This window comes from Chionomys nivalis, chromosome X (genome assembly GCF_950005125.1).
Source record: "Chionomys nivalis chromosome X, mChiNiv1.1, whole genome shotgun sequence".
NCBI lineage: Eukaryota > Metazoa > Chordata > Mammalia > Rodentia > Cricetidae > Chionomys > Chionomys nivalis.
Genome location: NC_080112.1, coordinates 124264522 through 124552879, shown reverse-complemented (window position 1 = coordinate 124552879; position 288358 = coordinate 124264522). Strand labels below are relative to the sequence as shown.

General features: G+C 43.1%; 2 protein-coding genes across 10 annotated transcripts; both read left to right on the top strand.

Annotated features, from left to right (window-relative positions):
* Window positions 1-57234: 57234 nt before the first annotated feature.
* Pabir2 (PABIR family member 2) lies at window positions 57235-80999 on the top strand. 8 transcript variants are annotated; one of them, XM_057760494.1, is made up of 9 exons: window positions 57235-58185; window positions 60703-60781; window positions 65814-65857; window positions 65935-65989; window positions 66242-66343; window positions 66628-66710; window positions 67665-67726; window positions 71099-71195; window positions 79125-80999. In XM_057760494.1, exons 1-9 carry the CDS (start codon window positions 58088-58090, stop codon window positions 79192-79194), a joined length of 690 nt encoding a protein of 229 aa, XP_057616477.1. In that variant the 5' UTR covers window positions 57235-58087; the 3' UTR covers window positions 79195-80999. The 8 variants fall into 8 exon arrangements, with proteins under 8 accessions (XP_057616477.1, XP_057616475.1, XP_057616476.1 ...); XM_057760492.1 differs by having other exon boundaries at window positions 67662-67726; XM_057760493.1 differs by having other exon boundaries at window positions 66625-66710.
* Window positions 81000-114279: 33280 nt separating this feature from the next.
* Plac1 (placenta enriched 1) lies at window positions 114280-247796 on the top strand. 2 transcript variants are annotated; one of them, XM_057760797.1, is made up of 2 exons: window positions 114280-114325; window positions 247217-247796. In XM_057760797.1, exon 2 carries the CDS (start codon window positions 247275-247277, stop codon window positions 247794-247796), a length of 522 nt encoding a protein of 173 aa, XP_057616780.1. In that variant the 5' UTR covers window positions 114280-114325; window positions 247217-247274. The 2 variants fall into 2 exon arrangements, with proteins under 2 accessions (XP_057616780.1, XP_057616781.1); XM_057760798.1 differs by lacking the exon at window positions 114280-114325 and adding an exon at window positions 128507-128523.
* The last annotated feature ends 40562 nt before the right edge of the window (window positions 247797-288358 follow it).

The window sequence follows — 288358 nt, the reverse complement described above, 5'->3', positions numbered from 1 at the left end:
TGTTGAATATGTTACTTGGACTTAATTCCTCTTTAATTGGGTCTGATCTACCTTGAATTTCATTTTTGTTTTGAGATATGGTTTCAAGTAGCAGACTAGTCTTAAGTCTACAGTCCCCTGCTTCAGCCTCCCAAGTGCTAGAATTACAAGTACGTCCTACAGTCCCCAGCTTGGATTTTCATTGTAGTAGTATGCTCTCACCAGCAATAGTGGCATATATCTGAAATTCCAGCATTTGCGAGGTATCAGCCTGCCTAGACTACACAGAAAAATCTATATAAAAGACAAAAACAACAAAAATACAACCAGGTGTGGTGTGACACATGCCTGTCATCCTAAACCTGGTGAATCAACAATTTGAGGCCTGCCTGAGGTACTAGTGAGACTGTAGGCTCATAAAACCAAAAGCCCATTAGCCTGTCATTTTGAGCAGTGATGGATAACTGTGTTTAACCAAATACTAAAACCCAACATGTGCAAGTTAAATTATTTGACAAAAATATAATTGGATTAACAATTCTGATAAAATAAACATTGAAACATATTTTGCTCCCATCATTGATAATTTTCTTATTGCAAGTGACATTAGACACAACATCTTTTAAAATTTAAACCTCAAAACAAAAACATTGTTCAGCCAGATCGCAGTTGTGACTCTAATACTTGGGAGACAAAGACAAGATTGCTCTAGAATTTGAGGCCAGTCTCTAATTGCAGGCAAGCCATGAATACATATGAAGACTGTCTCTAAAATACACAAACAAAATAAAACAACATCAAAACAAGTGGACTGAAACCAAAAATAAAAGCTGCTGTTTAAATAATTTACTTAAGAACTATATTAGAGAACATTCACTGTGGGTGGGAATATAGAAAGGTAAACTCACACTGGAAAAGATAAACTGCCTATTACTTACAAGATTAAACATATTTGATGACTGTGTAAAGATATGTCACTCTGATTGGTTTAATAAAAAGCTGAATGGCCAATAGCTAGGCAGGATTTTCAGGCAGAGAGGATGCTGGGAATAAGAACAGACACCACACTCCGGATAATGTTTTCTATTTCCATCCATTTGCATGCAAAATTCAAGATGTCATTGTTTTTTGCCGCTGAGTAGTAGTACTCTAATGTGTATATATTCCATACTTTCTTCATCCATTCTTCCATTGAAGGGCATCTAGGTTGTTTCCAGGTTCTGGCTATTACAAATAATGCTGCTATGAACATAGTTGAACAAATGCTTTTGTAATATGACAGGGCATCTCTTGGGTATATTCCCAAGAGTGGTACATGGATGTATTCACTCATAATTGGTTTCTAGCCATAAATAAAGGACATTGAGCCTATAATTTGTGATCCTAAAGAAGCTAAATAAGAAGGTGAACCCAAAGAAAAACATATAGTCATCCGCCTGGATATTAGAAGTAGACAAGATTGCCGAGCAAAAAATTTGGGATCTTGGGGGTGGGGTGGGATGGGGGTAAGGAGAGATGGGGAGAGAAAAGTGAGAAGGGGAGGATGGGGGGAACTTGGGGAAATGGGATGGTTGGGATAAAGGAAGGTTGGATATGGGAGCAGGGAAGTATATATCTTAATTAAGGGAGCCATCTTAGGGTTGGCAGAGACTTGAACCTAGAGGGGCTCCCAGGTGCCCAGGGTGATGTCCCCAGTTAGTTCCTTGGGCAGCTGAGGATAGGGAACCTGAAATGGCCCTATCCTATAGCCATAGTGATGAATATCTTGCATATCACCATAGAACCTTCATCTGGCGATGGATGGAGATAGAGACAGAGACCCACATTGGAGCACTGGACTGAGCTCCCAAGGTCCCAATGAGGAGCAGAAGGAGGGAGAACATGAGCAAGGAAGTCAAGACCGCGAGGGGTGCACCCACCCACTGAGACAGTGGGGCTGGTCTATTGGGAGCTCACCAAGGTCAGCTGGACTGGGACTGAAATAGCATGGGATAAAACCGGACTCTCTGAACATGGCGGACAATGAGGGCTGATGAGAAGCCAAGGACAATGGCATGGGGTTTTGATCCTACTTCATGTTCTGGCTTTGTGGGAGCCTAGCCAGTTTGGATGCTCACCTTCCTAGACATGGATGGAGGGGGGAGGACCTTGGACTTTCCACAGGGCAGGGAACCCTGACTGCTCTTCGGACTGGAGAGGGAGGGGGAGAGGAGTAGGGGGAGGGGGAGAGGAGTGGGAGGAGGGGGAGGGAAATGAGAGGCTGGGAGGAGGCAGAAATTTTTTTTCAATAAAAAATTAAAAAAAATGAACAGACACCATTAGGCACACAGCAAGCAAGATGGGCACTATGGAGATGAGGTAATAAAGCCATGAGACAGAAAGTAAATTAATAGAAATGGGTTCATTTAAGTAATAAGAACTAGTTAGGGACAAGCCTAAACTATAAGCCAAGTTTTCATAATAAGTCTCTGTGTCATTATTTGGGAGCCGGGCTACATTTTTTACTAAAGAGAAAGTAAAAGATACATGCATGGGTTGGCAAGATGGTTCCATAAGAAAGGCACTTGTTGCCAAGTCTGACCTGAGTTCGATTCCTGGGACCACATAGTGGAAAGACAGAAATGACTTCTGCAGGTTGTCCTCTGATCTCCTTACACATGCCATGGCACAGAAGTGCCCTGCCCCTCATACACAGGCACATGCACAAAATAAATGTGATTTTAAACAAGATTAATCCATATAAAGGCTTGAACACAAATTTCACAGCAGCTTTACTAGTAATTGCTCTGAAGTGAATGAAGAGACCAATTGTACCCCACATAGATTCAGTAATAAAAAATAATGAGCAACTGATACAGGAAACAACACAGATTCCAAATATATCATCTCAAGTAAAAATAACCAGATACCAAAATTACACACTTTATGATTACATATATCAGATTCTACATGATGAAAAGGAGGTAAATAAGTGGTTTCTAGAGCCAGTGGAGGGCAACCAGGAGGATAAATCTCAGAGGATGCTTTATGTAGCGATGGAAATGATCTGCATCTTGATTGTAAGCTTAAAATTGGTGCAGTGTTCTGTTGTGTTTGTTTGAGTCAGTGTCTCCTGTAGTCCAGGTGGGCCTCAAACTCACTATGTAGCCAAAGCTGACTTGGAACTCCTGATGTTTCCGCTTCCACTTCTGGGTTGGCAAACATGCCTGTAGCACAAATCTAATTGTTCTTAGTAATAAAAACCCAGAGTCAGATATTGGGGTAAATGCTAAAAGATCAGAGAAGTAAAGGAGCCAGCCACTAAAGTTCTTACCTCGACTTTTTACCTCTACCAAATCCTCAGACCAAAAAGGAGGCAAGATCCTGTTCCCATGAATCCTCAGACTGAATACCATGAGCTCCTGTCTCCTCCCACCTTTTATTTCTCTCTCCACCCAGCCATATCCCTTTCTATCTCCGGGATTAAAGGTGTGTGACATCCAAGTACTAGGATTAAAGGTGTGAGCCACTACCGCCCAACTGTTTCTCTTTTAGACTGCATCAATCTCGTGTAGCCCAGGTTGGCCTCAAACTCACAGAGATCCGCCCGTCTCTGTCTCTAAAGTGCAGGGATTAAAGGTGTGTGCCACCCCTGCCTGAACTCCATGGCTAACCAGTGTGGCACTCTGATTTTCAGGCAAGCTTTATTTGTTACAGCACAAACAAGATATCACCACAGGTGCCACTACGCGTGCTGGAAAATCCTTAAAGAGTCAAAATTGTAACCATCTTTCTTTTAAATAAACCTTATGTACTAAGCATTCTGTATGCAGCGTGTAAGATGTGGCAAATGCAGAGAAGCAGCTGCTCTCTGGAAAATCTGAGCACATAGGCTCGGTGGAAGGGACTAAGCTAAGTGCTGTTTTAAAGCAAGGTCACATGGTTTAATCTGGCTTGGGCTAACAACTGTATGGGAGGACTGATAACAAATATAAACCAAGTTTTCATTAAGCTAAAAAGGACAAGAAATAACAATTTGGAGTACCATGAACCCTGACAGTGCCGTCTTAGGGAGTACATCTCAATGGAGAAGACAGCCTGTCTTTATGTGCCTTGACTTTATCTAACTGAGCTCTCACGGGAATTGAAAGTCAAAAGAAAACAAACAAACAACAAAAAAAAAACCCTGATACCAATGATTGGGCCAAGGAGTAAAAAGTGGTGTCTGGCGAAAGGTACTCCAAATTCTATGGCCAAACTGCAGGGAATCCCTTGCCTTTCTTGTCAGTATGAAAGCTCCTTTTCCACAGGGCCAGGCATGGTGGTGAACTCGTTTAATTCAAGCACTCTGGAAGCAGAGGTAGGCAGATCACCATGGTTTTCAAATCAGCCAAAGTTGTACAGTGAGACTTTGTTTAAATAAAAAAGTTCTAATAATCCTTTAATAAAGCTAGGCAATTGAATTGGGAATATGTTAGGATTTGGACCATGCGCTCCACCTTCAGAAATAAAGAAATGGTGCATAATGAGCGTGGTGGAATACGCCTTTAATTCCAGCACTAGAGAAGCTGAAGAAAGAGGACCCTGAGTTTAGATCCAAGGGCTACATGGCAAGATTGCGTCTCTATAAAAAAAAAAAAAAAAAAAAAAAGGTGAATAGATAAATTTCTTTCAAATAATTATAGGGTACGATTCAGAATAGTTATACTCAAGTGGACAATATAGATAATGTTGAATTAGATTGCACTAGATCTTTAAGGGACTAGAAATGTAGCAGTTATGAAATTCAAGTACAATGCAGAAATCAGTATGAAACTAGACATGGTTTCCAAGATTTGATTAAAGCAATTGGTACCCAATTGTTACATACATATTTTTATATGTAACTGGAATTATATAATAAGGATAATATTTTCTTCCAAAAATCATGGAGTGTTATGGTAATTTCTGGGCGCCACACATTGAGAATATCAATACTGCTAGAAAAATGACAGGAGACTGGAGAGAAGGTTCAGTGGTTAAGAGCACATGGTGATCTTACAGAAGACAGGAGGTGATTCTCAGGCAACTCACACCACTATTGCTTCAGCTCTGGGGAATCTGACACCCTCTTCTGACACCTGAATACTCTCTCTCTTTCTCTCTCTCTCTAACACACACACACACACAGAGAGAGAGAGAGAGAGAGAGAGAGAGAGAGAGAGAGAGAGAATACTCACACAGATACACACACACAGATGCACATAATAAAGAAAAATGACGGGAATGGTAACCCAAAAGACAACCGATTTATAGAAAGATGGTACAGATTGCTGGAGGTCTGAGAGTCTTGTCTGTGGGAGTTCAAGAAAGGGCATCTCCCCATCCACAAAAATACCTTCAAATACAATCTGTGTATATATGATATAGCCAAATATAGTATATCCATATACATTTAAAAAACAAAAACAAGATTCTATTAACCACAGTGTTTTGTAACATCGCAGTCAGAAACATCTTTTCATGTCAAAACTTCTTTACACATCACGTGATACACGATGACATCATCATTCTGAGAATGTGTGGCGGTTTCCACAAAACGATGGTGCTGCAACTTACTGAGCCCAGCATTTCCCAAGGAGTATTCTACATAGCACCATTGCCACAAAACGAGTGCTCAGAAACGAGGACGCAGGTTAAACAGTTTGAACATGCTCCAAACCACATCCGCTGTCTCGGACTTTCACAGTGACATAGAGGCCAGTCTAGGCTGTGGGCAGTGCTCTTGTTACTGCCCAGCCACCACCTCTGTGGTATACTAAACTAATTTTTCTTTCTGTTCAAAGAAAACGGGCAGGTTTAACCCAGTTGATTGAATTGACTTGTCCCTGAACTCTTCCTAGGTGACCTCTTCTTAATTTGCCAGAATACTGATTTACTCACATTTCATACCTAGAGAAATGCTAAACTAATGGATTCCAGTGTTAGACACCAGTTTTCATTTTATTGGATTTCTTTTTCTACCTAAAACTTACTAGCCATTTTAAGTACGATACTAATTACATTTACAACATTGTATGACCACCAGAACTATCTATTTCTGAATCATTTCTATTATCCCCAAGCAGAAACTGTACTCATTGAGAATAATTTCCTATATCCCCTTCCCAGCCACTGGTAACCTCTAATCTAATCTACCTTTGCTATTATTAATATGTTTATTTGAATTATTTAATATAAGTAAAATTATATAACATTTGACCTTTGTGTCTGATTTATTTCACTTAATATACCATTTCAAGATTCATCCATGTTGTCATTTGTATCAAGACTCAATTAGTTTGCCTGGCCAGCCATCATTATTTGAATATAGATTTCTTTTTCAGTTGCTCCAGCACGCCATTTGTTTCTTGTTTAGTTTAATTTTGGTTTGTTTGAGGCTTTGTTTTTGTTTGTTTGCTTGTTTGTTTATTTATTTATTTTCTAAGGCTCAGAAACTTCAGCCTGGCCTCAAACTTGCTGTAGTGTAGCAAGGATAATCTTGAATTCCTAATCTTCCTACCTCGCAACTGTTACCTGTGCTACCACAGTCAGAGGAAAGATCTCCAGGTGGCACTTTTGAAATGAACCCAGGAGAAGATTAGAAGAAAGGAATTTGCTGCTATGCCTGGGTAGCCTCCAGCCACCGACTTTTTTTTTTTTTAACACTCCAATACAGAGATCAACATCTTACCTTGAAGGCAATAATCTTACATTTATTTCACATTTACAAATAATGATATTATAATGAGCTGGGCAGTGGTGGTGCATGCCTTGAACTCATGAGGCAGGCAGATGGATCTCTGTGAGTTGGTGGCCGGCCTGATCTACAAAGCTAGTTCCAGGACAGCCAGACCTACACAGAGAAACCCTGTCTCAAGAAAACCCAAATAATATTATAATGAATATGCTTTTCAAACCATACCATATTTTTGGTTTTTGAGACAGCTGCTCATGTATCCCAGGCTGGCCTCAAACTCAACACGTAGCCAAGGATGAATTTCTGATACTCTTACATTAATTCCAGGTGCTGGAATTAGAGGGACGCACCACTCTGTTCATATAGTGCTGGGGATTGAATTTAAGAGTTCTATATGCCAGGCAAGTTCCCTGCCAACTGAGCTACATCCTTAGCCTCATATTTTTCCCTAAGAAAATCTAGATTTGCTGTATTGGAGAGTGAAGAGAGGAAGTGACATCCACTGCGTAGAACACTTTCCCAGGTGTGAGACTCCTTGAGTTTTCTTGTCAGCACCAGCAGGAGGATGGAGAGGGGGAGGAGGAGTGGAGCATGGGGAGGGAGGGGGTGGAGAAGGAGGCGGAAAACCTGAAAAACTGTTCACTGCTTGAATAGTTTTGAGCAATATCAAGCTTCCACCAGAAAGAGCATTAGGAACCCAGCATAGTGAATTTGAAAGCCACTTTGCCCAGGTTCCCAACAGCTTCGCATTTTATTAACATTTGAAAAAATTCTCTGCTAATAGCAGGCGTGGGGATGGACTGCAAAGCAAGCTGAGGGGCGGTTTAGTTTGAACGCCTTTGACATGCTGGCCCCAGTCCTTTCCTTTCCCAAGTTCTCACTCACTCTCCCAGGAAGATAACCCAAGGGCAGGGAGTGGTGTAAACCCCCCGAGGAGCTTCTGACAGGTCTACTTAAGGAAGCGAACTAAGCCTTTCCTTACAGAAGAGCTCCACTAGAAAAGGAAAGGATAACTAGGTTCCTCTGCCGGCTAATGACATTTTTGAAGTATTTCCTCCCTCAGCACAGTCACAAGCCAGCTGTTTGCAACTTTCAAGTGTGTCCTTTTTTATTTGTGTTTAATGGAGACTTACCAAGCAAAGGCCCATGCCAAGAAATAAACTAAATTGACCTTAGAGGGCTTTTCTTCTAGCCGTACGGTAATTATTGAGGAAAAGAAAAGGCTCATTTGCTGGTAGTTTCCTCTTTAGTGCTAGTCAAGCACTTCCCAATGCATATCAGGACAGCATTTTTATAGCGGATGTCACTTTGGGCCATGACTTTCCTGATTCTCTGGAACAAACAGACCAAGCATCACTCGTATTTTGTTTTTCTCAAGCTGTAGTTACAGTACAAAGGAAATGTTATGGTGAGCGCTCTGTCCATTGGAACTTGTTATTAATAAGGGGAGCCTAAGAGGATCATTTATTCACACAAAACAAGAAACCAGGGGGAAATTAGCTTTCCGTATTTCATCATAAATCATGCATAATTTACAGACTAGAGGCAACTATTGATGAGGCTGAACAAAATTAGTTTCTTGTTGCCAAGAAGAATAAAAATATTCACACCAAAGCTGTCTAATTTCCCAAATATTTTTTAAGTGTTCTGAAATTTCGTGCCACCACGACTTTTGCTAGCAAAGACGAAGGAAGATATTTTCACAGACTCAATAAAAATTTAAGAGGCAGAAGGGACCTTATAAACATCCAGTCCAACTCTATTTTATAGATCAAACACCTGAAGTCCAGCCAGCTGAATGACTTGTTCAAGGCCACTCAGACCCCTGAACAGAACTTGAGCTACAAAACTCAGGACTATTGTATTAAGAATACATTAAGAATACAGTCTGGAGGCAAGAGATATCTCAGAAGTTAGGAGCTCTTGCTGCTCTTACAGAAGATCTGGGTGCAGTTACTAGCACCTACAAGGTTGGCTCATAACCACTTGTAATTCCAGTTCCAAGAAATGCAATGCCTTCCGGCCAAGAATGGGTTTAAGAGAATATACATACACACAGGCAAAACACTAAGAAACATAAAATAAAAACTAAAGACTACAGTCTGGGCTGGGTGTGGAGATGCAGGCTTTTAATCCAAGCACGTGGGAAGCAGAAGAAGTAGGTGAATCTCTATGAGTTCAAGGTCAGCCCGGTCTACAAAGCAAGTGTTAGGTTAGCTGCTGCTATATACATATTGAGATCCTGTCTCAAAAAATATAGGCTGGTCTTTCTCCTCAAAAAGATCTTTGTTACTAGTTTCCTTTAAAATCGGTAAAGCCACAGAGATTTCCAAATTGTATGCAAGCGGCTATTGGTCAATTCATTTGGATCCACCTAACAACATCATTCATTTAATGCCTTATTTCTGAGAGACCATGGTAATTAAGTTTCCTACTATTAAACACTGAGCACATTTCCGAGATTTCTATATGATGGATGATGAATCTCTATACCTACATATTGCAGGCTTTTAAAATCAATTCTGTTGACTTTGTTTGAGATAGAATCTCACTATGTGACCCAAGAGAGGCCTGGACTCATTGTGGAGGGCAAGCTGACCTTGATCTTGAATAGTCTCCTGCCTCAGCCTCCCCAGGGCTGGGCTTACACTACCATCCCTGACATTTTTTAAATCAGAGGCTCCCTGGGAAATAAGCTCTTTTGGGGGCATTCATATGGCTTCCTGGTCTTTTCTCAATGCACAGTTTCAACTATGTGACAACAAAATTTATCTCTATAATAGAATTTTCAAGCGCAACTTTGAAGATTTTAAAGTAATTTAAAACACTCGAGGGGGATCATAATTAGTTTCCCCCCATAGATATCCAATACCATAGATGCATTTTCATCATTCATTTATATATACTTGCTTCGAGGTGAATTAAAATTTTTCATTTAGGCGATGAGATTAAATATATCCTGTTGTGGGAGTACTAATAATTCAAGGAGCAGGGACAAAGATTAATGCAGATTAGAATCTTAACTCATGTGCTTTTAATAGCTTACTTGATTTACCTCAGTTCTAAGGAGCCAATGAAACAAGCCACCCAGCTAAAACTCCAATCCTCAGCTCTTAAGGTAGATTTCTAATTGTGAGAGTTGTTTAGCAAGAGAGCTAACTGTTGTGACAGCTGGCTCATTATAAGATTTCCAATTGTAACTGAAAGATAATCTTCTAGAATTCTTTGGATGTTTTTTGTTGTTAATTGGTTTGTTTAATTTGGTTTGGTTTTTCTTTTGTTTTCGTCTCTGTTTTGTTTGATGCCTTTTTAAAGAGTCTCATGTAGCCCTCTAACTAGCTTGAGCTTCTCAGCCTTCTGCCTTCACCTTTAGAGTGCTGGGATTTCAGTTGTGTGCCACTACTGTCTCTCTCTCTCTCCCCCCCTCCCTCCCTCCCTCCCTCCCCCCCTCTCTCTCTCTCTCTCTCTCTCTCTCTCCAGGGCCTTTCTGTGTTGCTTAGGCTGGCCTCTCTAGCCTCCTGTTTCACTCTGTAGAGCACTGAATTCTAGGCATGCACCACTATACTTAGCATCTGCCTAGAATGCTTACAAAAGTTCCTTTATTGCGAGATTAAAAACAATTCCAAAAATTCCTTAATTTTAAGAGTAACTGAATGCAGTGACACATGCCTATAATCACACACTCAGGAGACTGAGACAGGAGGGTGGTGGAACTCTGAAAAATATACAAACAAAAAAATTAGATTCTAAAGAGTCTATGAGTTCAACAATCCAATAAATTCCACTCCATCCCTCTATCAAATCCAGGCCCTTGCACAGTCTATACACATGATCCTAGCTTTCTAGAAACGAGTTATAATATTATAGCTTTCCTCCCCACCACTTTTTTTTGTGTTGTTTTTGAGACTGGGTCTCACTATATAGCCCAGGCTGGCCTTGGACTTGCAGCAACATTACCACTTTAGCCTCCTGAGTGCTAGGATTACAGGTGAACACCACGCTTGACTCCAACACATGCCTTCTATGCTGCCTTCGAAGAATAAAAACCTTTCATACATATATCTAAAGTCGCGTTAGCATAGCCTGCCTCACGTCCTTAATAATTTGTACTTCTCACTTGAAGGTAGCAGTGGTATTTCAAGCTTCCTTGTATATCCTACAATTTTGAGTACAGAAATTATTCACAGAAAGTCATCAAGTATTTGTTGAAAATACTCAAAATTGCTACTTTGGTTGATTTAATGACCACAAATTCTGTTGTTTGTTGTTGTTGTTGTGAGGCAGGGTTTCAGTAACTTAGGCATTCCTCAAACTTTAGATGTAGCCAAGGATGAACTTGTGGTCCTGATCTTCCTACATCTAGTTTCCAAGTACTGGGAACCTAGGCATGCGCCACCATGCCTGGCTAGTAATCATAAATCCAACTTATTAACACAGTGAGTTTTCTTCTTTAATTTCAGTGAGTCATTCAGTAAACATAGATTGCTATCCATTTATAAAGTTATGAGTAAGATAAGAACTTAATTGAATACATATTTTAGGCTTAAACATTATGCTTTGAAATATTTGAGAGCTAAGCTGAGCTACAACCCCTGTTCCTGTTTTATACTTTTTACTAGTGCGTATTAATTACACGAAATGATGAGTTTATTGTAACATTTTCAAACATGTGTGGAGTGGACATTGGTATATCCATCCCCTTTATTATCTTACATGGTTTTCCATCAACTGGCTTTCAATGCATTGTCATACTATCCCTAGGACATGTCACTGTGGGGAATTAATATGACAGTTCTTGGGATGACAAAGAACTCAGTTAAGATGACAAAAAAAAAAGCCTTCTTAGTACAACTTTTTAAAAAACTGAAACACAAAACATCGTGTAGAGGTTACAATTGCTCTACTGTGAAAATCAACAAATGAAAACTCATTTAAGGAATGAGAAGGTGCAGGTAGGAGAATCAATGTTAGCTTCGACTGCACAGTGAGTTTAGGGCCAGCCTCGGCTGCATGAGAGACAGAGGGCAAAGGGAGAAGAAATAAATATTCTTCAGGGTACAAACTTCAAAGGAAAGAGAACGGAGCACCAACTACGTTATCTTTGATTCTTAGCATATTACAATGAGTTGTGGCATCCTTGTGTACAAACCAGTTAAAACTGGCTGGCTATGCATCACAAGACTACGTTACCAGTGTCTAGAAGACCAAGGCAAGAGAATCAAGAGTGCAAGGTTACATGGCAAACCCAGTCTTATATGACCAAAAAAATTAAATGAAACCCCCAAAGAAATGAAACAGCTACAATGTATTCCCCTGAGGTGAGAAAAAGTTATTGAGATAGTTGTTACTGGCTGGCAGGAAATGTTCTTCCTATCTCCATCTCCCGAGTGCTGGGATTACAGGTGTATGCACCAGTAGTGCATTTGAGTAGTTTTCCATCATTCTGGGATCTCTCCCTTCCTCCCTCCATCCTTTCCTCCCTTTCCCCTTGTGTCTGTATGTGCGTGTATGTGTGTGTAGAACATCTGTGGACTCTAGCAGGGTGAAACAGCTGTCTGCATACCCACGACTAAAGATTGTGTCTTCTTCTGTAGGGGAAGGCCATACTCTCTGTCCAAGCACACAGCTTCAGGAGGGCCATATAGGAGCAGTGAGGGAGGAAGGGTACATACACTTAGCTAGATTATCTGAATCAGCCCTAACAGTCAACGTGTTAGCAGAGGTCACATCCTATCTGTGTATTGTGAGACATACTAGTAAAAAGCATTAAATAGAAGCAGGGGATGTAGCTCAGCCTAGTTCTCAAATATTTCAAAGCATAATGCTTAAGCCTAAAATATGTATTCAATTAAGTTCTTATCTTACTCATAACTTTATAAATGGATAGCAATCTATATTTACTTGAATGACTCACTGAGATTAAATAAGAAAACTCACTGTGTTAATAAATTGAATTTATGATTACCAGCCAGGCATGGTGGCGCATGCCTAGATTCCCAGTACGTGGGAACAAGATGCAGGAAGATCAGGACTGCACGTTTATCCTGGACTCATGTAGCCCAGATGGGCCTTAAACTCACTACATGCTCATATGATGGCCTTGAATTCTTAAACTTCCTATCTCCATCTCCCGAGTGCTGGGATTACAGGTATATGCACCAGACTTGGCTTGTCAGTCACCATTATTCACCTCATCATTAGTCTTTATACTTGAATATATCAGCCTTTTTTATTGCAAAATTTGTTTCCTTTTTCATTTTGTTTTTCGTGACAGGGTTTATCCGTGTAGCCCCGGCTGCCCTGGAACTCACTCTGTAGACCATGTTGGCCTAGAACTTAGAGAGCTCCAGCTGCCTCTGCCTCCAGGGTGCTGGCAAAATTCTTTTTGGCTAAATCGCCAATGGCACATGCGAACCTTTCAGCTTGTTGTTTCCTACATCTTCCGGAATAAATATGGTAACCTCAATGAAAATATTTTGTTCACTTGTCCTTCACTAATTTCTAGAATACTGTCTCATTTCAGGGGACTATCAACATCACAAGCCTTATCCATATTCAACTGAAGGCCTGGAGATGTAGTCCAGGGGTACCGCACTTGCCTAGTTTGTGCAAGGCCCTTGGTTCAAGTTTCAGTCCTACACACCAAAACGTCAGTTGCATCACAGATGAAGATAATCATATGGATCAGAGCCACTGTTGAAAATATCTTAACAGTGGGGCATGGTGCCTCATACCCGTAACCCTAACACTTGCAAGGCTAAGACAGGTAGCTCGCTGTGAGTTCAAGGCCATCCTGTGCCACGAAGTGAGAAGGTGTCTTAAATAATAATAAACAAACAAAAGTAACAGCACAATCATTTCCTCACACCTACATCAGAGTCCTATCATTCAATTCTAGTCAAAGATAAAACGGGTTTCATTAATGTTTAAGGTAACTTTCTGTTTCATTGACTGAAGCATTTTAAACATGCTCTTAGCTTCATTTCATGATGGTACATCCCATTGTTCAAAGTGCTACTATTAACAAACTTATTTAAAACATTTCCTTTAGATTTGAAACTTTTAACATCATCTTATTCCTATTTAAAAACCTTCAAGATTTTTTAAAATGGAAATAATTGGTGTTTAAAAAATACAAAACACTCAGTAAACACCTGTAAACATGAATTTTTTGCGAAAAGTCCTAATGTATTAAAACCTGTATTTAATCGAGTGAGAAACAATAGCCATGAGGATGAGCAAAAAAATTCACACAAATGAAAAAGGTGACATTTGTTGGCATTCTCTCCCCCACCCACACACTTTAATTAGAATGTAAAGTTGATCGGGGCTAATCAGGTTAAATACAAAATCAGTTTTTATTCAGTTAGCTTTTATTTATCTCGCTATTTCTCTTCCTATGCCTTCCCAACAAATTAAACACCCAAGGATTCCTGTGCAAAATACACAGTCCTTGGATCTGTGGTATAGCTAACTGCATTGATTTTCAAAATTGCTTTCATAGATGACGTTTCTCTCCTCAGTGGAGACTAGCAATTACGGAAAGTGTTATTTAAAACTAGTATGGCCATTAAGAACCTAATTTTTTACAGTACTGGAGACCAGACACAGGTTCTCAAGCCTGCTAGGCAAGTGCTTTCCTACTGAGCTGCACTTCTAGATCTAAGCACACGATTCCTATTTGCCTTGGTGGCTAATTGAATAATTATACTTCATTAGAATCTACACTTTTATGTGTTCAATAATTTCATTTGTTGTTCCCATAAGTAAATTCAGATCTCATGTCTTAAGCAAAATCAAGGTACCAGGAATGGAACTTGGTTTAGAGTTACCCCCTAGCATGAGCAAAACCTGGTTGTTTTCTCATAGCCACTGAGAGGTGGAGGCAGGAAGCATGAAGGCCACCCTGGGCTACAGGAGACCTTGCCTCAAACAAACAAACTAAAAATTAAGGAGAAAAGTTTCCTATGTGCTAATACCTTAGAGCTATATGACTGGATCTTTAGCATAGTTTTTATTTGGAAAAACATAAAGTATCACTGCAATGAATTTAAGGGCATTGGAATCAAGCATGCAAATTGTATAGAAAAGCAGAATATTGGGAAACTGAAAAAAATGGCAAATCGGAGATAGTCTGCATTCTACTATATAATTCGTTATTGATCTAACATTATTGATCTCTACTCCCCTCCCCCACCATATGGGACAAAATCTTGAACTATATAAATCATTTAGCAGAAATCTACTAGAAGTAATTAGAGAGTTAGGATCAGAAAGTAATGGATGGTGAGGCCTTCTTTTAGCAGATATGTTAGAAGAGGGTCCAACTAGCTTGGCGGTGGTGGTGCACGCCTTTAATCCCAGCACTTGAGAGGCAGAGGCAGGAAGACCTCTGTGAGTTCAAGACCAGCCTGGTCTACCAGTTCCAGGACAGGCTCCAAAACTACAGAGAAACCCTGTCTTGAAAAACCAAAAATAAATAATAAATAAACAAACCTGTTCAAATGGATGTTCAATAATAATAATAATATTGATAATGACAAACTGGAGAAGAGAATGGGGAACACATGTGGATATCAATTACAGGCTTTAACATGCGTGAGCAAGAGCTTGGCCTGTTACAAAGAAAAATCCTGTCCCCAAAAGCCTCAAAAAAAAAATGAAAGAAAGAGAAAGAGAAAGAAGATCCAGTCCCTACTGCTATTTCCATCAAGAGTGCAAGTGTCTGGATTAGAAGTACAAGTTACTCGTGTTTCAGCATTCAAAAAACACTGCTTTATGTGCACAGAACACAAAATCCATGATGCAAACAGTTAGCATTTAGTCGTAAAAAAAACAGTTTCACGAGAGCCGTATGAGAAAAATCACCATATCCTTTCTATTTCTCTTTCTACAAATAAAGCACACTTTGTGAGGCATGCTTTTTATTAAAATTCTCTACCAACTGTAGTTATGGGTTTGGTCATTTTGAGTCAGACTTTCGTGTATCCCAGGCTTGCCTTGAACTTTCTATGTAGATGAGGTTTATCTTGAAGTACTGGTATCACGGGTGTACACTGCTCACGCTGGTTTATGTGGTTCAGGGTCTCGTGCTTGCTAGGCAAGCATTCTTCCAACTGAGCTACATTACCAATCCAGCTTTTTTGTGTGCTAGTGGGCATTGAACCTGAGGCTTCATGCACACTCACCATGTTCTTAGCCACTGAACTACGTATAGTCCTAGATCCAAGTATGCATTTTTATGTTTCTCTAAACTTCTTAACCAAATGCCTATGCAACCCTCCTAAAAGTGTATCCATCAAACATTAAAAATACTTGCGCTAGGGAAATGAACAAAAGTTGATAGCACCCATTTGTAATAGTACTTTGTAACTTTTAAATATAATAACGTATTGTATTTTGGAATATATACAGTAGTCACAGGATACTTTAAAACAAAGTGAAAAGTGTCCAATAATTAGTTGTTCTTAACTCCTATGTTAATACTCACCAAACATTTTGTTGACAGCTGGGAGGATTGAGGAGGTTGTAAGATGGTAATACCTACAAATTTTACTTGGCTGATCTTCATGCTCCATTTTACCTATGACAAAACAGTAGGTCAGAGCAGACATGTCTTCTGTAATGTAATTTGAATTGTGAAAGTAATGTTTGTTCATTGTTATTTATTGACTTGTCAAACATGGAACATGTTAATAGAAAGGCAAATTTGAAGCCAGACATGGTGGCTCACACCAGAGGTTGCAGCGCAAGCAAGGCCATGATTTTCAAACCAGTGTGGGCTTCAGAGTGAGATATTTCATTACTTTAAAAATAATAGCTGTTATCTTAATGGATACTGAAACTATGGTATATAGCCAACACAATGTATTATCCAGCTGTAAGTAAAAGTGAAACCATAGTATCTTCATTAAAATGGATGGACAAGGGAAGTATGTTAAGCGAGGTGACTGAGACTCCAAACAAACAAACAAAAAGCATATGTTCTCTCTTATATGTGTCTCCTTGGCTATAAGGTACAGATGTGTACATCTGAGCAGGTGTAAGTATGGATATAGTATACGATCTAGAAAGAAGTCCAAGGACGGACACTATTAGGTGATGAGAACGAATGGAGCCAGCAAACTCTGGATGCATGACTTCTGAAAGCAGATACAAAGCTAGATTCTAACACTGCAATGCCTTTGTAGTTTTCTCTTTGTGTGGTAGATAGGGAATGAAAATATAATTGATAGTGAAGGCATCAGTCTTAAAACACAGCACCAATTCTTCAGAATGGCCAGTTTTGACTGTGATTAAAGTTTGGGACTTGGCAAGTGTTTGAGTGCTGTGGTGGTTGGAAAGAAAATGGTCCCCAAGGGCATTGGCACTCTTAGGAGGTGTGGCCTTGTTGGAGGAAGTGTGTCACTGTGGGTGCGGGCTTTGAGGTCTCTTTTTTCTCACGTCAGTAGATTTCCTGTTGCTAGCACATTTGCCTGCATGTTCCATGCTCCCTGACATGATGATAATGCACTGAACCTCTGAAATTGTAATCCACTATCTCAAAAATGGTTTCTTTGTAAGAGCTGTTATGGTCATGGCGTCTCTTCACAGCAATAGAAACCCAAGCCAAGTGCCTTCCTTAAACTAGCTACGTGATGTTGTTATTTTTGGCTTTGTTTATTTTATATTGGGAGTTAATTAGAACAAAGTGATTTATTTTTAAGAAAGTAACGTTTTAGTATTAACCAAGGACTATAACATGACTATTTATTTTTTCATTCATTCATTCATTCATTTTGAAAGTGAGTTCACTCTGTAGCCCAATATAGCCAGAACTCACCCTGTAGGCCAGGCAATCTTGGATTATAAACATGTGTCATTATACTTAGCCTAATTTTTTAAATATACATTATAACTAGATGATCTCTCTTATAGCACAAAATGAACAGCATAAACATGTTTTAAAATACTGACCAGAAACATTTGACTGGAAAGAATGACACTGCTAGGCCAGGGGTCTAACTCTTTGGCAGAGCATTTGCCTAGTATAGGTGAGGCTCCATGTTTAATCCTATTTATACATACATAAAAGCAGAGTTGCTACAGTCATTACCTTGATGTAAGTGTTAATTTTTGCAGTTTACATTCTTATAACAGTATTGTCCCATGAGAAAAACTGATAGTAGTGTCCATACCATCTCAAGTCGAGTACATGTGAATGATAAATCACTAAGGCTACCACTTCAAAATGTCCCAAGAAGGGCTTAGACGTATTGTGCAGGGTAGAATATTTGCCTAGCATTCGAAAGGCCCTGAATTCAATTCTTAGCAACACAACAAAAGTGCCCGTGAGATAGAGATTCAATAGACCCTCTTACCATGAACCCACAGCTCCTTCAGCACTAAAGAACTGCCTCATCCTGTTCCTTGCTAGACAACGCTTACACTGCTATAGAAGAATGACCCGTTTCTCCCTTTTTACTTAACTGTGAAACATGGAAAACAAAAATGCATTCCTCATAAAAGAAAATGTGAAATAAGCTTTGGTAATCTTAGCATTAGTTTAAAAGTAGTATTTTACAGCAGTCTAGTTTCTTCAAATTTCCTGGACTTGCCAATTGAAGCCTTGTCGGCTCTTGATTACCCTCGGGAAATGAATTGCTGCTTATCACACACACTTGAGAGACCAATCTTAAGCTCATGTTCTTGTACTTTCCAATGTCCTCATTCTTTTTTAACAGTTTCCCCAACCAGAGCCTTCTTTTTGATTTTTATATCATCTTTCCCTGTATTTCATTTATCTTGAAGGGCTCCAAATCAGACAGAGGTTGTTTCCTAGGTAAATATTAATATTCCAAAATACACTAATGAGATTAGATTTCAACTTACCTGCTTGAGTTTGATCACCAATGACCAAATTAATTTTGAAAAGATTTGTATGGCACGTGCCTGAGAGAGTCTGACTTAACATACACACTATGCGGTATATGCAGGATTGACTTTGGAATTCCCTTAGGGATACACAAACAAATAAGACAGTTGTCTGCTAGAGTAGCAAACCCAAACAAGTTTATGAAGTGCTGAGGATTGAACCCAGAGCCTCATGCATGCTAGGCCAGGATTCTACAGCTCAATGGTACTGCTAGACCCTAAGAAAAATTGTAATCTCATAAAATTCTAAGAAAAAGTCACCATGTAATAAAATATTTTGTGTAGAACTATTTTTCAAAGAATTCTTAGACTGTTGGCATATTTGAATATTTCTCCTTTTTGAGAAAATATCTCATTCAGTAGCCAAGGCTGGAGTCAAATTTGTTATCTAGCTGAGGATGACCTTGAAATCCATACCTTCCTGCTTCTACCTCCAAAAGGCTGAAGTTATAGGCATGCAGGCACCGTGCACAGCCAGATTTTACCTAGTCTTGTTCTTAGGATATAAAAAGCACATCTGAGTTGGGTACATTGTCAGGAAGAATGTCATTAACTATTCTAAAATACATAAACCATTGTGATATATGCCAACCTTCTCCCTATATTTTTCTTCTCTTTCTTTACCTTAATTGATTTTCACACATACAATGTTCATTTCCTTCCTATTTACCCTTTCTCCCATCAACAGTAGTTAAACTTTGTATAAACATGTAGTTCTGTAGTTGTATTTACAAAAGAAGAACATAGCTTAGCGAGATTAACACTGGAAAGTGTGCTGTGTGCTGAGCTGAATATTTAATTGCATTCTCCAATGCACAGTTATGAAGAAGTCTACAATTTTCAGTATGCCTTTAAATATATTTCTGTTGGGAAAAATGAAAGACCTCTAGTGACTTATCAAACATATTTTAAAAATAAATGCTTTGAAAACAATTTTTGAAGGTTAGAGCAATTCTTGGCATTTAAGATCACGCCATGCACTCGCAAAGGGACAGAGCTCAGTTCCAGCACCCATGCCAGGCCACTCACGAGCACCTGTGACTCCAGCTCCATGGTTCTGGCATTCTCTTCTTGCCTCTGAGGACAGCAGTCACATGCATATACTTCCCCACAGATATGCAGAATGAGAGGAGAAGTAGAAAGTATGTAAATATAGTCCTCTCAGGGATGAACTTCCAAATATTAAACATTTAAAATTTAAAAAAGTTTTTAGTCAGGTTTGGTGGCAAACACTTTTAATTCCAGCATTGGAGGCAATGGCAAGTGGATCTCAGTCGGAAGCCAGCCTGATCTACGTACCAAGTTCCAGGCCAGCCAGGACTACATAGTGAGACTATGGTCTAAAAGAATAAAAACAATAACAATAACCAAGTTAAAAGAAAAAAATGAATAACATTTGATATCAGCTAATTTTACAAAATAATCCAAAGTTATATTTATTTCTTACCAGAATGTAAAGGTACCTTTCCTTTTTGATGTTTCCAGAATGCTTGGTCTAACAGTTCTCATGGTCCTGTGAATTCCAAAATAAAGTCATCATGATTATTACAAGAAAACTTTTAAACAAAATCAATTGTGATCTCATTATAAACACTTAAGTCTATGTACTAATGAGAACTCTGTATACTATATAATACCACATCACTGCATTGCCCTTCTCTAAATATTAATATGAAATAAGATTAAAAATCAAAGTTCTTGCAGTGCTGGGGATGGAACCCATGACCTCTTGCATGCTAGTCAAGCTCTGTGGAGCACTGCCACTAAACTGAAGAGCCCCAGAGATATTTTCTTTCAAGTATTTTAGAAAGCTGAGGGTGTCAGTCAGTTGGCAGAGTGTTTTAGCCAGATGTTAGATGCTCTGCGTGTAAACCCCAGCATTGTGTAGACAGGATATGATGTAGCACACCTGTAATTCCAGTACTTAGGAGGTGGAGGCTGAAAGATCAAAAATTTAAGGATATCCCCTGCTACAAATTAAGTTTGAGGATAGCCTGGACTACATGAGATTGTTTTTACAGTAAACAAATAAAGTGCTATAGATACTTATGAATAAATTTGAACTTGGTCAGAGAAAAATTATGGTCAAACCAGGGTTAGTGGTTTGCCGAATTCACCACTTGGTCACTGGATTTTTATGTTTCGGTATATAACATGATAAATTAAAACGAATGGTATTTTAGTTTCATTAAAGCAAAGTAACTTCATTTTTACAGAACTTGAAACTCTACTTTCCTTTAAGCTATCGGAATACTTACTTGGGGGCCTGAGATAAGTTCAGTGATAGAGTGCTTGTCCTGCATGCATGAGACCCCGAGTTTTATCCCCAGCATTGTGAAAAAAATTATTTTACAAGCAATTTAGTATTTTCAGACATCATGAACTTAAATAGAAATATTGTCATGTAGCCTGATAGGGCAAGCCTACCATCCAAGTTATCAAGAGTCAAACCAGGAGGATGGCAAATTCAAGGGCAGTCTGACAGACACAGTGAGTTCAAGGCTACCGTGAGCAATTTATCAACAGCCTGTCTCAAACGGTAAATGAAGGCCAAGGAGATAGTTTCCTGGTAGATTGTTGGACTAGTATGCACAAGACCCTGAGTTCCAGCTTTAAGAAAAAGAAAGGAAAAGAAAGAAAGAGAGAGAGAGAGAGGGAGGGAGGGAGGGAGGGAGGGAGGGAGGGAAGGAAGGAAGGAAGGAAGGAAGGAAGGAAGGAAGAAGGAAGGAAGGAAGGAAAGAAGAAAGAATATGAAAGAGAGAAGAGAGAAAGAAAATGGTCACATATGAGTTAGCCATGGTGGTTCACACCTGTAATCCCAGTACTTGGGAGCCCAAGACAGGAGGATCATCACAAGTTCAAATCTGACCTGAGCTAGGGAGAAAGACCTTGTCTGATCAAACAAAACAAAATAGAAGCAATAACAAAAAAAGCTGAAACCATCACATGGACCTGTGAATAAGGCTTGAAGGCAAACCACTGCAATTCACACACATTTGCAAGGATGGAGAAAAATCCCCATTAAAACCAAATTTGAATACAGAGTTTTAAATCACTACTTTTCTCGGTGGCTTTCTAGGGTATGCTGGGATGATGGGAGAAGGCTGAGTAGAAAACATCACAAGGGAATTAGCATGAGGACCACTCTCAATCTTTACTATGACTGTAATTATACAATTGTATGTCATTCCAAAATTAGTTTAACTATATATTTAAAAGCTGCTGGATTTAGTTGGTAGCAAATAACATGTTTAAGAAATGAAAAAAAGGGGTAAAATATTTCACAGGTCACTTTATGTTTGTGTTTGAAACAGTCTCACTATGTAACCCAAGCTGGCCTCATACTTGAGATCCTCCTGCTTCAGTCTTCTGAGTACTGAGATTACAGGCATGTGTCACTATGCTTGACAGGAAAATGATCCCACAGAATCGGGTATATATAGTCATATATATTCCCCTAAAGACTTGAGTGGGTGACTATTAATATCCATTAACATTTCAAGGGACATAGGCTTTTAAGCACTCCTTTCTTACCTTCCCAGGTTCCTTGGTGAAAGAAGCCACTGGAGAGATATGAATTTGTTTGATGCTCCTTATAACAGATGGTTGCATGGTGGTGGTGTCATTCTGTGTAAAGAAGAAGTGTACAATTGCAGCACCGGCTGCATGCCATTCAAGCCCTTGGGAGAAATGCCTGTTGATGAGCAGGGGACTACTTAGTACAGGATCACAGTGCTACAGTGAGGGGCTCTTAACACAAAATCAGTGGGGAATCCAAGATTGGTGTCAACAAAGTAAGAGCACCCTTGATCTTTTGGAGAAGAAAACCACTTGGTCATTGAGGTGCTTACTTAGTACCCCCCAAAAAAGCATTGTGAACGCTCAATATTGAACAACATATACAAAATATACTCAGCCCCTAAAATTAATGTTTTCCTTATGGTTGGACCTGAAAACTATAAACCAACATACAATTTGTGCTTGATATTTCATCTGTATCGTAATTCTCACTAAATTGTTTTTGGTCCTTTCCTGCATAGTGTTACTCTCATAATTATGGATTTTAAAATTCATTCTTTTCCAAAACTGGAATCAAGTTAAACTTGTATAATATGTGTTCTCTTCCAACTCCCAAAGCTCAGGTTCTCTTATTCACTCATGCCAACACCTAAAGTAATTAAAATCTTCTCAGTTAAGGAACTCCAATAGCATCTACAAACTGAAGCCCAAAGAAGGCCAAGACACCAGAGGTTGTCTCCTCAGCTCCTCAGCACTCACCTGGCCAGTGACTTCAAAAGCTACTCTCAAATGAGTACCAGGTACCCATCTAAGGCATCTTTCAAAGGAAAAGATGTCTTCCGCTAATAACCCATTTCCACATCTATTGACTTCTAAGTCTAGAAATTGACATTAACCAGACTCCCCTACTTGAATTTCAGCTCAATTTTTGCTTTGTCATGGATGTTCACAGAAAAGAAGAGTAAAAGTCATACAACAATCACAACTAAAGACTGTTCAAACTGTTAGTGGAAATATAAATTATTGAAATAAAGGTCATATTAGCCCAGTAAATATACTCCTTAACACTCTAACCTAGAGAGAATGCCTGCACTGATTAGACCAAGGGGTGAGTGACTGGCCTCCCAGCTAGACAGAGCAGTGCCCTAGGCCCCAAGGCACACCCCCATGCCCCTCCCCCACCCATTGCAGCCACACTAGCCAGTCAGCAGGAAAGGCTCCTATGATCTGGCTTCTCCACCACCACCCCCATCACTCCACCTCCCAAACTCATCCATCACCTGTGAACTCAGCAGCTGCCCGAGACTCATTGCCTGCACTGATAGGACCAAGAGGCACAGACACTCCTGCACTGACTGGAGAAGATGGGTAGACACCAGTGCAAGAATACATTCAACAACCTAAAGAGTAATATGGCACCACCAGAATCTAGTAGTTCCACAACAGCAAGACCTGAAAAATCTCAGCATAGAAGAAGCAGGAGAAAATAACCTTACAAGTAACTTTGTGAAGATGATAGAGACCTTTAAAGAGGAAATGAAAAATTCTCTTAAAGAAATCAAGAAAAAGACAAACAAAAAACTGAAATAAATCAATAAATCTCTTAAAGAAAGCAAATAAAACCAAGAAAAAGCAATCAAACAAGCAAAGGAAAGAGTTCAAGACTTGCGAATTGAAATAGAAGCAATAAAGAAAATACAAACTGAGGAAATTGTGGAAATGGAAAATCTGGGAAACAATCAGGAACTATAGATTTAAGCATAACCAACAGAATGTAAGGGAAGGATGAGAAATCTCAGGAGTTAAAGATACTATAGAGGAAATAGATTCATTGGTCAGCAAAAACATTAACGCCAACAAAGTCATAACACAAAATATCCAGGAAATCTGGAACACCATAAAAGGACCAAACCTAGGAATAATAGGAATAGAAGAAGGAGAAGAATCCCAGCTCAAAGGCACAGAAAATGTATTCAACAAAATCAAAGAAGAAAACTTTCCCAACTTAAAGAACAAAATGCCTATGAAAGTACAAAAAGCTTACAGAACACCAAATAGACAGGAACAAAACAAAAAGTCCTCTTGCCACATAATAATCAAAACACTAAATATAAAGAAAAAATGTTAAGAGCTGCAAAGGAAAAAGGCCAAATAACATATAAAGGCAGACCTCTCAGAATTATGCCTGACTTCTCAATGGAAATAATGAAAGCCAGAAGATCCTGGACAGATGTGATGCAGACTCTAAGAGACCATGGATGCCAGCCCAGACTACTACTATACCCAGCAAAACTTTCAGTCACCATATATGAAGAAAACAAGATATTCCATGACAAACCCAGATTTAAACAATACCTGTCTACAAATCCAGTCCTACAGAAAGCACTAGAAAGAAAACTGCAACCCAAAGAAGTTAACAGCATCCATAAAAGCACAGGCGATGGACAATCCACACCAACAAATTTCAAAGAAGGGAAACACACACATTACCACCAAAACATAGTAGGAATTAACAATCACTGGTCATTAATATATATTAATATCAATGGAATCAATTTGCTTATAAAAAGACACAGGCTAACAGAATGGATATGAAAACAGGATTCATCCTGCTGCTGCATATAAGAAACATGCCTCAACCTCAAAGACAGACATGACCTCAGAGTAAAGGGTTAGGAAAAGTCTTTCCAACCAAATGGACCTAAGAAGCAAACTGGTGTAGCCATCCTAATATCTAACAAAATAGACTTCAAATTAAGGGTAATCAAAAGAGATGAAGAAGGCATTTCATATTTACCACAAGAAAAATCTATTAAGATGAAATCTCAATTTTGAACATCTATGTCCCAAATATAAGGGCACCCACATATGTGAAAGAAACAATACTCAAGTTTAAATCATACATCAAGCCCCACACACCATCTTACACCTGTCAGAATGGCTAAGATCAAAATCACTTAGGACAGCTTATGTTGGAGAGGATGTGGAGTAAGGGGAACACTCATCCATTGCTGGTGGAGTGCTAACTTGTACAGCCACTTTGTAAATGAGCATGGCAGTCTCTCAGAAAATTTGTTATCAATCTACCTCAAGATCTAGTGGGCATATACCCAAAGGATACTCAATCATACTCAAGGACATTTTCTCAACAATGTTCATAGCAGCATTATTCATAATATTCAGAAACCAGAAACAACCTAGATGTCGCTTAACCAAAGAATGGCTAAAGAAAATGTGGCACATTTGCACAATCAAGTATTACTCAGCAGTAGAAAACAATGACATCATAGGTGAGGTAACTCAGACTCAGAAACACAAACACGATATGTACTCACTCATAAACAAAGGATAACCAGACTATAATCCACAGCTCCAGAGAAGCTAGGTAACAAGGCAGACCCTACGAGAGATGCATGGATCACCCTGGGAAGGGGAATTAGACAAAATCTCCTGGGTAAACTGGGAATGAGGGGAGACAGTAGATGGGGGGGGGGATGGGGGAATAAGAACATGAGGGAACAGGAATTGAATGGTCAAGTTGGGGGAGGGATGGAGTGGGAGAGCAATGAAAGAGAGATCTTGATTGAGAGAGCCACTATCAGGTCAGGGAGAAATCTGGTGCTAGGGGAATTCCAGGAATCCACAAGGATGACCCCAGCGAAGACTCCTAGCATCAGTGAAAGGGTGCCTGAATTGGCCTTCCCCTGTAATCAGATTGGTGAATACCCCAACTGTCATCCTAGAGCCTTCATCCAGTAACTGATAGAACCAGATGCAGAGATCCACAGCCAAGCACCAGCCTGAGCTCCAGGAATCCACTTGAAGAGAGGGGGGAGGGAATATATGAGCAAGGGAGGACAGGATCATGATAGAGAAATCTACAGAGACAGCTGAACCAAGCTTGTGGGAACTCATGAACTCTAGACCAACAGCTGTGGAGACTGCATGGGACCAAACTAGGCCCTCTGCATGTGGGAGACAGTTGTGTAGCTTGGTCTATTTGGGGGACTCCTAGGAGTGGGACCAGGTGCATCCCTGGTGCATGAGCTGGCTTTTTGGAGTCCATTCCCTATAATGAAATGCCTTGCTCAGCCTTGATGCAGAGGAAAGGGGCTTAGTCCTACCTGCACTTAATGTGTTGGGCTTTGTTGACTCCCAGTGGGAGGCCTTACTCTTTGGGAGGAGTGGATGGGGAGTGGGATTGATGGGGAGGTGAGGAGAGACAGGAGGAGGGATGGGAGGGAGAACTGCGGTTGAAATATAAAATGAATAAAGAATAAAAATTTAAAACCAACCAACCAAAACAAAACAAAACAAAAAAACCACTCTAACCTACAGTTGCTAAATTATATAGAAGGAAATACAATTTTTTTTCACCTAAGCACCTTAGCACAAATGAACTTGTGTGTGTGTGTGTGTGTGCATGCGTGTGTATGTGTGTGCAAGTGCATGCACCCACATGCACACATGGAGCCCAAGGTCAAATTCAGATGTTTTCTTCAATTACTTTCAACATTATTTTTGAGATAGGGTTTCTCATAATCTGAAGTTCACAAATTCATTTAGACTGACTGGCTAGCAAGCTTTAAGGAAGTTCCTGTCTTTGTCCCCAACCCCTGCCAGGGCTGATATTATAGACACACACTACTATGCCTGTGTTTTTCACAGGGGCACTGGGAATCAAACTCTGGTTCTCATGCTTGTATGGCAAACACTTTACCAATTAAGCCAAGCCCTTATCCACAACCTTTTGTTAAAGACAGGGTCTCATGTAGCCATGCTGGCTTCAACTTATAGTCAAGGATGACCTTGAACTTCTGATCCTCTTCTAATTACCCAGTGCTGGCAACAACTGGACTTTTCTTGAGTTAATCAGTCAAGAGAGCAAGCCAGTCCATAGGTCCACAACAGAGTCAACCTCAGGAAGTATCTCTTTCTCCGTGTTTCTCTCAATGTCTCTCTCCTCACTGTGTCTCAGTCTATCTGTGTTTGTCTCTCTGTTTCTGTGTCTCTGTGTGTCTCTCTTTGCTTCTCTGTTTTCCTCCTCTGTCTGTGTCTCTATCTCCCGCCCTCATCCCCTCTATATTGTCTAGGCTGACCTGGTATTTCTAGAAACAAAGCAACCTCCTGTCTCTGCTTTTCCAATATGGCACCTGTAGAGAGACTTCACAACTCCCAGGTACATCTACAGTTTGGGGTCAGAAACTATTTCAGCCTCTCTTTCAGATAATGACATTCATTTTTATAGGTACAACCATACAATGTTTCTTTTGAAGGATCATTTTGCAATTGTTGTGCATATGTGTGGACCTGAGTGAGTTTCTGTGCATCACATATGTACAGGAACCTGCAGGGCTCAGAAGGGGGTGGCAGATCTGCTGCCACTGGGGTTACAGGAGGTTGTGAACTGCCATGTGGATGCTGTTGACACAACACTATGTTAGTGAAAATAGAAATTTTCTACGAAATTAAACTGTGAATACTGTACCGTATTTAGACTTGTTTCCCAACTCTGAGTTATCTGCATTGCAGTATGCATCTCCCTGCAGAAGAAAAGAAATTATTAGTGTTGTAGTCGGCCCATCTGAAGGAGAAGATACAACCACACATACAGATGATCAAAATAGTAACTCAAAGTACGACACTCACCGTTCATGCATTGCTTCTCTGCTTGCTATATCCATCCTTTCTTCCTGGAAGGTAAGGAAATAAGAATAAACCGAGGGCCCAACTCCTACTGTTCTACAAGATTTCATTCAGGTTGGGAGTCTCAAATTTCACTAAGATGTACTTTATTGCTATTCACTAGGCTATGGAAGAGCGCCATTGCTTCATTATAAACAAATCTCTCTACAAGTGGCTGGTTCTCTACTCTGTTATCCTACAAATTACCACAGCAGTGGTCCATTACTTCTGCATTACAACATATCAAATGCACAGAAACTGACTGGATGAGAAACTGTACCTGTCAGGAGCCAAGGGAGAGAACACGAAGATTCACAAGTCTATGCTTTTCTCTGCTAGTAGTACTATGATGGCCTTAGTCTATAGCACACCAAATGTCTATCAGTATGGATTTAAGTAAATGATAGGAGTTAAAGATGATTTGGATCAAACCATTGAAGTTCAAAATATGTATTATAGGGGTGGTGACATGGCTTAGTGGTAAAGGTGCTTGCCATCAATCATGATGACCTGGTTCTATTCTATTCTATTCTATTCTATTCTATTCTATTCTATTCTATTCTATTCTATTCTATTCTTTTCCACATGATGGAAAGGAGAGAACCACTGTAGTTAGTTGGGTTTATTTTTTATTCATTTGGCTCTTTTAGGGGGACCCACCACCCATCTCCCAAATAAATACATACAGAGGTTTATTCTTTCTTATAAATGCCTGGCCTTAGATTGGCTTCTTTATAGCCAGCTTTGCTTAACTTAAATTATCCCATCTACCTTTTGCCTCTCGGCATTTATATTTCTCTATTTCTGTGTATCTTTTCTTTCACTCTTACTCCATTGCTTGCTGTGGAGCTGTGTGGCTGGCCCCTGGTGTTCTCCTCCTTTTCTTGCTCCTCAATCTTCTCCTCGCAGATTTCTCCTCCTACTTATTCTCTCTGCCTGCCAGCCCCAACTATCCTTTCTCCTGCCTTGCTTTGCATTTAGCTCTTTATTGGACGAATCAGGTGTTTTAGACAGGCAAAGTAACACAACGTCACAGAGTTAAACAAATGCAACATAAAAGAATGTAACACATCTTTGCATCATTAAACAAACGTTCCACAGCATAAACAAATGTATCAATTCCAAACTAATATTTCTTAACAAATCGGCTCCCCCAAATTGTCCTCTGACATCCATACTTGCACCTTGGAATACTCCCATCACATGAGCACACATTAAATCAATCAATCAATCAATCAATCAATAAAATATAATAAAAATTTAAAGCATGCATTACATAAGTGAGGAAATGGATTGTTTATATAAAATCATAAGATAGGTGCTTAGAATATTTATCAAAGAAGTAACAAGTATTAGTGAAAATCTGGATAAACTATAATCTTTAGATGTTGCTCTTGATAATAAAAATGCTTCAGATTCTGTAGAAAAGTCCCCAAAGAGATGAAAATAAGGACTCAGATACTTTTATACCAACATTCATAACAGCACCACTCACAAGAGGTAAACAACCTCATCATGCGGATAGGGGCAAAATGTGCTGTGTCCACACAAAAGAATGTTGTTCAACTCGCTATAAAAATGAAGGTATGAGTTCGATATGTAGTTCAGTGGTAAAGTGCTTGCTTAGCATGTACAAGGGCCTGGGTTCAACTACCAGTACTCCAAAACAATTAAATATATTCTGCAGCATGAATGAATCTTGAAAACATTATGCTAAGTAGAAAAGGCCAGTACAAATATTATATATTATTTGGTTTATATGCAGTACCTAGAATAGTCAAAATTCATAGAACCATAAAATAGAATGGAACTTACAGGATGGGGCTGAGGTGATTGTGGTTATTGTTTAAATGGATACATAGTTTCTATTGTGCATGACAAGACAGTCCTAGAAATAGAAACAATTGTCTAACATTGTGAATGTCCTTAATACCATTAACTGTACTCTTAAAAATGGTTGAAATGGAGCAAGGGTACAGTTCGGTGGCAGAGTGCTTGCCTACTGTGTGTGAGGCCCTGTAGTACCAGCTGAGATACCAGGGAAGCTGAGGCAGGTAGGTCACCCAAGCTGGGGACTTCAAGACCAGTCTAGGCAGCACAGTGAGGCCTGGTTTCAAAACAACAAAATTCTACAAACCTCTGATTCTTTTGCCTGTTTTAGGGACCCTTTTTCTTCTACTGGGTTGCCTCATCCAGCCTTGATATGAGGGTTTGTGCCCAGTCGTATTGTAACTTGCTATGTCATGCTTGGTTGATATCCCTTTTTTTTTATTTATTTATTTATTTATTTATTTATTTATTTATTTATTTATTATGTATACAATATTCTGTCTGTATGCCTGAAGGCCAGAAGAGGGCACCAGACCTCTTTACAGATGATTGTGAGCCACCATGTGGTTGCTGGGAATTGAACTCAGGACCTTTGGAAGAGCAGGCAATGCTCTTAACCACTGAGCCATCTCTCCAGCCCCCGCCTGCTCTTTTCTGAAGGGAAATGGAGGAGGAGGAGGAGGAGATCTGGGGAGGAGGGAAGGTCGGGGAGAAGGTCCAGGAGGAGTGGAGGGAAGGGAAACTGTAATGTTTATATATGAGAGAAAAATAAATACAAAAAACTAATCCTACAAAGAAATCTTGAACAGAAGATAATACTAGTAATGTACATTTGAAGTAAATATTGCAGAAATGATGAAATATTATAAATAGGAATTTGTATTTACTCTCACTACTGAGCTTTTATTAATGACACTTAAGAATTTCTAAAAATAACATTTCCTTTTTATCACATCCTTTAGCATTTTTCTTTTTGTGGTGGAGGGTGACATATTGAGACAAAATTTCCTGTAGGTCAGGCTGGCCTTGAACTCCTGATCTTCTTGCCTCCAGCTTCTGAGCATTGGGATTCCAGGTATACACCACCATGGTCACTGTAATTTTGTGTCTTTAGTTTGGTTACGGTCAAGGATTCATACAGTGTGCTAGTACAGTGGCATATACTTGAAATGTATAAATAAACATGGCTTTCTATGTACTTTGTAGGCACGTATACTCACAGTTTTAACTGATGTTGTGTGTGATTGAAAAGGCTATGGTAGAGCGTATGTTTAGTATTCACAAAACCCTGGGTTTAAACCAAACAGCAAATAAATAAATTTAAAGATAACGGTCTGTAACGTGGACACTAAATGTCTCGTGTAGCTCAAGGTGGCCCTGAACTCAGCACATAGCTGATGATGACCTTGAATTCCTTATCTGCCTTCTTCTGTCTTCCAAGCCCTGGGATTCCTGGCCTGTGGTACCACATCTGGCAGCTTACCTGTTTTGTTTTAGGAAAGCACTCTTGAATAAAATTTTTCATTACATGTGACTGTTTTAAGAATTATAGAAACAGCAATTCTGATAATAATGATGATGATGATATAGGGGCGGGGAAGGTGGTTCATTAGGCAATGACGCCTGCCTCCAAGCCCAATGACGGACCTTTTTGTTTGCCAGGACCTACATAGAGGAAGGAGAGAGCTAGGTTCTACATGTTGTCGTCTGACAGCCACACACATGTCACGGCACATCCATATATACATCCAGAAATAATTAAATAAACCCAATACAAATCATTCAATTTCTAATGAGCAGCTGTTAATTTTTAAAATCCTCTTACTTGTTTGATTTGGAAAATTCGGTTGGCAGATGTACGAGTGCGGGAAGGCAGAAACTGAAAATTAAAATATAACAGTCAAGCTTGCTTTAATGTTTCCGATTAATAATTCAAAATATGAAGTTAATGTTAATAAATACTTATTGAGTGCCTAATGTACAGTAGCAAGGGCATTTGTTAACTTCAAAGCTGAAAAAAATGAAAATTGGATCTTGACTAAAGCATTGTGCTATTCAGAAGTCTATATATGTCAAAATGAAACAGTTGCTAACAGAAGAAACATGAGACAAAACAGCAATAACATTTTTGTGTACTTTGAAATGAATCTTTTTTTTTTTGGTTGGCCCTCATACCCCTCATATAGCTGAGCCCCTCCACTCTGAGTGCTGGGATTTCAGGGTACACGACTGCACCCAGCACCACTGCCAGCTTTTCTTTCCTGAGACACTAGGGATCAATGTCATCTCAGTTCTCTTGCTGGTTTTAACCAGGCACTAAAGCTTAGGAAGGGGTGTTACCAGAACAAAAAACGCTCACACCGTTATTAAACCAGCAGCTAAGCTGCCACGCATTCAAAGGAAACATGAACAGAATAATTTCATCAAATATCCTAGAATCTTGCTGGCAAAGAGAAATTTTCATAGCATGGGTTGGCTTAAGAGCAAACACTTTCAAGTAGTTTCCAAAATTGTAGCTTTCGTTGCTAAGGTACTTGTTGCCTAGGTCCTTTCTCTTTTTCAGAACCCCTCTCTTCTTTTTTTTTTTTTTTTGTCTTGTCTTGTCTCAAAGCTTAGGAAAACCCATGCAAGAGAAGAATGAAAGAACGAGGGGATTTAAGGCTAAGTACAGACACAAAACTTAAAATTCCCCTCAGAATGTATCTCTTCTATCTGTAGCCTGCTTGTTTCCTGAAATGCTTGGTAGTGAATGTATCTTTAACTAACTCACAGTCTGTTTTGTTTTTGTTTTTTTTTCTTCAGTACTGGGGAATCAAACCTAAGGTCTTGGGTAAGAGAGGCATGTGGTCCACCACTGGGCTACCTACTCAGCCCCATTATATACTAAGATCCCAGTAAGTGGAGCATTTTGAAACTATCTAACGAGTACCTATTGTGTGCTACAGCACTTTGCTAGAACCCAAGAATCCAGAGGTACACCTAGTTAGGAAAAACCCCACACCGGAGGTCTCCACAGGCCTCACAGAGTAGATAGGAATTCTTGTTTTTAAAAGTATCTTATTATTGTTAAGTGCATGAGTGTGTGGCCTGCATGCATATAAGTATCCAACACATGTAAGTCTGGTGCCCTCAAAGGTTAGAAGAGAGCTTTGGCCGTGCTGGGACTGGGGCTACAGATGGCTGTGATCCTCCATAAGGGTATTGGGAAATGAATCCAAGTCCTCTTCAAGAAAAGCAAGTGCTCTTAACCACTGAGCCAACTCAACAGCCTGAGGTAGGAATTCTTTTTTTATTTTTAATTATTCATTTGACATACCAATCACAGTTCACCCTCCCTTCCCCACTCCCTCTCCTCCCCACTTCCCTCCAACCCATCCTTATCCACTCCTCAGAAAGAGTGGGGAGTCAACAAAGCCTGGCACTTACAGCTGAGGCAGGACCCCCATCAAGGCTGAGCAAGGCATCCCACCATAGGGAATGGGCTTCAAAAAGCCATCTCATACACTAGGGATAGATCCTGGTCCCACTGCCAGGGGTCACACAGATTGGGGACTGCTCTAACTGTCATCATAGAACCTTCATCCTAGAGCCTTTATCCAGTAGTAACTGATGGAAACAGATATAGAGATCCACAGCCAAGCATCAGGCCCAGGTATAGTAGTCCAATCAAAGAGAGGGAAGAGGAATAATATGAGCCCGGGCTCTCAAGATCAAGACAGGGAAACCCACAGAGACAGCTGACCCGAGCTAGTGGGAGCTGGGGATCCTGCATGGGATTGCATGGAGGCTGTAGTTTTATAGCCTGGTCTGTTTGTGGGAGCCCTGGCAGTGGGACCAGGATCTATCCCTAGTGCATGAGGTAGGAATTTTTTTTTTTTCCCGAGACAGGGTTTCTCTGTAGCTTTGGAGCCTGTCCTGGAACTAGCTCTGTAGACCAGGCTGGCCTTGAGCTCACAGAGATCCTCCCTGCCTCTGCCTCCCGAATGCTGGGATTAAAGGTGTGTGCCACCACTGTCCGGCTGAGGTAGGAATTCTTAATGTGTACAGAAGGTATTCCAATGAATAAGACAGAGCATGTTCCTGGCACAGAAAAGCTCAAGGTGTTGAAAACTTACTGGGAAGAAGTAGCAGGAAATAAAATTGGTGAGAAGTGACTGAAACTGGACTTTACACTTTGATCTTAATAGAAAGCAAAGTATAGGTTTCTCTACACTCTTAAATCTGAAAGGTCTTTTAAACAAGCAAGCTATGTCTGCTTCAAAAGGTTAAAAAAAAGTAGCAGCAATATGTGGGAAAATTCAGTAGCATAGACACCGAGAGCAACAATTAATAAATGGGACCTCCGGAAGCTGAGAAGCTTCTGTAAAGCAAAGGACACGGTCAACAAGACAAAACAGCAACCTACAGAATGGGAAAAGATCTTCACCAAGTCCATATCAGACAGCATTTTGATCTCCAAAATATACAAAGAACTCAAGTAACTTGAAATCAAAACAACAAAGAATCCAATAAAAAAAATGGGGTACAGACCTAAAGAGAGAACTCTCAACAGAGGAATCTAAAATGACTGAAAGACACTTAAGGAAATGTTCAACATCCTTAGTCATCAGAGAAATGCAAATCAAAACAACTCTGAGGTTCAATCTTATGCCTATAAAAATGGCCAAGATCAAAAACACTGATGACAACTTATGCTGGAGAGGATGTGGGTAAAAGGGAACACTCCTGCATTGCTGGTGGGAGTGCAAACTGGTACAAGCACTTTGGAAAGCAGTGTGGCGATTTTTCAGAAAATTAGGAAACAATCTACCTCAAGACCCAGCAATACCACTTTTGGGTATATACACAAAGGATGCTCAATCTTGCCATAAGGACATGTGCTCAACTATATTCACAGCAGCATTATTTATAATAGCCAGAACCTGAAAATAGCCTAGATGCCCCTCAGCTAAATAATGGATAAAGAAAATGTGGTACATTTACACAATGGAGTACTACTCAGTGGTAAAAACATAATGACATCTTGACATTTGCAGGCAAATAGATAGATAAAAATAATAGAAAAAACATCCTGAGTGAGGTAACACAGACCCAGAAAGACAAACATAATGCGTATTTTTAAAGATAAAGCAACAAAATATCAGCCTGCATTCCATAACCCCAGAGAATCTAGACAACAAAGAGGACCCTAAGAGAGAGACACATGCATCTACATAGGAAAGAGAAAAAACAAGATCTCCTGAGTAAATTGGGAATGTGGAGAGGGGAGGAGGGAAGAAGCGAGGAAGGGAAGGAAGCAGAGAAAATTGTATAGTGCAATAAAAAAATTAAAAATATTTGGGAAAATTTCAAGTGAAGGAAGGGGGATTAGAAGTAGGGTCTAAAAAGATAGTCATATATAATATAATATAATATAATATAATATAATATAATATAATATAATATAAATATTGGGTGTGATGGTGCACACCTATAATCCCAGAACTCAGAGGCTGAAGCAGAAGTATGGGAGTGCCAAGCTAGCCTGGAACACATAGTAAGACTCTGTTTGAAATGAATCTTGCCCCTACTGTACTATATTTATTATTTTGGAGTGAAGAAAATAAAGTCTTACTTAGTGCAAATATGTGCTTCAAATAAAAACATTTAGAGAGAGGTTAGAGAGAGGGCTTAGCAGCTATGAGTGTATATCGCTCTTTCAGTTTCCAGCACCCAGGATGGATGGATGGCTCACAACTGCCTGCAACTCCAGATTCAGGGGCTTGGAGCTTAAGAGCACTGGCTGCTCTTCCAAAGGACCTGGGTTCAATTCCCAGCACCCACATGGCAGCTCACAACTGTCTACAACTCCTGTTCCAGGGGATCAGACACCCCTCACACAGACACACAGGCAGGCAAAACACCAATGCACATAAAATTAAAATAAAAAACCTTTTAAACCAATAAAAAGAACAACCAAAACAGACAAGGAGTGAATGTCCAATGGACAGAAAGTATAATGGGAACAAAATCCAAGTGTGAGTGGACCCTTGTAGGAGTAGGGGACAGAGAGGAAAGGCTTAAGGTAGCACCTGATTTGAGTTGGGCCTTGTAAAAGCGAGGAGTTTGGCAGCATATCCCATAGAAAAGTGAAAATGTTTGTAATATTTCAGGCAAAGTATATTAGCCTGATGCGCAGCCAGGAAAGGAGAGGAAGAAGGGAAGGCTCTGTTGCCAAAAGCATTGAAAATGATGGAGAGTTTTATAAGCTATGCTCAAATTCTTAATTGCAGAAAAATAATCTACTGCAGAGGAGCAAGCAGCAGGTTATACCTAGCATCACTATTTATTAGATTTGAAATGGACATAAACAGATATTCAGCTCTAGACATGGCTAGGATGGATGTAGACAAGGAGGCATGTGACAGCTGTTAGCTAGTAACTCAAACCAGCCTTTTCTAATCATGTTCTTGGCCTGATGTTTCAATAGGAGAGGTGGGAGGGGAGGGGAGGGGAGGAGAGGAGAGGAGAGACGAGACGAGGAGAAGAGAAGAGAAGAGAAGAGAAGAGAAGAGAAGAGAAGAGAAGAGAAGAGAAGAGAAGAGAAGCAGAAATGGAGAGGCAGAGGCACAACACAGAGAGATTTTTGGAGACAGAGTCTCCTGATGTAATCCTAGTTAGTCTGGAACTTACTAAAGAGATCAGGTTGTGAACACAGAGAGATTTTTGGAGACAGAGTCTCCTGATGTAATCCTAGTTAGTCTGGAACTTACTAAAGAGATCAGGTTGTGCTTGAACTCACAGATATCCACCTCCTTTTGCTTTCTGAGTGCTGGGATTATATGCATGCACCATCAAGCCTGGCTTCACTTCCTGAGCCATCTCACTGACCCATTGGCTAGTTTCTTGATGCCTGGGATCATTCTATCTTCCAGAAAGCTTACAAAATATCTTGCTTCTATAATTCAAATTACTAGAAAGTTCACAGTATGTGATGTGAAATGTCAATGTTTATGAGATTTATAATCTAATTAAAAAGTCATGGTAGCATGAACTTAAATATATACATCTCCTCTATATAGAAATTTCATACTAACTGAATTATCATTAGAAATTACTGTGGGAGAGGAGAAAGGGGTGGAAATTACTCCAAACTCATTATAAAAGACTTCTTGGAGGATGTTTTTTATTGATACTTAATAGATGGTGATGAGCCAGTTTAGTTTGAGGTAAAGATCTAAAGTTTTCTATTGGAAAACTTTTATTAGGGACTCACAAAAGTCATTGTGTTGAGTAGGACGAATGTGGACCTTTAGAACCATAAGGCACTGGAAGACTTTTAAAATGGATACATGTAACTTAAATATTTGATTGGATGGCTCTTTTAGTAGTACCACTGTGGAAAAACAACTAGGAAAAGCAAGAACTCTGGAAGTAAGTCTCCCCCAAAGTTAAGTACTGCAAATGGTGCTTGCAAGGAAATTGCCTTGTGCTTTTTTTTCTTATGTGAAACAAGATATTGAAGTTGAAACAGAACAGGGTTGTAAAGCTCAATGCTAAGAGGGCTTGCTTAGCCTGCACAAGGCCCTAGGTTCAACCATCAGTACTGAAGTCATTTTCTGAAGTGCTGATAAAACTCCATGAGTATCTTTTGTGTAAATTCTCACTGTGCCTTTCCCCCTAGTTTAGGGGGATGAATTCCTTGGAAGGAAGCAAGAGGATCAGGGCCAAGAAATGATGTCATGAGGGTGGAGCATGTGCATGCGTCTGGATTTTTCAGGGAAGTAAGTGGAAGGGGCTGGAGTGTGTGCTAGCTAAAACTGGTTCCTGAGAAGTATATTCACTGAAGAAATTAAGAAGAAAGGCTGGGATTGATGTTTCTTTTTTTTTCAAAAAGCACAGCTATGTATGGTGGCCTATGAATCTCAGCATGAGGCAAGATCCTGAGTTTGAGTTCAGCCTACATTACATAGAGGTAAGAGAGATAGATAGGGGACAAATTCAGTGTGTATGGATATTAAAATTTGTAAAAATTAATTTTGATATGTCCTAGTTTTACTATTTTTAGCCCATTTCCTATTGCAGTTGCTACAGATAAAAATGCTGAGACAATCCTGAAGGAAGAGTTGTAGGCTATGTTTAGAGATCGCTCTGCCTGGTTCCAGAAATGACTCAAGGAAGCTTATATTAGTACTTAACAGGAATTAATGTGGGCTGCAGACAGAGCACAGAACGGTGCCAGGAAAGAGATGATCCACTTGCTACTAAGGGAGCATAAACTGATTTGGAGCCTGTGATGCCCAATGTGCAGAGCTACTGTCCCATCAGACAGCTCTGAAGGTTGTACAGTTAAAACCTTTGTGCCCACTGCTAGCACATGCCTGAAACTCCAGCACTTGGCAGAAGACCTCAAGTTTGAAGAAAGCCTGGACCACACAGATAAAAGGAAAATAAAAGGAAAAAGAGGAAAGGAAAGAAGGGAGGGAGGAAGGAAGAAAGAAAAGGAAAGAAAAGAAAAGAAAAGAAAGTGAGTGGGTCAATTAGGAAAACCGACACACTCTTTAAGGCATTTTACTAAAGGTTTGCTATTCTGTGAAACAAAGAGTTCTAAATCTATGCCCAAAGTTTGAAGATCTTTACAAAAGGGCTAGCCACTTAGCAGAGCTATGCTTTCTCTGAGGATATTTAAAATTACTGAAGTGGAGGCAGAAGGACCACAAGTTGGAAGCCAGCTTCTCCTATATAGTGAGAATCTATGAAGACTGAAAGAATAGTGGTTGTGAGGTGCTGGGAAGAGGTGGGTAATAAAACTTTATTGTTCATACTTTGTTAAAAATTTTTAAATACTATCAAAATGTACAAAGTAGAAATCAATTTTATCCTAAAAGTGCATGTTCCAGAGATAACTACTAACAACAGTTTGATAAACACATACAATCATGTAAATATCTTGAACCCTGGATCTAATTGCTTGGGACACAGATTACTAGAGAAGCTACTGAGAAGAGGGGAGCGCAGACATGGAAGGAATTTGGGTCTCTGATGACATCACTAACCACTGAATTAACCAATCCTGGAACCGCCTCTGTTACTTGACTTCTTATCATCTAAGTCTCTTCTAACTGGCTTTTGTTGCTTCTGTCTACCACATTGTAATTCACGGTGTCATTCTCCTGGGTAACAGCGTTTCTGTACTAATGTAAGCACATACTTACATATGGCTTGCATTAATAATGAAGTGATACTTGGACACAATAAAAACATATGCCTAGTGCTGTCATAGCAAGTTAAATCAATAAACCTTGAGATACCCATCATTAAGTAAATTAAATGACCTCAATTCTTTGCAACTGGACTAGTTCTGTAAGATGATTTATTTAAAATACACATTGTATTAGCCTGAAGCTTATGGAAATTGAAGAGTCTATAATTTCTATGGAATTGCATTAAATGCTTGGTACATGGTTATTGTCTACACATACTACCAGTACTAAAAACCTCTTGGGGCCAGAAAAAGGGATCAGTTGGTAATGTTTCTTATGCAAGTATGAGGACCTGAGTTCAGATCCACAGCGTGTAGATAAAAGCCAGGTATTACGGCATGTGCCTGTAATCCCAGAGCTGGGAAGACCAGGAAGATCCCCGCAACCTGCTGGTCAGGCAATCTAACTGAATTGGGGAGCTCCAGGTTCAGTGAGAGACCCTGTCTCAAAGAAACAGAATGAAGAAAGATCGAGAAAGACACCTGACATTAAACTTCGACCTCCCCTATTATGCATACACACTTACACACGCACCTACACATACAGCCTTATAAACACACACGTACAAAACATCAAATATTTACTGATCATTCAGTATATGCATGTGCTATGCTAAATGCTTTATAATGATAGATGTGATTATCAAAAGTAGCCTATCATGTCAATGTTATCATATTCTCATCCTACAGATGATGAAATTATGGCACAGAAAAGGTAATTTGGCACCAAACAACTGAGCTGAGCTTATACGTATAGTGTTATTTATTAGTGTCTTTGCATTTCCACGCTTCTTCAACAGAAACTGATCTGCCTTAGTTTTATTTCACTCTTGTTCCAATGAAATTGCTTTTACAATTGAACCTAGGTCCTCTGTAAAGCAACAAATACTCCTAACCACTGAGCCATCTCTCCAGGCCCGTCATCAGCCTTTTGCCACAGTTATTGGAGCAGCGATCTCCCATTGAATACTCTTGCATCTACCTTTGCCTTCTTCTAATCTACTTTTGACTATAAAGGCGAGGTAATTAAAAAAAAACTTTTAATGTATGTTATTTTTGAGATAGACTATCATGTAACCCAGATTGGCATTGAACTTGCTGACCTTGTAGCTGAGGATGACTTTGAACTTCTGATCTTTCTGCTTCCACCTCCTGAGCTTTCGGATTGCAGGTATAAAGCATCCTATCCAGTTTATGTGGTACTGAGGATCAAACCCAGGAATTTTTTTTTTTTTTTTTTTTTTTTTGGATTTTTCGAGACAGGGTTTCTCCGTAGCTTTTGGTTCCTGTCCTGGAACTAGCTCTTGTAGACCAGGCTGGCCTTGAACTAACAGAGATCTGCCTGCCTCTGCCTCCCAAGTGCTGGGATTAAAGGCGTGCGCCACCACCGCCTGGCTAAACCCAGGGATTTTTGTACATGCTACAGGCAAGCACTCTATGAATTGGCTGCATCCTCAGCTCATGAAAACAGGGTGATTTTTAAAGATCTTATTTTTATTTTTAATTAAGTGTATATGTATGTTTATATATATAAGTGCATTTCTCCCTTGGAGGTCAGAAGAAGACGTCAGACCTCTAGAAACAGGAGTTGTACTGAGAACAAGGATGCAAGTGTTCTTACCCTCTGAGCTTTATCTCGCCAGCCCCCGGGTAAAAAAAAAAAAAATTTTTTTTGAGACAAGGTTTCTCTCTGCTGTCTGTGCTGTCCTGAAACTTACTTTGAAGATCAGCATGGCCTTGAACTCAGAGAAGTGCCTGTCCCTGCCTCCCGAGGAGTACTGGGATTAAGGGCATGCACCCCAAAGAGATTTCTTTCTTTCTTTCTTTTCTTTTCTTTCTTTTTTTTTTTTTTTTTGATTTTGTGAGACAGGGTTTCTCTGTGAAACAGTCCTGCCTGTCCTGGAACTCACTCCGTAGGCCAGGCCATCCTGGAACCACCTGCTTCTGCTTCTGCCTCCCAACTACTGGAATTAAAGGCACCCAGCCCAAAGTGATTTTTCAAAACTGAAAATTTGTTAATAGCAACCACTGCCTTAGAACTCTTTAGTGACTTCTCATTGAGCATAAAATAAGACACAGAATCTTTGGTATGACCTGAATGCAACAAAAAGGTCCTGTATTGTTGCATTGTTGGTTGGTTTTATGTTTTTAATACAAAATCTTACAGTGTAGTTTAGTCTGGCCTTGCTCTAGAGCCCAGTCTGCCCTTAAACTCCCAATCTCCCTACTTTGACTTCCCAAGAGCTGGAATTACAGGTATGTGCCACCACATCTCAGTCTATTAGATCCTGTACTAGTGTACTGGTCACATGACTTCCCACCTTTATACTGCGAGCTACCTAGTACTCCTTTCAAATCAGCGCATACTTTATTTTCTCCACATTCTATTTCTTTCTTCTCCCAGCTCATCAAATATGCTATTTTCTTTTTTGAATTTAAAATATTTTATGTTTTTGAAATTAAAGTGTAATTACATTGTTTTCCTCTTCCCCTTCCTCTCTCCAACCCTTCCCATGCACTCCCATGCTCTCTCAAATTCATGGTCTCTATTTCTTTAATGATTGCTTATTTATTAATTTATTATTTGTGTGGGAGTATGTGTGTGCCATTGCACATGAATCTTAAGGTCAAAGGAAACTTTCAGGAGCCAGTTCTGCTCTTCCTCCATACGTGTTCTAGGAACTGAACTCTCAGTCAGACACTGGAGGCAAGGAGAGTAGGGGAGTAGAGTAGGAACATAGTAGGAAGGGAGGGAAGGGAGGAGAATGAAAGGAGGTAGGAGGGAAGAAGGAGGGCGAGGGGACAGGAAGTAGTGGGAGGAAGAGAGGAAGGGGAAGAGCGAAGGAAAGCAAAGGAGGTGGAGAGGAAGGAGAGGGAAAGGGTGTGGTAAGGAAAGGGAAAGGAAGAGAAATTAAGGAGAAAAGGGGATGGGGAGGAGAGAGGGAGAGGAGAGGGAGAGGGTGGATAGAGTGGGAACGAGAGAGGAAGAGAGGGTGAGGAGAAAATGAGAGGATGGAGAAGAGAAAAAGGATGGAGAAGGAGAGGAAAAGGAATGGAAAGGAGAAGAATGGAAAGGGTAGAAAGGAGGAGGGGAGGAGGGGGAGAAAGGAGAGGGTGGGGCGAAAGAAGAGAGGGAGAAGGGAAGGGCTTGAGGAAGTAGGAGAGGAGGGGAGGAGGATATAGGAAGAAGAGGGAAATGGGAGGGGGAGAGGGATCCGGTGACTGAGAGGGGAGTGGGAGGGTCAGGAAAGGTGGGAGGCGGGAGGGGGGGTGGGAAACAGAATAGGAGAGAAAGGGAAAAGAAAAGGGGAAAGAAGAGCGGGAGGGAGAAGGTATTAAGGAGGAGGAGGAGGTGAGGTGGAAGAAAAGGGGGAGGGGATGGGGAATGGGGCAGAAAGAGAGGAAGGAGAAAGATGGGAAAGCGAAGGGGGAAGGAAGACAGAGGAGGAAAGGGGAGGGGGAGAAAGGGGAGGGGAGGTGGAAGAGAGAATGGGGAAGAGGTTAGGGAGAGGGAAGAATGAGGGGAAGGAGATATGAGAGAATGAAGAAGGATGAAAAAGGGGGAGGTTGTAGAAGATAGGGGAGAGGAAGGAGGGGAGGAGGATGAAGAGACAGGAGAGGGAGGAGCAGGGAGCAGGGGAACAGGAAGGGGGAGTAGAGGAAGGAGGGGAAAGAGAAGAGGAAGGGGAAGAGGGGAGGTTGAAGGGAGGGAGAGCTAGAGGAAGAAAAGTGAGTGGGGATGAGAAGGGGAGGATGTAAGGAAGAGAATCTGAGGGAGCTAGAGCAGTGGTAAGAGAAGAGGGGTAGGAAAGAGGAGGGAGCAAGGAAAAGGAGGTTAGGGAAGAGGGGGTGTGGAGGGAAGAAGTGGAGGGAAAGGAGGCACTGGGGAGGGAAGGTGAGTTAGGGGTCTAGGAGAAGGAAAGAAGGATCAAAATATATAGCTTCCCAATGTTTTATGAGGCTAGCATTACCCAGATCCTCAAGCCAGTAAAAATATCACAAGACAACTGTAGACTAATGCCAAAAGATTTATCCCAGGAATCTGAAGGTGATTCAACATAAGAAAATCTGCATAATACACCCTATTAATAGAACAAAAGGGAAGAACACACAATTATTTCAAATGATACAGAAAAAGTACTACAACAATTCAAACAGGTAGGGGTAGATGGGAGCCTCCTTAGCATGACAAAGGCCCCTCATAGATTAGTCAATGGTGGAGCCTTGAAAAGCCGCCCACCCTTCTAGCAGCAAGACAAAGGCGTGTGCTTGTTGAAACTAGAGAGGTGGTGATTCAAACACCGTCTAAAAGCCGAGTGCTGCTCAGAGCATCCTTAAAATAGTTCATTGAATGTTGTGTGAGCAACAATTTACATCACCTAAAAAAAATTTTCTTATGATGAATCATTTATTCTTTTGACTTACTGACCTATAGGACTCTTTTCTATTTTCCTAGCTTTAATTAGCAGAAAAGGAGCTTATAATTTAGAGATTGCCTGGTAACACCAGGAATAGGAAATTCTAACTATGATTCCAGACGACTGTGAGATAAAAGTTTAACTAAAAGGGGCTGAAAACTACTTTTAGGAAAGCCTGAGAAGGGAAGGGAAACTTGATGACTTTACATATGAGGGATTTAAAAGCTAACTCGGTTGCAGCTGCAGCAAAGTCATCAGAACAGCACTGGGTGTGTTTGTTTTCTGTTGGCAATGTTTAGAGAAGCTGTTTCCCAAAGCCAGGACTTTCTAGAAATGCACATTCTCAGGCTCTGTCCCAGACCTTGTGAGTCAGAAACCCTGAGAAGAGAAACCTAGCTGTGTTTTAACAAGCCCTCTGTGCTCCACACTCAAGTCTGAGAGAAGCGTGTCTCCCACAGGGATGGCCCAGGAAGCGTTTTCTTACCAAAGCATGGCGATTCAGAAATGGAGAGCTGTTCCTTCTCATTCTTAAGTTGTCCACTTGGAATCCCTGCGAGTTATCACTAAGACAAAGGGAAACATGTGGCTTGTAAAATCCATTACCAACTTTTCAAAGAAATACAACTTATGGTTAAAGAGGAACACTGTGAGCGCAAATGGTGGAGACATCTGTGTGGATGTTTACACACAGAGAGAGAGAGAGAGACAGAGACAGAGACAGAGACAGATGGGGAGAGACAGGGAGAGACAGAGAGGCTTACTCATCTAAGCTTAAACAAGTTTCATTGTAAGGTAAGAAATTCTCAGATACGCCATTTTACCCCTAAGTGTTCTAGTGAAAATAAGCATAATTTTCTGTAACCTTGGAAATACACCGTGTGTGTGTGTGTGTGTGTGTGTGTGTGTGTGTAAACCTGTAACTTATTTAATTTTAGGGTCAGAGCTATAATGTACAAGCACAAATTCTCAATGGCTGAACTGTTACATAAAGAACCACAACCAACAGCAGGACTCAAAGAAACAGATCGTTGGCAGGTCAGCATTGCCCTGTTAAAACGGTTTTGAATTCATTGTGTACTCTGAAGAGGTTTCACATCTTTAAAAAAAAAAATCAAACTCAGTATTTCCAGCTTCAGTTAAAAATTTGCAAGTTTGTGCAACACTGGACCACATTCCCACACCACAAACAAGGGCAGCCAACCACCGCGCACTGAAAATGGCATCTATGTTCCCAGCTTGACAGTTGTCTACATAGGCGCTCTCAGTCCTAGTCACCTTATCACCCAGAAGAAGTCATCTTTTACTTTTTATGTTTCCTTTTATCATAACTTCTCAGTTTAACTCCCAAGAAGTCACAAAAAGAATACAAAACGATTCCCGTGTATCATTTATTCAGCTCTCTCCACCGACTCGAAGAAATCATCTTTAGCCAGGAGTGGTGGTACATGCCTATAATCCCAGCACTTGGAAAACCAAGGCAGGAGAACCAGGAATTCAATGCCAGTCTTAGCTACAGAGTGAATTTGAGGCTAGCCCCTAGGCTATATGAAACCTCCTGTGTGTGTGTGTGTGTGTCTCTCTCTCTCTCTCAAAAAGAAACATTTCTAACACCTTCTTGCTGCTTATATCCAATCAAGCACCAATCATTTAGGCTGTACCCCCTACACTCTATTTTCTGTCCATCTTCTTCTTTTTAGGATCGTTGCCAAAAACCACTTCAAAGCATTTTTCCTTATACACAAACTGCACAATAGTCTCTTTGGCCTCCTCACCTCTGTTCTTTCCCTATTTCAAGCTATTTAGCAGACTGCCGGGGTCACCTTCCTAAAGAACAGCTTGCTCTCTAGCTCACAATTTTCAGAGGCTATTATCTGCCACATTCAGGGCGTTATTATGACATTCAAAGCCCTCCACAGTCTGGCTACAGACTTTTGGATTTCAGGGACTAGGAAAATTTTAGAACGAAATCTAGACACAAACATAGCTTCTCTGGTTTTCTTTTGTCCAGTATAGCACAGTGAAGTGAGCAGAGTTCACAGCAACCTAGCCTGTACTTTAGAGCCAGACAAGAGGGGAACTTACTGGCTACAGACACAAAGCCGGTGAGAGTTGGAAACATTGCTACTCTTATATGATCGGTATACATTACATACATATATTGAAATATACAGAGTGACAAATGTAAGTATTGGTGTTAATCTGAACTTTATAAAACTGTAAGGAAATTGGAATAGCAACCACCTTGATTGGATTATTACACATCATACATATGTATTGAATGAAATTGCTGTACCCCACAATTATGTAAATTAATAGTTCATTTTAAATACTATTGTTGACCACTATCATTAATTTTATCTATTATTTTACTGTAATGGTGGGGAGTGGAGCCAGTGCCCAGTATGCCGTAGCTCGACCATTGAACTATATTCTCAGCCCTCCTTTGACTCACTGTTACCTAGGTCGGTCTGAATTCTATCTCACAGATTAGGTGGGACATGAACTTGAAATTCTCCTGCCTCGGTCTTCTACATAGCTAAGAGTATAGGCCACCAGGCCCATTAGATATTTTCCTTGTGAAAGGGTCGCATGTTATGTGAGGGACAAAGAACCCTAGAGTACAAAACAGTCCTGCCCGGGAAGGAACAATTGGCAACTGCCTTATAGATTTAAATATGTTGAAGTTTCAACTAAAAATAGATTAGTGGGAGGAAAAGACCTTTGTTTAAGATCAACAGATCATCAGAGGAGCAGGCAAACGTTTAAAGCCAGCACTACACACAGATTTGACCGTTCAGCTGTCTGCATAAACCTATGCTTGTCTATTTCCAGGCTTATTCCATATACTTGAAATGTTACCTAAGCTCTTCATTCCTGTATTTTTTTTTTTGCCTCCTTTAATTTTGGTTTGTTTCAGGTAGGGTCCTATGAAGTTGAGGCCTGTCTCCACCTCTTTGTGTAGCCAAGGTTGACTTCGAACCCCTGATTCTCCTGCATTCACCTCCCAAGTTTCGGAGTGCTAAGATTATAGTTTGCATAATACCCAGCTGACTTCTCCTTCCTCCTCCTCTTTCTGTACTTGTGTGCATTCCCATTCTTTCTCTCTCTCTCTCTCTCTCCCACATACACCACATACACACGTGTGTGTTGATCTTTAAAAACAGTCTCTCACTATGTAACCACAGCTGGCCTTGAGCTCACTGAACTCTGGAGCTCCACTTCCGGAATGCTAGGATTACAGGCATGGGCCACCACACATAGCTGTCCTCTAACTTGGAACAAGGCAGAGGCAATATAACTGGATCATGTTCATATGTCCCATATCAAATGTCAGTATGACTTATCTAAGCAACAGTAGATCTGTGTTAATTATTTCTGAAACAATCACTTAGTAGGATGAGTACTATTCTTCTAGGTTAGTAAGAATCCAATAAACTAGATAGTGGATAAACCTTGACAGCACCACACAGTAAATATTAAGGCTTTGGGGACATAAAATTTCTGTTGTTACTTCTCTTCTATGTCACTGTAGAATGAAGCCAGAGGGCTGTAGAGGGGGAAGCCATTGGCAGGGAGTCCAAAATACTTAATATTTAAAGGTTTTGTTTTGTTTGTGTGAGTAGGGCCTCACTATATAGACCTGGCTGACATCAAAATTGCTATGTAGTCCAGGCTGGCCTTGAACTCACAGCAACTCTTTTGACTCAGCCTGCTACATCCTGTGATTACAGGTAGATGACATCTGGTTAAGCAAAGGTTTCTGTATATGTTTATCTGTGTGTGGTGATGAGGATCGATCCCAAGGTCTCATACATGCTAGGCGAACAGTTTACCAGAGAGCTACATCCCTATCTCAATTTCTAGTCATTTAAAGAAAGACCAGAGGAAAAAACAATTAAAACCTTCAGAGCTAGTTCCAGGACAGGCTCTAAAGCTACAGAGAAACCCTGTCTCAAAAAAAAGAATAAAAAACCTACCTTATTTTTAAATATAGTATTAAAAACTACCTTAAATATAGTGAAGTGCTTAGTCTTACTGCAACTTGATATGCCATGTTTTGTTGATTTGATACTCATGGGAGACCTGCCCTTTCCTGAACAGAAAGGAAGGAGTGGATTGGGGGATGGGAACAGAGGGAATGGGGGAGGGACTGGGCGGAGAGGTGGAAGGGGAAACTGTAACTGGGTTATAAAGTAATTTTTTAAAAAAAAAACTATCTTAAATATAGTATTTATATTATATATTTTGAATGTAGTATTGACGCTAAGTGTGGTAGCGCATCTCTCTAATCACAACACTTAGGAGGTGGAGGCAAGAGATTACCAGTTGGAACACAGCCTGTTCCATAAGACTCCGTCAAAAGTTTTGACATTAGCTATTAAGTTAATGAACTGGAGACTGAGAGTATAAAGAACTCATGATGATCCTTCAGTCCCAGTCTTCAGGGGCCAGGATTATGAGCATGAACCACCACACTCAGCTGTCCACACCTTTGACATAACACGGGAATCACGTGTAACATGCCTGAAGTCAGAGACCTGCCTATGTGGAGGGCTTGTTTTCGTTTATAGCATATTGAGTGAGTTAGGGTGCAGTCAGAGACTTGCTCAGAAGGGAGAATTGGTCTAAAGTACGATTACACTGACCCTCAGTCAAATTCATTCCCCTCTCGTATTCCCAGTTCATATGCGCCACGCTCCCTTACTCAGGCCTCAAATTCCTAGTGTCCTTCTGCCTTCCAGACTATGCATAGCAGTGAACGACTCTATCTACAGCTTGCCAAACACAAGCTTGTCAAGTGATTTTCTCATTTCGCATCAAATTCCATGTGTAGAAAAGTTCATTCTCTTGCAGCCTTACTTACAGAAGGGAATTTCCTAAATGTGAACTCTTCAAAACAGTATTACTGTCAAGGTCGTGGGCTGAGGCTATGGTTCACTGGTATTGAGCTTTCCTAGTATGCTCGAGGTTCTAGGTTCGATTCCTGGGAATCTCAAAACAAATAAATCAAAATACCCTGTTGTGCTTTATGTACACCATCTATTAGTAAAAGTGCCAATGTCAAAAGTTTTGATGAGGTGAAATGATGAGATCCAGGTTCAGTGAGAGGCCCTGCTTCAAAAGGAAGATACCAACACTGACATGCAGAGAGTATCATAGAGATATGCTATTTCTCCAGAGTCACCTTTTTGTTCACAGGACTAAAGGGTTTTATTTAATATTAATATGCAATTAGAGATAAACTTCATAGCTCAAGGTCTTAATGCATAAAGTAACATTTATACAGAAAATTGAAAGTTTATGGTAATTTATTTGGGAGGCACAAAAGAAACAAAGCTTACCATTTAAGCTAGTCTGGCTGGCTGGCTAACAAGTCTCCACGATCTACCTGTCTGTGGACCCCACGTGCTAAAGTTGCAGGTCTTTACTGCCATGCCTGGCTTTAATTGTGGACTCTGGGGATCTGAACTCAGAACTTCATGCTTGTGTGTCAAGCAATTTACCCACCGAACTACCTTTCCAGCCCCTAGAGAAAAGTGTGATGTCACTGTGGTGGTTTGAGTGAGAACGGCCCCACTGGCTCATATGTGTGAACACTTGGTCCCCAGTCTGTGGAATTGTTTGGGGAGAATTAAGAGGTATAACTTTGTTGAAAGAGGTGTGCTACTGGGGGCGGGGATACAGTTTTGAAGTTTCAAGACTGAAGTCATTCCCAGTATGTCTCTTTCATTCTGCTTTCTGGTTGTGTCTCAAGATGTGAGCTCTCAGCTCTGCTCCAGTGACATGCTTGCCTGCCTGCAATGATCCCAAACTCTAAGCCTCTGAAACCATCAGCTCCAAATTAAATGTTTCTTTTTTAAGTTTCCTTGGTCATGGTGCTTTTTTCACAGCAATGAGAAATAAGTAAGACAACCACCTATATGTTACTTATCTGCCCATATATCATATGTATAGCTGTGCTTTGCACAAAAAAGTAAAATATACGTCTCAACCAATTATTTCCTCTTTTATGGCTAGGGATATTACCCACTGAGCGTGCATAAACAAAATATATCTCCAAATGTATTTGCTTGACAACTATTTCCATCTTCATTGTGCAGGAGATAAAGGCCAAACAAAGGGGAGAAGACAGCTGAGAAAGTGAAAAGGCAATAGTCATAACACACCTGGAGGCACAGGTGGAGGGATGTTCAGCTTCTTCAAAGGAGTGGCTAAGAGAAAAAGTGAAATTACAAAAATGTCATGTTCCACACCAACTGGTGGTGCTAGCTGGGTCCAGGCAGACCTGTCAGAAGAAAATGTTCAGGTTCAGGTATGTGTTAAGCTGAGATGAAATAGGGTGGGGTGAATGCTATCCATCACTTTGGCTCATGCACTCCTTCTTCTCCACTAGGCTGAGGTGGAGTCTAGACACCAGAAATATGGAAGATGCCTATAAGACCCTGATAAATAAAAACAAGGAAATTCTACCAGGTGTCATTTTGTCCAACACCCCCTTTTTGCCATCAGGTATGTCTACCCTGCTCACCCGAATCCATTGATCAACGGGATACTCCTGGATCTTCTAAAGAGGCTGGCATCTATAGTGGTGGGATCTGGTGGCAGGCCTAAATCCACTTCCATTTTCTCCTTTGCCACATCAGTGTTGAGGACAAAGCCACTACTTAGTTGGAAATTTTGAAGGGTGTCTGGCTCTTGTTGATTTAAGAACACATCGCTGTCTTGGTCCATAGATACTGTAAGGAAAATGCAAATGGGGGAGGGGAGAGAAGAGTGGCGGGAGCCCTTAGATGAGTAGAGGCACTCAGCTTTAAGCCCTAATGTCCCTAACACTTGTGAACATAAACCTGGGCAGGACTGGCCTCAAACCTTCTAGTCCCCACTTGGACCCCTAATTGCTGATGCAAACAGCTCAGTGAATTCTCCTCTCTTATTTTTCTAATCCATGACAACAAGGAACTGTCAAAACAAAAACTATAGATTAACCATCCTGAGAAAACAAGGGCAGTTACACCTCCACCAGCTTCTTTTGTCCAGTCAAACAATGCACAGTAACTATGCAAGCAATTAGCATCCTTTATGACTCCAGCCCGACTCAGGAGCAGCAGTGCCGTGCATGTGCCGTACAGGAACAGCCTTCCCATGGCTCTCCTTTCCCCTGTGCTCACCAGGAAGGGTGCTGTGCTAAAGGGTATTTATCTGCTCCTATGCTGACTGTGTCATTCAGGAAAGAAGCGAAAGGAGTCAGTTATTTAGGAATACTTTGCCTTCTGCCCTATATTTCAGTTTTCCCGGGACTGGCCTGTCTTCTTTTATGACTAAAAGAAACAAGCTTCCTTAATGGCATGTATGTTTCCTGTAACAGCAGTCAAACTACACCCTTGTAACTGAAAAACACAATGAAAGTTTGAATGGGGGGGTGGGAAGAGCAAAACGCTGTGTTTATGATTTTGGCTTTGATATATCACTTTCCCAAGTGAAGCAAATGTGCAGATAAAACATCATTTTCGACTTTTATATATATTATATAAATATTTACAGTGCATTAAATCTGACTGTTAGTCCAAGTCCTCAGCTGATGTACAGACATAACAGTAAAGTTTATTTTTTAAAGCAAGCATCTCAGAATACATCCAAATCAATGTTTCTGCTATTGGTAGTATTGGTGCTTATACTCCTCTTAACGTCACTTCTACTTTACCTCTGCTTCCTCAGCTCACAACACGTAACTTCTCATTTAGAAATTTTTAGGACCATTTAATGAGCCCTCCTCAGGGCTAAAACTTTAACTTCATGCTAATAATATTGGGGGTTTTGTTTGTTAGGTTTTTTTAATTTATGAGACAAGATCTCGTGCTGTAGCCCAAGCTTACCTGGGACTTACCCTGTAGCACAGGCTAGCCTTGATCTTGTAGCAATCCAACTACCTTAGCCTCTTGAATGTTTAGCAGCATGAGCCTCCATGCCCTCGTTTGATTTTGTGTTTGCCTATGTGTGCTTTTGTGTGTGTGGAGGGGTAAGGAGTACTGGGGATTGGACCTAGAGCATGGTGCATGCTGGGAAAATGCCTCACTGCCTAGCTATAACTTCAGCATGTTAGTAATAGTGTAAAGCTACAATTTTAGGAAACATATAGAATTGGCAGAAAAATGTAAATGGACCTAGTGAAATGGGATTTTTTAAAATTAAAATAGCTCTAATATTCAAATATCACTTTGGAGTTTACAAAATGTTTTCACATGTCTCAATTGGCTCAATCAACAGCCTTGTTCAGCTCATCAGTGGTGAGCTTAAACTAATGGAATTGTCTTGAGATAGTTTGTGAAAAGTTATGACATGTAAGATCATAATCACTTATTGTTCATTCATTCTGGGGATAGAAGAAGAAAAACCTGATTATGCTGCCAGAATTAAATTATCTAAATCCCAGACATGAGGATGATTTGGAGTCTCCATTCCTGATGTAAGACAGGTTAATAATAGCTCCCATTTATTGGGCACTTATGTGCCTGGTACTATTCTAATCACTTTAAATATGTGATCACATTTAAAGCTTACAATAATTCTGTGAGGTAGGCACCATCACAATGCCCTGATTTCAAAGGAAAGAACCGAAGCCCAGAGGGGTTATTCAAATTCCAACTACTAAGTGGCAAAGAGAAGATTCCTCAGTCTTTCTGGTTTGGTAAAAACATAGAAGAGGCGCTTCTGAATGCTTATCTGAACCCTATTTCTATACTCATAAACACTCACTACCTATTGATTAAATTACTATATGAATACATGCAAATTTAAATAACCTCTATATGGTAGTTTGAATGTAATTGGCCCCATAAGCCCATAGGGAGTGACACAATTAGGAGATGTGGTTTTGTTGGAGTAGGTGTGACCTTGTTGGAGAAAGTGTGTCACTGTGGGGGTGGGCTTTGAGGTCTCAGATATGGCCATGCCATGCCCAGTGCCTCAGTTCAGCTCCTGTTGCCTTCTGATCAAGATATAGCCCGCGTCATGTCTGCCTGCACGCTGTCATGCTCCCCATCATAATGAGTATGGACTGAACCTCTGAAACTGGAAGCAAGCCAGCACAATTACATGTTTTCCTGATGAGTTGCTGTGGTCATGGCATCTCTTCACAGCAACAGAAACCCTAACTAAGATACTATATTTCATAGTTTTCTCATAAAATATATACATCACTACTATTTTACAGTGCCTATAGATCTCAAAAGATTAATGATACATAACTTGGTACCAGTAGATTCCAGTTTACCACCCATAATCTGAAAGGCATTATTACAATTCCCTGGGTATGTGGAAAGTGTATAAAATATGAGAGCGAGCACAAGAAAAGGGTAGTGCTTAAAGACAGAAGAGAGGACAGCGTGGCCAAAACCATGGAGTGCGCAAGGGGACAAAAGGCTCTTGCCTGCATCTTAAATTTCCTGTAATACACTAATATTCTTGGGGGTGATTTGTTTTTGTTCTTGTCTTTTCTTTTGAGACAGGGTTTCTCTGTGCAGCTGCTCCTGTAGACCAAGCTGGCCTCGAACTCAGAGAGATCCTCCTGCCTCTGCCTCTCAAGTGCTGGGATTAAAGGTATGTACCACCACTACCCCCCGGGGGGTGATATGTTTTAATGACTGCATTTTTAATACATAGATTAAGTTTCATACACCTAAGCATTTCAGATCACTTTTAAAAAATCTAAATGCAATGAGAATATGCCATTGAAATGCAACAACTAAGAAATAAGAATAGTATAATGACAAGAAAAGAGAATCGGGGACTGTTTATAGAGAAAGGGTGGCACACATCAAAGGAAGGCTTGAGTGAAAGCATGTTTCTCGGACATGAAAGGACAGTTATACTCATGAGGTCACAGCAACTGAGACTGCCTGCACAGAGCAAGCCAGTCAACATTCTAGCGTGGAGGAAGGAGGGCCTCACCAACTCCCACCCCTTACTGAAGAGCTACTGACAATTCATGACTGCTGACTGAGGGAGAATCCGTGTTCTTTAGCAGTGTGGTCCCTGGCAGAATGACCATGCTTTAATGGCTGGCCTCTCACCTGTATGAAGAGGGAGGGGCAGTACTAACTGGACTCAGTGGGTTATAAAAAATAAGATGCTTTGAAGTTGGGAGGGGCCCAGGGGGTGAGGTAGTCTTGGGAAGAGCTAAGGGGAGGGGTAGTATATGAGTATAATCAAAATACATTGTACATATCTATGAAATTCTCAAATGATTAATCAAGAACATTATACTTAAAATATAAACTGAAAAGGGTGCCACAGAAATATGAAATGACTAACCATATAAGATGGCAATGATTCCATTACTCAAAGGGGGGGGGACTTCTCTTTCACAAGAGATCTACATGCCAGAAAATGAAAATCTTTAAAGACATAGACAGGACTCAGTACATCTACAAGTGAGAATATCAAAAGGATCAAGTACTGTAGTGATATTTCATTTGTATGTTAATAAATAAAACTTGGTGAAGATCAGAATGCAGAGTAGCCACACTAGCCAGCCATAGAGGCCAGGCGGTGGTGGTGCATGCCTTTAATCCCAGCACCCACATTAGTTAGCCTTTAATCCCAGCACCCACATTAGTTAGCCATAGAGGCCAGGCTGTGGTGGTGCATGCCTTTAATCCCAGCACCCACATTAGTTAGCCGTAGAGGCCAGGCTGTGGTGGCACAAACCTTTAATCCCAGCACCCACATTAGTTAGCCATAGAGGCCAGGTGGTGGTGGTGCACACCTTTAATCCCAGCACCCACATTAGTTAGCCGTAGAGGTCAGGCTGTGGTGGTACACACCTTTAATCCCAGCACCCACATTAGTTAGCCATAGAGGCCAGGCGGTGGTGGTGCACACCTTTAATCCCAGCACCCACATTAGTTAGCCTTTAATCCCAGCACCCACATTAGTTAGCCATAGAGGCCAGGCTGTGGTGGCACACACCTTTAATCCCAGCACCCACATTAGTTAGCCATAGAGGCCAGGCTGTGGTGGTACACACCTTTAATCCCAGCACCCACATTAGTTAGCCGTAGAGGTCAGGCTGTGGTGGTACACACCTTTAATCCCAGCACCCACATTAGTTAGCCGTAGAGGCCAGGCTGTGGTGGTGCACACCTTTAAGCTCAGCACTAGAGCAGAATATAAAGTGGGGTGAGACAGGAACTCACTCTCAGACTGAAGACTTCAAAGAGGTAAGAGCTCTCCAGTGGCTTGGCTGCTCTGCTTTTTTCATCTTCAGCTTGAACCCCAATATCTGTCTCTGGGTTTTATTATTCATGACACAATACTACAAAGCCAGAGGAATTCTATATACTATAATGGCAAATATGGCATCTAAAGAGAGTGTTCTTACTTCTTTATAGCTATACATTAATACACTCACCGTCAGTGTCTTCTCTTCCACCACAGGCCATGCTCTCAGATCAATTTTTTGCTTGGACCTTTAGCTTAAAACTTAGACTATCTTCTGCTTTGTCCCAGTCTGCTGCCTACCTGCCAGTGGCCTCATCTGAAAAAGGTGTCCCACAGGCATGTCATAATCAGACATGCCATAATCATAACCTTACTTGGTAGGTAGCCACAGCAACCTTAAAGTTACAGTTGAACCTTTAGTTCCCACAAGAGCAAGTCAAAGGGAAGTTAAATCCCTGGCCATAAACCACAAATAACCCAAACATCTTAAAAGAGCCACATGGAAGGCACCAAAATCTAGGTAGACAACAGTGATGTGAATGAAACTGGAGATGGGGGCTGTAGAGAAGGCTCAGTAGTTAAAAGTCTGTACTGCTCCCAAGTTCAGCTCCTGACACTCAGCTTACAACTATCCAGACCTGAGGGAACAGATATCTCTGGCCTGCTTAGATATGTGAACACACACACACACAATAAATATATAAATAAATCTCAAACATTACAAGCTCTTGCCATTGCTCACAGTCACCCTTCAGAATTTGATGCTAAGACCCTATTACTGAAAACAGCATATACTGGTATCACAGAACATGGGGCAATCAAGCTGTATTGACTATTGGCTATCATTCATAGTGCTGGCTATCATTCATAGTGCTGGAAGGTACTATGTATATTACCAGGGGAGAAATGGAATCATCACTCCTACCCAGCAGTGAAGCCTGTGAGCTATAGTAGTTACCAGCCTGCCAAGATATGCCCATTGGTACAATAGAAACAAAAATGTCACAGGAGTAACTGCGATGGTTTGAATGAGAATGGTACCCATAGGTATCATCTGTCTCGTATGTCATATGTCATTCGTCTCCAGTTGGTGGAAGCATTTGGGAAGGACTAGAAGGTGTAGCCTTGTTAGAGCTGTGTCACTGAGGGAAAGCTTTGAGGTTTCAAAAGACTTGCACTGTCTAAATTACTTTTCTATTGTTGGGACAAAACACTGTGATCAAGGCAACTTATAAAAGAAAGCATATAATTGGGCTTACACTTTCAGAAAGTCAGACTCCATGATAGTAGAACAAAGACATGACATCAGGAGCAGCTGAGAGTTCACATCTTGATCTGATAGGAGGAGGCAGAGAGCACATTGGGAATGGCTACAGTATTTTGAAAACTCATTCTCATTGAAACCACTACATTCAACTCCCTGGCCACTGTAGGCTCATGGCTATATATATATATATATATATATATATATATATATATATATTTTGGTTTTTCGAGACAGGGTTTCTCTATAGCTTTGAAACCTGTCCTGGAACTAGCTCTGTAGACCAAGCTGGCCTCGATCTGCCTCTACCTCCCAAGTGCTAAATAAAAAAAGATTTATTTTATTTGTGTGTGTGTGTGTGTGTGTGTGTGTGTGTGAGAGAGAGAGAGAGAGAGAGAGAGAGAGAGAGAGAGAGAGAGCCAGAAGAGGACATTGGACCCCTTGGAGCTGAAGTTACAGGTAAATGAATTTCTTCCATTTTTATTTTTCCTAAAACAAAAATACTTCATTTTTAAGTGTGTGTGTGTGTGTGCCACATCCCTGCCAATGCCCTGTGAGTCGAGCGCTTGGAGTTCTCTGGAGCTGGAGTTACAGGAGCTTGTGAAGCCTGCTGAGAAGTCAACTGGGGGCTCCTGGAAGAGCAACAAGTGCTTCCAACCACTCAGGCAACTCTCTAGCTCTATTTTGCTATATTTTCAAAATAATTGCATAATTATATTTCCCATACTTTTTAGCTTTGGATGACTGAAAGGATGCAGTATCTTGAAGGGATATTCAGTGATGGCAAGTGAGATGGTTTGCTATTGCTGCCTAGTATGTAGTTAGTGCCATGTAGGTGTTTTAAAAACAATACCAGCTCTCAATGCATCGTATTATGATTGTTAGAATCTCCTTAAGCCTTGGGAAGAAAACGAATCTTTTATTTTTGCCTAGTGCAGTTAAAACAGATGAGCTGAAAAACAAAGCCGACCTTGGTAGGCAAAAAATAAAAAAAAAAAAAACTGAAGGAATTTAATAAATGAGTAAGGGAGGCCTAAGAGATGGCTCAGTGGTTAAGGGTGATTGTTGCTGTTACAGAGGACCAGAGTTCCAATCCTTGCACTCGCGTGACCTCTCTGGCCTCCTCGGGAGTGCACCGCAAGGCACGTACATGCATGTTAGAGAAATGACTGGGGATCACAGAGGTCAGAGTACAAATTTGGAGTGAAATAATGTGAAAATCCCTTTCTCTTGACTATTAGTCTAAAAACTGATACTTCAGTCTCCAAACGATTGGCTCTTTTCGAAATACGGCGCCAGGGTTCCCGGACCAATGCCACGCAGGAAGATTTCGGGCCCCCCTGGAAACGCCCCTCCCCTTTGAAGGCGGATCGCTGGGAGAAGCTCTTACGCATGCACCTTACCCGCTGGTCCATTGGAGCGGCTGCCAGGCGCATGCGCAACACCCAATGGACGACAAGATGCGGAAGAGCTGGCCCTGTGGAGGCTCCCATTTCTGAAGCGTGGGAGGCAAAAGAGGCGGCAGATCGTAGAATTCAGTTTGCACTCCAGCGGGTCTCGCAGGTCATTAGAACCAATAAGAGAAAGAAGCAGCGCCACCAGAGAGCCGACCCCTTTTCCGAGTCCTCCAGGCGGGCGGGGGCCAGGGAGCAAAAGGCGCCATCCCTGCGCTGAGGGGCCCTGGGGGCCGGGTCCCGGAGCATGGCGGACTGGACAGAGACCCTGAGCATGTGGAGGTGGAGCTGCCGAGGCCGTCTGGCCAGCTGTCAAGTCCTCATTGCTAGCGCTGCAAAGGCGGCCACAGCAACTGTAGCCGAGCCGCGCTTGCGGTCTTAGGCGGGAAAAATGACAGCATGAGTTCTGCCACTGCCTAGTTTCCTCCCTTTTCTTCTTTTGTGTTTTCCTCTTCCACACATTCCGTCCTCCTCCTTTCCCATCCCTGTACTCTTCTTCCCCCTGACCTTTGTGCTCTTTTCGCACTTCGGTCCTCTTCCATATATCCTATGCACTGCGTTTCCATCTATCCTTTATCAATCTCTGTGCCTCTTTCCTTCTCCCGTCTTTGTCTTTCCTCCATCCTTTTTTTCATCCTATCCCCCCTCCCAACACAAGCTCTCCATCCTCCTCCGCCCCCCACCCACCCCCACATCCTGCCTCATCTGCATCCTCCTCTCCCACTTTTCTCCGCCCTCGAGCCCAAGCCTCCGCCCATTAGCCCCCGCCCCCAGCTGCCAGTCCCCAGCAGCTCAGTCCTGCAGTGAGTCCATAGCAAAGCACCAGGAGCTGAGCACTGCTGGCTGTGCGGGCTAGCAAGTCTCCGAATGGCTCAGGAGAAAATGGAGCTGGATTTTGAGGCTGACACATCTGATGGGGGCACCCTGAGACGGGCCAACAGTGCTCCCCTGATCCATGTGCTCAGGTGAGCTGAACTGGGGAGGACGGAGTGTGGGGTTCAGAGATTTGTCCCTGGGCAAGAAGTCTTCCTTCCCGAAAGTGGCAGTTCGAGTTCATCTGGACTCCAAACTGAGGGGGTTGAGGTCTTCTTTTCTTCACAGTGGCTTGGCTCCCTAGATGGAGGGAAAGTTTGACCTCACACTTTGGCCATGTCTGAGAAAGGGGCCCTTTCTACCTGGGGGCCATGTTGTCCAGTTCTGAAAGAGAATGTAGAACCTGCCTCTGCTGACAGGTTGCTTCCCCCTGGCTAATTTCCATCAGGGCAAGTGAAGCTGAACCCCCTGAATTAGGCTTGTAACTTGACACCTGTGTCTAAGAACTGCTGTTTCTATGCCGAGTTTAGGAACCCTGGCATTAGCAGAGGTTTGCGTTAAGAAATCACAGTTTATCTAATAACTTGGGATTACATGGTGCACTTCTATCTTATTAAGTGATTTGGATTTGTTACAGTGTTTTCAGTTTTTAAAGCTGCCTGAAATGCGTTTCGATGCCTAAGAAGAGAAAAAAGAGATGGTTTGTGGCTTAGGTCTGTAAACACTGGTTTGAGAAAATAATGGGGGAAAAAAATTCACTCCTTTAATTTTAGTGGCAGGATGTTGTCTCTTGCAAACAGGGAATTTAAAGCGAAATTGTGTGATAATGAGGGCTGGTTGGTTCACCTAATGAAGCTATCACACTTGACTTTCGTGAGTAGGCGACCCCCTCCTAAAGGGCATGAATACAGCACACAGGAGCAATATTTGCCCACCACAGTTTTTCGAGCACAGCTGAAGGCTTGATAATGCTTTGCTACCTATTGAACTGCTTATAACATCTGGATTTTGCAGAGGGGCGAGTATTTTTTCCCTAGATTTAAATATGATTTTGAGACGGAGGGAATGACGAAGTTACTGTTGCATTTCTGATGTTGTCCTTGGCATCAGCAAGTAATGTTTGGATGTTTAAGAGGAAACTGTCTGTTTTGTCTCATCCTCCACCCCACCTTCTCTCTCCTTATCTTGTGAAAGTCTGGTAAGCAAGCAATTGCTAGGGCCCTGGGCTGTCCCACTGACCTGCATTTAGACAATTAAGGGAGAAAATCCCACTGTTTCGAGAACCACAATTTAAGTAATTACTTGATAGCATGATGTGACAGACAAGGGGAAAAGAGACCAGGCCTGGTCTCAATTGTCACTAGCTAGCTATACTGAGTGAGTTATTTCTTTTTGCATCTGTTTTCGCATTTAAAAACGAGGATAGCTGAAATAGGTATTGTTGGTGGTCTCTTAGAGCCCGGTACAGTTCAGTTTTGAAAATCCTTGTCTTCCTATCATGGCAGAACAGACTGCTAGGCACTTCAGGGATATCGTACAAAGGCGAATAAAGCGCCTCGCCTGAGAGACTTAATAACCATTTACACTTATTTTCTATTTATTTCCATTTTTCCCTTTTCTCCTTCTGTTGTGATGCTGGAGAACCTTTTTTTTTTCTAAATAGAAGGTAAAATGTGAGCTCTGTCTGTAGCTGTTTAACAGTGTCAGTCTGTTAACGTGTGGGGGGCCATGATTTAATCCACATGGACATACAGACATACAAATGTACTGGAATGGTAGTGTAGCTCAGGGTAGAGCTTTTGATGGAGGTATACAAGGTTCTTCCTTCTGTCTCCAGCCCTTCATTAAAAAAAAATAAAAAGAAAGTTTTTCCAACTGTGGTGATATATGCTTGAGCCCAGGAGTTCAAGACCAGCCTGAACAACAGCAAAACCATGTCTTTAAAAAGCAAGGCGTTGTCTCAAGAAGCTGTCATCTCCCAGTTCCTTTAAGTTTGGAGTCGGGAATGTTGCCTTATGTTTGTGGAATGAGGAGAAGGTTGTGCTGTGCCTTCAAGGAAACAAGGCACTTGAGATAGGTGTGGAAGGAGAGGATGAATTTTTGACAGATGATGGCAGGGCGTGGGAGGTCAAAGGGGAAACATGAGCAAAAAAAGGAAGAAAAAAGCAAACTCTTCAGTTCTCTCTATTCACTTGGACCTCAGGATCCAGAGGCCGAGCAGTAGAACTGGTTGGTGCATGGGGCAGAAATGTTAGGACTGCGCTCTTAAAAACAGGACTCCCTGCTTCTTCTCAGGTGGTAACATGGGCAAAGCAGTAAGTAATCCTCCTGGTTCTCTGGGGTAGGGAGATGAGCTGCTCACATCTGACAGGAACTGGTTTGGGGGTGTAGTTCTGACCTGAAGCAGCTGGAATGAGCCAGTCTGGAGCTCCGCCCTCCACCTCTCAGAGCTGTCCCCCAACCACTGAGGAGATCAGTATCTAGCAGAAGCGGAGGCCACAGCAGCACTCGAGCCTGGCCTGCCAAGAGGCTGGTAAGGAGGTCCTCGTCTCTAGGAAATGATGAGCCATTGAAGATTTCATTGTTAATTGCGGATTGGAGAGTGTTGAGCTCAGCTGACGGATAGCTTCCTTTAGAAGACGCTAATCCTTTTATTTTTTACTTTTCAGTGACCTTTCACAGGTTTTTGAGCCATATCCACTTAGAACTCGGAGGAACAGTGCGACAATTATGAGCCATCATAGCTTGGTAAGTATCAAAGTAAGTATGGGCAGTGATTTAGATGGGCGGGAATACTTTCAAATATAGATCTTTCTGGGAAATTATGTGCTGTGCACATTTTTTTTTCAAAAAAACAAAAGATTTATTTTACCCACCTTGTTTACTAATTTTGCAATAATGGCCGTTCAGCTTTTGGTACATACACACCAGGGTTGGGGGTGGGGCTTAAAAATTTGCCTTCCTTGCTGTAGGACTTTGTATTTGTAAAAATCATTCTTTGTTATTTATTTCTACTTGCGTCACAGTCGTGAGGTAAATCAGGAGTAAATTCCAAATATAGCTGAGAACCGTGGTCTTTATTTGTCCTAGGATGTAAAAAAAAAAAATCACCTAAATAGTGTCAGAATGTTTCTGACACTCATCTGTCAGATAACACTGGTTGTCTAAAATAAAGACCCCCGGAAAATCTGTGTCTATATTCCCAGAAGAGCAGACAAGTGTGGATTTTTCTCTGTGGCAGAGCTGTTGGGAATCACCGTATTCGATGGCTGCACTGGGGAAATGATGAAGAGGTTTTTATATAGTAGCACTTCACATGCAGAGCTCACTCTCTCGGCAGCTTTAGCCATCGGAGATGTGAGCACACGGGCCTCTAAATGGCTGAACTACATTTCCATAGTCTGTGCACAAAGGTTCATCCATTTATTTATAGGACAGCCTCTCTGACCCCTGAATCATCTAAAATTTATACACAATTATAATAAGCTTCCAACTCAGTGGTGTGGTAGAGGCAGCAAATCAGAAGGGGTGCATTTGGGTTAAAGGTCTGCTAATAGTTGCTAGCAGGGGAGGAGAGAGAAAGGCAGAAAAGCAGACAGGATTTTCCCCTCCCAATAGTTTGTGGTTTGGCACAAGAGCTAAGAGCCTGTTGATAGTCCCGAGGGTGTCGCTAGTATAGAAGCTTATGGTAACGTTCTTACGGATCCCTGGTCATTAACCTTTTCTTAATTTCCAGCAACATCTACCCTTTGGTTGTATTTTACATGGTACAAAGTCCTTTCACTCATTTAGTTCATGTAACAGTCTCCACAAAGTAGAAAAGAGACAAGACACGAGGTGGGATTTTTCCCAGTCACAGGCAGCAGCAACTGACTCAGGACACTTGTGACTTGCTTAGGATCACACAGTCGTAGATGGCGGAACTGATACTGGACTAGAGCGCTTCCAGGGCCATTCTGTTTGGTTTAACCTGTTTGAGAAAGGGGACACTAGAACACATTTTAGAAAGATTTCCACTGAACTGGGTAAAAATACTTAAAGAGGGGACGTTAGCTATCTAGAGGTTTGATTCGCTTCACCTACTTCCCTGACAGTACTTGAAAATATAACTACTTATTTTTGTTGGGTGTATGAAAAATGTTCTTCCGTGTTATACAGCTATGCTCCTGATAAGAGAAGCATAGCAAAGACGGGGAAAACGAATTTGCCTCTCTGCACTTCACTTAGCTCTTTTCTAAGAGGTGAAGATTCTTATCCACTCTAGTCTAGGCTCATCTGTCATTACTCCACATCCTTTGCTCTGGCTGCCTCATTTTCTAAAGGGCCATGGTAATTCACTGAGCCTTGCGCTCTCCATCAACCCCATCCTCCTCCTTTCTCACGATTTTGCTCCTTCAGAACCTACTTTAATCCTTCTATCTCCTTTGTACACGTTCCCACACCATCATGATATTAATGACACTCTATACTAATATTACAACACACTGTATAAATCTTAATGTGCTCATCCGTGTCCCATAGTAACAAGGAAAGAGTGAAACGCTGGCAAATGAAATGGAAAGGAAGAGATGGTAAAAAGACAAGCAGAGGGGTAGGACCTCCATAATTTGCCAACTGATTAGCTATATGTGAATCGTCTAAAATTTATACACAGTTATAATAAGCTTCCAACTCAGTGATGTGGTAGAGGCAGCAAATCAGAAGGGGTGCATTTGGGTTAAAGGTCTGCTGATAGTTGCTAGCAGTTGATTTGGAGGCCAAATTACATTCCTTCAAAATAATCATAGTCCTGTCACAAAATGTAAGATATAATTTAAACCAATGGATTTTCCAGGATTGTAACAGTCATAATGTAAATAATTGCTATTTTCCATAAGAAATACAAATGAGTGTGTAATAGTACAACGCCAAACATGACAATTATTCTGCTCAAGCAGCCTTATGCTATTACAACTTTTTCAAATAACAATTTTGGGAGAAGGAGGACTCCAACTGACTGAAATTGTGTTTCATTGTGACCAGGGGAGTGGTGTTGTCTTGATTACAAGGAGAGAAGTTGAAAAGATGGGTAGTTTGAAAGGAAAGATTAGTTCTCTCAGGGGACTGAGGTACCACTGATGCCATGCTGTTCTCCAGAACCATATTCTAAATCTTTTTTGTTGTTTAGTTTCTACTAGCCTCCTGATTTAGCACTATTTACTTCCAGCCAAAGACACTTCTCATTTCACAGATAAAACAGACCCTTATCTTTTAATTTCTTAAATGATTTATTTATTTTAGTATGTTTTGAGTCTGCATGAATATACATGCACATGTGCCTGTGGGGGGCCAGAAGAGGGGGCTGAACCCTTGGAATTGGAGACACAGACAAGTGTGGGCTGCCATGTGACTCCTGGCAATTAAACCCAGGTCCTCTGCAAGAACAGTAGTTCTTAACCACTGAGCCATCTCCAGTCCTGACACCTGTCTTTTATAATACCAGTTTTCTTCATTTTCAGATGCCTTTGTCTTCACATATGGCGCTACTCCCTGGTGGTTAATACATTTTCTGGTGCCCCTGTCACTTGGGGTCGCTATTGTCTCCTGTCTTAGCCTCTCAGTCTTTTCCTCTCTAAACCTTTGGCTCCCACCTTTTCCCCACACGGATTGTAAGGGACAATAGTCTTCTTTCATGTAGGTCTGTCCTTCTTTTCTGTTCCCTTCCTTGGCCTTTTTCAAAGAAAAATCTAGCCTTAACGTTATCTAGCTCCTTGTCTCCTAATTTCCTGCTAGTTGGTAATCTTGCTGCTTCTACCACAACTCCATTAAAGGCCGTCCTTGAAAATGTCACTAATGCCCACTTAATTGTCTGTGTCAGGGGGCTCATTTCTTATCCCACTTGAGCTCTTTGCTTTCCTTAACACCATTTAGCCAGCATCTTCCTAAAGCTCTTAGAACATTTTTTTTTCCCGGCTCATACATTATTCTTGTTTCTGGTTCTAGACATCGTTCTGTTTTTATCTCTCTCTGTTTCAGAGCCCACTCTATAGTTTTGTCTAGATTGAGAAGTTGTATGTTTAATCAATGTTGTGTTTCAATTTCTGACTTCCTCCACATTTTTGGGACTATCCTCATTTTGGCTCTCTTGATGAAGGTCACTACCTTTTGGCATTCTTTAGTTCTCTGGATGACGCACACGTGTGCTTTCTCACACCAGCTTTTTAGAGTAGCCCTGTCTTATTTCCTTACCTGGTAGTTTATAATTTTCAATGAACTCATTAAAAGTTCAGTGGTAAACTTGTGTTGCTTTCTTAATGCAAAAAAAAAAATTACATTACAAAGGATTTTACTTGTAAAGTTTTTCTTGTTTCAAAACTTAGAAGAGAAAAATACAAAAAGGGTGGGTAATGGAGGCATATCTTCTAAAGTAAAATCATGTCTCCGTGGATACTTTTACTTGAATTAGCTTTTGCCTAAAAAGCCCATTTTTGTACTGCTCACATTAGATTTTTTTTATTTTTTACTTGTAATAGCATAAGGCTTCTTAAGCAGAATAATTGTCTTATTTGATTTTGATACTCTTACATGCTCATTTGTATTTCTTATGAGAAAATCATAATTATTTATATTACAACTGTTACAATTTTGTAAGATCCACTGGTTTGACTATATCTTACCTTCTGTGACAAGATTGTGGTTATTTTTGAAGGAAAATAATTTGGCCTCCATATTATAAAATGAGGACTTGAGACTATTGATAAGGTCCTTGTCTGGCATGCATGAAGCCCTGGGTTCATCCCCAGAACTCCATATACCAGATAGTCAAGAGGTGGAGACAGGGCAATCAGAAATACAAGGTCATCATCAGCTACCTAAACAGCGAGTTCAAAGCCAGCTTGGGCTATGTGAAATCCTGTCGGAAAGAGAAGAAAAGATGATGTAAAGGAAACAGCAATTCTTTTGAAGGTTAACCATGCTGTCTTTCTTTGATCCTAGCTAGGGCAGTGTGCATGCAAGGCAAACGCTCTTTCCCTTAAACTGGTCTTGCTTTAGCTGTTATGGTTTGTGGTGATAGCATTAGAAATCAGACCTTAGAGATGATTTATAGTATGGAAGCAAAATGTTCTTCTTGCCATTTTAAAGTATTTTTGAGAACATTAATCATATATAAAATGTTATGTCAGGTTTGTTAGCCTATCTTTACTCATTAGTGCATCAGTAATAAAAATTGATATCATTGGCATTTTTTTCTTTCCCATTGCACATAGCTTCTTATTTTAGATTAGTGGAATAATGAATACTTCCAAGGCCCAGTCTTTTTTCCCTTAAATTTATACAGCTTTCCATTCATTTGGGAAAAGTGCTAAAGTCAGGGCCTGTCTGGCAACAGATGGTGCTTTGAGGTTGGACACCTGGTGTACTTTCTAAAGACTGCATGCATTGCCTCTAGTGTATTAATGTTTAGGGGTTGAAGAGCGAAGTTTCTAAGAATGTGAAGAACTATGGAGGAAAAGGTGGAACACTAATACTGACAACGACGATGCTTTGTGATGCACAGTAGGAAATGTTTACGTTTAGCTTACTAGCTCGGGTCAGAAATTTAAGACTGAAAGCTTCAAAATTAGCAAGGGTGCCACTCCTGGCTAGAAGCATCATACTTCTGAGTCTGCTCTAAAATACAGGTAACGCATGGCTGCCAATCTCATAATGGCAGTTCTGATCACCTGGCTTTATTTCAGTGTTATTTGAAATAGACACATGGCGGAAAACTATGATTTAGCGCATGTGCTTCTCCTTATAGGAAGAAGGCCTGGATATGATGAACAGAGAAACTTCACATGAAAGGTCAGTGGTTAGGAAGGGCAGGGCCTAACCTACTGTGTCTTGTTTGTAAACTCTAATGGCTTTTTTTTCTTTTTTAGGGACGCTCAAGCAGGAATGCAGATAAGCCAGTCGTGGGATGAAAGCTTGAGCCTGGTAAAGTGTTCCCATGTGTGCTTGTTTTGTAACTTCCCAGAAATTTTTGTATTATTAAACTGTCTTGGTAGATTCTTTCATAGACTGATGGATGGCCTTCCTGCTTCCAGAGTGATTCTTAGTTTTGATCTCTGCTTTACCAGCAAAATATTTGAATGTGTCCGTTTCTGTTCTTCACAATATAGGCATGTTGTTGTAGTAGTATATAGGATTTGTGACATGCTGAATGAAGGTAATATGTTATGTTTACAGAGTGATAGTGACTTTGACAAGCAAGAGAAGTTATATTCTCCAAAGAGAATTGACTTTACTCCAGTTTCTCCGGCACCTTCCCCAACCAGGGAATTTGGAAAGGTAGGATATTGTCGACCAGATATTAACTGTCTCTTGCACAGCAAACTGTTTATTCTAAAATATATATACACAATTCAACTCAACTCACCTTCAAAGTCTCCATAGATTTGAAGAAGCAATGAAAATCTATGGTAGTGAATTGGGAAAATGTCATATGTATGAGGCACTTGCATACTGTTTCTGTCATGTTTCAAAAGAACCTTTTAAGAACAACAAAAGAAAAGCATCTTTGGAAAGCTGAAGTGCTGTAGCAGTTTCGATAGTGCATGTACTTTCTCTAGCAGAGTTTGTCACCATCCTTGCAAATGTTCGTGAGTAGCAGCGGTATGCCACCGAGTCCTGTTCTGAATGCAAGACATTTTTCAAGGTAAGGGAATTTGAGTGTTAAATGTGGGGACTGGAAAGATGACTCGGTGGGTAAAAGCACTTGTAAGCATGAGGATCTGAAGTGAGACCCCAGAACACACGTGTAAAGCTCATAACGGCCATGAACACCTATAACCTCACTGGGAGACTGAGACAGGAGGATTGCTCAGGCTTGCTGGCCACTTAGCCTAGCTCTAGCTTTAGTGAGAGACCATGTCTGACAGGAATAAGGTGGACTGTGATAGACCATCTTGCTCTGGACTCCAACAGTATTAGCACACAGGCACATGAACTTGGACATTTGTGTGCACATGCATACATCTCACACACAAGAGAGAGACAGAGAGAGAGAGGGGTGTCTGGAGTATCACTCATTTTTTCCTTGAGTTAATTTTACTATGGAATTTTTTAGACATACATCAAAATAATTAGAACTTCATAATGAACAACCATATGCTCACCACTTACATTGAGGCATTAACATTTTACAAGATTCTGTGTTTGAGATTTAATGCTGATTGATGGATTGATTGTGATACCAAGTCTTGAACCAAGAACCTCGTGAGTACTGGTGGGCAAACTCTATCACGAAGCTACATCCCCAGTACTTAGTGTTGATTTATGTTCAGAGAAAATACACACACACACACACACACACACACACATACACATTACAATGCTAACACCCCTTTTAAAGATAAAAGACGTTATAGATCAAATCCAAATACATTTTTTAGTAAGACACATTTCTTTAAGCAATTGTGGGTATTTTGCAGTAGGGAATATTTTTTAAATGACTTAAAATGCCCTGTTTTTTCTTATCACCGTAAGTTTGAGTCTAATCACCCTATATATAAACACTGTGTATTTCTGACTATATGACTGTTGATGTTGCTTACTTGCTAGGTTGTAATGCTGTGGGTCTTTCATCCTATTTGTTTATTTGTCAAAGCAGGAGGAGTCAGAGTCCAGTCAAGTGCATTAGACCCAGTGCTCTTGGTCCTCTTAAGAGAAAAGGTATGTGGCAAGTATAGTTGACAGGACTGTGCTACATTCTTCAAACCCTAAGAGAGCAGACCTTAAATGTGCTTATACCACCCCAGAAGAAAAGGTAAATAGGTATGGTAATTAATGTATTTGTATATGTACCATTGTACATCTTGCTAAGTACATATATTCATTTTAATAATATTGGGGGAAAAGATTCATCATACTTCTGATATTGAATTTAGCCAAGCTTGAACTAGAAACTAGAATTCTCATCTGAAATGAATTCACAGAATTAATTTTCTTTTTTTTCTAAAGAAATGTTAAATATTTTCAACATATTCTGTACAGGTTCTATGTTACATAAATTAAATTATGATATATATATTTATAATTCATATCTGAATTATATTCTTATATTCATATTATTGATGTATATTACAAAACAGTTGCCTTTCAGTGATCTCAGAGATGCATAGCAAATACATCTGTAAACACGAAGTTTGCCTAGAAGTGGGACTCACGTTCCCATCAACAAATTATACCTCAGCAGGGTACAAGTTGTCCAATAGTCAGGTCTGGAAAGTTTTCAGTGTACGTGGGTGCTCTCTCAGTTGCTTATTTTGAACTACAAAGCACTAAAGTTTTCTCAGTCTGCAGTAAACTTAGATGTTTATGTCAACCCTTGATAGCATCTGTTTCTTTAAACATGGCCAAGATATTTGATAATTGGTTTAGTCATTATTCCTGGCAATTTGACTGTATAATTAAAAGTGCCAGGTGCCATTTTACTTTATTTTTTGTTATTCGTTTTTTGTTTTGTTTTGATACAGTCTTATGTCACCAGGCTGGCAATGAAGTCACTATATATATAGCCAAGACTGGCCGTAACTCTTGGTCATTTTGCTTCTGTCTCCCAAGCGTTGTGATTGTACATAGGCGCTGCCACATCCATCTAGTTTTTTTCTTTCATTTTTTATCAGCATAAAAACACATATATAAAACTTCAATCTGGGATCTTCATGTTTTATAGACCCACATAGTTATTTATAATTTTTAAGAGATTTTTTAAATTTTATGTGTACGAGGGTTTTGCCTGACTTGTGTGCATCACATGCATACAGTGACTGTGCAGGGCAGGAGAGGGCACTGGATCCTCTAGAACTGGAGTTTGAACAGATGGTTGTAAGCCACCCTGGGATTCTGAGACCTGAACCCAGGCCCTTTGCTAGTACAACAAATGCTCTTAACCACAGTGCATCTCTCCAGCCCGCATCTACATAACTTCTTAAAGGTATCAGAAACATACATTGAGGGAAAAAATAATAGCCTCTTTAGCAAGTGGTACAGGGAAAACTGGATGTCCACATGCAGAAGGATGAAACTAGATGCAGCACTGTTGATAGAGTACTTGTGTAACATGGGTTTGTTGTCTGCTCTAGCCTAACAGTTTGACGATGCATGCCTGTAATCATAGCACTGGGCAGGTAGAGGCAGGGGCATCAGGAGGTCAGGCTCATTCTCTGCTACTTGGGGAATTCAAAACTGGAAGTCAGAGGCAGGTGGATCACTATAAGTTTGAAGACAGACTAGTTGCACAGTGACTTCTAGACTACCCAGGCCTACAGAGAGTTGTAGCCACTGGTAGTTTGCCCATACTCCAGTGGATGGCCCCAAACCCATGCACATATGAACAACACTAATGGACACTTAGTAGGTTATAAAACAAGTTATAAGGATATGAAATTGGAATGGGGTCATGGGGGAATAGAGGACCCAGGGGGAGTAGGAGAGGCGAATTGGTGATGAATATGATGATATTTAATTGTTTACATATATGAAATTATGAAAATATTAAAAATGATATGCTTTGGAAACTAGGTCCTGATATAGTGATACTATTTATATTTAGTAAATCAAGTCCCTTTATTTAATCTTGGAAGGAATCATTTATAACCTTAGAAATGCTCTTAGGAGTATTAGATAAAAGTACACTTTAAACTAAGGTTATTATTGTTATTGTTATTAAAGTAAAATCTGTCCAGTAAGTTAATGGAATTAGTGTTTAGTAGCTATTCCAAAATCAACCAGTAGGTGGAGGGATTCTTTGCTAGAGTTTAAAACCCAGTTTCGAAGCTTCACTGAACAAAGCAAATACTATAACTTCTGTGAGTGTCAGTAAGTTACACAGAAGCTCCAGAAGAAAAAGTCATATTATTTAGTTCATTACAGGGGAAAATGAAGCTTGCATGTGTCCTCGTTTTCTCTTTTTCTGTCTTAAGTAGTTCCTACAGTTTTCAGTTCAGTTCTATGGTCCTACTGAGGAATAACTGAACTCCTGAATTCCGTAGGTTTCTTTGTGCTAGTTTCCTTGCGTGTTTGAGACAGGGTCTCACTCTGTAGTACAGGCTGGTGTGGCATTCTGGGCAGCCCAGTTGCTCTCTACCTCACAAAGGCTGGGATTACGCGCTCACCACGTTTATCTTAAATTGTCTTTTCCATTCTGTTTTCAAGCTCAGATAAAGACCATCAAATCCAAGTAATATGCACAACTGAAATAAAAACAGAGTTTGGGGCAGGAGAAGAAGCAAGCAACCCTTACTAGTTAGTGGTAAAATGTGAAGCGCGATTCCCATTGGTGCCATGTTTATGATTACAAGTTCAGTGAAACTCTATAGAGTTGAGTAAACCAGTACAGTTCCAAGTTTGTGAACTGGGTTACTGTTATTGCTTTCACGTGTACTTTCAACTTTATTTTTATATTTAGTATAGCATCTAATTCAACCTTCTATTTCTACACTATCAGAAAATACATCTTGTTGCTGTCTCAAGGATGTGTTAAGTTATTGAAAGATACAAAATAAGTGCTCTTTGTAAGCCATGAAATAGTCACTGTGAGCTTTAACTGTTTGGGAATACCTACTTTGTCTGATAAAATCAATGTTTCTTTTTATTGGAGAGAGAGAGAGACACACACAGAGAGAGAGAGAGAGAAAGAGAGAGAGAGAGAGAGAGAGAGAGAGAGAGAGAGAGAGAGAGAGAGAGAGAGAATAACATGCTATACATAATGTATGAAAAATGAAAGCTTTTTCTGGTCAGTTATAAAAAATATATTTCTTTTATGTTAAAGTGCACGAGAAAGTCATTGTTTTAAGGGGGAGGTGTTTGGAGAGAAGGTCTTATGTAGTGTAAGCTAACCTGGAAGTAGCTATGTAGCCCAGGTTTGAACTCTTGTTCTTCCTGCCTTTGTCTCTGGAACTCTAGACTCCTGGCACATGTGGGAACTTTTATATAATAGCTTGAAGTATTCCGAGCTTTGGCTATGCAAATATCCCCCTCATTTTAGCAGTGGTCCTGTGTTTGTAGAATTGTCTTATGGTAGCTATGTTTCTTGTGTTGTAGGAGAGATGGAGACAGAAAGCCAGCCTAAGAGACTCTTCCAAGGCTCTACCAGCATGCTGCCTGCAGATGCTACACAATTGTCTGATCTCAGTTCATGGTAAAAATGAAATGAAAAAACTATTAGGGTATAATTCACATTACAAAAGAAGCACATCGAAAGAATATTGAGATAATATAAAATGTAATTCACGCTCACACAGGCAAGTCTCCACAGAGGTGTAGATGGTTTTGAATGACCAGGTCCTCTGAAAGTCCAAGTACTTCTTTGGAAGTATGTGTATCCTTTTTGCACCTTTATTTTGTTCCTAGCCTGCTAGGTCAGACTTTCTCAAGGACAGTGTGGTGTCGTGCCATCAGCTGACTAGTGTGAGAAAGCCTTTGGGTTGCTGTGGAGAAAATGCATATTGATTACCCCTGCTCTGCTTGCATTTCATGTTCCATGCTTTTGACTTCTAAGAGATGGCTGCGTTGTCGTAACTATGTGTGTCAGTCAAACTTTTGTTCACTATGTCAAAGTCCTTGGCATGAGCAAGGGGGAAAGGATTTATTTCAGCTCATGGTTTCAGAAGCTCCAGTTTGAGGTTCGCAGGCTCTCTTGATTCTGGGCCTGTGATGATGCCGGTCATCATGACAATAGGAATATCTGATAGGGCTACTGCCCCCGGGGAAGCCAGGAAGCAGAAAGGAGAGAAGGGACTAGGGAAAATGTATGACTTTCATGTTCATGCTCCCAGTAGCTTCCTTGCTCCTAAAGTTTCTGCCACTACCCAAAATAGTGCCACTACCCAGGCAAGCAGGCATTCAGCACATGAGCTGGGAGAGGACATTTCATATTCAAAACATTATACTTGTGGTATTTGCTAAGTAATGTGATCTATTGTGATAAGATCTTTTTAGAAAATTTATAGTTGTCAATCACAGCGCTAAATAAGATTGCAGTTTCTCGTTGCATTTTGAAACATAGTCTTACTGTGTAGTCCAGGCTTACCTCAAGCTCACTGTGTAATCCAGAACTTACACCCCTCCTGCTTTAGCCTCCTGAGTACTGGGACCATGGGCATATACCATCAAATCCAGCTTAAATGTGCAGTTTTATAGTAACAGTTACTAATTCTTATGATCCAGGTCACATGATTCTCATTCTAGTTTAGGTCTGAAACATCAGTTACTAATTCTTATGGTCCAGGTCACATGATTCTCATTCTAGTTTAGGTCTGAAACATAAGGGTTTCAATGTTTGATGAGAGAATTGACTTCTTTTCCTGTTCTTAAAGTTGAGCAATTGGATGCCGACAGACATCTGGGAGGAAGGCATAGTAGCAGGTCCTAGGTAATATTTTGAAATCTTTCAGGATATTCCAGTCAACTTGCCAAGTACCCATATTTTATATGCAGTTGTGTAACACCTTTGAGAACTTTTTGATTCCTCGGTTTTATAGCTGAGAGTCCTTTTTTAAAAACCTCACAAGGGCATTCACTTTAAAAATAGAATCGAACCCTCTAAATGGAAGAAATATAAAAGCCACTCAGTGCTGTAAGGGTGACAATTTCTTTTTCCCAAATTGCATGTGCATCATTTTGTTTAAGCTAACTTGTACTTCTAGGTGAGCAAGTCCTAAGTTATTGTCCTTCATGAGGCTTGCTGACTGGAACTGTTGGAATACCTTTTAGAGTTTTCCTATTTGTATCTTCCACTGTCTCTCTGTGGCCTTGGTAGTTCAATTGCTAATTTTAGTACAGTGTGTCCTCCCAGATATGTAGAAATTGCAAAGCGCAATTCCTGGAGCTTGTCAAGGGGACTAGTGGGTGAAACTATATACCTGGTGCACAAAAGCACGTGGCTTTTATGGTAAAGTGTGAGTATAGGCACATGACTATAAATAGATTTGCTTGCCCAGTTATTTATCAAGTGATCCAATGAGGAAAACATTCACAAGGAGAATGAGGAGCTGGGTGTGTAGCTCAGTGGTAGAGAGCATGTTTAGCTTGTGCAAGGCTCTGTTCTGCCTTCAGCATGGCAAAAAAATGCATGGTGAGACTTACATATATTTATATTTTATGTCTTTTTTTTACATTACCACAAAATAGGAAAAGAAGTTCATGCAAATTAGAAAGCAAGGATAGGGAGCAGGTCATGGTAGCACATTCCTCTAATCCTAGCACAATGAAGGCTGAGACAGATTGCAGTGTTGGAGGCCAGTCTAGGCTGTAGTGCAACAGGTTAGCCTGAAGTATTTAGTAAGGCTGTATCAAGCAAAAGAAAACCAGAAGGAAGTATAGCCCAGTGTCCAAACACTTCTTTAGCATGCTTGCCACCTGGGTTTTATCCATAGCAAGACCAAAATCCAAATGGAAACAAAACAGAACAGGAAAGGTAAAGACACAGTATTTGTTTGTGGTCCCCATTCCTTGCCTGGGCACTCATCTTTTATCAGCACAGCCTTAGCTGGCGATGGCAGTGCTGCGGTGGAACTTGAGCTGCTGTTACAAACCATGGGTGTACCTGTAGGAGCTGGGAGGCTCCTGGAGACATGGACATTAATGCTAAATGAAACCTAAACTGAATGAATACTGAGTTGAATGGGTCTGCCTGAGCTACACAGTGAGACCCCTTCCCCGCAACAAAACAAACCAACAACTGGGACAGTGGCTCAGTGGGTCGGAACACTGACTGTGCAAAGGTGAGGACCCAAGTTTGGATCTGCAGCACCTACGTAAATGCCAGGCAAGACACACATACCTATAACTTCAGTGCCAGGGACTGAGGGGAGAAATAGATGTAACACTGGAGCTTACTGATTAGCTGACATGGCTAAGAAAGCTGGGAGCCCCAGGTTCAGTGAGAGCTCTTATCTCAAGAGAGCAGGCCTAGAGAGACCCAGCAACCTCCTCTGGCCTCCTCTGCTCTCTATGTGAGCAGTGACAGACATGAATATTCATATGCACACACATGTTTGTACTACACACACAGCCTTTCAAAAGATAGTTAATTAACTTTCAAGTAACGTTTTTAGATGAATTTGTGACATCTCAAAGGATCTTAAAGCTTAAATTTGTGTTAAGATCTGCAAGACACCTTATATACTAAAGATGCTGACACTTCGGTCTACAGGGAAGAAATTTTGTGAGTTACTCTGAATAATGAATCTGGATTCTGCTTTTACCGAAACTTCTGTCTCTTAATGCAGTTCCATTGGTCAACATAATATATCCATATTCTTAGAAATGGGGCCAGAGATAGGAACCACCTGTGTCCTGGTTTCTGTTGCTAAAGATGGCAGACTACTTAATGACAAAAGCAAGGAAACTTCTTTTGCTGTCAGTTAGAGAATGGCTCAAAGATCTGCTGACTAGCAGATATGAGCCCATCTTTTTAAACTTTTCTTTATATCCTATGCCATCCCACAAAGAGAAGGAAAAGATACATTTCATGGTCTTTAAAGTTTATGTGCTAGTTAATAATCTTTAAAATCTCACATCTTTGAAGTATAAATTAAATTAGGACATTGAATGTGAACCCATTTAGGGTTTGTGTCCATTTGGGCATACTGTTTATTTCCTTTTGTCCCTAAAAAATTCCTGAAATCCCTGTCAACAGAATGTGGGGAACATTGCCACTACAAAGCTGGAATTACGTCATTTTACATTTAGTATTAGTGAACATCAAGAGTTTGAGCATAATTCAGAAGTAAGCCTTATTTGTTTTTCATATTAAGAGCTCCCCTTCTGTTCCTCATCCAGCTGGGAATAAGAGTGTATGTGTCTACAGCACTTCAAAGCAAACAAAAGTATTTTCAGGGACCCTAGCCCTGTGGTGAAGATTAAGTGCTACCCTGTTTTGCCTGTAAAAGGGAAAAATTCTCAAGTTTTCTTGCCCAGTGCATCATTGTTTGATATGATGCTTAATTTTAATATTTGGAGTTAGATTTATAGTTTGAGTCTTCTCATTTTATAGTCTAGACTGGCCTAAAATTCAGTATGTATCCCAGCCTAGTCTTGAACTTCAGATCCCCCTGTCTCGTGAGTTCTGGGTCTACACTCTCGCTATCATTATTTTTAATGTTTTTGATTTGCTTTTTGAGACAAAATTCTACTCTGTATCCAAAGCAACCCTTAAACTCACTATGTAGCCAACGATGACCTTGAACTCCTGATGCTCCTACTTCTGGCTTGGAAATGCTGGATGCTCCTATGTGTCACCATGCCTAGATGATTTTTCTACAATTTTTTATTTGTTTATTTGTGTGAGGCCATACACACGGGGAGATCAGAGGACAACTTTCAGGAGTTAGGTCTGTTCTTTGAACTCAAGTCATCAGGCTTGGCAGCAAGTGCCCTTATCCACTGAGCCATATTGCCAGTACTCCTAGCTTTTTAAAAATATGTATGTATATAATAGTATGAATCAGTTCACTTTCAATTCAGATGGTCCTGTGTCTAGTCTGAATTTTCTTTACTTTCCTATGATTGTCTGGCTTTTGGCCACAAGTAGAAGTAAGACTCGTTATCATTGGCACTCTCATTAGATATTATATGAGAAAATAAGAAACTCAAATTGGACTATACTCTGTTGCTTCTAGAAGCGCTGGTGTAAGATGAGATGGTGATCCATAAGAGTTACTTTCACACAGTGATCTCTGTGGGTTGCACAGTTACACAAGTCCAGTTCTACATAGATCTAATGATTGGCTGATATGACCTGTGGCTTCTGCTTCTATGACCATGTGACCAGATTAACTAGAACAGAAACCAGGTCTTAGTTCAGTGGCAATGAACTAAGTTAAGCTTTACTAAGTTGTAAAGCTAAATTGTGGTGCAGACAAAATGTAGCTGCGCCATTTTTCCAATAGTGAGAAAAATTAGAGACTTTTATGTGTAATAGTAAAGAAGATATTTTGAAATGTTCATTTTTTTCTAATTGGTAATGTCTCTGCCATCTTTTTCTCTTAAGTAATCAACAAATTAGAAAAACATTGTACTACACAATCTTATTTTGTATTTTAGAATAAATACCAGTGTCACCTAAGCAAGCAGGTCTTGTTACAGATGAACTCTTCTAATCCTGAGCTCACTGTCATTCTGGTGCTTACAATAAAGAATTCTTTATTTATCTTCAGATTATCTGCATGGTGGCCAAATGTTAATCTAAGTCTCTTTCTTCATGCCAAACGGCATAGAGCATGCCCTTGTGCTGCCCAGCCAATATGTGCTTTAGGAAAGTCAATTCATTTTAATATTAGTCTAGGCAAAATGCTGCAGAGGAAAATTCACATATGTTCCAAAGGCAAATAGAAAGGTCCTTTTGATTTTCCAATGTCTTGGATTATCTGTGTAACTTTTTTTCAGTTGTTGAATAATTCATATTTTTGGACCATTTTGCCATGTGGTTGAACAAATATCAGAGCCAACTAAGTTTTCCAGACTTCTTCCTTAAAAGTGGTATTATTAATGATGCATTTGACAGCGGTGTACATAGTGCAGGAGCAATGTGGAATATACTGTTTCCATTTTTTATTTTCACTTTTCCAAAACCTATTTGTAATCTGTCTCCACCTAAAAGCAACCTTCAGGCAATAGAAAGACGACAGAGGGGACTGTGGTGTAGCTCCAGTGGTAACATGTTTGCTCAGCCATGTGTGAGACCCTGGGTCCCATCCCTAAATGACATTTTAAACAATAGGCCTAAAAAGGCAGAAGAGAAAAAGTTGCCCTTCATGGGAATGGTATAGGCCTGAGATTTACAAACAAACTATACACTTCTTTACAATGGAAATATATCATCTTGGAAACTTACAAGAATAATATTAAAGACAGTGTTTCGATTGCCTATTTTAGAACAAAACAGGGTTTTCCAAAGACGCTAGTGACAGACTAGAACCCATATTTCCTTGAGTCATAATTCCTTTTCTAATTACATTTTTCTTCCCTTTCAAAAATAAAAAAGTGTCTGTGTAAACTTAAACTGCTGGACTATTCCAGTTTGGCTCTCACTGTGTTCTTTGACTCTATACTGTCTCCACACTTGTCTGCTTTTAATTCCCAGAAGGGTCCTTGCTTCTTCCTACACCTTCCCAAATTAATGTCTATTCATCCTTCCCACCAAAACCCAAACCTCACCTCTGAGAATTCTTTCACACTTCCTCCAGGTTAGATCAGGTTGCCCATGTGTCAGACTCTCACAGCCCCCCTTCCTTCCCTTTGTTACTCACATCGCCGAGTGTAATTATTTTTTATGAGCCTGATCATTTCAGTCCCTGTCTCCTCCACTATCCTGTATATTCAGCGAGGCTCAGAACCTTGTCTGTCCTTCAAGTAGCTACATACTTTCTACACTTGGCAGGCACTTGGTAAATATTAGAATAAGTGAATGAGTAAGTTCAAGGCAAATATAGAGCATAGATCCATGACCCCTGGGAACTGAAGCAAGAAAGGTGGCATGATGTTCTCGGCTCCATGTAAAGTACGAAGAAGCCAGGCTCAGGCGGGCCAAATTCAGTTCTGGGAACACCGAGCATCTGGGCTGGGTGGGAAGCATCTTCCTATGCTGGCTTATGGAGACGTTTGGTGTCCGAATCAGTTTTAGTGGCAGGATGAAAACAGGCCAGTTGCTTGGATTAAAGAGACGTGATGCGGACCATGAGGAGAGAGAACTTTAGAAAATTAACTGGACAGTAGAAGTAGGATGTCTGCAGACACACGTAAACTAGTTTGCGAATAGGTACTTTAGTAAACATCGGTTTTCCTTCCTCTAAGGCTCTGGAAAAGTAAGACGATAAATATAACAGCAATCTTTTAGGCAGGAGATCAGGAACCCCCTTCACAATAACCATGGCATGTCAAGAGGAACACTTATCATATGCTACATAGTCAGGTGCCTCCAGGGGGATGATCAAATTATACAGAACATCGCGAGTCTTCCTCCGGCTTTCCATGGTTTTATAAATTTCACAGGTCCCTCAACATAGTACATTATGCATTTCATTGCTGTGGCCTTTATGCTTCTTATTATTTACCAATGCTGTACTGATGTGTGTGTCCTTGAAGTCATATCATTGCATGTTATGTTGACCCTGATACATGCATTCGCTTACAATTCTTTTTGCTTTGTCCTCAGTTCAGATATTTTGGATGGCAGTAGTATCAGCAGTGGCTTGTCCTCAGACTCACTGGCTACAGGCAGCGCTCCCGCAGAGTCTCCAGTAGCATGCTCCAATTCATGCTCTTCGTTCATCTTGATGGATGATCTCTCACCCAAGTGACTTAACCATTTCTGATTCAGTGTTTTAACTATTTCCCACATAAAACATTCAGTGAGGAATGCAGAGAACTTTGATCCACAGTGGGGATTAAAGTTCGGCAGATTGCAGCCATTCCGATGTGCCCACTTCTGGGCATCTCTGTCTTCAAAAGTTCAATTTGGCAAGCATAGTCACCCTACTAACATCTGTTTTGGCTGATCTCATTTTGCGTTTGATGACTAAATCGCAAATACAGTTTTGATTGCTCGGAGAATTTCTTCTCAGTGCCTCAAAGAGTACCTACTTTCAAGCATTTAAGGGGGCACTGATGTGTATCTTCCGTGATTGTTCCTTTCTCTAGCAGTAACATAACAGAGGTGATCAGAAATTCTCTTGCTTGAGAGATTTATAAAAATTACTGTTGACTACATACTCTCCCATCTCTTTATTTCATAGCAATATTTAAATTGCTTTGGATTATGTCAAATTTTCATTTCTCTGCATCAGCTTTAAATACATTATTTTGTTTTCCTTTTCTGTCTGAGCTGCTGATTTGCCATTTCTCACAGAGGGGAGGAAACCCATAGTCGCTTCCATCACTCCCCTCATTGCTTTGCTGTTGGGATGTGTGCAGTGAAGACTGATCTTAGAGTGGAGACTGACATGGACTTAAGGGGGCCTGCAGCAGTCACCTCAGCTTCTTAGGACTTGGCCACCGCAGTTGCTGTGTCTCTCCCCAAGCCTGGTGAATCCCTGAGGAATATATAAAATATTGTTGATATTTCTAGGTGGTGTTATCAAGGAGAAGAAATTCCTGCCTTGACCAGATGTGTGGAGCATCTACAAATGAACGAGTAGTTATTTACACAAACCACTGTACAAAAGTAAGCGTCCAGGAAGCTGTCAGTGTCTCGGGTAGTATTGCGAGGCCTTGGGTGCCTTGGGGTACATTGCCATGCTGTAGGGACGTGTATCATAAGGTCTTGTGGCAAGTGGAAGCTTTCTCTATGTCAGTGCTATTTTCCGTTTGTCTTTGCCGTTTCCTTTTCGTCACTGAGTTTGTTTTGTCACGTGACTGGTGGGTTCTTTGGTTATCGTGCTGTGCTAGAGTCAGAGCCCAGTTCTTGTTCTTGTTCCCTATAGCAAGCAGTTTAATATCTGTAAGGAAGCTTTGAGTTACTGAAAGGGTCAATGTTCCGTGCCCTCTGCTTCCACAAGCTTTTTGAGCTCTAAGCAGTATATATGCAGTGTGACGTAACATATGCTCTGTCATTTTTGCAAGAAGAAACTCCAGCTAAAATATTTAAGAAATCCAAGTGTGATCTATTGTGACATTATTTATTATTTATTACACTACGTACAGTATCCGTGCTGTTAGATTTCTTTTCATGTTCAACATCGTGGGTGACAGTGTTTGATATCCACATTTACCTGCTAGAATTGTGGTATTCTGTTTCTAAGTGAATGGAAGAAGCAAACAGAAAATGATTACACTTAAGTCTTTTGAAATCTAAAATCCTTAGAGGTGGTTTGAAGGAATTCCCAGACCAGAAATTAGTGTGCTTGATGCAAAACCTCTCTTCTAATCGTTAGAGAACATCACTCAGCTTGCAGCGGTCCGTTAGAGAATCAGTCTGTTCTTAAGTTTACATTCTAATCACTGTCATAACGGCTGTTAACGGCTTTCCTTCCCATGTTGCTTTAGCCCGTGAAAAGCTCATGATCCCTCAGACCTAACATAAATGTGCTGTTCTAAGAATCGCCCCTTGTGTGCCATTTTAAAGAAACGTTTCTTTGATGGCACTTGGTATATCCACTCTGTTAATGAACCATATTCAAAGGCTTTTGCCTTCATAATGATAAGAGATGGCTTTGTCTTTCAGGACATTTGTCATGTTCCCTCTTCTATCTTACTTCCTTAAAGGGGAACTTTTGAGTTCAAATTTAGGGTACAAATTTAGGACTGTTAAGAAATAACCTTTGAAATGGGATGATATTTAAACATGTTAAAAATTCAGTGGTGAGGTAAAGCTGGAGCAGAGAACTGAAATTGTCCCGGTGATTTGATGAGATCAAAGAGGCAGGGGCTTCACTTTCCTGTTTTAAGCCTACTCTTTTATTAATGAATTTAATTGACTGTTTTCAATTTTCTCTGTCAATTTCATATATGTATGTACTTCATTCTTATTGCTCCCCCCCCACCCGCTCTCATCTCACTCCCACCCGTCAATCCCCGCTTCTCCCTACAAATTCCTTTGCCACATTCTTGTCTTTTCCTTTGTAAACTAATCTTTTGTTATTGTTGTCCTCTATGTTTAAACGAACTAGAAAGCTAAGTTTGTACAGGGATTGTTTTGAAATACAAGATAGGCAATTCGCAGAGAAACTTTCTTGACAGTACCCCTTTATTTTTATATAAAGTCTAATATTTGCAGTGTAGTTATTGTTATAAAGTAAAATTCTTTCTTCCTATTCTCATATTATATCATATATTTTAAGCTTCTATTTGAAAACTAGTATAAGAAATGAAACCATAATAAAATCCTATAGATACTGGTTTTGCTTGACTGACTTATAAATCACTGTTTTATGATACCTGCTTTTGGAATAATAGAAAGTTTTGTGAAATGTTTACCCAGTGTATATCTTAAGAATGTGAATTTAATAAAGCATAATACATGTATAAAAAGACAGTAGTTTGCAAGTCTGCCTCTCTTATTCCTGTTGATAATTATTTTCCGTCGTCATACCCCAGGGCTTTTTCTGTTTCCAGGAGTGGGTCAGGTTCTGAGGAAAGGGCTGTTCTGCAGAGAGGAGAACTAACAGATAGCTATGTTCAAGTTCACGCTGGCTGGCTCAGCATAGAAGCAATCTGCCCACATGATCTGTCAGCTCTTCAGGAGTATTTTGTTGTGTTTAACTGTTTAGATGCCTTTTACCATAGTCACAGATTTCTTGTTTGCTTTCAGTTTATCTTTTTTAAAAACCTATTTATAAACTTCTATAAAATTAAGACTTTAGTTCAGGACTCACATTATAAACACTTTTTTTTTACTTTCAGTATTTTTTTTAAAAAATGGACTACTTACTTTTAAAAGACTTTACATTTTGAAATTGTTTTTTAAGTCCAGAGAAACTGTAAGAACACCCAGAGATATTCATCTCAGTTCCCAGTTTTTAACATTTTAACATTGAACCACACTTGTTTTACCACTCTTTCTAAATGATGCCTCCTCAACCTTTGCATGTGAGTGTGTGCATGTGTGTGCACGTCTCTGTGTGTGTGTGTGTGTGTGTATAATTTCTGAGCCATGCAGGAATAAGTTCCCGTGTTTCTTAAATAAAAAAAAATATCTTTACATGGATGTGTGTGTATACACCAAATGTGTGTGGGTGCCTGCAGAGGCCAGAGAAAAACATTGAATCCCCTGGAGCTGGAGTTACAGGCTGGCAACAAAACTTGGGTCCTTTGGAAGAACAGTTCTCTTACTGTTCAGTCATCTCTCCTGCCCCTGCTATGTCCTTTTGCCCTATGCTGGTTTGGAGTTTTGTTTTCAACTCTTGGTTACAAGATATCCCAGATTCATACTTTCCTTGTCCTAGCGGATCAGCCATTTCTCCAAAGAGCTCTGATTCAGTTAGAGAATGATGGTAAAATCTAAGTAAGGGCACCAGGTATCATTGTTGCCACCGGGGCATAATTGTTCAGAGGCCTTAGGACACAGAATACATACATATGTACACCACATAAACAGACATGTGCAGACATGTCTATCTGTCTAATCAAAATCATGCGTTCTGTTGTGCACACTTGAAATACCAGCATTCGAGAGACCAAGGCAGGAGTATTTTGAATTCCAGGCTTGTCTAGGCTATTTAGACCTTGTCTCAATACAAGAAAAATCTTAAGTTCATACTAGTACCCCTGATTTCAGTTCACCATCATGAGTCATTCCAGGGCCCTCACTAAACATTTGGAACTCTATTTCCTGGCAGTTAGACCCCTGATTCTTTTATCCCCCCAAATCGTTTACTCTTTTCTACTATATGTAGCCGGTTTCCAACCTTGCCAGCCACCACTTGGACTTCTTCAGGAAAAATGCTCTCCTAGGACTAACCCTTTGTGGCTCCCTACATTGCTGTCCCTACAGAAGGAAGAAAAAAGAAAGGGATCTGAAACAACACAAAACAAAAACTCATTTTAAATTCTGGTGATTAGCCCATATACCTACAAGTTTCTTTTATGTCTGATTGTTTACAACTCAGTTTTTTTTCCTGTGGTTTGTTAGTTTCTTTTGAGACAGATTTCTTTCTGGCCATGGAGCCCAGGCTGGCTTAGAATAGATATCCTCCTTTCTCAGCCTCCCAAGTGCTGGGACTACAGGTTTGTGCCACCAGGCCTAAAGTAGATCTTATCTTTTAAACAAAAAAGGGGGGGGTAATTAGGTGAGTTGACCCATGAAATGCAAACACCGTGTTCCAGAAGGCATCTCAGAAGGTGCACAGAAGGCTGGAGCTGAATCTTCCGTCTCCTGCTCCCCCAATTGATGTATCCCAGTGGTTTGAGGCTGAATCTTGAACAAACTTGGGCTCGAAAGAGGAATCAGGTAGATGGAGCTAGACACAGGCTGAACAAAGCTCCATTACAAAGATGTAATAATGTTGTAATGCTTAAGGAGGCTGGAGAGGGACTGGCTTTGTGTGTTTAGGATCTGGGAGTGTAGCTTACGATGTAGGTGGAAGCTGTGTGTGCAGACCTCAGCAGGGAAGGTCATAAGGAGAAGGGGGGGGAGGATCCTGCCAATCATCAACATTTAGGCGTCTGGTTAAAGAAAAGAGAAGGTGGCAGGGAGGTAGGAGAAAAACCTGCAGCCAACTGCTTCTGTGGAGCAGAGGAGGGAGTGACTCACAAGGTCAATTAACAAGTGGCCTGATAACGTCCCACTGTATCTGATCATTTGCAAGTCCCTAAGACATTTCTGCGGCTGTGCTTTTGGTCGCAGTTTAAATAGATGCCCCCAGGACATGGACACTGTGTGGCAAGTTGGTCCTACGTCTTCTAATCCCACCCTTCTCACCTTTCTCGATCTGTGATTGATTCCAATTTGTTCCCCCCTTTTATCCTGTGTCCTAAGCAGTTAATGCTGTAGCTGAAAAAGAATAGTCACTCAATAAAATCGTACTGGCTGACACTCCCACACTCCAACCTATAGAGGGAGCTGAAGGAATGTCACTCTCACTGATAGGCGGAGCTAAAGGAAAAATCACAGGGGAATGGTAACCTATAGGAGAAGCTGACACAGAATCTCCAGGAAAGTATTTCCCAGACATTATAAACCCTAGGAGGAGCATTGGTGGCCCGCCTTCCAGACATCTCTGAGGAGGACTTGCACGAGGAGTCTTTGTCAAGGAGTTCCATCTTAGGTAATATTTATTAATATTCTCTTTCTCTCTCTGGTACGTGATACTGATTTTCCATTTACGTGACTGATACGGTTTTCTGTTGGAATAAATGTAGAAAATAAGATTTCTAAAGACCTGTGTTTTAAAAATTAACAGCAAAGAAAAAGCTGATCTAGAGAAACATGTTAGGGACGCAATGGTTCTAAGCGATATTCAGATATGGTCCAAATCATAGGGATAAATAGACATAAAAACTTTGATACAGGAACCCAATGGGTCATGCTGGCATGTAGAAATGTGAGGAGCTGTTTAACCTGTGTGGAATGCTCTTTTGGGGGATATTTTTTGGATTTCCTTTGGGGGATTCTGCTCTTTCCTCTGTAAAGTGTGGTAAGAAAGGACTGGTGGCCTCACCTTTAACTTCTTGGAAAACAACCCCATCTTGTCTTCAAGGACAAGAGGGAACTTGCAGGAGGCTTAGGGGATAGGGGCCTAAAAGCCCTTCAGGGCTTTGCTTGCTTATCTCTCTGATTAAAGGAGAGCTAAGGTCAGAATGCATTCCACAGAGAAAGAAAATTCTGGTCAAGTTCCTGAGGCCTGGTGCTTTGGGCCCCCAAATTTTCAGGCTAACTCCTCTGATGACTAGGGTGACTACAATGAACTCTAAGTGGGGTGAATCTGTCCTCTGGGCTCTTCTCCCTTTGGGGCCTAGGGAGTTCTGAAAAGAGAGGGGACTGTGTTTGCAGGTGAAGGGGTCAAGAAGTCTAGGATTTCAGCCAATGAGTGGTAGCCTGTACTTGTAATCCCAGCACGTGGAAAGCTGAGGCAGGAGGATGGGGAGTTTGAGGTCAGCCTGGTCCGTATAGCAAGACTCTGTCTCAAACCATTCTTTTATTCCATATTCATTTTAATTCATTTTTAAATGGGGGGGGGACTCGGGAAAAAGTTCAAATCGTAAAAATGTTGAAGAGAAGCTTCCCTCCCCTCACATTCTTTTTACAAATAGTACGATAGTTTGGTTTCTATAAATACGTTCCTTGTTCTGTACATACATAAGCACATTTGAGGTGGTTCCTCATGCACATATCAAAACACTTTTTGACGTTTTGAAGACGGAGTCTTGATACACAGCTCAAGCTGGCATTACACTGAAAATCCTCCTGCTTCATCTTCCTACTTACTGAGATTACGGGGCTGAGCCACCACGCCTACCTTAAATTCTTTTTCAAATGTCACATACATATAAAAGGTATATCGTGAAGCATTATAGCTTTATTTTTATGAAGTATAACAACATTTGTAGTTGTGTTATATGTATAAAACATATATGTGTTTTCTGTATATGTATGCATGTGTGTATATATTATAAACATATAGCAATAGTTTTATTTAATTCCTGAGGCCTGGTGCTTTGAGCTCCCAAATTTTCAGGCTAACTCCTCTGATGACTAGGGTGACTACACTGAACTCTAAGTGGGGTGAATCTGTCCTCTGGGCTCTTCTCCCTTTGGGACCTGGGGAGTTCTGAAAAGAGAGGGGACTGTGTTTGCAGGTGAAGGGTCAAGAAGTCTAGGATTTCAGCCATGAGTGCTGACATGTACTTGTAATCCCAGCACGTGGAAAGCAGAGGCAGGAGGATTTATTCAGTTGTGATCATTCCTAGAGAAAGAAGAACTAAAAGTGGTGTTCATTGAGAGTTCAAGAATATTCTGTTAGCCTGGTGTGCTGGCACACACCTTTAGTCCCGGGGAGGCAGAGGTAGGTGGATATTTGTGAGTTCAGGGCTAGTCTAGTTTACAGAGTGAGTTCCTCAGCAGTCAGGGCTGCACAGGGAGACCCTTGTCTCAAAACAAAAATGTGTTTTATGTTGAGCACGGTGGTAGACTGTGTGTTCGCTTTTCACATTTATATAATAATCTTTTATGAACATTTCACGTTTTTAATTAATTCTGAATTGATAGTCGTTTAGATTTTTAATTCTTTTTACATTTATTTATTTCCTATTTCTCATGTGGGTGCACATGGTTGAGAATGCCACAGTATGTCTGTGGAGGTCAAAGGACAACCTGAGCCAGTCAGTTCTCTCCTTACACCACATGGGCTTGGGGATTGTCTCAGCTCATCAGGCGTGGTGACAAATGTCCTTACCCACTGAGCCATCTCACTTACCCCGCTAAATTTTTTTTATAATGTATTAGTGTATATAACTAAAGGACCTTATATCTTTGTCTTTGTTTCTTTCTGTATTTCTGTAAGAAACGTTTGGGGGAGCATGGATTTTCACTGTGTCTCAGAGGCTGAACCTCAGCTTCTTATTCTCCTGCCTCAGCCTGCCAAGTAACTGAGATTACAGTTGTGCACTGACATGTCTGGGAGAGATTCTTAGGAGTCCTAAATTGCTAGGTCAAAAAGCAGATGGGTGGGCAGGGATTAGCCCCCATTTTCCCTTTGGAAAGGTGACACAAGCTCAGTACATATGTAAAAATTCCTGGGCTTGGCTGCACGCGACTTGCACAATAAACCAGTAAATTTCCAGCCCCCACTTCTAGCCGAAGCACTATTGACGACTGATAGCTTCTGGGGGAGGGAGACTCAGTTTTCTTTAAGGGTGTGGCCCCTGCTAGGTCGACCGCACTCCAGTGGACATGCGGCACTCAGAGATATATGGTCAGCACAAACTGGACCTAGTGGGTGATAAAAAAGGGGGGGGGTGCTATGTTGATGTGCATAGTGTGGAAAGGTAGATTTGAAAGGAGTGTAAGGGGAGGATTGGAAGTGGATATTATCAAAATACATTGTTTGCATGTATGGAATTCTCAAAGAATTCATAAAACATATTTAAATTTTAAAATTAAAATCAAACTGGCCAAAGGGTATAATATATCTTTCCTCAGAAGAAACCAATGGCAACAGCGTCTGCAGATTCTCCGAGGGGATAGCTGGTGGATTGCATATGTATTTCAATATTTTATAGGCACTGCTTAAATCATGCCTCCAACCTACAAAGATCATACCAGTTTATGAGCTCCTATTTTCCCCAGAAATTATTCAAAGGTTCTAGAAATACCTGATTTAAAAGAATAGATATCATTCATTCATTGGATATAAATTCAGATGCTTCAAAATTCTAAATGAATTCCCTGCCACCTCCCACATCTACCATAGCTCCTTTTCCCCCAGAAGCAATCATTTTCCATTTCCATGCATGCTTATAGAGAAAGTTTGCATGTACCAAAAACTATATCCACATATTCTTTTTCTCCCCCAAAATTTTGCACAATGAGTTGCATATTTCTCTTTGCCTGGTGGGGGGCATTGTTTTTGAAAAAGAATCTCACCCCGTAGCCCCATCTGGCCTGCTCTGCAGCTCAGGCTGGCCTGTAAAAGATCCTGTTGTCTCTCGAGCAAGTACTAACCAGGCCCAACCCTGCTTGGCTTCTGGCAGGGGTGGGGGTGGGGAAGGACTCAGTTATCTATAAGGGGCTGGCCACTGAGAGTTTGACCATGCTCCAGTGAGTATATAGGCAACACAAATTGGAACTGGTATATTTTTTTCTTCTTAGTCTTTTGAGGGGAGCCAACACAGGGGGGTAGACCTGGGAGGACTGAGAAGTGAATATGATCGAGGTGCATTATGTGAAATTCCCAAATAATCGATATAAATATTATGTTAAAAAAAGAAGTAAAAAAATAAAAAGTCTCTAAAGTGGTCTAGTGGAAGACTGGATCTTAAAAATGATACACAATAAAATATTATTTATTCAAAAAAAATTCCTGTTGTCTCAGCCTCCCAAAGACTGGGATGAGCCATCATGACAGCTAGCTCACATTGCCCCTCCCCCTCAAAATAACAGTTGTTTATTTTCCTTATTACTCTGTGTGGAAGCTGGATGGTTCTTTTGTTCAGGGGCCCACACAACCGATCTTAACTTATCAGTTAAGTCAGTTGGAGAACCGTTGATCTGTCCTGGCTCCAACTGGTATTATCAGGCCCTCCCTCCAGGTCTGTTAGCCTCCAGACGGCTAGTCTAAGCTAATTCTCATTGTGATGCCACCAGGCAATCTGAGACCTCCTGGCTTCCCCTTTTATGACACTTACTTTTTTTTTTTTTTTTTGCTCTTTTCTTTTTCTTCTTTAATTGTGTGTGTGTGATTTAGATAGGACCTTATGTAGCCCAAATTATCCTCCAACCATGTAGCCAAGGCTGGCCTTGAACTCCTGATCTGTGCTACCTGACTGACTCCTCCTACCCCGATTTATTTTTCTTTGTTTTTTTGAAAATATGATTTTGCTTTGCAGCCCAGACTGGTGCTTGACACTTTTTTTTTTTAAATACAGAATCTTCCTATGTAATCCTAGCTGGTTTAAATCTCAATATATAGACCATGCTGGCCTTGAACATGTTTTGTGGTGATCCTTCTGCCTCAACTTCCCAAGTACCTGGGATTACAGGTGTCATTTTTGTTTATTAGCTTGTTTTTCTTTTCCCTTATTGTTTTGAGGCCTCCGAATTCATGTGCCAGGGAGAGATTTGAACTCTTTACTTGGAATGATACTTTTGTTTCATGTCTCTTTCCGTACTGGATGAGCAGATATGTTAGGATAGTGACCAAGACTTCCTCTTTGCATCATGTTAATACTCAGTTAGCATTTGCTGGATGAATAAATGATGGAACTGCTCGGTCCTCATACTCACCAGAAACAGCCCACCACCTACTAAAAAAAAAAAAGAATGAACAACAGGGAGGCAAGGAGTAGAATCTGAATACATATTTTTTCTAGTCTCTTTCCACTTTCAATTCTTGCTCACTTTCCATGCCAGTATCTCCCTCCTATCCTTTCTCCCAAATTTATGTTTTCATTTGTTAAATAAAACCTTCAGCAGTGTCTGTGTGCATAAACTATGTGCCCTCATCAAAAGTCAGAGAAGTTGGAACTTCTCAGACACTAGCATATAAAGTGTGTTGAACACCCTGCTTCCTTATCTTTCTGTAATGATGTCCCTCATGGAGCAAAACTCGAACTCTGAGAAATAACCAATGCTAAAATCATTCCAACATAGGCTTCATCTTCCTGCTGCAACTGTTTCCCACCATCTCACTGCGAACACACAGGATCTTTACTTTTGCTAACTAACTTGCAACTCTAACCGCTATTACTTCATTTCTTTAAGAAAATGTATTCTGGGCACCAGAAATAAATATATCAATAGACGTTTGAAATGGAACGCATTGCCAGATTGGCAATTGCATATTTATGAGTGCCTGTTGGTGGAATTTATTAATGAGCCCTTAAGCTAGCAATTATCCGTGCGGTGTGTGTATTTTCATTTCCTTTCTTCCCTATCCCTCCTTTTCTTTTTTAAATCATTTTTTGATACAGAGTCTCACTTTGTCATCCTGATTGTCCTGGAACTCACTATGTAGATCAGGCTGGCCTCAAACTCACAGAGAACTGCCCATCTGTGCCGTTTGAGTGCTAGCATTAAAGGCATGAATACCATTCCCGACCTTAAAGGGTTTTTTTTTTTTATATTTGTTTTGCTGTATTGAGATAAGGTCTTTTTTTATAGACCAGGATAGCCTTGTGCCCATGATCCTCCTACCTCTATCTCCAGGCTACTGGTATTACAGGTGCACACAACCATACCCGATCATCATTGTTTTTTGTTTTGTTTTTCTCCCACTAGAAATCCTTGATGCATTTTATATTGTTTCCCATGTGTAGAATAAGGCCTTCTTTACATGTTGATTTTTGCCTTGGAAGTTGAATGAGTCACTTGATTTCACAAGCCTAGAATAACAGACTTTCCCTAAGATGGTCGTTGTAAAAGGAGCCTCCTGGTAACAGATCCCATTGTCGCTGATACAGCAATTATAAATTGACCCGATAAACATTGCTTTGTCATTTTGCCCAGTCGAAAGGCATTTTAGAAAAAATCACATGTGTTAGACAGACAGAGCAGCTTGATCCTGCGAAAAATGTGTTTTCTTCCTATTTTTATAGGTGGTTTAGAGTTTTGAGGGACTATATAAATAAACATGCTGATTAGCAGAGATGTATTACAGTAAAATGGTGTGTGTGTGTATGTGTGTGTTTAAATTCTTTGATGGATGGGAGTTTAAGTTAGGATAACTCCAGATTTAAGTTTAAATTTTGGGGAATAATCTTTCCATAAGGTAACAAAAATGTGCTGCCTGCCACTTGGAGACTATGTGAGATGCGGGGGGAGAGTTGTCTAAAGTGGAAATAAAAAGTCTCTGTAATGACACCAGGTGGAGACAGCTGTGCCCATGGAATTTTCTACACAATCAAGCACATATTCTATATGCTGCGCTAATTTGTCCTATGAAAGCACTTAAACATTGAGGATGTTTTTGAAAAGAACTCAATGCCATCCAGGATATTTATTAAAGTTTTATGGGTTAGCAACCTACTGTGATGAGCTGAACGGGGGTGCTAAGCGAGGATTCAGAGTCTAGAATCCAGTCCTAGAAGCCCTGTTTCAATTACCTGCAGATGTCAGTGTGGGCCTGAGTGTGATCCAACGGCGTGTTCCAGGATGTGGTCAGATAGCTTGAAGCCCAGTTGTGAACCAGTTGCTTATTAAACAAACACCAGTTCCTTGTGGATGAGAAATATGAGCTGTGAGGGCCTTTATGCACATGAAATCAATCAACCTCTCTCTCTCTCTCTCTCTCTCTCTCTCTCTCTCTCTCTCTCGCTCACTCACTTGCTCTCGCTCTCTCAAAGTTTAAACAGGCATGGAAACTCTAGTTAAACAGTTTGCAGATTATGCCCCCTTGTTCCCACTCCTGATGGTCCAACCAGCCTTTCTTTGATTAGTTGTAGTGCTAGACAAGCGGAGTTAATGTCTTTGGGTTTATTAAATTTGACTTCAAACCAGATGGCCAGCCTGAGGTTGCATTATGAGCCGGGTTGGGCTATTTTTTTGCTGTTAAATGTGTTTAAGCACAAAGCTAAAAACATATGATTGCCACTGTGAAAGCAAATCCATGTTGCCACTGCTTGTGGCCCATCCTTTCTGTTCTGCGGAGTCTCCTTCTCATCCATCTTTGGGACATGCGTGGTCAGAGCATTTATTCAGCTAGGAAACTCTCAGATATACTTGTGTTGCCTTATAATGTCAAAACACCTTTCATTCCCAGGCCATGACCCAACTCTATCTGCCATCTGCTTCATAGCTCACAAGTTTCCTCTCAACTATGATTATGTATTTATATATGACATGTGTGTGTGCATATGTATGTATGTGTGTATGTGTGTGTGTATACATAAGTTGCTGGTAGCTTATGTTTTCCTAGCAACAGAATCTGTTTGGCAGAAGACTGAGAGAAGAAAGTCTTTCTGGAAGAGTAAGTTTCTTTTGAAAAGAATCAATTTATGGGTTTTCCTTTTTTACTTTTATTTTATCTCATTTTTATTTATAATTTATTCAGTTAGTTTTGAAACAATTTCTCACTGTGTAGCACAGAACCAAACTCCCATGTAGTCCAGGTTGCCCTTGAACTCATGATGGTCGCCTTGCCTATAGCCTCCTAAATGCTGGGGTTACAGACGTGGACAACAAAGCCTGGTTCTTCTCTTTTCTCTTTTTCTATCTTTTATATTTGTAAAAGACATTTCTTTATCTGCTGAGTTTCTTCCAGTATAAAAAAGGCTATGTTACTGGCCCAAGCAATCTGCCTTTTATATAATTTTCATCTAAATTGTCCAGTCAAGGTTCACTTGGGGAGTTATTTTTATTACTTTGATTATTTTGTACATAACTGAACGCGCTCTTAAATCTGTTTGTCTTTTATAAGCAAACTATACAAATCACTGTGAAAAACTACGCTGACCTGCGGCTGGAAAAGGGCACAGAGTATCGGGACATCCCACATCTGTCCAGTGTAAATTTCTCCTGTGTTTTTTTCCTGGTCTTCTTGGTGTGACTTATGGGTTTGAAATATTGAATTTATACTTTGAGAACATATTTCAGAGCCCGCTGTTCTTTCAAATCAAGGCTCTTATTCCACCTTGGCAGCGTTTCTCTTATTTTCGCCAAGGCGAACGAACTACGTGTTCCTAAGTACCCACGTCCTTAGCTTTCTGATCAGCCCAGCTGCATGTGTGCTGAAAGTGGTGGGGAGGCAAAGGTAGAAAACAGTGTCTGCCTTCCCTCTCGGTTAGCTCGGGGCGTCTTGTGTTGCTGAAAGTTGCTGTGGACTTTGTGCACGCATCTTGAGACAGGAACAAATGCTGTCCTGTCAGCTTCTCTCACGTAACACCCACGTCTAATTTGCTTCGGGCTTATGTCATGGTCTTGCCCTGGTGAAAGTGACTGCTGTTCCATTATGATCTACAGCAATTGTGGGGGTCTCTAGGAAGAAGCAACACAGAGGCTGTTTACCCACTCCCTGTCCCCTCAAAAAAGGGAGAGACAATGAAAGGGGGAAAGAATTTCCGTGCCGTCCTGAGAGACTAGTGTCAAGAAAGGACGCGGAAGAGCAGCATAGCTCTGTTCCTTTGACCAGGGATGCCGTGTGCCTTTCAGTGTGCAGTGTGCCGTATGCCTTTTAGTGCGCAGACTTTCTTTCAACCACCCCATAGCCTCAACGCTCCACACAGCTTCCACAGAAAGGACAGAGTTACTTCTCAGAGTTAACTGTCCCTCATGGTGGCGCAACGGGCAGAGCTAGCTGGATGTGAGAGACAGGCTTCTGTGTCTCACTGGCGCCATTCATGGATAATATAAACATTTATTCTTGGCGCTTTTTCTGTAACGTCAGTCATATAGGTGAGAATTAGTCACTTAAATGGTAAGATTGAGACTCAGTTTTGTTGGTTTGTTTTTAAAGATTTATTCAATTTTTTTATTCTCCAAAATGACTTTTTGAATTTTTATGTATATAACTATTTGTCTGTGTCTATGTTTGTATATCATGCCTGGGGCCTGCAGGGGTCTAAAGAAGACATAAGATCCCTGAGGGGGAAAAAATCATAGGTTTTTTTCCTTTATGGCTGCTTACAATTTCATTGCATATATGGGTCATATTTTTGTTAGCCTTTCATGGATATCTAGTCTGCTTTCATTTCGTGCCGAACATAATCACAAAACTGAACGTTCCCATTGCTTTGGTTTCAGTTGCCTTCCATTTGAATAGGCGGGTACAGTCACTGGCTACCATAGAGGATAGTGTAGAGCTAGAGCAAAAGGATAGAGATGGAAGCCAAGTGTGGATAGGGAGAGAGTCTAGAGCAGATTGGGAGGTAGTGATATCCAGGGGAAAAAATCATATGGGAACAAGATGGCTCAATGGGCGAAATGCTTGCTGTGCAAGACCTGACTTCACTCCCTGGAACTAAGGACAGAACCAAGCCCATTAAATTTTCCTCTGACCTCCACATGCATATCATGGAGCATGCATTTTCTCCCATCCACACATAAACAATACATTTTTCAAAAACAAATTAAATCTTTACCTATGCCATGCCCTCTCACACTTCTCGCCGCTAAGGGTATGGGGGCGGGGGTGACCTGACCACAGTTTCAAATTTTCATCAATCTAACTGTCAAGTTGTGAGGAAGAGGCTTGGAGGTGGACTTAAGGAGGAAAATTAGAATCTGCACAATATAATCTGTGTAAAGAACAGCAGGCGTGTGATGGAAAGAAAAGCGAAGGCGGTAGCGTGAACTGGAGGTCTAAATGTCCTAACGTGGCTCAAATTACCATGAAGTCAAATGGGTATCATTCCAGAGCAAGTTTCTCACGGCCTGAGAAAGAAGCTTAAAGAATCTGGAGGAGGGTTCGTCCATAACTTAGCCTTAGAAAGCTATGCTCAAGTGTATCCCAAGAGCTGTGTATCAGAATTTAAACATTTCCTAGCGAATTCTATTTTTTCCCGGTAAATCTAAGCCTTGGTAGTACACGCTATTTTTAAAAGAATCTCACCAGACAGGTTGGGCCCCTCCTGCCTTGGTGGTGTTTGGGTAAGGCAACCTGACAGATTCCATTGCTTGCTCACCTCTTAATCGCGCCGCTTTAGGGCTGCTCCCCCACTCATCTCCGGTGATTGGATTAGGGCTGGCAGGGACTTCCTTATAGACATAAAGAGTATAGTATTATAGCATATGGTAGTGTAAATCCATTTCTGTTTGACAAGCACCCTTCCTAGATGGTCTTGGGGTGGGAGACAGGGTCAAGAGAAGCTTTTGACAATATGAAAACTTTTTGTGGAGAAGACAAGTGGAAGGAATGAGCAAATAGAAACTAACCAGACAGGATTTTTCTGTTATGTTTCAAAGAATTATGAACTAAAGGGGGGTACTTTTTCAAGCCTAGGTATCAAACAGCAATTTAAAAACCTGGATTTTTTTTTTAAAAATAGAAATGTCTTATCAGTCTTTCTCTTGCTTTTTCTTCTTTTTTTTTTAATGTCACATACATGCTAGGCAACTGTTCTGGCCTGGCTATATCTCCAGCTCCTCTTTTACCTACAGTCTTGAGACAGTCTCACTAAATTGGCCAAGCTGTTCTTGAATTCACTCTGTTTTGTCTAGATGGGCCCTGACTTTGCATCCTCCCGCCTCTCCCTCCTGAGTATCTGGGATTACATGTCTATGCCACTAAGCCTAGCTCAGTTTCGTATTTTTAAATACAGAACAAAAGTATGCCCTTTAATTAGGCTTTCCTGTTAGTCTTTGTAGCTCATTTTCTTTGCATCCACATACTCTTGGAAGTGGCTAATTTGCATCAAAAAAAACCATGATGAGTAATCCTTATTAGAACATCCCCTCTGATGTAAGGCTGAAGCTGAGCACACATCTCATTTATTACAGCCTGGTCACCAGGAAAGAGCATCGTGGCCTCTCCATTCTTTATCATTCTAGCCAAGGCTTTAAGGGAAATAAAACAGATATTGGCTCCTCAACTTGCCAATATCAGACCTAGTAATTTCCTTTCTTGTCAGGCATTTTATCCCTAAAGAAAAGTAGTCCAGGCCGGGCGGTGGTGGCGCACGCCTTTAATCCCAGCACTTGGGAGGCAGAGGCAGGCAGATCTCTGTGAGTTCGAGACCAGCCTGGTCTACAGAGCGAGTTCCAGGACAGGCTCCAAAGCCACAGAGAAACCCTGTCTCGAAAAACCAAAAAAAAAAAAAAAAAAGTAGTCCAGGGAAGCAGGATGACTCCATCGGTAAAAGTGCTTGACATGCAAGCTTGACAACTTAACCTGAGTTCAAACACCAGATTCTACAGTGGAATGAACAGAACTCAGTCTTCAGAACCAAATCCCTGCTTGTGTTGTGTGCACATGCATTCCTTCACACACACACACACACACACACACACACACACACACGCACTGTGCTGGTTTGAATGGCAAGGGCCCTCATAGGCTCGTGTATTTGAATGCTTTGTTCCCAGTTAGTGGAACTGTTTAGGAAGGATTAGGAGGTGTGGCCTTGGAGGAGGTATGTCACTAAGGGTGGTCTTTGAAGTTTCAAAAGCCCACACCATTCCTAATTAGCATTCTCTCTGCCTGTGCTTGTGACTACTTCTCCATGCCTGCCTGTGTGCTGTCATGCTCCCCACCATAGTGCTTCTGAAACTGTAAGCCCAATAAACCTTTCTCTACAAGTTCCGTTGGTTGTGGTGTGTCTTCATAGCAATAGAAAAGTAACTCTCTCGCACACACATCAGCATGTGTTCATGTGCACACCCAAAATAATAAAATGAATAAGAGAATTTTGAAAGGAGAAGACATGCAACCTGTTACAAAACATCAAGATTCCTCCATTTAACCCCTGACAATAAAAGTAGCTACTGGAGTTACTAAAGCAGATTGAAGATAAAATTTCTAAAAGTAAAACCCAGCATGTTTCTAAGATACAAAGAAAAAGTCATCTGAGAAGCAAAGCTGTTTCAGTTGTTCAGAACCACTCAACGTTCTTTGATATATCTTTGTAGTCTCTTTCCTATAAAAAAATTTTTAAAGTAGACCAATGTGAAGCAAGTTTACAAAAGAAAAAAGAACTTTGAGTATCATATTCTTTTTATGAGGGAAAAATGTCGTGTTTGTTTGTTATATTTACTTAGTCTTAAACCAACTTTATATTTAGAAGTTTACTTTTAAGATACTAAGTAGCTTGAAGCAAGGCCAGAAAACAGGATTATATTGTGCTCCGTTGATAAAAGCAGGAAGAGAAACAAATGGCATGTCTAGTGATAATACCTGCCATTGGTAATAGCCTCCTTCAAGTAGGTGATACATATTCTTTGAAGTCAATTTACTCTTCTGGAAATAAATTTAAAGAACATGAAATTCTGTATTGCATTGAACAACGATTTTTGTTTCAATATATCAATAGACTTTTAATATTTTCATCTAACTTGGCCCTCAATGTGTATAAGAGTTCATTCTAAAATGTAGCTTTGGGGATCATTATGGCTTGACATATGCTTTGTTTGGTTTATCTTTTTTTCTATCAACAAAAACTCATCCCTTAAACATAAATTCTTCTTTCAATTAAGCAATTTTTTTTTTTTTTGCTTTTCTCAAGACAGGGTTTCCTTGTATAACAGTCCTAGCTGTCCTGGTACTAGCTCTTGTAGACCAGGTTGACCTCAAACTCACAAAGATCCACCTGCCTCTGCCTCCTGAGTGCTGGGACTAAAGGCACGTGCCACCACCGCCTGGCTCAATTAAGCAACTTTTAAGGAAACTGCTCAAAGAAGTTCTATTGGATACCTGCAATGCTTGTCTTTACATATACTAAAGTGTCAGCTGACTTTCCATGTTTCTTAACTATAAGGATGGGCATGGTGGAGCACACCTGTAATCCTGGCACTTGAGAGACAGAGGCAGGTAGGTCATGAGTTCCGTGCTAGCCTGGATGATGAAGAGAGTTCAAATACGGCTTGAACAAAGTGAGACCCCATCTCAAAAAACAGTGACAATAGGAATCATGCATTTTGTTTAATAAGAAGTAATATCCACATAAAAATTTCTATAAATATAAATCTTGAAAAGAAAAGAAAAAAGGAAAGAAAGAAACAGAGAGAAGAAAAACAGTTTAAGCTAAACATGGTGGCATACATCTGTAACCCCAGCACCCACATCAGGGGACTCATAACTAAGTTCCTGTAACTTCAGCTCCCGGGGATCTGACGCCCTCTTCTGACCTCCACGGGCACTGCACTCATGTGCACATTACACACAGAGGCACACATACAGATAAAGAAGAGTAAAAGAAATCTTTAAAGAGAGAAAGGGGATAGAGAGATGGCTCAGTGACTGAGCCCCGGCTGCTCTGTCAGGGGATCCATATTCAGTTCCCAGCACCCACAGCGTGGCTCACAGCATCTGCACCTTCACTCCCCGAGATCCAACGCTCCTCTGGTCCCAACAAGCTCTGAACAAACATGATATGCAGACACAAATGCAAACAAAACATCCGTACACAAAACAAAAATAAACAAACCTTTTTTAAAAAAAGAAAATTCTTCTTTTTAAAAATGTTATTTATTTGTCCTTTCCTTTTCCTCCTCCCAATCCCTCCTGTATAATCCTCCTAGCTGCCTTTCAAATTTACAGGCTCTTTTTCATCACTTGATATTATATGTGTATATGTATATGCATATATATTTCTAAACATATAAATACAACCTTCTCAGTCTGTATTTTTAGGATTTATTTATGTGTCTTAAATGTCATTCCTGCCCCCCCACCGCCATCATGCAGTGCCCAATGAGGCCAGAAGAGGGCATTGGATCCTGGAATTACAAATGGTTGTGAACTACCTGGAAGGTTCTAGAATTGTACATGGGTCCTCTGGTAGAGCAGCATCGACTAGAGACTGTAGAGACTGTATTGGCTAATTTCTTCTCTTTCTGTCTTCCCTCTCTCCTTCCTTTCCCCCTTCATTCCTTTCTGCCTTTATGAGACATTGTCTCTGCATGCACCCCAGGCTGGCCTCTGCCTCCCCAGTGCCCGTCACAACTCTGCTGCTACCAAGTCACTCTGTTAGATGGTTCCACTGTTCTTTCCCACACTGTGGAGTCAATGGTTTTGTGGTAGAAAATGGGAAAGTGCTTAAAGAGTTAAGTGGCCTCGCGAAAACATTCATGCCATTATTGTTATTATAAATGTCTCCAGTAGGTTTCTAGAAGCTAGTGTTTTCCCTACATCTGCTAATGGGCCCACCCATAGGAAATTTCCTGACTTTCAGGCCAGGGCTCTCTTTTGACCCCATAACGTCTCTTTTGAAAATGAATAAGCTGAGTGAGCAGTCGAGATTTTCTTAAGGAGGCCCTACTATTTCCCCACCCAACAGACATTTATTTTCTTTTCGCTGGTAGAGTGCAAACTTCACTACAGGCCACCAAACAAAACAGTGTCTTCTTTTCAAACCATTAAGCTCGGTGACCAGGCAGCTCGAAATATAGCAGGGTGTTTCCCAGGGAGGTCCGATCAACATTCTCCCCACCCCTGTACACATTCATCTTTCCTTCCCAGCAGAAAGCAAGCTGTCATAGAAACCACTGGGTCTGTGCTATTTTGGCTTCTTGGACAGCTCAGCTCTAGCCACAGCAAGCCAGTAACTGAACTTTTGGGTACAGAGTAGCCATAGGTTAATGAGAGGTTTCATTTAACTCTAGATGGTCAGTGGTGTTCCATCCCAACTCAGGGCAATGCTTAGAAATAAGCTTAATGTGTTCTGCATCAACTACAGACAAAGCCCTGTGCTTCTGTGGTATAGTCTATTTCATACCATTCCTTTTGATTTAGCACACACAGTCTGAGGTTGTTCAGAGTCACTTCAGAGTATATAGTACAGATCGGTTTGCTCCAACCCTGTAGTTCTTTCAACGCTGAGCAAAACGTTCTGTACACAATATTCACATGATTTAAAAAACAAATTCTGAGTCATGTTGAAAATACAATTTTTGAAGTATTTGCAGTCCAAGAGCAATTGTACTGTTACTATCCAAAAAGCCTGGAAGTCTTCTTTGTTTCACTCCTTCGCCTCGAATCACGTAGATTGCTTTAGCAGCCCGCTGTGTCTCCCTAACGAGGATGTGTGCAGACCTCTTGGCAGTATTGATGCTGGGGCCCATGAGTGGAGTTTGGGCATTGGTCAGCTTTGCCAATGACTGTGATAAATTATCTGTAATATATGGTATGTGATATGGTCAGTGGAGCCAAGCAAGTCACTTGGAGAGTGAATTATTGGCATTCTGGACAGAAAAGGTATTGGGTCAAATCCAAAAACAGCACTGAATTTTCCTACTCTGTAAGCAGCAAGAAAAATGAGGGCCAAAGTGACCACAATCCTATCTAACTTCTCTATCTCCATTTACTAAGATGTTTTTAAAGTCATTGATGTGAACTCCAGAAAGGCAGTGAAAATGGAGCCAACACAGAGAATTGTAAAGGGTGTCTTCCTGTCTCTTGGGATGGCTGGGCAGTTAGGCAGACAGGCCAGGGGAGGAAGGGTAAGTCAGCCTGCCCAGGGAGACAAGGCAGAGGTGAGACAAGGAATTGAAACTACTCCATAGGAGGTGTGGGAGTTTAGAAAATTAAAAACAGCTCCAGGAAGATGCGAGTGAGGAGCGCTGCTCCCTAAGGTCCACGGGCCTTTCTTTGGTCTCACACCCTCTAAAACCATGAGTCACACTGAGTTCTGCAGCCCCTTGCCTGTGACTGACTTTTTGCAGCTTTGCCTGTGTCTACATACATTGTCCTCAGCCTTGTCTCGGATGAACCTTTCCTTCTCAAGGCTGATTCAGTTCCAAGTTCACAGAAAGAGCAGAGGAATGGAGAAGGGAGCCGATTATAGCCACCCCCCTGCTTTCCTCTGAAACTAAAGCTGGTGTTTTTTAGCCCAGCACCTTTAAACAAAGGGAGAGCGAGTTAGTTTCCTTCTGGGAAAGGAAGGAACCCAGCTCCCTATGGCTTAGGTCGTGCTTGCTACTGAGGCATTAATCAGGGTCCTGACATAGCTGGAAAGGGCTGGTTTCCTATTCATGTATAGAATCATAAAGGGGCACAGCATTCAAACAAAAGGCCAAGGAAACCTCTCCCAAAGATCCTATCAACTGAAGTTATGGACCAAGCGGTCTGGCCAGAAGGGAAAGCCCATTTTAGAAAAGGAGCCTGTTTTTCCAGGCAGTGGCATTCCTGTTACTCCGGATATGACTATAGTTCCAAAGAGGTCACTGGGGTAGACCTTAACTTCAGCTGGCTCTCAGGGAGAGGCCAATTGCTTGCAGCAAGGGCTATTTTTTGTCATCTCTAGCATTAAGGAGCTCAGCTATATTATGCTTAAGATGGTGGTCATTGTGGTCTGATTGCTCACCATCCACTTAAGCTCTTCATCATTGTTTAGCAAAATACAGTTTTAGCTATTGCTTCGAGCTCCAGCAGATGGAGTCTAATTGGCCAGAGTCAATCTTAATAATTTTATGCCCCTGGGATGTTTCAGATATACCTGGCTTTAGTACATAGCAATAAAAGCTAAAGGAACATTTGCTGTGGGCTTCTAAGGAAATGGTTTTCATCTCTCACACACACACATACACAAAATTTTTAAGAAAAAAAAAAAGAGGAGGAATGAGCATTGGCTGTACAGATCTGTAATCCCAGCTCTAAGGAGACTGAGGCAGGAGCTTCAAGAGTTCCATGCCAGTCTGGGTTACATACTGAGAGTCTAGCTTTCAAAAATATAAAGAGGACAGAGGTGGGAGAAATGGCTCAGAGGTTAAAAGTACTTGTTGCTCTTCTAGAGGACCCAGGTTCAGTTCCCAGCATCCACATGGCTGCACATAGCTGTCTGGAACTCCAGTTCCAAGGTACCTGACACCCTCTTCTGATCTCCACGGGCACCAGACATGCACACATAGCACATACATAAATGTAGCCCAAATACTCATATGCATAAAAAATGAACTAAAGAAATCTAAAAGGTCATAAAACATTAAGGTTCTAAATACTATATAAAATGTAAACTATTTAGAACAGTCTTACTTAGTATACAACAGTAAACTTGGGGGACAGCTGCTTTGTGGTGGGCCTCGTGTTAAGCTCCCCACATTTATTGATAATAATTCGAGCCACAACCCAATGAGGTAGATACAATGATGATTATCATCATTCCTGTTTTAGAGCAGTTGTGACTGAGGCTTGTTAACATTAGTTCCAAAGACCGATAGCGATGGTCTTGTTTCTGAGAACCTCGTTATCTGCCATACGTGTGTCTTCAAGACCTATTCTCAGTGGTTTCGGTATTGTCTGCTGTGGAATTGCCTATTCATGCCTGAACCATGCATCTTAGAAATAGGTAATGTTTGTCTTCATTATTTATTTTTATTTTTAAAATTATTTAATTTTTTATTACTATTAGTGTGTGTGTGTTTTCATATGTCTGTGCACTCATTTCCCTCTATCATGTGGATCCTGAGAATTGAACTCAGGTCTTTAGGCTTGACCGCAAGTGCCTTTGCCCACTGAGCCATCTTACAGCCCTGTGTCTTTTTGCTCTCCTTGTTTTCTGTCGGACTCTTTGCGCTCCCCATCTGGTGAGCTTCTTGCAGGTATCGACTGTGCTTTTTGCTTTCTACACTCTCTGCACAGCACCGAACAGAACATTGAGCACACAGTCTGCATTCAGTGCATGCTGATAGAATCGAATTATGAACCATTGTCTCATGTTCCGACTTTTCCTCAAGGGCTTTTAGTTAGAACATTTGGCTGGAATGCCACACAGACAAAACTGAATTAGGGGGGAAATGTTGGAGTCAAGGTCTCAGGCTGAACACTTCACATTACCTAATGTTCCGACTTCTTGTCAAGCTGGCTACTTTATTATCTGCTCTCACGAGCACCGCTTTTCTTCGCCTACCTTCTGCAGAGGAGTTTTCTTCACGTGCACTCTTAGCCCACCATTCTCTCTCTCTCTCTCTCTCTCTCTCTCTCTCTCTCTCTCTCTCTCTCTCTCTCTCTAATCCTCCAGCGCGGCTTTTCGTCTTGCTGAAGAAGTCACTGTTGTGGCCATCCAAGAGTGACTTAATTCGGAACATGCGGCGTTTCACGTCTGTCTTCACTTTCCTGGTGTCTTTTTTTTTTTTTTAAATATTAACAGCTGGGTGTAGATGACAACAGCTCAGAGGTGACAACAGAAATAGGAGGCTCAGCCCTTTTTGTCTTTGTTGCTTATACTCAAAGAGGGGGAAAAGACAGGACATTCATACAGAACAAAACACACACATTTGGGGAGTCCAGCGTAGGAGGGAACTCAGAGGACTCATCAATTTGAACCTAATTTAGCCTCTCTAGGAAGTCAGCACCTAAGTCATTGCCAAAAGTTGTCTTACTCGTAGTTTGTCATTGTTCTTCGTTTTTAAATGTTCTTTTAATCTTATTTTTTAGGTACCTATTTGTTTGGTTTTCTAGGGCAAGGTTTCAAGCTGGCAGTGGTGTTTCTACCTTTGCCTCCAGAGTGTTGGGGTTACCCGTACAGCACCACACCTGGCCTGTTACGACTCTGGCCTTTCAAAGCCCTCTCGGAGTTGAAAAAGAAAGCCCAAACTCTATTCTTTCATTTTTCTTCAATGTCTTGCATTCTCAGCGCCAGAGCAGGCAGTGAGGGAGGGCCAAAGCTTGCGTGGAGGCAAGAGTAGGCCTGTGTGCCCATCTTCAGTGATGATCTCCCCTTGAACTTACAGATTTGATCATTGCACTTAGGCAGCAATGTCCCACCCCCACCACCACCAAACAGACATGCGTGAGAGCTGCCTGAGCGAGGGTGGGAAAACACCCTTCCCCAAAGCCCCTTATTGAAGCTTCCAGCCTGGCCCTCTCTGCACCTGTGACTGTTTGAAATCTGCACCCTGCCAGCTTTGTTCGTCAGTAATCCCTGCTGAGGGAATTTGGGCCTGCTCTGCACAGCCACTTCCATCTGCACTTGGCTTTCGCCTTGAGTCCACAGTTCTGGCAAGTGCTAGCTTCTTCAAAGCCAGGGAGAGGAGAGTGCGCATTTAAAATCATCTGCCCGGGGTTGCCGGGGAGAGTGGAAAATGGGAAACATGCTCAGTTTGGAGGCATTTCATTCTTTGGAAAAATATGAAACCTCCACTGGTTTATTGTTTGTCGGCTGCCAAGTGTGTTCTTTTTCCCCCCTCAAGACAGAGGAAATTGTCTCTGAATCTCAATTTTTTTTCCGAGACAAGGTTTCTCGGTGTAGCCGTGGCTATCCTGGAACTCACTCCGTAGACCAGGCTGGCCTTGAACTCACAGAGATTCGACTGCCTCCCGAGTCCTGAGATTAAGGTCGTGAGCCACCAGGACCAACTTCTGAATCTCATTCTTAACCATACACAAATGATATGGAAAGTTTCTGCTCCAACCCACACCAAAGTTACCAGATAAGATGGAGTTAGGCAGGGTTCAGAAACAATTGTCGGTCATCACAATGGGGTCACGACTGCCCTGTTGGAGCAAACATAAGGTACTGGCCACTCTGAAAGTGTCTGCTCACAACTCAAAACTTTCAGACACTTGTCTCTTCACTATTCTACTGCCTACATCAGCCGAGAGAAAAATCCGTGTGATTTGGATGTTTGCACATTGCCTCTGGCATTGTGGTTTTATTGTGCCGGAGTGGGAGGAAAGACTGGTATGGGGCATACTTTTGTGTGAAAGGGCTGGCTTCAGATGGAACCTAGGACCTCATACCTGCTAAGCAAACACTCCACTGCTGAGCCGTGTTCCTAGCCCAAGTGTGTGTGTGTGTGTGTGTGAACGTGTGAGTGTATGTGTGCATGTTCATGTGTGTGTGTGCATGCGTGCATGTGTGTGTGTTTCTTCTATTTTTTTATTTGATAACCAGGAGTTTCTGGGGCTGGGGCTACAGCTCAGTTAGTAGATGATCTGCCTAGCACACACAAAGCTGGGTTGAATTATCAGCATCACATAAACTGGGCATGGCAGCACATGCTTATATATCCCAACCAACTGGAGGGAGATGCAGAAGAACCAAGAATCTAAGGCTTAGAGACGGCTACATAATGAATGAGTTCGAGACCTCCACACCCTGGCCTATACGAAACCCTGTAAAAAAAAAAAAAAAAAAAAAACAGGATGCCTCCTATTGTATAGAGCAAAGTTTAAACACAAACAACAAAACCTCATATAATTCAAAGGAAAAGGGAAAAAAACTCGTAAAGCCAGCCTCTGTTTATTCAAAGTGTTGAGTACTTGGAAAATAGATTACAGAATCATCGACTTTTAAAATGGATTTTCACTGAAGTATAGAATACATAGAAAAAGGAATGTGAATCATTAGTGGACAACTTGAACTTTTCTTTGCTTTAGATGAAGTGTCCTTATGCTGTCCAGACTTGCTTCCGTCTCCTGGCTCAAGATATCTCCTGTCCAGCCTCCCAAGTAGCTGGCACTGAAGGCACTCGCACTGTGCGCCACTCTTTAGCTTGTTTGGAAATGAACTGCTCATCTTTGGAAGGACTGTCCATAAATGTAAAACTCCATTTGGTGTATTCCTTTTTAAAATGGACATACAAAATAACCAGAAGAGAAGGAAGAAATTTGGGGGGCTGGTAAGAGGAATGGGGACAGATACAATATCATGTTTCTTCCTCCTCTTCTAGTAGTCTCTTTTCTACCTTCAAATCACATTTATGTTTATATTCAAATCTACATTCTACATATTACAGAGCATGCAACATTTGTCTTTTTTTAGTCTGGCTTATTTTGCTTAACATGACTTGCCTAACATGCTGAATTTTAAAAATAAATGTCCCCATGTAACCAGAACAAGACACAGGATTAACTTCCCTGCGTTAACTAATGAGCTGTGACTTTGGCAAAGCGACTTTCATTTGGTGTCTGGAAACAACAAAAATTAAGCTGGGTATGCGGTGCACACCTAGAATTCCAGCTCTTGAGGGGCAAAGGTTGGAAGGGTATCAAGGGTTTAAAGGTTGCTGAGCTATCTAGAGTTTGAAGCTAGTCTGAAATATGCGGCCCCTTTACAAAACAAACAAACAAAAAGGTACCAACAAAACTGAAAGGAGTGTAGACGATGCAGTGGTGGGAGGAGCTTCCTCACAAGCCCAAGGAGTTTCCAGCCTTGGAACACAAAGGGAGAACTGGCTCTGTTCTGTTGGTTGATTTTTTTTTTCGTTTTCTGGTTTCTGTTTGTTTGTTTTTTGAGACAGGGTTTCTCTGTGTAGCCCTGGCAGTTTGGGAACTCACTCTGTAGACCAGGCTGGCCTCAAACTCAAAGATCCACCTGCCTCTGCCTTCCCAGTGGTGGGATAAAGGTGTGCACCACCACCGCCCTGCAAGAACTGACTCTTGAAAGTTGTTCTCTGACCTCCACATGCGTGTCATTGCGTGCACGCACACACACACAAAGAGAGTGGGAAAGAGAAAGAAAAAGAAAGGAAGGAAAGAAGGAAGAGAAGAAAAATGAGAGAAAGAAAGAAAGAAAGAAAGACAGACAGGAAGGAAGGAAGGAAGGAAGGAAGGAAGGAAGGAAGGAAGGAAGGAAGGAAGGAAGGAAGGAAGGAAGATACTTATTCCATCACAGCTCTAGAGGCCAGAAATCCTAAATCAACTTTACAGCAAGACTTACTTTGCTTTCTCCTGGGACTTTAGAGAAATCTCCTTCCTCAGCTCTCACGGTTCTCAGTATGCTTTGATTTGTGGCTACGTCAGTCTAAAACTCTCTGCCTCCGACTTCTCCCTCTGTTGGACCTTTCCTTCTTCTGCCTCCCATATGAACCCTGAACATTTGAGCCAAGGGCCTCCTTGGATGATCCAAGATGATCTCATCTTGAGATCCATAGCTTAGTTACATCTGCAAGACCCCTTCCTCAGGCATGGGGGCTTGCACCTTTAATTGCACACTCAAGAAGTAGAGACAGGTGGATCTCTCTGAGTTAGAGGCCAGCCTGGTCTACATAGAGTTTAAGGGCAGTCAGGGACTCAGCCTTAAAAATGTTTTTCCTCAAACAAGGTCAGCTTCACATTTGAGATGTGAATGTATCTTTCTTGGAACCACCATTCAATTTCCTCTCAACCATTCCCCTGTCAGATGTCATGACTGGCCTGACCCCTAACAGATTACTTTTTCTCTAAATTTGAACTTTGTTGAGATGGAATCATAATAAGATATTCCCTCTTGCTGGATGGCTTTTTTTGCTCAGCATCATGCTTGTAAATTTAATATATTATCTGTAGCTCTTGATGATTCTTCTTGTTCCTGCATAGTATTCCACGAGTATTTGCCACTACTGCCCTTTCTGTTCTTTTTTTTTTTTTTGGTTTTTGAGACAGGGTTTCTCTGTGGCTTTGGAGCCTGTCCTGGAACTAGCTCTGTAGACCAGGCTGGTCTCGAACACACAGAGATCCGCCTACCTCTGCCTCCCAAGTGCTGGGATTAAAGGCGTGTGCCACCACCGCCCGGCCCCTTTCTGTTCTTGATACAACTTTTGGTTTGTTTTCCGTCCTGACTAATATACTGTTAGAAACATTTCTGGTTTTGTTTCTTGAAAACCTAGGCATGCTTTTCTATTAGGTTTACCTGGGAATGAAATTCATGGCTCCTAAGACGTGTGCATAGTCAGCTTAGATATATAACGTCAAAGAATTGCAGGCTGCCATTCTGGCTCAAGTATTTCATCAACATGCGGGGCCAAACTCAGGCTGGATTGCCGTTATCAGATGATGCAATTGAAAGAGAGCTCAGGGACGGGGCGTGGGTAAGGCAAGAAGCATACTGTGTGAGCAAATGTGGAAGACAGGCTTAATCATTTCTTCCTTGCAGTTAGGCCTCTCGTTTGCTGGCTCAGGATTAAGTGTCTCAGGCAAGCTCTCTCCCTCACTTGTGTGGGCAAGGGAGTATTATTCATGAAGGACTTATTTATTTGTTTATCTATGTATGTGGTTCTGGGAATGGTACCCAGGACCTCACACATAGTAGACAAGCCTTCTATCACCGAGCTAGGCTTCCAGCCTCTGAATGCCTTCATTTAAAGAAATGTCTGTTTTTAAAAAAGCAATCCCCATCTTTTGTACCCTGAGCTACGAAGAGCCAAAAGCAACTTTAAGTTGAAAAATATAAACAACAACAATAAAGTAATTTAGCAAAATACCTTTCCCACACCCTACTGTGTTATTTCTTAAAAAATGATTTGGTGTAGCAAAGTTATTACTTCCCAGATTTTTTTCCCCGGGAAGAAATTTAAAAACTGAACATTTTGTGTCACTGTTCCCATGAATCTTTTTTTTCAATTTGTCTTTAATAGTACAATATAAAACATGTTTTCTCGATGGAGTTATCTTTCTTTGGGATAACAAGACAATAAATCCATAATGACAAATTTTTATGCACAGTCTTACCCTGAATTCTTCATATAGATTATCAGGCTTCCTTGACTGTGGTCATATTTTTCACATAATAATTTCCTGTAAATTTCCTAATTATTCCATCCTGTCAGATGCCATCAGTCCTGCGGAGGGACAATTGTATCTAAACAAATCAACAGGTTTTGCGTCACTGTGTAAACATGAGGGAGAAACAGCCCTAAACGCTATGCTGGCACTTGGGTGGAAATGAAGAATTCTAAATCCCGCGCTGGGAATGCCTCTTTCAAGCTCCCTTGGAAACTAACTTTCCTAACTTGTGGAGCCTAAGACAAAGCCAAATGAATTTTGGAAAGGTCAGTGGGAACGGGATTGGGGTGGGACTTTCCCAGAGAATGTTTGAGCCTTTTTGCTCCAGGAGCTGTCTGGTCACTGCACAATTTGTCCTTCCCAGAGTGGGTGGAGAAGGGAGCAGATGCAATTCTTCTCTCTTGGTACCTGGGCCCAGAGGGGCTGGAAACCTAAGATTTTCCCAGCTGACCCCAGGGGGAGCCATCTCATCCTGGGAAAGAGCTTGTTTGAACCCCTTGAACAGTATACTTGTGTCGGGAACCTTGGGGAGGGAGCGAACATCTGTGGGAAGGAAAGCACGGAGAACTGTGCACTGTGTATGCTGTCTCCAAAAGGGCTGCCCAAGCGTTTCACACAGTCCAGTTCTGTGCACTGGAGAAGCTGCTCCCTGAGGTCATCTCCAGGAGCCCCCAAGCTCCAGTGCTTCTGCTGAGGGATCCCAGGTATTACTGTCAGGAAACCCCTTTCCAACAATAATTGACCTTTCTCCTTTACTTTTTTTTTCCCAGCTTTTCCCTTTTTCTCACATCCTGTCTTGTTCCCACTCTGTGCTTTTCCCTTCATCTCAGTGTTCTCTTTATTTACTTCTCGAAGACGCGGCCAAGGAACTCTGATGGCTCTCGGGGTTACAAAGAAGCTCAGGTCTATTGGTTTGCCAGTACTCAGCAGTTATGAGAAACCAATGCCTCCCCAAAGGCGCTTCTTCTCCCTGTTCGACTCTGTCGGCTTCCCTCTCTTCTACTCATCTGCTTTCACATTCTCTGTTCACCCATGTTCATGTGTGAGTCTCTTCAGAGCCTATAAGCACACGCCTTCAACTACTTAATTCCCACTCGGTTTGAAGCTCAATCTAAAGGGACCAGGATGAAAAAAAAAAAAAACCGTCCCTCCTTTTCCTCTACTCCCGTTGATTGTCCATCCACCCAGCTTGCTTCCTACAATACTTTGGTATGTACAGAGTTTCTGCACCTCTTCCTCCACATCCCTTGCAACGTCAAGCGGAAGTGTAAAGAAACACACCATTGTAGTTGGGAATTGGGGGTGCTCCCCATCAGTTTTCAGGCACATTCATGCATTTCCTGGCTTCTCCACTGGCCCTGGTCCAAAGTGCTAGCAAGCGAGTCACAAGGAAATTGTGTGTATGTGAATGTCATGAGTGAACCAGCAGGTGACTTGCTTCAGAATTAGGTCATGGCAACCCCTAACCCCCAAGCGGCCATCCAGTGTTGGCCAATGTAATGACACTAGTTAACACCCCAGACTGGGTTGGAATTATGAATGGAAGGAAGGGAGATCCCCATGCAAAGGAGCAGCTGTCCCTTTGGTTAATTATTGGGATCCACAAGCCCATCCCCATTGCCAGGGCTCCAGTGTCAAGATGATGAAATAGGTGATTAAGGGACTTGGAGGCCAGTCCACACTGCAGCTTTGTCTGGAGTATTCCAACGACAAGTGTTATTAGTCCACTAATCATAACATTGCCTGCCGTGGAATTTCCTTGGGAAGGAATGGGGCAGCGCCTCTATGCCAGAGGGCTGCACCGCGTGAAAATACTAGCACATCACAATCGTCTGTTCTGCGAGGAGAGTCCAGTATCCAATTCAGGAAATAGGTCACCGGGCTACGAGATGCGCTGCTATTTTGATTTCCTTCCTCACACTCCCGTAGTTTTTATGTACTTCCCTCTGGGGAGAATCAAGCTCCTTTGAGTCACTGGCTTTTTGGAGTGCCATAACAGGGGAAGATGCAAGGAGACTGTGAAGACAGAGGCGTGGGGTTCTGTGACCAGTCGCGTGGAGTCCAGTGGCTTCTAGGAGTGACGGCTCTCCAAGGCGCTCCTCCACTTGGTCCCTTTCAGCGGGGTCTTCCCCAGGTCTAGGGCCATGATGGCTTAGGTGGCCGCAGCTGTGTCTGCCAGACAACAAATGTTTAGTGAGATGATGAAGAGGTACAAATGGGTTGAAGGGTGCCAGAGCCTTCTCGTAATGAGCATAGCAAATCCTCGGTTTCCAAGGATCTTGGGAGGACAAGATGTTCTCATTTGGAGGATTGGGCTGCCAGGACTGTTAGTACCAGCTGTTGGATTTAGAGACCACCCCTGGAGGTGGGGTCAGGGGCCCAAACAAGCTTTCCTTTTAGTCTATACTTCTAGTCACTTGGGCCTTCAGAAATAGGAATCTGGGGGGCCCCTAGGTTCTGCCGCCAAGCAGCTGCCTTTCTTTCCTGGCTCAGTCTAAAGTTCCCCCTGGCTTTTCCTAAACCCAAGCAGTTGGCTGTGGCCCTGCGGTGTCAGCAAAGGGCATTTGTGAGCCCACGAGGATTCTAGGATTTGTAGATTTCATATTACATCCCACCCCACCTTTTTTTTTAAAAAAAAAAAATAAATAAAAGACAGACAGATGATCTGACATTCGAAGAGACTACCTCGCCCCTGTTTGTTTTTAACCATTGCACTTCTGGGTGCTCCTGGAAGTACACTGTTGTGTTGAACAGACACATTTCGATTTTATTGGGGTATAGTTTCTGGGTCTCAGCTGACCAGCTCAGCGCCATCATCCCAACCTGGTCTTCCAGGAGCTGAGGCAACGAAGTGATGCGGGAAAAATCTGAAGAGATTGCTTGATGTATGAGAGGAGAGGCCTTCCACGATGGCTGTTTTTCTGAGACCTCTCCTCAGTTTCTCTGTGTGTCTCTCTGTCTTTCCTTTCCTCAATTAGTAAGGACCTAGCTAGGCAAATAAGAAAGAGGCATCTCTGTGCTTTGAACCTCAGAAGAGTTTCAGTCTTTTAAACTTTGATCTAGTTGGTTGCCAGGCATGGTGGTAGATTCCTGAATCCCTGTACTTGGGATGCAGAATCAAAAAGAACATCGCAAGTTCAAGGCGGGTCTGGTTTTCTGCTGAGTCTTGGACTGACCTGAACAACAGGGTAAGACTTTGTCTCAGTCAAATTCTAAGTAATTGATGAACACAATTTCCATCCTTTAGCCATGTGTCCCTCTTTTCAAATGACCCTTTAGAGAGCCAGTTGTCAGAATTAATTAACGGAAGGCAAATCTCTAGGTACTACAGAATTCCCACATGGCTATGACTCTAGAGCCAGCAGAGGTCAGGCTTGGTGGCCTACATGACTGTCATCTCCACACAGGGAAGGCTGAAGAAGGAGGATTACTGGGAGTTCAAGGCTAGCCTGGACAACGTCATAAGTACCAGTCAAGTCAGGGCTACCTGAGACTCTATCTGAAATAAATAAGTAGATAGATAATAAATTAGTAAGGAGCAAAAGAAATAACGGAAAAGAAGCCCGCAGGCAAGCTCCTTCAAGGATGGCCCACAGGGCTGAATGTTTACAGCGGTCCTGCTGTAAGCTGTGTGGGAACTTGTTGCTCACTAGCTATGGAGTTCCTTCTCCTGCAGAGGGAAGCATGAGCTCTCGGGGCCAAACACTAAGCGAAGAAAATGTTTGCCACGTCCTGAAAACTTGCAAAGTGGCCACTGAATATTGTCTTTGCTCACACCGAAACTCACCTCGTTGGCTTTCTCATTCCATTTCCTGTTTAATAGCAACTGAAGGAGCTACAGGAGATGTCCCCCTACGTGTGTGTGTGTGTGTGTAGCAACTGAAGGAGCTACAGGAGCTGTCCCCTATGTGTGTGTGTGTGTGTGTGTGTGTGTGTGTGTGTAGCAACTGAAGGAGTTACAGGAGCTGCCCCCCTACGTGTGTGTGTTGTGTGTGTAGCAACTGAAGGAGCTACAGGAGATGTCCCCCTATGTGTGTGTGTGTGTGTGTGTGTGTGTGTAGCAACTGAAGGAGTTACAGGAGATGTCCCCCGACATGTGTGTGCCCGCACACACACACACATACACACACAAACTCACACACTGGAGCCTGGCTATTTTCGAGGTTCCATTTGGAGTGGGAAGGCCCCAGCAGGGCTGGGGGTGGGGAGAGCTATGGGGAGGGAGGCATTATTCTCCAGCTTGCAGCTGTGGCAGCCAATACAGTATCCCCCACATGCCAGATGAATCAAGCTGAGGGCCAGATCTGGGCTGTGGGCCAGAGGTTCCCCACCCTGATTTATAGTGTGGACAGAGATGTGGGTGTTTTGTGAATATATTTTGATGATGATAAAAAAAAAAAACGCGAGAGGGGGGAAAACACCATTCCTTAAAAATGTGCTGAGGGAGAGAAGCGGAGGCCTAGCCACCAGATTAGGGTAGCTCGGCTGTTAGCAGTAGCGGCTCCTTGGACTAAAGGGTCTTGAAAGAACGCTTCATGAGAGGCAGTACCCCTTAGAAGGCAGTGAATTGTGAATGAGACCCTGTATGCCAGTTACTGGGGGCAGATTACGCTTACTGTCCCCTCTGCAGGTGTGGAGTGGAGGGGATTTGGCCTGCATTTTAACTCCTGCCAGCCCCCGAGAACAGAGAAAGGGAGCTGGCTTGCTGAGCTCTGGGGACACCCTGAGTCCCACGCTTTCCCAGACTCACGGTTATCTAGAAACTAGCAGGCTTTGCTTTTGGGATCAAGCCCAGGTTGTTGCCAATGGGCAGTGGACAATAGGTTAAGTGTGAAAAGGCCACCAGGATGGAGTCTGGGCAAAAACAAAGAGAAAAATAAAACAAAGGACAAAAAAAAAAAAATCCACCTCAACTCAACAATTTATTCTCAACCTTCAACTCAATTGGTTTGAATGGGGTCCCAACTAGGGCTGAGGAAGTGGAGTGGAAGCAGAGAGGCTGAGCAGGGTCTGGGAATGGAGGCTCCCACCACAATGTTCCTCTCCCAGGCGAGGCGGAGCCAGGCACAGGCTTCCTTGTTTTCCTCAGGAAACACCAGGCGCAGCTGCCTGGTTTTCTCTATTGCATCTGGGCAGGAACCTCCAACAGGTTTCCTAGGACCCACACGGGTCTTTGAGGATGAGAGATTTATTCTACAAAGGCGAGGCTACCAGTCGGGCCTTGTTGTGCTGGACTGCAATGATCAAAATCACATCAGTCTGCAACCCCCCAATACACACACACACTTACACACACACACACACACAATTCACACATACACACACATTCACACACTCACACATACACACACACTCACTCACTCATACACACACTCACAGTCACACACTCACAGTCACACACAATCATACACATTCACACATACTCACAGTCACACAGTCACACACACTCATTCATACACTAACACACACACACTCACATACTCACACACACACACTCATACACACACTCACTCATACACACCATCACACAGTCAAACAATCTTACACACACACTCATACACACACACACACACAGAGGAGGAGCAGTGGACACTCTCATACCTGCAAGAACACCCTACTCTCTTCTCCGTCCCTCACACTCCTCCTCCTGGCCTCCAGTCCTCCAGGTCAGAGGGCTCCCTTGTTCTTAACACTCCGGCCATCTTGCCAGGCTCCTGCTTGTCTTTAAGCTGCTGCTCCTTCTGGAATGCTCCCTTTAAGTCACGTCTTCTCCATCCTCATACATGTCCTGCTCTCTGAGGAAAGAGGGTCTCGCTAGCCTCTCTGGATTACCCAGCCTGGGGCTTTGGACATCCCCGCCAACTCCAAAACTCCCCGCTAGTCAGAAGACCCCCCCCAAAAAAAAACCAGAACAAAATTGAACAGACAAAGATGTATGAAGGAGAAAAATCTGCCTCTGCAGACCTAGCAAGAATCGGTGACTGGGGCTTTTTCTTTGTTAGTTTCCTCACCAAAAACAGACAGACCCACAGCACCCACAGGGCAACTGTGGGATTATTGAGCCTCCAGGAGGCAAATCTCCTGCCTTTAGCCCTGGAAATTTTCTGTTTTGCATCCAGGATGAACTCGAAGAGTCCGTGAAAGGGACTCTGGTCTATATCACTCAGGGCTGACTCCTTCGGCGGATGGCAGGAAGCCCTCTTTTTTAATTTCCCACTTCCTGCTTCAGAGCTTAACAAAGGACTTGTGTATAGGATGCATGTGTGCGTTAATGTGTGTGTGTGTACCATGGGGGAATGTACACAGGACCTTTGTCAATTCATTCCATTTTGGGGGAGAGGAAACAGAAGTGGATCTCTATTCCTGGCACTATCAGGGAGCAGCAAGGGGGCCCCTCTCACTAGCTAGCTTTCCTTGTAGTTCGTTCCAAATGTCTTTTTTGTAACTCTGGGGTTTGAAGCCACATCCCTGCCTTCTGGCTATCTCCCACCCCTCACCAGGCACCCCCAAAGCTGGACTGTACACCCTGGCGCCACGTTCTCGAAAACCTGGGAAGACACCATTGGCCAGGAGGGCGAGGAGTAGAGTGAAGCCCATTTACAGACCGAATGTGCTAATTGTAAATGTTCTTATCTTGTCATTAAAGCGAATCTGGCAGGCCCAGTACTTGGCAGCCCCTGGTTAGCTATTAGTTCTATGCTACTGTACTGGCTGGGCAGTCATAAAAATGTATCTCTTTGAAAAACGATCCATCATGTACACCAGCCTCCTCTGCACCCATTAGACCAAATTGGAATGACTAGAGAGTTCAGTCTTAGCTGGCCAGGTGTTGGAGTTCACGTCCCTCTGCAAGAGTAGACAGACAGGGGGCTACAGAGCTGCGTGCCCCGTGGGGCACAGTAGGAAGACAGGCCACAGCCCAGGCTCCACCCACATCACTCCCCTGTCTGCTAGAAGTCAGCTTTATGGTTCCAGTCCCAGGTCCGGGCCACCCCCACTCTGTCCATCCAGCCTTGGTAAGTAACTCACTAGTTGGGAGTCCTTGATAAGGACTTAGGACAGGACTTGGAGACACTGCAGCGTTTGCATAGGGACCTCAAGGGAGGTAAGAGGGCCCCGGGGGTGGAGGCCAAAAAGTGTTCATCTTATGGATATCTTCTTAACTTTCTCCTTAGGAGACACTGGGAATTCCCGGCACCAGGAGGAGCGATCGGGCCAACAGGGCCAGGGCTTTCGTGTGCCTCAGAGATCTCACATAATACAGTCTCTGTCACATGGTCCCAAGCTCTCTCTTCCCTCAGACAGTGTGCTAGGCACATGACCTTCACAGGGGTCACTCGGAAAGTGTGGGATAGGGCATGTGTCTGTGCATACCCCCAGAGGAAGACAACACTTGAATTAGCCTTCGTTTGATTTAAAAGTCTCAATAATAGAGAAATTACCTAACCTAAAGACACAACGGAACTTGGAAATCAAACCTGGCCACTGCTGATTTGCTTTTTTTTAGTTTTTAGTTTTTTGGTTTTCTGAGACAGGGTTTCTCTGTGTAGCTTTGGGGCCTGTCCTGGAACTAGCTCTGTAGACCAGGCTGGCCTATCATCTGCTCACTTTTAACAATTGAATATTTTAGGCTAAGTATTAAGCATGCGCCAGGTGTACTGCAAATCCTCTGTGTGCTATGTAGGTACAGTTACAGACTCCTTTTGTAGATAAGTAAGCAGAGGCTCAGACACATTTATCTGAGTCACACTGAAATTCAAAGCCAGAGGAGCTTGGAGCATAGATTTCAACATCAGGCAGCAGGAATATGCCTTGTTTTATGGACAGGTGTATGAAGTTAAGCCTTGTCTCATTTTGTAAGTGTTCTCTGGGAGAGGCCGTGGCCTGGCCTGAGACCAACGGCTCTGCAGCTCAGAGAGGCTTAGGGAGAGATAGACGTGGGAGCCGTTACCGAGACGTCAGGAAATATGTGCAGCCAGAAAGACTTGTTCAAGGTCATGGAAGCTGTCAAGGGCAGAGCCAAGTTCGGGCAAAAGCACGCCCTCCGTCAGAGCTCCCACCTCAGCCTGTGCACACACCCAGAGGCTACCCCGCCTCTGCCTCTCCCCTTCCCTCTCGCTTTGCAGTCAGACGGGGCCTGTTTCCCAGGTAGCAGTGACAGGCTTGATTGGCACTTCAAGGGTTTTGCTGAGTAGCAGTTCCCAGCCAACCGAGTGAATTCTGAGGTAAACAGACAACTCTTGGATGTCAGCAGTTATTCCCCTGGGGAAACCTTGCTCCAGAGCTCCCACAGAAAAGTCTTTCCTTGGGAGAAACTCAGTGTTGGCTGGGAGGATGAGCTGATGAGCTTCCAGAACAGTGACTGGCATTTGACAAGGCTGAGCATTTCTGTGGATTGCGGCTATCTGACTTTCTCTTCTGTGGATCCTCCATCCCTACTTGCTCTCATGACTACCCCCCTCATAGCACTGCGTCTTCCATTGTCTGCTTGTACGCAGACAATAAAACCATCTCTAGCATATCATAATTCCTTCATTGCTTTCTTGGGCCTGGGTTTCGGGAATCAGGGATATTAAGCCAAAGGAACAAATCTCTGAGAGAAATTGTAGACCTCAGTCAGCAGGCCAGTGGGATAATCAAGAGGTAGTGAAAAGTTCTCTTGAAATTCTATTCCTGTGTCTGAATGCCCGCACCCACACCCTATTCGAGAACTAGGATCTGTAGTGGAGGTCACCTCAGCCAGGACTGACATGATCAAGTAGAGAGGCCATGAGCGCTGGAGACTGCCACGGATCATAATGTAACTACACACAGTATAAGTTACTGTGTGGTGCCTCTGTTTCTATATCCTGTATGTGGGATAGTTATTATGCCTAATTCACATATAAATTTGATAACTTGAACATGTGTGCTCATGCATCTGTGTGTGCGCACACACATGTGGCACAAGGGGAGACGCTTAGGGTGTGGTATCTAATTTTGACATTTCTTCACTAAAATTACCTTAACCTCCAGGTTCCTGAAAGAGGTAAGTGTGGGGAAGGGCCATTGGCAGGAACTATTGCGTATCTGTGGCGGGCCCCTATCGCGCTATGTGTGAAGAATATAACAAAAAGCCATGAAGGAAGGAGCCTCTCTGGCGGCATGCTTTGAGCTTCCTCTCAAAGGCCCCAGCTGGAAGCTTCGTGGAGAAAGACCCAGGATTGTTCCTTACATAGCACAGGAAACAGTTTCAAGGCTAGTTCTCAGCGGTCCACAGTCAGGTAGGTTTGTGTTCAGTCCTTGTCTTTCCTCTTTGACTGTGGCGTGGCCCTAGGCAAGCACACTACCTTCTCCTGTGTGCCCCTCTGGCTTATGAATCGTGTGTTCCAAATAGATCTGTAACTTCCACTCTAGACAGTGGTCTCTTATAGTCAGGACAAGGGGATTATGAAAATAGATTTAAACCTTTAAATTTATCTTATATTTAATATATTAAACTAATTTTCCTCCTTCCATTTGCTCTACTCCAACACCTCCCCTGTCCCTTCTTACCAATAAGCTCGGTGTGGTGGCATATACTTGTAATCCCAGCACTCAGGAGGAGGAAGCAGGAGGATCAGAAGTTCAAGGTTATCCTTGGTTACACAGTGAGTTTGGAACCAGCCTGGCATATATGAAGCTGTCTCAATAAACAAAAGAAAATCGCTTTTAAATATTATTTTTACAAGCATTCTTTATTTCTTCAAGTGGGTTCTTAGAGCTCTTTAGTATCCTTTTATTTCAAATGTATATATGGGTTTGTTTCATGATATAAGGTGCTAGCCACGCTGTGTAGGCCTCTTTCCCATTTATATATTTATTTTTGTCTTGGAGGTAAAAAATAAGAACAAAATAAAGTTTACTATCTTAATAATTCTTTCTCACTCTCTCTCTCATTCTTTCTTTCTTTTGTTGTTTTGTAAGACAGACTTTCTCTGTGTAGCCTTGGATGTCCTGAAACTAGCTCTGTAGACCAGGCTGGCCTTGAACTCACAGTGATCAACCTGCTGCTGCCTGCCAAGTGCTGAGATTAAAGCTGTGCACCCCCACCGCCGAGACGGTATTTCTTTTGTTATTTTTAACTGGACTTTAAACCTCCTTTACAATTATTTTTGCAGCTATCATACAAAGTAGCAGGTTTGTTTCACTGTGGCGTTCTCATAGATCAAGAGCATGAGACTTCTTTCTTTTGTCTTAGCTCCAGGGACACCTTCACAAGTCTCCTGGCTGCATAATCTCTCCCTTTTTGAATATCCAAAATGCCTTCATTTCTCCTTCGCTCTAATGGATAATTTTGACTCGAGATGGAATTCTCACAGTTCTTTTCTTTTCTTTTCTTTTCTTTCTTTTATTCTTTTCCTTTGGTTAATACTTTCAACATCTCTTCCCATTCCACTGCCTTGTGGCGTGCATAGTTTTAAGGAGAGCTTTTTTAGGTAGGGTCTCATGTAGGCCAGACTGGCCTTGAACTCCCTATGTGGCCATGGATGAGCACTGGGATGACAGGCTTGGACCGCCACAACCAGCTCCTGATGAGAAATGAACTGTTCGTGTTATTTCAGATCTCTTTTAGGTGATGCATGGCTTCTCTGTTTCTGCTTCTGGGGTCCTCTTCATCTTTGGCCTCTCACAGTGCCATACTGTCTGAGTGTGGATCTTGCAGAGATCCTCCTTCTTGGAGCTGGTTTGACTTCTTTCACATGTAGGTTAACGTTTTCCGTCCATTTGGGGAAAGTTCGGACTATTCTTCGTTCCAATAGTCTTTTTGTGTGTGTGTGATTGTTCGTTGTTGTACTAAGATGTGTCCCACGGGTCTCCTGCTGTCTCCCTATCTGCTTCTCACACTGGATTAATCAATATCTTCAAGGTTTTTAATTCATCCTATTGCCTGTTAAAACCTACCGTTGAACAGCTCTGGTAAACGGTTCATTTCTATTATTATATTTTAATTCCAGATCTCCTACTTTTTTTATTATAAATCTCCATGCTTTCCTGATTGTCCCTCCTTCCTTCTTTTCTTTTTTTGGTACTGGAAATGGAACTCCGAATCTTGCGTGTTCCAGACAAATACCCTACCACTGTGTTCTATCCCAGCCATCTACTTTCTTTTCTAAATGGGATCTCACTAAGTTGCCCAGACTGCTCTTGAACTCACTCTGTAGTCCAGGCAGGCCTGGAACTTTTGATCCCCTGCCTCAGCCTCTTTAGTAGCTAGAATAAAAGGTTTTTGACAATGTGTCTGAATCTATTCTCTTTTGGGTAAAATATTATTCTCATATCTTCTTTTAGCTCTTAGACATGATTCTCCTGAGCCTTTTTAACATTCAAAATAGGTGAATTTTAAAAGTCTAAAAAATGGGCTTCTTAAGTATGTTTTTCTCTCTCCTTTCCTGTCTTTTTCTTTTGTGGATACACTTTCTATTCATTAGTTCTGGGTCTTGGGTTTGGGCTGTTTATCCATAGGTAACAAATTCTTCGGAAACTCGGTATTTTGAGTGTGGTGTAGCAATCCTGGAAGTTGGATTCTTCTCTCCCAGGTTTGCTGTGGGTGCTGCTTGTAGTAGCGGGTGCTTGTTTGCTCGGTGCATTCTATTTGAATTTCTAGCTGAGGCGGTAGGCCCTACCTCGTAGCTGTAGTTTATAAAGTAGAACTCTCCCTACTGTTTGCTTTGGCTGCTGAACAACTCTTTTGATGAAACTCGAGGCCAGTCACTTGGAGAAGAAAGTCATAAATATTAAGCTTTTCTTGATGCCTCTTAGATCTTAGCTGAGCAACCTCCATTCAAAGAATTCATAAATCACAAAGCCAATCAGTATCCATTATCTGCCTTCATGTCAGGAAGAGAAGAAAATAACAAGAGATTTATAGGCACGAGAGGAGCTCTCATTCCATTCTTCTCGAAAGCTAAAAAAGACCCCAATGAAAACAAACCACAATGCAGGAGGAAAAATAAAATAACCCAGGAAAGATGGCCCTACCCCATTTCCTTCCATTCCTGAGCTTCCCGAGTCATGAGGGAGTATACTTGCCTAGAAACTAGAGTTGTGTGATCTTGCCAGAAACAGGCACTCAGACTCCCCCCACACACACAGCAAAAGGGACAGCCTTGCTGTCAATATGGAGGGGAGTGTGTGCGACAGAAAGATTGGAAAGCGTGGTCAGAATGTCTCCAACACTGGAAGACGGTGGGACCAGGGAGAGAAAGGGATTAGTGGGGACAATAATTAGTAGAGACAAAGAGTGGTCAAAACATACCTTGCCTCTGAGGCAGGCTTAGAGTAAGAGCTAGTTGCTTTTTTTTTTTTTTTCAGTTTCATGTTCTCCCCAAGCAGCTTTTAATACTGTCATCTGGGTTCTTGTAATATTTCTCAACTATCACCTGTTAATACTCATTTAACAGATACTAGTCAGGCACTGGGAATACCGAAATGAATAAAACAGATGCTTCCAGGTTGTATGGGACACTAGTACACAGAAAATAGTATTATAGCGATGGCAAGGCTGTGGCTGAGGGAAGCCCGGGGAGCGGGAACCCTGGGGAGGCCCCTCACTCTGGCTCCGAGTAGGAGTGAGGGTGGGCAGCAGGATTCGGTACGGCCTCTGGCAGATGATAAGCATGGACTGAAACTCATCTGACAACTTTGTCAACTGTTGCTGGCAGGAATGTGCAAGGGTGCATGCACCCTAACAAAAAGAAACAGCAAATGTACACAAGTCACGGGGAATTTCTTGCATGTTCATTCGGGTACATTCTACAATGGGAAAAAATAGTTTTAGAAGATGAATATGGGATATATAAAGGATTCTAGAAGGAAATGAGATTAGAAAGCTAAATAAGGCCAGATCACAAAATACTCTGCATGCTTTAAGGAGGCATCTGCACTTCATCTTGAGGCTCGTGGAGGAGTCAATGAAAGATTTCCCAGGGGAATGACCTGGATAATGGCAGGGAGGGAGTTAAGAGTGCAAACTGAAATCCTGTCATTTGCAACGGCATAGATTGAACCGGACGACATTATGTTAAGTGAAACGAGCCAGATGCAGAAAGACAAACATTACATGTTTTCACTGGTGGAATATTTTAAAAAAATATATAGGGAGTCAAATAGTGGTTACCAGAGACTTCAGAGAGCTAGGGCAATAGGATGGGTGGGGGAACGTTGACCAGTGAGTGCTGTTAATAATGGAACAATAACAAGATTTTCAGATGTTTAATTGCGCAGTAAGGTGGCTGTAACAATAGGAAATAGTTTTGAACATCATCATCATTAAGAACTAGTAAAAGTATACTAATTAACCTGACAGTATCTATCAAATCTGTCTGTATTTGTTATTATTTATTATTAAATCTATTATCCATCAGCTATCTATCATCTATCTATCTATCTATCTATCTATCTATCTATCTATCTATCATCTACCATCTATCCATCCATCCATCCTCCTTTGTGAATTGGACCTGGGCTTTGCACATGCTTGACAAACCAAGCACTTGACTACTAAACCTATGTCCCTAGCCCAGCATGTATGTTAATCAAAATATTATTCTCTACCCCATAAATATTACATAGAATAAAGAATATTGTTAAGAATCATAAATATACAAAAAACTTTTTAAAAGAACACAGAACTTGTAATTGTTGATTTTAAAAATGCGGTCCCTGTGCCAGCAGCCTCAGTGTCATTGGGAACTTGTTAAAATGTTAAATCCTTGGGGCGGAGATGTGGTCGGGTTGGCAGAGTGCTTGTCTTGTGTGCACAAAGCTCTGGGCCTGACTTCCCAGCAGGTGTGGTGGCATGGCCTGTGCCTATAATCCAATCCCAAGGCTTGTGAGGTGGAGAGGCAGGAAGGTCAGAAGTTGAGGGCCATCTTCTGCTACATTTGAGGCCACCCTTGACTACTGTCTCAAGGCAAATTCGCAGGCTTGGACTCCATTCTAGTTCTACTGAATCGGCAGCTGTCAGAGGTGGGATCCAGGCATCTGCGTGTGAGCAAGCACTCCAGGTAATTGTGACGCCTGCCTCCTCGAGTGGGAGAGCTGTTTCTTGGAGAGACTCCCTAGGTCAGAATTCTAGCCCTCCTACTGGAAAATCTCGGGCAACTTTGAACCTTTTAGCGGCCCAGTTTCCTCTACTATAAAATGGGGGTTTTAAAGTTGTTATGGCAATTGGGTACATCCATTCACATAGATGCTGAGGGTAATACCTGCTCCATTGCAAGTTATCAACAAATGTGATGGTGAATGAATATTGCATGGTTTTCCGCACCTGCAATCCCAGTACACAAGAAGTAGAGGCAGAAGGATGTCCAGTTAGAGGCCAGCTTGGCCTTTGCAGTGAGGTCCTGTCTGTAAAGGCCAAAGATTTGGGATGAACTTCAGTGTAGAGTGCTTGCCTGGCGTGCACGAGGCTGTGGGTTTGAGCTGCAGCACTACAAAAACAAAAAAATTCCTTCTCAATGCCTAACCCTTTTTATATGGCTTATGAGCCTTAGTTTAGTGTCATAGCTCTGCCTCCCTCTCCTTGTCTCCCATTAAAAAAGTCTATTAAACGTTTATTACAAGCTAGGAGGTTACTTAAGGGGAATTAGCCTAGAGAGGACCATAGCACTATGGAGGGAATCCAGATTCACTCACTTTATAGAAAGGATAGAACTCAAACTATAGCATTGGACAAGTCCCTGTCCTCCATATGCTCTGGTATTTGGTGACTCTGCTTGCCTTTCAGTGAGTCACATACGACAAACATTTATTGAGGTCTGTTCTCATAACATTCAGGGAATCTGATCACAAGCCCCTGAGATAGCTATAATTCTATTGTCCCAATACAAAAGGCAAGTGCAGAAACCTACTGAAGATAAGTTTTCCAAGTGACAGGGCTGGGGTGTAAGCAGGCCCTATCTGAATCTGGTGCTGCGTCTCTCCTGCCAGGTCACACTGCCTCCCGCAGCACACTGAGGATTCCTCCACAGAGATAAATGTTCACGGTCATGCCATTAGCAAGGGGCAGAGGAAAGACTGAAGTCCAGATTTTCTGACTCCACGGCCAGTGTTTGGTCTACAAATCACAGTGGCCTCGAACAATGAAGGCTAACAGCATGTTAACTGTTGGACAGATGAATGGTTTGCCTCTTGCCTCCAGGCTCCAAGAACCTTAAGTTAATAGACAACATACAAGCTGTGTAATGAACAGCCACATGGCACAGAGGTCACCAGACCCCTGCAGGAGTCACTTTGAAATGCCTGATGGGATACACGTAGTTTGAGATGGACTTTCTGTCCTAGGATTGAGTCAGGAGCAGTTTGAAGGTGTGGAGAAAACTGGCCTGCTGGCTTTCTTTCTAAGAAAAAAAATAAATAGAGCCTATTGGCCATATCCCTGTTTAGTGGTTTTTTTTACAATAGTGTGGAATATTGGTGTGCAGAAAGAAAATAGTAGAATCCCTTTTCCTGATCCTTTTTTTTTTCTTTGTATCAGAATTTCTCTATGTAGCCCTGGCTGTCCTGGAACACACTATGTAGACCAAGCTGTCATCAAACTAACAGAGATCCACCTGCCTTTGCCTACTGTGTGCTAGGATTAAATGTGTGCCACCATGCCTGGCTATTGCTTGTGTTTTGGCTGACTTTTAAACCTCTAGTTTTTATATATATTTATATATTTAATAATATACACACATAAGTGACTCAGAAGTACCTGTTTATAATTTACAAATCACAAATGCACATTTAATATCTCATTTTCTGTTTTGTATATACTTTATGCTATCCACAGTTAATCTATTAGTATATAGTTATAATCCATTACTGTAATTGGTAAAGTAGAAACATGTATTCATAAGTTACGCATACATGCAATGATGAACAAATATTACAATATCTACTTGTGGGTATATTCAGAAGCTTTTGTTCCAAATAGGGCTGCGAGTTAGACATAGTAGTCCTCCAGCATCCAGGAGGAGTTAGTGTGCTGAGGCCTGGTTATGCAGCCGTGCGGTGGAAGCCTCAGCTTCTTTGGCGTTTCCTAGCCAGAGCTGTGCATAGGCCGTGCAGCCTGGCTCAAGAAGCTACTCTGTGTGTAGAGACTGGCGGAAGAGAGCAAGTCCTCATCCCTATAGTGGCTGATACCTAGTGACAAAAACGCTCATGTGCTCCAGTATGAGTTTGGGTTGATCCACACAAGGGCATATTGAAAACAATGTAAGAGACTATCAAGCGGGTTATACAGTCTTTTATGGTAGTGAGAAAAAAGTGGTTTGTAATTAAAACGGGATTAGTATTTGTATCAAAGCTCCACATACAATTCATATATATGGAAGGATTAAGAGGAAATAGCCCAACCTGTGACCACTCCTCTTAGTCTGTTTTCTTCTTCCATGACATTGTTGCTAATTAAGATAATCTCAGCAGCCCCACTGTGGAATGTCCCTCATTTTACAATCTCTCTGGGGTTATGGCCTTTCTGGCAAGAATACCAAAGAAGTGACATCACGCTATCTGTGACGCTCCTTGATCTTTTAATAGCTGTGTCTCCTTGTAAATTTTACTCATGTAATTTAAAAATCGTGTAAATGGTTGCAAAGATGCTATTTTTCAGTCTTTTATAAAGATCAGCATTTAAAATAAAATTGTTAATTTATTTGAAGTGAGTTCAGTGGCTTTAAGTACCAAAGTGAGTTTATCCACCATTATTTCATTTTAAAAACTTATGAGCATAGTATTTTAAAACATTTACAGTTTGGGGGGGGGGGACTCGGTGGGTAAAGCATTTGCTGTGTGAGCATGAGGACCTGAGTTCAGGTCTCCAACACCCACGGTTTTTTTTTTGTTTGTTTTGTTTTTGTTTGTTTGTTTTTAATGTTGTAACCTTAATGCTGAACGGTGAAGGGTGGATAATAGGAAGATTCCAAAGGCTTGATGGTGACTTCCAGATTCAGAGAGAGAACCTGTCTCAAAAAATTAGGTGGAAGGCAATAGAGGAAGACACATTTATTTGCTCTCTCTCTCTCTCTCTCTCTCTCTCTCTCTCTCTCTCTCTCTCTGTGTGTGTGTGTGTGTGTGTTGGGGGTGGGGAACGCCTGTCACCATGCACCTGTGGTAACCAGACGACAACTTTCAAAAATCAGTTCTCGTTCCACCCTGTGGATTCTGAAGATCAAACTCTCGCAGACAGGTTTGGAAGACAAGCCCTTCTACCTGCTAAGTCATCTAACTGGACCATCTCTTGCATTTCTATGTGTTAGGGTCTGCATGTCAATTAATACATGAAATCCAGTTGACATTTTTAATTCAGTATCATCTCGTACCTCTAGGTCAGTTTCAAGAGATGTAGTATTTTAGTAACATTAGAAGTCTTTTGGTTAGAGAAGGCACATCTTTCTCTGTGTTAGTCTTCTTGAAATTGAAGTTAGATCACCCTAGAAATGCCTGCACATCCCTGTCTATTGTAGCATTATCACAATTGCCAAATTATGGGATCAACCTGGGTGCCTATTAACAAATTAAAAAGAGAGAAACTGTAGTCTATATGCACAATAAAGCTGATTCAACTATAAAGGCCAGAAATTTTAGAAAAAAGTGATTAAAACCCTGCTAAATGAAATAAATCAGACTCAGAAACACAAATATCACATGCTTTCTTTCATACGTGTGATATGCTTTCTTTCATACCATTGATAGCGTGAGGGGAGGGTGAACATGAACGCAAAAGGGGTCTATTAGGGATATGGAAGAGGGAAACAGGGAATAAGAAAGCCTTAGGGCAGTGGACGGCATAAATATGCGCACAGAAACCTATGTGCACGTATAGAAATAGGGCAATGACCATTAGTTTGTATTATTAATGTGTGTTAAAGAAAAAAGTCTCCTTCAGTCTTCTCAGTGATACCTTGTAGTTTCCGCTTTACAAGTCTTGTGCTTCTTTTGTTAAATTTAATGGCATTGTTTTGGTCTTTTCATTGTTTCGTTCTTTTTATTGTAAACACAGTTGCTTTGTTCTTTTTATTGCTTTTTTATGGTAAACACAGTTGATTTCTTATCTTTACACTCAGACTGTCCATTGTTAGTGTATAGTAATCCAGTTGGCTGGCACATTTTCTTGTATCCTAGAATATTGAGGAGTTTGACTTTGAGTCATTTGTTTGTGGATTCTTGGGAGTGCTTTCCAGAAAAGATCATGGCATCTCTGAGTAGAATTAAGTCCTTTGCTCTATTAATGTGCTATACTAACCTTGTATTCTGGGTGAAAATTCCACTTCGCATTTTGTTGAGGGCTTTTTTCTTTGTCTTATGATAAAATGCACGTAGAATTAGAAAACTCCATCTCTGCAGAGATTTCGAGATGAGGATTTTCCCCTTCGAGGAGGCTTCCTGGCTTTCAGTTCTCCAGACTCTAATGACATGTCCAGATTTAATGTGATATCACAAGGGGATTTTCAGATAGACTTGCTCTGACCTCATGTGCTTTGTGTTCCCAGCTGAACTCAAACTTTCCAAAGCTCAAGTTAATTTACTTTTCACCAAAAATTCACTTTCTTGGCTCTCTTTCGAATGACGCACACACTTCTAAGTCTTCTTGGACATCAGGTACCAGATGACCAAAAGTGTAACCCATTTAAGCAGGGCCAAAGTGGTTGGCATGTCTTTTGAAGTTCAAATAGATTTGGAAATGTGTGCCATGTTGCTCATGTGATGTCAAATCTCACACTTCTGACATGTAGTGTGTGACATTTGACAAACTCAAGCTCACAGTGAGGTGACCATTCTGTTTATAGAACCAAAAACTCCACTTAGGAATAGGGGCATGTGTGCTGCCTGGATCCTGCTTCTCTGATGACAGCCGTCTCACACTGAGGCAAGCTTTGATAAAGAATCAGAATACGGGCAAAGGCACTTGCCTCAAGAGTCTGGTGACCTGAGTTTGATCCCAGAACCCATGTAGAGGTGGAAAGAGAGAACTAATTCCATGAAGTTGTTCTCTGACCTCCACGCATGTGCTCTAGCATGCATGTCCAAACATATGTATGATATAATAATAATAATAATAATAATAAACAAATCAATAAATAAAACATTTACAAAAGATTCCAACTCTTTCAAAAGTAACAAGCTATTTGGCGGGTTCCAGTTTTAGTAGGCCCCACTGCCCATGACCCTTGCTATCATTCTGAAGGGCAGCCCCACTAAAGGCAAATCTTCCCCACGAGCTATGTATGCGGTTGATGAAAGCTACCAAGTGTATTCAGTATACTTGGTAGCTACTCCTTGAAGACAACTTCCAAAGGGAGCTTGCAGACTGCGGTTGTAGCGCAGTTGGTAGAGTGTGTGCCGAGCATGCCCTGGCTTCATTCTCCTTCATTGTATAGCCTAGGTGTGGTGGTGCCTGGCTGTATTCCCAGCAATCGGGTCTTCAGATATGTCAGCGAGCACCTTTACCACCGAACCACCTCACTGGACCCCAGAAACTAACTTCATCATTTCACAATGCCAATCTATTCGTTCTTCCACGTGTTCAGTGAGGACTCATTTTACCTTCCAGGTCCTGGGGCTACAGCAGTCAGATAGCCTCACCCAACACAACTTTTAGTCGTGTGCACCCTTGGGAGGATGCCATCTGGGAGAAGATGTCATTACAGTTAATGATCTATCCATTTACTCTCAGGATGTGGGGCTCTCAAAACTGTGACACGCTCAGACTGACGCACAAGGCCTATATGAACACCTTAAGGCTTGGGGAAAAGAGGCAATGGGAAATTGATCCTGTCCTTGACCGGGCCTTGGGTGCTTAATATAGCTTGTGACCCATGCTCCAAAGCTTGAGGTAGATACCATGCCTCATTGATCTTCATGACTCTGTGAATTTCAGCCACCCAGGCCCCTCCTAGCCATAGGCCAGTCTTAAGTTTTCCAATCACGCCATGTCTGCCTGCCTTTTTTTTTCCTGTTAGCAGCTGAATGTGTGAAGTTCATGGCCCCCTGCAAGGAACCCTGGGGGTGGGTCACATGTAGGGCTGAGCTCACCCTTCCTATAGATCAAAGGACATCTGGGCCTGCTTGCTTGCTAAGGAGACCCAGGGGAACTAGAAAGGAAGGGGCAGGAGGGGATTAGGGCAGGCTGGAGCCAGCCCTGATTGATTGACTTGTTTTGCTCTCCTGTTTACCCAGCTGGGCCTGCCCCCGCCACTGCCCACTCTGGCCAACCTCTGGAGCAGTGTTGGAAAGACTGTGGCCTTAGCCAGCAACTGGCAAAACGGAGGCAGGGGACTTTCTATGTCTGCAGCTTTCCTGCCCTGCTGGGCCTCTTTTTCCACCGCCAGGATTCCTTCCCTTAGTCTCAGCCATAAAAATCCTGCAGCGTTTCTTCCCATTTAAGGAATTTAATGTCACTCAGACATCAAGACACTAATAGGTAAACATCTGCCCCAAACCCCCAGGCCTGATTCTTCTAGCCTTTTAAAATGCTGGTCACCTCTGCAATTAATTACTTCATTTAAGGTAGGCAAGAGGAGAAAGCTGCAGGAGAGGAAATGGGACAAAGAGTTTCGGAAAACTCGCCCATCTGAGAACACAAATCAAGTCCGCTGTCTCCTATGTTGGCCTCTTCTCTGCTCATTGCAAAAACAATGCTGCAACGAATCCTGGTTTTCAGTACTGAGCTTTGCCTGCTTTCTGCATCGAAAGTTGGCAGTCGTTCCTTCTAGGCACATAAAGCTGGTGGCTTCTTGGTGCCTACAGTCAGTTTTAAGACTTCTCTTAAAAACTAGCTCCAGGAAACCTTGCCTGGCCATGCCACCCCTGTGCTCCCAGACCTAGTTCAGGTCGAGGACCACTCAGCCTGGTGATCATCAGGGCTTCACCCTGACTGCCAAGGAGGGAGAATCAGACTTCTCCAGGGATGAGTCCTCTGACAGCTTATCCAACCTCAAGTGATCAGTCTTAAAACAACTAAAGGGTGTGTGTGTGTGTGTGTGGATATGGATATGTGTGTATTTGTGTGTGCATGTGTGTATTGTGAGTACATGTGTATATGTGTGTATGCATCAGTCTATGTGTAATATAAGAATAAGAGATCATGAATTTGAGAGGGAGGGAGGGAGACATAGGAGTTGGAGGGGCAAGAAGGTGGGGTAGAAATGATGTAAATACACTACTCATGTATGAAATTATCAGAAATCAAATAAAAGTAACTAACTCTACTCCATACCAAACATAGGCAATTGGTGGCAGAGGGTCCCTTGGCTTTCTTCAGGCACCGCCTTGGTGGTCTAACACGAGGACTTTGAGGTGAGAAAAGGCTTTGTTTTTTTGCTGAACATTATTTTTTATTTTTAATTGTGTGCATTATGTATGTGTGTATGTTGGTATGCACATGTGTGTGTGCCTGTGGAAGCCAGAGGTGCTGGAGCCCTCTGGAGACAGAATTACCATTTGTGAACCATTTGATGTGGATACTGGGAATTGAACTGTGGTCTTCTATCAAAAAAATGTGCGCTGTTACCTGCTGAGCCATGTTTCTAGTCTTTGTAACTATTTGACCCTGGGCATGTTGCTTAGCTTTGCTGAGTCTCGCCAACCTTCTTCATGCTGCAGGAAGTAGGAAGTGACCTACTCACCACTTTATTAGGCAGATAAAGGAGGCTAAAAGCTTAGCAACCAGTCTGTATGACCGGTGTCTATGTGACTGTGATGACCAGACAGTAGGACCATGGGGACAAAGGTGAGGCAACTAGCTCATTCAATCCTTTGACTGCTTGTCCTGATGTGTTCACAGTTCAGAAGTTTGGGAGACAGAAACAGCCCAGCAGTCCTTCAAGGGAAGGCTGGTGTTCTCGCTTCACTTCTGTTGCTGTGGTAAAATAGCCCAGCCTGAAGCAACTTGGGGAAGAAAGGGTTCAATTGGCTTACAGTACTGTTATAATCCGTCACTGAGGGGAAATCAAGTCAGGAACTCAAGCAACTAGTCACAGCACATTCATTCATAGCCAAGAGCAGAAAGCAAGCAAAGAAGCCATGGTGCCTGCTCGCTCGTGCTTGTGCTCAGCTGGCCTTCTTCACATACTCAGTCCAGGATCACCTGCTGAGGGAATGGTGCCACCCACAGTGGGTTGGATCTTCCCACGCTAGCAGTCTGGCTAATCTCCCATAGGCTGTCCCTGGAATAACTGGACCTGCTGGACAGGTCAATAGGCCAACTTGATTTAAGCAATTCCTCAGTTGAGAATTTATATATGAATATATGTGTGTGTATATACATACATACATATATATATATATACACACACACACACACACACACAGAGGCGAGTATTAGGCAGTTTTTGAAAGCAAGAAAATTCTGACTCATGCCTACAGACAGCACAAATGAATCTTAAAGCTACTATGCTAACCAAACTCTCATTAAAAAGTAGTACATGATTCTACTTATTTGAGGTATGTGGACTCAGTCAAATTTATAGCAATAGAGAGGAAAATTAGGGTTGCCAAGGACTGTAGAGAGGAGTTATCTTTTACTGGGTTGTTTCAGTGATGAGGGCTGTGTGTGTGTGTGTGTGTGTAAGAGGGGGGAAGGGAGGAAAAGAGGAAACACTTGGAGTGGCATGGAACTGTCATTAAAAAATACGATAGGGTAGAAGTTTCTGAGCCCTGAAAAGGCAGCAAGCAACAAGTGTAGATTTCATCCTTAAACTCTGATGACCTGGGATGAGCCCTGAACTCCATTTGGGCTACAACTGTGGCCAGGCCCTGTGACATAGGAAGAGAGAGGGAATTCGGACTGGCTTGGGGTAAAAAGTGCAGAGATGTGCAAACACAATCAGCCCAACTCCCCACCACTTCCAGGGCAGAGTGGGTGGAACCGGCCTCCCCTCTTCCTCCAATCCCACTCCTTCCAGGCTCCACCGGGGGCCCCTCAGGGCTGCTCTTCTTATTCGGTTGGGCTGCCTGATTTCCCTGGAGAGGAGGTTTCGGAGGTGGGCCAGTCTCCACATCCCTAGCCAACCAACCTCTTCAGTGGACCATTCCAGGATCCTGCACACGTGGACCCTGTCTGTGCGGACCCACCTGAGTCCAGGAACGACAGCAGCCGCAGGGATCCTAGCATAGGCACGGAGGTAATTAGGCACGTCTTCTCTGCTCCTGAAGTAATGTTTATTTATCTTTCAAATTCTGCCAACCAAAATGGCTTGGGCTGTGATTTACCATCTCACCATTATGTCATACTTCCTTATGGCTTTTATGACCAAGAAAGACTCCAGGCACAGTAGCCATATTATGTCCTAGCGAACCCTTGCCCAAATTAAGTCACTGTTTCTGGTCCCTGTCGCTGGTCAAAAAAAAAAAAAAATGACATCCCAGGGTAATTACTGTTTTAAGGGCACATTTTAAAGCAAATGCAAAAAAAATGCATAATGAATGCACCTATTTTCTGACCGAAATTTGCGTGTGTCTTTCACTCTCTCCTGGCAAACATGGTTTATGTTTATTTAAACAGCCCTTAATAGAAACGTACAGCTGCAAAGCATCTTGCTGCTCTATGCTTTCTGGTCAAGAAAATTGCCCATAATCACAGTTGACTTCACTATTCATAATGGGATATTATTTTTGTTACTGCACAGCATGGTTCAGCCTAGGAATATTCTAAAAGCAACTGTCACAACACTTCATTCATTCATTCATTCATTCATTCCCTCAATCAACTTTTTGGAAAACATTGCTAAAAGTCTTTAAAATAGAGGGAAAGAGCGTACACAGAGGCATGAGATAGCATGGCAGGTCAGCTATGTGACAAGAGTAACTATTGTCACACACAGCTACAGAGTAATTGGTTACATATAGTAGTTAAGGTACTGATGTTGCCGGATGGTTTACTTCAGTTATAAATTGAAATGGATTCAAGATTTTCCTGGTCATACATTCTCTCTTCTTACTTGTGTACATTTCAGTATTATATAGTGGCATGTCATTTTTTGGTTTTGCATACAAGGCCTCATGTAGCTCACGAGGGCCTCTCTCTGTATAACTAAGGGTACCCTTGAACTCTTGATCATCCTGCCTCTGCCCACCTGAGGGCTGGGATAACAAGCACGCTTGACCACACTCAGCCTTTTCTCTTCTCTTTTCTTTTCCTTTTTTAAGGCAGGGTCTTGCTATAGAACCAGTGCTATTCTAGAACTTGATTATGTAAATCAGACAGGCCTCAATCATGAGGTCCTCTTATGCTTTCCAGGTGCCAGGTATGTGCCATGCCCGTATCTCAGTATGTTTTAGTTCTCAGTTAATAGTATGTCAAGAATCATATCTTCCCCAAAGGCCATTTGAGGACGTGTTTAATTCCTGCATGGGTCATTTGTCAGCTGCGTCACAGTTCAGCCATGGGTACCTGTGATGTGTGGGAGGGTGGAGAGAGAGATTCTGCTTTTCCTGAATCATTTTTTAGCTTGCTCGGACCCCAGTTTTGTGGTGCTGGTTGTCGTTTATATTATGGGGATACTGGTTGTTCTGTTTCCAGTATTTTTCCAAGTACAGAGGCGTGATCTTTGAGAATTCTGAATGCCTCTGAGTGTCCACCCTTCTGCTTCTCAGGACCACTTTTAGCACTGGCCTCACTATATGTTAAGCTCCTTAGAAATGAGAGTGAGACCCAAGGGGGAACTTCCAGGTGACGCTTCATACTGTAATAGATCTCATATACCAGCTTCAGAACAAAGACATTGTGAAAAGGGAGTTAGTTACTACTGAACAACTAACTAAGCATGCTGTCCCATGGGGGGGGGCAAATAGAGGTGTGTGGCTGTTGGATACAGAGACAACGGTGCTTATGTTGCCTTGATTTTCTGATATAAAACAGATTTCTGAAGTTGATCAGAAGATACTAGGAGTGGTATATTCCAAGCAAATAGAACAAGCAATCGATTTGACATCCTTATCAAAAGGCTGCTAGCAATATTTCCCAGACCTTGAAAACACTTGCCTTCTCCTATCTGACTTTACCTGTGTTAGATGATGTAGTGAAATAAATACATTGTTTCAAAGCAACGCCTTGCTCCGGAGAGTCTCAGGCAAAGAACTATAAGTTCAAAGCACGCCTGTGCTATGCGTCGCGAGACCTCATGTCAACACAACGAAATGAACTCTAAACCCATACTTTGTTCCTTTGAAGTCACTCTTTTTCTTTCTCTAATGCATGCTTTGCAAAAGGAGGCCAGTTCTTTTAGAGGAAAGAAACGCATTAAGGAACAAGCTGGAATCCTGCTAGAGCTGTTAAGGAGACCAGTTGTATGGAGATGCAACCTTGGTAATTAATCAGTGAGAATCCCACAGCCAAATGGGGAGGGAAGAGGCCCTCTCCTCCGAGATGGGGAAACGACTCCTCCCTTCTGGCTGAAAAAGCTCCATCCCAGGCCTTCTGGCTGCCGACATGTAGATGTACATCTGGCTGTAATCTCTCACTCCCTGCTGGCCTCTGACAAACTGTGTGGAACAGAAATCCAGTTTCTCCCCCGTGTAAAAGAGCAAGAGAGAAATTGACGAGCTTGATGGTTAAAATTCTGAGCTGGCTAGGAGAAGGAACATGCCCAAAGCAATAAAAAAAAAAAAGCCCCTCGCTTGGAAACTGGAGCTGCAGAAATCTTAGAGCAGGGTAATCAAGCAGTGGCTTTGACCGAGGTGAAGGGAGTGGAGCCTACAGGCCACGGACGAGCCTTGAGACTCCACAGATGAGTGAGAAATATTTAAATTGACTTAACTCTACCCTGGCCTGATGACCAAGATAGAGAGGATCTTGATAATGTTGGAAAGGATTTATTTGCACTTAGGTGTCCGCATTTCTATAAATCTCACTCTAAATTTTATGTGTGGGTGTTTTAAGCACCACTTTATTTATAAGAGATGAAAGCAGAGTTGAGGAGGGAAATGTGCTCTGGTCCCTCTCTGTGTGTTTCCGTTTAGGGGATGCCGTGGTTCTAGCAGAGGAGTGTCAGCTTACCTAAACTGTAGAGATGCCAGTGGCAGCAAGGGACACGATTGGAAACTCAGCCTTGGAAACTCACACTGTGTACGTGACAGCAAACACCACAGGGCTCCAAATTTTTGAAATTTTTTTTTTATTTTGTTTTACTTCTTTTTTTAAATCAGCAGATCATGTCTGGTACCATTAAGTTATTTTTGAACAAATCAAGTTTGTGTGGCTCTTCTTCCTCCATCTTCCCTATCCCCCTGCTAGCCCTGCTTTTCCTTTGTTGCCTCCCACCCCCATATTCTTCTCCTCTTTCCTGTCCCATGTGTCCTGTGCCCACTTCACATCCTTTCTTATCACTGAGGCTTCACCTTTGCAGCCAGCATTACAGCCTCTGTGTCTTCGGGTTTTTTGTTTTTGTTTTCGCTGTTTGTGGTGTCGGCGCTAACACTGGACCTCAAGACATCATGGTCTACCAGCTGAGCTCTACCCCCAGCCCCGAATCTTTCTTTAAAAATTAAAATGTCTCTGGAAAAGCCAGCATGTGAAGCTCCTGGATTTTTAGTCATTGAGTACTTAACACGCCTTTCATTTCTAGCCAAAATTCAAAATATATATTAAAGTTCAGAGAAGACTATAGCAAATTACTTAAAAGTATGTTGCTGTATTTTTTTTTGTTTTCCTTTTGTAATATTATAGAAATTAATTCAATACCCAGTGTGTGTATGAGAGAGAGAGACAGACAAACAGATAGAAGCAGAGAAACAGTGACAGACAGAAGAAAGAAAGAAGGAAGGAAAGAAGGAAGGCAGGCAGGCTGGCTTACTTCCAGGCCATGGATAAGAAGTAACATGGTTTTGTACATTCGTTTTTGTTTTAACTCTGTACCACATTCTCGAGTATTCTCAAGTGGTTTAAGACACTTTTAGTTTTACTTATTCCCCAACTGATGAATATTTAGGTAGTTTTCAATTTTTTAGAAACAACATGCAGTATACACAAAACAGGACATTCCACAGAAATTCTTTTAGAAAGTTAAGATTGGGGTTGGAGAGATAGCTTAGCAGTTAAGAACACTTCCTGCTCTTTCAGAGACCCAAGTTTGGTTCTTAGCACCCATATCATGTGCCTGACAACGACCCATAACTCTAGCTCCAGGGTACTGGATATCCTTTCCAGCCTCTACAGGCACCTCATTCAAGTGGTGCTCACACACACACACACACACACACACACAAATCCATAAATAATCAAACAAACAGAGAAATAAATCCAAAGATAAAAATGAGGATATTATTGGTCTACAGAATATGCACATTTTTACATGTGAGTCTGAGGACTGACAGATCTCTTTCCAACATAGTTCACCTGTCCACAGCCCTTCCAGTGGAGGATGAGTTGCCATGACACCATGACACTGACATGGTGGCAGTGTTTGGGTGTCAATTTTTGCCAATCTGATGAGTAAGATAACGTCTCATTTTGGTTGTGGTTGTTTATTTCCCCGAGTACATACAGTATTTCATATTACAGACCACATGCAGAGGGCCTCAGTCGCTCCCATGCAGGCTCTTAAGGGCCATTTTTACAGAAAGTAAGTATCACTTTAACACAATGAGCATGGTGAATGGGACCACGGTCTGCTAACCAGGATTATGGGGATTGACAGGCTGGTAGCATATACAGCATGGATATGTTGGACAAAGGGATGAGTCATGCCCCACAGGGGATGACACAAGACAGCAAGAGAGTTCATTGCAATACCCAGAAATGTGAGCAACTTAAAACTTACAAATTTTTCTCTCTGGAATTTCTCATTTAAGACTTTAAGAATATAGTTTGACCTCAGATAGCTAAAACCACAAAAAAAAGTACTGATAAGAGAAATACTATATGTAGTCCATGTCTCTGGCATGCTTTCTTTTTCAGTTTTATGGGTGGCCGATGTCTCTTATAAACGGTTTGTCTTTAATTTTATTTTTTAGATAGTTCTTACTTAAGTTCTCAGGCTGATCTTGAACTTCTAGGGTCAAGTAGTACCCCCCGCCTCAGCCTCCTGAGTAGCTAGAGCTATAGGTACATGCTTTTACATTTGTCTATTTTTACAATTAGAACTTGTAAACTTTTATATATATTATCAAATAATCTTTCCATATTCTGAGATTACAAAGGTATTGTGGATTTTCATCAAAATGTTACAAAACTTTGCTTTTAGCATTTAGATAGTTAATTTATTTTGAATTTTTGTTGTTGCCCCCCCACACACACACGCTCTCTTGCTCTCTCTTTCCCTTTTTGAGATAGGGTCTAACTATTCAGCACAAGCTGGCTTCACACACACAATCCTCCCACTTCAGTCTTCTAATACTGGTGTTACAATCATGCACCACCATTCCCAGTCTTAAATAGATTTTATGAAGTTTTTTTTATACTTAATTTTGTTTAGCGTATGTACACACACACACACACACACACGCTCTCTGCCTCATTGCCTTGAAATAGGGCCATGATCATAATCACGCTATCTCCCCTGCCAGGTAAGTATAAGAAAGAGGAAAAAAAAAAGAAAGAAATAGATTCTTCCACTGAATCAGAATCCCACCGTTTAGCTAGACTGACTGGCCAGCAAGCTCTGGGGATCAGCTTGTCTCTGACACCCACAGCCATGCCTGGCTTGTTCTGTAGGTTCAGAGGTTTCCAGGTCCTTATGATTGCAAATCAAGCACTGCTTCTCACAAAGCCATCCATCCCACCCCATTACCTTGATATTTCTACCACAGCACCCCATTTCTTGCCTCTAGAAACCACTAATCTCTTGATTTCGGCAATTTTGCCATTTTGGAATGTTATACAAACAGAATAATGCAAAAAATAACCTTTTGAGGTATGGTCTTTTCTCAGTTGGCACGGTTCCCTGGAGCTTCATCCGAGCTGTAGTAGGTTAACTGTACTTCTTCTCATCCCTGAGCCGCCCTGTTTGGTCTGGACACACCTCTCTTCAACTGTTTCCGTGCTCAGGGGGGTTTCACTTGTTTCTGTCTGGGGTGTTTTCCAGCTGCTCTGATTTTTGTTTTTCTGTTCTCATCCTCTTGCCTTTCTGTGGGTTACCTAAACACTTCTGAGGTTGAGGAGTTCGATTTTTTTTCTTTACATGCTGAAGATGGAACTCAGGGCCTTGTGCGTGACAGGAAAATACTCCACCAGTGAGCCCAGCCAACAGCTTTTAGGATTCCATTTTGACCTAATGTGAGAGTTTGTGGTGCCTGTTTGTGTCGCCTTTTGTGATTGTTCTGAGGCGAGAGTATATGTTCATAAGTCACCAGTCAACCAGCGCCGTCATTTTACATGCTAGAACAAAGTATAAAAACTTTACCTGCCTTTGCATTCATTTTTCCTCTCTAGCTTATAATTATTCTTAAATGTTTCCTGTACATGCATTGAAAAACATATCAGACAAATTTTATGTTTTGCTCTGTCAACAATAATTAAGGAACCTCAACAGAGGAGGAAAGCCTATTGTATTTGTCCATTTTTTTTTGTCCTTTCTTTGTTCTTTCTTCCTTCCTGACCCTCTAAGATTCTTCCTATTCGTTTCTGTTTGGAGAGCTTCCTCTAGCTATTTTTTAAAGTTTCGTGTGCTGATGATAAGTTCTTTGAGTTTTCCTTCATCCGAGAATGTCTTGACTTCCTTTCATTCCAGGAAGGAAGTTTTTTTGTTTTTCTGGTTGTAAAATTCTTCACTGGAAATTCTTTTCTCCCAGCCCTGGAAACAGGTTGCCTGCTTCCTTGTCCACTCCGTAGGGTCTGATGAGACATCCGGTCGTTGCTGATTATCCTCACATTAGTGAGGAGCTGCCATCTCTTGCTACTTTCCGGATGTCTTTCTTTTATTGTCAGAATAGTGATTGTGATGGGTCTTGCCCTAAATTTCTGTGGGTTTATTACCATATGACGTTCATGCGTCTTTTTAAATCTGTAGCTTTATTCTTTTGGCCAAAGTTGTGAAAATTCCAGCCACTGTTTCTTTGAGTGCTTTGTAATCCCTGTCTTTTGTCTGTCTTGGTTCTTCTGAGAGAGGAGGCAGAAGAGAGAGGGGGAAAGACAGAAACTCACTACAGAGCCCAGGCTGGCCTAGAACGCATAATGATCCTCCTTAGTCTCCTGAGGTCTGGGATTGCATGCACTGCTCCACCTGGCTAAGATCGCTGTATCTTTTGCTAATAGTGTCACAGCTCTCTGGTGCTCTGTTCATAGTTTTTCAGCCTACACCGTAATTTGTTCTCTTTTTATTATTATTGTTTTAAATGTAAGTAGATATTGTGCAATGAGCATATTTCCCTCGTTCCTCCCATACCCTTCCTTTTCCATGCCCATCCCTCCCCGTCACTCCGCTGGTCACTTCATGCACGTGTTCTGCCCTCAGACCTGCTCAGGCTTTTCTCCGTGTTCCCCTCTGCTGTTGAAGCCTCCTACCTTCTGAGATTTGGCGCTTCAACTTTTTCTAGTTTGGAAATTTCTGTTTGGTTTTTCTTTATGTCTTCTCTTTTGCTCAAGACTTTTTGCCCTTTCTTTCAGATATCTTTTTTTTTATTAAATATTTTTTAATTAAAAATTTCCGCCTCCTCCCCGCCTCCCTTTTCCCTCCCCCTCCCCCCACTCCCCACTCCCCTCCCCCCTCCCTCTCCAGTCCAAAGAGCAGTCAGGGTTCCCTGCCCTGTGGGCAGTCCAAGGTCTTCCCCCCTCCATCCAGGTCTAGGAAGGTGAGCATAATGGCCTGCCTACACATTTTGATGACGGCTGCTAACCGCCTTTGTTAGATAATTCTCACATGTCTTCTTGGTCTGGGTGTCTGCTCATTGTCTTTTCAGCTTTATGTAGAGATCTTCTTGGCTCTGGTACAATATGGTTTTTTTTAATTAAAATTTTGACATTTGGAATATTTTATCAAGAGACTCTGGCTCTTACATCTTCTGTTTGAACAGACTTTCCTTGGCACTAATGTGGTGGTAGAATGTAGGAGAAGGGGCACCACACTTTGAATCAAAGTGAAGCAGAGAGAAACCATTGCTAAGTGTTTTCTGTCTGACTAGGTGGCTTCTTTTTTTTTCCTTGCTAAAGGGAGTAGGTTTTCTCCTGGTCTATACTTATTGATGTTCTTGCATTGCTAGCTTCTCTAGCACCCTACTTGGGATATATAAGGTTAAATAGAAACCCGAGGAAACTCAATGTTTCCTCAGTACCCAATATCCTTAGCTATGTGTTCTCTTTTCTATGTCTCCTTATGCTTGCTTTATATACACAGTGTTCAGGGTCAACTGTACTTGGCAGAAAGAACAGGGGGAAATACTTTTAATTTATCTCATCCTAGAACTAAAAGTACAAGAGCATCTTTTATGATTTTTTTCAACCATTTCCCCCATAAAATCTCCTATGATCATTGTGTGTGTAGCCGTACTATTAGTGGAGGCTGAGTGAGCGGAAGTGGGTACCACTGTATAAGGCATGCAGTAAGGTGCCTAAAGCAACTTGTGACACTTGACTCAAAGCTAGTGCCTTACTAAAATCATACCGTTTGAATAATAGCATTCCTTTAAAATGTCTGTGTTCTAATTGGTTATTTCTGGGGTTACATGATACTGGTTCTTCCTATTAGTACATCTAGTATCCATATTGGATGCTCTTGTTAGTTCTGCTTTCATCTTGGTCCTCTTACATTTTCTGTACAGGCAATCAATGTCACTCTCAGGCATGAAGTTTTTCTTTTTTCTTTTCTTAAACTAGTATGTTCGCTAAGATTTATTTGGTTACTTGGTGTTTATCTATTTACTTGTGTGCTGGGAACCAAAGCAAGGGTCTTGCACACACCTGTCTCCATCCACAGCTTGTGCTCGCTGCATCTCGATTACAGCGTTAAACTGAAGCAGGAATGGCAGGCATCTTTATCTGTTCCCTCTCGCATTTTAAGATAAATGTTTGTAGACTCTCTTCATTATGTATGACGTGTGTTGTACAGTTCTTGTGGATTTTTTTTTTTACCAAACTAAGTAGATTTTCTAATGCCGGTTTTTTGAGATTTTCTTATTACACATGTGAATTGCATCATTTTTTCATATAACTATACTGACCATTTGCTTTCTTCCCTTTAACCTGCTCAGTGGGGAGTCCTATGATACAATTTTCTAACATGGAGCATTCTTGGAGCACATCTTGGATGGTCACATGCATGAGGGGATTTGGTGTCATCAGATTATTTTTCAAAATTTTGTCTCTGTTCATGGGAGGGTTTGACCAATGTGTTTGTTCCTTGGACTGTTCTTGTCTGGTTTGAGGATCCAATTGCAATAGTCTTACAAATGTGAGATATTTTCTTCTGTTTTGCTCTGGATTGTTTTATCCACTTTCAATTTTATTGGCATAAAATTATCCATAATATTATAAGATCTTTATAGCTACAGTGTTTCCATTGCCAGATACATAACATTTGGATTATTACACCATTTTATTGAAATTTTCTCTTTAATGGGTAATGATCTGTTTAATCTCAATGATACTTTGCCAAGATGTTTTAAATCTTGAGGTGAATATAGTTTTATGCCCTTTCTTTGTGTTAGTGTTTGCCTGGTTTATACTTTCGTATCTTTTACTTTTCGACTTTCTGTGGAGTCCTGAAGAGTAAGGTGGTCCTGTCTAGGCAGGATGCTTTGCACAAACTGTTCCAGTGATCTCTCTTTGCATTTTACTTTACTTCCTATCACTGCTTTGTAGAGTTTCTCTACTATTCTTCTCTGGTTTTAATTGGGTTAATCAATTTTTTTCTCCTCCACCTCCTTCTAAATTTTGGAAATTGAATTCAGCTCTGTTGTGTAATTATTCTCAATTTTTGCATGTAATCTCTAGATTACTTATAATAACTGTAAGGTGTAAACATTAAGTAATTGCTACAATACATTGCTAATCGAATAATAAGACAAAAGTCTGTTCAGAATAAGTGCTACCGTTTGAGACCTAGCTACATGGTATACACCAGTAACAATCTAATATTTTTTAATCCATGATTGGGTCAAATCTATAGATGACAATTTTATGATAACAGCATTGGAAATCAGTATCTTTAAGGAAACAAATAAATTGTGGTACATATAAAATAACAGACAGACACCAAAATTAAACAATTAAAGGTATTTTAATTGACATATGAAGACATCCATAATATATTACTACATAAAATAGGAGGTCCATATATAGTGTGTGCCATATATAATGTAAAATCACACATGTGTATGCTTGAGTGCTTTTGTAAATAGGATCATGAAGATAGGTGTTTGGGTGTGATCTTTTTTGCTTTATTTATTGAGCATAAAGTGGTATTTCATGTCAACTGTGCACTGATATTTATTTGTTCAAGAAATAGATGAATGAATGAATGAGGGCCTATTATTAACAAAATGCTAACAGTAAATATTTAGAGCCAGGATGAGGGCTTATAGGTATGGCCACTTGTCTCAGAAGCCTGAAGACCTGTGTCACCCTAGAACCCATAGTGGAAGAAGAAAGCTGACTCCCAACAGCTGTCCTCTGACCTCCACACATGCACTGTGTCACATATATATGCACACGCATGCATACAGACACACACATCATACACATATGATGCTAATAATAGTAATAATGATGATAATAATGATAACAGTGGTTATCTCTGGGTCTTGTGATTCGTGATGTTTATTTCCTTTCGTTTATACTTTGTTCAATTTTTTATAATAAGCATGCGTCCATTTTGTCAAGAAGAGGATACTTTTTATATTTTGAAGCCACCCTCACCTTACAACTTCCAAATACTACCCCCCCCCCATTTGTCTGAATTCCAAGCAAAGCAATTTCTTTACCATGTAAATTCATATTGGCAAGAAGATTGGGATAGTAACAGAGACATGTTTGCACTTGGAGATCTGGAGGCAGGAAAAGTGAATTAGGAGAGCAAGTGCAAAAGGAAGGCTGGTGCCTGAAGACAGGAGTTGAGCCTGGTTTTTCAAAGCAAAACAATGTAATATGGCACCTGGTGAAGCAAAAGTTAGGAGCAGTAGAGCCTGTGGGGCCCAGAGAGCACAGTGGATGCTCTGATGTAATTCTAATCTTTTCAAAAGGATTTGCTTTTTTTTTCTTTGTGTGTGTGTCTGTTTGCCTGCATGTGTGTATGCGCACCACATGCATGCAGAAGCTGAAAAGACTGGGAGAGGGTGTTGATTCTCCTGAAATTGGACTTCAAAATGTTCTCAAAAGTAAGCCCAGGTCCTCTGAAAGAGCAGCAAGAGCTCTTCCCTGCTGAGCCTTTTCTCCATCCCCCTCTCAATCTAATTCTTGGCCCCTAGTTGCGAATGGGTTCAGCAGTTCAAAAAGAAGCCAAGCCATAGGACTCCGGGATTGTACTACCTGGTGTAGTAACACCTCATTTCCTTAGTTCTTGATTTTTCTTTCTGAGGCTGTGGAATCAGATGTTGGATTGTGTTTTTTGAATGACTTACTGCACCTTCTTCGGGATGCCATGGATGTGTTTGCCCAATCACACTCCATCTCTTCCCATCACTGGACCAAACCTAGCTTTCTCCAGTGTGGACAGTTAATCTCTTTCTAGCATTTCTCCTTTCCTGTATTATGCTAAATGAGTGCTCATTTCCTCCTTGGCCTTGAGTTACAGAAGTCTCTCTTCTTGCCCAAATCTTAGAAAGTACAGGCTCTAGGGGGAAAAAGTGGTGGTAGAGACAGTATTGCCAGATAAAATATGGGGCAACCAATTAAATCTGAATTACAGATAACCAATAAAATACCTAGTGCATCTATACCCTCACGTATGTACTTAGAGCAAGAATCAGCTATTGTTTATCTGAAATTCAAATTTAACTGGACGCCTACTCCCCTTTTCTCTAAATCTGGCAACCATAGATGGGGGGGCGGGAGCGGGAGTTAATCTTGTGATGCAAACGTTTTTCTCAGTGCTTTTCATCCAAAATTTACCAGATGTTTCTTAGACAGATTTCCAGTTTACAAAAGGGTAAAATAACTAACTGATTAAGTCAGGATTAGACTGCAGAGCAGTGCGAGGGCTAGAGATTTAAGCTTGAACTTCTCCAGCATATGATCTAATTCAGGAATCTCTTTATCAATAATTTATTGACTGGAAGAAAACAGAATCAGAATGATCACAGAGGCACATGTTTCCATGAAAAGCAAAATTTCAAAAGAGATTAAAAGTAATGGCTGTTAAGGTTTTGGTTTTCTTTAGACCATAGAAATGACTGGGCTTAGTCTCTTCTCTAGTGTTTCTGAGAGCGTGGTCCCAGGGCTATCTATATCAGAATCATCTATAGGGAAGTGAAGATAATCGATCTTTCCAAGGACTGAAATCATGACCTTTACCTCATTGGTGCCACAATCGCTTTTTTTCAGAACCTTTACTTCTACAATGGCTTTTGTCCTTAGGGTCTGGATGACAGGGACATTGTTAGTTATATTTTTGTTTCATCTGTTCCATCACATATTATAAAAACAATTCAATGAAAGGCAAAATTGAAGAGAGACTTGATATCCTCCAACACACCCAAATAAAGGAATCCAAAAGAACGTCTGAATGGAAAGATGATTGACTTGATCTCTACTAAGTTGCTGGATTCACCTTGATCTTGAAAGTTGAAGATGTTTCTGTATCCTTTCTTTTGCAGTGGTATCTTCACATTCCTTAAAACTAATTCTCTGCTTTTCCTCAGCCTTACTCCAGGACACCTAATAACAGCTAAACAATTGGCTTCAGAGCTACAGTATGAGTGCCTTTGGTCAGCATTGTACTGACACAATTGGAGGGCAGCAATGCTCAAACTTTAAAAGAACGTGGTCAAGAGACAGTTTGACTTCCAAAGCATCCCTCAGACACGCATAACTGAGGTGATTTTTTTTTTACATCAAAGATTTTTTTCTTTTAGAATAGAATTCATGTATTTGGTCAATTCTGTCATATCACTGTTTATAGCAAACAATCTTTTCGTGTTTGGGCAGTTCCTTAATGACATGCTAATAAAAACTCTATGAGTAGCTTAGTAACTTATCCCCTACTATTAAAATGCAAGTAACCCAAGATGACTGGGCTCTGATGTCCTCCTCTCCTTGTGTTACCGGGGACTCAATTCTTTTTAGTGTGTGTGCTGCCAGTTGATACTTGCCTAAATATTTCTTTCATACTTAGGACACTATAGTTACTTTTTCAGGCTTCAAATATTTCCACCTAATTCTAGAAACACGTGTGCTACGCCTGAAATGCTGACAGCTGTGACTTAGCCTCAAAATAGTCAGGTCTGCTCAAGGAAATCACTGAGCAAACAGAAGCAGGAGGAAGAAGCTGACAGCTGAACAGGCATCGGGAGACAACTGCCAGGTACCCGGATGACCAGCCTTGGGGTGGTAACAGACAGATTCCATTTCTAGAAATAGCACAGAGGGTGCCAACAAGTCTTGGGATACACATGGTAGCATGAATCTTTCTTTCCATCTCTGGAGAGCTTGGCAGGTATCTCAGGAACTCTGAGTTTGCTGGAGAAATGAACGTATATGGTAATCTTTGACATGGGCATGTTGTGAATCTATTGGGTTTTTTTAAAAGCCACCTTCTCTGACTGACTTAAAGAAGTGTGGGTCACTGTGGAGACACCAAATGTAAGACACTGGCTCTGCTCACACAACTTTCATGCCAGTGGAAGAAATAAAACAAGAATCCTAAGGGCCTTCCCTAGGAATGGTTAGGTCCTTGCTAAGAAAAACAAATCATTTGTAGACAAAATATAGCCTCAACAATTCCTTCGGGTGATGAGAATGCAACTCAGTTGATTGAGAATTCATCTAGCAAGCAGGAAGCCTTGAATTTGATCCCCAGCCCCGAAGGAAGAAAAACGTCCTTTAAATGGGGCTACACAAGAGCCAGATGTAAGTCAAACGCGGATCAGCTACCTCCAACGTGATGCCACATGGCCATGTTTTAGTCAGGAACCAAGCCAATCAGCTTGCAATTATGAGCTACGTTGAAAGTGGGATGTGGTGGTATATGCTTGGTGATTTTAGCACTAGAGAGAGGCGAGAGAATCAAGAACTCAAAACTAGCCTGGCCTACATAGCTGGAAACCAAGAGAAACAAAAGAAATCTGTGCTGAAGTAGGAAAAATCGTACTGTAGAAAGGCCGCAGGAATGGGGGCCATATAAGCAAACCACAAATTCACACCTTCCAACTCAAGCTAAAATGGGAGCAAAATAGGCTGTGGGGGACAGCAGAGATAATTGCCCATGTGACTTCCAGTTGATCTCTCTTTTCTTTGTGCATTGGCCAATTCCTATAAGAATGGCAAGTATGTGAGCTTGCAATAGGTCTCTTAACACTCGTGTGGAAGTTAGGAGAGGTCACAGGAAGGTGACTTCTACCATTTACTGATTCAATGATTTTGGCAAAGTGAATCTTTCTGAACCTCTGTTCTTTTAACAGTAAAATGATGATAAGAGTTGCTGAGAGGATGGTCTTATGGATTACATATAAGGATGCTCGGAAGCACTCGGCCTTGATGCTCAGGGACACAAAGCCCTCAGCAGCTGTTCACCTCTATAGCAAGTAGTTTATGTGTGGTGCATCAAATGAGACAGAGACCTACGAGCGGTAGGGATTCAAGGGTACGGGATGTACAGAACTGGATTGACGGAAGTGGGTTCATGAATGAGGTGACTTTTGAACTTGTTCATACGTGTGTAACTGTGAACTGGAGGGAAGATGTGAGTGCAAGCATGTTGATAGCCAAGCACTGGGAGATGAGCAGGGATGCTCCAGAGACCAGATGTCTATGGAGCATGGAGGAGGACCAATGCTCAAAGACAGTGATGAAATGAGAAGACTTAATTGAGCTTATTTGTCTCAGCGCAGCTTACTATGAAGTCACTCCCTACCGGAGACCTTACTAGGCCACTTTTCCTCACGAACCCTCCTCTTGTCTTTCCAAACACTTGTCACTGAGAGTCAACCCCCACCTGACGCTCCAATAGTTTTGCACTGACCCCTTTTTCCTCCATCTTGCGAGCTAAATGTTTACTCTGGAGACAGGTCTCTGCCTTTCCCTTCCTCTGACATGAGAACTTAGCACACTGTGGACTCCAAGGGAAGTGTTTGTGAATTACCTCAGGGGTTGATTACAAATGTACTTAATTGAAGCACAAACTTAAGTATCTCTTATACCAGACAAGAACTGGCTGTGTGGGGAAAACCGTAAAACAAAAGAAAAGTGGACTGGCTCTCATGTCGTAGCCCATTCTTGAAGAGCCAGAGCCAACCTCTTTGAACATTTTCCTAAACATCTTTGCCCAAGTTAGCTGAGGACATGCCAAGGCAAACAAAGACTGGCTGGCTGACCGAGCTCACTGGTGCAATGGCTGCAGGGAATGAAAGGCTGGCCCAGAAGAGACGCACCAAGTGCAGCCCTGAGGGCAGACCAGCTTCCTTTGCACTCAACAGCAATTCCTGGAGCAATCTCTGCTAAATGCAGCCTTCTCTGGGGAGGGATCAATAGTCTTTGGACAGGACCCCCCCTCCAAACCTGAGATCAAACCTAGGAATCAAACGTTGAGGTGACTGAGGAAAACCTAGGTATATGAAAATGGAAAACCTGTTTCACCCTGATTCCAGGGAACCGCATCACCATGCCTGTCATGGTCTGTTTACCAAGTACTCGTCAAATGGAATAACCCATCTGTGACAAATCTTCTTTTGTCCAATGGGGGAGCTTGGTGTTTTTCTAATGCAGATGGGCATGTTAGCTCTGATTTGCAAAACTTCCATGCACATCAACCGAAGACGTCAGTTGAAACAGATTCCGGTAAGGTCATGCCCCTTCCCCATATTCAAAATGATGTTCCTGCTGACAATTGAACACCCTACTGCCTGCTACCCTCTCTAGGTCCTCAGGCTGTCTTCTAGATTCCCAGTAGAAACCTTTCCTAGAGCTTCAGAGTCATTGGGTTTTGGGCCTCTACTAACCAGAGTCCCATCCCTCAGCCTATCCTCCGAAACTGTATCCTATCCTACGTAACGGTACCAAAGGACTCAGGTTTAATGAAAGCACCCCAAGGTGCAAGTGAAGTCAGACACAAACTAGTGCAGGTGTGTTTGCCTTTCCACACAGGCCATGCTAAAGAACAGACTTCTACACAGGCAATTTTCCAGAGTTCTTTTGCAGCTGATGAGATAAATCTCAGTGGGACAGCTGAAATATACCACATGGGTAACTGCCTCAGCCACGCTGGATGCTGTTCTTTTCCCTTGGAATGTTCTGGCTTCTCCGCTTTTCTCTCTTCAGATCCTATTTTTCCTTCAGGGCTTAATTCAAGTCTTAAGCATGCAGTCTGCCCAGAGTGCACCTGGACCAAATGCCTGCCCCACTCCGAAATCATGGCTCCTCACTTATTCCATCTGGATTAATTTGCTTTCCCCCAGCAGATTCTGAGCTCTGTGAGAGCAGGAGTTATGTTTGAATCTTCCTGTCTGTCTTCCACAGCACTTAGCCTGGTGCTTGGGCTCATAGAAAGCGTGCAATACATTTTCACAGGCGCCGCCATTACTTTTCCACATGTGTGTGACTTAAGCCACAGCAAGGCACATAAAGTAGGGTATCACTGTCTCTATTTTTACAGGAGAAGTTTTAAAACAAACCAACAACACACCATCCCCCTATAAAAAGCTTATTTAAAATCTAATTTTCCCTTTATTTCTAGACATTCTCAATTTATTAGTCAATATGATGTCTCTGAGTCAGCCTCTGCACTGGGCACTGTGCTGCTGGAAACAGAGGAAGAGCAGAGAGCTTGGAGCTCTGCCTTCAAGACATCCACAGAGCAGTGATCCCCAAACCTGGTTGAGGGTCAGCAGTATCTCAGGAGCTCGTTGGTGTCCAGGCTATGTGAGGACTGTGTGTTAGCAGACCTGGAATAGCGCCCGGGTATGTTCTCAAAGCCACCCGAGGAATTCTGATAATCAAGCATGTTGAAAAACCAGGGCTCCAGGGAGCCATAGATTTTCATAGACAGAATCGAATCATTGTTTCCAGACAAGTGTGAAGCACATTGCTGGAGGAGCTGCAGGCATGAATATTTGACTTTCTGTGTTTATTCTGTGTGTCTTGACAAGACTAAATATTTCATAGAACCACAAGTCCGGAAATGATGCTGCCAGGTAGCTGAGCCTTGAGAATAGGTTGCTAGCCACAAGCAGACAAATAATGAAGGGGTCCACTCATCGGAAGTATCTAGATTAGTTTTCAGGCCTAGAACAGTGGTTGCCTGGGCGAGGAAGAAGGGAGAAATGAAGACTTCTTGGCTAGAGAGATTTGTCCAGGGAGATGAGAAGAGTTCTGGAGATGGTCACATGACATGGATGCACTTAACACAGTTGGACTAGTCACTTAAAATCGCTTCCATTGGTAGGATGTTTTTCTGTGTTTTTTGCAGGAATGAAAGTCTATTTAGGGCTTGGGAGATAATAGCGCAGTCAGTACAATGCTTGCCATCCCCATAACCCATGTTGGTTTTTTTGTTTTGTTTTGTTTTTTGTTTTTAAGGGGAAAAAAAAAGGCTAGGAATGGTGATTATGGGCTTGTAATTCCAGCACTGAGGGTGCAAAGACAGGTAGATCCCTGAGACGCTCTGGTCAGCCAGCCTACCCTGCTGCAACTGTTCCAGGGTCTCTCAAAATGCAAGGTGGATGGCGCCAGGAGAATAGCACCGAAGGTTGACCTCTGACCTTCAGTGCATGCACACACATGCACATGCATCCATCCATACACATGTGCTCCCACCCACCCATGAATATACACATGCACACAATTTGTCTATTTCAATAAACCAGAATATATTTAAAGTATATTTAAGTAAATATTTAAAGTGGATATAGAGCTGTTTAAATCGATATATTTAAATATACATATGTAATTTGTGTGTGTGTTTAAATAGGCCACATAGCAAACCTTTCAAAAAGTAAGTGTAGAGTCAGACTTCAGTATGGCAAATGAAGATGTTATGCAAATGATATATATTGGAGAACTAGAGTTTAACTCATTTTACTTAGAAGGATACCAAAGACCAGGGGGGGGAGAGAGACCTTCTCTATGTTACATGTTGAATCTGTGGCAGGGCCCAAATTATCATCCAAGTCCACCATATAGGGAACAGACATGGGAAGTCCTCCTGTGTGCCAGACAGCTAAGGGCAGGTCCTCGGGAAGGACCTGATAATTCAAGACCACCCATAACGCAAAAATAAATAAATAAATAAAGGAATGAAGGGTTTCTAAATCCGGGAATCTAGAACGAGATATGTACACAAATAAAGGTTTTCAGCAAGAGAAGGAATTTTCTCTTCTGTGCTGACAGAATGAAGACGGCGCAGACGAACTAGCTTACAGAAGTAGGCTGATGCTTTGAAATGCCAGAAGCTATCTGGAATGGTAGATGGATTCAGATTTGCTGCGACCTTCAGCAGGGAGCCGTTGGGGAATTTTAAATAAAGACGTGACATGCTTAAAGTAGAGTTCTCGAAACATTAATCTGACAGGGGTCAAAAGTATGGCTAGAACAAAATCAGACCAGTTGGGTGGGCTTTTCTAGGAATCCAGCTGTGCTGTGACAAGGACCTGAACTGCGATGGTGGCGGGGAGAATAAAGAAGCAAACCCCAAGCCAAGTCAAAGGCAGCCCAGCCACACCCAGTCCTCGATGAAATGGCAGGTGAAGGGAAAAGGGAGAGCTTGAGATAACGCCGGGGTTTTCTGGCCTGGGTAATGGGGTAGTGCCCTGGACTGACAGAAAAGTCATAAAAACGGAAGGTAGTTTGGGGCCATGGTGAAGCCTTTGCTTTTGGATATAATGAGCTGGAGGTTGTAGTGGAAGATCCAAGTAGAGAGAGTTTCCCAGCAGCTAGAAGTATAGGAACTTAGGTTTGAGGTCAGGAGGTCATTAAATTTTCATTTTAAATCTGGAAACTTTACCCAGGATGATGTTCCAGTGACAGTCTCATTTTTATTTACAGTTAATTTCAAAGACATATTGTTTTCATAAAGCCGTTGTGGCGTAAGGCTTTAAACACAGGGAGAAGGCATGTAAGTGTCTTCAAAGCCAGAAAACATCAAGGAAAGGGTGGAGATGGCCCATGTGAGTAATTCAAACTTCTCTTTTCTGGAAATAGAGGAGAGCAAAGCCATGCTGTAATTTCCAGTTGTCCGTTCTTGGGGCATTAAGCCATGCAAGGATTTAGTGTCCTTGTCACCCAATGCAACCTTTCAAAGAACTGCTGGCTAGCTATGTAGTAAGGAACCTTTGGGGGCCCCTTGTATGGAATCCAGCGCCTCTGCGATGAATACTGTATGGCAGCTGTGCTGGTGACTCACATCACGACTTCACATCACACCAGATCATTTGACCAAGCGAGGAAGGGAAGAAGCTTGATAGTATTTGCTTTCTTGCCTGTCGCACACTTGCTCAATGAACTAAAGGCTACCCCCCTCCCTAAGCATGGCTAACGCTTTTGAACTTTGTAACCCCAATCATTTCATCCCTGATTTCTGTGAGGTGAGCTGATTGGAGACTCTCTGCCTTGACGGAAAGCAGCAGCAGGTTTGAGTGTCAGAACGAGAGTGAGAGTGGTTTTCTATGGGTGCATTTTCAGAGAAGACCGCCCGCCAGGACTTCTAAATCTGCTTGCTGGAGTCAGGCTTGGTGGTCAGGGAGACACATGAAGTTTCTCTTTAAGTCTTTCTACCTCTCGCCTTGTCTCCTGTCTTCTCACACGCTTTTTAATAGTTCATAGGCTCACCTCCAACTTCCCATTCCAGGTCCTACTGTGAGACCTCTTAAAACTTGTAGTAATTGCCATATATTGAGACTGACAGTATACCAGATGTCACAGTCGGGGTCTTACATATACCTTAGCTCTATTAGACCTGAAGCAAACATCTGAGAAAGTAGCACTATGTCCCTCACTGTACAGATTAGAAAGGAAAGTCTTCAAAGGATGGTAGATTCCAATAAAGAACAAAAGCAAGCCCTTTCTACTCTTCCCACAGTAACACTGGCTTGCCATACAGTGACAGGAAAGTGATAAAACCAGGTCCAGCAAAGCAGCCAGGTCGGCTCTAATAAAGAGGAGACTCTTACACCATGTTTGTGAGCAGAGCTTCCTAGAAATCCTTGAATTTGCCACCTAGTGTTCTCAACCTTCCTGATGCTGTGGCTCTTTGATACAGTTCATCATATTGTGGTGACCCCCAGCCCTAAAATTATTCTGTATCTGTTTTAGAACTGTGATTTTGATAGTGTTATGAATTGTGATGTGAATATCTGTGTTTTCCAGTGGTCTTAGGCAGCCCCCAATGGTCTTAGGCAGACCCCAGTTGACTCAAAAGGGGTCACAACCCGCAGGTTGAGAACAGCTGACCTAAAGAAACTGGAAGGCCCCTTCTACCCTTGCCATGCTCAGGAAATGCTAACACACATTTTCATTGGGTGTTTTCAATGACTTTGGTTTTGTTCTATGATTCTATCCATGCTAGCCTGGTTTGTGGCAGAGCCCTAGTACCAACATCCCTTTATAATCCCCTTTTGCTAATTCGCCATCAGCCATAAGAGAGGCACAGCACTTGAGGTGCAGTGGCAAGCCTCGTCGTCTGCGCATACCGCCTTGTTAACTTTCATGTCCCCACTAAGGGTATGTGATTGTTTCTTCCTACAGTTTCACCTAATTCCTTGTTGGCATTAGTTCACCCCTACTGACTTCCAATATGAAAGCTAAGAACTATGAATCTTGGTCATATTGTGAGCAGATGGGGGGGGGACTACAATTAGGGCTCTGGGAAGGGAACCGTCAGGAAAAGCCTAGATTTTTGGTCAACTTCGTTAACGGTCACACTAGCCCTGAACCTAGGACTAATTCAGGGCTTAAAGGAAGACTTGTCTTCTATCTAGGATTCATAAGAGACTGATGCAGAATCTTTTATGAATGCGAATATTGCCCTCCATTCGGCAGCTGTGATTGGTCCAGCCTAGATTTCATGGCATTTATCCAGCAGCGCATAGGGCTGAGTGTATCAGAATCATTCGCCTTGTCTTCCTGTGCTGAACAAGATGGCTGCCTGAGAGGAACAGGTATCAAGCCAGGAAAAGTCACCTTTCTTCAATTAATTTTTTTTTTAACAAAACTGAGCAGCCCACAGAAAGAACAAAACCAGTAATTTTGCCTCCTTGGTATCCCTTGTGTTTTAACTATCCCCTGCAAGAATTACTCTCTGACTTAGTATGGGTCTCATCAGTCAGCATTTCCTTTTACCCAGTCCTTAGAAGCAGGAATTGCGTGTGTCTTCAACACAAACACTATATGCCAATACAGAAGAGTTTACGAATGCAGGCAGCTACAATGGAAAGACAACTGTTAATACAATGACACAGAGACATGATTTTTAAAATATTTTTTTTAATTTAACTGTTTTTATGCTCATGAATGTTTTACCTGCACGCATGTCTGTGCACCATGTGTATGTAGTGTCCGAGGCCAGCATAGCATACCAGATCCCATAGGACTGGAGTCACAGATGGGTGTGAGCCACCGTGTGCATGCTGGGAACCAGATCTGGGTCTTCTGCAAGCGCAGCCAGTGCTCTTAACCACTGAGCCATTGCTCCAGCCACAAGACAGATGTTTTTAATATCATTTGAGTGCATTTATTTCTGAGCTTTAAAATCTGAGTGTATATTTCATAAGGAAAATTATATTTTAGATTCTATCTAAAACACACATTTTTATTAAACTGTATCAGAGTTACTCTTGACCACAGAATGCTGGAGCTGGAAAGAACTCCTATGTCATCAGGTCCCACCCTTGATTGTCTAGATGAGCATAAAGATCTCGAGAAAGAATGGATTTCCTCAAGGTCATGCAGTGACTGGGTCCTGGGCTAAAACCCAGATGGTCTCTGGATGAGCCCTTCTTAGGCTCCACCTCACTGTGACCTCATCAACAGCAGAGCTTGGCTTAATGACCTCCTGGTTTTCTTTTTTTTTTTTTTTTTGGTTTTTCGAGACAGGGTTTCTCTGTGGTTTTGGAGCCTGTCCTGGAACTAGCTCTTGTAGACCAGGCTAGTCTCGAACTCACAGAGATCCGCCTGCCTCTGCCTCCCAAGTGTGACCTCCTGGTTTTCATTTTCTTCATATTCCAAAGCAGTGTCTTCACTGGCTTTGGGGACTCCCTTGGTAGTCAAAGCTGTTTGGAGAGTGCCTAACTGTCATCGTGGATCTCGTTCTCTTCAGATCCGTTGCAGTCTAGGCCAGGATGGAACACCGCCACAAAATCCGCCCTTCCTGGCCTCTGCACCATGAGTAAAGGAAAACCAATGTCTGTCTTCTGTAAACGTATGTCTGTCTGAGCATTCGTCCTGTTGCAGGGGAAGTGTCAGTTCGAGCCCCGATGAGGGCTAGTGTTGTTTGGCTCTGCCACACCCCCACACCAACCACGTGTGCAAAACTCGGAATTTTCCTTTTCCGTTAGGCCATGTAGTCACCAATGCATCTCCTCTTCAAGGAAGATGTATATCATCCTCTCCAACATGAAGCAGCCTTCTTTTTTGTCTTAAATTGGCTTTCTAAAACTCAGAATTTCTAGTCTTCCACTGGGCATTTGGTTCCTGGAACATACTGTTTTAGAAACGCAAACTAACCAATATTTCCTTAGAATCCACCAAGAAAGAAGGGATGCCATTTTGTTTGCCTGCTTTAGTCTTTGTATTTTCCTGCTTCACCTCCTGGCCTCTGGCCTAGCCTGGAAGCTATTTTGAGATCTAACCTAAGCAAATGATGATAGCATTGGGCTGAGGCATTTGAGAAGGGGCGCCTATGTATCTGGTCCTAGGCTCAGTTCCTGTTTCACTTTAAGCCTCGGCCCAGCGACACTGTGGCATTGCCACCAAATGCTGCAAATATCTAGTTCCTGATGGATCCACTTTCAGCAACTCAAATATAGCAGCGACACAAGCTGGAGCGTGTTTCTCAAGAAGTGCACATGCCACATGGCCACTCACTCAGCAGGGAAAAAAGTTACTGCCCTGCAGAGACAGACAGCTGCCCGATGGGGGCCCCTTGGGGGCTAAGAACCCTTCCATGATCAAGGGAAAATGTTTGTTCTTTTCTACCAATAGACAGATTCAGGGAATGACTGTCCTTCTTCTATGTAGTCCAAGCCCCGGATGGCCCTGTATATAGTCTGTGAGGTTTGAGGGGCATGTCACTAAGGTTAGGTTTGAGCACAAGCTGACTTGGACAGCTGTCTACATGTGTTTTTGTCTGTGGACTGTCCGGTAGAGCTCTAATTATTGTTCCTCCTCAGCCATTTTGCTGCTTAAATTCCACACCAGACTTCTCAGCCACAGAGACTGCCGTTCCACCACATGGTCTCTTGATGAAGAAAATGGCCTGGCAGTGCCAACTGGAGGTGTTTTGTTTGCTTTGGCATTTTTGAGACAGGTTTCCCTATGAAACCCAACTAATCTCAAATGTTAGATCCTCCTGCCTCAGCCTCCTGGGTGTTGGAGTTCTAGGCATATACCAATGCATCTGATTTAGAGTACTTTTTTTATTTTAACAATAACACTTGATAATGTTCTGGCTCTGAAAAAGATGACATTTTACTCCTAAACTCTCTTGGTTCCTGAATGATGCCAATTTGTGAATTCCCACTAGAAGTTTCGAAGGAGCTGTCATTTGCCTTCATGTGCATGTGTGGTATAAAAGGGAGTCCTCTTGAGGGCGATGAGGAGAAAGTTTTAGCACCAGGTAGGCTCTTTTTCCCTGGGAGCTTGAATTAACCATTGGTAAGACTGCTAATCCTTTGCATATCATAAAGACACCCTTTCCTCCATCCTGTTCTCTCATTCCACCCCTCCATCCAAGGTTGATCAGGGTCATGGGCTTACCCTCTCTCTTCCTGACTGGGCACTCTAATGCAAGTCAGTCTAGCCAGACAGTTTACTGGAGCTGCAGTGGCCTTGCCAAGTACGGTTTTTCCTACAGACGGAGGCCAACATGATTGGAGATGCCCTGTGCAAGTTTCTTGCCTTGTGCTTGGTACTCACACTGATTGACAGGGACACGAATGAGGTCAGGCACAAAGCCAGTGTTGACTTTATGTCAGCTCCTGAAGCGAAAGGGATTTTGTAGAAAAGTAAGTGTCCTCCCAAGCCTTTGGCCACAATAAGTAGTGTGGATGGCTTCCCAGCATTTATTTTTAAGCCACACAGGCACTCCATATTTAGGTTCAGTGTTACAGACAATACTCTGAGAGACGTTTGCCCCCACTTTTAGCAAATGTTGTCCCCGTCATCTGTTTTCAATGTGAGTTGAATTGGGCAGAGAAAGATAAATGATACAAGACAACTGTCTGAAAACCTCTGGCAATCCATGCTGGAAAAGACTTATGACACTTGGCTCTTTGTGCCATTATATGGTGAGAGCCAACCATTATGTTTGCCGGAAAAGAAACCCATATTTTAGTCTTCATTAGTGGTCCCATGTAAACCAGTTTATGAAATTTTCTTCTTGACTCTCTTCTTTCGCTGTGTTTTCCTCTCTGTCTCTCCGTCTCCATCTGCCCATTTGTCTCTCTGTGTGTCTGTCTGCCCTCATCCCAAGCTCTCTGTAGTTGATAGTGGAGGGTAGGTAGGCCAACAATGATGGACTGAGGAGGTCTAGTATCTTGCAGAGGGAGACCATGGAAGAGCTGGGATAATTCCAGGGTCCACTGGATTTCCCTAATGCCAGCTCACCGATCAACCTTCAACTCTGGAATCAGTTTTGTAGTCTCAGTCACAAGTAAATGTAACAATGTTGAGACTATATGTTTCTACATCTTTCCAAGACTTCACAGGAAGTTCTGAATATAGAGAAATGCATGAAGAAAGCATCAAAATGAAAGAAATAAATCAGATATAAAATAATATTATACATAGTTCCTGGTATTAGCTCTACCACTTATGAACTGGACAAGGATCAAACTACATCCTGACTTCATAGTTGAGTTCATATGTTTCACTGTAATTGCACTGTAAGTTTAGGGACTGTGTTTGGCTATGTAACACTATTGATGATCACGAGGTAAGTTACCTAGGAATAAACTAGGCCAGTTCCTCCAAGGGAAAGTAATTTCCAGCTTTCCTAGGGCCCTATACAAGCACTGATGCCTTAAGAACCCACCTCACCTGTGCTGGGATTACAGGCACAGTTGCCACACCCAACTTGTTACATGAATACTGGGGATCCAAATTCACATCTTCCTTCTTTACCAACAAACATGTCTCTGCAGATGCCAGGAAGCTTCTAATTTTGATAACATGTTCAAGGTATATCTTAAAATTAATATAACATGCAAGGTCTGAAACACTAAAGCAAGGTCTGGAGAGGTAGGGGAGACTTGTTAATGACAGAGGGACGCACAAGGGCAATGGCTTTAGAAAAAGATTGTTCTTGGCATATTTGAGGGAAAGCATGGAACTAGTGTGGCTTCCTGAAAGGCTGGACTTGAAACCTCTAAGAAAATGTTCTTCTTCCCTGTGAATTATTTCTGTTGAGTATTCTGTCACAGATACAAAGTCAGAAGAGGCAGGAGGAACGAGCTTGGAAGTGTTACTAATAACCAAAGCACGTAGAGTTTGACCATGGAAAGAGAGTTTGGTTTTATTCTCTGTGTGATGGCGAACCTTTAGGGCAGTAACATAACCTTATATGAAACATGAGAATTTCAGGCAGGCTGCTGTGCAGAGAAGGAAGTGCTTCAGTGACTGTAGAGGTGGGTAGGGCAACTGGGGAACAGGGGAGGGTCTTGACTGTGTATAGCGGCTCAGCTGTATGTATAGTAACTTGGCTCTATGTGGAGGTGGGTAGGGCAGCTGGGGAACAGGGGAGGGTCTTGGCTGTATATATAGTTATTTGACTGTATGTAGAGGTAGGGAGGGCAGCTGGGGAACAGGGGAGGGTCTTGGCTGTATATATAGTGATTTGACTTTATGTAGAGGTAGGGAGGGCAGCTGGGGAACAGGGGAGGGTCTTGGCTGACTGTATGTAGAGGTAGGGAGGGCAGCTGGGGAACAGGGGAGGGTCTGGGCTGTATATATAATGATTTGACTGTATGTAGAGGTAGGGAGGGCAGCTGGGGAACAGGGGAGGGTCTTGGCTGTATGTATGTACGTATGTATCCCAGCACTCAGGAGGCAGAGGCAGACAGATCTCTATGAGGTTGAGGCCAGCCCTGTCTATGGAGTGAGTTCCAGGACAGACAGAGCTTTACAAAAAGAAATCCTATCAGAGAGAGAGAGAGAGAGAGAGAGAGAGAGAGAGAGAGAGAGAACTCTAGAAACATGTTCAGCCATCTTATTACTTGCAAGGGGATAGAGGAAGAAGAAACTATTTAAAACTTCTTATTACAAAGGCCGCTTTCATACCTATGAAATCGAAATTTCCTGGGGCAGGGTCCCCAAATCTACATTGTAATCAATTATAGTTTGTAACATATGTAGCAGTAACTGTTCATGCTATTGTACACACAGTTTAATCATTTAAATACTTCTGTTTCGGGCTGTTGAGATGGCTTAGCAGATGAAGTTACCTGTTGCCAAGCCTGACAGCCTGAATTCAGTCCCCAGGACCCACATAGTAGAGAGAGAAACAACTCCAACAAGTGCGTGCTGAGGCTTGCACACAAACACACACACACACACGCACGCACGCACGCACACACACACACACAAAGAAAATGAAATGCTATAAACCTGTTTCATTGATGAGGAAACGGAGGCAGAGAGAGGTTCAGTCATTCGGCCTCGGTTTCCCTCACAGGAAGTGATGAAGTCTAGAACTTAAACCTAGGCCATCCTCTTACCTACCTTTCTGCGCTGTCTCTGTGCAGTGAATTCTGTTATCAGCTCTGTTTAGGGACCACAGCTATGTTTTTTCCCAGTATAGACACTGAGGCCCAGTCAAGACAAAGGACCTCTTTAAAGGCATAATCAGGCTTGAGACAGGTTTTGTGTTCCCCCCATCTAAGAAGCATTCCATTCTGGCCAGTCATCCTGAGCCCTATGAGAAGCAGGGCTCAGGAGTCTGCTGCCCACATAAAAACCCAGGCACAAGAGGATATCTTGAACTACTTTTGCTGTCAGCACTGGGTGACAGAGAATGCAGGGACATACCCCAGCACTGGGTTGTCCAACCATATCTTGGGGACTATAAGCTTCAAGTTAGACACTCCCTCCCCCTTTCCCTCAGAACCCGGTTGGGAAGCCCACTCTTGAGAATGCCTGCTGCTACAGGCTTTAGCTGAGGATGGTGTGTTCGAGAAGGCTCCTAACAGCAGCCAAGGGAGCAGGACATTTGGTGGGGCTTATCTGTTCCTGTCACAAAAATGTGCCAAAGCCTCGGCAGCTCCCACTGAGACAGCCATAAGATGGCCCAGCCAGATGACATGCCTGGGTTCTTCTCCAAGGAGGCCCTGAGCCAAACAGGCTTTTCCATCTCCAGATGCTTTTTAATTAAAATAAAGGCCACTCTGTAACCTGACTTTGAATGGACAAAGTTTCCTTAGTAGAGTTGACTGTACAAGTTCGCCCTTTTTCCATTACTTTTCATTGAGCGACTGAACGTGTGCAACTAATAATTTATGGCCTCAGTCACATGGCAGCAAGAAACAGGGAAGGGTTAAGTGACTTGTGGAAGGTCACTGTGCCAAAGAAAGCCTCTTTTGTTCCCACATTAACCTAGTCTGTGTTCTGCCTTTGACTGAGACATGGCAAAGAGGCCAGACTCGTCACTTAGAGCACTTGAGCCCCATGTGGTGATCTTGTCGAACTGGGAATTTGCACTCTTCCTCTTCGTCCCAGAAGGAATCTCCTAAACTCAGAGTCTCTGTATCAGTTGCCCACTGCACTTCCCTCCTCGGAGGATACAAACAGTGGGACGGAAACAGGCACTTTTATTTGCATCCTGGTCAGAGAGAGTGAAGATGTTTGGGGAGGCCTGTTTGGAGACAAGCAAACTTCACCAGCTTCTGTCTTGGACTTGCTTTGTCTTGAATTCCAGCACAGGAAAGGCGGAAGAGGCCAGGCGGCAGAGCAGCGCTCTGCCCAGATGGGATTTTCTTGCTTCTCCTTCTTGAACCTGAGCCAACTCATCCATGGGCAGTGAATGGGGCTGTCCGTGGACTAGGGACAAAGCCTGCAGATCCTAGTTCTCAGAGGTAGACTGTGTTCCTGGGTGGTGACTGAGCTCCCCCACCTCAGAGAGCTCCCCACTGCGGTTCTCCTGTTCTCCTCATGCTAGGTAGATGGAGATGGAGGCCCAAGTCGTTATCAGGTTGGTCTGAAGTGAGGATAATAAACTTTGTTTACCTGATTCCCCTTTCCTCCTCCCGCAAGCATCCATAAAACCCTGTCCTGAGGATTTGTCTTTTCATGGGAGCAGAGTTCTTGCCAACATCTTTTTTTTTTCCTGTTCTGCTGAAAGATTGTTGGATCAGCATAGCTAGCTGGAAAAGCAAGAAGAGAAAGGTGTGAGAAGCCAACATGGGAAGTCACGTTCTCGTTTTCCTCCCATGTGCACAAATAGTTCCTTCTATTACCGGGACGTTCCAAAGCAATCAATGTGGTCTATCCTAAGGCTACGCAAAACCAATATAGACTGAGCCCAGCCAGTCATTGTTCAAGAGGCCCCACTGTTCTTTCTTTCTTTCTTTCTTTCTTTCTTTCTTTCTCTCTTTCCTTCCTTCCTTCCTTCCTTCCTTCCTTTCTTCTTTTTTTTTACAGCTCTGAATTCCCATTTCTGGGTGCCACACGAGCTTGTGGGTCATGGCGGATGCAATTGAGGTTATGGAATGAATGCTGTAAGAACCAAGTTTGGTTTTTTTGTTTGTTTGTTTTTTTTTCCAATTAGACAAATTTATGTGTTTATTTGTTTTGTTTTTTAAATTCATTTTCGAGAATTTCATAGATGTGCACAATGGATTTCAGTCACCCCTGCCCCAGCACCCTAACTCACTCTTCAGGTGTCCTTCACCTCCACATCCCTCTCCTTCCCAATTTCATATCTTCTTCTTCTTCTTTTATCTTTTAGATAGCTCATTGAGTCCAGTTAGTGACACCTAAATCCCCACAGGTGTAAGGCTGCAGGGAGAGTATGGGCAACCTCCTGGGGCCACAGCCATTGGGAGAAACCAACTGCCCCAGATACAGGATGCTTTGCCATACAAGGGACAATTCCAGATGCTGCTGTAGCAACACCTTCAGTGTTGTTTCATAATGTCTTATTTTAATGAGATTGTGACGGCAAAGGGCAAAAAGGCCTTATTTTCTTAGTCAGAAGAAGAACCTCTCTGACTCACCCTGGGCGCTGCCTCATTCACAGAGTAAAATAAGAACTAGGGTTCCTGTAAGAGTCCAAGACCATCAGACCAGATGGGGCAAGGTTTGCACACCAGAGGACAGTGCACTTAGCTGTGCACAGACTCCACAGCTAATTATGTCAACCACTTCTTCAGACACGGCAGTTCTCATTTTGGACTTCTTTTATTAGTTCTGTGGGTTTTCTTGTTTGGAACTCTGAAAGAAACACACTAGCATCCCCAATTCCCTATTTTTTTTTCTTTCTCATTTTTGTTTTTTTGAGATAGGGTTTCTCTGTGTAGCTTGGGAGCCTGTCCTAGAACTCACTTTGTAGAGCAGGTTGGCCTTGAACTCACAGAGATCTGCCTGCCTCTGTCTCCTGAAAGCTGGGATTAAAGGCGTGCACCACCACCACCTGGCCCCACTCCCTATTCTAACCCTTCATTACATTCATTTTTTTATATAATGTTTTTTAAAATTATAATTGCATTATTTCTTCTTCTCTTTCTTCTCGTCATCATCTCCTCTTTATTTGTTGTGTGTGTATGTGTGTGTGTGTAGATAGATTACATATATAGATACAATCTGCTCAACTTGTGTAGTGTTATTTGTATGTATATGATTCCCATTACACTCTTGAATACCTTTATGGATGGGATATTCTAAAAAGTATCCCTTCAGGTCTGTTTCAAAATTCTCAAGGGTCTCTGAGGCATGAAGCTGATAAATATATTTTTAGAAATTGGAATATTTTATATATTTTATCCCAAAGATAGAATCCCTGAAGAAATATCCATAATACTATGTCCCTTTGGGATCTTGCCATAGCCATTACAGATGTGAAATGTCACAAAACGCTCAGATTGTAAGTGGTTCCCAAGTAGGATATTAGACCAACATTTTGGTGTCTAAGGCAAACGCCTTGTGCTTCCTTTCATGGGGAGTTGAAATGATAGCCAACAGATACGTAATTCCACAAAAAAGCAAAGAATAGGCATCTTTGGAGGCAGCCATCTGTCGACCATTGTTCCTTTCATCTCTTGGAGGCATAGAGATTGTATGGACAATGCTTCCAGGCACTGTATTAGCTCACAGCGACATTTGCTCCTCATTAATAGAAAAACAGAGGTAAATGAAGACCTGTGGATGACTGGTCCACGGGACCCAGGTCGGTTCAAGTGATATTTTCTGGGCTATCACTCTGAAATTAGGATAATCTTCCCTCCGTAGATGTGGAGCAAAAGGTAGTATACGCAAATTTCATTGGATGAAAAGGTATTGTCAAGTTTACCATCCGGAAATCTCTCTAAGGAGTTAACACTCTCAGTTAATGCCTTTCCTCCGCTAGGGAACGTTCCTTACGTAAGAGAACGTGGGAACCAGGGTGGGTCCTGCGTTTTATGCCACCTTCTTTTGCAATCATTTGGTCCACTAAGCTCCATTTGCAATATTTAGTTTGGAGGTCTGTAATGAGGGTTCACGTGAAGGCAGCGTGGATTTTATTTTGTTTTGTTTTTAGTTGAGCTTGTTGCTTGTTTGGTTGTTTTAAATACATCCATTTAATCGGAGAGCATGGTGTCTGGGTTGTGTGCCCTGGCACATGTTGTCAAAGTCAGAGAGCAAATTGTGGGAGTTGGTTCTCTTCTTCTACCACGTGTGTCCCAGAGATCAAATTCAGGTCATCAGGCTTGCTGGCAAATGCTTTCACCCACTAAGTCAGCTTACTGCCCCACTTTGGGCTTGAGACAGAGTCTCACTCTGTAGCCCAGCTAGCCTGGAACTAGCCCTGTAGCCCAGGCTGGTCTCAAACTCAAGGCAATTCTCCTACTTCAGCCTCTTGAGTGCCAGGAATACAGATGTGAATCTCCAAATCCAACTAGAGCATAGTTTTTGTTTTTGAGGATAGAATTTTTTAGCTGAAAAGAAATGGCCACAGAAGGATTGATAATTCTCTTTCTCACTCCTGTCACAAAGAGCCGTTCTGCTTGTCATCTCCACCATTCCCACTCTGTCCTTCCCTCTGCCCCCCCCCTCTCATTTTTTTAAAGAGTTGCCCTGCAGAGGCTCACCTAGAATAATTCCAACAAGTTCACAGCCTGAGACATTTCTCTCTCACACACCTTTTCCCTGTCAGCGCTGATAGGATTCCCCCAAAGGACGGTTTCAACTTCAACAGACACAGTGAGTGGAAAAGTACACCCTTTTGTGGCTTCCACAGAGGCTATGAGGCTCATCACAGCCACCAGAAAACCAGAGTCTAGCTGAAGGAGCCTTCAAAATGCTAAGAGTCCAGGGATGAGGACAGAGCACGAGGGGGCATGGGAGATGAAGCAGGGCCGCATGTTGTACATCCACTAATGAGGACCAGTACGCCAGCTTCAGCCTCTGGAGTTCCACACCTGGCTTCCATCCTCAGGCCCAGGAGTTGCCTATTACAGAGCACTCTACCGCAGCTACTTCTGCCCCCTGACTCTTCGCTGCTATAATATGAATTGTTTGTTAGAAATGGAAGTATCTTCAAGGGTAGCACTCATGACTCATGAATGAGTTTCTTCTCTTCATCATTATCATGAAGGTTTTATTTTTTTGTTTCTTGCTTATTGTTTGTTTTGTTTTTTTCAAGACAGGGTTTCTCTATGTAGTTTTAGAACCTGTCCTGGAACTAGCTCTTGTAGACCAGGCTGGCCTCGAACTCACAGAGATCCCCCTGCCTCTGCCTGCCAAGTGCTGGGACTAAATTTATTCCTGCACCACCATCGCCCAACATAATCATGAATTTTTAAGTGAGGTTTTTATTTAGGAGGGTTATAGGATCAGGAGTACATGGACCTGGCTTTAAGCAGCTGGTTTGACCAGCAGCACCAACCCTTCGCTGAGCAAGAGGACTGAGTACTGGCTGAGTACTGAGTCCGGCTGCCACAAGCTGCTCCAGAGATAGCACTTGACGTGTAAATAGAAGGGAAGCACAAGAAAGAACTCAGGATTCTCGCGCCTCTGCAAACCCTGTCAGCTAAGGTCTTGGGATGGCCCAGAGATACCCTGTCCTCCTTTTGCTCACCTAGTGGACATCGTAGTATAAGTCTTGGGGCTTATCCTCAAGATCCTTAGTGACTCCTAAACCTCGCCCTCAGCACATGGCTGTCCCTCTGGTCCTTCTGCCCCTCTAATGGCAGTGTCGACCCTATCGGAAAGAATTGTGGAAGTTTGCATGATTCAAGCAAGAAAGCTTTCCATTTCATGTCTTCAGCCTCTCTCTTCTATTTATTGAGCATCTAATGTAGTCTTTGGTAAGCACTAGATTACACGCTGAGGATTTGCCAGCGGATACAACAAATGGGTCCAGAGAAGACAGATAGGACATGAACATAGCTCCTGCCACCAAACTATATCACTCTCTGTCATCTTGCTCGTCGGTTTGTTGTGCCCTACAAACTGATTCAACACAGCCTTGTTTAATGTGTGGGGTCAGGGCAGAACCCTTTTATTCTGAAGACCAGGCATTTATGAACCGAGCATGAGAGCCCTTGTACATTATATATTGCTATAAACAGACTGTCAATAGGGACCCCCCCATCTTACCCCCACATCTTTTTCTTTTCCTTGTCTATCATTAAGCCAGGGTTCTACTGTACTGTTTGTAGAACTGATTTTCAGACCAAATGAACTTCACCTTTATGTCTGGTGAGTTTTCTTTTGCTAAGTATCCTCAGGCTGTTCTAGTCCGCTTAGCTATTCTGTAGTTCACCAGGATGGAAAACACTTTGCTTGTTGACACCCATGGGAGGCCTGTCTGTTTCTGGACAAGGAGGAGGAATGGGTTGGCAGGGGTAAAGGAGAGGCGGAGGACGGGTGATGAAGGGATAAGAGGAGGAGAGGAAACTGCAGTAGGGATGTAAAAGAAATGAACATTTTTAGTTAATTAAATAAAAAGAAAAGACTTTGCAAAAATTGCTAAGGAGCCTATGGATAAAAATTTTCACACTGGGCTATCACAAGCAAAAGTTAGAAGTCTGGCAAAATCAGACTTCAGCCTGTCAGAGGAATGTCTTTCTGTAGGCTTAGATTTGTTTTTAAGAACTAAGAGGGGCTGGAGAGATGGCTCAGAGGTTAAGAGCATTGCCTGCTCTTCCAAAGGTCCTGAGTTCAATTCCCAGCAAACACATGGTGGCTCTCAACCATCTGTAATGAGGTCTGGGGCCTTCTTCTGGCCTGCAGGCATACACACAGACAGAATATTGTATACATAATAAATAAATAAAATATTAAAAAAAATAACTAAGGGGGCTGGGTAGTCATTAAACTTGGTGTGGAGAACTGCTAAGCTTGTACCCTTCACAGAAGGACCTGAAACTGCTCCATGTAAGCTAGGGCAGAGTTTGGGAACTGTGAAATGCACCCATGTCCTTGGTTAGGTGGTAATGGGGAGGGGGCGGTTAATATGCCAGAGACTTAAGACAATAGGGCATTCCTGGGAAAGATGCCTGACCTGCGTTCCTGACCCAACCTATGAGAGCTATGACGTCCTTGTCTTGTTTACATGGTAGGGCTGGGTTCTACGCTAGGACTTAGTTCCATTGGAGAACAAAAGATCAGTCAACAGAGAAGTGCTCCATGGAGGCCGGTCCACAGAGGGCAGGGGTATTTTGGTGGTCTGCTTAGGACCTGGTGTTCATTGACATTGGACTCAGCTAAGTAAGCTGGAGAACCTCGCTGAGGCCAACGGCCCTGACCCCCTTCTATCCCTACCCTTGCCCCCAGCCAGCCCACCTTCTTTAAGGTTTTTGTTCTCAGGCCTGAGTGGAAGATTGGCTGCCTGGCTGCTAATCTTGGAAGCTGCATGCTACGAAGTCTGCAAACTTTAGCAAACATTAGCCCAGAAGAGTCGAGATGTTGACTTCTGGGAGCCAGGAGGCTGGAGGTGGGAGGGGGTTCAGGAGACATTCCTCAAGCATGAGACAGCTGCTTCCCTTGGCAGGCTGGATCTCTCGGCAGGAAGGTCAGTAGGGAACCATTGGATCAGGGACAGTCCCCGAAGTAGAATGGGACCACCCAGGGGAGTTGAGCATTGCAGAGCCCTTTCTCACATGAATCTTCAAGGGTGTTCGAAGGTTCCCAGGTAACAAGAGCTGAGGCTTGTGACTAAAAAGAACAAAAAACTCAAAAAGACTTCCATCTGCCCCCCAGCCAAACTTCGCTTGCACACATGTTTTCCAGAAGCAGAGAAGAATGTGTTTTTCGAGGTGGGGGTGGGGTGGGGAGACTGGAGTGACAGTTACATTAGCCGTCTGCAGGGCCATCTCCAGCACCTCAGCATTTCCTGGACTTGGGTGCCGCCTCTTGTGAACCCAAGCCAAGGTTCTATCATGATCCAGGGCATACCCCAAGGCCAAAAAAACAGGCTAGCCTGACTCAGAAGAAAGAAAGGGAGCGTAGCTGGGCTGCTGAAGTCCCCTTTGTAGCCAGTACCCACTCGATTCTGGGCACCTCCAGCTCCAACCCCACTAGATACACCCCTCCCCTCTCCATTTTCCTATGTCAAGCTGTTTCCTCTCTGCCATGGTAGATATTGTTCCCTCTGTCTCCAATGCTTACTCCTCCATGTAATCCTGATCCCCCCTGATCCCCACTCATCCTTCAAGACTCCACTCTAGTGCTCCCTAGCTCACAAAGGATCTGCTTTCTCCGCTGCGAGGCCACAGAATACCGTGCTTTCTCTAGTCATAGCGTTTCTCTCTCTTGAGAGCCGGAGCTCCTGTTTATGTCCAGCTTTCCAATGCCTGTGGCAGGCTTTCACATCCTTTGGTGTGTGTCACTGCTGAGGTGGAACAACTCCATTGTGTTCTTGGTAACTTGCTTTCATGGAGAAACTGAGAGAGCAAGTGCCTTGTCCATTATCATACAGCTAAGGAGCGCCGAGGCCTGGGTTTGAACCTAAGCTGTCTAGCTCAGGAATCAGTCGTACTGGAAAATTACCTCATTGCGGGCAGATGAGTCAAATCATCCCTACGTCATGATAGCACTCACTTTGACAATGCTGTGGAACCTCTTGAGATCACTGAAATCATGAAAGAAGAGCCCAAAAGATGAGAAGGACCAAGAAAATAGGTAGCCTCTAAAACCACTCTCCTGACCTGTCTTGTAGATAGATAGTCAGGATGAGGTCTCTGTGGTCAGCTTCTCCTCCCCGCCCCCCCACCTCCTGGCTAGGAGCACCAATAGCCTAGTCTTACCTTGGGAAGCCATCTCTGGGAAGGTATTTCCCAAGGCCTGACCCATTTCCACCACTGGACCATCGTGCATCCTCTCGCGCATCCCATCGCGCATCCCATATGCATCGTATCACCCAGTACAAACCAGGCTACTCATTTGGTTTTGGTTAAACACAACATTGTACTCTCTGCTCACTGGGGAAAGTGGGAGGGGTGGGAAGGGGCTTGGCTCCTCTTTGTTTGGAGAGATTGCACTTAGCCCATCCCAGGGAGATTGAGAAAAACCATACGATATATTTAAAAAAAAAAAAAAAAAAACTTACCTCATCTCAGAAGATTCTGCCTTCAGTCTTGATGCCCTGTGTAGGATTCTGGTAGGAAAATGTGAACTAAACAGGACAGTGGTGGCTCATGCCTTTAATCCCAGCACTCAGGAGGCAGAGGCAGGCAGATCTCTGTGAGTTCAAGGCCAGCCTGGTCTAGAGTTGAGTCCTAGTACAGCCAGGGATACACAGAGAAACCTTGTCTCAAAAAAGGAAAAAAAAAATTGAAAGTTTGAGCTGGCTATTAGGACCAAAATCTAAACCTGCCACCTCTCGTTCCCTTGGTCTTTTTGATAAAATAAAAAAAAATAAATAAATAAGAAAAAGAAAAAGAAAAGAAATCGAAGCAGAACATGCTACCCAGAATCCAGAACACTGAGTTGAGCCTGGACATCCATATCCGGAGCAGCTTCTGCTGTGGGTACTGGGGGGAACTTGATGGGTTGGTCTTAGCCCCATTGTTTCGTAGCTATATGGCCTTAGGATGCTCACCTGGAAAATGGGAATGAAAAAAGCCCTCGCCTCTCAGATCTGAGCTACTTACTGCAAACAGCTCCTGGCACTGCTGTCATAAGCTAATCCTTCCATCAACTAGCTCATAGCCTTCAGTAATTCTTTTCTTTTCCCCCTTCAGTCTAATTGTCTGTAAGAAAGAGGGTAGGGCATGGTCCTGGGGGTGCCTTCCAGATTTCATTTCCCACAACAATATCCTTTCTGCCTTAGATGCTACTTCAACTTGGTTACAGTATCACCAAGTTGACCAGCCTACTGCTATGGGTTACTTAGTTTGGTCTGTATTGTGAAACCATGGTAAAAGCGATTTTCCCAGCTCACTGTTCCACCAACAGTATGGGAGAGCCCCATCTTCTGTATACCCTCAGAGGTATTGCCAGCTAGCTTGTCTTACCCGTTCTGAGATGCATTCTTGACCACAACTTTCTCTGTGTTAGCATAGACATGATAATACCCAGGTATTCTTGAGACTCAACGACCAGCCACCCGTGGATCTGAGAAGAAAAACACTCCCAGCACTGCCTTTGCAGTAGGCACTAAAATTGAAAGGGAAAAATATCCAAGGGACACATTTCCAAATTGGCTTCCTAACAGTGGCTTCTCCAGAAGAAAAGCTATAGTGAGCTAAAAAGTTCTTAGAAAAATAAGACTTGGGAGCAGAAGACAGAAAAGCACTTCTAACCTTAATTCCTGCTTGAGCCGCTTTTTTATAGGAATAGGAATGAGAATTGAGTAAAAGTGACCACCCACCCAGGGAAGCTCCAGAGGAAGCCAAGGGTGTGAGGGCCACGTGGTTAGTGACCCACAGCGATTTTCATAGCAGCTTCATGGGCATGTGATTCACCTACCATAGAATAGTCCCAACGTTGTGCAACCATGGCCACCGATTCCAGAATATTGTCAGCACCACACAGAGAATCCCATGCCGATTAATCAGTCACTCCCGGTCTCTCCTCCCTCGGGCTCCTGGCAAACCTTCATTTTCTTTCTGTTTTTTTTTTTTTTTTTTTTTTTTAGTGGATTTGCCTATGTGGACATTTCATGTAAATGGAATCATAAAGTAAGGAGGCTTTGAGATTGTGTGCTTTCACCTAACATTGTGTCGTCAGGGTTCATCCATGTTGTGCTATTTATTGCTGAATAATATTTTCATCATGTAACTATTCTATTTTGCCTGTCGATGAGCTTTGGGTGCTTTCTGTTGAGGTCTATTCTGATATATATATATATATATATATATATATATATATACACACACACACACACACACACACAATGTTGCTATGAATATCCATACACAGCATTTTGTGCAGTTGTGTTTTCAAATCTCCCTGGAATTGCCAGGCCATGGCATAACTTCATAACTTTATATTTAACTTTCTGGGGCACTGCCAAACTCTGTGCCTAAGCTGCATGATGTGACAACCCCACTGACTATGTGTGTGTGTCTTTTCTCCAGATCCCTACCAGTATTTCTTATCTTTCCAGTTTTTGCTTTTTTAAAAATTTATTTAACTTTATTTTATGTGCATTGGTATGAAGGTGTCAGGAACACGAGTTATACAACTGTGAGCTGCCATGTGAGTGCTGGGAATTGAACACGGGTCCTCTAGAGAAGAAGTCAGGGCTCTTAACTGCTGAGCCATCTCGGCAGCCCCATTTTGTTTTTTGTTGTCGGCCTCCTAATGAGTGGAAAGTAATACCTCCCTTTACTTTGACTTGGATCAGTCTAATGACTGCTGATGTTGTGTGTCTTTTATGTACTTATTAGGGATCTGAATATCCGCTTGGATTCTCCCTTTGATCCTTTTGAACTGGATTATTTTGTCTTTTTTATTTTAGCATGGAATTGGTGGTGCTCTGTATATGCTCTAGATACAAGTCTCTTACCAAATGTATGATTTCAAATGTTTTCTTCCTGTTCTATGGTGGTCTCCCTACTTTCTTCACTGTGAATTCTGAAGCCCAAAAGTTCTTAAATTCGATTAGATTCAATTTACCCATTTTTTTAAAAAAAAAAATTAGTTGCCTGTGCTTTGGGGTCAAAGTTGAGAGACCATTGTGTGCTGCAAGGTCAGAAAGAGCCTCACCATGCTGCTTCTAAGCTGTGGCTTTAGCTCTTGGATTTAGACCTTTGATGGAGCTTGAATTAGTTTTTGTGTGTGATGCAAGGGAAAAGCTCAACTTCATTCTTTTTGATGTGGCTATCTAGATATTGATAATACCCTGTTTGTTTAAAAGACTATTCTTTCTTTCCACTGAATGGTCTTGACATCCCCGAAAGTAAATAGATCATAAATGTGAGGGCTTGTTTCTGGCCCACAGTGTTGCTAATTGACAAAAAAGGGCAGTCAACTCACTATTCACCTCAATACCTTGGCCCAGTTCACCAAGAGAAAAGGACATTGCCCGGGGATAGGGTCATCACCGAAATTATATCCAATGACTCAACGTTGGAGCAAACCATGTAGAAAGGGTGTGTGTGTGTGTGTTTCTAGAACCAGTCTCCCTTTCTCTGGAAACTTACAGTTCATTGTTGACCCCACTCTTCTTTCTGAGCACATTGTCCTGAGCTTAAAATATTTCCCCTCCTTCTCTATCGGTTGGGTACCACATTGCATGTTACATACTCTGTGCTTAAGCTAGAACTAGAGACCAAGGTTTCAGAAGGCCAGTTTCACAGAATCGTGTTTCCCAAAAATGTTCTTCTTGTACCTTCATTGTCAGTCACATGGTGTGATACCTTGGGTGCTGTTGTCCCATCCCCACCTAGAGGTTCATATATTGAGAACTAGGTCCTCAGTTTGGCAGTGTTTGGAGGTGGGGGACCTAGTGGGAAGCCCTCAATGGACATTTGCTCAAAAAGAATTTGGGAAGTCTAAATAAACCTCGGTGATTTCCTGCCTGCTCCCATCATTGCCATTTCCCTTTGCATCTGCCCCAGTCATCCTGGGTGTGAGGTCTTGCTGTGCATTGCAGACACCAAGATGTGTCACTTGAACCTTGCTCCTGCTGTGAGGGGTATGGCTGGCTGACGACCTCCAGCTGTTAGTTCTCTACCAGGTCTGCCTCAGCTTCTAAACCAAGGTCCTGTTGTTCTTGGGGTGAGTTCTAGCCAGTGACTGATCTGGGAAGTGATACAGGACCCATTTTGGCCATCGGGAAGACTCCTACAATAGGCAGGCTGTGCTCTGAAGCTGCTGGTCAGAGGTTTTCACAGCTTTACCCTGTGCACTGGCCTACTCTTGCCCGTTCTACTGCTTCCAGCCTTCTTTCTCAAGTATGGCCCTACTAACCTTTTTGAACTCCCAACTGTCACAATGTCTGTTGTCCAAAGAACTCAAACCCCTTTCCCCATCTTGCCCCCATCCTGTTTCCTCCTCTGTGAAAGGAAAGTAAGGACATAGTGGTCCCAGGAAGATTGAGACAAAGTAAAATACCTGACACATAGTAGGCATTTTATTAAAAAGGGTCTGCTACTCCTGGGGAACCTATGGTTTCCATGGAGACATATTAACCTTTACTGGTATTAGAGGCATTTCTAATGGCTCAACTCTGGAAAAAGCCTCAATGACCATCAAGGAAAAAAATTGAGAAATCATAGTGCATCCATAATCAGCAATAAAATGTAATAAACTTTTGTTGTACACGACAGTTTGAGTAATTCTTAGTATTATTAGAGCAGGCTAAAGAAGAGAGAGGGAGAGAGAGAGAGAGAGAATAATTCCATCTCTCTGAATTTTAATAATTGACCAAACTAATTGATGACAGAGATTGGTGACTTGGGGTTACCTCTACTGGAGTATTTGGTCAGCTTTGTGACACTGTAACAAATACTTACTACGACCAATTTTGGCTCAGAATTATAGAAATTTTAGTCCAAGATCCATTGGCCCTGTCTCTTAAAGGCCTCGTAGCAATGGCCGTTGCAGGGAGCACTTGTGCAATGGGAAGAGGAAAGGGCTGGGGCCCACAATTTCCATGAGGGTCACGAGGGTCACACACTCATTCAATAAGACCTCCTCCCAGGCCCCACTTCTTAAATATCCCACCACCTTTTAGTAGTAGCAAGCTGAGAAACAAACCTTTGACGGCCTTAGGTAACACTTCATATTTAAACTAAATCAGGGAACAGACTGGAGGGAGGCATGAAGGAACCTTCTGGAAAACTGGAAATAGCTTCCGTCTTAATCTTGATTGCAGTCACACAGATACACATGCAATCATGAAACAGACACTAATATTAGTGGGCTTTTTGCATTTAACTATCAATTATGCTTCCATTTTCATAAAAGGAGAAAGGTCGTGTCTAGTTTATTATTGGTGACATAGTTACCTATTAAGTGTTTCTTTTTGAATTGAGAAAATACAGTGAGATTGAAGGAAAAACCATCCCTATGACTTCACCCTTCCCCCAAAGGTAACCTCCAGGGTTACTGTAGACAGCAATTGATTGTATCAGGTGTTCATTAGTGACACAATGCTGACTGTCCATCCTTAAGGGTAACCTCTGAGTCACCAATCTGTGCCGTCACCTATCTGGTCAGTTCTTGAACCTCAGAGAAATGAAGTCATTCCTCCCTCTTTTCTCCTCTCTCTGTTGTCTCCTCATCTCTGTGTGTGTGTGTGTGTGTGTGTGTGTCTCTGTCTCTATGTGTGTGTGTGTGTGTCTCTGTCTCTATGTGTGTGTGTGCATATGCATGTGTGGGTCTCTCTGTGTACCTCTGTGTGTACATGTGTGCATGTTTGTGTATTCATGTCTTGCATCTCTCTGTGTGTAGTGTGTGTGTGTGTCTACGTGCATGTATGTCTTCATGTTTATGTGTATGCAATCATTGGTATAGGTCTGTGTATGTTGAGTGAGTGTGTGCACGTGCGCAGGCATACATCTCTGTCTCTCTCTCTGTATGTATGTACATGTGTGCATTGGATCCTGGAACTGGAGTTATAGATGGTTGTGGACATGTGAGTACTGGCAACTGATCCCAGATCCTCCTAAGAGCAGCCAGTGTTCTTAACCACTGAGCCATCTGTCCAGTCCCACCTCTTCTCACACTGTCTCTATGGTTGCACTTTGGCACATAAAGAAAGGAAGTCTCGTTATTATGCCTACCTTCTTAGAAAGAGAGACAGAGAGACACACAGAGAGATGCAAGAGACAAAGGGGCTCTTTTAGCTGAAGACTTTTAGATGAAAATGTTCTGACCTTACCCAAAACTGAAATAAGCCAGGTTAAAGTCAGCCAAGCTTTTAGCTGTACTTTGTGTGAATAGTGAGCGACAGGAAATTTGCAGTTTCCTTAGAAGAGCAGAAACTGTCCAGGTAGCCCTGTAGGGAGATCCTCCGACTGTGATGGAAGCCAGGAACACTGGCCTTGTCTTCCTCCGAATGCAACTCTCTGAGGAAGGCTTTACCTTAGCAGCAGCCACCATCACCTGGGAGGTGGTTGGGCTTGCAGTTGCAGGTCCTACCCTGGACCAAGTGGCTGTGTAGCTGGGGGTGAGGAGCCATCGTGTGTTAGCAGACTCTTTGGGTGAGCCTGATGCCCTAGCACATTTTAGAATCGTTTTTCCCGAGTTTTCAAAATTCTACTGCCAGCGAAAGCAAAGATGCCCTGGCCTGCGCTCAGTACATGCATAAAATCGGCAATCATCCTGTGTCCTTCACATGACTTTAGGAACACATCCCAGGTCCATATAACTTCAAAGCTTCATGTTCTTTCTATCCTGAACCCAACTAATGCATTCCTTTTTCCTCTGTTAGCTGAACAAAGATAAAATATAGCCCAATGTTCCCTCACCAAAAAGATTTATTAATTTGTACTAATGACTGCTCTGAGAAAAACATAAAAACCAATGTCCTCCCTGAATGTGCCTTCTCGGAGGGTAAAATGTGGATGTTATCTGTAAAATCAACAAATTTGTCACCAAAGTGAAATGTTATCTTTTCCTGAGGACTTTCCCAGGCAACTTGAGACCTCAAAGACTAGACAGCCTCCCCCTCCCCACGCTGAGAACTCACGACCGTAACTCACATGCTGAAGACAGCTCAGATGTGTGTTTGTTTTCAGGTTAGGAGGTCTGCTCAGAACCAGCTGAGAAAAGGACACCACGAACCTGTTTAAAGACTCAACGAGTTCGCATAGACGGCTGATTTTCCTTTAGCTGTGGCCAGCCTACACATTGGCAAATGCTCAACTGCATGACCTCTACAAAGAGTACACATATACGTACATGTACATACATATTAGGATGTGTAGCGTGCCGTTCACACATAATGACATTGCACTGTTGTACGGTTTTTACTGCCTAGTTGACGCTCGTAGACGCCAGTGGCTGAACTTGGCCTAGCTACAGCTAACCTGAGGGGGTAGGTAAGAGACACATGTGGTTCTGACATGAGCACTGCTTGGCATCTCGGTTTGCTTTAATCAGGAAGACAAATGTGAAGCAACAGAGTGCAGACCTCAGTTACTCTGCTTCGCATCAGAGCCATAAGTGACTTCATTATTGAATCAGATAACGGTTTCTGAAGGCTGTAAGAATGCTTCCGCGATTGTTCTTGGCATGGCCTACAGTGGAACACCCACAGAGACAACACAGTTCCAAACTTAACTTGCACTGACATTTTCTCCATCATTTTCTTCAGCCTGGAGTAAGGCTTAGCAAACGTTTTCTGCAACGAGGCATATATGGTCGGGTGTGGTGGTGCATGCCTTTAATCCCAGCACTCAGGCAGTAGACGCAGGCTGATCTCTGTGAAATCAAGGCCAAACAGGTCTACATAGCAAGACTCTGTCTCAAAAAAAAAGGAGTCATGTATGAAATGCCTTGGGTTTCATAGTCACATAATTCATTTCTTTGTAGCCCTTAAGAATGTTACAAGTGTGCTTTGCTTGTGGGCGGAAGGTCTCTGAACCCTACTGAAGCCTCGGTGAAACAATAGATGCAGCTCCTGTGTGTATCATTTGTCCATTTCCATCACGGCAGTTTCCCCATCGTGGCTGATCTCAAGTGAATGTCCTTGGCAAGAGATGTGCAGTGGCTGGGCTCTGGGCAGTACTTCCTCTGCTCAGGTTACGAAAGCGTCGGACATGAAATTGTATGTTGTATCACTCAGTCGCCAAGAATGGCCTTATTTAACGTGACTTTTTGGTTCATTGTTTTTAGCACACAAAGCAATGGGCTTCTTGTGGCATTTTTACACACACTTTGTTCTTGTTGACCCTCTTCCTCCGCCCTCCTTTTCTAGCCTGTCCCCCATCCTGCTGATCTCCTTCCTCCTCCAGCATAACTAGCTCTTAAAATGAATAATTGGTGCTTGTGAGTTGGTGTTAACACACTGCTATGAACACACCAAATTTTAATCTTTTTTTTAAAGGAAGGAATAAAAAGAGAATCTTCATTTAATTTGGTCCATTCTTTCCTGTAACAGAAGGATTTACAACAGGGTTGCTTTGAAGCTGGGAGTTTCCCTGGTTCTTCTAAAATAGGAAATGATTTTAGATGTTATTTTTACAGATTTTCAAAAAGAGCTCTGTCTCCATTCTCAGCAGCTTCCTGACCACCTTTTGCTTCCAAATAATGGGAACTATTTAAAGGAGAAAGGAGCTACTGTAGTGTGGTTCGAAGAAAAGCACATAGTTTGCCCTTCCAGGGGTAGTGACACAATAGTCCTGCTCATAAGCTGAGGAAGAGTTAAAATAGCTTTCCCAGGTCCCTCCCAGGCCTGGGATTTTCCTCTCGTCTGCTCAGGTAATGGCACTCTTTGCAGTCTCTCCCTCATTCATTCCCTCAGCCCTTTGAGCATGTCCCATCTGCCAGCCAGTCCGCTGAGTACCAGGGATACATCGGAACACAGACGAAAGGCATTAGTCCCTGTGGGATAAATAAGTACAGAGATCATTATGTTCCGAGAGTTTTCATTAGCTCCTTAAAGGGGATTGTATGGCAGCTGAGTCCGACCCATTTGGGGGTTCGGGATATGACATTCAACCTGATACCTGAAGAGTGAGTACAAGGGCCAGCTAAAGAGTAGACAGAAGGAAGAAAGGGGAAACAGCTTTCTTCCATGGTGAAGGAAAAAGCCTTTATAATGTTCGTATAAAGGGAGCAGCCTTCGTAGTATTCATATAAAGGGAGCAGCCTTCATAGTGTTCGTATAAAGCACAGGTACAGGGCCTAGAGAAACAATTGAGCTCCTCAGCACCCAAGTGCAAGGGCTCCTGGCCACCAGGAACTTCAACTCAAGGAGATCAAACACTTGTTTTTGATCCCACCATCAGTTGGTGTTTTCCTCATGCCACCATTTACATAGTGTTTCTTTTTAAAGTATACATATATTTTTAAACGCATAATAATTGCCTTATACTACTTTCTCCTGTTGTAAATCTCTTTGAACATTTATATAATACTAGATTATTATATTATATTTTATGTGTGCTAGGGGTTGAACCTAAGGCCTCACATGTGCTCAACACATGCACAACCACTGGGTTACACATAGCCCAGCCATACTTTAAAGTTCCTTTCAGATTTCACTATCAGCCGGCACTTCTCTGGTGTAAAGTCCTCCACACATTCAGTCACTCCAATTCTGTTTTATTTTCTTGTAGACACAGCAAATTTTAGCTGTGAGTTTATCTTCAAGGTGCTAGGTATAAAGATAGATGCACCTATAAGATGTAGGTTTGAATTCTGGTACCTTGGGTAAATGGCTGGGATGTCATTTTCTTCTGTTTCACTACCTATGAACTAGAATGTGTGAATAGAAGCAACGCCCTTAGGGACTGGGGAAATTGCTCAGTTGGCAAAACAATTTTTTTTAAAAAAAAAAAAAGCAAAGTAACAACAACAAAAAACATCATGGTGATGTGTGTGCTTTTAATCCCAGAGCTGGGGAGGTAGAAGCAGGCAGATCCTGGGGCTTCCTGGCTAGCCAAAGTAGCCTACTTGGCCAGTTCTATGCCAGTGAGAGGTGCTACCTCCAAAAAAGAAGGAGATGGTGTCTGAAGGGCAACAGTCTACACACACTTGTGCATGTACCTGTAAACACGAGAACATGTACACACACAGGTGCATAAGCACACACACACAAAGGAAAACACTTTGTGCCTAGCACATCACTGAGCATTTGGGTAGGCCCTACATACCTTGGGTTCTATGACACCCCACTCACGCTCACAGTACGCAGTGGCTGCTACAAATACAAATAGTGCCTCCCATCCTCATGTACTCGCCACCCTTTTCCCACTGCTTCTGCCTTCCTATAGGAGCTCAGATAACACCTTCACCCTCAGCCTGCCATGGAAACCCTGCACCCAAACCCAACCTGTGCTTTAGATTCTTCTGCGTGCCGTGGGTGGAGCTGCAACTCCCCTCGCTACCGCTGTGGCTTTGAGCTCCCTCCTGATTTCTGACACCAGAGAATGTTGGTTTCTGCTGTGTTTGAGACAGGGTCTTTCTTGTGCATTGTTCAGGTTGGTTCAAACTCCCAGTCTCAAGCAATCCTCTTGCTTCCCACTGCTGGAATGCACCAGCCTGCCTTGTTTGGGGTTATGTGCTAGACTGTGCCTGGCACAGTACCTGATGCACTGGAGATATATTTACTGAATTAAGAAATGAAAGAGTCCATGGGACATAGCTAGCACAAGTAGTGGCTAGCTCATCACATGAGTTCTCTAATAATGGCCACCCTGATGATATGTCTCCCTCACCTTCTTTTGTTCCCATGAACGAGTGCTTTCCAAGTCTTATGGCTTCTAACAAAGGCAAGTGAATAGGATTCAGCCGGGGATCACATTTGGGAGACTGAGGCAAAAGTATTGCAGGTTGCAGGCCAGCTTAGGCTGCACAGTAAGAAGACTTTATCTCGAAACAAAATTCGATAGTCCAAATGACTGAGTGAGTCCCTCGGGATGAGTACTGTGTGTGAATTTCTCTTCCTCTCTAAGTTACATACCAACATGAGAAACCGTGCTGAGGCTACAGAGCCCTCTGAGGTTTGGACTATTGTTTTCAAAGGCGTGGAATAAGTTGTCACGCAGGATGCACTCGGGTAAAGTACGTGTTAGAGCTGTATCAACACAAAGACACACATATATACCAAGCCATCGGCAGTGTTTGTATAAATAGTGCCTCTTCTGTGAAGGTAAGCGTCCCCTACCCCCATCCAGCTCCAGTGGTTAAGAAACATTTTTCCAATCCCGGGGCAAATACAGATGCAGCAAGTTCCTTCTCCCTTTGGAAATTTGGCAGGCAGGCGGCTTTGTGTCTGTTGCCACATTCCCTTGGGGTTTTATGACTGTGCACATGGCTTGTGTGAAGGCTTCGCTTAGGTCACCTTATGCTTGGCAGCCATCGTGGTATATGACGACTCAGGAAGACCCTGGTGTTTCCCAGATGGGGCCAAATCTGGCCATGCAATTATTGCCCTCCAGCTGGGAAATGTGACATGGGGGTGATGAAGGGGCTGCTGAGAAGCAGGCAGTTTTGACTCTGGCTTTGGTCTGTTTTTTATTGAACTCCAAAGATTGAACACACACACACACATTATCATAAGCACACAAGTAAAACCGCTACCCAAGTGATGGGGTGCTACTTAAGAATCCATGTGAATATCTCCCATCTTTTCCCATGCTTACTTAGAATCCTCTTTTACATATCCTTGCTTCTTTCCTTTTTTTCTTTTTCTTTTTCCCCACTCTGGGAATGCTATTGGGAGTTTGCATTAACTCAGATAGATGGTCAGTTTATGGCCTTTGAGAAACAGAACCTAAATCCATTTCTGGGGTGAGCAACTGGCCTCATTCTCCTGCGGCCACCGCAAAGCCTGTCTCTGGGCCTCAAATCTGAAAGGAAACAGATTCATGGAAATGTTCTCTTTCCTAAAGAAGACAACTAAAATACATTTCTTCCAAATCCCAGCAACTCTGACAGCAGCATTGTCTTTCGTTCCATGAAGTGTTGTTCCCTGTTACTCCAGGGGCAGACCGAAAGAAATCTGTATGATACATTCAGACTACAGCTTCAACAGTCAAGAGCAGGGTGGCCCGAGACAAGCATCTTGTCCATTCTGAGCCCATTTCTTTACTTGTTAAATTGGAATCACAGAGAACACACATCCAAATCACTAATGCACATAATAGGTAGTCTAAAAATAGGAATAATTCCTATGATTATTGGGGTAATAGTCTCAGCAGAGTCGGAGATAATGAGAGCATCATCTCCAGTCTCTCCATTAAGAGCGAAGATTCTGAAGATCAGTTTCTCATGTTCAGTCAAATGATAGCTCTCAGCCCTGTGATTTCAGCAAAGCAGTAGCTCTGGGAACCGTAGGTGACCAACAGCTACACGGCCTCTGCCCTCAAGGATCTTGGCTATTCTATCAGCAGATAAGATGGGAATGTAAAAGTCAGAGAGCAATAAACCACTCTTTGCTAAGTCATCTCCTGGAAGCCACAGAGGCTGGGGAAAGGCAGAAAGGGGTGGGGGCTACTGAGCTTGGGAAATCTTCCTGGAGGGAGCAGGGCTGTGGTTGAGACTCAATCTGGGTGCCCTTTAGCAGATGTCGGGGTAAAGCAAGGCATGTGCACAATAGTACTCAGCCATTGAGGAACATGAAATAGCCTTTGTAGGAAACAATGTATGGAGCTAGAGATGATTCTTTGAGCAAAATAAGCATGGTTCAGAAAGACGTGTTCTTGATCACATCCAGAAGCTAGCAAAGAAAAAAATTGAAAAACAGATGGGGGATGATTTGGAAGGAGGAGTGGGGACAGGGATGAGAGAGGAGGATGGGGAGCAGTGACTGTGCTGCCAGAGTTCTTAGGGTCACAGCCCCCACCTCCGCCCCAGCCCTGGTAAGCCATAACAGGCCAACTCAAGAAACAAATGTGAGTGAAAGGGGAGAAAGAAGGAACAAAGAGGTCCAGTGTCCCCTTCCCCCAAGTCTCTCTTCAGGCTTCTGAAGTCCAGGGTAGGTTTAAATAGAGGGCCAAGGGCATACACAGCTAAGCAGCCCAGGCCAACATGTGGTCCACCATGGTCTCTCGTGCACAGTGGACTGACGAGGTATTTAGAAATGCGTAAGACCTGTTTCTAGGTGAAGCTCCTGCTCTGGCTAACAAACACCCGTCTCTCAACCTTTTCCTTCTCCCAGAATGAGAGTCCTGAAGCAATTCCAATCTCACAGGGACCACCATTTCGATAAGCTGAAAGCCGAAGAGAGAGAGTAGAGTATTTTCCTTCCTGACTATTCACTTATGAACATGATCAAAGTATGTTCTTATGTATGTGCATGAAAATGTCACAGTGGAACTCTTTGTTGTGTGCAATTATTATGTGCTAACTAAAACGCCGACGAAAGAAAGAAGTGGGAGCCTTGGAGGTATGTGCTGGCCAAACCCAAGAAAGAGGCACCATGAATATTTCCATTTTACAGAGACGAAAGTAAAAGGCAAGCTGAACAGAAGGATTTCTCCAAGGCCAGTCAGCAATTACTTGGTTGTCTTGGGATATAAGTAGATGTCTCTCTAGTTAAGACACTGTTTCCGCTGTACTCATAACAGATATTCAGGTCAAGGTTTAGGTAAATACTTGGGAGGTGAGGCATTGACGGTCTGACGCACAGTAGGGGTATAGGGGACCAGAGAGGGTGTGGAATGATAACGTAGGTCAAAGGATAAGATGAAGAGCTTGAGAATTGACAAAATTTGGAGGATAAAGGACATGGAGGATGATTAAAAGCTGATTCAGGAACCAGAAAGGTGGGGATGTTGGAAAATGAGTTCATTTGAAGGTTTCTGTTTATATAAGACAGGATCTGCTTTCTTTTTCTTTTCTTGCAGTTTTGTGAATGGAACCTAGGGCCTTGTTCATGCTAGGCAAACCATTCCACCACTAAGCCTTATCTTGAGCTTGGCTCTTTTATTAAAGTACTGTATAGCATGTGTGACTAGATCCATTCAGAAATTAAAGTGTGCTCTAAGATAGCTAAAGTGAGTTCTTTTAAAAGTCAGTGCTCGCTCTCTCTCTCTCTCCCTCTCTTTCACACACACACACACACACACACACACAAAACCTCTCTTTCTCTCTCCCTCCTTCTCTTTAACACACACACACATGTACATATACAGAGAGAGGGAGAAAGAGAGAAAGAGAGAGAGAACAAGCATACACACCATTACAGCTGAAAGGACAGACAACAGAGACATAAGTGTAAGGCACAAACCTTGATTTTAGAGTCTGAACTTTTAAAAACTTACAAAAGATATTCAGAGGATAATGGGATAATTTGAATATGGATTGGAAAGTAGATGCTATTGGGAAAGTGCTGTTTATTTTCTTAAGTAGGAGAATGTTTTGTAAATGTAGGAGAGACATTCATTGAGAAACTCAGATTGGAAAGTTTAAATGAGGCTCATTGTACACGAACTTTCCAAGGAGCTCAACAAAGGAGAGCATGTGTTCACATGTATGGAGATCAATAGAAACAGAATTTTGTGCTTAATGTGTTGGCAAATTGGTTGGGAAATATTTTGTAACTTTTTCAATCTCTTTGAAAATTTTAAAATAAAAAATTGGGGGAAATACCTACAGTACAAAGTTTAAACTCTGCTAAAAGGCGTGGAAAAATTTATTTTTTTATTTTTTTATTTTTTTTTGGTTTTTCAAGACAGGGTTTCACTGTAGTTTTAGAGCCTATCCTGGAACTAGCTCTTGTAGACCAGGCTGGCCTCGAACTCACAGAGATTCACCTGCCTCTGCCTCCCAAGTGCTGGGATTAAAGGCGTGCGCCACCACCGCCCAGCTGGAAGGAATCTTTTCATTGCAAATACCTGGTACTTTTTCCTACACAGCTATTCTTCCTATTTCTTGAAATTGTATCTGTATTTATGAGTATATATATGTGTTTGTGTGTGTGTGTATATGTGTGTGTGTGTGTGTATGTATTTGTGAGGTTTTCACAGGTCCATGGGCTCATTCTTTGAATGTTTTACTAGCCCGTAGGTTCTCTTGTCTCTATGCTGTTCTGAGAGTATTCAGTTAACTAAAGACAGTTGAAGTCGAAGGGGTGCCATGATCAGCTAGACATCCAAGCACATTCTACATGTTGTGGGTCTAAATTGACGTGCAGAAGATAGAAGATCCCTCCTCCTGAAAGCTGGCGCCACAGATGTCTGCAAAGTGAGCTCGCACTGCGGTGGTGGCAGTTCAGTGGTTTCTCACTTCATGAGCCTTCTTAGAGAATGTTCCATCTGACTAAGTGTGGATCTGCCTCATTCAGTGCAGATTTTAGGACAAGTAGCTTTTTCGAGTGACTATGGTTTTAATCATATCGTGCATTGGGTGCTTATGGGACATCTGGATACAGAGAAATTGCTCAGGCTTCCTGAACTTGCCTAATAATAAGAAGCACTTGAATGTTTTCCTAACTAGTTCCCAAGTTCCTGGCCATGCTGCCCTAAGCAGCTGCAGAAATGGCGGGAGCTCCAGTGTCAGGTGCTGCTCTGAGGAGAGAGAGAGATGAAGGTCCCACCAACAATGGTAATTAAAGGCCCGAGTAAACATACACAGAAAAGGAAAGATGCCAAAAAAAAATTCTGAAGCTCAAGGACAGAGCCCACGGACTCTGAGACCTCCCACCATGCCCCTCGTGGCCAGCGATGATTGTCTCCTGTTGCAGCCCTGGCTGGGGGCGTCCAACCCTTCCTGAGTGCCAGCACCTGGCCAAATTCAGATGGCAAACGCAGAAGTCTGATACCTCCCTGCAAATGGAAGGGATTGACCAAGAAATGCGACTCGGGAGACCAGATCTAGGATTGAGCCATAAACACTTGAAAAGGAAAAAAAAAAAAAACAAACACCCAAAGCAATGTTATACTTAACAATAGCAACAACAACAACAAAAAAAAAGATTGGATTCCCCATTTCTTTCTTTCTCATTTGCAGCCAAAGGCTGCACAGCTTGCAAATCTTGAGAGGGGCCATCCTTTTATCATTCCTGGTATGGACTGGAGTTTCTCAGAAATGGTTTTTAAAGTATCTGTAGAATTGAACACCCACTAGGAACACTCCTGTTAGCTTGATTACAGAGTTACTAGAAAAGTCCTCAGATAAGAGCCAGGGCTCTGTAAAACCTTGAGCGCTCCCAGACCCACAGAGCTACACACTGACCTTAAGTCACCAGTACTGCATCGAAATTAAGCTTAGAATACTTTTCAGTGATGTTGGAGACTCAACTAGCCAGAGGATCCCACTGGCTTGTCTTTCAGTATGAAACTGAAAAGCCCCCACCCACTCTTTTCCTCTAAATCAAAATGTTTCAGATTTGTGGCAGTCCTTTCTCCTTGGCCTGTCCAGGGCTGACACTGCAAATCTGGTCTCACCAATCTTTTACATACAGTAAAAAACGAAGTGGGGAAGGGCAGAGAGTTGCGTGTCTGGGATTCAGTATAAACTGGAGGACTGAGAGATGACGCGGAGGAAAGAAAGGAACTCAAAAAGCCCTGCAAGTCTGCCCCTTGAGTCATTAGCGGAAGCCTGAACTGTGAGGCCCAGGGAGAGGCAAAGTCAGCCAGTGCCTGAGGAGCCCAGGCAGAGACTCCTCACAGGCACACACTGACCATGGTGACTCTTGGTCTGAGACGCTGGCACCAGAACTTCACAGAGGACCACATCCAGCGTTTGTGTTTTTGCTGTGATTTGCCGTAGTCTGCTTGCTTACAGCCACTTCCCCAGGCGCCATAACTCGGTGGCTCTGTCTGATAGACTGTGACGGTGGAGAGCCACTATGGCCCTCGTATCTCAGAGTGCAGACCTCAAGGCTCTAGTGTTACAGTTTATTGCAGCTCTGCCAAGCTTTTAAAAAGATCCCAATCTTGACTTTTATTTGTTTTTATTTTTAATTGTTTTTTTTTTTTACTTTTAACTGCCCTCCTTTAAAACAAAAACACATACTATGTACAAGGTGCTAGAGCAAGTCTGTTAGCTATAACTTTGAATTAATTCTTGAATTAATTGATTGATTAATTAATCTAACTCTGAATAGGTGGAAACCCATAAACCAGTCATGGTGTCCTATCCCTGAAATCCTAGCACTAAGCATCTAGAGACAGGAGATCACCAGGGTCATTCTCAGCTACATAGTAAGTTGTTTGAGGCCAGGAAGAAATAAATAAATATCAACCTGAGACTCAGAAGGCTAAGTAGTGTGAGCTGTTCACCTGTTTCATGGCCAAACTTCTGGAAGCCAGCAGGCCTACTAGAATCCTTCAGATGACTTCAAACTTAAACTCACTTCGAGCGCTCTCCTTACAGATTCCATTCTTCCCATGGTAGATCCGTTTGCAAAAGAAGTTGCCTGAGAGCTGGGTGGTGGTGGCACATGCCTTTTATCCCAGCGCTCAGGAGGTAGAGGCAGTAGATCTCTGAGTTCAAGGCCAGTCTGGTCTACAGAGCTAGTTTCAGGAAAGCCAGGGCTATACACACACACACACACACACACACACACACACACACACAAAACCTGTCTCAAAAACAAACAAACGAAAAAGTTTGGCTGAGATACACAAGGTCCACCCGGGAGGCAACTTCACCACTCACCTGGGAGTAATAGCAATTTCACTAGGGCTGACTATCGACTACAAAACTCTTTCCAAAGAACCCATACTCCATTACTGGCCATGCTCCCTGAGGATGGCTGATATTAAAACCTATCTATAAAATTTGAGCCACATGACCTGCCCATTTAAGTCATTTCTGGTAGAACTTTTCACTTAACCCAGCTACTGTGGCCTAAGTGGCTTTCAGAGTCTATTTGAACTAGCTAGATGATTGCATATGGGTCACTGTAACCCAGAAGGGCTTCATTAACATTAGGATATTAGCTTCTCTCCTGCAGTGCTATAAACTGTAGAGATGACAAATTACAATGGAAGGACATTCGAGCATAAAAGAGGTCGTGTCGTAGCATAGTCCTTTCAGGAGCCCCCACACACACACACACCAGTAGAAATTGAAAATTAAGAATAATAGTTATAGATGAGTATCTCTTTGTAAAGGCTGAAGACAATGAAGTGTTGAAGTGGGAGCGGCGGAGCTGCGTCCCCGGCACCCGGCCGCCCGCATGGCTTATGCCCCGAAATAATTACACGGAAACTGTATTCTTTTAATCACTGCTTGGCCCATCATCTCCAGCCTCTTACTGGCTAGCTCTCATATCTAGATTAACCCATTTCTAATATTCTGTGTAGCACCACGATCTGGTGGCTTACCAGGGAGATCTTAACCTGCGTCTGTGTCTGGTGGGCGAATCATGGCGACTCCCTTACTCGGCTTCTTTCTCCCAGCATTCTGTCTGTCTACTCCACCTACCTAATTTTCTGTCCTATTAAAGGGCTAAGGCAGTTTCTTTATTTAACCAATGAAATTAACTCCTCCATCAATGAAGCTTGTCTAACTTGAACTTTTGTTTGGCTTTGGGAGGAATGATCTCTCCAAAGACTTGACTATTATTTGAGTGGCTGGGGAGGGCCATGTGAGGGGTGACTGGCAGGCTGGAGAACTGAAAAGGCCAGAGAAAGAAAAGGGATCCAAAGCAAGGGGAATAAACAGGTAGAAAAGGAAGGGATCGGGCACAGAACAAAAGAGAGATGAAAGATGTTTGAAATGGGAGCTACAACGGGTAGGTGTGTCACTGTCAATCAGTTCCCTGCCCAGTAAAGTCATTTCTGTTTCTCAGCCATCACTGCAGCATTAGAAAACTCATGCCCAGCCAGGTGGTGGTGGCACACACCTTTTAATCCCAACACTTTGGAGACAGAGGCAGGTGAACCTTTGTGAGTTCGAGGCCAGTCCGGTCTACAGGGCTAGTTCCAGGACAGTCAGGGATACACAACAAAACCTTGTCTTGAAAAACAACAACAACAAAAAACAAGAGAGAGAGAGAAAGAGAGAGAGAGAGAGAGAGAGAGAGAGAGAGTGGTCATTTGCCTCTTTAAGCATCAGTACCTTGGGACATCAATTTGAGATAGACAACTTTTTAAAATAGTTTGACACTCCGCTGCTTTCTGAAAATAAATGTCCTGAATATTTTTCCTAGAAATAGTGATGAAATAGACAAAGAGCTTCCTTGTGAAAATCGGTTTCCCTCTCTCTCAATAGGTTTGTGTTGGTGAAAGGTCTTTCATGTTTCATGTTTCATAGCCATGGATGCTGTAGTAGACACAACAGATTGGGCGTCTTCTTACATGCTTATTGTACTTTTAACTTACCCCATTTTGACGTAGTCATGGGATGAACAGTTTTGGTTCTTGAACTCTGTTGGGCTGTGATGCAATGCAGTCTTTGAGGGTCTTGAGTGTAAGTTTGGGCAGATGGGTCTTATAGTAAAATGGCTCAAGTTATCAGTTGTCACTTCATGCTGCTCCCATCACAATGCCTGTCTCTCATCTGCCTTCTCAGTTGTCTGGTGCAGGGTCCTGCGGTGACCTTTCTTTCCCATAGAATCCTGGGATAATGCCTGATCACTCCAAAACCTTTCCCCTCCTCTGTTTTCCAAGCAGCCTTTCCCCAGTGGTGGCCATTGCTGGATGGATCGCTTCCAGGAGAGGACTCACGGAGCTGGCTTGAGACGGTGGGTGTTTAACACTGCCTCTCCCAGTAGTGGGGAACTGGAGCTCCGATTTATAGCATTCTGTGGATTTCTGTGGTATAAATACTCCCATCAGGGCCAATTTCAATTTCCCAGCCTGACGTCATCGGGCAAGGAATTGGGCAAAGACGCACCATTGTACAGTATTTCCACCACGCACATACAATAGATGTGAAGAACCTCAAGAGCATTGATAATAGTGAAGTGTGGTCAAATAATGGGGAAGCGATGAGTTTTGAGGATTTACTAGCTTTGTCTTTAATATAACTTTATTGTACGCTCATCTAATTTAATTTTTAGTAATTGTTGTCTTTAACAAACTGGCTCACAAAATGCATGTGAACTGGTTCCCATAAGCTGGCAGCATGTGGTATTACCTCACTTTTCTCTTAGCCTGAACAGTGAAAAGTAAGGTTGCGCTCAGAGGGTCCCCTCCCCTATTTTAACCAGAGCGGTACCATTTTATGTGCATGTTATGCATAATGGGGCTCTATGTTTGAACAAAGGGCTGCAATATAGTTTTCAATTATTTTCCAAAGCCATGCATAAATGGTCTTTGTAGCTCCTCCCACCTAATTTAGAGCTTCTTAAACTTTTTCCATTATGACCCTATTTCACCCCCCAAAATTTTTACATGGCCCAGAATTTATAGTTATGCATCTTAGTTTATTTTCTGGTTGCTGTGACAAAATACCCGACAGAGGCAACTGAAGTGGGAAACGGTTCATTCTAGCTCACAGCTCCAGGTTCCGATGCACCATGGCAGAGAAGTCAGGGCGTCAGGAACCTGAAGCAACCGTCCACGTTCTATCCATGGGAATAAATAGAAAAGAAGGGAGCAGTGAGCTATCTATGCTGGTGTTCAGTTTGCCTTCCCCACTCTTATACAGTCTAGTGTGCCCTGTTCAGAGAATGATGCCACCCACAGTGTCAACAAAGTCAAGAAAATTCCCCCATACATATGCCCCAAGTCCCATCTCCCGGGTACCTGTGCTTTCTGTCAAGTTGACAATTCAACACTGTTTGTCAGAGAATACAAATTAAGTTCTTCCTGATCATAAATCACAAAGACACTTATTTTTAAAATAATTATTTGGTGCACATATAATTTTACCATTTATTAAAAATAAAAGCAAATTTGCATGATAGTGAGCTGACTATGCTTATTTGTTTGTACGTAAAGATTAACATGTTGGCTGAATATTTAATACTACAGGATACTGAGCATCTTCAATAATCAAGACACACAAGAGGTTCCAATATGAGCCACAGAGTTTCAAGGAGCATTTGTTGGCACTGCACAGTGTGACAGTGTGAAGCACACATGTTGTGTGTTCAGAGCCAAGGCTGTAGTTATGCAGCACAATGCAATATGGTCAAGCACCGTCAAAAACACCTAGGATTAATTATGTCCCAAGACATAATTCTAAATTAATTTTTGGTTGTTGTTCACGCAGAAATTTTTACTATTGCCAAATATTTCATGTCTTTTCCATTCAACTTCATGACTCCATATGGCATAGTTTTAGAAGCCATGTCTTAAGTCAACCATATTTTATCACCCTCTCATTTCTCCTTTTATCCCTGTGTCCCCTTTAGTCACTCGGGTATCTTAATCCAATTAATTTCTAAAACTTAGAGTTTGAAGAAGGGAAAGGTGTAACGCCACTTGATACCTTAAAAACTAGGCAGGTGGTGGTGGTGCACACCTTTAATCCCAGCACTCAGGACGCAGAGGCAGGCGGATCTCTGTGAGTATGAGGCCAGCCTGGTCTACAAGAGCTAGTTCCAGGACAGGCTCCAAAGCTACAGGAAAAAAAAACTGTAACACTGAACAGTCAAACCTGATTTCTACTTCACACTGCACTTGAAAAAAAAATCTCTGAATTTTGGAGGATTGCTGAATTACATTCAAAGAGACACCCAAGAGTGCATATCTTTTTTCTTTCCACAACACATTTGTTGGTTTGTTTGTTTTTTGAGTAAAAATAAAAAGCTGTTCCTAGCAGATGCTTGGTTACTTGTCCCCTGAATGCAAGCTTTTCAGCCATGGGAATAGTGGGAGGCCACAAGGGCTGGGGATATGACACAATCCTTTTCTGAAGGCAAATTTGTCCTCTTTAGCCTGCCAGAGAAATTATTTTTCCAGGAAAACTAAACAGTAAGCACATACTTGGATGTTTCTTTCAAGCAAGAGAGGAGCCCTTTCTATCCCATTAAGACCAGGCAAGAGCCCAAATGATTTGCTTCACTGCCTATCATAACGGGGAGTATGGGACAGGACCAGCAGGGAGCTAGGCTCATCTCTCCCTGCAGGGTGGACTAGTGGAGCAAAGTTCAGAGGCACAGACTCCCCTGAAGCCTGAAATCAAGGAAGCTGAAGCTGAGGCCACCCAGGACTCCTCCGAACACACACAAATCTTCTCTCTCCCCCTTGCTCTCTTGCTCTCCCCTCCTTCTTTCCCCGCCTGCTCAGTTCAAGGCAGAAGCTCATAAGGAGAGTAATCTGGAACCAATAGTGAAGCTGGAGAATACAGAGCATGGCAGCTGGTGGTCCAGGAGGCCCCAGAATGGATACGATGATGATTGTGCTGGCCAGTTCCGAAGGCTGCTGAGTATAATGTGTCTAAATGCAGATGAACTAGCCAGTGCCACCAAGAACTGAGAGTGACAGAGGAGGAGGCTGATCTTTCCTGCCTATCTGCCTAGCTTGCAGGAAGGTGTGCTGTCTGGAACTTTGTTTCTTGGGTTCTGTGCACACTCCACACACCAACAGCCCCATCTCCTTGCTCCTGTTTTGCTGAGGGTTATGGCTCACTATCTGAAGGCTTCAACTGTAAGGAGGTATGTGTGTATGCCCAGCACACATAAAATAGACCCAAAGCCAAGCTCTGTCTAGTCTAGGCCAATTTAGGCAATAAATCTTGCTCAATTCCCTGGTTTGAATACCTTTGGCTACCTCCACAAGTCCAGTCTATTCTTGATCCAAGACTCTTTGGCCAAGATCCCTGCACTGTCGGCACTCATTCCTCTTCTCCCTCCAGCCTGAGCTCACTCTCCCCTGGCTCCTGTCAAATCCTTCCTCTTCAGAATTGCAATCCTTTGAACCAAAACTCTTATTCCTCCACCAAAAAAAAAAGCACCCTCTTTTCTGACTCTTAACTTTCTTTGAACCTAGACTCCTAAACTCTCTCAAATCTTCTAGCACTTGAAATCTGGGAACTGTAGATGCTCCAGGAGAAGGCTATCTGTGTGTGTGTGTGTGTGTGTGTGTGTGTGTGTGTGTGTGTGTGTTTAGTAGTGTTCACTGGCAGATCCCCCTGGAAGGGAGCAAGTGTGAGAGGTGCCTTCCCATGTGATCTACCTTGTGACTTGGAGGATTGTTGAACTCTAAAGCTAAGTCACCAACAAAATAGGTTCCTTTAGTGAGCTAAAAGAAGGAACAGTTAGCTCCTTTTCCAGACTCACCGTGCATTGGTCTGGGTAAGTAGAGCTTTAGAAATAAAATGAGAAGTCAAGGATAAAGTGAGACACAGTGTCCAAAGTCTCAGGATAGAATGGATTCTCCCAAGAATTGCTGGAAATCAAGGCTAACAGCCACTGCAAAAATGGTGACTCCACGTGTCCCTAAAAAGCCCCATCTTTCACTTGACCAAGGCCTTCACACTGCCAAGGAGCTCCTGTTGTTCCGTTCAGAGCTAAAAACCCAATCTGTTTCTCATTGCTACTTTCCAAAGCGCACTCCTACCCATTGTATCACCCGATTCTCACCATGACCCTATGAGGTAGGTAGGGTAGCTATTAACTTTCCCTTGGCTCATTTCTGGAAGATTCCCAGGAGTCCCATTTTGTACAATTGTGAGTTGACAGATTTGGCTCCATTTGTACATGTTAACAAAACCCCGGGCCTGATCCAATCCTTGTGTAAAGGGAAGATTCGTCATGCAACATTGACCTAAGTTAGGCAGAGAAAAGCCTCATCATAAGGGAGTGATTGGGGAAGGGAGGCACCTTGGGAAATTTGCGAATTCTACTCCTCCTTTCTATTCCTAGAGTGAAAACCCAGGCTTTGGAATGAGGAGGCTTGAAGTAATCTCCTCATCCACCCCACCCACACCATGTGGATGCGTGGTTTATGCGCATGTGTGTGTTTGGGAGCATGCAGAAACCAGAGGAGGACATCAGACACCGTTTGTCTGTCACTCCTCGCTGTATTCCAAGATGGGCTCTCCCTCTTCTTTTGTATAGACAGGATACTAAAGACAAATAGCCGTTTATTTAGCTTCAACTTCAGCAATTAACGAAGTTCCCATTATGAGCCTGGCTCTGGTGGGAAGGGTTGGGGACAGAGAAATCTGAGGTGTCCCCTCAACCTCTAGATGTTTACAGTTTAGCTGGGAGCTATGAACACACTACACGACATGCAGCAGCTAGCAGAAATTGAAGAGGTGATCGGGGGAATTGGTGTGGCTGTGGAAATTTGTAGAACAGCCCAACAGAGTGCTTTTGATCCATAAAACAGTGTTGGAAAGTAATGAATACTTAGATAGGATTTTTGAACAGATTAAAGAAGCATAGTGTCGTGCATATAGTGAACAGCTCAACAAAGGGTTCTGTTAGCAGGCTTAAGGGTTGGACCTATAGCCAGTAGAGTGCTTGCCTAGCGTGCGTGAGGCCCTAGGTTTGATCGTTTTTGCACTGGGAAGACGGAGGTGGCAGAATCAAAGGTTCAAATGTCATCCAGAGCTACACAAGGAATTGGAGGCCATTCTAAGCTACAAGAAACTCTGTTTCCAAAATTGTGCCTAAGAAGCCATTAAAGGACAGAGTGGATTTGGAGACCCTGAAGATGATAAGGGTTCCACTGTTTTTTTAAGACAAGGTCTCACTATCTTTCCCAGGCCGGCTTCAAACTAAACTCCTGGGCACAAGCTACCCTCCAGCCCCAATCCCCTGTGGGGGGGGGCTAGAACTTCAGGCGTATCTTTCCTTTTTTTCTTATTAAGTTTTAAGTTCAAATGTAAAGTCATAGGTTTTATCGTGGGTTCTTCAAAAGTGCATCTGTCTTGCTCTTAGCCTTAATGGAGGAAACATTTGTTCCAAAACTTGTTAGCAAACCATGTTTGCAGCATAAATGCAAGCTTTTGAGTACTTCCTCAGTGTGCGGCTTTTAATCCTTCTACAATATTAAGATGAGAACACTGAGGTTCAGGGAAGCCAAGTAATTTGTCCAAGGTCACACAACTTCAAGGTGCTCAGACCTCCGCTCTCTAGCTTCAGAGAGTGTTACCAGTCTACCATGGTCAGTAAGGATAGAGTTCTCTATTGATTTCTAAGATACTCAAAGTATTGTATCTTTAATTCATAATCTCTCAGAAGGTATTTTTAGGTTTGTTTTCAGTTGGTTGCTTGGTTTTGATTTTTGAGAAGGGCCTTGCTATGTAGCCCAGGCTAACCTCAAAGTTAGTGTCTATACTAGGCTAGACTTGAACTCAGACTACTCCCTCACCTCCTCGATTGGCAGGATTGCAGGCACCACCACGTCCAACCCTGCATATAGGCTTCTGGGAACAAATAGTTGATCAGTGTTCTCAAGTTCGTTGAATTTAGTTTATAACAATGACCATATAGTTTTGCTCTTTAATATGCAAATGCAATGGATTGTATTGATACTTTTCCTAGTGCAGAATCGGCCTTAAATTCCTGGGATTTTCAATACTTGACTAAAATCCTACTTGGTGTATGCACTCGCAAGGGAAAAGAGACATGTGTATCTTCCATTCTACTATAGTTTCCTTTCCAGTTCTGTCCATTCTCATGGTGTTCACCTAGACTCTAAATGGATTGGCAGAAATACTAATATAAAATATCTGTTTATTTTATTCTAGGCCCTTATATACCTCCTAAAACTATTTAATGTTCTCCCTCACTATTCCTATATTCTGTCTGCCTCTCCTTTCCACTCTCTTGGGTATTTTTTGTTTTTTGTTTCTCCGTCGTGAGTTGTTTTTTAAACAGACTTGCTAACTTTCACTAATGTTCACGGTCTTCCCAAAGATCAGCTAGTCCTTGTATTGATCAGCTTTCCATTTGGGACTGTGTGCTTTATAAATCTTTGCATTTATGTGCAAAGCTTACTCCTCCAAAGCCCATCTGTGTGGAGCATCCTCTGCCCAGGCCCTCTCTCGCCCGGCCTACTCCTACTCATTCTTCAGTATCTACATCATGTCTTTCAGGGAGCCTGCGCTGACGGTCCAGGATGATTTAAGTGCTTATTCCCTGGCCTCCCCCAGCAACTTCTAGCTCTTATCGTCCTGTGTTATAATTAGTGATCTGTTTGTCTCTCCCTTCCCTATCAGACTATGAATTCCTTGAGGGCAGGGACCATGTCCGGTCCATAATTGTATCTCTAAGTACCTAACATGGAATTTGACATCCCAAGTAGGAATTCTGTAGAAGTTTGATTGAAGAGAGTGGCCCAGCCATGGCCTGGCAGGCAGATACAACGAAGGACTTCCCATCACAGTCTGCTTTCTGTATGAGGTTTGGTTGCGGGGCGGGGGGGTGTTTTGCTTTAACTTAGTCTCACTCTCTAACCCAGGTTGATTGTCAACGCAGCCTTTTACTGAATGCTGCCATAGCCTCCTAAGTGCTGGGATTGTAAGTATGAGCTGCTTCACTGGGTGACTTTGTTTTGCTGATTTTTAGAACATATATTGCTCTCAAGGTGTCGTCCCAATGGCTACTCCTTGGTGAGATGCCCTGCTCGATTCCTTTTTCACCCCTGCACTCTAGCAGAGGTCTGGCGAGTTCAGCTCTAAACGCTGCATGGCCACGTTGCGCCCTAATGGGGCTGGCAGTAACAGTCTACAGACTGCCTCGTGGCTTTGCTATTTCAAAGCATTATTCCTGTGTTGGGGCCTTCTCTGAAATGAGGGGGAAAGGATTTCATCCCTCTACTTCTCTCGTTTCCAATCTCATCTGCAACACCCCTCCCTCTCAATTTGTCTTTCTCCAGCTCCTTCTCTAATTCACTATCGACCCTGTAGACTTTTATAACTTGTGCCCAGAGGTGTTTTGAAAATGTGAACTGAAATAGTAGTTTGTAAAATTGGCAACACCCAAGCACGGCTGCCCTAGGTTTTCTTCTGGAAACTTCTGTGGTTAGCAATCAGATCCAAAGAAAGCAGAATGCAGGCTGAAGCGAAAGAGAGGCATAGAAAAATCACAGAATACCGTCAACATTAGGGCTGGCTCCTGCCCGCTCTCAGCTTCTACCTCCACCCCAAGCTAGACTGTTTCTCAAGACCAAAATCCAACTTTTGACTGAGAGCTTTCTTGTTCACTGTGAATTTACTGCTTAAGAAAGATAGTCTCTCTTTGTCACATAAGCTGGATTTCTTCTTCAAGGAAGGACTTAGAAAACTAAAAAGACAAGGTAAACAAAAAACTATTTAAGAGCAAAAGCATTCTGAAGGGAAATCACAGGGAGCAGGCTTCAAAGTGCTTTGTGTTACCTGCTTAAGACAGAATTAAGGACAGAGGCGTGACTCACAAGGGACCACGTGGTCCCCAGGGATGCTAAAGAAGCCCACTGGGTTTATGCTAGTCTACCTCCACTATCCAGGCCAGATTTTATTGTTGAGATTTCATTCACCCATTCATTCTTTCATTGCACAAACATTTGCCAAACCCTTCTGATGTCTAGAAAGCACAGTGCTCGGGACTCCTTACCCTGGACATGTAAACTCCCACCCGATCCCCCCAAACTCTTGCCTTACAGACATAGTTGCAGACTTCTTAACATCTCTACACTTTGAGGTGTGGTAACTGTAAATGTTTTCTTTGCATCCCCCTGCCTGGACAGCCTGGAGACTATGGTTTGGAACAATGTTCCCCCTCTACTGCTATGGCTATATACAGCGTGTGGAGAGCCAATGCTTTCTTCCACGCGTGGTACAGTGCCCAGGGACCCTGTGTGAGCCCCAGGTCACCTGAAATTGAGGGGCGGCAATCTCGTCGGCGCTAAGGAGGGTGTGCTTCTTGCTGTCTTTGCTATACTTAATCCATTGCCATCTGTCTTTGTTTTGCTGACTCACGGCTTTCATTTGGGTTGGCAGTTCTTCTGCTGTTGGCTGCAGCCTTTAACTGTTTACAGAGGGCTGAGATGGATGGAGAATTAGGGGCTTTGCATTCGTTCCCCGAATGAAATCCTACCCAGGTACTGTGGGCCTCTTGTCGAGGGGCTGAGGCCAAGGCCCTTGGATTTTGATGGATGGTGGAGATTAACTGTAGGGTAACACATCATTTAGTCTGATTGCAAGGCCAGATTTCTCCCAAGTGCTGCCAAATGAGCTGGGAGGTCATGTGAATTGTCTGCCCAAGCACAAGGGAGTACCATGCCTTTTAATTACAACAAGGATGAATGATACGTGAGGCTTTGGTTTGTCAGAGAACTTGGAGTGCCCGAATCCTATATTTCATTCAAGAAAGCTATACATGCATACTATTTTGTCTCCATGCTCCACCTCGCCTCTCCCAAATATTCTTTCCTACACTTCGCATCTCATCAGGATGTGGCTTCTGTTGTGTACTCTCCTTGGCTTTGACTGCCCTTCTGGAGCTGCCCCTCAGCAACTCTGGGGGGATCTGTTCTTTATTTCAGTGAGTGATAGGCTCATCAAGGTGAAAAGTTTGGTAGCCTTCACGAGCCGAATGCAATGAGCATACATTAGTTGTTTAAACTGGCATACTTTAAAGGGGGAGACCACCGCTATTAATAATAATAATAATGTTAAGCCAACACAAATGGGTACCTCCTGAGACAAATCAGTACCTGTGTGTCCCCTACATAAGGCTCTTTTCCTCCCTTTTTCTACACAAGGTTCCTTTTCTCCCCTTTTTCTTCCTACCCCAGTTCCCAAGCAGGAATGGTCAACACAAAGCCTGGGTAGGTATAGGTATGCCAAGGGACCCTCAACTCTCTTCTCAGGAGAAACGACCTAGTGCTGACAGAAAAATGGTCTTGAGAAGGTTAAAGTAGCTATGACCCCACCTTCATCTTAGTATAAGTCAAACTTCATGGTTTCTTAGCAGCCATTTTATCAGACCTCCTAGACATGTGCCCGTTGAGTTTCCATAGTTGTTAAAAGCAAAGGGTGGCTCCCCTCATGTCCTTTTTCCCCAGGACTCAACAGCCATAACACAAAGTGGAGGTTATAAAAATGTGTTCTTTGAAAAGCTAGCATTATATAAACAAGCTACCCCATGGAGGTGGCTTTTCAACCTCATCAATCCCAGGAGGTGTTTTCTATCCTTGGGGAGGAAGTAAAATGTGGCCTCCATACATTGGAGCCTTCTTCTGTCTCTAGCAAAACAACCTAAAGTTCTGAAATGATTAAATATATAGTGACCATTGAACTCACCAGATCCTCTCCTAACTATACACCCAAGAGAACTAGAAACAAATGCCCATGATGCCCATGGCCAAGATGGAGGGAATACAAGTGCCCCTCATCTGTTGAGGAGAAAAGTAAAAGTGGCATACTCTTACAATGGGATGTTATTCACACATACCCCAAAATGAAATACCAGTACAGCCCATAACCACACTAAATCTTAAAAACATTATTCTGGGTGAAAACTCTCATCACCAGATACACCATATGTTGTGCTTTCCTGTCCCTTTAAGGGACAAGCCACTCCCACTCCATTACCTCTGACATGCCTGCCACCATCTGGCCCCTTCCCTTTTCTGCTTCCTTGGCGTGCACACACATTCTCTCTGTCTCTTTTCTCTTTTATCTCTTTTCTCTCTCTCTCTTCTCTCTCTCTCTCTCTCTCTCTCTCCCTCCCTCCCTCCCTCCCTCCCTCCCTCCCTCCCTCCCTCAATAAAATGCTTTATGCCTATCTTTGTGTTTATGTGTCTGTTACCCGCCGCCACTGGCCACGCTGCGTGTGCCCTCCCGCTGGTGGGAAGCTGTAGCAGCTTGTCACCTGGCAGGCCCCGTCAGCCTGCCTCAGAGAACGTTTTAAGAATAACACCATGTGATTCTGTTTTATGAAATGGAAGGCAAGGCAAATCCATAGAAAGAGAAAGTAGATTAGTGGTTGCCTAGAATTAGACAGACTGGGGAATTCAGGGTGAGACAAGTTCTTCTAGGAGACCAAGAATATTCTAGAAATCATTGTGGTGATGGTTATACAACTCAGAATGAACAAAAACCACTGAATTGCATAATTTAAATGGGCACGTTGCATGGTGTATAACATATATCTCCATAAAGCTGTGAAAAATTGGCCTCCAATACCAGCTACCCAAGGTAGTCTGGCTCCTCAGTCAGAACATGGAGACTCCCTTCTAGACAGTTCTCAGGCTGTAGGAAGGCTAAGCACACACTTGGACAAATGCCTCATAAGTAAAGGGCAGTGGGAGGAAGCCTTCTTAATACCCACAAACCTTTGGGACTTTCCTTGATAACGTTTTCATTTTCTTTGAGACAGAGTCTTACTAAAAGCCTAAGCTGGCTTCAAACTTGTGATCCTCCTGCCTCTGCCTCCTTAGTGTTGGGATTGCAAGCATGTGCTGCTAACCCCAGCTTGACTAGCCTTTGTAGAAACACCAAACGCTAACTTACAGGATCCAAGAATAGTGTACTAGAAAGAGCCTTTGAGCCTAGCCCATTCTGATCCCCTGGAAGATGGTGAGTAAGAGGAAGTAACTTGCCTATGTCACCGAACTTGTCAGCGGCAGAGAACAACAACCAGAATCTGGTGCTCCAAACACCAACTCCTTGAGGTTTCTCCTGTCCAAACTTTTCCCATTCCCCTGGCCTCTCCAACCTGGTCCCTTTAACATTTCTGCTAAAACTCGGGAGGAGCCAGATCTGAGAATGCAAGCCCCAAATCAGGGGAATTTACCGTTCTGCAACTGCAGTACAATTTTCTTAAATAGCAGGTCAGGAAATCAGCACTGTAAGTCTCCCGCCACCAGGATGTGGACAGAGTGCAGGATTTGACCCCTGGTACAACTACATTTGTGGAAGAGTCACATGCTTTTCTTTATACTGTATTTGGTGGAATTAGAAGAGAAAAACAATATTCATCTTAGGAAAACCTCGGTGACTGCAGATTTGCTGGCAGCCTTATTTCCTCTCACTTTCTTGGAAGAAACCAAGCGAAAAAGCAGCTGTACAAATTAGCCCTGACCAGCAGGCCCGGGACCAAAACAAAACAAAGCAAAATAAAATAAAATAAAATAAAGCCCCAAACAAATCAGGCTAAATATTGAAATCAGAAAGAAAAATATATCCCACTCTCTGCCAACTCAAGCTCCTGAAACCCAAAGCTCCACTTGGTTATCAGCAATATCCTCTTTCCAGGTCGAGAACAAGTTGGGGAACACATTTTGAAACCCCTTCATCGGCATTCCCATGTTGTTCTGACGGCCCTGTCTGACGGCAGTGCAATCATTTTTCATGGTTCTTGGAGTCAGATCAGTCCCATAGTAAAAGATGTGCTTCCTAGGCCATCAGTTAACAGACAGTGTGTTCTAGGCACTGTGTGGGTGTGGAGGAAGACAGGATATGGAGGAGACACGATGCCTCCCTGACAGAAGCAGGTAAGAGGAAGGACAAGGGGACACGTGTATGTTAACAAGTAGCGAGGGGACTAGTCTTTCAGGAATAGATTTTTTGTTTTAAAGAGAGTGGGGGCATTTGGTTGAAAACAGCTTGTGGAGGCAATGTCGTGTGTTAAGGAGGTGAAAGGCACATGGGAATCACGCTGGGGAAGTCTTCTCGGCACCCTTCTGTCAACCTTGGGTTGGATGTTCTCCTCTGGACTCCACTAATCCCTTGGCCTGATCGTGGCCCTTTTCACATTTTCCTATACTTCCTTGCTTTCTTGCATTCCTTCCCTTCCAGCTGAATTCCTAACTGAAAACGCTGCTGTCTGGTTGTTTGCACGGATCTCTAGTAACTGAACAAAGGGCTTAGCATGTGGCGCATGTTCAGGAAATGTTTGTTGATGGGCCAAATAGAGTCAAATAATAGAACTCGAGATAGCTGGGAAGAGCTTTTTGCAAAAGAAGTCAGGCAGAGGCAACCAGTTAGAAGGATGGTTCTCTGGTGCAAGCAAAAGGAACTCCAAGAACAGAGGACGACAGGGATGGATTTTAAAAGCGGGAGCTTGCTTAAAACTGCTGACCTTACAAAATAAAGCGAACCGTCTGTGGGACGGAAACAGGTTCTCCCATGATGCATTGCAGTGGGCCTACAGCTCACAATAGGGTTAACGAAGCCCGCTTCCACTTCGTGGACCAATTGGTCATGGGCTGTCTGTGGGGACTCTAGTCCTTCCGTCCTCTTCATGTCTAGAAGTGAAGCGGATGGACTAGGCCACCGTTGCCGGCCTTCGCCCAGCTGTCCCTTGCCGGCTATGCTGAGTCCCCAGAGAGCTAGAGCGGACCGGTAAGATTCCGCTGGGGAGGGATGGTCGGCCATAGCCCCCTTAATCCTATGCTCTCCGCCCAGCTCCCACCACCTGGAGGTGTCACACAGAGATGCTCCAAACAAAGGAAAGCACCAAACAGGAGACTTCTTTGCCCCTCCATGCCTGTTTCGTTCCACCTTCAGTCTTTCTGCGGCCTGAGGGTGGAGGGGGCGGGGAGTAAGGGAAAACCACGGAACTTTTCAAAATCCCGTTTTCCAACAGCTAAATCAGGTTCATTCTGTGTCTCCTGCACAGACTGCATTCGTCTGGGTAATGTAAACACTGCGAGGCCACAGCTGTCTGCCAGCTGCAATGTTGAAGCCCATTTCAGGGGGCATGAAAAAACCTGTCTGTAACCATCACAGATGAGAAGTGTTAGCTAATGAATGGGCCCTGCTGAGACCAGAGCCCAGCTGAGTTATTTCAGTCTTGGGCCTTAGCAGAGATTTTTATTGGGTAACACATTTCAAATGCTCCAGTCACTCTCTAGACCCCAGATTGGAGCCCGTTGCTCAATCTCCCCCACTCTACCTCCCTTTAAAAAAACCTAATTTACTCCAGGGACATTCCTGGTGCCAGCCCAAGAATCTTGGTGTTTGGAGTGCTGGGTGATTGGTTAAGGAGGGTACGGTAGGGGTTTAGAAATGCCATGGGCCTCCTTAGGCTCCCTGCAATAGTGTAAAGAGCTGCTCTTTCCAGAAGCAAGGCTGCGTGTGGCTTCTAGTTGGACTGATCAACATGAAGCAAGCTAAGAGGCTGGGAGCTTGGAGCAGAACATCAATATTTTGAATATGCATAAACTGTTGGTTTTTTATTTTTCATTTTTAAAAAGGGTGTGTGTGCATGGTATGGTGTGCATTGTGTACAGTGTGCATGTGTGATGTATGTACGTTCGTGTGTGTTTGTGTGTGTTTACATGTGAGTATATTGGAGTATGTGTGTACACATGCCACAGAATACATGTGGATATCAGAGGGCAACCTCCCATGTTGGTCTTCATATTTGCCTTAAGACAAGGTCTTTTGTTGTTTGTTGTTGTTGCTGGCCACTGTACATGCCGGGATAGCTGCTGCCCCGAAAGCTTCTGTGGATTCTTCCATGTCTACCTCCCTTCTCACCCCAGGAGCATCTTCCATGTCTACCTCCCTTCTCACCCCAGGAGCATCTTCTGTGTCTACCTCCCTTCTCACCATTCTGGGATTTGAATTCTAGTCCTCATACTTGTTCGACAAGTACTTTGCCTGCTGAGCAATCTGTTCAGCCCTTAAGCTGATAGTTCCTGCTGGCCCCTTGCCCGCTCTGCTCTTCTCCTCCTCTGCCTCTGTGGGCTCAGGTGAAAGAGAAGGATACCAAAGCCAATACCACCAGGTAGGATGAGATGAGAGCTACAGCCCAGACATTTTGCTGGATAGCCAGCTAGAGAATCAGACTGCCCTAGAATACAAGTGGGTGGCTGATTATCCAGCCCTGTAGATGAGAGGAACCCACAAGAGGAATGAGGACTTGATACAAGCTAGTGGTTTTGTGGTGGTAAAATAAAAATTACAGGAAGTTTACTATTTTAACAGTTTTCAAAGGCACAGTTTACTGGTATGCAGTACATGCAGTCCATTATTGTATCAGCATCACCTCTGCCTAGTTTGGGACCACCTTCATCACCCCAGAGATGACCCCCACATGCTTTAAACATTCATTCCTCACCCCTTCTCCCAACAGCTCGTGGAGACAACTGATGTGCCCTCTAGCTACAAATTCACTTATTCTAGATGTCCCCTATAAGTGTGATTCACAATATGTGGTCGTTGGTGTGAAGTCAGCCTTTCGTGAGTGAGTGCCTACTGTGTGCTAGCCATCAGATTCAACCCGAGGAATGAGCCTTGGATACACATCAGCTGACGGTGGCTGCCACATTTGGGGTAGTACTTAGCTCTTGATGGCGTATGCTGGGGATTTGTTTGCGCGTCCTTTTTTGTCTTCATAACAGCTCTAAAGTAGGAAATACTAATATCCCTTCGTTAAAAGAGCTGTAGTCCAAGGCTTAAAGAAACTGAACAGGAAGGCCTAGTTTGCACTGGTAATTATGATTCCAACTTGAGTCCTTCTATTATTTATCATCTACTTAGCCCTACTTAGAGCCACCCTGCTTGTTTAGAGACTACACATGTACTACTTCCTTTTTGTTATGTGCTGAATGACCCAGCTTGCCCCCCCCCCCACTTAAATACCATGCAGGAGAATAATTTCAGTGGACTCTTGTGAAGATGCCCATGTGTTGTCAGGGAGAAGAGCCTAGCATAAGGGCTGCCTCGTATAAAATGCTCTGTGGTAAAATGTTCTGCCTGGTAAACCTCTCCAGCGCTGCTAAGAAGATGGGCATGAGATCGTAGGTCTAGCCTGAGTGTCCTGGTGTTCGCAGGTCCCTGGGCACACCCAAAGTTTTTGCATTCCTAGAAATCAGACACAAACCCCCTTTCTCTCTTGCTCAGGAGGGTATATGGGAATGAGAATGAGAGGTGTTTGTACCAAGGTCTGTGTATCCACTTAATTTTTTGTCTTTGTTTTCTTTTCTCTTTTTAGTTTGTTTGCTTGGTTTTTTTGAGACAGGGTTTTTCTGCGCAGTCTTGGCTGTCCTGAAACTCACTCTGTAGACCAGGCTGGCCTCGAACTCATAGAGATCTGCCTTCTTCTGCCTCCCGAGTGCTGAAATTTAAAAGTGTACCACCACCACCAAGCCAGACTGGTTTTTAGTTTTTTGGCTTTTTGCTTTGCTTGTTTTTGATAGTTCCAGTTCTTTTGAGATACAGTCTTGTTATATAGTTCAGACTGACCTTAAACTCAAGATTTTCCTACCTCAGCCTTCCAAGTCCTGGGATCATGAGTGTGTACCACAAGCCCAGCTCATATCTAGACTTTAAAATGATGACTGGCCACATCTGACAGGGACTCTCATGTTCCAACTGCCTGCACAAGACATCAGACCAACTGCAGAACTTGGGAAAAGAGAAAAGGAAACCGGGAGTTGTTCCACCATTTCATAGACTCCAGGACGGGTGTTTAAAAGATCCAGAAATGGGGGCAGCCTTGGGGAAAGTTCAATGGAACTAAAAGAGACAAATATTGATACTCAACAGTCAGGTTCTATAATAAGAAGAAGAACGGGACAGCCTGAATTCAAATAAGCAGAACAGATGTGCCTCGTGTGTTATGAGTTGAAAATCTTTCCTTCATGTGGGATCAGTTAAAAATCAAGCCTTGGACTTGATGTATGTTTAATATAAAAACTCTCAATAAAAAGGCTCTAGAGACAAAAATCTAAGTGAGGGCGTGCGTGCTACAGTCACCAGTGCAAATAGTCAACCGGCCAGCATTTGCCTGGGAGAGCTCAAGGCAGGCAAATGTGTGAGGATGACAATTGCTGAGAACGGAGGTAGGGATGGAGAAAAGTGTTCTTTGCCATCAAAGCTGGCCAAAGTTCAACACAGAGACTTTTTCTAAAAAAGTGAGATTTAGAACTTGGAGCTGAGCTGAGTTCCAGGGACAGGGAAAGGAAACACCAGGTCTATTTATTTACTTATTTATTTTATTGCTTTCTATTATCGGAGACAGGGGGGCTCTTTATATGTCCCTACCTGGTCTGGAACTTGCTCTGTGGAACATACTGGCCTTAAACTCACAACAATCCTCCTGCCTCTGCTGCTGTGACTCCTGGTATGGGTCATCAAGTCCATTGAATCTCATGACAGTTAATGCGGAAGAGAAGAGTTTTTCAAAAAATGAGCTCTTGGAAACACATGAACTTATCGCACAGAGGAGTTAATTCTGATTTGAATCAGCCCAGTTCAGGCACTGGGGAAGGTATGGAGAAAGAACGTTAGGCAGAATGTCTGCACTCAGAACCTCCAGAATTTAATTCTTCTCTTTATTTCTCCACACCGGCAAAGAACCCAGCATGAGAACTGGTAGAGAAAGCACAATTACACATACCCTCTCTTGGATGATGCAACACCAAATTGCCATATGCTTCCACAGCACAGCTAACAGCCCCGTCCTTTTAAAGAATGCCTGGAATAAAATAGCTACCTGATCCAACAGAAGAGAAATGCAAACCAGACAGCCACAAAAAAGTCTTGATGAAGGCAGGAAAGGGTCTGAGGATTTGGGGAAGCTGGCTAACAAGGCCAGGCAAGAAAGATTAAAGCAAAATGGTTAGGGCAGACAGAAGGCATGGAAGTGATGCCGTATGATCAAAGTCTAGAGAGAGAGACTCCTTAAAGGTCATGGCCCCAGGGGACTTACTTAGACATGTCAACTAAATTTGGGGATGTAAAAGGGAGGGACAAGTCTTGTGATGCAAAGCAAGAAAAAGCGGACAGAAAGGGCAAGATTAATGTTCATAGAGGGTACTGGATGTACAGTAAACATTCAAGAAAATACAAAAATTTCATTCCAAAGGCTGTTGTGAAGTTATAAAGAATTTCCAATAAGCTGATGTCTGGCCTTCAACAATAATAACAATGTTTGTTAATAACCACTACCATTTCTAGAGTACTTCCTATATGCCAGGCATGACACTGAGTGAGTTCGCCATGTTTTGTTTTTTGTTTTTGTTTTGCTTTTTCCCTCCTCCTTCCAGCCTTACTTTCTCATCCTAGGGTAGTGACATAGGCACTACATCCTTTTTTCAGATGAGGAAAGAGGCTCAGCAAGATGGAGTCATTTGTCCTAAGTGAAACATTCAGTGAAGAACCTCCTCATCCCATCCAGATCTCCTTTCATTCTTAAACACACTCCCTGTCCTGCCTCTGTCAGTATGGTGGTATAGTTAGTTAGCACTCTTCCACTAGCGGAAGGGAGATTTGACCATGGTGAAGTTTCACAACGTTCTTTCTGATCGGAAGGAAAGACAAACGGGAAATAGATGCCTTGGGACCAAGGAGCCCATCAGGAGGCTGAATTTGAGAAAGGGAATGAAAAGAAAGGGTTCTGAGAAAGGCCTAAAAGAACTGCCAGACAGCAGAAAGGTACGCTTTCTTACCGTGCCCGGCTTGACCTTCATCCTTCCCAATACAGAGTTCCCCCAAACAATGCAAATGGCTCTGTCTTGCACTTGTGACTTCTGTGTCTGCTAAGAATTCCATTCGAGGGAAGTACCATTTTGCCAATACTGTTTTAGTGACCACCTGAGGTGTACGTGTTGGGGTCGGGGATTGCATATGTAGGACCCAGCCCCAGAAGTGATCATTCTGGGCTGAAACCTAATTTAAGGACTGGAGATGTAGCTTGGCCAGTAGAGTCCTTGCTTCGCATGCATGGAGCTCTGGGTTCAATCCTCAGTGCTGCATAAAATTAGGCATGGTTTCACATGCCTGAAATCCCAGTGCTTGAGAGGTAGAGGCAGGAAATAGCAGAAGTTCAAAGTCTACTATTCTCTACTATTTAGTGGGTTTGAGGTCAGCCTTTGCTACCTAACATGAGACCCTGTCCTAGAAAGAAGAAGGGGGAAGCATTTCAAATATTGGTAAACTTGGCAGAGGGAGATCTTCATAACTGAATTAATGTTATTTTAAATTTGGGGTAGGAAAACCCCTCTACAGTGGTATGAAGGAACGGCAGAAATAGCTGGGTTCATTGACATTCCGAGATCTAAGCAAAAAGCACAAGGCCTTCCATATCTTCTGTACCCACCATATGCCAATTTCACTGAAACTAATAACAGGAAGAAAGAACAGAAGGTGCGGGAACCCTTTGGGAGTCGTTTTCAATTGCTGGCGACTTGGTACCTCATCCCTCTTCATTACTTCATTTTCGGGGAGAGGAACTCTCCTGACATGCTGAGCAGCTGGATGGTGGTTGCTGTCATTTAACGGAGCAGACAGCCTTTTGAGGGGTTCCTGGAGGAACGCTGACAAACTGAAATTAGGGCAATTTTCAGATATAACAGCAACTTGACTTTCGTTGTTGTTGAGAAGGCTGGCTATTGTTTAGACGGGGGATCTCAATAACTTCTTTAAGATAGCTCCCGAAGGGAAGGGGAGAAAAACTTGAGTATTAAATAATGAGGTGGCCCTCTGTGTGAAGCCACCTCAGTATGCAGTAGCGAGAGCCCCTGCTTGGCAAATCCCTCACGGCAACTACCTCTAGTCAGTGAAGCTCCCTGGTGCTGATGCCTAGATCATGGGCATCATGAACCAAGTGGAAAGGAGGGGCTGGGTGGACTGGAGATGGACAGAGTGGGCCCAATTGCCTTTTCCATATAGGATGGGTTTGCATCTGCAGTTGCTTGAACCCACGGGTGCAGAACCCATGGACGAGGAAAACGGACTTTAATTACCAATGGTAATGAGGCCTATGAGTTAGGCAGAAACATAGGTTTCGCAGAAAAGAAAATGCACGGGTAGGGCCTGAGTTGAGTTGAGGGATCAGGATGAACAAATCCTGGAGGGAGAGAAGGGAATTGCTCGTTTTAGGAGCTGGGAGAAGAGCCTCCAGAACTGAGGAGAATATGGATGTGAATTCTCTTTGCGTGGCAGGCTGTAGAAGCTCCCGGTCAAGTAGGAGTTTCTACCTTCTTCTTTCTGGTGAGCCTAAGTGTTCTGGGTTTTGTGAGTCTCAAGGACAAGAGGCCCAAATTGAGTCTAGAGATCAACTGCGATGTCTCCCAGAGAGGCTCCTTGGTGACAGCATGCTTGTAGGGCCAGCGGGTTGGCTAAGTTGAGCTTCCAGCAGACTGAGAAAGCCTACCTCAGAGGCTCTTTCCCCTGGGGTTTTCACTCCCACTTGTGGCTCTGGATCTCTGGGGAACACTTGCCTGCCGAAAGCTGGACCTGCATTGGTTAACGTTAGCAGTGGAGGCAGCACCCGGCTTTGAGAAAAGTACAGGCGGCAATGGAGACTGAGAGCAAGGACTGGAGCCAAGGAAGCAGGCCCTGCCAACAACTTCCGTTCTTTCCCTTCCCTTCCCTTCCCTTCCCCCATTGCTGCCCACGGAGCCCCCGTGACTGGTTATGGGGATGTGTTTGTTAACAATTAACAAAGAAGGAGGGAGCCCTTTTTGGCAATTTTTTTCTGCCCAGAGGCCCCAGATTTCTCCCTAGAAAAGTGCCAAATACGCAACTTTGGGTGGATATTTGGCTGGATCTCTTTGAAGGGTTTGTCAGTGCCTGAAATGGAAATTGTTAGAAAGCAGAGGAGGGTGGCTGCCAGCAGCCATGAAATGCTAATGACCAAATCATTTATTTTTGCAATGAAATGTCATCCCCTAACACTACAAAAGCAGATTTTCGGTGGGGGGGGGGGAGCTTAGAAGTGCTGACTACCTCGAACGTTCTTCCTAAGCAAGCCAGTGTCCCCCACACTCCCACCCACAGATACCCCTAGCTTTCACTCACCCTTGCTCTTGCCTCCTAAACTAAGCTGCTACCATGGATTGGGAATTTAGCTACAACCTGGGATGAAGGAAGAGGCTGACTGATTAGGGAAGGTAATCAGACTTCGGCCATCCTATAACACAAAGCGAAAGTTCATTTGTTTCTACGTTGGTGTGCGGTCGACTTTCTTCCCACGTGATAAAGTTGGTAGACAGTGACAGACTCTACCCTAAAACACAACGTGGATGTACAGATGATCGTTTCAAGTCTTCCTATCATCGCGGCTAGGAAGACATGGCACTTAATAAGGTTTTCTGTGTGAATCGCCTCAGTTAGCAAGCAAAACAGGATCTACAGTGTGGTACCTTTTAGTTTTGTACTCTGGCACTTTTGCTCGGGGCTTAGAAGGAAGAGGCTGGAAAATTCATTGTGGGCTGACACCAGGGAATGTGGATGATATTTCTGCTGCTATTTCTCTGAAAGCAGCCGTTAAGCTACTGTTCCTTCAGGCCAGTTCCTGGGAGGCTTCAACCACAAACAAAGCCCCAGGTCTTTCTTTTAGTTTTTCCATATAGACTTCTGTATTGGGATTAGTGAAAATTTATACCACCATAAAATTTATTCTAAAGTAATATTTTATACGCCTTTGGCTTGAAAGCATTTCAATACCATCTGCACACTCAAAATGAGAAAGGAAGATGGCTCCGCTCAGCTTTCATTCAGGCAAGCTTTGGGAATTCTCTTTAGATCATACTCATCAGGCCAATTTGTGAGCAACTTGGTTTGAAACAGGCTTTCCCCGGTCATTTGTGAGCTTATGTATGATCTATTAGGTAAGCAGCCCTGGTGTAAAAAATATATATATATTGATCCTAAGAGGGAGGCGAAAGATAACTCGGCAGTTAAGATCACTGGCTGTTGTTCCAGAGGACACAGCACCCATATTGTGCCTATGCTCTCTTTCAGCTTCACTGCACACACATGGAACACAGACAGACCATCCAGATTTGGCAGTTGCTTGCTCTGCCACTGCCTTTGAAAAACCTAGGTTTCTGCTCCTCTGTTACACAAGACCTTTGGAACAGCCCATTGGAAAGCGTGGCTCTGATACAGGTGATGGCCTTGTAAGATGAGCTCGCGAGGGAATTACAGAATAGCCAGCTTCGTCATTTCCTACCCTCTCCCCATCTTTGAAGGGCTCCTTCAACCCACAGTCTCTAATAGAGTGACAATGACTCCACACTGAGAACCGAGACACTTGGAACAACTTGAGGCCATGACACTCTTCCCCCAGGAGAGGACCCTTTAAACTGGGTCACAGCTAAAACGACGCTCTTCTGCCCTTTGTTGCTGGTGATCTGTGAATTGGAAGACTGCTACAGGCATGGTAGAAATTAGGTTCTTTCTCTCCTTGCTTTGACCGAGCTGTGAATTTTTGTTTCCTACTTTCTTTGGAACACAGAGAAAGCATGGAGGCAGTAATTGGTCTGAGTTTCTGGTAACTGTGCCTCTGTCTCAACCTCAGCTGCCTCGTGCATAACGGGAAGCTCTGGGACTGCACAAGTTATTAGCTCCCCCTAACTCTGATATTTTACTAATCTAATAGACTTACCAGTGGAGAGGAATGTAGCTAAATTTTCTCTAGTTTCTTAGCTCCAGGGGAAGCTGTTTTATACCACATCCTTTCTCAATGTTTCCCTTTTAAGAGGAAAACGCAACTCATTCCAGGACCATAAAGAGAACACTTTGCAGATCAGCAGGGGGGAGTTGGTTCTGATTGTTTTCTTTCTGTGGAAGGGGTCTGTAGAAACCAAGACAGGCACCAGACCTGGCCAAGAGGTGCAGAAGTATGAGGCAGGTGGGGCAGTCAGCTTCATCAGCACCAGAAGATTCTTCCCATAATGCCGCCACGCAGACATGAGGAAGAGTGACTGCAGACGTCACACAGTTGATCTAGAGCGTAACTCCAGCTCCTGTGCTTGTTTCTTGTTTCACCTAGAGAAAGTTCATTGCCACTACGCACCTCAGTTTCTTCATCTACAAAATACGAAATAGCCATAACACTGTATAGGAAAGTAGCGGGGCTAAATACTAGATGAGCAACTGATGGGCACACGACAGTGTCTGATACACACCCATTGAGTATTTGGCCAATGTCAGATATTTTTGACCCTTGGTCTCCTGTATCCAGAGATGGATAGCAGAATTTATAGGGCTACCTTACACAGATCCACCCTCTTCCCTGCGTCTAAGATTCTCCGAGGCCTGGGACAGCTCTGTGATCTCAGGCAACATCTGGCTTCTTCTGGAATATGTGGTTTTTCTTCTCCCTGACAGCTAATGTTGGGGCCAATGGCGGCCTTCAGGCAGCCTTCGTCCCCCTAGGTTCATGAGTCAGTGCCAGTGACCAAAAGAATGGAAAAGCCTCCCTGATGAGGGGAGAAAGTGCGGTCAGTTCACCTCAGCCGTAAGCACTTGTCTCCCACATTTGCGGAGGGCTTAACAGAATGCAGACTCGAAACTCGTGGAGTGCCAGAGGATTTTTTTAGAAAAGAATGTTCCCCGGAGGTACTCCGTGCCTAGGGAGGTCCAAACGAGAGAAAAGAGGCTGTGGTCAGACTCGGGGCAGCTGCGCTGTCACAGGTGGGGAAAGGCTGAAGATATTCACAAAACAGGTTCTGCAGTGCCCCCCAGGTAAAGTGGGGAAAGAGCGCCTGGCCATCTGTCCCTGACTGTTCCACAGGCCATCAGAGCAGGAAGAACCCTGAGAAGTGATCTTATCCAAGCCTCTAATTTAAATATCTGATTGCTAAGGCCTGGAGAGAGGGGGACGATTGCCCTAGAGTCAGTATAGCAAATTATTGACAGAACCAGGATTTAAATCCTAAGTCAAAGATCACACCATGCCACCAGAGTGGTCTCTTAAAGGTACACAGACTGCTGTCTCTATGCATTCTGGAATGCTCTGTAGTACAAACATACTAAAAAGTAATTGAGGCCCACCCAGAAGGCCTGAAAAAGGTATTGAGCGGTGCCCAAATTGCAATTCCTCTCGCTTAGCCGCCCGATTTGGGAGCTCCGGTTGTCAAAGCGTTTCAGCCAAAGTGTTCCTCACTCAACTGACTGGGCTTCTTAACTTACCATTTGAAAGCAGCTGTGGTTAAAGCTGAGCTTGCTGACTCAGCCCATGTAGTAAGGATGACTAAACACAAGCATTTCCTGTAGGGGGATGGAAAATATCTTTCAGATGCATTTGTTTCAGGAAAACCTCTCTGATCGGTCAGGAGCTAGCCCACCACGGGCCCGTGAGGAAAAGCAGCAGGCTTGTCCCTGCTCGGCACCAAGGCAGCATTCACAGATGTTTCCTTTCTTTCTTTCTAAACAATATCGTGCCTGTCTCGGCACCATTTTGGTCTGGCCAGCATTTGCACGGGCCTCCATCTGCCAACTGGTAGAGCCCAAAGCAGAGGGGAGCGGATGTCTCCTCTGACTGGAGGGGCCTTGCGCATTCCCCGGCTCAGAGGCCTTCCCCCCAAGGGGTGAATCGGGGCTGATCTGCTTTAGCTCAAAGCAGTTTCAATCCTGAGCCCACCTTGAATCTTTATGCTGACCGATCTGCAAACAATGTGAACTGGCTTCTCTCTCCAGGGTGCACTCTGGGGAATTGCAATCTGGAGGGAAAGTTATCATGTTCAGGTCTGAATACCACACAGACATTGGACAAACGTTAGGACAAGAACATTGACCTTCAGTGGGATTGCGCACCAGCTTAAGGCATTAATCCAGTGAACCCAAAATCTAGATAAATATTTCAAGACTTTTGGCCGGGAGGGACTCTGCCTTGCTCAATTAGAAAGTTGGAGACACCTGGTGCGTTTGGGCGCCGCAGGTTCGCTGTGCAGCTTGAGAGTTAGAAAAGGGGGCGGGAAAAAGGGAGAGGGTGAACATGCTCAGCCATCTCCTGAAAGCCATATATAACAGGAAGAGTTCAGGCATCAAGATTCCCGTCTAAGGGGCCAGCCTCATCCTCTCCCTAGCCCTTGCCTCGTGCTCGACTCGGAGAAAGCAGGACTCACAACCTCAGAATTCTCAGAGTCAAAGATTTCTCTTTTTAAGTGAGTAACAACTTCTTATTACAATGGGGAAATGTTTAAAGACAAGTAACTTGGAGCAATGGAAAAGTAGCCTGGGGGAGGACGAAGTGAGAAGTGAGAGAGGGGAAACAAAGGAGGTGGGGAGAGGGAGCTAGTCCAGGTCTTCGCTATGCAGCAAGGTATGCTTTGAAGTGTTCTTTTGCTTAGCTAAATCTGTTTCTAACTGTGTCCACACAAAAGAAAACCCTCCCAGGCAGTACCTGATCACAATATGGCCTCTCCACAAGGTTTTCTGAGTACGGGAGGATAGGGAGAAAGAGAGTAAATGAATACGGGGCAAAACAGTGAGGATTTGTGTGGCTCCTGGGATGGTTGGAAGCTTCAGTGGAGTGCTGGTTGTCAGTTGTCATGCGTTCAAAAGCTTACTGTTTAATACAGTATCTGTGGGTTCCTTAGCTTCTGGAGGGTCTTGCGTGGCACTTGCCTGAAAGAGCAGAAGACTGAGTGTCCTTTTCTGCGGGGGGAGGGGGAAAGAGACAGGATCTCACAGGATTGTCGCAAGGCTAGCCTAGCACTCAGTTTCCCAAGCACATGGAAGGGTGACTTTCCGTGCTCAGCTTTCACCGCTGTCTGATGGTGGAAAATGAGGCTCAGAGAGGTAAATGCATGGTAGACTAAGGTCCTGGGACCACTGTACTTTCCAGCATAGTCTCTCTCTTTCAAACCAAAATCTTGAAAGAGGAAAGTGCTAGTTTGCATCGGATCTGTGCTTCGGGATTGTTTATGTGAAAGCTTAAACATTGCAAGTGGGTTAGGAGGAGAACTATCAGACTGTAGCTAACAATTCCACTAACCATTACAGTACGACCTTGTCTACTCCCAACCCAAGAGGCCAGGGGGAAATCGTCTTGGAATGACTTGGGTTGGGATTATCTAATACTTTTGTAAAAGAACAATGGGCCTCTAGTTGGCAAGGAACTAATGGTTGCTATTTGGAATAACAGAGGCTAATGTAGGAAAACGGACTGCCTGCCTACTCAGGTAGGTGCCTGAGCCGATAGATACTGGGTCTGCTGCTAGCAGGTCCCTGGCCTCTCATGAAGCCAACAGTTGCTTAGTAGGAACAGGCGTGGCCGAATCCATATGGCTTTTACGTAGAGAGTAGAGTATTTGACCTCAGGTGCTGGCTGGACTGTTAAGGCCATGTAACCCAGTCTCCATCCAATGAAGTCATTCCTGTCTACGAAGTAGCTGCCCAATCTCTAGTAACAAGAGAAATTTATATGTACAATTTCTCTTTCTGTCTTCAGGCCAGCCCTTCTAGTGGCCATCTGTGCCTTTCACAGGCAATGAGGGGACTAGGAGATGCTGAGTGTGTATGTCTCTCATGCAACCAATTAGGCATTGCAAGCAAAAGTTTTAGAAAGCAAAGCCTGGATTCTGTGCCCTTGGTTGCCTTGTTATTTGAAGGAGTCATTGTTTTCTAATTGATTACATTTTAAAGCATAGAATCCGGGTTGCTTAAAGCAGGAGATTTTAACCTGGGGTCTGTTACTCTTGGATAGCATATAAGAAACTCACTAAATTTCACTGAAACTATGTAAAAAGTTGTGGGTTTGCATTTAGCTTTTCCTCCTAGGACAGGGCACACAGTTTTCCTCACATTCTCCAAGGGTCCATATGCAAAAGAGGTTAATAATAATTGTCCTAAAAGAGTAATTGTGCTTATGAATCAACTGCTGTTTATTCATAAGCCAGCCTTGTTTCTCTCTGTTCCATGGCCTGCTCCACTTCCTTCTGCTGCCCATGAAGGAGAAGCACCTATTTGAGAACCCCGATCGTCTCTAATATTGTCAGACTAATAGCCATGCTTCCAATGGTATAGGGATCAGGGAGGGTTAGAACCCTGCTCAGAGGAGTTCACTGGTTCTTGTAGACTAGAATGAGGTATTATTTGATTTAAAAAAACGTTGAAACCCCTGGTTCTCAACACCAGCTGCCGACCTTTATTACAAAGACTGAACTTTAGAACCACACAGCTGTGTGACCTGGGGCAAGTGACTTTATCTCTTGGAACCTCAATTTCTTCATCTGGCAGATGGGGATAATAACAGAGTTGCTGTGGAGATAAGTGAGATAATGGGCACCAGGCACAGGGCATATACGCGTGCTCAGTAAGTACAAGGGTCAACAGTTACCTTCCTTTCTAAGGTAGCCAGTTCACTAAGAAGACCCGAAGTTGATTTTTTTTTTTTCTGAGGGTATAGATACATCTGTGTGGGAGCTACCTTCCCTCCCCGGGAACAAAACCAATAGGGCTTTTGTCACTTTACCAAAACATGGAGTCTGGCCTGTTCAATAGTTGTTGCCTGCTTAAAAGAGTGGAGGAGCCCTGAAACCATGTTTGACTCCTGAACCCAGAAGTTCTGTGTAGGGATTTAGGCTGTCTTTACAGAAGGCCCGAACAATTGGAGCAGTCAGATCAGTGCCAAGCAACAATACTTGTCCAAAGGGCTTCCCACCCTGCTCCTACCTGCTCCTCAAAACTAACAACATTGTGATGGAAGGAGCAGCTGTTGAAGTCGCTTACCAAGGAAGTGAAAGATCCATGCATGGAAAATCTGAAACATTCATGACAGACATAGATGGCACTAGTAAATGCAAATGCTTCCCGCCATCATCAAATTCACATAATATTCAACGTGGTATTCAGATTAGATGCAGTCTTCATCGAAATTCCAGTGGCATTTTTATAGAAATAGAAAAACATCTAAAACTTACATGGCATCATAACAACAAAAAGAAATTAAAAAAAAAGTTCACTCCATCTTGAGAAAGAAAGGCAAAGTCAAAGCCATCATACTTCCTAATATCAAAGTACATGACAAAACTACAGTGACCAAAACAATGGGGTATAGGCATAAAACCACATACATGAAGAATGGTGAGGCAGAATCGAGAGCCCAGAAATAAACCCAAGTGTGTACAATCAACTAATTTTTGATATGGGTGTCAAGAAGATATAATAGAAAATATAGCCTGTTCAGGAAATGATTCTGTGAAAACTGGATTACCACATACAAAGAATAAGTGGGACCTTTATCTTTCTCTCTCTCTCTCTCTCTCTCTCTCTCTCTCTCTCTCTCTCTCTCTCTCACACACACACACACACACACACACACACACACACACACACACCAGCTCAAAGATGACTGAATAACTATGTGGAAGAATTGAAATCATCAAACTTCTGGGAGAAAACTAAGTGGGATGGCAGCTTGCTATTAGCCCCCTAATAACTTTGGGGTATGGGATCTGGATTCTTCTTCCGGGTTCTCAACTGGCCTCTCTGACTCCATTTCAGGGCTGGGTGTCAGTGGTCAGAAGGTGAAAGGCATGTGGAATGAGGAAAGAGGTGGCTGATTTCTGGAACCTTTGCCTGGAGCTATGCAGATTTACTTCCCTGTAAGAAGCAAGTCCTTTTAGGGCCAATTCCTTCTCACCTACATGAATGGTGCCCCTTTCCCAGGAACATCTGCTCTGCTTTAAGCAAACCAGGTGGAAAAATTTGCATAGTCAAGAAACAGGACAGTTTTAGATATCGCTTTATCTTATTACTTTTTTAATTTGGGGAATGGAGGCACTGTGCATACAACAACCCAGGTGTATAGGTCAGATGACAGACACCTCATAAAAGCCTGTTCTCTCTTTTACCATGTGGGTTCTGAGAATAAAACTCAGGTTATCCAACTTCGTGTCAAGTACCCCAACCCACTGAGCTATCGCACCATCCCAAGAGACTCCTTTTCAATGGTACAAAATAGTTCTTCCCCAAAGGGCACACACAGAGGGCTCTTTGATCTAGAAACCACTGGAACTGGTGATTGAGTTACTGCCTGTGTCTAGGAGAGACTTTGTACTGTGGAGGAACACATGCCCGGTTCCCACTTCAGTCTCTGTTCGGGGTTCTACTTGATGTCCTGGGTCTTGTGTAAAACTGCAGGTCTTCACGAACCTGTCTTCTGAATGGAGACTGGCCATTCTAGAATGACAAGCATAGCAGAGAGGTCTGCAGAAGGGGCCCTGTTCCCTGGCTGTGGCTGAGTGTTCCTCGCTCAGAGTGAAGCATTTCCCTTGGAAATAGGAACAAGATGACTTTGTATGGAGATTCCTGTGAGACTCCAAAGCAAGATTTCAACCTGCTTCCTGTGCCGGTGAGGCCCATGCCCAACCCAATCTCTTTACACTCCGTCTGCAGATCACTGATAGGAAGGCAGGACCCAGGCTGAGTTTGGAGGGGAAGCGTGCACTTGACCATTTGAAGGTTACCCACAGAGGCTAAACTACACACGGGCTCTGCTTCTTTAGCTTGAGGGCATGGCGGGCCAAAGGTGCCATGCATTTACACTGGCTCCTTGATTTTATTTGAACAAACTTTAAAGGAATATAAGATGACTTTGTCGCCTTTGACTCACTTGCCTTTGCTGGACGAATAGAGCCCTGTGAGTTCAGGGTTAGCAGGGGCTAATGCGGACCTTGCGTATTTCCTCATATGTTGCTGTCTAGATACATTCCCTTATATACAAACATCTGTGTTTGGAGTCTGGAACTAAAACCAAGATGTTGATTGATTTTTTGTTTTCCACTGTTTCTCTTGTGTGTGTGCACATGTGTGTTTGGGGGGCATGCACATGAAGTGTATGCATGTGGAGACCAGAGTTGGTATCAAATGTCTCTCTTCAGTTATCCACCAGTTTTGTTTTTTCCTCAGGGAGAATCTCTTGCTGAACTGGAGCTCAGCAGTCCAGCTAGTCTAGCTAGCTAGTTTGCTCCAGAGATGCCCTGTCTCCACATCCTAGTCACTGGCATCAGAGTGCGCTACAATGCCTGCCAGCTTTTTGGTTTTTCGAGACAGGGTTTTTCTGTAGCTTTGGAGCCTGTCCTGGAACTAGATCTTGTAGACCAGGCTAGCCCTGAACTCACAGAAATCCGCTTACCTCTGCCTCCCGAGTGCTGGGATTAAAGGCGTGCGCCACCAGCACCCGATCTTTTTAAAAAAAAAAAAATGTGAGTGCTGGAATCTGAACTTCCATCCTCACTCTGGTGCAGCAAATGATTTATCCACTGAGCTATCTCCCTAACCCAAATATGGAGCCTAGACTGGCCTCAAACTCATGACCCTCCTGCCTCTATTGGGTATACCCTACTGATATGCACCACTACACCAACTATATTGTTTCATTTTGTTCTCTGAGACAGGATCTTACTGTGTAGCTATGACTGGCCTCAAACTCATGAAGCTCCTACCTCAGTTTCTTGAGCGCTGACATTATAGGTGTCTGCTACAATACTTAGCATGACTTGGGTTTTCTAGATAGACAAGCATATCATTGCAAATGTGTGTGTGTGTGTGTGTGTGTGTGTGTGAGAGAGAGAGAGAGAGAGAGAGAGAGAGAGAGAGAGAGAGAGAGAGAGATCTATTTTACACATAATGAAACTAAAACTAGCCTGGCAGTGGTGGCGCACACCTTTAATCCCAGCACTCAGGAGGCAGAGGCAGGCGGATCTCTGTAAGTTTGAGGCCAGCCTGGTCTACAGAGCTAGTTCCAGGACATGCTCCAAAGCTACAGAGAAACCCTTTCTCGAAAAAAGAAACTAAAGCTAATAGACATTTCCTACGTACTGTGTTTTAAATGAGATACTTATAACAGTCTTTAATTTGCTCCTTTTTAAAATGAATTTCTCCAAATTGTTTTATCTTAAATTATATTTACTTATTTGTGCATGTGTGTGCATGCCTGTGTCTGGGGGCATACGCCTGCCTTCTCACATGGAGGTCGGAGGATTTAGTTCTCTTCTTCCTCCACTCTAAGGGGTCTGGAGAATATATAATGACTCTTGCCTTTGACTGACTTGCCTTTGCTTGATGGCTTCAGGGCTAACAGATGCTGGCTTCAGGGCTAACAGACACTGGTGGACACTGCACATTTCCTTGTATGGAACGCAGGCTCGGTATCGAGAGCCTTTACCCTATGAGTCACCTCACCTGTTGTACAGTTCCCTTCTTCTAATTGATAGTTTGCTTGCAACCATTTGCCTAAAGATTGTTCAAGAAAATAACTTGTCTGGATGCACAAAAGAATTTGTCATAACGGTAAAATGGTAAGCTTTTTTTAATGCTTGTGCTGTATCTGTTATGAGTCGTTTCATAGAAGTTGTGACTTCGTGAGACCAGGATTACTGCAGTCACGTCGTGCTGACTGAAAACGGCAAGCCCAGCACTCTCCTACGTGCTGGCTCAACCTATCATGCCAACTAGCTCTGGAGCCATGGGGCCTGCATAGATACTGTTACCCCATGCAAACTGTTGGGCTTGGTCATGTGACTAAAGAGCAGAGGGCGTGGCAAAGGTGTCAGGAGTGCCCTGCCATGTTGGCAGAGGTTCCTTGAGGAAGCTTGACGTTAGAGCCCAAACAAGGGATTGTGAAAAAGTCTTCTCTACTAGTTTCTGAAAAGCTTTGATGTGCTGCTAGAGCCTTGGAAAAGCCATGACAGATGCGAGATTTGAGAAGGAATGAGAGGCAAATATAGGGGTGGAGACGAGGGCTCAGTCGCTGAAGTCCTTGTCACAGAGGTGTGAAGAGCTGAGGTTGGGTCTCCAGCATCTACATTAAAAAATTGTGCCTGAAGTCCCAGAACAGAACCAGGGTGGCAGAAAGGCAGCGACAAGGAGAATTCCTGACACTTGCTGGCAGGCCAGACTAGCCAAATCGGTGAGGTCCACAAACAACGAGAAAACCTGCCTCAAAAATAAAGCGGAACACGGTTAAGGAAGGCATCCAACATCAACTCCCACATCCACAGGCATGGAAATACACATGCGTGAGTACATGCGTATGCGCACGCACTCAAATACACATATATACACGCAGACCTATTTGCATATGCAAAGTCACTATATATATATATATACATATATGAGAACAATCTTCCATTGCTGTGTTAAAGGGGGAAAAGATTGTAAACTGCTAACATTAATATGTTTCTCACAGGCAGGCATGGTGGTGTATCCCAAATTCATTTTATCACTCCCCATATCTCAGAGTACTGTAATCAGGCACCATCTTAGCAGGGGCTATTGTGTGAGACTGTACTCTGGGGACGTGAAAACAAGAAACAATCCCAAACCAGGAAATCTAGGTTGCAAAGCCAAAGTGCAGAATCTGGGTGGGAAACAGCCCAGAGTGGGTAGTCACAGGGAGGGAGGGGGCTGGGTGTAAACACACTGAGAAGTTTAGGCGGTAGGAGGCTCGGGCTGCTGAAAATCCCAGGAGTTGGTAGCTCTGGCCTCTCCGGTGAGCTGAAAATGCCATCAGCTACAAGACCTGCAGAGTCTGAGAACTCCGCGGCCATGGCGGGTAGATTGGCCTCTAGAACTGCCTTTCCCACCATCGATTGTTTGAAAGTTCCCCCGCTTTCTCTCTCCCACAAGCTGGTTTCCTGCCAGACCGGGTCAGAAATGTCTGAGACCAGCAGGCAGAAGACTGGGACCCCCCTCAGCTCTCCACATCTCATGCGGAACTCCATACCCGGTCTCTTTCTCTGATTCTCCGATACAAACAGGGCAATGTCCTTGGGCTGGGGTGTTGGTCTGTGGGATAAGTCAGAACCTGCGCAAAGCCCACAGGCTCCAGAGTTTCCTGGTGCCGGCAGTGGCCCCACGTACACAAAGAAGTGCTGCTTCTAAAGGCTGCTGCCAGTGAGGGCCAGGAAGGCACGTAAGTTGATAGAACGCTTGCTTAGCACGCATGAAGCCCCACGTTTCATCCCAGTACCGCACAAATCAACTGTGGTGGCCCACCTGTGTAACCCTACTCTGGAGGTAGAGGCAGGAGGATCCGAAGGGCGGGGCTGTACTTAGCCACATAGAGGGTTCCAGGCCACCCTGGGCTACAAGAAACCTTGTTTCAACAATAAGATCAATAAAATAAAACACACTGATGCGGACGATATGTCTTTTGCCAGCCTTGTACCTACCCCATGTGTAGCCACATCCTGTACACTGGGAACAAAGAAGAGCTATACTAGAATTCAGCTATGCCCTACTAGGCCCCGGCCCCGGCCTGGCAAATATCAGTATTAGTGAAACCAGAAAGAACTTTCTCCACTTTGGTTGTTGAGAAGCAGACTTCAACAGCCCAAATCTAATCTTTATGTATGATCTCAGTTTCCTTGGCTTCTCTGGAGCCCAAGCATAGTTCATCACAGGGCGTTACAGCATCGCCAAGCTTGAACTGTAGCTTGGGCTCTTGCCTAGGCTGCTTTCTCATCTAGAGCTTGGGCTCCTTTTCCAAGCTGCTTCCATCTTTTGGCAGAATCGAGTTCCTTGCTGCTGTAGCACTCAGACTCTCAACTCCTAAGGCTGGACTTTCTTCTTTATGGCCTGGCTGCTTCCTCAAGACCAGGAGGAAATGCTCTCTCCAGAAAGGCCCCCAGTCTTTCTTTTAACTGCTCTTCCACCCTATTAATGGCCCACCCAGGAGCAAGTCTCTTTTGTAAATTCAACATCAATTGGTAGGAAACCTTAATTACATCTTGAGACTTTATTTTTTTATATATATTATGATAAGTTGGCTGGTCAGATTCATGAAAAAAATAAATGCTCTCAAAGATGAGAACTAAAGCTTCTGCCCATCACTATAGTTAGAAGAAAAAAAAATCCAAACTAAACTAAAACACCACTTCCTGTTAGCCAGCTCAGGGATAAACATGAACCTTCTCAGTCCTGAGATTAGTGCTTCTGTCATAGCCCTAACTCACCAATAAAACTGATAGTACCCTCATCCAGCTACAAACATCATAAAGCCAAGTAGCTACTACCATGCACAAGGCCCTGGGATCCATCTCCAACACTACATAAAACCGGGTCTGGTTATGCGCGCCTGCAGTCCCAGTACTTGAGAGGGGGAGGCAGAAAGATCAGGAATTCAAGGGTCATCCTCAGCTACGCAGTGAGTTTCAAATCAGCCTGGGGTTTTTGAGATCTGGTCTTTAAAAAAAAAAAAGTCCGGTGTTCCTCTGAGTCATCGGTCATCTAGTGTCCCAGCACCTAGCAGAGTCAACGTGTGCTGGGAAAAGGGATGTGACTGCTCAGCTCCCTAAAAGAGATGGTCTCAGCTATCGTCTTTTTGTCACATTCCTACAGGGTGTTGAGTCACCTCTTCACCTGTTTTTGTTGTTTGTTTGTTTGTTTGCTTGGAGACGGGGTCTCATACAACCCAGGCTACCCTCCAACTTGTTATAGAGAGTATAACCTTCCACTCCGAATCCCAATCCTCCCACCTCCTGCTTCCAAGGGCTAGGATTCCCTGATCAAACCCCCAGGCTTCATGGACGCTAGGTAAACAGTCTACTAACTGAATAAGTAAATTAGCAAGTCACAGAAGCAATAGTTTTGGCCCACTGTTTCGGCTTGTGGTTCTGAGAGTGACTTCCGTTCCCTTAGGCAGACCCCTTGGTCGCTTGCCCTTTGTTTCCCCTCGTGTGCCATGGAAAAGTGACATGCGTGACTGTTGTGAGGAGAATCAAAGCTGGGTGCAGTGCCTGGTGATGATCCCCTCTGGAGCCTGTCACCGCTGTTGACATTGAGAATACCGGTGTGGGAACAAATGCTTCCATTGTCACAGTTCAGCTACAGGGGCCTCTCCTTTCTTAAGCTGGCAGCTGAGGCTAAGTGTTTGAGCTCCCTGGGCCACCTGTTATGAAGTAAATGCCAGGCAGAGGTAAGGCAGGCCTCAGAACTGGGCCAAAAGCCAAGCGTGAGTCGGGGTATTGATAGAGGGGAGCACAAAGTTGGCAAAAAAAAAAAACCTGATTTCTCGGGAGGTTTGAAAACATACAGTATTGCCTCCAGAGCAGACAAACACCCATAGGAGGGCTTCCTGAAAACTCCTGCTCTGACTCCCCATGCGTTAAAGAAGATTCTAGAACTGGAATGGCACTGTGAGCACTTTCCCAAGGACCCTCCCCTTAGGAACCCTGAATGATAGCCACACCCTTTGAAGTGAGCCTCGAGCTCACAAAGGGCCGTGTTGTTTCCACGGAGAAAGAATGATAGCCTGGCATAATGGTGTCCTTATTCTGTAAACCTTGGAGCGTGTATGACTGTGGCGAAGGCTAAGTGAGCCTGCAGACTGTGACAACAGGGGAGGGGCGTTTAGCAGAAACGCATGCTGCTGGAGCACATGGAAGGTCTTCCTGAGAAGGACCGTGTGGTCAAAGGCAAGGCAGTTTCAACTCTCTTCTAGGCTTGCTGAATCAGAACAAGATATCTTTTATTAAAATTGCAATTATGTTTGATAGAGTTTCCGACTGGGCCTGTGAGGTGGCTCAGTCTGGAAAGGCACTTACCTCCAAGCATGCCTATCAGAATTTGATCCCTGGGACCCACATGGTGGGAACAGAAAACCAGCTCCCATATGTTGCCCTCTGACCCCCATATGAAGACAAAAAACCACAAATAAATGTAAAAAAAAACAAGAAAGAGAAAGTTTCCAACTCGATGGATTTCAGTGAAACATGGCTTAGATTTTGAGGTTATAAAGATTAAAAAAACTGATGAGGAAAAACAGATAAACACATTGTTTTAAATCAAAATGAGAATGCTGGTATTTGTGAGTAAAGAGATCCCTGTCACAGAAAAGAAATAAAAGATAGCGGGCTAGGAGTAGCTACTAAAGAAGTTTAGTGGACAGTTACTAAGGAATAGAGCCCCCAGATGAGACTGGAGCACAGTCTGGACTGACTTCAGAATTCCTACCGAATTGCATCATACATGCATGTTAGGGACCACTTCCAAAAGTCTGACTCATCTCCCAGGCGAAGGAAGCCATGTCAGCATGTGAGTCCCACCCCTGGTGTTAGCCCAGGACATTTTTGCCAGATTTGACACTAACCAGTGATTCCATGAGGCCTGGGAGAAGCTGTGTAGCACAATGGCCAGGGCCCTACCTCCAGCCCTGACTCCGTTAACAAACTGCTACCCTTTTATTCAGTTTGTGTGTCACTTTCTTGGGTGGCTAAAAAAAATGGTTTAACTGACTGATTTAGCCCCTTCCAGCTTACCAACCAGAAAGTTCTATTTCTTAGCTTCAAATACAACAGAGAATCACGACTGGGAAGATGGTCTAACCTTGTGATTTTCATTCACTATAAAAGATCCTCTAGTCCACACCCTTTCTCATACACATGGAGAAACCCAGACCCAAAGAGGGCAAAGGCTGGTAGCGCTCACCCCGTGACAGATCAGGTCCCGCCATCCTCACCCCAAGCATTCTTCACTCCTTTTCTTTTCAAAGAAGAAGTGAACATTGTTTACAACTTTCAAATAGTGCCGAAGAGTTTGTAGGAATGGAAAAGAACAAAACAACAACAAAAACCAGTTCTTTGCCCCTGCCCCCCTCACTCCAGTATGCTCCTGCTCAGAGGTGCTCATTTTTATCAGATCCCATTTTCAGTTTCCCTGATGGTTGCTTGAATCTCTCTAAATAAGGCTTGGACTCCTGCTTCCTTCTTTATCCTTTTTAGCCCTTATCAATCAGCTCTCTGCTGTAAAAACTGAAGATTTCGCTTACATAGCATTACTGTCATTCACCCTTTCTGTTACTTCTTCTTTGGTAACAGCTTTGTGGATTGGTTTTTGTTTTTGTTGTTGTTGTCTTTTTAGGATTTTCTTGTCGTCATTTGGTCTGTTTTCCTGTTTTTAACGCAGAGTGTGATAAAGATTTATTTTTTGGTATACAGTTCTATGGGTTTAGGCAAAAATCTAAAGTAACCTGACCACTGCCATGAACATCATGGGCTCCACGGCCCAAATGAATACCTGCATGTTGTCTTTATAATCAGTTCCTCCCTACTTCCTGAGTGGCCTGACAGCCACTGAAAAGGTTCCTGTGACTTCAGTTTTGCTTTTTGCATAATGCTGTATAAATGGAATCATACTGTATGCGACCTTTGGCTATTGTGTCCTTTCGCCTATGATAACTATTTTGAGTCCTGTATTCATTTATAAACTGTCGTGAGATTCATTTATCAGCGGTCCATTCTTTTGAGTTGCTGAATAGTAGTCCAGTGCATGGATATACCAGAATTCATCAGGCAAACAGTTAAAGAACATTTGAACGGTTTCCAGTTTGACAGTATTCCTTCAGCCCTTCCATTGGTTCCCTTTTAATTTGAGATCATATACTTACCCCTTTATTTTTTAGCCTTTCGCCACTATATGTGAATTAGGTCTGCCTTTTCAACACAGTAAATGCTTTTGCCGGATTTCCAAAGATGGCACTAACACTGTTTTAGACTTCCTTGGAGACAGATTTGAGCATGTAATCTGTCAGAGGGTGAGAAGCTATCCAGCAGCCCTATTCAGGTCAACAGCCATTCTGAATGCCTCCCCTACCATAGGGACCTTCTTTAGTACCAGATGTGCGTGGTGCCGGGAAGAAAGACATGCACTTTCCGTTCTGATCGTTGCTAACTCAGGCAGTAATTTTTGGGAAAAAGACCTTTCTTCATGTGGATTTTAGCTTTTGTCTGTCATGCTCTTTCTTTTCCAGCTGCCTTCAGCAGCCAGCACAAAGCCACATTTCAAAGGAGACTGACAAATTATCCCCAGCTGCCAGAAGGTGGTTGGCTTTCTGTGTGTTCTGTGTCTCCTTCTCCGATAACCAACAGGTTAACTTTGTAAAGGGAATTGACAAAAGCAGGAATTGTCCTTTCACCCATGTGGGGTGTTTTTTTGTTTGTTTGTTTGTTTTTGTTTTGAAAGATGTGAATTTATAATATTCCTCTCCATTCCCACTCTACTTTATACCAGGACATACACTCGCTAATCACAACTCAACCCGTGTTTTGCAAGCATCTCGTTAATGCATTCTTTTCTCGGTGCTCATGGGATCTAAATTATTTTAATTAGCTACATTGGTGTCTTCCTCCAGTGAGTAAGTATTTAAAGGCTCAGTAGTGTCAGCGCTGACCATGTAGAATTGTATGGTGTTATTTTCCACTTGCATTTCCAATCATCTTCATATGTGTCTTATCTGGCATTTACTTGGCATAACCAGAGAGTCTAATTACCCGGCACATAGCAGGTGCTTCTCCTTAGAAACAGCTTAGAAAGTCTGGAAAGGTTCAGACACAACGTGCATGAGGGACTGATCAACTGCCTTTTGAGTTGATGTACATAGTGTCCATATAGTCGACGCTGAAGGATTCTGTTAATGCAGAAAATCGGGCATTCTTCGGCACCCGTAGGAAGGCCAATTGGTGTAGCTCACACACAAGGGCAGCTGCAACGTGGGCCAAAGCATTAGCGGTGTTCTCCTCGGCTTCCCCTGGAGAGGCTTTTTCTAAGAAATTCATCTTTTCAAAAGCACAGTCATTATGTGTTAGTAATAAAAATGTAGGTGTTTAAGGAGAGGGAAATGCCAATTACCCTGATTGAATCATTGCACATTGTCTACTTTTATGAAACTATAACACTGTACCCTATAAATATGTATAATTTGAGTGTTAATAAAAAGTATTTGAAATATAATAGATATACCAAACTAATAAGAAACTAATTATAGCATCATTTAAAAATAAAGTGAAAACATCTGAAAATGTTCATATGAAAAACATTTATATGCTAAATAGTTATACAGTACAAAATGCTGTATCATTATTTCAAATCATGTTTAGAAGGCTGTTCATAATAACACGAGGAAATGCTCACAGCCTAAATTAAAAGGAGGAAGGGGAGATATACAAATACAAATGAGCATATGGCCTGCTACCATGTGTGTTGCTGTGTGTGTGTGAGTGTGTAGAAGACTAGAAGGGAATAAATATAAATTTTAACAGTAGTTAACTCTGTTATGGGATTATGAATTATTTTCTTTTTCTTATTTTTGGAATGGGCTTGTCATGCTTTAAACTCTAAAAAAAAATAATCTTTGATTTGGAAAAATCCAAATTGATGATAAATAATAATAAGATACAGATTTCACTGATGGAAACTGGAAGAGAAAGCCATTTGGGATGCTATGTGGAGAACCACAGCAGTGCTAAGTTTCCAAATGAAGCCCGAAAGTCTTTTCAGCATTAAGTGCTGGGAGTCTGTGCTTGGTACTGAGAGCCATTCACTAGTTTCTTGTCTTCTAGCAAATTCTCATCCTTCCCTCTCTCTACTCTCACCCATTTTCCTTCAACTGTCCAAGTCTGTGGAACAAATGCTGGGGAAACCAGACATAAATAAAACCCAAAGGATTTAATATACCACAAAGCCTCCCTTCCTGTGTCCTAATGGCTTTGTGCCCAACTGTACTCCCTAGAGTGGAGGAAAGCTCAAAAGACAGAAATGCTTAGGAACTCTGGAAGGATTGAGACCCAAGATGTACAGCTCCCCCTCCCCAACTTTATTTGACATGATATAAACTGATGAGCTCTGTTGGGGGGGGGCATGGAAATTGGTGCTAAATAAAAAACTAGCCACCAAAGGCCGATATCTTAAGAAATCACAGAATCCTAGACTTTTATAGCAGAAAGGAAAATATTTCAATAAGAATAAGATTCCTTACAAATACTGACCCTATGCTGAAATAAATGTTAGTTTAAAGAATATCGCCTATCAGAGCACCGCCATTTTACAGATGAGGAAATCAATGCACAGGGGAAAGTTTTGAATCGCCTTAAACCTCATGGTTTCCTGCTTACAAAGTTGAGACTAGAGCCTACATCTTCTGGAGACTCACAGATAAAACACATTTTCCAGTTAGATGTTTTCCTCAACTATAACTATTCTACTTACTGTACATGGCGCCTGGGTATTTTACCGTCAGTTCAAGAATACCAGAGACGATGTCAAATACATTCTGTTTCCCTTCTTTCCCTGTCACCGGGAATCTGAACCAGAGTGTATTTGACTTTTGTTCTCCTTCAACCCCTCCCCACCCCCAGGCTACTAACGAATTCTGTCCATTTTCCTTCAAAAACACCTTTAGTCCCTATCCTTCTGACAAATTAACCCATACCTCTGGAAGAACACACCTGTGAGGGCCGGGAAAACAGCCCTATTAGTAAGATACTTGTGGGACAAGTGTGAGGAACTGAGTTTAACCCCAAGAACCCATGGAAAACATCTGGGCATGAGGGTGGGCTCTTGTAATTGTAGCCATGGGGAGGTAGAGACAGGCTGATCCCTGGGACGTCTAGCTAGTCACCCTAATTCACAAGCCCCAAGTCTCAGTGAGAAACCCTGTCTGAAAAAATCAGTTAGATGGCTCCTGAGAAAAATTCTTTAGCCTCCAAATATGCACACACACATGTTCAGCAGCTGGAGAACTCTGGATTTCTGCCCCAACATGTCAAAACTACCTGAGTGTGAGCCACTTGCTCAACAAAGATAGCTTATTATCATGTGACTTCTAAGCACCATTGTCTTCAAGCAATGAAATTTCATAACTAACTGGAAATGTGGGGTCCAGTGGGTTTGCCACCAGAAAGTTTGAGTAAACATACTTTTTCTCACTCCTTTAAGAATAACCCAAAGTCAATTATACATAAAACAAATAGACATTTCGAGAATAATTGGAACACCATACTGACCCCCCCATAAATATATATAATTACCATGTGTGAGTTTCAAAACCCATACGAATAATGGAGGAGAGTAGTGAGTGCTTGCCTGATAATGCACAGAGTCTTGGGTTTGATCCCCAGTACTGAAGGGGGTGGAGGAGGAGGAGAGAGAATAAAGTGGAGGCAATCAGTTGGCACTATTACATATCATCAGTAATCAAGATGGTGTTGGCAGAGGGACAGACGCATAAAGCACCGGAGCAGCAAAACTCAGGAGACCTACATAAAGATGGCTACTTGATTTTATTTAAAGATACAAATATAACTCGATGGGATAGAAGCCTTTTAAAGCTTATTTATTTATTTAATGGGAGGGCATGCATGTATCTTGGCACTCTTGTGGAGATCAGAGAACAAGTTTTCCGGAGCCGGATCTCACCTTCCTCCTTACCTAAGGCAGGGTATCCATTCAAGGAAATTTCTGTTATACCCCAGGCCGCATATCCTAGGCTAGCTGGCCCCCAGGCTCCCAGCAGAGGCATAACCAAGTTGATAAGTAAAGTTAACGATCAGAAACTCAGAACTCAGTATCATATTTTATATTTTAAAAGTTCAAAATGGATCGTGGCCTTAGATATATTTCAGAGTGAAAAGACTCACAAAAGTAAATAGAAAAGAGTCTCCAGGTCCGAGAGTTTAGTCTAAATGCTCATAGACAAGATGGCGCAATGACAAGTCTCACGGACAGGTCCACAACTAGCAGCGGGTGAAAATGTGAAAGACTCCAGGAGCAAGGGCTAGCACATGCCTGCAGTGCCAGCCCCTGCAAGGGGAAGAGAACTGTGTGTAGCAGACCCTATCTCACAAAACACTTTTAAAATGTGCAAGACCCATGCTAAGAGCCGTTCTTAAGACCAGCTGCAGAATTAGAGGAAATACTTGTAATATAGCTGATTAATGAGGAGTGTAAGAAAATGAGTATTAGCTGGGCAGCTGTGGCGCACGCCTTTAATCCCAGCACTCCGGAGGCAGAGGCAGGTGGATCTCTGTGAGTTCGAGGCCAGCCTAGGCTACAGAGCGAGTTCTAGGATGGCTAGGGCTACACAAAGAAACCCTGTCTCGGAAAACAAGAAGAAAAAAAAAGAAAATGGGCAAAGGAGATGAAGTTATGTTAGAGCAAAGAAGAAGTATGGATGGTAGATATGTGGGTGCCACTAGGGAAATACAAACTGAGACCACAGTGGAACTCGCGCACCTACGAGAGCAGCTGAAATCAAAAGCAGGGACAATAGCAAACGCTGAGGAGAATGCAGAGAAACCGGATCTCTCAGACGTTGCTGTGGGAATGAGAAATGCTACAAAAACACTCTGCAAAACAGTTTGGCAGTTTCTTACAAAACTAAACATGCAATTACCATAGGACCTAGTAATCCCGCTTCTGGGCATTTATCCCAGAGAAATGAAACTATATCCACACTAAATCTTATACATGAATGTTTATAGAAGCTTTATTTGTAATAGAAAAAAATTTTTAAACACCCCAAATGTCCTTTGATAGGTGACTAGTTAAACAAAGTGTGGTACAATTTTTTAAAAAAGAAAAGAGCAAATGACAATTTGGAGGGGCCGTGAGGGTATGATCTGGAGTGACAAAATTGTACAAAGTTCTTTGCCTCTGCCTCCCCTGCCATGGAGAACTCTCGATTCAGTTCCTTCTGATCCCAAAGACGTGTCAGAAAGAAGCCTTCCAGGTGATTTCAGCTTTGTGGCAGTGCATTCGAAGGGAGCATCTCTAAGGCAATTACTTTTTAAATGTTATCATTCATCCCACATCGGCAAGACGCACATTTCTAAGATGAGAGTTTCCATGCACTGCAATTCCTGCCCCTCGATTCGTTTTCAAAGATGAAAGATAAACGCTCCACTGGACTGTGCTCAGACGCGGGGAAAGGGTGATTAGGGCTGATAGCACAGGCGAAAGAGTAACGGGGACAGAGAAGATAAAGCAAAGGGGAAGCAGAAAGGGAGGAGCGAGCCCCTCTGTAGCTGCTTAGGCTGTCCCGTTGGTGTATGGTGCTGTCTTTCCCATCTGCAGCCCCCGACTCTGAGTCTGGCAACTGCTGTATCTTCCTCCGGGAGGCCTTGCAGAGGCCCCAGCGCTAGGTTCGATCCCATCTTGATAACAGTTGAATCTATCCTTTATAGTCTGTGTTGTGTCTGTGATTACAAAAGTGTGAGGTGAAAGATTTAATGTTCAATAAGGTTGTGTGTGATCTAGTTAATGTATGGCTAACCTGTTCAGCCCTTTGCACAGCAGCTTGTCCTGTCCCCTCAGTTACAGGGATTCATCACTGAGCCACGAAGACTCCCCCACCCCAGCCTTCCTCCAGCCCATGGAGGTCCTTCCCTGGCTGAGTTCCTTGCTCAGTCCCCAGGTTACAGTGAAAACTGCTCTCTCCTCACCTGACACCAGAGCTGCTGTTCAAGTCGCTCTTGTTCCCTCGACCTGTCTTGTCTGGAATTAGCTTTTTGCCCTACACTCTCCATTAACTCAGCTTTGCCCCCAGCTGCGCTTCTAACTGCTGCTCTTGGCTGAAAGGCTTTCTTCTCCAAGTTTCTCCCACTCACTCCTACCAGCTTCTGTTTTTCTCCATCCTTACGTAGTCCTCAGGCTCCTGGCATCTGCTGCTGCCATGCTATACGTTGGTCTGATGATTTTCTTCATAGTGTCTTCATAGGGCAAATGTCCCGACCCTAGTCCCTAACCTCCCTTACCCCCACCCCAGCCCATCCCATCACTGGTACTTTGCCCACCAGCAATTTGTGATTGGCTGTTGGAGCCACCTTAGTCTCCACTGCACAGTTCAACTCCAGTACACAGAGAACACGGGGGAGGGGCTCCAGGGGAATTGTGTGCGTATGGACTCATTCTCCCTAGCTAGCTGAATTCTGATACTTGCCAGTGGCTGGATTTTACAACTTGTTTTAGATTTTCAAAAAAATATGGAAGCCAGGCATGGTGGTTCACAGAACACAAGGGCAGATGTTTTTTTTGTGAGTTTGAGGCCAGCTTGGTCTACATACCAAGTACCAGGCCAGTCAGGGATACACAGTAAGAGACTATGTCTCGAAATGTGTGCTTTATAAAGAACTAGAATAGACTCTGAAGTTTCTTGGCACATATGCACAAAAAAAAAAACCATACACTAATTGCCCTGAGTTGATACTCATGTATTTATTTACATATGTGGAATTATCACACTATATTTCATAAGCATGTAAAATTTAAGAAATGATCCAAAATAAAAATATATATAAAGTAGAAGACTAAAATAGTGCCGAGTTTTAGGAGAAGAATAGTTTTAGTGAAATAGCAAGAACTAAGAACTAGGGTGGAGAATCAGCTGAGAACCAGAGAGAATGGATCCGAAGGCTCTTTTCAACACTTCTGAAATTCACACTCTGAGAAGAAACAAGAGCAGCAGAACCTTGCAAACTGGACTTTTCTGGGAGCAACCACATTTTTTTTAAAGCAGGGAGAAAAACTATCCCAGTTCATAAAAACAAGAAATATGTTGACAGTTGCTTTTTTTCCTACATAAAGCTTTCCTCTTTTTATAGCTTGGAGGTTAAAAAGGGAGAAGGAAAGAGCAACCTAGATTTCCAATCCCTAACCCTTCCCTACCTTGCTTGCCTCGTGGAAACCCAGCATGTCCTAAATAACCCGAGGAGCCTGAGAACTCTAGTCGGGTCCATCCAGAAAGCCCTGGAATGAAGAGAGCAATAAAGGGAAACTGGGAAACATCTTGGGCCCCACCACATCACCACTACCCCTTAAGTTCTTCTTTTTTCTCTTTCTGATTGAACCCGGCACCTCCTTGCATGTGGGCAAGCTCTATACCAGTGAATATCCCCAAACTTCTTTTTACTTAAAAAAAAAAAAATTAAGATTCGGTTCCCCAAGCTGTCTAGTCAGGCCTTGAACAAACTCTATAACGCAGGCAAGTTTTAAAATTATGATCCTTCTAACTCAGCATTCCCAGTAGCTGGAATAGCACATCTGTACCCCTAGGCCTAGCCTCTTTAACTGATATTGAAGGGCTCCTGCCCATCACTAAGTGGTACACTAGCTTGTGTAAGGCTGATGGTCCCATCTGAAGCACTGCAAACAAAATCAAGTGAAATACTAAAACAGGATCACCCATTCCCGGAGCATCTACAAGGGAGATCTGGAGTTCGTGACGTCTTCTGGGAGAGGCCCAGCCATGGAGGCCACTTAGCCATCTTTGAGTTCTAGTCCCTTTCCCAGGTGTGACCTGTTTTGCCGGGTCATCTAAAGACTCTGGACCCCTGTTTCTTCTCTTGCATGGGGTAGCAACAGTGTCTGATTCTGAACACTGTGCAGATCACCTGAGAAAGGCTCTTGAAACTGTCATATGGTTCTTGGGTAGGGATGGTTCATAAATATCCACCAAGCAAAGGAGGACATGAGATATGATAACCTTGGATTCCTCTGAAAAACAGAGGGGGCTTTCACAGTCCAGCCCTTGGGCTGGCTGCCTTGTGGCCCCTCGGGTTTAACGGCTGGGACTTTGTTTGCTGTCCTGCCCCCTGGGTGGACCGCTGCTCTCCCTGCAGTTACTGAAGGACTTGCAGGGAGAGGCTGGGCTTCTGTCTCCCACCCCCTCAAATGAAGCCTGCTCTGTTTGCTCACGGTGAATTTTAAAACATAGAAGATGATAAGCTTGTTTACAAAATGAATATGTGTGTTTGGCTCCATTTCCCATCTCCCTCCCAGATGTCTTTCCCCTCCCCATGCTGAGGGCTTCAAAAGTGCGATGGACTGTGGGAGAGGAAAATGCGAGTTATTGGTCTTCTTGGGCTCACAAATTATTTACAGAGCGCAGGATTTACAGTCAGGAAGGATTTTTTTTTTCCACAGCATCGGGCAAATCCTAGATGCTCTCTGTGTATACAAACCTCCTTTCCAACAGTTATGAAAGGACATTTTAAACTTTAAATGAGAGCCCTGTTCACAGGACATTCTCTCCACTAGATTCCAATCAAAGCATCACGTTGAGAGGAAGGAGGTCACGTGGAATCGCCACCTTGGGGTGGCAACTTTTCCTCAGCCATGCCGGGACTCAGGAAGTAGGCAAGGACCCTTCTGTGTACCCATGGTTCACTCTCTCAACTCTTTGTATGTCTGAAAGCCAGGCCTAACTTGATAACAGTGGGTAGAATTCTACCCAGACTCAGGTCAGCTTGGCCGGTTCCATACAGAAGTTCAGTTTTAAACTCTGCCCTCCATAGAAGTCGCCCATCCTTTCCAGCAGCTGTTCTCCTCCGCCAGCTGCCTAACCAACTGCCATCAGGCCAAAATTACCCCCACCTCAAGGTCTGCACCTCAGGACATGATAAACACACTCCCTGGGGCTCCTTCTCCGACCGCTGCACAGCAATTACCCACCTTGGAAGTCAGCTCTGGTCTTCACTGTATTTTTTTTTTTTATTATTTTAACAATAAAAGGGCAGCCTTCAGATAGCCCTCACTCTCTGCACATGTGGAATGAGATAAAACAGAAAAGTTTGCTGAGTCAGATGCCCAGAACTGGATCCAGCCAGAAGTGAAGTGAATGTGGAACCAATCAAGAAGCTTCATGTGTTACAAAGGTCTAGCTTAATGATTCTCTTTAAACCCGTTTCTAAAGTTTCCAACTGCTGCGCGAGGAGTGGAATTCTTGCCCGCTAGTCCCAGTTCCTTGTTTTTATTTGGAGAGAGGATGTTTTGCAGAATTTGTGGGTAAAGGGGGATTGGGGTGAAACTGAGGTTAAGAATTCACAGGGAACAGAGGTAAAGAATGAAGCCATTGCTCCTCTGGTTGAGAGGTCGGCATGCGGGCAATTAATTAAATGTATATTAATTTTCCAGCAATGCAATCTGGAAATCAGCACATCCAACCGAGTGTTTAACACGTAGGAAAAGTCAAACTTGTCTTCTCTCTACATGGCCCTGCCTGGGGTTTTTCTGGAAGGAAGACTTATTTGAAACAAATGTCAGGATCGAAGTGGTACTTGTGAGGGGCATGGAGAAAGCCATAGCAGATAAGGTTGTGTCACCCATGAAGAGCATAATCCCCGACCTCAGACCCTCTGAAGGTTGGCATGCCGGTCCAGCGCTCATGTTCGCCCACCTGTGTGTCCAGGTGTCTTCGCTTGTTGGCGTGCACAGCCAAACCTGGTGGTCATATTTCTTTCATGGGCTACATGAAAACTGGAAGTAGAATAATGGGTCCATTGTGTGGCCCCCTGCAACTTGGTGTCACAAGAGGGGAATCTCAAAATGATGGATGGAATTATATCTGGATAGCCAGCGAGGAGCTGTCTGAGGCCAACAGTAGAATGTGGCTCTGTTTTAGAGGCCACAGCTGGAATTTTCAGGTGTTCTGAACCCAAAGAAGGAGCCCCCTAAGCTTCTGTGCTGTTAGCTTGAATGGGATGTCTCAGTTTCCGCTCGGGACCCTGGCAAGAGGGAAGGGGAGTCTTGGATTTGGCTGTAACCCCCAGCTAGGGAAGGCCCCTGAGCTAGAGAGCTGTCGTGGAGGTGCTGTGAGGGAAAGTTTGCCACAGTGTCAAACTCTCTTCCCGGATGCCTGCCCGCCGTCTGTCTTGTTTTTTTTGTTTTTTTTTTTTTCATTCACTTGTACATACATTCCTGTAGTATTTACCGAACACCTATTTCAGGCATGAGCCAGGCCAGGAGTATACAGAAGGCATTTGTTTTCTCCTCTCCCTCTCAATGGCTCTTCTCTCCTCTCCCTCTCTCCCCATAATTCAGTGGTAACAGGGCTGGATGGAGGAATATTCAAACTCTGTCCCTGTAGGAGACATCTGCGCCAGGCATTTCCGGTAACCCCCAAGGAGAGTGGCAGATTGATGAGACTCTGGTTGGAGTTAACTAGGGAGTGGAAGGAGGTGGGAGTAGGTGGAGACTGGCAGCCAGCAGTCGGCCCGAGCCCACTCTATAACCCCCATTGATAGGACCTTTGGTCTGTGCCAGGCCCTGTACATGCTGTCTCTCATACCATACCTCATTCAGTCTTCCAGTCCTTTGAGGTCACTATTACGATAACACCATTTTTTGTATGAGGAAATTAAAGCCAGGAGTTGGAAGGGCCAGGGCCAGGGCCATGTAGGACGTGGCAGAGCCCTCACTCAAGGTTAACTCTGCATGCCCTATATTCTTTGGCCTCGGTTTTAAGGTTTTAAAAACAGTCTTGTTATGTAGCTCAAGCTGACCTGGAATTCACTATGTGGGCTGGGCTAGCCTCAGACCTCATGTCCAGCCTCTCTAGATGCTGAGATTACAGGCATGCACCCCACCCACCCAGCTTAAAGTTTGTATGTATTTAGTGTTTGTTTGCTTGCAGCCTGGGGCACATGCTAGGGAAACACTGTACCATGGGGCTATAATGATGGACACTGAGCTTTCGAAAATGCCCAGACATGGGCAAGATAGTTTAGTACCTGAGCCACCTCAGCCTGTCAGGATGATCTTGGAATGAACCTACACTGGTTTTTAATAGATGTATAGCCTAGGGTGGTATTTACTAAGCACCTCCATCTTCCTGTGTACTTGAAATAACAAATTGTGCTTATAACATGTTTTTTTTAAAGAAAAAACCCACAGATCTATAGTCTCCAACAAGCAAAATCCCCCAAAGAGAGCCTAAAAAGAGAATTCCTTCCTGGAGATATATTACATTTCATAAATAATAATGGGGTGGCCCTTTTCGAAGCGTCCTGGATTCCTCTGACAAATACGATTGCCTCTTTGCCTTTGTTGAGATTTTCCTCCCTCGTTCTTTAACACAGCCATCACCAAAAGAACCAGGGCAGCTGCCATTCTGTGCCAAGAGATTGCCTTGCCATTTTCCAGGTGTATAAAACTCAAGTAGTGCCAGCTACTTCCCCATCTCCTCTCTGGGGTCATGCCTTGTGAGATCTTACTCTGTTTCAGCTTCGACTTGTAGGGAGTCAGGGGCCAAATGCATGTGAACATGCCATAGAAAAGGAGCACCTGCTCTAGTCGCTGTCCCAGTGTGAACACACTAATCCCTGGCTTTACAGGAGCTTCGCCTTCCACGCAGCACAGCCAGGCTCCTCTAATGGGCCAACGCTTCTGGTTTTAATACCCGAGGTTTGATTTCTAACAGGTGGGTGCCACAGTTGTTCTGCTCTTAGTCTGAGCCAAGTTCATGGCTCAAACAATGTAAGATTCTTCATAACGGGCCCATGAAACCACAAGATGGTATTAGTGGAGGGAAATCGACTCAGTTGCTCTCTCCAACACTTCAAGCTAGTAATTTTTGACTAGGAATGAAGAATTCCCCACCCTTGCTGCTTTCTTCATCCTGGAAAAAAGTAGACAACTGTCTGTCTCTCTGTCTGTCTGTCTGTCTGTCTGTCTGTCTGTCTCTCTCTCTCTCTCTCTCTGTGTGGGGGTGCATTATAATGTTTGTGACAATCTCAGTGATTTAAGAGTACAAGAGCTGTAGAAGCCAGCACCAATGACAAGTCGCCCACTGACAACCATTTGGCTGTTGATGCTTCTCCTTTCCCTTCCCTCCCAGCACTGTCTGCAGTGATACAGGCACCTAGGCTTGGTAAGTGAAGTCGGGAATTCTTTATAAAGACATGGTGAAATCAGAAAGAGACATGGTCCCTGCCTCGGGGTGGAATAGGGACTATGTGACCTACTTCCATGAGAAACCCAAGGCATTGAGGATGTGTGGCCAAACCTTTCCACATCCGGAAGAGTGGTTAGGTGAGTGGAAAGGCAGATACAGGGTTGCCATATCTGGTGGCTTTCTGTAGAAGCCACATGTGTTTCCTTTACCAAAGCAGGATTGGAGGGGGGGCTTGGGAGATTCCTCAGTTGGTGAGGTCATTGGTGTCCAAGCTTGAGGACCTGAATTCAGGTCCTCAGGATCCATGTAGAAAGCTGGCTTAGTAGCATGCCTGTGACCCCAGTGTTTGGGTGATATAGGCAGGCAAGGCCCTGGAGTTTGCTAGGCAGCCCCTCGAGCCAAACTAAGGAAGTTCTGGTTCAGTGAGAGGCCCTATCTCAAAAAGTAAGGTGATTGTCAACCAAGGAAGTGTTGATCTTTGGACACCACATGCATGTACGTGTATATATATATGGGGGGGGGATTGGGAAGGCCTGAATATCCCACAATTCCCCGAGTTCATTATGTTCTAAGTATACATGCAGATCATGGAACAAATATGTCCTGTTGAAATTGGGAGTGGCTTTTTTCTCTCAATTTCTCAAATAAGAAGAATGATAAAATATAAAGTGACCTATAGTTGTCTGCCCTAAGTACCTTTGAATGTCTGCCTCTCCTTTACTGTCATTGCTTTGCTTTTCCCCTGCTTAAAAAGCCATCAGCTTCCCCATCACCTTGGGCCCTGATAACCTACAGACAACCTGTTACTCTCTTTCTCTCCTCTTTATTCGTCTTGAGATGTGGTGTCACTGTGTAACCTTGACTGGCCTAGAGCTCACTCTGTAGACCAGGCTGGCCTTGAAATCGTGAAGATCCGCCTGCCTCTGCCTCCCGAGTGCTGGGATTAAAGGTGTGACCCGCCTCTTTCCTAGTTTATTTTGGGGGGGAGGGAGTTGGTTTTTTGTTTGCTTGTTTGTTTTTGAACATTCTGCCTATGTTGGCATACACTAGAAAGACAACTATGGAGGACCTGGGGGCTTGCACATTTTTCTCATCTTGTCCTTGTCACTTCTTGGCTTTGTATCCTTAGCAAGGGTCCTTGCTTGTCTGGCCCTCAGAGTCTTCTCTAAAATGAGCCTAGTAGTAATACTAGTACCTATCACACAGCGTTGCCATGGAACACCTATAGGACTGTACACAAGGAACCCTCGCTCCCTGCCTCGATAAGTGTTCCTTTTCCTCCCTTCTGCAGTGGAAGTTTTCTGTCCCTGAGGAGTGGTCTTATATAATGTTGAAGCCAGTTTCTGTCTCTGTACATCCCTTGGCAATAAAAACAGAAACCTTTGAAAACTTTCTAAACTATGTGTAAGCAAGTGGAAAAGTCCTCTCTATATATACATGACAAAATAGTCAAGTTTCAGAACACCCCACGGGCTTGTTTACCGCAAAGTCCCGTCAACTCTTGCTCTGGTGGATGCTGTAACATGGTGGAAGGTAAGCGTGTTGAAAATGAAACAGCACCCTCCCCCATCTCCTTAAATCCAATGCACATGTGGCGGGTAGATTTAAGAGCTGGTGCCTTGGCGTGGGGAACTGCTGAGTGTGGTGGGAAGAAAGAGGCCTCATAAATAACTGTGCAGTGCTCTTGGAGTTTGAAGATCATTTGTTCTTCTGGGAGGGGACATCCTCTCGTGGATGATGCCCTCCTTGGCTGTGCAGAGTTTCTGTAACCGTACCATCCCTTCTCAAGTACCTGTTTTCGAGGAAATGAGGTTCAGCTTTCCGAGACAGTACGGCCTAGACTCACCTGGGCCTGCCCTGGCTGGCCCGTGGTGGAGAGCGTACGAGAATGCCTGACAATACGCTTCCTTGTGGTTTCTTCGAAACTCAGTCTAGCTGGAAAGCCTGGCTTTTGTGTCTCAGTGCCTGTGCCATCTCTCGGCCTTTCACTGTGCTAGGAAGTTGCTTGCGGAGGCCCTCTGCAGCTTGCTTTGCTCGGCTTGAATGCCAACTCTGCTCACTCCCCCAAACAGCTCAGCCAGCACACACAATCAGGCGGATTTCCCCGTGGATCTTAGAGCAGTAGGCCGCAGGCCAGACCTCTTCATGACTCCCTCCATATCGCCGTGATCAATTCATCATGATGTCCCGTGACAGCAGATTCACTGCGAAGGGGGAGAGACATCAACAGGCTGGTGGAAAGGCCTGAGGACCAAATTTATTTTTGCAACCATGATGTTGGCCAAGACTCTCTGCCCTTCTGGGCCCCTGTTTTCATGGCATTAACATGTGATGCCTGCCTTTGGGGACCTTACAAGACAGCTGCAGGCATTAAGAGGGATAAGAAGACACAATATGCTGTGTTAGCAGAGGGAGAGTTCTAGTCAAATAAAAAGTATCCAAATTAAGCAGAAATGTGATGTTCTTAAGAGTTGTTGCCATATGTAACCTATATATGATCAAACAAGCTTTTTATGAACTCTCTGGATTCTGCAATTGCTTAAAGCCTTGTAAATAAGCATAAAGGTATTTTTAAAGGTCATTACCATTACTCCATTCTAAGTTAAATAGAAATTTGTCTTTGAACATTTGTCATATTGCTATAGCAGGGCCTGAGTGGTCTTCTATTTCTAGGGAGCAGAGGAATGAACCCTAATATTTCAATCCAGCATAAGAACTTTGTAAAGACTAAGCCTTAGCACGAGGCTCTCAAAGACTGTCCAGTTTAGAAAGGCCATCTCAAGTCCCTATTCTCCCAGGCATGGTGCCACCAACCCAGCTAATGGAGAGAGAAAGGTTGGAAGTTAAATATAGGTAAGACTTCTCGTTCTCAATAAAAACCTAAGTACAAGGTGGATTTCTTCACATGTGCTGGCACAAATCTGTAATTTCAGCTACTTGGGAGACTGAGGCTGCACATACATGCAAACACACACAACTCTCTCTCTCTTACACACACACACACACACACACAGAGGGAGAGGGAGTGGATTCTGCAAGAAGTTGTCAATTAGTGTTTACTTGGATACCTACAGAGAAAGCAAAAGGCACGCAGTCCCTCACCAGCTTTCCCCACCTGTTTTTAGAGCAGCTTTCTATATCTCCTCCTGATACCCAAGACCTGCACCAGCAAGCCCTTATGACAGATTTCTCTCTGCGTGGCTTTGTTTCCTGTTGTCCTGTTAGCTTTCTCATTCAAAACGGAACTTGTGGTTTGTGGAAGTTACAAAATCTGATGTGTATAGTTAAAGACAATTTTCTCAGGAAAGGGACATGTATGTTCAATTTCTGAAAAAACTACATTGACTAGTTTGCTGGGACTGATGTGCATAATACTGCAAACTGGATGGCTTGATTTTTTTGTTTTGTTTTGTTTTGTTTTGATTTTCGAGACAGGGTTTCTCTGTAGTTTTTGGTGCCTGTCCTGGAACTAGCTCTTGTAGACCAGGCTGGCCTCGAACTCACAGATACTCCTGCCTCTGCCTCCCAAGTGCTGGGATTAAAGGCGTGCGCCACCACCGCCTGGCAGCTGGATGGCTTGAGACACAGAACTTTATTGTCTCCCATTTGTGGAGGTTAGAAGGCTGAGATCAAGGTGCGAGTAGGGCCACTCTGTCTTCAGCTCTAGGTGGTGCAGGGCGGGGAGCTTAGCTGTGTAGTTCTGGTATTTGTCAGTAATCCCTGGATTGGAGATGCATCGTTCATTCCAGGCATGTGGTCATCTTCTCCCTGTGTGTCTTCATGTTATCTTTTCTCTGCCCATGTCTGTCTCTGTGCTCAGATTTCTCCTTTTAATAAGAACATCATCAGACATATTGGATTAGAGCCTACCATAATGATCTCATTTTAACTTTTTTGCCTCTGTAGAAACCATGTTTCCAAATAAGGTCTCATTCTGAGACACTCAATTAAGATTTCGACATATCTTTTGGAGAGGGATGTGATTGAGCCCACATACATTTGTAGATGAGTGATGTGGATGTAAAGACCCACCTTAAAAAAATTGCAAATAAAAGATGTTTTTGGTTTTGGTGAGGAGAAGATTATCAAGGAGCAGAGAATTACCCCTTTTGATATTCATAAAATAATATTGTGTATCATATGTGTAAATATATTATCAGATACAATAGTGCAATAGAGGATCATTTCACATATTTATTTTATTTCATTTTATTTTATTGAGACAGTGTCTCACTCTATAGTTCTGGCTGAACTGAAACTTATTATTTAGCTCAGGCTATCCTCAAACATACAGGATCAGCCTAACTCTCCCTCCAAAGTGCTGTGATTCAAGATATTAGCCATCTTGTATTTATTTTTAGTAAATATATTATATATTTCTTTTCAGTGTATATCCTATAGCATATATAATGAACACCGATTCAACCTATTGCATATACATAGGTACTTGCATGAGTATATGTTTTAACCAAGCAGTGATTTCAGGAAGGAGGTACCAGATCAGGTCTCTGTTACATTGCTGGGATCAGAAGTATCATGGCTAAATTTAATCACTGCTACATAAAAAGTACTGGCGAGAGTAATGGATAGTGGTATTTACCAATGAAATACTGTACGTATGTGAAGACAGGATCAACTGTGAGCACTTTTGACAGTATTTAGAAAGGGGGATACTTAAACAAAACTGAGCTGGACCACGGATGGATGACCTTAGCATGGAGGAGACGGCCCACTTTGCTTCTGGTTTCCCAGGACTTGTGGAGTATTCTGGCTCCTCCCTCTATGCTTGGATCTGGGGTGAACCTGTCCATTTGCTTACAGAAGGAGCACTGTGAAGCCTATAGCTGTGCTGCCGTTCCTTCTTTAGCTTAGAGAATTTGCTCTTTTTGCTTTTTTTTTTTGCTTTTTTTTCTTTCTTTCTATTTTTTGGTTTTCAGAGCCCTACCCATTCGCCTGAGTAATCCCAATGGGTGCAGCACAACCCTTCCAGGCACCCATCATCTCCAGCACTCCATGGACCTGAAGCTTCTGCTTCTTATTAGACTCTGTCTCTCAACTGCCAAGACAGTCTGGGTTGGGCTTGAGAATTTCTTCTTTCCTTCCATGTAAAAGCCAAACCAAGGAAGATTTTTTTTTTTTTTTGTCCTCTTTAGAGGTCAATTCATCACAAAGTCGGGGAAAGGAGTCATGAACACTGAGACCATCAGGCTAGGAAGACAGAAAGTCCTTGTCATCAGCAGGCTGAGCAGGCCAGACAATGAGCAGGCCAGGAACCTGGACAGGGCCCTGTGCTCTCAGTCTACAGAGGCTTTTCTCACTATTGCAGGCCTTGAAATGAAACCTGGGAAGAAGTGTGAGGAAGGGGCTGGCCAATAACTAGATTCACGTCCTTAAGGTTTAGACAAGGAGGCAGAGGAGCGTGAAATGATTTCTAGTATCCTTTTATTTGGGGGGGTGTGAATGTGTGTGCACATGTGCGTGCACACACATGTTAATGTATATGTGTGGATGTGTACATGTGTGTGTACATGCGTTTAAGTGTGTGGAGGGCAGAGGCCAGTGTTGGTATCTTCCTTGACTGCTCTCTGACTTTTTAAGACAGTCTCTCACTGAACCTGGAGCTCACAGAGCCATTTAAGCTGCCTGGTCAGTGAGCCCCAGGGAGATGTCCATCTCCACCTCACCCCTGTCCCTCCAGAGCTGGGATTCCCAGCACTCACCACTCTGCCTGGCTTTTTACATTGGTTCAGGGGATCAGACTGTGGTTCAATTCCCAGCACTCCCATGGTGGCTCAAAGCTGTGGCTCCGGTTCCACAGGATCCAACATGTTTTATGGCCTCTGTGGGCATCGGGTATGCATGTGATACACGGACATATGTGCAGATAAAACACCCAAACACGTAAAATAAAATTTAAATTAAAAATGTTTACGGACCAGGGATTAAGGAATGAAAAGAGGTAGTAGGGATCAGACTCACACAGGAAAGAGATTTGAGGCTTTCTTTCTATTTTAGGGGTGTATGTATGTATGCACATATATACAGAAATGATTTTCTTTTCTCACAAAGTCCCAGCCATGGCCCAAAGCTTCTTTACTCTCTGTAATAAGCACACACCTCCCAAATTGTAGGCTCCCTAAAATTGACTGACAGCCTTACTATCAAAAGAACCTTTCTTCTGAACTCTTTCTACCTCTCAGGAGCCAAGAGATGGCAAGTGGCCCCAGTCAGGATACATACCCTTGTACCACGTGGCTACACTCTGGGTAGAGTGGAGACCATGGTAGCTTTGAGTTAGGGAAAGATGCCTGCCAGTTAGGCCCGTTAAAAATCAACCAGACAGCCCATAAAATCAGCCGTGGTTTGACTTGGACATAGGCCACTCTTAAGAGGCCATATACATGCACCCCGCTTTAAAGACTCCTTGCCCAGAGCTCCCAGTTTTGAAAGGGAGCGAGGAATGTGCCTGACTGGGGGGTTGGAAGCCGGCGAGAGCCCTCGCTTATTGACACAAGTGTATCAAGGAGGTGGTAAAGCCCTGGGTGGAGCATCTCATCCAACTCTCTGCCCTCCCCAGGGTAATGCCCTGAAATCATCTCGAGCAAATGGGTCTTTATTTTGAGTAGCCTTGTAAAGCCTACTAAAGGGTTAACTGTGTGGTCGGGGCTGTTGTGGGGTTGCTGAGCCTTGCATGGACATAAACCTACCTTGTCTTTTTAAAATGAGAAGGGACTCTTGGGCTTTGTGGCAAATGGTGTTGGGTTTTGTAGGGGGGAGATTAATCTCAAATAAATGATTAAATTAAAGCATAAACTGAATTAGAGGCATGCATTTGGGATTTTCCTTACATTTTTATGGAAATTATGAAATATATCCCTTTGTTCAACTTTAAAATTAAACCAACTCAACTTCTCCACTCAGAAGGAAAGGAGTTCCCAGGACCTGAGATTTTCAGTTTTTCCTTATGTATGGCTTTGTGTATTTATTGTTAAATTTGTGTGTGTGTGTGTGTGTGGCTAAGGCATGCTTCCCGTTGTTTTGTAGCCTTATTGTGACTTGATTTCGTGTTACCTTTAAGTAACTAAGTTCCCAGGCCAATGAAAAATTCTCTCTTACGAGGAGCCTGGGCTCTTATTTCTTTCACAACCTTTATTTGTGTATGAGATGAACCATGACATTTAAACTATGCTTGATAGCTTAACAGATTATAGGAACAAAACCAGATGGCCAAACAAAAATAATGCTTTGATTGCTTTCAAATTCAATGCCAAAAATTAAAAACAGCTTTCAAAAAGCCTTGACATTTTTTTTCCACAAATGACTTTGAATCATGTATGTATACATGGACCTCCTGACCCCAAATTAGAAGAAGTATATAAAACAAAAATTTAACAATGGCTAGTTAGGAGTATTTTCCTCTTTTATCTTTTCCATAGCTCCATTTTCCCCCAGCAGTTCCTTTTAGAATAAAACTCTATATGTGTATGTATTTAATGGCTGTTTTTTAGTTTAATTTGAATGGCGCCTTTTTAAAGGGTCCAGTCGAGGTGTTTTCCTCCATGAAGAAAATGGACTTGGTTAAGCGTTAGCAGTTCATAATTCTTCCACAGAAAGCCCTGACGAACGCGCAGTTACCTTAACACTGTGTCACGAGGCTCCAAAATAGAACCCGTCCCAGGGTCTTTAGCGCAAATGCAAGTTCCATAAAAGCGGTTATTTCATTTTCTAGCTCATTTCAGTATACCTTTAGCATCATTAGTCTTACTCACAAGCCTCACTCTTTTTGAGAACGGTTAGCCCAACTAATTCTTTAAAACGGGACTGTGAGAAAACACTGATTTTTCTCCACCCTTGAGACGGTGTGCAGGGCAAAGATAAATTGCTACTACCTGAACTGCTAAACTACTTTCAGAGCTTGCAGATGCTTTTCTCTGTCTGTCTGTCTGTCTGTCTTTTTCGCTCTGACCCCCATCCCTCTTCCTTGCCTTCCCCCTCTTCTTGTTCTGTAGAAGACTCTTTATTCTGACTCTGATTCCTTTCTCTTCAAATAAGCTGCAGAATGAACAAACTTCGTTGCAAATCAAAGCTCTGACAGTTCTATCTCCCTGAGCTAATTGCATGTTCTTTTGGAGTTTCCTTTTCCTCTGTTTCCCTTTGTTTTGACAACAAGAGTCTGCGAAAACAATATACAAATGATTACTGTGCTGTCACGAGTATACTGAATTTTAAAAATAAATTAACTGTCGAACCAGAAAGCTTCCAGGAGCTTATGGAGCAAGTCCTTTCTCCAAACTGTTCCAAAAACAGATGTGGAAATGTTTAGCTAATTCCCCTCCCTGCTCTCCATGCAGAATTCCTATGTGTCTCTAAAGACATCAGAGGAGATGGGCAGACACAATTCCCACCTGCCTTCCAGGAGGTTTCGGTAGACTCTTCACTTTGCCCAGTAACACCACAAATACTGATTTGCACTTGAGCTTTTGTGTCTTTTCAAAAGATTTTTAAACAAACATGGTGATGCACACCTTTACTCCCAGCACTTGGGAGGCAAAGGCAGGCGGATCTCTGTGAGTTCAAAGCCAGCCTGGTCTACAGAGTAAGTTTCAGGACAGACAGGCCTACATAGTGGAGCCCTATCAAAAAAAAAAAAAAAAAGCAGCCTGAAATGTCATAGGCCCTATGTTTTGACCAATATTCAAAGACATAGATTGATGGTAAGAAAAATTAAGATTTGCTCTTAGCATTTTTTAAATAAAGCAGAGCACACTAGAGCTAAATACAGCTGAAGTCTACCTCTGGGCTCCACATGCACACAGAAAGTCACACACATACCCTATTCTTGTAAAAACCAACCAACAAACAGATTATTCCAGTCTCAATGAAGCTCTGTTGCCTTTAACCACTGCCTCACCTTTCCTGCTCACCCCAGGTTCTATTTTTAACTTTCAGAACAGTGGTTCTCAACCTTCCCAATGCTGTGACCCTTTAATACAGTTCCTCATGTTGTGCTGACCCCAACCATACAATTATTTTTATTGCTACTTCAGAACTGTAATTTGCTACTGTTATGAATTGTACTGTAAATATCTGTTATGCAGATGGTCTTAGGTGACCCCCATGAAAGGGCCATTCGATCCCCAAAGGGGTCTCGACCCACAGGTTGAGAACCACTGTTTCTGAAGACTAGAAAGTGATGGATATAATAAATAATTTGAGCCAACTATATTATAATATCACATTGTTCCCATAAATTATTTCAACAATATAAAGATGCCCTTTTCATTCCATGGGCACATTTGCAGCTTGCTAATATTAGAGAAAAATAATTGGCGCTGTACTGCATATATATAGACTTTTTGCCATTATTCCCTGAAGAGTATAACCTAACAACTATTTCCATAGCATTTACATTGTACCAGGTATCCTAAGTAAGCTAGATGTGAGCTAAAGTGTCCTGGAGGATGGGGTTAGGTTTTATGCTGCTCATATAAGAAAGCTGAGCATCTGCAGATTTGGGTATTACCTGAGCTTCTGGAGCCAGCCCTCCATAGATAGCGAGGGACGGCTGGATACATTCTGTTATTCAGATTGCCTTTGGCCACTTTAAACATGGCAGTGCTGAGCTGCATAAGTAGCATTTTCAGCCGTTCCCTGTAGGAAGCTTGACACGGTGACACACATTTGTAGTCTCTCACCGCACCTAAAAGTTGCCATTTATAGTCTAGCCTGGCTATTCAACCTGCCCCGTGGATTGACTGGCTCTGCTTTCTGCCCTGCCGCCTTCTCTAGGATTACAGGCAGCCATGCTGCTGTTTTATCTCCCTCCTGGAGAGCTGGTCCTCATGCTTGCCATGTAAGCAGTTCACCCACTGAGCCATCTCCCTAGCACTGATCGCGTGAATTTTCAATGTAAAGGATTCATCTATGATTAGTCCAAATATGGGAGATCTTTGGGAGAGGAAGGGAAGCGAAGGAAAATTTTTGCTGAAGGAACTGGTGGGAAATGTATATGCGTAAACCACATTTGAGAAAACAGAAAGCTCCTTGTAGTCCGTAACTGCAAGGAAAACAAACATTTTGCATCCAGGTGTTAGAAGAGTTTGCCTGGCTGCTCTATAGCTGGGTTCAGGGCGGTATGTTCCATAGTTGAGCCCTGTTTGGTTAAACCAATGAATCTCAGCTCACCGCAGAGAAAATTTGCAGTCAAGGCCAAATGGGGCTCCTGTAATCCATACTCTAAAACCTGTTTGCTAAGCCCACCTGCCAAAAGCGGACAGTAGTCACAAGGTGAGCCGTGCTGTCTCTGTGTTTCCCTACACCTCAGTCTCTAACTGCCCCTCAGCACTGAAGATTTCTGGAGAGTTTAGCTGCAATTCTGTTCGCATTCCACAGCTCCTGGGCTGCTGTGTACAGTTCCAACTAGAGTTGGAACTACCTTCAGCCTGGCACCTACTCTATAGTCTCCCACTTCCCTTCTTAGCCGTTCAGCTGCCTTTGGCCCCTGCAACCCAAGTCTTCCCCATCTCTTCTTTAGATCCTATGCAGCTGGCCCATCTCAGCTAGGTGTTAGGAAAGTCACACAGGGCGGTGAGTGACTTACAGCCATTCCCATTACAAATGACCGCCGTGTGGGTGTACACACGCACACCCTCCTCACTGTCCCTGCAAAGAGCAGGCAGTTAGGGAGAGGAGGCTGTTCTGTTTTTCATGATGTGCCTTCAGCAAAAGGGAGCCAGGCCTAAAGTACAGCCTTGAAGTATTGGGCTCCGACTTAGCAAGCTCGTTATTAAGTACATTCTGCTCTCCTCTTAATCTCTAGCCTTTCACTTCTCCCCCAGAGCTATGGGACCTCGAGCACAGTTTGCCCTGACTTTTAGTAAAGTCTTTTCTGAGTCCGGAGGTGTGTTGTCATACACATAGGCATCTTCATTTATTACCCCTGTTACGTGGCAGTCTGCTGCTGCTGCTGGCTCAAAGGAAAGTGGAGGAAGCAGTTTCTGTCTTGTCCCAGTTTGGAGATTTGTCCTGAATGATTACGGAAATAGTGGAGTCACCAATTGTTTTGCTTCTTGGAGAATATAGGCATTTGGTAACTTTATTTGGATTATTCATGAGAGAAAGGGAGAGGGGGCTACATGAAGGATGCTTGGGAGAGGAAATGGAAAGCTTAACTCCTGGACCAGAACAGCCTTCAGCTGGAGTCTCACTTTGGAGCTTGAGAACGAAAATGGGATGAAAGAATTGTTTCCTTGGCCTATTCCAGAGGCTGCTTATGGAGAAGGGTTTTGTTCAAGACAGATGGTCCCAGGTTGTGAGATCATGGTAAGGAAAGGGGAGGGATGCAAGGGAGAGGGAAAAGGAGAACGAAAGGAAGGGATGGATGAGAGAGAGAAAGCCATTTCTAAAGCATGCTTAGGACAGAGTGGTTTCTTTAGGCACAGATAAGGTGACAGAAGTGGGGTAATTCTCTCTCTCTCTCTCTCTCTCTCTCTCTCTGTGTGTGTGTGTGTGTGTGGTGTTGTTCTTGTTCTTGTTGTTGCTCTTGCTGTCTCTATTGTTGCTTTATGGGGGAAAATCAGCCAGCCTCAGCAGCGACACTTCAGAATAAAGAAAAAGCACAGAGAAGTCACCTTTGGTTCCTTTTTACCCCCTCCCAACACTACACCCGACATTACAGAGAGAATGAAGAGTCATTAGGAAGAGAGGCAACACAGTACAAGCAAGCGGTCCCCATCAGAAACAAAGCACTTCATCCAGGAGAATACACTCTTCTAGTGGGCCTCCACACCACGTCTTCCACTCAAGAATTCTCCACATCTGTCAAGAGCAAAGGCAGAGAAAGAGCTGCCTATTTACAGATGGGAAAAGGGAATGTCCTGGGGTGGGGCTTTTTAGCCTGATGCTATGAGTATAGTAGACACTCAATAAATATTAGTCAAAGAATGAAATCATCTGTATGGGGAATACTTAGCAGGGAACAAAAGTTAATCCCTACACTCATGCACACGCATTTCCTTCCAATTTTTAGGCACTTTCTGTTTGATTTATGTGGTTTTCCACATTTAAAGTGAAAGCTGAATTGGATGATATTTGATGGTGTCCTCCTTTCTCCCCTTGTTGCCTCCCTCTGCTGCCTCGCCTCAGACAGTTCTTCTTAGCTTTGCTCCTTTCTCCCTGTGTCTACTACTCTTTTCAGGGCAAAAAGACAAAAAGAACACAAAAGCTAGCAAGTACAAATGAATCCAAAACAAAGATTTTAGGAGCTAGTTGGTCAATCTACACATACAACGTAAACAAAATGATCCCTTTTAAATATAGCACTTCTTTTAAGTAGTTTTATGCAATATGCATTTTAAAATGTAAAATTAAGAGCAGCATGATTGGATGTATTTTTTTGAGAAGGGGTCTTACTCTGTAGTATAAGCTGGCCTTGAACTTGTGACAATCCTCCTGCTTCTACTTCAGAATTGTTAGGATTTCAGTGTAAGCCACCACAAAAGGCTCAGAATTTTGTTTTTATTTGCTTTTGGTTTTATTTTTCAATTTTGAGAAAGTCTCACTTTGTAGCTCCAACTGTTTTTTCTTTCTTTTCCTTCCTTTCTTCCTCCCTCTCCCTCTCTCGTTGTTCCCGAAATTTCTCTGATTAACAAAATGTCCCACTATATCAGAGAATTTTTTGCTCATCTTGAGTTACAATGCTACTGATGGAGTACCAGATGAGTTCTTTTGGTTGTATTTAATTGAGCCATTCAGCCAATTTCAATATGTGGTTGTCAGGAATAAAATGCAATTTCTCCTTGATTTTTGAAGAATTTGTTATATTCGACTTTGGGGAGGTATGTGCTTGCCACAGCGAGTGTCTGAAGGGCAGAGAGGGCAGAGGACACCTATGAGGAGTCTGTCCTTCCACCATGTGAGTTCTAGAGATTGAACTCAGGGCATCAGGCTTGCCTGCAAGTGCCTTTGCCCAGTGGACCATCTCACCAAGCTTCTACTTCTATTTTAAAATTCAATTTGTTAGCTGAGAAAGAAGGTCATACGGAAGGGCCCGTTGGGATAATATGTATGAGGGTACCACAGCCATTAAGGCAGACTAGGTTGCTCGTTTGAATTAAACACTATTTCCTATGCCTTGATTTTGTGTTTAACATGAAAACTGTTTTGTTTGGGTTTTATGCCAATGTACACAAAATGGGATCATTATCCTGATCAGTGCGGGCTCTCCTGCTACATGAGAGGGAGGGATGTGTGCTTCAGACCAGAACAGCATGAGAAAGCCACTTAGAGAATCCATGTGCCATCCCAGGCCCGTGTATCTCAAACCTGGAACACTGGCCTTGCATGCAGGAGGCCTGGATTTCATCCAAAGTGCCACTGAATAAATAAATAAATAAATAAATAAATAAATAAATAAATAAATAAATAAATACCCAAGGCACCATTTTACTTATCTTTACCATGTAAGCTACCGCAAATTCATTTCTGCCTTACATGGAAGTTCCCCTCATCTCTGGGTTTTTCTTCAAAAACGCATCCTGGAACTTTGCATAAGACATAAGGTAACCTGCCTCTTGTATTTTTATGTGTTCTAGAATTCCTTCTCGGACGCGTTCTTGCCTCCTGTGAGTTACTACCCAACCAACGGCAAGAATGAAGCTCTTCAAGTTCCTCGCAACGATGATCTTCTTCTCCTTCATGTTCTGCAGCTTCTCGGAGCAAAACCAGGTGGATGTGCTGTGCTCGACCGATTGGTTCATGGTCACAGTCCACCCCTTCTTGCTGAATAATGATGTGTACGTCCACTTTTATGAGGTGCATTTGGGCCTGGGATGTCCTCCCAACCAAGTTCACCCACACTTCTACGAGTTTACCTACCGCGTGACGGAATGTGGCATCCGCGTCAAGGCCGTCTCTCCAGATGTGGTTATCTACAGTTCGGAGATTCACTATGCTTCCAAGACCTCATCGTCTAGATATGTGATCCCCGTGTCGTGTGCTGCCCCTCGACGGTCACCTTGGCTCACCAAGCCCTACTCCACGAAAGCTGGAAACAATAACAACGCCGCGACCCCGAAGAATGAGACGTCCTACCACGTGTTTAGCTTGCCAGAGCCGAGCCCGCAAGTTAACTGCAGCTGTCCGCCTTCTGTCTTCCAGCAAAAGAGCATCTAAGGCCCACGTCAGCGGACAGAGTCTTCGGAGGCCCATCTTGTGTAGTCGTCTGACACCACTGACTACTTCTGGGACTCCCGTGTTCACTCAGATGGCATGAGGAAACCCGTGTAGTGCCCAGATTTTGAGGCTTCTGAAAGACCTGTTCCTAGAATTAGTATATAGCATTTTCTACTGCCAGTCAGATAGATGCCATTATGGCTTTTTAAGAAGAATTTTGTGAAGGGCCAATTCATATATAGCTGATTATGCCTTCCTTTTTTTTTTTTTACTATTTTTGTATCTTTTAAAAAAAAATAATAAAATTCTGATGGCACAAAAGTATCAGTTGGATTGTTTTGCTTCATAAACACATATCTTGCTTTATTGGTGTGCCAGGAGTTAATCTACATGGTTTGCTGCCGTCAGTGCCTTGGTTTTTCTCTCTAGGATGATTTCCCACCCCTTCAGGTTCCTCTCCAAAGCCTTTTCCCAGGAGAATCTCTTCCCCTCTATCTTCACTTCCCGTCTTCTGTTTACCACCAACGAGCTTAGCGCTAAGTCTTCCTCGTTTGATCTCCAGCTATACCACTTTTTATGTACAGAAAGGATAAGCTGGCTATCTTCAAGTCTCCAGTGATTCTGGGAAGCAGACAAGTCACGTTCCAATGGTCCCAGGCTAGGTTCCCAAGGCTGAGCTGGATCATAAGTACTTTGATAAAAAGCCCTCCCACCCCCAACATATAAACTGTCAGAAAGCAGCCCCAAAGTGTGGCTGTCCGTTAGCTTTCTCAAAGGCTTGGAGCAACAAGAGGAAGTGAATAACTTAACTATTTATTATGCAGTGAAGTTACATGCAGACCTGGCTCTGGATACCAAGGAAATAGTAGCAAGAAGAAAGGGACTCTGAAATTGAGGTCACGTAGCTAGTAAGCAAATAAGTAAATAAAGATAAATTCAGATAGTGACAAATGCTATGAAGAACTTCAAAGACAGTGACATGGGAAACTGGGGAGGGACCAGGCCTCTGAGGTCCTGCCCTTTGAACTATGTCTTAGATGTGAAGGCAGGGAAAATCTGGGGAGAAAATATTCCAGATAGTAGAAACATCTCATTTAACCCTCACCATAACCTTAAAAAAGAAGAGCTCTTATCACACCCTTTTTAAAAAATAAGAAAACTCGACTTGGTAGAGGCAGGAGGATTGCTACAAGTTCAGACTAATATGATCTACATATTGAGACTATCTCTCACACACACGGGGTAAGGAAGTTGAGGCATGAATGATTAAGAAAGCAGTTCAAGGTCGTATACCTAGTAAGAATCAGACTCTTAAAAACATCATGCTGTACATCATAAGCATAAAGTTCTTATTTGTCAATAAAAATTGCTGTTTAAAGAGGAAACTAATGTTTAGGAGAGATGGCTTGGAAATCATCAAGGGAAAAGATTCAACTATGGTCGTTAAAGAACCAGATTCATCTCAGTATCTCTAGTCCTTTCTGATAAAATGCCAGGTAGCAATCCCTGGAAGCAAGATATGGATGCAACAAATGTTTACTGCAGTTATCTGATATGTCAATCACTGCATTCGGTCTTGGGAACTCAATGGCTGACAAAACTAACACAATCTCATGTGATAGAGGCACGGAAAGATGCCTGCAGAGTTGGAGGCTTCAAAGGCTAGTCAAGGCCAGGGGATGGATCTGCACAAAGATATGAGGACCAGAGCTGCGATCACTGGAGAAAGGGCCAGTAGTCTGTTCCAATATAGTGGAGGCAGGGCAAAGGGGCCGATGATGATGAGAAATGATGAAATTGGGAGGGAGGGGGAGAGAGAGAGAGAGAGAGAGAGAGAGAGAGAGAGAGAGAGAGAGAGATCAAAGATGACAGAAGTGACCACAGAATGATGTGGCAGCAGATAAAAACCAAGATAGAGTAAGCCTGCAATTCATGAAACTGGGGACCACTGAGGAGGATCTTACATGAAAGTTCATTTTGTTGAATTAATATGAAGGAGAAGGCCATTTTAGGTAAAGAGAATGCCAAAAAAGAAACGTCCAAAGAGACCTGCCTCTCCCTTCCCAGCAGCTATGGGTGGGGCTTGGTGAGGCCTGCTCTGCTTCCTGCTGGAGTTTTAGCTGTCTTGATCTTGTGTGGGTCTGATACACGCAGCCCCAGCTACTGTGTGGGTTATGATGTGCAACGTCCCCCATGCTCCAGTGGATGGCCCTACCCGCACACTTACTGGCATCCCTAAATGGACTCATGGGTTAAAAAAAATAGTATATGAGTTTGAAGTGAAAAGTACTGAGGAGGCACTGGGAGGAGGCAGGAGGAGTAGCTTTTATTTAAAAACGTATTGTACAAGACCAGCCTGGTCTACAGAGCTAGTTCCAGGACAGGCTCCAAAACCACAGAGAAACCCTGTCTCGAAAAACCAAAAAAAAAAAAAAAACCAAAAAAAAAAAAAAAAAAACGTATTGTACACATACATACAATTCTCAAATAATAAAAGAAAAACATGCACGCAAAGAACTGCTGATCAGTAATCATATCTTACATGCTTGACAACACAATATCGTCAAGCAATGTCTTTAATCGGTAATAAGGACTGAGATGTGGCCCTGGAAGAGCACAAAGCTATCCTAACTATTGAGTCATGTCGCCAAGCCCTAGAGCCTGAGTGATACACCACTCGGAAAGAATATTTTCCTTCTTTATTGCAGTAGTGCTCAGTTCATTTTTAAGGTAGCATGATTTCTAACACTCCATACCATAGTGTTCACTGTGTTTGTAATAATAGCAAGAAACATTTGGTTGCCATTAAGGAAATGGGTATGTATACTTTTCAATTTCTAGAAAAACCAAAAATGTCTGCACCATTTTTTTTTTAGAATAATTGCTTGTCAGATCTTTAAAAGTTAGAGCTGTACTGAGATGTTCCACTCATATAGGGGGACTCAGAGTAATGTCCAATTATTTTGTTGCTGGGCCAAGGATGCAACTCACTAGTACAATGCACACATAGTGTGTGCAAGGCCCTGGGTTCAGTCTCCCAGCGCGGTGAAATGTTGCTCTCGGAGTCCCATACCAGTGAACCATATTTCTAATATATTGTTCATTTATTCTTTGACCAAACCATATTTTAATTGTGTAAAATGCATGTATATATGCACACACACACACACACACACACACACATATATATATATATATATGTATGCTAAGGGCAAAGAAAGGTCTTATTAATTTTAGTGTATAAGCTCTTTTTATTACATTTTTATTTAGTGTGTGTGTGCCTGTATGCTGTGTGTCTGTATCTGTATGTGTGTATCTGTGTATCTGTGTGTGTGTACATGTGTGTCAAAGCACGTGTATGGAGATCAGAGAACAATGTTATGAAGTCACTCTCTCCTTCCATCATGTGGGTTCTGGGGATCGTACTCAAGTCCTCGGTTTGATAGCAAGAGCCTTTACTCTCTGAACCACGTCTTTGGCCCTATAACCCATTTCTGAGGTGTATGTAAATACTCCTGTTTCTCTTTCCCTCAACCAATAATGAAAATCTGGTCAAACATTAGCTTAAACTGTTCACACACACACGCACGCACGCACACACGCACCTCATTTTAAAAATATGTTATCACAAAATGAATGTTTATTGTAAGACGACAGCTAAACTCTACAAAATGCTTATTGCTTCTAATTAGTGTTAATCCCTATGACAGATTTCTACAATGTCCTGTTTAAACTCTAGTTATAGCTGGTTCTTCTCAAAGAGAGATGAGAGTTTCAGTTCTGTGATTTTCTATGACTCTTTTAGCAAATGACGTGAAATTTTAGCTTCTAAACTCACTTTAGCTATACAATTACCAAAACTGTTGCATTAATGAATTTATCACTGGGTAATGAATTACCCCCCAAACACCAAAAAGCCCTTATTGTCTTCCTGGTGGTGGGAGTCAGGAATCTGGGTAAGACTTAGCCAGGTGCCCTGGCTCTGGATCTCTGGGGAGAGCTGTAGGAGATAGGTGCAGCCATATTAACCCTTGCCCAGAGCTGCAGAATCTGCCTTCAGGTTCACTCAAGAGGTTGCTGGCAGGAGAGCCTATCCATAAGCTGTCTAAGAGGCCTCAGGTTTACTCACAAGTCAGTTAAAGAAAAAGAGAGAAGGTGGGGGGGGCGGGGAGAAAGGAGGGGAAGAGGATGGGAAGGCAGGAGGGCCATGTTGGAATTCACTTTCCAATCTCAGGACATCCTGTAATTTCTGCCATATTCTACCTATCAAAGAAGTCTCTAGATCAGTAGTTCTCAACCTGAGGGTCCCGACCCCAACTGCCATCTGTGAAAACATTACAATTCGTAAGAGCAACAAAATTACAGTTATGGAATAGCAATGAAAGTAATTTCCTGGTGGTGGGGTGGGGGTCACCACAACTTGAGGAGCTGTATTAAAGGGTCCAAGTATTAGGGAGGATGAGAACAACTGCTCTAGGCAGGGCGACGGTGGCGCACGCCTTTGATCCCAGCACTTGGGAGGCAGAGACAGACAAATCTCTGTGAGTTCAAAGCCAACCTAAAGATACAGAGAAACCCTGTCTCAAAAAGAAAAAAAACTACACTGGAAGGGAGTGGGGGGAGGGTGACTGGGGGAGCAGGAGAGAAATGGGAGGAGGGGAGGAAGTGAAAATTTTGAATGGTATTATTTATAAAGCAATAAAAATAAAGAAAGAAAGAAACTGCTATAGAGCCTATGCACACGCTAGGGGAGGGAATACACACAGTGGGCTATGGGGAGAATACACACAGTGGGGCTATGGGGAGAATACACACAGTGGGGCTATGGGGAGAATACACACAGTGGGGCTATTAGGGGGCGGGGCTACTGGAAATCATCATACAGGCCACTATCATACCCTCCATCTGATTACATTGGCAAACTACACAGATGCAACATTCCTCCACTGATTCATGTATTCATGGAAACACAGCCCTCTTCAATTTAGTCACATAAACAGATATGTCAACAAATTGACGGGGTGCAAAGCATATGCTCCCACACTGCAGCACCTTTGCCTCAGTCACTTATGCTTTCTTGGGCGGGGGGGGGGAGGGAAAGTCCCACAAGGTGCAGAAGTCACAAGATCAACTGAGGATTGGTAAAAATCCTGCCCCAGGAAGCCCCCCTATTTACTTTGTAAAAAGACATTGGTCTTCATTCTAAATCAAACGAGAAGTGTAAAATAGAAATCAAGCTTCATAAAATGGCATTGGATAGACATACTCAGCTTGTTTCGAATTTTACCCACAATGTTATATATAAATCGAACAATCTTCTTCTAGGGACCTAGGGCTGGAACTCAGTGGTATAGTACTTGCCCTGGAACCAATCTTTTGCACTACAAAACACAAACCAAAAGCATCTCCAAACGCAATTCTCATCAATCAATCAATCTCTTGGGGCAGGGCGTTGAGACAGGGTTTCTCTCTGTAGCCCTCCCTGGCTGTCCTTAAACTTGCTCTGTAGACAAGGCTGGCCTTGATCTGCCTGCCTCTTCTCCCTGAGAGCTGGGATTAAGGCCTTTGGCCACCACACCCAGCATGGCTTTCAGCTGTGTGCACGACTACTCCACTAGTACGCACACAAACTAGAAAGCATACAGATAATTCTAAAGAATGTGCTAGACATTAGTGGACATTGAACATTTTCTTCCTGTGCACCAATCAGTTACTTGCATATTCCAGCAAGTCCTGACTTAAGATGGCGCATGCATATATATATATATTCTTTTCAGATGGATTTTTTTTTTTTATGTTTTTAAGACAGAGTTTCTCTGTGTAGCCCTGGCTGTCCTGAAACTTACTCTGTAGACCAGGCTGGCCTTGAACTCAGAGATTCCTCTGCCTCTGCCTCCCAGGATAAAAGGTGTGCGCCACCACCATCCAGTGGGCTAATCATCTAAATTAATTCAGGTTTAAACGATTAGTGATCAGGTCCAATCAACAACTGTACCTGCGGACTACACATTCTTCAACTCAACCAGCAATTACTCTTAGTCTTGTTCATCTTTCCTTAAATGATGGAGTAAACCAACTGTTTACATCGCAATGAGATTGAGTTGGGGAAAGGGCAGAGAGGGAGAGCAAGGAAAGAGCTACCTTGAAAGAGGGAACCATTGTGGGGTTAGTGAGAAACCAGGCACTAGGGAAACTCCCAGGAATCCACAAGGATGACCCCAGCCAAGAATCTAAGCAATAGTGGAGAGAGTGCCTGAACTGTCCTTCCCCTGTAATCAGATTGATGACTACCTTCATTGTCATCATAGAACCTTCATCCAGCAACTGATGGAAGCAGATACAGAGATCCAGAGCTAAGCACTGGACTGAGCTCCTGGAGTCCAGTCATAGAGAGGGAGGAACAATATTATGAGCAAAGGGGCCAAGACCATGATGGGAATACCCACAGAAACAGCTGACTCGAGCTAGTGGAGCTCACTGACCCTGGACTGACACTGAGGAACCAGCCTAAGACCAAATTAGGCCCTCTGAATGTGACTGACAGTTGAGTGGCATGGGCAGTTTGTGGGCCACTAGCAGTGGGACCAGCATTTATCCCTAGTGCATGAACTGGCTCTTTGGAGCTCACTCCCTATGGGGGGATACCTTGCTCAGCCTAGATACAGGGGGGAGGGCTTGGTCCTGCCTCAAGTGAGTGACAGACTTTGTTGACTCCCCATGGGAAGCCTCACCCTCTCTGAGGAGTGGATTGGGGTGAAGTGGGGAGAAGGTGGAAGGAGTGGGAGGATGGGAGGGAGAGGGAACTGGGATTGGCTTGTAAAATAAGATTTTTTTAAAAGTATTTATTTATTTATTTATTTATTTATTTATTTATTTATTATGTATACAATATTCTGTCTGTGTATATGCCTGAAGGCCAGAAGAGGGCACCAGACCCCATTACGGATGGTTGTGAGCCACCATGTGGTTGCTGGGAATTGAACTCAGGACCTTTGGAAGAGCAGGCAATGCTCTTAACCTCTGAGCTATCTCTCCAGCCCAAAATAAGATTTTTTTTTTTTTTTTTTTTTTTTTTTTTTTTTTGGTTTTTTGAGACAGGGTTTCTCTGTGGTTTTGGAGCCTGTCCTGGAACTAGCTCTGTAGACCAGGCTGGTCTCGAACTAACAGAGATCCGCCTGCCTCTGCCTCCCAAGTGCTGGGATTAAAGGTGTGCGCCACCACCGCCCGGCCTAAGATTGTTTTAAAAATAAAAATAAAATAAGAAGGCAGTGAGATGGCTCAGCAACAAAGGCACTTGCTACCTCACCATCTGAGTTCAAAGCCCAGGACTCAAGGAATAGGAGAAACCCACTCCACAAAAGCTGTTCTCACATGTGCACCACATACCCATACATTCATAATGAGTAAATAAATATCATTTTGGGAGAAAAATTATGAATAATTTGGAGATTAATTTAAGTCTTCAGGAGGATGTACATAAGCCATATGCAAAATCTATACCATGAGAATGGCATCTATATAGACCAGAACATGTAAAGGTTTTGCCATCAGTGATGGGTGGAGTGCTAGAACCAGTCCCCTATGGCTACCAAAGGATGGTTCTAACATGTTTGTGTATCTTTATGTTCGTTCGTGTGTGTGTGTGTGTGGCAAATATTTGTATATTTCCCCACATTACGCAGTAGCTAAGGCTGAGAGACTGGGACAGCCCTTGGCTTACTGATTTATATTTGTGTTCAAACCATGCTTCCCATTGCTTCCTATTTCATGTTTTACTTTCGTTCTTATACCATTCGTGCCCATCTTCTTCGGCCATTGGTGTCGCGTGTATGGCTTACCTGAAGACCCATGCATGAAACCAAAGAATTTCATGGCCTTATTAGCTGAGAGGGGCTGCCATGCATGGCAGGTGATGTGCTCAAAGGAGGGCAGAAGGTACCAAAAGAGGAGTGGCAGGTGTGCCCACTACCTTGTGTTTGCCAGCATTTGTTTGTACCTGTTCACAGACAGGCAAAGGGGGAATAGCTCCAAATCTGAGAAACAAATGCTAATTTTATATGTAAAGATGCTTTACATATGAAACTTGACAGTTGTGCAGAAATCCAGCCATTCGAACGCACCCATGCTCTACAGTTACTAGGAGGAATACTGAAATCACCCAAGATGTGCTTGATGTTGTTTTAACTTTGTCATACATATCGTACTAATATAAATGATTTGCTTTTCAAGGTACTTTAACATTCTTTTTCTTTTAGCCAAATAATCTAATTATGTGTAGCTGTGTTTTGTAGTTCATGCCTGTGAATCCCATAATTAGGAGGATTATGAGTTCAAGGTCAGCCTGGGCTATATAGGAAGATCTTGTCTAAAAATATGAAAAGCCAAAATATTTTAAGCTCTTTATACAACTTCAACACACATACATCATTTGAAAAACATTCAGAGGCTGAGGAAGGGGGTTCTTGAAAGTTTGGAGCCAACCTGGACAACACAGTCAGTTCAGAGTACCCTGGCCTACAACATAATACCCAGTCTCAGAAGAACACAAAAAAAGGGGTCTATTTTTTAAATGATGTTCATCATTTGATTTTCTTTTTAAAATTTCCATTTATTTGTTTTTATTTATTTGCATAGAGGACTTCTAGTGTGCCTCAGTTTACGTGTAGAGATCACAGGACGATTCTCTGGTCAGTTCTGTCTGTCCTGTCTGGTGGGTTACAGAGAAAATTCAGGTCCTCAGTTGGTGGCAAGTGACTTTACACTCTCAGCCACCTCGCTTACCCCATCTGGTTTTTAAAGCTTCATTTGCATGACAAAACTCAGGGAAAACTAGGGTAGGGAACAAAGAGAAATTGCAGCCCACCTTATAGGTAAGACAGGGGGCAGTAGTTTAAGGACAAATTGATGTAGAAATAAGCTTCCTTGTCATTTCTTTTTTTTTTTTTCTGTCTTTTCCTGTCCTTTTTAAAATTGATTTTTGTTGAGCTCTACATTTTTCTCTGCTTCCCTCCCTTCCTCTCCCCTCCACTTCAACCCTCCCCTAAGGTCCCCATGCTCCCAATTTACTCAGGAGATCTTGTCTTTTTCTACTTCCCATGTAGAACTGTGTAAGTCTCCCATAGTGTTCTCATTGTTGTCTAAGTTCTACGTGATTGTGTTTTGTAGCCTGGTTTTCTTTGCTTGATGTTTAAAAACCACCTATGAGTGAGTACATGTGATAATTGTCTTTCTGTGTCTGGGTTACCTCACTCAAAATAATGTTTTCTAGCTCCATACATTTTCCTGCAAAATTCAAGATGTCATTATTTTTTTCTGCTGTGTAGTACTCCATTGTATAAATGTACCACATTTTCCTTAACCATTCTTCATTCTAGGGGCATTTAGGTTGTTTCCAGGATCTGGCTATGACAAACAATGCTGCTATGAACATAGTTGAGCACATGTCCTTGTGGCATGATTGAGCATCCTTTGGATATATACCCATAAGTGGTATTACTGGATCTTGAGGAAGGTTGTTTCCTAATTTTCTGAGAAATCACCACACTGACATCCAAAGGGGCTGCACCAGCTTGCACTCCCACCTGCAAGCGGAAGTGTTCCTTTTCCCCACAACCTCTCCAGCATAAGTTGTCATCAGTGTTTTTGATCTTGGCTATTCTTACAGGTGTAAGATGGAATCTCAAAGTTGTTTTGATTTGCATTTCTCTGATGACTAAGGATGTTGAGCATTTCCTTAAGTGTCTTTTAGCCATTTCAGATTTCTCTGTTGAGAGTTCTCTGTTTAGATCTGTACTTCATTTTTATTGGATTATTTGTTCTTTTGATGACCAATTTTTTGAGTTCTTTGTATATTTTGGAGATCAGACCTCTGTCTGATGTGGGGTTGGTGAAGATCTTTTCCCCTTCTGTAGGCTGTCATTTTGTCTTGTTGACTGTGTCCTTTGCTTTACAGAAGCTTTTCAGTTTCAGGAGGTCCCATTTATTAATTGTTTCTCTCAGTGTCTGTGCTGCTTGGGTTATATCTAGGAAGTGGTCTCCTGTGCCAGTGTGTATAAGTGTACTTCCCACTTTCTCTTCTATAAGTTCAGTGTGGCTGGCTTTATGTTGAGGTCTTTGATCCATTTGGACTTGAGTTTTGTGCATGTTGATAGATATAGGTCTATTTTCATTCATTTACATGTTGATATCCAGGTATGCCAGCACCATCTGTTAAATATGCTTTAATTTTTCCATTTGATATTTTTTGCTTCTTTGTCAAAAATCAGATGTTCGAAGGTAAGTGGATTAATATCCAGGTCTTCGATTCTGTTCTATTGGTCCTCCTGTCTGTTCTTATGTCAATACTAAGCTGTTTTCAGTACTGTAGCTCTGTAGTAGAGTTTGAAGTCAGGGATTGTGATGCCTCCAGAAGTTCTTTTATTGTACAGGATTGTTTTGACTATCCTGGGTTTTTTTCCTTTTCCCTATGAAGTTGAGTACCATTATTTCGAAGTCTGTGAAGAATTTTGCTGGGATTTTGATGGGCATTGCATTGAATCTGTAGATTGCTTTTGGTAAGACTGCCATTTTTACTATGTTAATTCCGCCTACCCAAGAGCATGGGAGATCTTTCCACTTTCTGGTGTCTTCTTCAATTTCTTTCTTCAAAGATTTATAGTTCAGCCGGGCGGTGGTGGCCCACGCCTTTAATCCCAGCACTTGGGAGGCAGAGGCAGGCGGATCTCTGTGAGTTCGAGACCAGCCTGGTCTACAAGAGCTAGTTCCAGGACAGGCTCCAAAACCACAGAGAAACCTTGTCTCGAAAAACAAACAAACAAACAAACAAAAAAGATTTATAGTTCATGTCATTCAAAGCTTCCACTTGTTTAGAGTTACCCTGAGATATGTTATGCTATTTGTGGCTATTATGAAGGGTGTTGATTCTCTGATTTCTTCCCCAGCCCTTTTATCATCTGTGTACAGGAGAGCTACTGATTTTTTTTAGTTAATCTTGTATCCTGCTACATTACTGAAAGTGTTTATGAGTTGTAGAAGTTCCTTGGTAGAATTTTTGGGATCACTTATGTAAACTATCATATCATCAGCAAACAGTGAGAGTTTGACTTCTTCTTTTTCAATTTGTATCCCCTTGATCTCCTTTGGTGTCTTATTGCTCTAGCTAGGACCTCAAGAACTATATTGAATAGATATGGAGAGAGTGGACAACCTTGTCTTGTTCCTGATTTCAGTGGGATCGCTGGGAGTTTCTCTCCATTTAGTTTGATGTTGGCTGTTGCCTTGCTGTATATGGCTTTTATTATGATTAGGTATGTTCCTTGTATCCCTGCTCTCTCCGAGACCTTTATCATGAAGGGATGTTGTATTTTGTTGAAAGCTTTTTTGGCATCTAATGAGATGATGATGTGGTTTTATTTTTCAGTTTGTGGTGGATTACGTTGACAGATTTCCATATGTTGAACCACCCTGCATCTCTGGGATGAAGCTGACATGATGATGGTGGATGATGGTTCTGATGTGTTCTTGGATTAAATTTGCAAGTATTTTATTTAGTATTTTTGCATCAATGTTCAAGAGTGAGATTGATCTGTAATTCTCGTTCTTAGTAATGTTTTTGTGTGGTTTGTGTATCAGCGTATTTGTAGCCTCATAAAAAGAGTGTGGCAATGTTCCTTCTGTTTCTATTGTGTGGAACAATTTGAGGAGTATTGGTATTAGTTCTTCTTTGAAAGTCTTGTGGAATTCTGAGTTGAAACCATCTGGTCCTGGGCTTTTTTTGGCTGGGAGACTTTTGATAACTGTTTCTATTTCTTCAGCAGTTATAAGTCTGTTTAACTTGCTTATCTGGTCTTGATTTATTTTGGTAAGTGATATTTATCCAGAAAGTTGTCCATTTCCTTTAAGTTTTCCAATTTATAGAGTACAAGTTTTCGAAATATGACCTGATGATCATCTGTATTTCCTCTGTGTCTGTTGTTATGTCCCCCTTTTCGTTTCTGATTTTGTTAATTTGGATATTCTCTCTCTCTGTCTTTTGGTTAGTTTGGATAAAGGTTTGTCTATTTTGTTGATTTTCTCGAAGAACCAATGAATCAACTCTTTGTCTCAGTGATTCTTTGTATTGTTTTCTTTGTTTCTATTTTGTTGATTTCAGATCTCAATTTGATTATTTCCTGCCGTCTAGTTCTCTTAAGTGAGTTTGCTTGTTTTTGTTCTAAAGTTTTTAAATGTTCTGTTAATTCACTAGTGTGGGATTTTTCCAGATTCTTTATGTAGGCATTTAGTGCTATGAACTTTCCTCTTAACACTGCTTTCATTGTGTTCCATAAATTTGGGTATGTTGTGTGGTCATTTTCATTGGATTTTAGGAAGTCTTTAATTTCTCCCTTTATTTCTTCCTTGACTCATTGATGATTCAGATGAGCATTGTTTAATTTCCATGTGTTTGTGGGCTTTCTGGAATTAGTATTGTTATTGACTTCTAGTTTTAAACCATGGTGATCTGATAAGATACATTGGGTTATTCCAATTTTTTGTATTTGTTGAGGTTTGTTTTGTTGCCGAGTATGTGGTCAATTTTTGAGGAAGTTCCATGAGGTTCTGAGAAGAAGGTATATTCTTTTCTGTTTGGATGGAATATTCTATAGATGCCTGTTAAGTTCATCTGAGTCATAACATCTGTTAAGTTCCCTTATTTCTCTGTTCATTTTTGTCTGATTGACCTGTTCAGTGTGAGGGGGAGTGTTGAAATCTCCTACTATTAGTGTGTGAGGGTTTAATGTATGATTTAAGCTTTAGAAGTGTTTTTTTTTTACATATGAGGGTACCCTTGTATTTGGGGCATAAATGTTCAATAGTGAGATTTCCTCTTGATGGATTTTTCCTGAGACTAATATGAAATGCCCTTCTTTGTCTTTTTTGATTGATTTTAGCTTGAAGTCTATTTTGTTAGATATTAGGATAACTACTCCCGCTTGTTTCTTAGGTCCATTTGATTGGAATATTTTTTCCCAACCCTTTACTCTGAGATGATGTCTGTTTTTGAGGTTGAGATGTGTTTCTTGTATGCAGAAGAAGAATGGATTCTGGTTTCATATCCAGTCTGATAGCCTGTGTCTTTTTTAGGTGAGTTGAGTCCGTTTATATTAAGGGATATTAATGACCAGTGATTCCTATCTCCTGTTAATTTAGTTTTCATTGTTGGTGATGTTAACTTGTGCGTTTTCCCCTTCTTTGGGATTTGCTGCTATGAGACCATCAATTGTCTGTGTTTTTGTTGGTGTAGCCAACTTCTTTGGGTTGGAGTTTTCCTTCTAGTATTTTGTGTAGGGCTGGGTTTGTGGCTAGGTGTCATGGAATATCTTGTTTTGTCCTTCTATGGTGATTGAAAGTTTTTCTGGGTATAGTAGTCTGGGCTGGCATCCGTGCTCTCTTAATGTCTGCATAATGCTTGACCATGCCCTTCTGGCTTTCATTGTCTTCAATGAGAAGTCTGGCGTAATTCTGATAGGTCTACCTTTATATGTTACTTGGCCTTTTTCCTTTGCAGCTCTTAATATCCTTTCTTTACTCTGTATGTTTGGTGTTTTGATTATTATGTGAAAAGAGGACTTTTTTTTGGACCCAGTCTATTTGGTGTTCTATAAGCTTCTTGTATCTTCATAAGCATATCTTTTTTTAGGTTGGAAAAGTTTTCTTCTATGATTTTGTTAAATATATTTTCTGTGCTTTTGAGTTGACCTTCTTCTCCTTCTTCTATACCTATTCTTAGATTTGGCCTTTTCATGGTGTCCCATATTTCCTAGATATTTGGGGTTAAGCTTTTGTTAGATTTAAGGTTTTCTTTAACTGATGAGTCTATTTCCTTGATTGTATCTTCATCACTTGAGATTCTCTTTTCCATCTCTTGTATTCTGCTGTTCATGCTTGTATTTATGGTTCCTGATTGTTTTCTCATGATTTCTGTTTCTGTAATTCTCTCAGCTTGTGTTTTCTTTATTGTCTCTATTTCAGTTTTCAAGTCTTGAATAGTTTCTTTCATACATTTGGTTGCTTTTTCTTGGTTTTCTTTAAGGGATTTGCTGATGTCTTCCAATTTTTTGTTTGTCTTTTCCTCCATTTCTTTGAGGGAATTTCTCATTTCCTCTTTAAGAGTTTTAAACAGCCGGGCGGTGGTGGTGCATGCCTTTAATCCCAGCACTCGGGAGGCAGAGGCAGGTGGATCTCTGTGAGTTCGAGGCCAGCCTGGTCTACAAGAACTAGTTCCAGGACAGGAACCAAAAGCTATGGAGAAACCCTGTCTCAAAAAAATCAAAAAAAAAAAAAGAGTTTTAAACATTCTCCTGAAGTTATTTTTAGGTCATTTTTTCTGCTTCATCTATATTTGGTTGTTCAAGTCTTAGTGTTGTAGGGTTTTTAGGTTTTACTGGTGTTGTGTTGCTCTTCGTGGTGTTACGTGTGTTCTTACCTTTTCCAGTTATCTTTTCCTCTAATAGGTGTGGTTGGGACTGTCTGAGATTCTGTTAATCAATCTTCTAGGTGCCAGTGAATCCAAAGCTCAGATGGTTGTTCCTTGTGGTACAGTCAGTGCCACAGTTCTAGTTATCCTGTTATTTACTCTGTGTTCCTGGAGATAGCTCAGCACTCCTGGGTTTTGCTTTGTTCCCTTGGAGTTTGCTATGTCAGGCCTATTTTTGCCTTTGACCTGTTTTTGTAAATCCTGTTCTGGAACCACTTCTGCTGAGGTCCCTGGCTTGGAGTTGGTCCTGCAAAGGTCTCTGGCTCTGGTCTATTGCCTTGGAGTTCCCAGACTCAGGTACACCCAGAACCACAAAGGACCTGACTCAGGCCTACTCCCTCTGAGGTCCTAGACTCACTCCTGGACTAGCAGAGATCTCTGGTTCCTGCCTATTCCCTTTGATGTACCAGACCAACGTCCAGGCCCACAAAGGTCCTGGCTCAAGCCTACTCCCTCTGAGGTCCCAGACTCATGCTCTGACCTGCAGAGATCTCTGGTTCCTGCCTACTCCCTTGGAGGTCCCAGATTCATGCCCAGCCTGGCAGAGGTCTGGCTCAGGCCTGGTTCCTCAGAAGTCCAAGGCCCACACCCAGACCCACAGGGGTCCTGGCTTAGGTCTACTCCCTTGAAGGTCCCAGATTCATGTCCGGACCCTCAGCACCCTCAGCAGTCTCTGGCTCTGGCTCACTCCCTCAGCGGTTACACCCCTGTACCTGTTCAGGAGGAGTTCGCTGTGGCAGTCCTGGTCCACCAGTGTCATTTCTACACCAACTCCCTAGAATAATTTATAGACTACAATCAAAATATAGCAATCTCAGGACTGTGGATGTGGCCTGCTTGGCAAAGTGCTTGCCTGGCTTGCGATAGGAGACCTGAGTTTGATCCACAGCACCACATAAACCAGGTGTGGTGGTGCATGCCTGTAAGTCCAGTCTTCTGGAGGTAGAGTCAGGAGAATCAGAAGTTCAAGACCATCTTCAATTACACAGAGAGTTCAAGGCTATCCTGAGTCACATGAAACTCTGTCTCAATGAAGACAGCAACTGTATAAAACTCTTGTGTTTTTATTAGTTAATTCTCATTTACACTTGGTGTTTAGTAATTCTTTTGTGGTGCTGGAAATTAAATCCACAGCCTTTCATGCACTAGACAAGCACTCTACCACTGAACTACATCCTCAGGCCTTTGTTTCTCAGTTCATCAGCTTAGTCTTTGCTCCACTCTGAAAAAAATCACCCTCCAAAGATGATAGCAGTGCCCACACACTGAAAAAGGGAAGTTTTCAGGTTATATGGCAATTGCGTGGAAGATCCTGGCTCTCCAAGTTAGTGCCAATGTTGTTTTAACTTCATGAAAATATTTGATGACAATATCGTCAAACTGCCTGGGCAAACGAGCCCTGTCCATTTGGAAACTGTGCCCCCACCAAAACCAGACTCAGTCCAGATAGTGAGTGTGTTCACTCGTCTGTTCTTTCAGATCAGCGCTGCCTGCTGAGTTCTGGAGCCATTCCTTTTCCTTCTTTCTTTTGTTTTTCTTTTGCCTCACATTTACCTGCACTGTAAAACATACCTTGGGTAAGTTCATCGATTACCTTTGAAAGTCAATGAAAATCAAGGCATAGTCAGGACTTGTGGTGGAGAGAAGGAAGGGTTGGAAGGAAGATAAAGGAAGAAGGGTTGGGGAGCAGGGGCCACCATCACTTAGCTACTTTGTTGTAGCTATGATCAAATGTCCTGAGGAAAGGAATTCAAAGAGTGGGCTAAAGAGGTGACTGAATGGTTAAGGCCGCAAAGACTGCTCTTTTAGAGAACCTCAGTTTGGTTTCCAGCACCCATTTTAGGTGGCTCACAACTACGAGGAACTTCAGCTTCGGGGATTCAACACTTCTTCTGGTTTCTGAGGGCACTTAATACACACCTGGTATCCAATATATACACACATAGATAAAATTTAAAGACAGAAAGGGTTTGTTTTAGCTCGCAGTTCAACAGTACAGTTTATCATTTCGAGGGAGGAAAGTCGTGGGGGCAGGATCTTGAGGCTGCTCTTCCCATGAGATCCACATTCAGGAAGTAGAGGGGCCGAGTGCTCACTAGTCAGCTCTCCTTCTCCTCGGCCCTTCAGCCTAAGACCCCAGCCCTCGGTATGGTCTTTCACACAGTTAGGACAGATCTTCCTGCTTTAACTAACCTCCTCTGGACAGGCCCTCTCAGAAGTGCTCAGGGGCTGACCTAATCTAGATAATTCCTCAGGGACATGCTGCTGGCCTTGTGTCGTAGGTGACTACAGAGCCTGTCAAGCTGACAAGTTACATTAAACAGAACATGGAGGGGGAAAACCCCAGCACATGGAGGAACTTAACAGAGCTCTTGATACACAGTCAGCAGAGCTAGGGTTTGCTCCTTTTCTCTTTTCTAAGTAACAGTTCATTTTTATGCAGGGCTGACCGAGATATTCCATACAAGATGGTGTGTGGCTTTTGCTATGTGTATGTCACAGGGTTGCCATTTAAGTTAGGTGAATTGGTTAAAAAGCACTGTTGTGTGATAGCCCAACCCACCCTACACAAGACCCTGAAAGCCAAGTATGATTTGCCTGAATGCAGGGCATTCTCCAATTCTTTCATCAGCAGCGGTCCTCGCCCAGCTAAGCCCATCTCCTTTAAGCCCTCCTCCACTACTGGGCCCCTAAAAAGACCCCCCTCATTCCATCCAAATCTCCATTTCCCTACAAAGTTTGGTTTCAAACTTCCAAGTTCAAAGCACAGTGACAGCTTTTGAGGAGAAAGTTCAGAGTTCGGAGCCGCTAAAACCAAATTAATTCCACATTATTTTTGGCGAGTGTGTTCCAAATGTTGGTGCCAGATGGACTTCTGGTATGCCAACATGATAGACCTGGGTGAAAGCCTTGTCAGTCTCTCCCAGAGGAACTAAGGCTGTTAGCTACTACCATGGTATCGCTCCATCCATTTCTCTTGGCCGCTCTCAGGTATGCGCTCACATATAAGTACTAGATGCCAGCTGAGGCAAGTTACTGCCCAGAATGTGGGAAAGACAGCAATAGTGAAATATATCCTGACCCTCTAGGAGAGTTTTGTCTGCTACGAAAGCCGGTCCAGTGGAGAGTGATCAAATGCTGGGAAAATGGAGGAGTAAGGACACCCAGGAAGAAGAGGCACTGGTGAAGGCCTTGGAGGATGAGAAAATGTGAGGCCCGGGTGTCTCAGCATGAAAGTATCAAGAGGAGGGGTAGGTCGCATCTGGCTAGGGAGGGCCTGGAGTGTCACATTCCAGAGTGAAGCTTTATGGGTACGGGATTTTTGTGCAAAATTGTTTTCCAGGAAGCACTCAGGACTACTGAAAGAGAGGCAGAAATCAGTGGAAAACTGTCCAGACAGTCTGAAACAGTCTCTGTAATGAGCCAGTGGCAGGCACTCTGGGGGCTGCACTTAAGGGCAAATGTTTAAAGGGAAGAGACAGTCTTTCTTTTCATGCGCTCACCTTCTTCCTTTCTCTTGTGCTGACACCTTCTCTTCTCACTCTTGTGCTCGCTCTGGCTGACCTAGCCCTCTGTCTTCCTGGGGGCCCTCAGCAAAAGAAGCTGCTGGGCTCTGGGTTCAGGCCCCAGTGCTAAAAAAAAAAATGTTGATGGAACAGATTCCAACCTAAAGGGAGGATGGTGCACACCTATAATGCCAGTAAATGGGAAGGTGAGGCAGGAAAATCAGGAGTTTAAGGCTAGCCTGGGCTACATGAGAGGTTGTCTAGAAAACAGAAATCTTGGGGCTGGAGAGATGGCTCAGAGGTTAAGAGCACTGACTGATATTCAGGAGGTCCTGAGTTCAATTCCCAGCAACCACATGGTGGCTCACAACCATCTGTAATGAGATCTGTTGCCCTCTTCTGGCCTGCAGGCATGCAAGGAGGCTGAACACTGTGTATACAATAAATAAATAAATCTTTAAAAAAAAAAAAAAGAAAGAAAACAGAAATCTTGATTTCCGATCTCGCTTTCCTTTCTCATAGGAACAGATGGACTTCACTCTGGTCATTGACAGCTGCGGACTCCAACCTCACTTGCAAGCCCAGTAATTATTAAGAGCTTGAACTGGAGCTCAGTGGCAGAATGCTTGCCTAAGCACAAGGCCCCGTGTCTCGCCCTCAGAACTGCTTTGAAAGAAGAGGGAAAGAAAAAGAAATTATTTTTAGAGACGGGAAGTAAAAGAAATGGCGTACTCCACAGGACCCAAAAACCCTACCAACCAAGTCTTATTTATTTTATTTTATTTTATTTTAGACAGGGTTTCATGTAATCCAGGCGGCCTCGACCTGTGCTTCAGCCTCTGGAGTGCTAGGATTACAGGCAAGAGTCACCACACCCTGTCTTCTTCTTATTTTTTTTTTTTAATGCAAACATCTAATGTTATGGAGACAGAACAGAACTCTGAGTCAATTCTGGAAAAGTCTGTACTATCAGCACAGGGAAAGGTTTTTCCCCTCTTCTGCTGCAACGGAGTAAGCCAGGCTTTAAAAAACACATATCCGCGTGTCCATTTTAAACAGAGATAACATCCTTCGGGAGCCTTCCACTTCCTGGTCCCTCTTCTTCCCTTACTTAGTAAGATAAAATTCGCCCCCAGGAGTCTGATCCCTACCGAACCAGACTCAGAAAATGACGTCATTCAGACTTGCCAGAGCACTGCACTTTTAAGGGGATTTCAGGATTTCCAGTCACTGTTTCAGCTTGTTAGTTTGAGGTTGTTGTTGTTTGGGATTCATTTTGGTTTTTTTTCTGACATTTTTATATAAATGGAGCAATCAGACAACTGTCCAAATGTGCTTCTGCCTCCCTGAACACATTTGACATTTGGCAGGGTGATGTTGATAGAGACTAGAGTGTTTCTTCTTCCTTCTCTTGTTCCTAATGAGATGAGATTCCAGGAAAGTGGTAGAAAAGTCGAGTTGGAAACTAACTGCCTCTGTTTGCATGTACACAGGTTTTCTGTCACCAAGTCCCTCATGGTACACTTTGTCAGTTCACACTGACCAGAGAGCAAATCTCAACCAACCCCTGATAGGGCAGGCACACAGGGACACTAAGGTCACCCTACTTCTCATCACCAGGGGCCTCTTTTGTACGAAGGCTAATCAGGCAGTTCTGTAATCTGAGGCAGTTTTCAATTTAAATGGTCCGAAATCCAGGAATAATTAAGACAATACGAGTGCACACCCATTCAAGGCAGCGATTGTGTGCATCTTTGGGGAGGGAAAAGAACTCTTGAGATCCAAAGACAGAAGCATCAGTGACTTACTAAGCCCCTCCTTGGCAGAAAGGAAAAATGTCCTAATTCATTCCTTTCTCGGGTGAGATCATGGTGCTGGGAGAAATGTAGATTTAAAAATTCCCCTCAAGTTCGAAAGTTTTCAAGGAACTGTTTATTTAAATCATTCATAACTGAGTTTATAAAGTAAGATAGAAATTGCCAAAGGACGCTATCATTTTAGTTTAATCTGATAGTTGTGTAGTTACCGTTTCTTTTAGCCTTTGCTTGAACTCCGAGGGTTGGGGGCCTTTATCAATAACACAGTAGATTCCTCCAGTTGTTTTCTTTCTGTTAAATCTGTAACTGCATCCTGACTTTCTCTCTCTCAAGACTTCTGAATGTTTACAACTTAAGGAAAGTCCTGTTTCTCTAACTCAAGGCCTTTTTAACACACACACACACACACACACACGAACCCCACATACCATAAAAAGCATTCCTATTTAAAATTAAAAGTCCCAATGTCTAGAAATTTTCTTTGTAATTAAAAAAAAAGTTTCAATTCAACTTGATTCCCTAACATCCAAAGTCAATGAATGTTTCCAAAAATTTGGCCCCCAAATTATTTCAAACACCTTCATGGGTGTATCTCCAGTTAAATGTTTCAAGTCTAAGGCAGATTTATTTTTCTCAGCTGCACCCAAGACTATTAAAATTGCTGCTGCCACCTCTCCCCCCTCACCAGCTACAATTATTTGTCAAGGTAATTTCTGACTGTTACTTGGGAAAAAATTGAAAGAAAAAAATTACATGTTATTTTCCAAAAAAAAAAACTGCTTTAAACCAACATTTTGGAAGTGAAGGTGTGGGTTGGGGGCACCTTGTGTGCATTTTCTTTCTGGGTCCTAGTTGCCCCATGAGAAATGCTTGACTCCCCTATCGGAAGCTCGCTAGCATTCTAGTTGGTGAACTGTGCTCCCCTTCTACACCCAGAATGACCTTCAGGCCACTTTTTAAGGTGATTTTTATCACACTCAGTCAGGAAGGGCCTAATAGGTGAGAAGCCATTTTCAGAGCAGAGCTTGCTACAGATGTCCTAAGAAAATCCTTGAGACACCATCTTTGAAAATATATTTGAAGATTGTTCACTCGAGTAAATACTTAAGCCTGCCCTCCCTGGCTTTCTTGGGCCTGTAGCCATATTACTCAGCCTCAAAGAATTCATCAATATTCAACTGGCTCTCTTAATATGCTGATGTAGCAAAAGGAGTTTAATAAAGAAAGCTGCTGCCATTTTTCTTCAGAGGACCTGTCACAAATTCATCTTTCATCTTCCAGCGCTGGAATCTTCTGGTATTTATGTAGGAAAATTAATGTTTATGTGCAGGAATCCAAACAAACGGACCCACCAAGCCGAACCTTAAAAGCCCAAAGAAAGCCTCTCACCCCGAGGACTCGGGAACTGTATAAATGATCTTGCCGAGGATTTAGACGAGTGTTCAGTCACGTCTGAAAAGCCGGCAAACTTTCAGTCCTGTCCACGAGTTATGAAGATATTAATAGAAAAAATTTGTAGGTCCTACTAGTAATGTTAAGTGCCCACCAAAATAATACACGTTATCCGTCGTGTTGGAAAAAAAAAAGTCCTGAAAAGAAAAGCTTGGTCTACAAAATCTTTTTGGCTAATTTTTCTCGGCAGTTTTGCAGACCCTGGAAGACTCTGCCGTCCTGCCCTCTCGCCCCTCCCCCTCAAAAAACCGAAAATAAGCCCAAATCATCAGAATAAGGCCACGCGATTCTAGCAACGCCTTGAAACTTTGCGATCGTCCTCGCAAAACTCAGTTTTCAGATCAGCCCTGAAGAAATATCGCAGTAAAATACAGAAGTACAGAGAGAGTTAAGCAGCGCAAGAAGCGGCAGCGCTGCTCACGGCGGAATTCGTAATTTTAGTATCCGTCTGCTGTTTTCGCGCCTGCGAGCGTGTTTACCCGTTTTACCATTGCTTTTTGCCCCCCTCCTTTGACACCTGGTGGGTTTTGTTGTAGTTGCTCCAGCTCCCTCCTGACGTTCCAAACTATCCTTCAGTCGTTCTACCCTCAGCGACAAAACTTAGGCTGTACTCTGGGAGCGTGGAGGACCCCGCGGCCGCACCGCAGCTACCAGGGTGACACTCAACTGCTGGCGTTTTACGGACGTCCGGATGTTCTCAGTAGTCGATGGCGCCCCAGAACCCACTAAGTCCAAGACCAGACAAGAGGTGGCTGGAGTGGAGGTTTAGTCAAGTGCTGCCAACCAGGACAAGGGCCTCTCCCTCGGAGTCCCCAAGCAAATGCGCTAAGTAGTTCCTGTGTAGCGCCTTGCACCCAGCACCCCACCTGCCCCTGTGGCCCCTTCTGGTCATCTTCTGGTGCCCCCAGATATGTGGCTGCTGCCGGCCAGTGATACCCATTGCCCTTCCTGTTCCAATCCGTCTGAGTTTACAACCCACTGGCTCAAAGATTTGTCCAACCCGGGAAAGGGGTAAAGAAAGAAGCCGAGTTTATGTTTAGCATCCAGGCGTTATTTTATAAGGGATTTCTCCCAGATTTTTTTGTGAGGCAGTCTCTCACATAGCTCAAACTGTCCTCGAACTTATTATGTAGCCAAGGACGCTCTTAAACTTCTGTTTCTCCTGCTCCACCTCCCTAGTGCTGGGATCTCAGGCGTGCACCACCATGTTTGGTTTCTCCAGATTTGTGTTGTTATGACATTTTGTAAATATACAAGCAAGTCGCGAATATAGTACAATGAAAGGCTATTTCCTTCTCACCCAGAAGCAACATCGTCTGTTAGTTCGTGGCAATGTATTCACCCCTCTCTCTGACTCTGTGTGTGTGTGTGTGTGTGTGTGTGTGTGTGTGTGTGTGTGTGTGTGTGTGTGTGTGTGAGCGACACCATTTGAAAATCGCGGCCATCGTTACACTTCATCTCTCTTACTTTGGCACAGACCTTGTCAGAATGTGGACACCCTGCTATTAACTTCAATACCATTCTCTCACCTCCCTAGTAAACAGCGTCGTCCCTAAGGAAATCGACCATACAGAAGAAAGACTCCCTTTCTTTCCTCAGTCAAGACTCAAAACTTGTCATGAAGACTTCCCTTCTTGGGCTGGACATACATAAAAACTGTCGTTCCCTGCCTCGGTGTCATGCCCACCCACCACCCCCAAAGTGGACCGCCAGGACCTAAGGGAGTCCTCTACCTGAAGGAGAGTTTGGAAAGAGTAGTCAGAGCACAGAAGACCTACAGATCTGGGACACGAATGCACCCTGAGCACCCCCCTGCAATCTGAGGGTCCCTTATTTCCCCCATCCCATTTCAGAACCCCCCCCCCCAAGATAAACAATCCCAAGAGGTTTTGATTAGCCACTCTGTGCCCTGCTGGCAGCCCAGAGGACTAGCGAGAGCAGAGTGGCATTTGTGTTCTGGGTCTTTCAGCTGGAGCTGAGCTACCTTGGTTCCTTGGTTTTGCTCTTTTTCCCCCTTTCCCCTTTCTCCTTTTTTTTTTCTTCCAGAACCCGGGGCTATGAGGCTCTGGACGTGGCCACAGCAGGCTCCCCACGTCCTTCCCCAGCCCTTCCTGGCTGCGGGCCAAGGCTGTGGCGCTGAGCGCCTGCACGGCCTCACCCCCCCCCTCCTTCCGCCCCCCCGGGCCTAGGAACGGAGCGGGCGAATCGCTGGGAGGGGCGCGGAGCAGAGCCTGGCCACACCCCCCGGGCTGGCTTTTTCTAGGGCTGCGGCGAGCCACTGGGCGCTGGCTGCTCCCGCTCGCCTCTTGGGGTGCGCTCAGCTCCAGCCCAACTCCAGCCCGACTCCAGTCCGACTCCAGCCCGACTCCAGCTCGACTCCAGCCCGACTCCGGCCCTGCTCCGGCTCTGCTCCAGCCCGGCTCCTGCCCTGCTCCAGCCTGGCTCCCGTTCTCCTCCGCCACGCCTCTCTGTGAGCTCCACACCCCGACTCCCAGCTCCCAACTTTCGGTCCCTCTGTCGCTCAGCGTCCCGCACCCCCGTGACCTCGCGCCCTCCCAAGACCCTGTGCCCGATCTTCTACCCCCCTCAACCCCGACACAGTCCTCCGCCCTTTCTCTCTCGCTCTCCATCTGTCCGGACGTCAGTCGGTCTATCTGTCCGCCTCCCCACCCTCCTTTTCCTTCCTCTGTCCCGCGTCTCTGGCTTGTTCGCTAGTTCACTTGGCGGAGCAGCTTCGCAGGAAAATCCCAGAAACCATTGCAAAAAGCTTACAATGAAATTTAAGAAGTTCTACGATTTCGGCGCCATTTTCGAGTGGAGTGAGAGGTGACTTGCGATCTAAAAAAAGGAGGGGGGAGGGGACTTTTAGGCTGACCTTTCCCGCCCCCCCCCCCAACTATGAGGCTGTTCACTGCAGACTGTAACAGATGCGGGGATAATTCTGAAAAAGAAGTTTTGTGTCGCGCTGAGTGGAGGGTGGGGGTGGAAAGTGTGTTTGGGGGGGTCGGTGTGGGGAGAGGACAGAGTGTGCCCCGAGAACTCAGAAAATAGTCTGAGAAGAGTGAACAGGGAAGAGCAGAGAGAGAAAAGTGAGTGAGGGGCGGTGGCCGACTGTCAGCCTCGCCAGGGTGGGGAGCTATTGGTTTTGACAGACTGTAAATGGACTTCAGGCGACTCTCATCTGTAAGCAGTAAAGACTGTCCTGGAAAGAAACGTAAAATTCATTTTACATTGTCTCTCCCTAACTAAAACTTTTTAAGGTTGTTTAGCTCTTCCTAGCTCTTCGACGTTGGAAAAGTTTGGCTCGAAGGTGCGGAGGACGTGTACACCGTGCATTTTGGGTGTGGGGGCGCAAGGCGTCTGCAACGTTAAAAGAGGAGACGTTCTCAACTGTGAAGAGAGGAAGAGGCGTAGTCTTTGGCTCTTAAATCATTTGGCCAAACACGTCGCAGTTCTGAAGGGGGTGGGGCCAGGGCAACTCCAAAGTATTGATTCTTTGTCTTTTCTATTCAGCGAATGACCCTCTCTAGAAGTGACCAGACGCCTCTTTGTGTTCTTCTTTCGTAAGTAAAATTCAGCCCAAGGGGAAATACGTAAGCCAGGGGAGTGAGACAGCTTTTAAGGAATATAAGTCGTTGTAGTGTTACTGGAAGAAAAGAAATCGGTGAGGTAAAATATAGATGAATTTGGTTTCGGTGTGTTCGTTAACAAAATGATCTAGAAGGACGCTGATGTTACTTCTAATGAACTTACTTTTTTAAAAAAGTAATCAACTAAGGAAATGTTAAATTAGGATTGGCTTTAATCTATTATGTGATGACTCACATATTTGTAGGGGTACATAAAATTAAATTGGGAGAAAGTTATGTTATCTTTAAAGTATAATTGTACCTTTACTAAACATGTTTTTTTTCTCTCTCCCTCTCTCTTTTTAAGGGCGACCATCAACGTTTTTTTTCTCCATTATTCCGTGTCCATGTAAAAATGATTTGTAATATAGCCAAGACAAGATGGAATTTAGAGACTCCAACTTAAGGAGTAGGGCTATTATTATTAATGGCCTTATTTATCATGACCTTATGGCTTTATTATTAGTGCATTTGTTAGCACTGGATCACAATCTGTTGTGTTAGGCATTTTGTACTTAGTTTAATTACATACTCTGTATATTTAATTAATCAATTAGTTAACAGGACCCAGCATTCATTGTACTAGTTTTGAATAACGGACATAATTTTAAATGAAAATACAGGAAGTTTGGTGACGAATCTCTGTTTATGTATACAGAATGTATTTTTACTTTCAAAGGCAGTATAGTTTTATCGTTTTAATTATTAGGCCTGTGTCTAAGGACCGAAGGATTTTTTTGTGTTTTCTTTCTTGAATGTTTTGTTTAAACAAAAGGAAATGAATGAATGTAACTTACTGCTCATGTGTCCATTTTGAGAGTCAAGAACGGGAGCGTGCACAGTGCCGGCCATTTCAAGACATGAGTTTCTGTGGAGTTGCTCGAGAAGGAACCATTTGACATCAAGTATTTAAAGTTGATTTGTGGTTTGATAAGTGACATTGACAAATGTAAAATATTTGTGAATAAGTTTGAATAACCTGCAATGTATGAAAACATCTAGGGGTTTCATCTATAGAACATTCTCATGCTTAAAATCAACTAATGACAAGGTGTTTACTGTAAGAGTGGAGGAAACTATTAGACATGAGTTAAAACCAAAGGAGCTGCCCACAGGATTTTTTTTTAATCAAAAGTTCCTTGCATCAGTTTCCAATAAATGACCCAAAACTGGGGACAATAAATGAGACTTATACAAGGTAGCAGGAACTTTCACCAAGACTTTGGAGCTGGCAAGAGTGATCCAGATGTTACCAAATTGTCTCAATTTATTTAATCTTACTTTTCATCTCCTTTCTGAGGTAAGAGTTACCCCCCACCCCATTATCCACCAATACACTTTTCCAATATTCATGGTGAGGGTGTGTGAAAGCCATACCCTTCGCCTCTCCAGCAGATCCTGAAGCAAGCAAAGTTCTAAGAAGTGCTAGCTTATGCGTACATTGCAGTTAATCCTCACCAGGGAGCAAGGCAAGGAGGGGCTCCTTCTACTCACAGACTTTCTTCATTCGCAGGTACCCCAGTGCGACCCCCACCCTCGTTGGCTCCGAAGGGATGCAGCAGCAATTCATGTTTTGGAGTATTGCAAAGGTTCAAAACATGAAGCGCTGCACCACCCCTTCGCGGGAAAGGTAGAAGGTGGGGGCCAGCAAAGCAGACCCCGTGTGGGTTCTCCTAAAAACCCCAAAGCAGGTAGGTGGGAGGGCAGGGGCTTGGGGTCCATCCTTTCCCTGGGCAGGGCCTTAGTCTAGTGAGGGCCACTCTGCACTGTTCAAGGACCTGGGAGGGGGTGACTGCCAAGCAAGCTGGTCATGCGCTTGGAGGAGGGACAAGGTATCCTGCACTCAGCCCACCACACTCAGTCGTGCCCTAGCAGCGGGAACAGTACTGCAGTGAGTGTTTGGTGCCCTGGAGTATTGTTTCCGCTGCCCGGGTAAGTCTGGGACTTGCACATGGGCACACCCACCCACCAGGTAAGTTTCCGTCGCCTGTAGCATAGGCCCCAATGGGAGAGAGGCCCCAGAACAGCTTCAGACCAGAGCTTTTGTGTTTGTTGTCCGCGAAGCCCTTGCCCCTCTGTGATTATGTGACTGGGTGTGACAGAAACTGTTGTTAGCACCTCATTCCCTGCCCAGGTAAAACTGAAGCGACTGGAAAGCGAGCACTTCCCGACAACCTAGTATAATACCAACCCTAGGACAGCAATGAAGAAAGTCTGCCTTCAGTCGTCAACAACAAAATGGGGAAGGGCTTTCCCCGAAAAGGAATAAGAAGGGGTGCAAAGATAGTCAGGAAGGGTGTCTTGAAGCAATCCCTATTTCTCTCTGCAGTTTCTACCCATAGAGCTTCGCCCCCTGTAGAAAGGACGTTAGAGGTCAGGAAAGATTAAGGGTCCCACAGCTGTGCTGGGGGGGGGCAGCATCGGTGGATCTCCGGCATCAAAAAAACAAACAAACAAAAAAACAACAACCAAAAAAAAAAACATACCTAGAGGCACATGGCCTTGCTGGTGGTGAACCTCAGGTGGCACAGTGAGGAGCAGAGGCCAACAGGAAGCCTCGGAGTGTTTCTAGACTGCTTTTTGTCCCCAAAAGTCACCACACAAGCCTACCCTGACAGTAGGGACTCAAGGACACCCTTGCCCTTAGAAGCTCTGAGAAAACAGCAAGCGCATCAGAGCTGTATATTCCAAGTCCCTTTGTGACCCCCCAAACTCTGCTGTGACTAATGATCATGGCACCTCTGTAGCCCACTCTCATGCCACCTCCACTCCCTTGAGGAGCCCTCTGAGCCCTCAATGAGAAAGGGGGTTCAGAGTCACCTGGGAACTGGAGAAGAGTGTGAATTACCTGAGCAAGGCCTTACTTTTCCTGTGAACATCATTTTATATAACCTAGAGCACCGGCATATTGGAAAATGTAGTGGGAATGGAATCTCTCTGCTTTGTCATCTTAAAAAAATATATAATAAAATACGCATACACACACCCTTCTGGTCTCTATGAGCTACCTTGCAGTGGTTTTCCCCAGGGACTGGGTACAGGGCCCCATAAAATTTACAGTTAGAGGAGGCCTTGTGTGCCTGGGAGTCTAGCTCTAGCCACCGAGTGCCTTTCTCCCAGACTCCCTTGCGCTTGAGCAATGTGTGGGAGGTGGTTTAGGTTCCTTTGGGCCCCCAAGGACCCCCAGGCTCCCAGGAGCACCAAGAGTTCTTGGGACTTCAGCCAATTCCGGTCCACATAACCCCCTCCATTTGTTCAAGCCACGCCCCCAGCTCCTACCCCACCCCGCCCCGTGGCAGGGCCCCTCTGTCCCGGAATCCCCAGGGCAAATGGCTAACAGGTTCAGACTCCCGCGTTCCGCCACATTGGGTTGGAGGAGGGGCACTTTGAGACTCCTTACTCTCCCTCACCAGCTTCCCTTCTCCCTTTCTGCTGTCCAACAGGCTTTTCCCTTTCGCCAGAGGAAGAGCACCGGGGTGCACTGAAGGTGCTCCATCCAAAAGGATCTGGCCCGCGTCATCCGGCTCCTTCCAGCGGGTGCCCGCAGGACTCAGGTGAGATTCAGGCGGATTAGGGGTTTAAAATGGCAGAGAGCAGGGGAGCAAATGATCCGATTTAGGGCCATTGCCTTCCAAAATCTAAGATGTCCTTTGCCCAAGGATGCCAAAACTGAGCTCATCTGCGTAGCGCCTGGCTGCGTGGTGCCCTTTTCTGGTCTGCAATGTTCTTCACACCTTTATTTGCTCAGTTGTGGAGAGCCTAGATTTTCTTCCAAGGGCAAAAATGTGAATAAAGCAATGTTTTAGCCAAACACTTCCATGTCAATTAAGAAGATGGCAATTCGTTCCGGACTATAAATTCTCTTTAACCACTCCCGAAGGTATTCTTTTCAATTGTTTTTTTTTCAAGCATTGCTAAATGCGCATCATAATGCGGGAGACTTGTCTAAAGTGATTCAATTTACAGTCGGCTGATTAATTGATCCTCCATCACCACATTCAAAGAGACACCTCTCCATTGTTTTCTCTTTTTTTTTTTTTTTTTACCCAACACATGTTATTTGTTAGTGAGGAAGCTGTGTGCACGTGGCATTGTATAAAGTTTATTAGGCAGACATGGCTCTTAAAACTATAAAAGGCTGAGCCTGACTCTAACTCTAAACTTCGACATTTCTGTAAGCGGTAGGACATGGCATTCAGGTTATTATGATATACTAGAATGGAACATAATTTTGCAACAATTTTCATAACAAGAATAATTCCAAAGGCATCTTCAGTTAGCAGTACTGGTTTGGTTTTGTTTGTTTGTTTTTTCCAACAAAGGAACACTACATCAACAGTCTTGGGGATGTGGACCCAGAAGACTTATGTTTCAAGAAAGTACAATCATCTTTCAAATGCTGTAATTTAATATGCATTTTACTACAGTAGCTATTGAAAACTACCCAACTAGGGGGTTAAAATATAATCAATCACTAGTGTAATAGTATACATCTTTAAAAAATGTTACTGGTAAGTGTTTTATGATCTGTAAGTCAAAGGATCCGGTCCCACCATTTCATTCTTCCTGCTTTTACCCCCAACCTAGGCTCCCCCCAAATTTGTTCCAGTTGGCATGTAAACTTGTTTTCCCACCAAATGAGTCAGTCATGATGGGAGCACCAATTGATTTGAACAGATGTGTGTCAGTGTTACTTGGAAAAACTAGATGTCAATAACCAGGGCCACAGCAAAAGGCAGTAGGTGTAACTCTGTAAAGCATTTATGCGTGCACACAGACAAGGACAAAAGTAGAATCCTGAACAGGAAAACATTTGGGTATACTCCAGTGCTGGGAGACTAAATAATTGTATGTTGCTTTTGATTTCCATTAACTTGGGCAACTATCCAATTAAACAAAAGCCCAAGAAGGACTCGGCGGTGCACATTATTTTACTGAGTATTCTAAAACACCATAATCTGTCAATCCATCGAGGAAGCGGGAACAACAAGGGACTGGGTTTGCTCCTCGAATCTGGGAGAAAACATGATTCTTCAGGAAGTGAGTTGACAGGCAGCTTTCTCTTGAGACCACGAAGCATGAAAAATACAAATAGATTCAAAAAGTATAGTTGAGGAAGATCAATGAATGTGTATTGATGGAGATTGTGAGGGACCTGAGCTGGGGACTATATCAAGCTGACATTGATTTCTAGAGATCTATTTTCCCATTGGCCAGAAGCACGTCTCATGATCCCGGAAGTTTATATGTTCATCTTTATTTAGACTTATTGCATAACTCTTAAACAAAACACAGTACGTATACACCAGTCATATCAAATATGTATCTCCCTGGCTCAGCACGGCCTGGCCTGACTATGCCCACCCATTAGTATCTGTTCACCTAGCTAGGATCCCCTTGCTTCGTCCTAATATTTCACCCATCTGCTTCCCTTCCTGGCTTCACAATTGATCTCAAGTTCAAAAGGCCTTAGAGCCCAGTGGGGACCTTAAACTACTGACTTCCACTTCCTGTGGTCCCTCAGCCTTAGATCACTCCCCTTAAGCGTCCTCTGAGCAACTGATGGAAACTCAAGAGGGGGCCCTGGCCCCAAGTCAGGGGGCTGGGAATACTGCTTGCTTTGCAGCCTGAATTTCCTGAGGCATTGCCCTGGCTGGGCGTTTGCTGCCCCTCCCCCACCTCCACTCTGTAGCGAGAAAGCCAGCTTTTTGGGCCCTAGAAACAAAATCTTTGCAATCCTCATCTCAGCACTAGCCCGTATTTCCTTTGCTCACCTACTTTCCCACCTGCTGTCCTAGCTGTGTTGTTTGCAACGACCTTGAGATAAGACACCGGGGGATTCTGAAGATGAGGGATGTATGGGAGCCTAGGTACTGAGGCCTCAGCATCCAGACTTCCTTCTGTGCCAGGTAAAGTCCCTACCTGATCATCAGAAACCTACACCACAGTGACTACAACAGAAAAAGGAGGGAACTTCCGTGTTCTAGTGGAAGCGGCCTAGTGCCAAGGCGAGTAAGAGCCTAACTGCTAGACACTTCCCAACTGAGGCCCAAGACTGACCTCAAAATTAAGTAATGACTGTAAGTTACCTCCCCATGCATAAGTCAATGTGCACAGCCTCAAAAACTGTGGAGTGAATTCACTTTAAATCTTTGCTCCTGTCTACAGATTCAACCAAATTAAGAGAGCAAATAGGAGCTAGCCGCAGGGAATCATTCAGCACCGGCCTCAATAGACCCTTTTTAGCCATTACAAATACAGATTGTAAAAACTACCTAAAAACTTAGAAAAATGCCTGAGATAACAAGTTTTTTAAAACCAAGGCCACAGAATCCCACAGTTTATAGTGGCTGATAGTAGGAACAGAAACTGGAGGGGCACTGCCAAACAAAAAGACTTGTTTAACGGTAGAAGTACACCCAAAGCTTTGCTTGTATGTTTGTTTTTGCTTCTTTACAGCTTAGTTGCTGCTTTGTTTTGGGTGTGCTCTTGTTGTTGCTGCTGCATTGTGAAATGTAACTCTCTAAAAGTTTTTAGGGGTCTCGGGAAAAACAGAAATTTGAGGTTCCCCACGCAAGGATCTCAGGCGTCTCGGGGATCATCGTGTCACGAGATACACTGTGCCCTTGTGACAGATTGATAACTGAAAGGTCTGGGAACCACTCGTCTTCCTAGAACAGGCAGGGTGAGTATGACAGGAGCTGAGAGGTCGGGAGGGAAGTGGGCCCCAAGCGAGGAGGGGAGGGCTTACCATGGAGTGGGGGAGGGGAGGAGTTGGCTCTGCGTAGGAGTTTTAATTTGTGTTTCTATTCAGTCCACTGAAGCCTAGGCAGGGTATGTGATTTTATATATAGGCTGGAATATTAAAACACCAAGTGTTTGCTCAAGCAAACAAGAAAAACACCAGCTGCCAGCATTAGAAACTGTAATATATGGAGTCATGGATACCGTGGCCACGAAGAAATTTGCAAGCCACGGAACCAGAAGGTTGCAGAGACTTTGAAAAATGCTCTTTCCATGTGTCTATTACTATTTATTTGTTTGTCTTTGAGACAAGGTCTCATGTAGCCCAGGTTGGACTCAAACTTGTATAGCCAAGGCTCACCTTGAACTCCTTATCCTCTTGATTTCCACTTCCCAAGTGCTGGAATTGTAGGTTATTATATATCTTTCTTTTTGAGATGAGGTCTCATTGATTTGCTCTCACAAAGGCTTTAACTCACTCTGTAGGCCAGGCAGAATTTGAATCTGTAGTTCGTTTGCCTCAGCCTCCTATATCACTGTGATTATAGGCCTCCCTTCCCTTCAGTAATTTTGAGAATAAAATTAGGACTCTCCTGAATGACTGACTAACGATAAAGGGTTGCATAAATAAAAAATGTTTTTCTAAGACATTGGGATGGCTTTCCTTAACTGAAATTGATATTTCTGAAAATATTTTTTGTGTCATAAGGATATGCCACAAACACTGATAAAATGTTTAGTGATAAACATGCAAAATATTTTTTCTGTATTTTCATTTTACATGCATAGGATCAATATGCATAGGATATAAGGCTAAGAGGAAAGATATCAAAATATTATGGTCATCTCTGAGCTGTGCTTTAACATTGAACAAAGATACTGGGGGCTGGGGTTGTGGTTGAGCAATAGAGGAAGGAGACAGGGCAGCCATGATGCTGAGCTGTTTTTGCGATGTGTTCCTAATATGTACTATGAGTATATTGGGGACATTTTGCATTCATGGTTCTGCATCAATCGTATGGGCTAAAGAGACAGTTACCTCCAAGATGTGGCACCACCAGTGACTAAAGAAAGATACTGAACTGTTTTTGCGATGTGTTCCTAATATGTACTGCAATTATATTGGGAACATTTTGCATAAATATTTTTGTATCAATACATAGACACAGGCTGGAAGAAAGAAGCAGCGCATAGTAGGAATAAGATACAGAATTATTTTTGCAGTATATTCCTGAATACATAATATAAGCGTATTGGGAACATGTTGCATACGTAATTTTGTATCACTACATGGGGGAAAGAAACATGACAAACTTTATGAAGAAACACAACGAAACTTTAACAGCACTTATGTATTTATTACAGGTAATATTTGTTTTTCTCTTTATATTTTTAATGGTTTTCCAAAATTTGTATAAACAGAATGTTTCTCTTTTATAGATATAATAAAACTTATTTTATATTAGTACTAGAGTCTACATTGATTTTTTTTTCCTGGGGGAGGGTAGTTGATACAGGGTCTCCCTGTGCAGCCGTGGCTGTCCTGGAACTCACTACATAGACCAGGCTGGACTTGAACTCACAGAGATCCGCCCGCCTCTGCCTCCCAGAATGCTGGGATTAAAGGCCTGTGCCACTATGCCTGGCTTTACATTGACTTTTCTTTTGGTCAGCATGAACCCCTGACCTGTGGGGGGGGGAGGTTTCTGTGTGGGCAGTGGTGGGCCTAGAACACAATTTCCAGCCAGTCTAAGGGAAAACTGCAGGACCTCCATATTCTCTGAACTGCAGACATGTGTTTTGATTTATTCTGGGCAGAGGTGAAACATAGCCTACTTTAAAAAAAAAATACAGAGGCTGGAGGATAGCTCCTCACTAAAGAGGGTGGACCTGCATTCCAGTCCTCAGAGCTCCTGTTCGGTTGCTGTTGAAAGATGGGCTGGGGAGATGAGCCAGTGGTTAAGAACACTTGCTGCCCTTGCTGGGGACTCACACAGCAGCTCACAACCACCTGTAGCTCCAGCTCCAGGGGATCCGGAGCCCTTTAATATCTTCAAGAGTATATAGTGTACATGCATCCATGTGGACAAAAGACTCAAATAGATATTTGTTAAATATAACTTGTATTTGGGTTCTGGGGAGGTGGGCACAGGTAGATCCTTGGGGGCTCTAGCTGATTTGGTGAGCCCTAAGTCCCAGTGATGGTCCTTGTCTAAAAACACAAGGTGGAGCGCTTCTGAAGAATGATAGCCAAGGTTGACCCCTGGCCTCCGTGCACTCACACACATGTACATACATACCCCCACTTACACAAACATGCACACACTAAATGAGCATGGTGGTTGGGTGTGGTAGCTGAAGCCTGGAACCCCAGCACTCAGGAGGTGAGGGTGGAGGTTTGGTGGGAAGTTGGAGCCAAGCCTGGACTATGGGTGAGACCCTCTCTCAAAACACTGTATACACCCAGAGTAACGCTAGTGTCTCCTGGCCAGCGTGCTGGCTCTTAACGAGTCAAGCAGTAGAGAGAGTCGAAAGGCACCCGTTTTCCTTCAGGAGCAGTTCAGGAAGGTGGCACTTGGATGATTGCCCGTGGCCTCAAGACACACCGGCTAGTTTGGGAAATGCCCGAGCCAGGGAAAACCCCTTCCCGAAAGCCCACTTTCGTGGACGTGCTGGCTACATTCCTCTGCCTATTGCCCACATCTGTCTGAACGCTGGGATATAGACTCCATCCGATCTTCCAGTTCAGCCTTCCCTCTTCTTTCCTACTAAGAGAGATGGAGCCATCTGATCACTTAGCAGACCCATGATTGAAGAGGATCTTGGCAGGGGTGGTTCTGGTTTCTTGGGATTTGGTTGCTGTTTTACATTTTTACTTATGTCTGTGGGTGCGTGTGATGGAGGATGTCTGTGTGCTGTGACCCCCTTGTAGAAATCCGAGGACAGCGTGTGGGAGTCAGGTCTCTCCTCCCACCCTGTGGAGTCCCGGGACTGAACTTGGGTCCTCAGCCTTGCCGGCAAGCTCCCTTACCCGCTGAGCCATCTTGCTGCACCCTCCCAAAGATTTTTTTAACGGTCCTCAAATGTGACACTTTAGAAGAGGAGCTGGAGCCCCACTCTGAGCCATTTATAGGCATTCTGGGAAAGCTCTTCCCCAAGAGATAAAGCCCTCTAGCAGAGGCCATATTGTCCATAAAGCAGGGTTGCTGCTGGGGGAGATGCATTCCTCGCAGCGCCTCACGTCCTTCGCTTCCGCTTTACAGCAACCACATGGCCAGACAGACCCTTACAGTGAGTTTTTCGTAAACATTTTACTCTGTCACATCTAGTTAGAGCATCTTTATTGCGCCCCTCACACTGTACCTGGAAAGGAAGACAGGAGATAACCAAGAATTAGGGTGAAGCTGAACCAGAGAGACCTCGGATGCTCAAATCCTCTCCTCAGTGTAGCATGAAAGCAGCGACCAGCAGATCTTGTGACCTTCTTCCAAGCCAGACTCAATCCCCCTGAGAACTTTCTTGCGATCCTGAATGATCAAGGCGACCTCCATCCTAGGCCTTATTCTGATCATTGCTAGGCAAGGATTATGGAAAGGAAGCAAGTGGGTGGGGGGGAACCCTTCCGGAAATGGAAGGACTCACTTCTAGGCCGGAAGATGCAGAGAGAACTCCACCAACTGAAGCCCGGGGCTTCCAGCCTTCTCATTTAGCAGGGGATGAAATAGGAGCCTTCCATTTCTGAATCACAGAATCTCCTAGAATGTGGCAGACAGTATGCCTCCTAGTTGGGAGGAAGCCAAGAGGCTCCGGGTGGGGGTGGTGCAGAAGGGGTGGGGGCTTCCCTTTCTAACAAACCAGTCCTCCCTCATTGCCCAGAAGAGGAAACACAGTTGCAGAGGGAGGAAATAACTCTCGGCGAGGTCATACAAAAAATTGGTTGCTAGCTTGAGCTTTGGTCTTCAGGCCTCTTTCTACTGTTATACACTGGGTCTAAAGGGCAGATGTTGTGACTTTAGAAGACTCAGGGAAGCACGAGGGACTTGAGGAGCACTTTCAAAGGTGGGTAGGGTTGGAAGGGGCTGAGAGAATAAGGGAGTGGATTTTAAGCAGGGGAAAATGACAGAGGCACAGGCAGAGGCAGGAACAGATGGCTTCTGTCACAGGAACAGTCGAGAGCACCTGGAGGAACCTGTCAAGGACAAACCTAGCTTCCAAAGACAAGCTGGGCTAGACCCTGAGGGTTGAACAGTGTCTTGAACAGAAACCCGATGACGTGACTTCCCGGAGTGCAGACTTGATTCAGTGGTGAGAAATTCACAGCAGTTTCTCTGTTTGAAGGAGGGCAAATTTCAAAAACCAAGCTAGGATCTCAAGCATTTCCAACTTTTCTGTTTGTCTTGGGATCCTCCAGGCTGTCCGGGGACTCCCAGGCCAACCTCATCCTGAGGGGAGAATTCATGCACCGGACTCCAGACATTTGGTTTCCCATCAGCTACTGCTGCCAAGACTCTAGCCGCTGGGTCTTCTAATGGTTCAGGGGCTCTTTGCTTTGGTGAACTGCCCCCCCCCCCAATCACAAGACTCTGGGAGAGCTGTCAATCATTGTAAACCCCCAGGCCTCTCACTCGAGTCTTCTAACACCTTTTCCTTTCTCTATTGATTGGCCTCAAACTAGCTCATGTGTCATCAGAGTTTGCTAGGGATTTGTGGTAGAGGGGTTGTTATTAGGGGGTTTTTGAAGCAGGGTTTCACAATGTCATTCTGGGTGGTCTGGAACTCACTCTGTAGATCTGGTTGGCCTCGAGCTCACTGAGGTCCGCCTGCCTCTGCCTCCCAGTGTGGGGAAGGCCCAAATCCCGATGCCTGACCTTGGGTTTGTATTTGTTGGTTAAGTACTGAACCAGAGAGTCTCTCCTAGGCAGGTTTTAAGTGTAGAACTGTATGTAGCAGAGCACTCTCTCACACCCCTGTGGAGTCTTTCCTCAGTTTCCTCTTTTGTAGAGTGAAGATTGGACAAAGTGTTCCATCTCACTCACCACCAATAAGCACCCAGAAAGAGAAATGACACAGAGGACAGGGGGCGTGAGAGAAGGTAGCGATGGGGAGGAAGGGGAGAAGAGAGGTAAGGAAGAGAAGAGAAAGGTAGGGGAAAAAAGAGAGAGATTAGGTCCCCAGACAGAAGTTGTTCTGTGGTCAACTCCACTTGCCTGTCGGTTGCCACAATGTATATTAGACTTCTTTTTAAACTACCGTATTTATTCATTCAACAAACACAATCACCACGCTTTCCTACCCATGAACTAAGCAGGATGGTCTTGTTTAGTTTCTGAGGTCAAGAAAGTTCAGCTGGAGTGTAGACCATCGAGCACTTTCTGAGTGGCAGGCTCTACTATAGGACCGGATAGAGAAGGGAACTGAGGGGTGCCTTGCAGATCCGCTTTCCTGCTACTTAAGGGCTAGATGGAGCAGGGTTGCCTGTCAAACATGGAGGATTTCACACACGTCCAGAAGAACTACTAGACACAATCTCTGCCTGATGATGGTTCAGAAATGCCCTGAGAATTGTCCAGATTTGAACCCATCTTGGTTTGCAAACAGTAATAATCAAAAGACTGCAGAGTTTTGTTTGGGGGATTTGGAACTTTTTTTTTAAGAACTATTTTCTTTTAGGACTGTTTTTGCTCATGTGTAAGCTTATGCACCGTGTGCTTGCTTGGTTCCTGCTGAGATTAGAAGGCGGCAGTGGATCCTGTGGAACCGGAGTTACAGATGGTGGGAGCAGAGCCCTGGTCCTGTGTAAGAGCAACAAGTGCTCTTGACTGTTGAACCATCTCTCCAATCCCTTGGGGTTCTTTTCTTGTTGTTGTTTGCTTGCTTGCTTGCTTGCTTGTGTGTTTTTTTTTTTTTTTTTTGATTTTTCAAGACAGAATTTCTCTGTGTAGTCCTGGATGTCCTGTAACTCACTCTGTAGACCAGGCTGGCCTCAAACTCAGAGAAATCTCCCTGTCTCTGCCTCTAGAGTGCTGGGATTAAAGGCATGAGCCACCACCGACCAGCTTTTTTTATTGTTGGTTGGTTGGTTTGGTTTTTTGTTTGGTTTTGTTTTAAATTACACTTTTTATTCCATTTTATTTACTTTGTGTGCACTCTGGGGAGGGAGTGTGAGTACATGAGTTTGCATATGGCACTTGTAGAGGTCAGAGGACAAATTTTGGAGCTCCAGGAGACAGAACTCAGCTCCTCAGGCTTGGTAGCAAGTACCTTTTACCCTTGACCTAAAAGGCTAGAGTTGACCCTAAAAAGCTGGAGTTTGAGGTACTTTGATTTGCTCAATATTTTGTTGTTTTCTAAATTTTTGCTTTGTTTTGTTTTTGGGTTTTTGTTTGTTTGGTTGGCTTTTGTTTTTTCAAGACAGGGTTTCTCTGTAGCTTTTGGAACCTGTCCTGGAACTAGCTCTTGAAGATCAGGCTGGTCTCGAACTCATGGAGATCCACCTGCCTCCCAAGTGCTGGGATTAAAGGCATGCGCCACCACCGCCCGGCTTATTTGTATTTTTTTAACTATGTATATGTGTATGTCTCTGTGTGGGTGTGTGCATATGAATGCAAGAGTCTGGAGAGGCCAGAGGCATCAGAATCCCCAGGAACTAGACTGTTTACAGGCAGTTGGGAGCCAGTCTGCTCGGTGCTGGGAACTGAGGTCCTGTCCTCTGATAGGGAAGCCTTGTTAACCAATTATCTTTAAGAGGTGGGACCAAGTTAGGGTGTGGCTTTCTGGGATTCTGAGAAAAAAATAGGCGGGGCTGGCGCAAGGCCCAGGTGCGCTCTCTCTGTGGTTCCTTGCTGTACAACTGAGCTTGGACTTTTCATTATGGTTTCGTTGAGTTTTCCCTTTATAACAAATAAAAATATAGTTGTTTATCTTTAAGCTAGCCTGGTTAGTTCCCAAATTGAGTTAGCTTCTACAGTTGGTGCCTGATTCATGGGGCCTCTGGATTTTGTTTTTGTTTTAAAGACAGGGTCTTGATTTGTAATTCAGCCTGGCTTTGAACTGATTATGTAGCCCAGGCTTCCATCCAAAGCAACCTCTGCCTCAGATTTCCTAGTGCTGGAATTACGCACATACTGTGTCGAATCTTCGGTTTTGTTTTCTGGATTTTTGTGGGCTCTTTTGTCCCCACTTTTTTTTTTTTTTTTTGGTTTTTGTTCTGAAATGAACTATCACTGAGTAACCTAGTCAGCCTTAAATTTGTGACCCTCCCACCTCAGCACCCTGAATGCTGGGGTTACAGTTTTGTGTTCCCCATTCCTGGCCCTGATTGGTTGAGCTTTTACAATACCTCATGGGAGGATGGCATAGATGATTCCAGGTCCCTTCGGTAAAAACCAGTTATAAATGAAAATAAGATCCTCCCAGGAAACAGTTTATGCCCAGCCTCCTTGCCCTCTCCTGCTGCCTGCTCATTGCATCCTTTAGTCCAGTTTTTCCCAGCCCGCTCCATCTTCTTGCCTTTGGCCTGAGTGGTGCGATGATCGCCTGGTCACACTGGACACCTCCGCCCTTGCCTGTCTGCACATGAAGTCCATACGCCACTAGCCGTAAAACAATAGCTGAAGGAAATCTGTCCAGTCCTTGCCCCTGTCCGCTCACTGTCTAGGACCCAGTAAAGTACTGCCTTCCACTGAGCACTGTTTCGTCCATCTGTGCCCACCGGGACCTCCTCTGAATGCCTGCCACTTGCCATGTCCAATCATGTGCTACAAGGATGCAAAAGTTTTCGCGTGTGCCCTCTGTCTTCATTAGAGCTATTCACAACTGCCCGAAGGGACCGCTGATGGGTGAAGAAACAAAGCAGCCTCACAATGGAATATTATTATGCCTTCAAAATTGCTAAGAGGGCTCTCCAGCCACTGATAGCTCAGTAGGTAAAGTGCTTGCTGTGCAAGCAGAAGGAATTGTTAAGATCCACAGGGCCCAGCCAGGCCGTGGTGGTGCATGCCTTTAATCCCAGCACTCGGGAGGCAAAGGCATGCGGATCTCTCTGAGTTCGAGGCCAGCCTGGTCTACAAGAGCTAGTTCCAGGACAGGCTCCAAAGCTACAGAGAAATCTTGTCTTGAAAAGCAAAACCAAACAAAAAGATCCACTGGGTCCGTATAAAAAGCAGGACGCTGCTGTGCATGTCTGCAATTCCAGCACCAGGGAGACAAGACAAAGACAGGAAGAGCCCCAGGCTGGCTGGCCAAGCAATCTAGCTGAATAGCTGAGCTCCAGGTTCAGTGAGAGAACTCGTTCCAAATACTGAGTTGAGAGTGAGCGAGGAAGACGTTTTATGTCGGCTTCTGCCCTCACACACATACGCACTCACATAAACACACACACGTATCAACCCCTTCCCATGCCAGACTGCTATGATTTAAGCCAGAACTCATGATGCATGCATTTGGGGAGTCAAGCAGGAAGACTGAGTTCAAGGCCAATTTAAACTATGCAATGAGTCTCTGTCAAAATAAAAGGAAACACACAAACACATGCATGCGTGTGTGCGTGCTCACACACACACAATGGTGCTAGCAAGCTGAGCAATAGAAAGAAGAGAATTAATGACTAAAGAGTATAGAGTTTAGTTGGGGAGGATAAAAACCTGTGAAACTGTATAGTGGATGTCAGTAGCACAGCAATCAAAACATGTTGAACTGTATATTTTAAATAGAATCATGAATATCATGCTATGTGTCTATTGCTATAATTTTTAATTCAAAATCTTCCAGAGATAATGATCATCAAAATTCAGGGACGCAGCTCTGTGGAAGCTCACACCTGTAATCCCAGAATCTGTGAGACAGACAGAGGGATTTCCACAAGTTCCAGAAATGCCTGGACTACGTAGTGAGTTCCAGA

Bases quoted from the DNA above. Each gene is read 5' to 3' on its own strand.
- Plac1 (XM_057760797.1), top strand. From the start codon at position 247,275: ATGAAGCTCTTCAAGTTCCTCGCAACGATGATCTTCTTCTCCTTCATG.
- Pabir2 (XM_057760487.1), top strand. From the start codon at position 58,088: ATGGCTCAGGAGAAAATGGAGCTGGATTTTGAGGCTGACACATCTGAT. The intron at 65,990-66,241 runs GTAAAGTGTTCC...TTATGTTTACAG, and splicing joins GGGATGAAAGCTTGAGCCTG to AGTGATAGTGACTTTGACAA. The intron at 71,196-78,212 runs GTAAAAATGAAA...CTTTGTCCTCAG, and splicing joins TTGTCTGATCTCAGTTCATG to TTCAGATATTTTGGATGGCA.